General features: G+C 46.0%; 22 protein-coding genes and 1 long non-coding RNA gene across 50 annotated transcripts; 10 read left to right on the forward strand and 13 right to left on the reverse strand.

Moving 5' to 3' along the window:
• Window positions 1-3136: 3136 nt before the first annotated feature.
• On the forward strand, window positions 3137-27261 carry plxnb2a.1 (plexin b2a, tandem duplicate 1). Of its 2 annotated transcripts, XR_009066643.1 has the most exons (43): window positions 3137-3413; window positions 10032-10082; window positions 16388-16910; window positions 16997-17323; window positions 17468-17606; window positions 17688-17833; window positions 17918-18097; window positions 18277-18411; window positions 18507-18607; window positions 18694-18820; window positions 18883-19045; window positions 19130-19241; window positions 19329-19440; window positions 19517-19618; window positions 19679-19777; window positions 20054-20141; window positions 20229-20392; window positions 20465-20613; window positions 20686-20821; window positions 20923-21059; window positions 21136-21318; window positions 21387-21498; window positions 21561-21767; window positions 21841-21924; window positions 21997-22092; window positions 22152-22288; window positions 22352-22452; window positions 22528-22757; window positions 22868-23049; window positions 23111-23177; window positions 23254-23400; window positions 23462-23539; window positions 23612-23690; window positions 23878-23978; window positions 24039-24120; window positions 24182-24333; window positions 24402-24562; window positions 24632-24779; window positions 24840-24904; window positions 24976-25051; window positions 25123-25197; window positions 25268-25558; window positions 27042-27261. XR_009066643.1 is itself a non-coding variant. In XM_057854544.1 (42 exons), exons 3-42 carry the CDS (start codon window positions 16398-16400, stop codon window positions 25370-25372), a joined length of 5598 nt encoding a protein of 1865 aa, XP_057710527.1. In that variant the 5' UTR covers window positions 3137-3413; window positions 10032-10082; window positions 16388-16397; the 3' UTR covers window positions 25373-27261. The 2 variants fall into 2 exon arrangements, 1 of the variants encoding a protein (XP_057710527.1); XM_057854544.1 differs by having other exon boundaries at window positions 25268-27261.
• Window positions 9827-12386, reverse strand: LOC130928324 (uncharacterized). Its single transcript, XR_009066652.1, has 3 exons — window positions 12336-12386; window positions 12195-12270; window positions 9827-11821 (listed from the first exon to the last, which is right to left on the reverse strand). It is a non-coding gene; the product is annotated as an uncharacterized LOC130928324 (long non-coding RNA).
• Window positions 27262-30104: 2843 nt separating the features above from the next.
• Window positions 30105-34009, forward strand: gnsa (glucosamine (N-acetyl)-6-sulfatase a). The gene is made up of 14 exons (XM_057854688.1): window positions 30105-30443; window positions 30905-30964; window positions 31024-31230; window positions 31291-31356; window positions 31429-31527; window positions 31587-31754; window positions 31820-31902; window positions 31971-32089; window positions 32157-32260; window positions 32367-32468; window positions 32540-32650; window positions 32719-32829; window positions 32900-33060; window positions 33155-34009. The coding sequence occupies exons 1-14, from the start codon at window positions 30303-30305 to the stop codon at window positions 33228-33230; spliced, it is 1608 nt and encodes a 535-aa protein (XP_057710671.1). The 5' UTR covers window positions 30105-30302; the 3' UTR covers window positions 33231-34009.
• On the reverse strand, window positions 31534-36490 carry zgc:194209 (uncharacterized protein LOC570908 homolog). Of its 2 annotated transcripts, none has more exons than XM_057854749.1 (9): window positions 36384-36432; window positions 35720-35800; window positions 35536-35657; window positions 35373-35474; window positions 35158-35310; window positions 34960-35075; window positions 34702-34862; window positions 34446-34641; window positions 31534-34380 (listed from the first exon to the last, which is right to left on the reverse strand). In XM_057854749.1, the coding sequence occupies exons 1-9, from the start codon at window positions 36398-36400 to the stop codon at window positions 34174-34176; spliced, it is 1155 nt and encodes a 384-aa protein (XP_057710732.1). In that variant the 5' UTR covers window positions 36401-36432; the 3' UTR covers window positions 31534-34173. The 2 variants fall into 2 exon arrangements, with proteins under 2 accessions (XP_057710732.1, XP_057710733.1); XM_057854750.1 differs by having other exon boundaries at window positions 31535-34380; window positions 36232-36490.
• A 159-nt stretch (window positions 36491-36649) lies between these two features.
• Window positions 36650-52869, reverse strand: rassf3 (Ras association domain family member 3). Of its 6 annotated transcripts, none has more exons than XM_057854743.1 (8): window positions 52778-52869; window positions 52072-52689; window positions 49905-50023; window positions 39483-39590; window positions 38865-39041; window positions 38709-38796; window positions 38364-38479; window positions 36650-38127 (listed from the first exon to the last, which is right to left on the reverse strand). In XM_057854743.1, the coding sequence occupies exons 2-8, from the start codon at window positions 52535-52537 to the stop codon at window positions 37975-37977; spliced, it is 1227 nt and encodes a 408-aa protein (XP_057710726.1). In that variant the 5' UTR covers window positions 52538-52689; window positions 52778-52869; the 3' UTR covers window positions 36650-37974. The 6 variants fall into 6 exon arrangements, with proteins under 6 accessions (XP_057710726.1, XP_057710727.1, XP_057710729.1 ...); XM_057854744.1 differs by having other exon boundaries at window positions 52072-52704; window positions 52778-52857; XM_057854746.1 differs by lacking the exon at window positions 52778-52869 and having other exon boundaries at window positions 52072-52466; window positions 52532-52747.
• A 140-nt stretch (window positions 52870-53009) lies between these two features.
• On the reverse strand, window positions 53010-55170 carry LOC130928293 (apoptosis facilitator Bcl-2-like protein 14). Its single transcript, XM_057854769.1, has 7 exons — window positions 55017-55170; window positions 54113-54454; window positions 53908-54036; window positions 53765-53841; window positions 53543-53704; window positions 53359-53472; window positions 53010-53294 (listed from the first exon to the last, which is right to left on the reverse strand). Exons 2-7 carry the CDS (start codon window positions 54447-54449, stop codon window positions 53247-53249), a joined length of 867 nt encoding a protein of 288 aa, XP_057710752.1. The 5' UTR covers window positions 54450-54454; window positions 55017-55170; the 3' UTR covers window positions 53010-53246.
• Window positions 55171-55577: 407 nt separating this feature from the next.
• dgki (diacylglycerol kinase, iota) lies at window positions 55578-81445 on the reverse strand. Of its 10 annotated transcripts, none has more exons than XM_057854622.1 (34): window positions 81023-81445; window positions 70637-70745; window positions 66662-66757; window positions 66198-66272; window positions 66073-66129; window positions 65941-66006; window positions 65796-65864; window positions 65570-65686; window positions 65421-65495; window positions 65261-65356; window positions 65094-65176; window positions 64923-64983; window positions 64746-64859; window positions 62691-62822; window positions 62539-62617; window positions 62349-62404; window positions 62203-62265; window positions 61838-61911; window positions 61667-61778; window positions 61513-61599; window positions 61337-61449; window positions 60059-60121; window positions 59341-59441; window positions 59197-59276; window positions 57953-57997; window positions 57807-57876; window positions 57691-57731; window positions 57506-57621; window positions 57408-57433; window positions 57307-57344; window positions 57099-57219; window positions 56997-57033; window positions 56827-56926; window positions 55578-56754 (listed from the first exon to the last, which is right to left on the reverse strand). In XM_057854622.1, the coding sequence occupies exons 1-34, from the start codon at window positions 81268-81270 to the stop codon at window positions 56647-56649; spliced, it is 2928 nt and encodes a 975-aa protein (XP_057710605.1). In that variant the 5' UTR covers window positions 81271-81445; the 3' UTR covers window positions 55578-56646. The 10 variants fall into 10 exon arrangements, with proteins under 10 accessions (XP_057710605.1, XP_057710603.1, XP_057710609.1 ...); XM_057854620.1 differs by having other exon boundaries at window positions 65941-66009; XM_057854626.1 differs by lacking the exon at window positions 60059-60121.
• A 959-nt stretch (window positions 81446-82404) lies between these two features.
• creb3l2 (cAMP responsive element binding protein 3-like 2) lies at window positions 82405-91378 on the reverse strand. The gene is made up of 11 exons (XM_057854689.1): window positions 90626-91378; window positions 85222-85471; window positions 84883-85146; window positions 84617-84810; window positions 84395-84541; window positions 84263-84321; window positions 84004-84072; window positions 83796-83895; window positions 83590-83719; window positions 83293-83524; window positions 82405-83223 (listed from the first exon to the last, which is right to left on the reverse strand). The coding sequence occupies exons 1-11, from the start codon at window positions 90722-90724 to the stop codon at window positions 83160-83162; spliced, it is 1608 nt and encodes a 535-aa protein (XP_057710672.1). The 5' UTR covers window positions 90725-91378; the 3' UTR covers window positions 82405-83159.
• Window positions 91379-91536: 158 nt separating this feature from the next.
• Window positions 91537-95668, reverse strand: ssbp1 (single-stranded DNA binding protein 1). Of its 2 annotated transcripts, XM_057854794.1 has the most exons (7): window positions 94725-95668; window positions 94359-94425; window positions 93094-93151; window positions 92859-92999; window positions 92395-92482; window positions 92239-92327; window positions 91537-92167 (listed from the first exon to the last, which is right to left on the reverse strand). In XM_057854794.1, the coding sequence occupies exons 2-7, from the start codon at window positions 94380-94382 to the stop codon at window positions 92124-92126; spliced, it is 444 nt and encodes a 147-aa protein (XP_057710777.1). In that variant the 5' UTR covers window positions 94383-94425; window positions 94725-95668; the 3' UTR covers window positions 91537-92123. The 2 variants fall into 2 exon arrangements, with proteins under 2 accessions (XP_057710777.1, XP_057710778.1); XM_057854795.1 differs by lacking the exons at window positions 94359-94425; window positions 94725-95668 and having other exon boundaries at window positions 93094-93175.
• LOC130928206 (laminin subunit beta-1-like) lies at window positions 95243-108706 on the forward strand. Of its 2 annotated transcripts, XM_057854546.1 has the most exons (33): window positions 95243-95397; window positions 95672-95847; window positions 96684-96819; window positions 97916-97989; window positions 98229-98417; window positions 98497-98560; window positions 98938-99140; window positions 99207-99327; window positions 99413-99601; window positions 99677-99853; window positions 100062-100174; window positions 100243-100322; window positions 100387-100522; window positions 100597-100755; window positions 100839-100972; window positions 101051-101171; window positions 101241-101427; window positions 101557-101700; window positions 103359-103590; window positions 103662-103825; window positions 103940-104164; window positions 104279-104496; window positions 104750-104846; window positions 105615-105984; window positions 106044-106228; window positions 106312-106553; window positions 106633-106839; window positions 106911-107055; window positions 107119-107326; window positions 107410-107551; window positions 107611-107787; window positions 107860-108019; window positions 108082-108706. In XM_057854546.1, exons 1-33 carry the CDS (start codon window positions 95364-95366, stop codon window positions 108216-108218), a joined length of 5346 nt encoding a protein of 1781 aa, XP_057710529.1. In that variant the 5' UTR covers window positions 95243-95363; the 3' UTR covers window positions 108219-108706. The 2 variants fall into 2 exon arrangements, with proteins under 2 accessions (XP_057710529.1, XP_057710528.1); XM_057854545.1 differs by having other exon boundaries at window positions 99413-99853.
• Window positions 98681-112320, reverse strand: eri1 (exoribonuclease 1). The gene is made up of 7 exons (XM_057854764.1): window positions 111965-112320; window positions 111428-111600; window positions 111146-111365; window positions 110986-111069; window positions 110785-110894; window positions 110583-110697; window positions 98681-109140 (listed from the first exon to the last, which is right to left on the reverse strand). Exons 1-7 carry the CDS (start codon window positions 112034-112036, stop codon window positions 108898-108900), a joined length of 1017 nt encoding a protein of 338 aa, XP_057710747.1. The 5' UTR covers window positions 112037-112320; the 3' UTR covers window positions 98681-108897.
• Window positions 112321-112735: 415 nt separating this feature from the next.
• LOC130928268 (transmembrane and coiled-coil domain protein 3-like) lies at window positions 112736-124197 on the reverse strand. 3 transcript variants are annotated; one of them, XM_057854699.1, is made up of 7 exons: window positions 120567-120871; window positions 116598-116724; window positions 115893-116057; window positions 115591-115680; window positions 114829-115508; window positions 114585-114720; window positions 112736-114504 (listed from the first exon to the last, which is right to left on the reverse strand). In XM_057854699.1, the coding sequence occupies exons 2-7, from the start codon at window positions 116700-116702 to the stop codon at window positions 114202-114204; spliced, it is 1479 nt and encodes a 492-aa protein (XP_057710682.1). In that variant the 5' UTR covers window positions 116703-116724; window positions 120567-120871; the 3' UTR covers window positions 112736-114201. The 3 variants fall into 3 exon arrangements, with proteins under 3 accessions (XP_057710682.1, XP_057710683.1, XP_057710684.1); XM_057854700.1 differs by lacking the exons at window positions 116598-116724; window positions 120567-120871 and adding an exon at window positions 123992-124197; XM_057854701.1 differs by lacking the exon at window positions 116598-116724.
• Window positions 124198-130704: 6507 nt separating this feature from the next.
• ntn4 (netrin 4) lies at window positions 130705-151704 on the reverse strand. Of its 3 annotated transcripts, none has more exons than XM_057854671.1 (10): window positions 151683-151704; window positions 148867-149402; window positions 145912-146181; window positions 142562-142688; window positions 140633-140818; window positions 139066-139276; window positions 137379-137467; window positions 137164-137232; window positions 136932-137099; window positions 130705-136606 (listed from the first exon to the last, which is right to left on the reverse strand). In XM_057854671.1, the coding sequence occupies exons 2-10, from the start codon at window positions 149347-149349 to the stop codon at window positions 136467-136469; spliced, it is 1743 nt and encodes a 580-aa protein (XP_057710654.1). In that variant the 5' UTR covers window positions 149350-149402; window positions 151683-151704; the 3' UTR covers window positions 130705-136466. The 3 variants fall into 3 exon arrangements, with proteins under 3 accessions (XP_057710654.1, XP_057710653.1, XP_057710655.1); XM_057854670.1 differs by lacking the exon at window positions 151683-151704 and adding an exon at window positions 150539-150896; XM_057854672.1 differs by lacking the exon at window positions 151683-151704 and adding an exon at window positions 149556-149617.
• Window positions 151705-152485: 781 nt separating this feature from the next.
• On the forward strand, window positions 152486-153967 carry snrpf (small nuclear ribonucleoprotein polypeptide F). Of its 2 annotated transcripts, none has more exons than XM_057854802.1 (4): window positions 152486-152653; window positions 153456-153581; window positions 153648-153712; window positions 153786-153967. In XM_057854802.1, exons 1-4 carry the CDS (start codon window positions 152501-152503, stop codon window positions 153850-153852), a joined length of 411 nt encoding a protein of 136 aa, XP_057710785.1. In that variant the 5' UTR covers window positions 152486-152500; the 3' UTR covers window positions 153853-153967. The 2 variants fall into 2 exon arrangements, with proteins under 2 accessions (XP_057710785.1, XP_057710786.1); XM_057854803.1 differs by lacking the exon at window positions 152486-152653 and adding an exon at window positions 153061-153223.
• A 48-nt stretch (window positions 153968-154015) lies between these two features.
• On the forward strand, window positions 154016-156793 carry amdhd1 (amidohydrolase domain containing 1). The gene is made up of 9 exons (XM_057854731.1): window positions 154016-154259; window positions 154503-154609; window positions 154676-154740; window positions 154823-155100; window positions 155162-155387; window positions 155457-155581; window positions 155647-155740; window positions 155906-156066; window positions 156128-156793. Exons 1-9 carry the CDS (start codon window positions 154117-154119, stop codon window positions 156231-156233), a joined length of 1305 nt encoding a protein of 434 aa, XP_057710714.1. The 5' UTR covers window positions 154016-154116; the 3' UTR covers window positions 156234-156793.
• LOC130928299 (tetraspanin-9) lies at window positions 154093-159093 on the reverse strand. Of its 4 annotated transcripts, none has more exons than XM_057854779.1 (9): window positions 158734-159093; window positions 158296-158329; window positions 158095-158185; window positions 157833-158024; window positions 157604-157678; window positions 157441-157542; window positions 157239-157370; window positions 157088-157171; window positions 154093-157012 (listed from the first exon to the last, which is right to left on the reverse strand). In XM_057854779.1, exons 3-9 carry the CDS (start codon window positions 158155-158157, stop codon window positions 156941-156943), a joined length of 720 nt encoding a protein of 239 aa, XP_057710762.1. In that variant the 5' UTR covers window positions 158158-158185; window positions 158296-158329; window positions 158734-159093; the 3' UTR covers window positions 154093-156940. The 4 variants fall into 4 exon arrangements, with proteins under 4 accessions (XP_057710762.1, XP_057710764.1, XP_057710763.1 ...); XM_057854781.1 differs by having other exon boundaries at window positions 158095-158174; window positions 158661-159093; XM_057854780.1 differs by having other exon boundaries at window positions 158661-159093.
• A 141-nt stretch (window positions 159094-159234) lies between these two features.
• On the reverse strand, window positions 159235-177452 carry LOC130928239 (endosome/lysosome-associated apoptosis and autophagy regulator family member 2-like). Of its 2 annotated transcripts, XM_057854616.1 has the most exons (23): window positions 177371-177452; window positions 174966-175031; window positions 166252-166372; window positions 165987-166176; window positions 165774-165921; window positions 165609-165698; window positions 165435-165540; window positions 165223-165372; window positions 162926-163014; window positions 162608-162788; window positions 162167-162295; window positions 162006-162096; window positions 161835-161937; window positions 161630-161767; window positions 161194-161466; window positions 160951-161124; window positions 160702-160888; window positions 160546-160642; window positions 160369-160470; window positions 160056-160182; window positions 159810-159988; window positions 159581-159749; window positions 159235-159516 (listed from the first exon to the last, which is right to left on the reverse strand). In XM_057854616.1, exons 3-23 carry the CDS (start codon window positions 166370-166372, stop codon window positions 159445-159447), a joined length of 2916 nt encoding a protein of 971 aa, XP_057710599.1. In that variant the 5' UTR covers window positions 174966-175031; window positions 177371-177452; the 3' UTR covers window positions 159235-159444. The 2 variants fall into 2 exon arrangements, with proteins under 2 accessions (XP_057710599.1, XP_057710598.1); XM_057854615.1 differs by lacking the exons at window positions 174966-175031; window positions 177371-177452 and adding an exon at window positions 167287-167702.
• On the forward strand, window positions 167722-170609 carry klhl42 (kelch-like family, member 42). Its single transcript, XM_057854711.1, has 3 exons — window positions 167722-168847; window positions 168910-169103; window positions 169179-170609. Exons 1-3 carry the CDS (start codon window positions 168090-168092, stop codon window positions 169613-169615), a joined length of 1389 nt encoding a protein of 462 aa, XP_057710694.1. The 5' UTR covers window positions 167722-168089; the 3' UTR covers window positions 169616-170609.
• nrip2 (nuclear receptor interacting protein 2) lies at window positions 170786-178539 on the forward strand. The gene is made up of 6 exons (XM_057854785.1): window positions 170786-170946; window positions 175084-175302; window positions 177268-177350; window positions 177422-177516; window positions 177735-177787; window positions 177859-178539. The coding sequence occupies exons 1-6, from the start codon at window positions 170791-170793 to the stop codon at window positions 177955-177957; spliced, it is 705 nt and encodes a 234-aa protein (XP_057710768.1). The 5' UTR covers window positions 170786-170790; the 3' UTR covers window positions 177958-178539.
• Window positions 178540-181537: 2998 nt separating this feature from the next.
• Window positions 181538-184990, reverse strand: itfg2 (integrin alpha FG-GAP repeat containing 2). Its single transcript, XM_057854732.1, has 13 exons — window positions 184827-184990; window positions 184645-184749; window positions 184127-184222; window positions 183980-184021; window positions 183752-183920; window positions 183548-183687; window positions 183170-183327; window positions 183015-183109; window positions 182900-182953; window positions 182644-182735; window positions 182451-182568; window positions 181849-182022; window positions 181538-181686 (listed from the first exon to the last, which is right to left on the reverse strand). Exons 2-13 carry the CDS (start codon window positions 184738-184740, stop codon window positions 181625-181627), a joined length of 1296 nt encoding a protein of 431 aa, XP_057710715.1. The 5' UTR covers window positions 184741-184749; window positions 184827-184990; the 3' UTR covers window positions 181538-181624.
• A 5013-nt stretch (window positions 184991-190003) lies between these two features.
• On the forward strand, window positions 190004-190907 carry ascl1a (achaete-scute family bHLH transcription factor 1a). The gene has a single exon (XM_057856086.1). It carries the CDS (start codon window positions 190055-190057, stop codon window positions 190610-190612), a length of 558 nt encoding a protein of 185 aa, XP_057712069.1. The 5' UTR covers window positions 190004-190054; the 3' UTR covers window positions 190613-190907.
• Window positions 190908-237679: 46772 nt separating this feature from the next.
• On the forward strand, window positions 237680-247640 carry pah (phenylalanine hydroxylase). The gene is made up of 13 exons (XM_057856001.1): window positions 237680-237820; window positions 240874-240993; window positions 243658-243841; window positions 244772-244860; window positions 245205-245272; window positions 245462-245658; window positions 245732-245867; window positions 245938-246007; window positions 246197-246253; window positions 246328-246423; window positions 246736-246869; window positions 246956-247071; window positions 247149-247640. Exons 1-13 carry the CDS (start codon window positions 237749-237751, stop codon window positions 247190-247192), a joined length of 1383 nt encoding a protein of 460 aa, XP_057711984.1. The 5' UTR covers window positions 237680-237748; the 3' UTR covers window positions 247193-247640.
• Window positions 247641-247907: 267 nt separating this feature from the next.
• On the forward strand, window positions 247908-250492 carry th2 (tyrosine hydroxylase 2). Its single transcript, XM_057855999.1, has 12 exons — window positions 247908-248219; window positions 248327-248501; window positions 248591-248679; window positions 248758-248825; window positions 248896-248946; window positions 249009-249154; window positions 249328-249463; window positions 249537-249606; window positions 249679-249735; window positions 249890-249985; window positions 250065-250198; window positions 250266-250492. The coding sequence occupies exons 1-12, from the start codon at window positions 247989-247991 to the stop codon at window positions 250429-250431; spliced, it is 1419 nt and encodes a 472-aa protein (XP_057711982.1). The 5' UTR covers window positions 247908-247988; the 3' UTR covers window positions 250432-250492.
• Window positions 250493-252145: the final 1653 nt, after the last annotated feature.

Below are 252145 nucleotides of genomic sequence, written 5' to 3' on the forward strand. Positions count from 1 at the left end.
TTGTTATTTGAGTCACTGTTGCCTTTCTATCAGCTCGAACGTCTGGCATCAACAAGGCATTTCCGCCCACAGAACTGCCGCTCCCTGGATATTTTTTCTTTTTCGGACCATTCTCTGTAAACCCTAGAGATGGTTGTGCGTGAAAATCCCAGTAGATCAGCAGTTTCTGAAATACTCAGACCAGCCCTTCTGGCACCAACAACGTCACTCAAATCACCTTTCTTCCCCATACTGATGCTTGGTTTGAACTGCAGGAGATTGTCTTAAACCATGTCTACATGCGTCTGAAGAGCAGTATTTTAACTATACAGTTGAATAAGTTGATGATTTTAAGCGTTTAAAGCATTCCTTGATCAATAAAAATAAGCGTTTCTTAAAATGGGTGCAGGCTTGTTGAAGAGAATGTGCCAGCTCCACGATTCCAACGATTGATTGATGCACTTCTTTGGATAACAAGCAAAAACAGGAGACTAAATCAAAAAAATCTGCACAGCGTGTCCTGGAAGATGAATGGCCAGCCCTTGAAAGAGATCCCAACATTCCATTTCATCATAACAACGCAACATTGTGAACTCTCTTCTTCTGTTTTGTCTTTCTCAGTACTAGTCACTAGATGAATATATCATGTTTTATTAACATTAGTATTTGCTTTTAAAACATTAACAGCCTATTATGGGTGACGATCGCTCGCTGATGGTCATCCGGATACTATAAGCGTGCTATTATCATGATAATGAAGTATTTAAAACATGTTTGTATGCCAAGTGTGAGGAGAAATATGAACAATAATAATAATAATAATAACAGGACTACCTCACAATGATATAGTCTTCCTAGCAAAGCTTGCATTTAGCATGAAAGTCCGGTGTGTAATGCGTATTTATTCGCACACTGGAATCCAAATCACGTCTATTTAAAATGGACCTTCTTTCCTCATATTAGAGCTTTATTTACATTTCATTGCCTCCATTTCCATGATGGATTATCTCACAGCACGCTTAAAATGAGCCGTGTGTGCGTGGCCACTCCGTCTCATTTACATGCTCATGAATCATTCATCGGCGACACCTCGTTCGTACGCACATCTACCTGAGCTGTGGGCAGTGTTCTAATGAGGCGTCTACTTGAGACAAAAGCAGTCAGACCGAATAATGTGCCCGCTTCCAATTTGCCAGCCCAGGTATGTGTTGTGGTATATAGCAAAAGAACAAGAATGTTTGTATTAAGCCCACTCATTAACTGCAATAGTCCAGATGAATTCGACTGCTATTGCTGTCAATGTCAGCCAATGAGTTAAAAACAACAGCGAGTTCAGGTTCAGGGTAAGTCAGGGTCAATATCCTGCTGTACTTGTCTAATCAGTCATCTGAGGATCAAAGAAAATATTCCTGCTCATTCCGTTCCGCTTTTCCTCGACACACACGTGTGCTCCTATCTCAAGTGAGTCTTCTGCCCGAAATATACCAATTCAAGAGTTGGGAAACAAGATTAGTCGTCACTCTAATTCCCCTACAACAAAGGTTTCATTGTGTGCGCCCCTCCCCGCTCCAGAAGAAAGCCTCCAATTAGCAGCAGGGGCCCCGAGTACACTTAAGTGGCTTTGACAGTGGCAGTAACTGCAACCAAACTCTCACTACAATCCACAAAAAGCAAACATTGGCAGAAATATCATTAGGTGTATTCATTTAGTGAAAGCTCAAGCATTGCAGCTGTTCTCTTTTCTACAGACTCATGCATTGTGCATGCCAGCATGGAATAATTATTCATTCGTTCCATACTGCTTATTCGCATTCGAAATATTGCACATTTACATGTCGGCCTCCGCGTAGCTAAACACATCAGAAAAGATAAATACATCAATATACTGTACATAGATATGGTCACCGGTGTTGGTAATAACGGTGTTGATTTTCCAGGAGTGAGTAATCCAATTAATTACTTTTCTCATCTTTGCAACACTGTTACCGTTACTGAGGATGTAAAGGCATGCATTAATATACGTTACTACGATAGTTGAGTGACGCGAGAAAAGTCTGAGAGGCAAGGACTCACAGAGACGAGAAGGCAGAGTGGGAGTGGGGAGGAGGCAAGGGAGTTGCAAACACGATGCTAGCTGGCTAGCCTAAAAAACTACGCCCAAATAATGCTAGGGTAGATATCACATTTATATAGAACTAGATGCGAATTGACAGACACGGCGGCGTTAGCACACGTATAGAGAACTAGATGCGAAATGATAGACTCACTGGCGTTAGTAAACAGCCGCCATCTTAAATCAGGATACTTCTGAGGAAGGCTCTGTTGTAGAGAATCTTCCTCGCGAACCTAGGTAATTTTTAAAAATCTAAAATACTCCAAAATCAGCAAAATCTCGACTTGAATCTATCTTTAAATGATGAAACAGTTTTTAAAAGTTTCACATGTCGAAAGTAGACATAAGGGAACTAATGCAATAACGGGAGCAATTTTAACGGTTGATTCACAACATTAAATGACTTCTAAACATAGCAAAAGTTACTATTTAGTTTTCACTATATTCGCAGTAACCCTGTGTGTCATTAAGTTTAAAGAACTGGGCTGGGGCCAATTGTCCCTTTGAACTCCACACTGTGTGATCTACGTATGTTTTTTTTTTTTTTTTTTTAATGGGAAAAAAAAAAACGTGAAAATTAACACCAGTTACTTTGCCAAGTAACTAATTACTTTTACATTCAGGTAACTGAGTTACAAACTACATTACTTTTTGGGAGAAGTAATTTGTAACTGTAATTAATTACTTTTTTAAAAAGTAAGATTAATAACACTGAGGGTAACACATGTATATTATTTAAAATATAGTAAGTATAGTGCTTGGACAAAAATCACAACTATGTGAAAATCATATTTTAAAATTGAATATCACGAATTTGACTGTACGAATAGAAATAATGCTGATTCTAATAATAGTCGTCATGAAAATAGCTTGTCGTGCACGAGCATTTTTACCTGGTCATAAAACAGCAAATATACCGCATGGTTATTTACAAATATGAAATAGGGGGAGAAAATGTTTATTTTGAAAAAACTTCCGGGATTCGCGACTGCTGAAGGTAACGAAGCTGACAGGCGAGCGGGGGCAATCTGCCCTTCTTCGTCATCATCTTCATCTCCCATTCCACACGTTCGCTCACGCGTCCATAACACCGGGAGGTTCTGACCCAGGCCGCCTCGGACAAGCGCTTCTCGATCGGAGGAGGTGTGGTAGACGGTTGAGCCAAATACAAGACCAAATTTAACACCTGGATTTCCCCCCCCCCCCTCCCCGGGATAACGTTGACCAAGTTGACTCCGCACACCAGGATGTAAAGTCTTCGTCAAGTTTTGACACGACCGTGACATCTTTTGGGAACCGAGTGGACGACGACGGTTCGAGGGTGAGTAAACACTTGGGAGAGGCTGTCGCGTTTGTCAAATTTTTGCCGTTTTCACGTCAGGGAATGCCCCGATGGTCTTACGAAAGCGCGTATAGCAGCATTCGGGCGATATTTGCGGAGCGCCTCAACGGAAAACACCCCATTTAGTGTCCGCTTGGACCCAGGCGCGCAAAGTTTGATTTACCGAACTTAAGTTTGGGCGTTTTTACAAATTGTCGAGACGTTCAGAATCATAGGTAAGCATTTAAGCCATTTATTAAGTCAGCGCAGTGAGCCTTTCGAAGTACCACCGTTGCTGGTACTCGTATACCTGAAGGCTTAACCGAATTGCTGCCGCGTTGAGTTTTAGACTTGGCTACCATTTAGCCGGGATTTCTTATCGTGTGAACTTTTCCACGAATGCCGAAGGGTTTACTTTGGGCGTGCTGATGATCAGCGACACGCCAACCTGGATGTGCAGGCGCCATGCCTGCTGTTTTACAAGGCGACCTAGATGCGAGCTTTTTTTTTCGAGCGACTCTGGCACGAGGGGACGAGTGGAATGTGTCTGGGACCAATCAGTACGCAGAACATCTGGAGCCTCTCAGCTCAGCCCCGTGGGTTGATCCTGTTGAGCAAGTCTGCAAACAGCCTCGCGAAAGACAACACCTCTTTTTGATTGCCCTACTTTGCTTGGTTCAGTTCAATACCAATAAAACGCACAGGAGAACAGGAAGTTCTCTTATGTTACGAAAAAAAAAAAAAAAAGAAAAAAGGTTGGAATTCAGGACCGATAAGGAGTGTGAACTCCAAAGGTCAGTGGAAAGCATTATAAGCACATCATGACACATCAATTGGCCTGTTTGTTCCACATTGCTGCAGCAGGATCAGGAAACATGGAAACATACATGAAAGTGAAAGTAAAGAAAATCACTTGGGTTGAGAATACATTTATTACTTGAGTACAAGTTTAAAATGTGCTTCACTGTTGTTGGTATTACTTTTTTGTAGTCTGTCACAAGAAACAAAGCAAAATGACTTATCGTAAATCACATTCATGAACATACAGTGCTGGCCAAAAGTATTGGCACCTCTGCAATTCTGTCAGATAATGCTCAATTTCTCCCAGAAAATGATTGCAATTACTAATGCTTTGGTAGTAATATCTTCACTGATTTTGCTTGCAATGAAAAAAAAACAAAAGAGAATGGGAAAAAAATGGATAATTACCGTATGATTTTACACAAAACTCTGAAAATGGGCCGGACAAACGTATTGGCACCTTTTGATAAATCATGTGATGCTTCCCTAATTTGGGTAATTAACAGTACCTGTTACTTACCTGTGGCACATAACAGGTGGTGGCAATAACTAAATCACAGTTGCAAGCAGTTAAAATGGATTGAAGTTGACTCAACCTCTGTCCTGTCTCCTTGTGTGTACCACATTGAGCATTGAGAAAAGAAAGAAGACCAAAGAACTGTCTAAGGACTTGAGAAGCAAAATTGTGAGGAAGCATAGGCAATCTCAAGGCTACAAGTCCACCCCCAAAGACATGAGTGTTCCTGTGTCTACCGTGCGCAGTGTCATCAATAAGTGTAAAGCCCACGGCACTGTGGCTAACCTCCCTAGATGTGGACGGAAAAGAAAAATTGACGAGAGATTTCAATGAAAGATTGCGCGGATGGTGGATAAGGAACCTCGACAAACATCTAAACAAGTTTAGGCTGTCCCGCAGTCCCAAGGTACAACAGTGTCGACTTGTACTATCCGTCAGCGTCCGAATGAAAAGGGACTTTATGGTAGGTTACCCAGGAGGACCCCTCTTCTGACACAGATACATAAAAAAAAGCCAGGCTGGAGTTTGCCAAAACTTACCTGAGAAAGCCAAAAACGTTTTGGAAGAATGTTCTCTGGTCAGATAAGACAAAAGTAGAGCTTTTTGGGAAAAGGCATCAACAGAGAGTTTACAGGGAAAAAAACGAGGCCTTCAAAGAAAAGAACACAGTCCTCACAGTCAAACATGGCGGAGGTTTTCTGATATTTTGGGGTTGCTTTGCTGCCTCTGGCACTGGGCTGCTTGGCCGTGTGCATGGCATTATGAAGTCTAACCAACAAATTTTGCAGCATAATGTGAGAAAGTTGGGTCTCCCTAAGAGGTCAATGGTCTTCCAGCAGGACAATGACCCAAAAGCACTTGAAAATGGTTTGAGAGAAAGCACTGGTGACTTCTAAAGTGGCCAGACCTGAATCCCATAGAACACCTGTGGAGAGTTCTGATAACTGCACCCTTCAAATCTCAGAGACCTGGAGTAGTTGGCCAAAGAAGAATGGTCTAAAATTCAAGCAGAGCATTGTAAGAAACTCATTGATGGATACCGGAAGTGGCTGTTCGCAGTTATTTCATCTAAAGGTTGTGCTACCAAGTATTACGCTGAGGGTGCCAATACTTTTGTCCGGCCCATTTTTGGAGTTTTGAGTAAAATGATCATGATTTAATTTTTCTTCTCATTCTCTTTTGTGTTTTTTCATTGCAAGCGAAATAAATGAAGATATTACTGCCAAAGCATTTGTAATTGCAATCATTTTCTAGGAGAAACTGAGCTTTATTTGACAGAATTGCAGGGGTACCAATACTTTTGGCCAGAACTGTAGATACGTACTTAAGCACAAGTATTTTTACTCTGTTACATTCTGAGAGCAACCATGATATTAGTACTGTACCAGTTTTTTGTTGCTTTGTATTGGTAATAGTCCAGTCTTTATAACTTTTTGATTTCACTTAGTAAATACGAATGCAATCCTTCTCCATGTTCCACAGAGGGCGCTTTCCATTTTTTAAATCCAAATTGCGTCGTTAGTTTGAGTCAGTCATAAAACAATTCTTTCAGAAAAAGACTGCACAGGACAATCACGAAAAGATTTTGGCGGCACCGTGTAGTGGAATATTTACGAACTTGCAGAACTTTTGATGTCAAATATGGCCTTTGTTTTATCCTGTAAAATGTTAATTCATTGGCCGCCATTGACGGCGATAGATGTCCATTTCCTTTTGACTGGGAGGGCTGACTAGACGCAGGGGTTCCCAACCTATTCCACTAAGGCACACTGTGGGTGCAGGATTTCATTCTTACCAAACAAGATGACAACACTTTTTCCCCAATCTGGTGTTTTACAAGTGCAATCAGTTGATTGCAGTCAGGTGTGGCTTGTTTTAGCAGAAGCCTCATTGGTTCAACTGTCTCTGCTGGATCGGCTGGAACAAAAACCAGGACCCACAGTGTGCCTTGAGGACTGGGTTGAAAACCCCTGGACTAGAGCATTCGCTTCCAGCCCCTCCTATTGGGATTGGACATGTATTGCCGTCAATGTTAGCTAATGAGTAAAAATGTTTGGGGAAAATAATCCACACTGAATGACTATTTTATTTTTTCTGTACTTTAATATTTGCGTTTGTCAGGTGACTCATGATGACGTTTCAACATGGAGGACTCGCCTTTGTCTTTGTTTTTGTTTTGTTTTTTTGGAACTAGTGACAACATCAGGAAAACGATGCAAAATTCCCAAAGGTTTTTGGTTTGTTTTTCCGATGAGTCACCCGTCCTGCGAGCATGAAAACATTCACTCGCAAACATAACCCGTTGGAATGTCATGATGAACGCGCTGTCAGTTAGATGCTTGCTGGTGTTCAGGGTTGTCAAACCGGTGGGGGGCCGCCATCCGGAGCCCGGGGCAAAAATGGTGTCGTTCCATTTTTTTTTTAAGAGGAGTGCCGCGGAGTGGGCTCCGACTTGAGGGAGCGTGAGAGGAAACACTCGAAAGTTTTGTGCGCTGGCGTCACGCAGGAAGCGGGCCGGCCCAAAGGTCACACGAGGTCACTGACTTTGAACTCGGAGAAAAAAATGGCGATATTGTTTAGTAACTGTTCGAACTATTCTTGGCACAAGTAGTACTACTAGCACACAGTTCTCCTAACTTGTAACCAAGCACTAGTGTGAGGGTGTGTTTGTCTACTTTAGTCACCAATATTTGGTTTTCCGGCAAGCGTTCGAAGGTCGTGTTTGCCTGCGAGAACAGTAGCCCTGGGGTTGCGACCTTCAACCCCGTCAGTGTGTGCGTGTGTCTTTGTGTGGTCAAAGGTGTCAACCATTGTCTTCTGGCAGGTGGTAGACAGACACACAAACATACTTGAGACACTTGCACAGGTGCTGTGGATAGTGTATTTTTTTGCATGTGTGGGGTCTTGTGTGAATGTATGGTTTTTATTGCAGTGTGTGACCATTTATGTCCAACTGTGACACACAACCTTTTTTCTCAGAGCCTTGTCATGTTTGTCATCAGCTATCGCACTCACACACCCAGGGGTCAGAGGTAAGTCATATGTAGTAAGTGATGAGGTCATCACTTCCATGTCATGCTTTATTTAGCAAAGAAAACTGCTGCGACGACTGCAAAAGACCCGACTTCCCTTCCAGCGTTTTTCACGTTTCCTTTTTGTTCCCAATTTTTTTTTTCTGGCCTTCGTCAGAACTTCTTTGATTTGTTTTGTAGAAGCATATCTGAAAATCATGACCGATTACCGTAATTTTTGCACTATAAGGCGCACCTGACTATAAGCCACTACCCACCAAATTTGGCACGAAAACGGCATTTGTTCATAGATAAGCCGCACTGGACTATAAGCCTGAGCTGTCCTCAATGTATTATGGGAAATTTACAGCAAAAGATATTAACCGGTAACACTTTACTTGACAGCGGCATCATACGACTGCCATAAGACCAAATAAACCACCATTAAGCCTTGAACCAATTGGCTGCAAAGCTTCATTGCTTCAAGAAGCTTCATTTGGCCATCACTGCTCCTTTGTGGGAGACAGTCAACCTCTGCTGCCACCTGCTGTCAACACTGTTGTTGTCCAACATGCCTCCTAGCATGCATTGCAGCGCTACAGAATCACAATTCATGTTCTGTGCTAATTCTTTCTTCAGTTACTGTTCCAGTTGTTTCATTACTTGCTAGTTATGGTATTTGGTGACACTTTATTTGACAGTGGTGCCATACGACTGTCATAAGACAATCATAATTATGAGATGACACTGTCCTGAGTATTAATGAATGCTTATAACATATGTCATTTAGTGTTATCCGGCAAATTATCTCACTTTTGAATGGATGTAAAAGATCAAAGCTGGACATAAATGGAGTTAATGATGTAATTTGCCAGATGACACTATTCTATTCTATTCCATGACATAAGCATTCAGTAAGGCCCATGATCGTGTCATGTCATAATTATGACGGTTTTATGACAGTGTTATGACACCGCTGTCAAATATAAGTGTTATCTATTAACCCAAATAAATCAACAAATAAGCCGCATTGGACGATAAGCCACAGGATTCAAAATGAAGGAAAAAAGTAGCGGCTTATAGTCCGAAAATTGGGGTACATATGTGAAGGTTGCAGGCATGTGACATTGATACGGAAGGGGGTATGTGTAAGAGAGTCGGCGAGAAGCTGCATCTCATTAGCGTGGTGTGCGCCATGCGGGAAGCCGGCAACATCACACACAGACAATTTTCAAGGACAGAGTCCACTGGAGGACCTCCAAACGAGTGCCACCTCCTTGCCTGTGTTGATGTTTGTTAGACATAAAAACTAAACCTCAGCCTATGAGTGGTCTGTTTCCAATTCCGCAATCGCTTCAGCACCCCCTTCCTCTGTCTCTCTGCTGTCTATCTGATGGTCGCACACCCACACATGCCACCGAAGCGCGTTGACGCTAATTGCAAACGTGTTTCCGTCAGCCGAGAAGTGATGGCAATTTTCGCAGTTGTTCCCCAGTTGATTGTCTTAGCAAAAAAAAAAAAAAAAAGAGCGCGCACGCAAATCTTGAAAGCAAAGAGGTTTGCAGCGAATAATCGAATGCTGCCAGCCTCTCCCAGTCAAAACGGATTGGACATCTAGCGCCCTCAATGGCAGCCAATGAGTTAGTCCTATCCTTGTAACACTGCGGCAACCATGTTGCGCTTGATGTTTTCAAAACGTCTGAAAAAGAAAAAGCCACTTTGGCCGCATAAGTTGAGCCATCTGCGTGCGTGAGCGCGCACTAAGATGTGGCATATGGACGCGCGCAATTGCGAGGCGGCATATGGCGCTTTGAGATACACCCGAGATGCGGCTTGTTAGAAGTGCTGCCAAGCTCGCGTACACTCTCGCACGCTGGCTGTTGGAGGGAAGAGTGTTGATTTCACTTCCTGTCCTCTCACGTCAAGTGTTTGTTTTTTCAAGAGCAGCGCTTCGCTAATTGTAACTGGCGCTCGCAAGACCGCTAAATACTTTATCTTAAAGTGGCATCGTTATTAATCATGAGTAAATAAAGAGCAAAACTTGAAATATCTTTTCTCTCCCCTTATTTGTGCTGTCAGCCGTGTAATAAAATTTTAATAATCAACTGAATAACTGGATGCTAGATATCCTTTTTGCCCCCCAAAAAAACTCAATTATTTCTCTTAATCATTTACAGTTAAAAAAATGATCTTATTTGCTCCCCTTTTACATGCAGTAGCAATGAATTGAACTTGCTTTGTTTTTTCCGCACAGTAATTTGAGTCTTTTTCCTCTTTTTGTGCATTAAGGTGTCAAGTGGCTTCATGTCAGCAGAGCTGAACCAGCCCAAAAGCAAGCAGGTGAGAGGGATTTCTTTTCAGCGACTCTCCCCCGCGTCCATAAATGGTCTGCTTTTCTTCTCCCTTTCTTTTGCTTTCTTTTTTCTGCCTGTCACGTCTTGCTGGGATCACTTTTCACTTTCCTGCACAGAAGGTTCCCATGAACGCAATTGGCTGTTTGTTTTGGCAACCTCAGCGCTTTGTGTGAGGACGTGGTGGAGTATTGGGTGAAAGGGTTAATTGAAGGCTTAGGGGCATTTTTTGGGGAGTTCTTGCAGAAACTCCTCAAATATCAGCTAATTACCAGCAGTTTATCTGGGCTTGACTGTGACCCTGGAAGCGCTGGTTCAGTGCAAGTACATAGAACATTGGCTTATAACCAAAATGTTTATTCATATAGGCCCTAATTGTCAGTGTGTAATTTGATTGGCCTAATGTTGGATGACTTGAGAGAAGAGGACGTAATAAATCTAGCTTTAGGACTCGTTTGTCCCAATTATGGATCGATCAAGATGGAGTTAACCTATCAGGTAATTCAAGGAAAATGTATTTGTATAGCACAATTCAACACAAGGTAATTCAAACTGCACATGAAAATCAGCAAAACACAAATAAAAACGAGTAATAACACTCATAAAAGGACACATCAAAGTCACGTTTAATCAGTACGACAGTTAAAAACCAAATTTAGCAATCAAATTTAATCATTATTGTGTTGTTTTAATGCTCATTCGCCCCTCCCAGTCTAAATGGATTGAACGTCGAGCACCGTCCTTGGCAGCTTGTGCATTCTCCTATGAAGGGTTAAGGAGTTTCATGGAGACAAACTCCAACGTGAACAAAAAGGCCGTTTTGCAAAAGTCCCCAGCCGATGCCTGCAATGTGCGTCGTTCCAGAGTTAAAAATGTAGTCTCAGCAAAAGAACAGTAGCATATTTTTTTTCATCCTTGTTTTTGAATGCCTGTCTCATCCCACTGACTCACTTCTGTGATCCGCGTGTGTCCCGCCGCCGGCTGCCAGCTCGCATTAAAGCGTGACCGCCGACGCCTAGCGTGCGTTTGTGTGCGGGTGTCATCTGTGTAACATTCCCACAAGACTTTGGGACTCGCGGACCACCACGTCACGGTTAAAGTAAAAAAAACTCCATTTGGACGTGTCTGTGAATTGAGCTGGTTTCAATATATTTTGGTGCAAAAAATTCATCATGTTCAAGATCAAGATCTTTGTGCTCATCTGTTCCTCATAATCATGTCTATGTAACCCTTCTCCCCGTGTGAGCGGGTTGTAAATTGTATAATTTTAGGGTTCATCTAATCCAGATTCTGTAAGAGATTGGCAACGGCATTCAACAACTCCAAGAGGACACACTGACAAAAGAAAATGTAGTGGAACACAACTGTATTATTTTTTTCTTTACTATTAACAGTAAATGCAATTAAAATGAACTTTTTCAACCTAAATAGCGACACCCAGAGTCCTTGATAAAAAAATAAAATAAATAAAACCGTGATCGCTTTTCTCTTAGTCTGGTGTCAGGACTGACAAACGAAATTTAAAAAAATCTGAGATCTCAGAAAAAAATGATCCAAGGAACTCCTTTTGTCCTACCGCCCTGAAGGAACGTAGGTAGCTGTGGAACGTTAATGTTCTCCTCTTATTTTTTCCAAAGCCTTTGGTGGGTCTCATTGGGAGGGTTCAGTCCAGGCCGCACGGCAGATAGCAACAGATCCTCGAGTGAATCAATCCAAATAAAAAACAGCCTGCACGAAATGCGCAGGGTCATGACTCAAAGTGCAAAACAATACAATACACAGACTCGTAATTGGCTAGCTAAATGAAAAATGAATACCTATAAATTTGGATTTGAATAAAGTCAACACTGTCATTCCTATTACAAGCACAGCGCATGTGCTAATGCTAAAAAACGCATTGGCAAGTTCGCTAAAACACTATTTTCCCTTTTCACTACTCTTCAACATAACTGACATTACAACAGAACTCTTATAACAAATCTTTGTCCAACACAATATTGTCGTGTCTGGTTTTATGAAACAGTACTACGTGTGGATTTATCCACATTGTTTTTAGCGAACATCAATCACTAGCCCAAATTAGCACACATAGGAAACTCACCAGGATAAGTTTGCTTGAACAACTTTCCTCTCCTTGGCTCAATACGCACTGGACTTGTCTCCAACACGAGTTTTATCTAAAAATAAAACTTTAATGACTAACTTTTAATTGTCAAAGAGTGTTATTTCTTAGACAACTTACGTGGAAACTTCTGGAAGTTTTTTTTTTTTTTTTTAATGTCTAAAGTTCCCGTTCTCTTGCAATGAGTGGGTCAATCAAGAGATGGCGTACATTGCGCCGTGGTGTATTCAGGTGCATCGCGAAATAATTAGATTTTAAAAACTTGATAATTTAACACTGGGATAGATCTGCAGTTTTGCAACGTGACTACAAAAAACTGACAAATGTCTTCAGAAAATTGCAGGGCATTGTTATTCACGTTTGTTTGACAGATGCTTAAATAGCTGCTTCAGTCTCATTGTCAAACCGCTCATACGCTAACGCTAGTAGAAAAGGCACAAATAAAAGGCCTTTCGACGCCCGAGCTTGTTTAGTGGTCGTAATATAGATACATGGATCAAACATGATCTCGAAGCTCCAGTAAGCTAATCAAAGTCATTTTCCAAAGGCCTCTGCGGCGCTCCCTGGCAACTCGACGCTTGAATCTTTTCAATCGTTTGCTTGGAATGAAATTCTTCTCCCGGATCCAGCTGCTTTTTTGATGTTCTCCCAACACTTTCTCCTTTAATTGCAAAGAACATTGTCTTAAATCTCTGAACTCTTTTTACGCCACTGACGATGATTGAACCGCTCACGCTAAATAGCAGCCAAATGCAGTCATGTCCAGTGGCGGACTTGGCAATTTTGGGGCCTAAGGCGAACATATGGCACAGGGGCCCTCTTCATGGGTTAAAAAGGTGAGAAGGGTGTGGAGGAAATATGTTGTTACACTACGGCTGTCCTAAATGACAAATTTTCTTCTTATTAGTCAGCCGACTAGTTTTACGATTAATCGACGAATCTAATAATTTTCTTTTTTTACTAATTTAGCAATGACATTTTTGTTGACGCATATTAATTCACAAAACCATTTTGGAACACTTAAATTTTTTATTAAAGTACAAATAATCATGTAAATAACAATAATTAATCACAAATAAACAATGAGGTTAAATGCTAATAGCATTTACTAGTGCAAAAGACTGGAAAGTAAACAGATTCAGAACACTGACTTTGCCTTTCCAACATAATTCAAAACAATTCTTTAAAAAAAATTCTAGCAATATTATTATAGTATCCTACTATATGTAATAGTAGTATAATAATTATAATAATTATTCATTGCCAATCATATTTGTCATGAAGAGTGTCATTTGAAAGCTATTCTTAGTGGAGAATCTGTATTATGTAGTATTTATTCAACATATTATAACATTAAGTTTGAAGTATGTGGGATTAACTCCAGAAATCATTATTTATATGACGAACATGATGTGCTTTTACTGTTAACCAGCTGTTGAGTGTTATTGTATGACTGATTGGAACTGTACTACATTGTTTCGCCACAGGGTGTGCTGTCGTGTATTTTATCTTTGGTGTGAAGAAGACGAAGAAAGTTAAAAGAGTCATTAGAGCCCTGTTCTCAACTTCTCCCTCACTGCACTTTGGCTAAGCGATGCTCAGCTAAACGGTGCTAAATGAAGCTAAGCGGCTGATACTCAGTCCGTCGTTGTGGAACAGTCCATTGTATTGCGTTTGTGCGGGGGAGAGATAATATAAATGCAACATTCAAATGGCTTTGTTTTTTTTTTTTGTTTTTTTAATTTGTTTGTTTGGTATTTTGACATAATTATACTGTACATGACGAATAGTTGGGGGTGCTGCTGGCTCCGGTGCCCCAAGCCCTTGCTCATTGGGGAAAGGCCAGCTGGTTGGGGCCCCCCTACTGGTTGGGGGCCTAAGGCAATTGCCTACTTTGCCTGAATAGTAGATCCGCCTATGGTCATGTCCTCTGTCTTCTGTGTGTACACACACAAATTTATGTGTGTTATTGTTACCTATCACCAAATAGCAGCAGGACACCTTTAGTGGCTGCTGCAAGGCACTCTCGGAATTATGCGTGGTTGTGTGCGTGCGCACCGGCAGGCAGCCGGCCATGCTTCACTCTGTTAATTATGTAAATTGGTCATTAGGAAGTCGTTTGTCACCCAAACACACACGCAGAGAGGCTGGACTGGCTGCAAAATGAGGTCAGGAGAATTTTATGAGCGGTGCTGGCGAATGTGTCCGGACGCCATTTCCATGACTGAAGTCTTCTAGAGAAAAAGTTCCAACTGCAAGGATTTGTCATTGGATTTTTTTGTTGTCGTCGTCTTCCAGCTTAGGGTTCTAGCGCCACCTGTAGCCCTCGAAATCCTGGGAACGTGCACCCATCTTGACATAAGTGGCTGCATGTGTCTTTCAAAACAGCCTCATAGCTTAAACTCATACGTTATGTACAGGGAGCCTCCTGGGAAGAAAGTCTTGGTTGGTGTTGTTTGAAGCAACAAGACCCTCTTCACTCCCCGCACCCCCCACCGAGGTCATGACCTTCCGAGGAGGCTCCCTCAGGAAGTCGTTGACGGCCATCCACACAGGAAGTTGGCTTTCTCCGCTTCTTCCCCATCTCCAGCGCATTCCTCGCTCATTTCCGAACCCCCCCACGTGTCTCTAGGGTCCAAAGTGGGAGGCAAAGTTTTCAGTGCGAGTGAACAGACAAATACGGGGCGGAAACAAGAACTTTCACCAAATTCCAACTCTTCTTGTAGACCTTCCACTTGGTGTGGATAAACAAGACGCGCACAGGGCCATCTGGAATCTCAGTGAAAGATCCCAAGACGAGACTTTTTCCTTCTTTTGGGTCAGGCTGATGTTGTTTACTTTCCACCGAGTGTGTGCGTGCTATTCACATACCCCACCGCTCCTCATTTTATTCATGTTCCTCCTCTTGGCCCTCCTCCGTCCCACCACCTGTTTATCTTTCACCTTTATCAGAGTCACAAATCTCCAGTCAGCTTTGGCACAGCCTATCTAATTAGCCTCTGTGCTCAAAAGAGGTTAATGACATCACTGTACACCATCTCCAATGTGATCAACCCAAACGAGCGTGTACTGTTGTTGCTCTGCTTTGTGTGTTTAAAGGGCAACTGAAGACCTTTCCGGATTTTGGTGTAATTTTATGAATATAAACTTTGGACAAGTTCGTCAAAACAACCATGACATTATCAACACGTAATTGTAAGGATAATTTGCGTTTTTTTAGTTTTTTTGCACTTCGTTAATGGTCCCTTCGCAAACCCGGAAGTGTGACGTAGGCAACAGAAGACTACCCACAGCTAGCATAGCAGCAACAACGATGTCAGTGATATTTCCACTAAAGGTAACCATTCGGGATCGCTCTTTCGTGACGCTACCGATGGCAAAGGCTCCCAGGAAAGATGAATTACAATTAATCCCTACATGTTTGAACCTGAGGTGTCAGATGACGGCGATTTACTTGACACAGCTGATTCACCGAAAGCATGAGCGCAGATACACTTTGGCAGACTTTGGCCAACAACTTCTCAGTGAAGACCACGACCGATAAACTCCCGAACTCATGTGATCGGGTGATTTATCATTCGGTTGTCCACATGAGAAGAATAAATCAGGTCCACCTTAATGAAGAAAGTCTTTAATCCATTGGAAAAATGCAAAAGGTGGAGATAAAAAACAAAAGCAGAAGCACACGTAGGCGTCGTTTGTGCTGAGTCATGTTACTCACCCCAACATATTTTTCAAGTCATTCTTTCATTAAAGTCTGGAAACACTGTAGTCAAGGATGTTTTTCTGCTCCGTGTCAGCAGCGGGGGTCGAGGGGGTGGGTGAATTTCATCAGCGTCGAGTCGCCTGTGTCGCCTCTTTGTGTACGCCGCCAACTCGCCTCTTTGTGCCCTGCCGAGCAGTTACCCTGTGGTACCATTGTGCCGTTTGTGTGCCGCTGTGAGGTATTAATTTCACGCTTGGTGCCTATTGTGACGTCATATCACTAAATACCAGCGGCGGAAGGAAGTCTCTAGTCTGAACCTTCAAGTTTTAAGCAGGTTTCAATTTAAAGATAGTCAAATCACATCATGAAATGTACAATGTTTCAGACCAACAGGAACAGGCAGTGGCATGAGCTCATTTGCTTTCAACGTCTACTAGTGACAAACTTATTTCAATGTTCCTTTCAGTTCAGTGGTGATGGAGCGCCGTTTGTCGTGGCCATTTGTCCTGGTCACCGCGGCAAGTGTGTTCCTCTGCGCCTCCTGCATCAAGAATCCAGAGTTCCCCTCCGACACGCTTATCAACAATGTGGTCCAAGACCCTCGCACGGGAAGACTCTACGTGGGCGCCGTCAACGCCCTCTACCAACTGTCCCCCGACCTGCAGACGGAAGGCCGAGTAGAGACCGGGCCCCGCCGGGACAACAGGCAGTGCACGCCGCCCATCACGGACGCCTGCGAAGACGCGGTGGACACGGACAACCACAACAAGCTTCTCCTAGTGCACGCCGGCCAGGAAAGGCTGGTGGTTTGCGGTAGCATCTTCAGGGGCATCTGCTCGCTCAGGAACCTTAGCAACGTGGAGCACGTTGTCTACTTCAGCGACAATAAGGGCGAGAAGTCCTATGTGGTGAGCACTGAGGAGAGCGTCTCCGTGGTGGGAGTCATGTCCTACTTCACCAAGGACAGAGACAACTTCACAGTCTTCCTGGTGAGGAGAAAATCTCATTTCATTTTTGTTACTCCCTCGCGCCGCACTTTGCAGAAATTCACTGTCCAAATCCGCGTCCGCGTTAGGTCGCCAAAGGCTACGGCAGCCACGACAGCACCAAGCTGATCTCCACCCGCATCCTGAAGGATTACGGCGAATGGAACATCTTCGAGAACATCGTCGAGGCCTCGGCCGTGCAGGCCAACCCCTTCGTGCAGCGCTACCTACACGACTTTCGTTTCGCCTTTAAGGACGGCCCCTTCCTCTACTTCCTGTTCTCGCGCACCCTCGGCGTGCAGGACACCAAGAATTTTACCTTCATCTCACGGATGTGCGAGGGCGACCAGAGCTACTTCTCTTACACCGAGCTTCAGCTCAACTGCAGCACGGCAAACAAGTTCAATAAAGTCCAGGTAACAACACATCTCAACATGTATGATGCAGCTGATATACGACGTGAACTTGTGGCGTCCCTCATGGTCCTTTTCGAGAGCCATTTTCATTACATTGTCACACTGACTTAGACTTACAATAATATTGTCTTCCTCACCCTATAGGCCGCATACGTCACGACGCCGGGCGAGGTTTTGGCTCAGAACTTGACCAGATCGGGCCAGTACGGACCAGTCCTGGCCTCTGACAAGGTTCTTTTTGTCACTTTCACATCTGACGAAGACCCAACCAGCTCGGCCATGTGTACGTCTTCTCTGACAGTCATTTTATTTTTAGCCACGCTAGTTCTATTGGTTAAATTGGAGTTGCGCTCCCATTTTGCAGGCATGTACCCTGTGCGCGCCATAAACACGAAGCTGCTGGAGATCATCGGCGCCTGCTACAGCAACAGAGGCCTTATCAACGACAAACCGGCCGTCTACTCACCATACTCTACCAAATCCAGCGGCGTGTGCAGCAACACCAATCAGGTAAGCCATCACGGAAATGTTCCACCCGCTTGTGAGCTACCCGGGTTCCGGGTTTTTGACCGTCCCTGTCGGTTTCTGCCTTAGCACAACATGGTGCAGAAGTACAAGTGCGGCGCCGAGTTCCTGCCGTCGCCATTGGCCAGCAAAGCCGACGTGGCCCTAGTGGCCGAGCCCTCCCTGGTGCGCAAGGGGGTCTTGACCGCAGTAGCCGTCGCAGTGGAGACGGGGCACGCCGTGGCCTTCCTGGGCACTGCTAACGGAGAGGTACGAACCTGGAGAGGCAGTGAAGGAAGTGAAGATGAATTTAGATACCGCTATTAAATAGTCAGTTCGTTTGACCTAAGATGAACTCTTTCTCGTGCAATCATGTAGCATCCAATCACCCTTCTGCTAGAACTGAAATGAGTTTGTCACTGGTTGACGTTCTTCGGTTTGTTTTGCAGGTGCTCAAGTTGCATCTGTCGGCCCACCCCGAGGTTTACGGCCACGCGTCTGGCGAAGTGACGGGCGACAAAGTGAACAAGGATCTCCTGCTGGATCCTCAGCTGCAGCACTTGTACATCACCAGCGAAAAAAAGGTGCCGATTTTTAGTTTTCTTCACGATTACTGACAAGGAGCGTTTATCGTTCTTTGCTTTCTTCTTAGTCATGTCTAACCTGTACTTTTTTGAAGATCACCAAAGTCCCTGTGCAGTCGTGCCACCTGAAGACCGATTGCCAGGCTTGCATGGCCCTCAAGGATCCGTACTGTGGCTGGTGTGTGCTGGAGGGAAGGTAGTGTTTCAGACAAACCTTTCATAATGTCGTGACGCAAGAAGGCCTAAAGTTGAAAGCTGTCACGCCCGATGCTGTCCTCGCAGGTGCACCAGGAAGCACGAGTGCAGCAGGTGGACGGAGGATCACACGTGGCTGTGGTCCCCCAATCAGCAGTGCGTGGAGATCCGGGCCTTTGACCCTCCCAACCTCAGTTGTCGCAAGACGCAGCAGGTACGACGTTTCTATGTGCCAGCCTAAGAAACCAAGAAGCATCGGTCCCTTCTGCTCTCCAGGTGGACATCAGCGTTCCGACTCTGCCTAGACTCCGACAGTCCGATCAACTGCGCTGCCTGTTCGGCGCGTGGCCCAGTCGCGCCGTGGCGTTGGGCAGCCCGGCCGTCGTCACCTGTTCCCTGCCTGACCCTGCGGAGATTCCCCCAGCTCCTGTGCAACAAGGTGGAGCTGGCGCAAAACTTATTTGCTCTTTGGATCGCAAGTGTCACATCGAGTAGCTTCTACTATCCACTTATCTGTTTCCAGACTACGTGTCTGTGCCGGTGCAAATCCTAGTGAACGACAACATCGTGGTGACGTCCGGAGAATTTCACTTTTACGACTGTGCCGCAACTGTCAGGAAGAATCCCAACACGCCGTAAGACCCGCACTTGCTCTGCTGAGCTTTATCCGAAAGGTTTACCTACAAGTGCCATCTCCCCAACTTTTTCTCGTGTTGGATCAGGTGTATTTCGTGCGTGACCAGCGAGTGGGGCTGTCAGTGGAACGCCCGGGAGCACCGATGCAGCGACGCGGACGAAGCGCCGGACGAAAGTCACATCGTCAAACCTCAACAGGTTGGGCTGCGATTCTTATTTGTTTTTCGCCGGTGTGCCAGAAGTTAACAAAACCTCGCAATTGGGTGTGCCCAAGCCGGAGCGCTGTCCTCAGTTCGAGTCGCCGGAGCCGTCCCTGATCCCCGTCGGATTCGAGGTTCCCATCAGCTTCCGGGGGAGAAACCTCGACATCTACTCGGTGAGGATGCCGAGGAAGGAATACAAAAAAAAATTTTCTAAAGTAACGTGTCGCGTACAGGGTCGCAGGTTCGTGATGGGCACGGAGCTAATGAAGCAAGCGGAGGAGGAGGTGACGCAAGAGCAAAGCGGATCAGACTTTAAATTCCGAGGCTTCAAGGTAGCAACTTTCAAATTTCAGGTCCAAAACTTCCTGCCCATCGGCTCTGTTGACTTTCATATTCAAAAAGCTGACAGCCTTTGTGTTTGCTTTTCACCTGGCCTGACAGCAATTAGAATTAATGACGTTTGCTTTTCGCCTGAAAAATGTATTGTGGTGTCACAGCGCCCACTATTGACCGCAGGTGTTACTCCAAATCTGCATACCTGTGTGCTGACCTCTGCAAGAAAGTCCATGGACGTCTAATGAAAAATGTTTTGTTCTGTATTTGTGCAGTTTTCATACAACAAGCAGCAGGAGGTCAATGTTTCCTTCCACGTCATCGAACGGGACACCGAGCGCAAGATTGACAGCACGCTCACAGGTTAGCTCAGACACGCAAATGAATTGTTTCATCAGTCGTGATCGATCAGACCGGTAATCTTGATCCTGTGTGCGTTCGTCGTTTTAGTGGTTTTGTACAACTGCTCTGTGGCCAAAGAAGACTGCAGTTTGTGCAAACACGCCGACGCCAAGTACGACTGCGTGTGGTGCGCCGCCTTGCAGTCGTGCGTCTACCGAGGGTCGTGCCCCACCCCGCCGCTCGCCTTGTGTCCCAAGCCGCAGATAACTGACGTAAGACCGACGAGGCATTTTTAAAAGCCGAAGTATTTTCATGATGAAAATCTTCTCGCCGCCTTCGTTCAGATTGTCCCTCGCTTCGGGCCACTCAACGGTCGCATCTCAGTGACCATCAAGGGTTCCAACATGGGCGTTAAGAAGGAGGACATTCGGAGGATCAGCGTGGCTGGTGTTGAGTGTCAACACCTGCAAGACAAGTACTCTGTCTCCACCAGGTAGCGCTCGTAAAAGTCTTTACAAACGGGCGCTTTATGTTGTCTAAGCCGTTGTTTATTTTCGGGCTCCAGTGTCGTGTGCGAGATCGGTCCGGCCAAGCGGACGCCACCGTCGGACCTCCCCGTGGAGCCCAGCAATAGCGGAGTGGTGGAGGTGGAAGTGGAAGGCGGGCGGACGGGAAGGTCGCAGGTGGTCTTTACGTATCGGGTGAGCGGAGGGAAGACTGCCAGCGCTTTGTTGTCGCTAAGATACATTAAAAAAAAAAAATACTTGACCTCAAGTCACATGAACGTTTGGATTTCATCTAGGACCCACACCCAGATGCCGTGCATCCCGGGAAAGGTCCGGCCGCCGGCGGGACCGTCATCACCATTACCGGTCGAGACCTGGACACGGCCTCTAAAGAGGATATTGCCGTCTCAGTGGGCGGAGTACCGTGTCAAGTGTGAGCCTCCCGTCGAAAAGTTTGCCATAAAATTTGAAAGCGACGATTAGGAAACATGGACAGTTTTTGCGCTCAGGCTTTCGTTCGGCGAGTCCATCACATGCAAGACGGGTCCGTATCCTGGCCAGAAGGTTCCTTCGGAGCCGCTGGCGGTCAAGGTCAACTATGGGCGCAACACCAGCAAAGAGGTGTTAACCGCCTTCCAGTACGCCGACAACCCCAAGATCGCCGACTACGCCCCCAAGTCCAGCTTCGTCTGGTCAGTTTCTCACTTGCGTCTGATGCCGGAAACCTAAAACCCCCTCTGAGGTTTTTTCTTGTGTTCAGTGGCGGGCGAAGGATCGTGGTGACGGGAAACGGTTTTGACTTGATCCAGAGGGCCAGTTTGAAGGTCGTGCCTGCCACGGATGAGTTCTCACAGGACGATGCGCCCGGCGAGGTTGGTATTTCTTCGTCCTACAGTTCCTTTAGCGTCATGACGCCATCGTCCGCTTTTGTCAGCTGTTCGTCCAGGCACTGAGCAAAAACGACAGCGTGTTGCAGTTCCTGTCACCGGCGGTAAATTGGAGCGACGGTCGCCCGCTGCGTGCCGTGGTGCAGCTGGACAATGTAAAAGAGGAGCTCAAGGCCTTTACGTACCACCCGAACCCGTCCTTCAACGAGCTCTCTAAGACGGTCATCACTGAGACCAGCGTCATCATCGTCAACGTGAGCGCGCCACCGTAACGCACCGTGGATTTTTGCAATCGTACAAAAATATTCAACGTCCTCTCCGCCGCAGGGTCGAGGCTTTGCCAAGGCCATGACGGCCGTGGAGGCTCAGGCGTTTGTCGGGGACGCTTCCTGTAATGTCAGCATACTTCAGGTGGGGACGGCGCCTCGGAAATTGGCTTTGTCCATTTTTGTGTGACGTCACCGCGTTTACCGTTGCGTTTAGGACGACAAGTTGATCCTGGACCCGCCTTCGTCTCGGCCCCGAGCTCGATCCAAGCGTCAACGCAGAGACGCGGCCAGCGAGCCTCTAGAACTTGTGGTAAATGCGAGCGTTTGTGAACTGAGGCGTGCCCATATTTGACGTCACGTGCGTTTCAGGTGAAGTTCGGCCACGGCGAGTGGAAAGTGGGTTCTGTGTACTACGCCGGGAAGGAAGACATCCCTCTAGCTATCATCATCCCCGCCGTCATCGTGCCCATGCTGGCCTTTATCGCCGTGTCCGTGTACTGCTACAGGTGAGTCGCTGCAACCCCTTCCCGACAGGCGGGCGGGCTTAAACGTGCGCGTTCACGGTTCAGGAGGAAAAGTCAGCAGGCTGAGCGAGAGTACGAGAAGGTCAAGCACCAACTGGAGAACTTGGAGGAAAGCGTCAGGGATCGCTGCAAGAAGGAGTTCACCGGTTAGAGTTGCCTCCTTCCTTATTGCCACTTTTGACCGGATCGATCCAAAACACTCTTTTGGCTTTGGCCCACAGATCTGATGATCGAGATGGAGGACCACACCAGCGAGCTGAGCGAGGCGCGCATCCCATTCCTAGACTACAAGACGTACACGGAGCGCAACCTCTTCCTGCCTTCCAAGGACGGCAGCGGCGTCGCCGTGCTGACGGGACGCGTGCACGTGCCCGTGTCCCGCCGGGCCGTCGTGACTCGGGCCCTCAACCAGTTCTCCAACCTGCTCAACAGCAAGCCCTTCCTCATCAATGTGAGTCCTCGGGCCTAAAATGAAGGCGGGATTTCAAAACTGGCCTGAAACATGGTCCTGAATGAAAAAAACGTCAATCCATTGAGGTGTTTTTGTCACGGCGGTCGTAGTTCATACACACGCTGGAGAGCCGTCCCGACTTCAACGCACGAGCGCGTGGCGATTTCGCCTCCCTCCTGACGGTGGCGCTTCATGGCAAGCTGGTCTACTTCACCGACATCACACGGACGCTCCTCCTGGAGCTCATGGACGAACACGTTCACAACAAGCACCCCAAGCTCATGCTCAGGAGGTGAGCCCGACGTGCACTCGCCGCTTTTCAGAAATGATGCAAAAATGTATATTTCTTGGAGGTCGGAAACCGTGGTGGAGAGGATGCTGTGTAACTGGATGTCCATCTGCCTCTACCAGTTCCTAAGGGTGAGACGCGTGCACACGTACACTTTGTGTTTGCACCTTTGACCATCTCCCGGTGCGTTTTTTTTTTTTTTTGTAGGACAGCGCCGGTGAGCCGTTGTACAAGCTGTTCAAGGCGCTCAAGCACCAGGTGGAGAAAGGCCCGGTGGACGCCAAGGTCAAGAAGGCCAAATACACGCTGAACGACACGGGGCTGCTGGGAGATGACGTGGAGTACTCCGTGCTGGTCAGTCCGCAAAATACTTCAAATTTGGAATGAATGTTCAACGAAAAATGTTTGTCTTCAGACGCTTCAGGTGTTGGTGCACGGGGAAGGCCCGGATGTCACGCCTGTTAAGGTCCTCAACTGTGACACCATTTCTCAGGCGAGTCATTCGATTTCTACTCCACATTATTCATTCGCGAGCGTCACTCAATGGAATGTTTTTGCCTCGCAGGTAAAGGAGAAGATCATCGATCAAGTGTACAGAAATCTGCCGTACTCACAGAGGCCAAAAGTGGAGAATGTGGCACTGGGTAACGACACACTCGTTAATGTTTTGGAGGCTAATGACGGCGATAGACGTCCGATCCGTTTGAAGAAGGAAGGTTGCTCTCGACAGCCCCCGAATTCAAATGAATTGGAAGTCTAGCAGTCAGTCAATAGCTGACTAAAAAAGTTCAATCCCATTTAATTGGGGATCCGTGTTTTTGACGGGTCCAGAGTGGCGTCCCGGCTCTACGGGTCAAATTCTGTCAGACCTGGACCTGACGTCACAGAAAGAAGGACGCTGGAAGAGACTCAACACTTTGGCTCATTACAACGTAAGACCCATTCGGCGCGGTTTGATGAGGTCACAACAAACTGGACGTAACTCCCTGCAGGTTCGGGACAACGCCACGCTGGTTCTCTCCAAGGTTTTGCACTCGCAGTCCGTCCACCAGCACCAGGACAGCAACGAAGAGCGTAAGTACGCAGGCACGCGTGGGCGCGAAGACAGAGGTTGACGATGCGATGTCGGCGGTAGGAAACGCCCTCCTGGAGGAAGACAACACATTCCACCTGGTGCGAGCGACCGACGAGCTGGACGAGGTCAAGTCCAAGCGAGGCAGCGTCAAGGACAAGTCCATGACCAAAGCCATCACCGAGATCTACTTGACACGCCTGCTTTCCGTCAAGGTAGGTTTAGTCCCTGGCCCGGATCCGGAGCGAAACGCTAACGCGGCGTTCCCGTCGGCCGTTTACAGGGCACGCTGCAGAAATTTGTGGACGACTTCTTCGGCAGCATCCTGCGCTCCAGCGCCGCCGTGCCGCCCGCCATCAAGTACTTCTTCGACTTCCTGGACGAGCAGGCGCTTCGGCACGACAACGTGGACGAGGAGACGTTGCACGTCTGGAAGACCAACAGGTTCGGCGGACCCGCGGCGCCGGTCCCGAAAGCTCGCGCTTTAACGCAGATTGCGTTTGTGGCCGTCAGTTTGCCGCTGCGCTTTTGGGTGAACATCCTGCGCAACCCTCACTTCATCTTCGACGTGCACGTGACGGAGGTGGTGGACGCCTCACTTCACGTCATCGCGCTCATGTTCATGGACGCCTGCACTAAGACGGAACACAAACTCAGCCGGGTTCGTCCCACGTCCGCCGCCGTCCGCTCGGTCCACACCTGACGCGTTTTGTCTTTGCAGGAGTCGCCCAGCAATAAGCTTCTCTACGCTAAAGAAATCTCCACCTACAAGAAGATGGTGGACGAGTGAGTCCGACGCCGGCACGTTAACGCGCGCCGTGTGATGTCGCTCACCCAGCCGTGTTTGTGTCGTTCAGTTACTACAAAGGAATCCGACAGATGGTTCCCGTCAGCGACCAGGACATGAACACGTACCTCGCAGAGGTGTCCAGGGTACGCGCGTGTCGGTTTTGTGCATGTGACGGTGCGTGCGTGAGCGCTGACCTGAATTTGCGTGTGCGTAGCAACACACGGACGAGCTGAACACGCAGCAGGCCCTACACCAACTCTACCAATACGCCAGCAAGTACTACGACGTGGTGAGAACCTCCTCGGCCGACTCCACGTGCCGCAATTTCTCTTCTATCGATTGACCAGCTTTGTTTCTAGATCATCCAGTCTCTGGACGAAGACCCGGCCGCTCAGAGCGGCCAGCTAACGCTCAGACTCCAGCAAATTGCCGCCGATCTGGAGGACAAAGTCACGGATCTCTGATGCTGGAAAGTTCCTTGAATGGTCGCAATGGAGAACGGCTTTGACCACTGAGATGTTCTGGACATTTGCTCAGCTTCTTCCTGGACTTTTTTGAAGGCGTGAGGGGCTTTCCCAACAAGTTGCAAATGAAGGCGGCTCCTAAAGTCAAAAGCTTGGAATTTGAGAACACTGACAAAGGACTAAACGGTGATTTTTCAAGTGCACTATTTGTTTTAACGGCGGTCTGCTCGGTGGTACGTTGGCGGTGATTTTTTTTCATTTGGAAATGTGAAGTTGAAGGCTTTGTTCGTCGGTTCTGATATTCAGACGCATTTAGGAGCTCGTGGTTCCTCGCATTTATTCGACGGCTCGTGTTGGAAAACGTATCGGTACTTTTTTTTTTTCTTCGACAGCCGCGGAGTGCCTTGAAGCGCAGCACGCGACTTGGTTTTGAATGTTTTTGCAACTCGTTTCTAGACCGAGCTTGCCTTTTGAATGTAAAAGAAAGCGGTACCGACGTGGCACAATCGAAGAGCACGACAGGGATGAAAAGTTTTTGTTTAGGGAAATAATGAGGTTGTACAAAATGTGCACAGCCAGTAATCCCACGCAAGCGGCAAAGCACGACGGGACATTGAGTCGAAATGGCAGGATGTGAAATCCCCCAAATCCTGGAACGCTCCAATGAAATAAAAAATGATGTATCATGTGATTGGGGTCCAAATCATTTCCTCAATCTCCATCAGCTCCAACAACATATACTTTGAAAGCGGAAATGGCCTTGATAGTCAACTATAGATACAGATATATATATATAGGAATTTATATCCTATATTTTTGGGGATGATTGGGTCTTATCATATATATATACGAGTATATAACTATCATCATTTTCCAACTCATCCCTACCAATGCATGGAATTTGAAAGGGTACTTGCTGCAAAGGACCCTCCGCGATGCTCGAAATGAAGAAAGCCCAAGAACCGGCCGGCGTCCACGCACTGGGTCCCAAAGGCCGCTTAATCCAGCAGATGTTGGTTTCTCAACCTGTAAAACCTGCACAGAAACACCACAAATGCAACACGTTTAAGAGTTGTGCACTTGCGACAAGTGTGCTGATTTACTACTCATGCTGACCCAGTTCGCTCCGCCTCCATGCTGCAGGTGTTCCTGTCACACCAATGAATGGCTCCCCCCTTAATCTCAAGATCGAGGCCTGGGATCTTGAGTGTCCAGCGCAGTATCTTTGCTGCTCCTAGGACTACGTTCTTCTGGACAGAGATGCTGGAGCCACTTCTCCAGTGTGGGGGACATGGCCCCCAGTGCTCCCCTGTTGCTTTCACCTTCCAGGCTCTCCAGCTCTACCTTGAGCCCTTAGTATTTCTCTAGTTTCTCGTGTTCCTTTGTCCTGATATTACCATCGTTGGGAATGGCTACGTCGATCACAACGGCTGTCCTCAGCTATATACAGTATTTGTTTTCAAGTGTTTCTCCACCGCTTGTGGAGTTACTTTTACTTCACGTAACATTCCTCGTCAAAGTCAGGAATGACACCGATGCTGCGGCTCCTCACGGCCGTCGTGAAGGACCCGACGGCTCAGACCGTTCGCCATCTGCTCTTTGCCAACCATGTCCGTCGAACCCCTGCCCGCTTTCTTTATAGTCGTTCTCATTTGCCATTTCCCGACAGACAGAGAAGGACATCCTGCTGGGGCCCGAGCTGAAGGAGATTCAAGTCAACAACCCCCAGCGCTTCAAGCTGTGGTTGACCGTCAACAGGGCATATCTTGAAACATGCACACATATCTGAAAAAACGGAGAGAATTTTTTTACATTAGAGTCGCTCAACTTACTGCTGTTGGCAGGGATAGACATCAAATTCATTTTAAATTGCACGTGATTTAACTAAATCATTAGACACCATTTATTGGCTTTCAAAAGAAATCATACTTTACTAATATGTTAAATATTTCAAGGTCAAAATCACAAAGTTTGCCAATGTTCAATGGTGTGATTTGTTGAAGTCATTTTGTCCCCTTCAGCTATCATTTTTTGATGAAACAAGGCTCACCTTTTGTAATTTTGTTTACTGTGATAATGAAATAAATATTCAATAAACGCCATTGATTGGTTCAATTTCATTGTCAAATCGAATACGTCTTTGCCTCTTGAGGGGTCAGTTTAACAGCCTCTGTAATAAGGTGACGTTGTATGTACTGCCCTCTGCCGGATGAACAAAAAAAAAACCTGGTTTACATTCCACATTTTAAGCCACTTAATAGTAAATATTGTAGTTATTAAGTTTTTTTTTTTCGGGGGTATTTTACATCAAACAAAAATAGGGGGGAAATAGCAAATATTCTATTTATTTCGTAAAAAAAACATACCATTTTAGTTATTTTTACTCGGAAATTTCTTTGCTTTCTTAGGGGTCAGTTTAACAGCCTCTGTAATAGGGTGACGTTGTATTTGCTGCCTCCTGCGGGATAAACAAGAAAAAAGCCGGTTTACTTTCCGTTTTAGGTCAACATGTTGAGCCTCTTTATAGTAAATATTGTAATTATTTATATTTTTCTGGGGGGGATATTTTAAATTGAACCAAAAAAGGAAAAAACAACAACAACAACAACAACAAATATCCAATTTCTTTCGTCAATTTTAAGTTTTTTACTCGGAGATTTCTTTGCTTTCCTCGGGGTCAGTTTAACAGCCTGTGTAATAGGGTGACGTTGTATGTACTGCCCCCTGCCGGATGTTAAAGAAAAAAGCCGGTTTACGTTCCACATTTTGAGCCTCATAATAGTAAATATCGTAATTATGAAGTTTTTTCTTGGGGGGGGGGGGGGGGTATTTCACATCAAACAAAAATGGGGGGGGGGAATAGCAAATATGCTATTTATTTCGTAAATACAACATATCATTTTAGGTTTTTACGAAGAGATTTCTTTGCTTCCTGAGGGGTCAGTTTAACGGCTTCTGTAATAGGGTGACGTTGTATTTGCTGCCCCCTGCGGGATAAACAAGAAAAAAGCCGGTTTACATTCCTGCCGGCAATATTTAAGTTATTTACGATTAAAGTCCGATCTATTTTAACGATTAAAGTTCGATCTATTTTAAAAGCAAATGAAAGGTGTTCAATTTCAATTACGTATTTCATTTTAAAATCAAATGCACTTTACGTGTAAACATGTTTTTATTTTTGAACCAAAAGACGAACCACGCCATTGGTGTTACACGAGCGCTCTCTTGTGGCGTTTAAGAGAATAGTTTTTTTTAAATTATTTTTTTTAATTTGCATGATTTATTATTTATTTATTAATTATTATTATTATTATTGTTATTATTTAGAATTTTTAGGATCACAATAATATCAAAAAGTAAGAATTACAGCCACAAAAAATTAAGCTGACTTATTAAAGATTCCCCCAAAAAAGGATATTTGTAATTTATTTATATTATATATTATTATTATATTATTGTTAAAATATATTACTATAATTATGATATTATATAATATTTAATACTTCCAATATTTACGATTGAGAGGCTCAAAAATGTTGACTTAAAATGGAATGTAAACCGGCTTTTTTCTTAAATATCCGGCAGGGGGCAGCACATACAACGCCACCATATTACAGAGGCTGATAAACTGACCCCTCAGGAAGCAAAGAAATCTCTTCGTAAAAAACTAAAACTGCATGTTTTATTTAGGAAAGTAATAGGATATTTGCTATTTTTCCCCCATTTTTTTTTTAAATTTAAAATTCGCCGGCAAAAAAACCTGAATAATTACAATATTTACTATTAAGAAGCTCAAAATGTGGGACGTAAACCGTTTTTTCTCTTGAACATCCGGCAGGGGGCAGTACATACAACGTCACTCTATTACCGTGGCTGTTAAACTGACCCCTCAGAAGCAAAGAAATCTCTTAGTAAAGAACTAAAATTGCATGTTTTATTTGGGAAAGTAATGGAATATCTGCTACCACCCCGTTTTTTTTTTTGTGGGGTGGGGGTCAAATTTAATACTCCCCGGAAGAAAAATAATTACAATCTTTACTATTAAGAGGCTGAAACTGTTGACTTAAAATGGAATGTAAATTGGCTTTTATCTTGAAAATCCGGCAGGTGGCAGCACATACAATGTCACCCTATTACAGAGGCTGTTAAACTGACCCTCAGGAGGCAAAGACATTTCCGAGTAAAAAAAAAAAGTAAAAATCGTGTTTTATTTACGAAAAAAAAATCCATTTTCCATTTTTGTTTAATTTAATAGGTGTAATTCCTGACGTTGACGACAAATGTTACGTTAAGTGAAAGTAACTCTGCAAGCGGTGGAGCAACACTTGCAGACAAATACTGTATAATGAAATGAATACATATTCATTCCTTTTGTTTTTAAAGAAAGTCATCCTTATTATATGAATCGCGTTTTAAGATTTTCATTTGTAACATTGAATTGGTAGGGCGTTCATTGACTGCCACTGACGGCGTATGACGTCCAATCCATTTTTGAGAGGGGAGCGAGCTTTATGTACTCATTTCAGCCACAAAGAGGGCAGCACTTTTTGGAAACGTAAAATGGTGAGTGCTAACTTGTTGTGGACGATTTTGATTATCATGAAAAATATGGGTGGCATTATTTAATTTCATTTCAATGTCAATATTCACGTTTACACGTTCCGTTGACGTCATGTCGAATGAAAGGGCCCGTTGTAATATGGCCGCCGAGCGAGGACGTTCGTCCCCGTCGATTCGCGGCCCTGAAAAGACATCTAATGTTACGATTACTCCGATGCGCGTGACTGCTGTACGCGGAAGTGAAGGGCCGTTGTAAACATTGACGATTGTGTAAACACTGGCCGCTTGATTATTTGTTTGGAAGTAGGAGAACTCCGCGCTTTTGGCACCCTGTGACGGCAAGAGCCCATCATCTGTCGGAAAGACGAAAATGTGGCTCAAGTATCTGCTTACCTGCGTCACTGTGTGGAGCGTCCAGTTCGGCAACCACGGAGCTTTTGCCAAATCGTCCCGCAGACCAAACATCGTCCTCATCCTCACCGACGACCTCGACATCGCCATGGGGGGCTTGGTGGGAACAGCTCATCAAATGTCTATCTTGATTTCCTCGCCTCACATCAGAATAGAATAGAATAGAAAGCCTTTATTGTCATTGTACACAGTACAAGTAGTTTGAAAGCTTCGCCAAAACGTGCACCAAAAAAACAATCAGGCCAATATAAATACACAGGTTAAAGCGTACGTAGATTGGGAATAAGTGACTAGCAACAAGTAGTGATGTAGCGATCCCAGTGCGTATGTGACAATTGACATTAGGGTGGGAGTTTATCCTTTTATATAACATTTATTACAATATACAGTGTCATGTTCATCAAATGGGCTTGCCAAACCAACCTGACATTTCTTACACATATGATTTAATCATTAAAAAACATGCCACCATTGAAAGACACAATTTGGTTTGATGACAAAAGCAAGTGATGCAGTCTCATTGCTCCTCTCAGTCTCTAGCATTTGTTTCTCCACATGCAGACTTCCTTAAACAAGACCAAAAAACTCATCGGCGACGCAGGAATCTCCTTCACCAACGCGGTAAGCGCTCCGGCCGCGGAAATGCGGCGACGGTTTCCTGACGCCACTCCTCTTTGCAGTTCGTGGCCAGTCCGCTGTGCTGCCCCAGCCGAGCCAGCATCCTGACGGGCAAATACCCGCACAACCACCGCGTCACCAACAACACGCTGGAGGGGAACTGCAGCAGCGCGGCCTGGCAGAAGAGCGAGGAGGCGCGCGCGTTCCCCGCCCTGCTTAAGAACCTCGCCGGCTACCAGACCTTTTTTGCCGGAAAATACCTCAACCAGGTGGGCACTCGCGTCGACGTGGCGAGCGACGGTCGTCTGAACGCTTTGTATCGCACGCAGTACGGGCACGCGGAAGCCGGCGGGATCGAGCACGTTCCTCTCGGCTGGAGCTACTGGGTCGGATTGGTAAGAAGAAGAAAAAAAGCCATCTAAAAACAGAGAGTGAAGGAATTAACAGTCGTTCACGTGTCCTTCCAGGAGAAAAATTCAAAGTACTACAACTACACTCTATCTGTTAACGGAAAGGCTCAGAAGCACGGAGACGACTACAGCAAAGATTACCTCACGGATGTGCTGGTGAGAAGATGAAGCCCGGTCCCGAGGGAAAAAAAATATTGACTTTTGATGTGTTCTAGGCCAACGCGTCCTTGAAGTTCCTGCAGTCCAAATCCAGCTACGCGCCCTTCTTCATGATGGTGTCCACGCCGGCCCCCCACTCCCCGTGGACGGCCGCCCCTCAGTACCGGGACCGCTTCAACGGCACCCGGGCGCCCCGGGATCCCAACTTCAACATTCACGGCAAGGTGGGTGCCAACGGAGAACGTCCGGAGGAACCGACGCCGACTTTCTCGTGTGTTTTGCGCCGCAGGACAAACACTGGCTGATCCGGCAGGCCAAGACGCCCATGAGCAACTCGTCCGTGCGCTTTCTGGACGCCGCCTTCGTGAAACGGTCCCGATCCGGCGCGGCGAGACTTCCTCCGGCCGAGGCGCAGTCTAAGATTGTCCGTCTCGTCGCAGGTGGCGGACGTTGCTGTCGGTGGACGACCTAGTGGAGAAGATAGTGAGCGCCTTGCGAGCCAGGGGTGAACTGAATGACACGTACATCTTCTTTACCTCTGATAACGGATACCACACGGGTAACGGAAGGCAGATGAAAAAAAACAAACAACAAATTGTGTAAACTGGTTTTGTTGTTCCCTGCAGGTCAGTTCTCTCTTCCTCTGGACAAGCGGCAGCTGTACGAGTTTGATATCCGCGTTCCTCTCATGGTGCGAGGACCCAACGTCAAAGCCGGACAGATCAGCCAGGTCGCTTCCTCTCTGCAATGAGACACTTTTAGAATGATCCGTTTACACGCGGTCGGCGCCAGCGAGCCCACGATTCGCCGCAGTAACAATATCTGCACGCCGACAGTTCCTGGTGGCCAACGTGGACCTCGGCCCGACCTTCCTGGACGTGGCGGGAATCGACGTGAACAAGACGCAGATGGACGGCACCTCCTTCCTGCCCGTTCTGGTAAGCCTTCGTGTTCCCCCGCCGGCCGGACTTGGACGGAACTCCTCAAACTGGCCCGCTGTGACTTTTAGAACGGGCAAGTCAACGGCAGCTCTTGGAGGAGCGACATCTTGGTGGAATACGAAGGAGAAGGCAGCGATATTTCCGACCCCGCCTGTCCCCTGCTCGGGCCCGGAGTGTCGGTGAGAGCAACATGGCGTCTACAAAACGGCGTGCGAGTACTCATGTTTTTTCCCCCCCGTCTCTTCAGGAGTGCTTCCCAGATTGCGTGTGCGAGGACTCGTACAACAACACGTACGCGTGCGTGCGTACGGTGGCGCCCGCGGCCAACCTGCAGTACTGCGAGTTCGACGACACCGAGGTAGCCGCGCGGCGTCTTCTTCTGCGGCGGGGTTTTCCGCTCGCGTTTACGGTCGAGCGTACGGTCGCAGGTGTTCGTGGAGGTGTACAACCTGACGGCGGACCCGTTCCAGCTCGACAACATCGCCAAGACCATCGACCAGGAAGTTTTGGAGAAGATGAACCATCGGCTGATGATGTTGCAGTCGTGCGCCGGGCAAACGTGCCGCACGGCCGGCGTTTACGATGCGGGGTGAGGATCTGAAATGTTCCGTACAAAAGATTAGGAGAGAACCTTCTTTCATTTTCAGTGTTTTTTTGACTCACCTTTTGTTTGTTTTTTTCAGTTTCAAATTTGAACCGCGGCAGATGTTTAACGGGCGCGACTGGAAGTTCGGAAGACTCCGACAAAAGATGAAGTGAAAATGACTTCTTTTTGAGGATGAAGGAAGGGATTGTTGCCGCCTGCCCGCCCGCCGGCTAAAAGAGAAGCCCGATCGGCATGGCTCGTGGGTTCTAATTGTGCTTTCTTTGTTGTGACGGGAGGAAAAAGAACAACAGAAAATGTCTTACACGCAGTCTATGTGCACATTGAAAAAATCATATACACGTGCACAGTTTAGTTGTTCTAAAATGAAAGGTCAATTTCCCCTTATTAAGAGAGCATTGAGTGTGTTGCTCGATAAAATTGTGAACGCAATTAACTCTTTCGGTCCCATTGACGATAATAGACGTGTAATCATGTGACGTCCAATTAAGTCCTTGTGCTGGCTGTGAAATCAAATGAGTTTGTCACTAGTAGACGTCATTTGCTTGGATTGAATGTCTATTGCCGTCAATGAGTTGGGAATCGTTTTGCTACTGAGTTGGATTCTGGATGACTGACTGGATTTCATTTAGTCGATAGCTTCTCAAACCTTTGGGGTCCACTCGTGACGTTTTCAAAAATGACTGCTGAATAACACCATTCAAAATGTTTGCTTCATTTATATGTTGACAGTTTCAAAATGATTCATTTGTGGACCCTGGTTTGAAAAGCAAAACTGTGAAAACGCTGCTGTCTGACTGATTGTTCTTTTCACCCAACTGATTCTTTTGGTTTTCCTGGAATGTTTTATGTCGATCTTACGCACTTTGTCTCGTCTGTGTTCGGACGGCCACCTTTTTGTGCAAAATAAATCTATTTACTCTATGGTGCGGACAAAAACTTTATTTCAACAGATGGTTCGCCGTCACATTTAACATTCATATTTTCCAGTGTAAACATTAACACAACGAGGCTAAATGGAAACGGGGAAGGTTGTTCCCGAGTTCAAAACCTGGAACCGACCTGCATCCCGAGTCCCAAACGAGTTAGCGACCCCTCTCAAGCCGGAAGGGTGACGACGGGCAGGAAGGGCAGGTCGGTGTTTCCCAGGAAGGTGCGGCCGGCGTGCTGGAAGACGTCGCTGACGGCCCACGTCAGGCGGCCTTCGGGGTCGTGCATGGAGCCCAGCGTGCGCCCGTCGCCGTCCAGCTCCAGAACCATCGCGTAACGCGGCAGGAGCGCGTCGTACCACCGAAGCGGGACCACCTGGAAAGGGGCAGGCGAAATATCAGGACGCGGGAAATTTTGGGACCGCGGCGACTTGAGGTGACCTTGGCCAGAAAGCGCTTAACGGCCGGGTACGGAGCCAAACAATCCAAGAAAGGCGGCAGGAAGGCACGTAAGCGCGGCGTGGTCACGCCTACCAGGAAAGTCCCGCGCGAACTCAGACGGATGTTGTCCGGGTAACCGATCATGTTGTCAGTCACGATCTCCTTAGTGCCCGCCTTCGGACCTCGCAGCCAAAATCTAAACGGGCGCAAATGCCGTCAAGATCGCATTCACCGTGCGCGCACGCACAGCACTTACTTGAGAATGCGCGCGATGCTGGTCTCGGCCAGCAGGAGGAACTGCTCGTCGGGGTCCAACGCGATGCCGTTGGGCATGTAAAGAGAATCCAGCAGGACGTCGACTCGACCCGTCTCCGGATCGTAAGACAGCAGACGACCCAGCCGGTTCAGCTCGAGGACCTGGGAAAAGCAACGCGGCAGAGTCCAATCACCGTCTAGTCCAAATGAATTGGACGTCCGTTTCTGGCAGCCGATGAGTTCAAAAGTCACGACTGACCTCCAACTTGACGTGTCTGCGCCCCCAACGACTGGACGAATCGGTAAAGTAGATGACACCCGTTCGGGAAGAGATTTCCAGGCCGTTCAGGAAGGCGAAGGGGACGCCGCCGGCACCTGCGGACAAAAAGAAAACAAAGGACGACCCAAATGTCAGTCGGATGTAAAAAGGGTACAAAAGCGGCCGTCGAGTGGCGACCTTGTGAGTTGGACGCCAGCAGCGTCTTGCGTCCCGTGCGGGGATCCACGCTGTGCAGTCCTAAGTAGGCGTCAGCCACGATCAGGTCACCGTGGCGATCCAGACGCACGCCGTGGGGACGCCCGCACGTCGGCTCCAGGTCCGTGCTGCTGCCTGGAGGTCAGCGCGTCCGGTTGTCGCTCGTGCGCGCTTATTCGGGAGTAGCGACGACCCACCGCATAGGGGCGAGTCCACGCCCATTTGCGTAATTAACGCGAGGCTGTCGTCCGGTCCGATTCGCCACAGCTTTCCGTCCACCGTCCCCGTGTACACGTTACCTGACAGGAAATTTTTTAAAATGGTACTTTTCCCGACTTATTGTTAACAAAACTTGCCCACCTTCCTCATCGGCAGCAAAGGATTCTGGTCCGCGTAGTTTTCCTTCAAAGAGTCTGCGGCCCGTCCGCAACAGCGTGTTGACGGCGAGCGGACCCTCCAGAACCGGCGGGGGCCCCTTCAGTCTGGGCGTCACGGCAGGCGTCAGCGAGGCGACCGAGAGGCGAAAGGCCATAACTGTACTCACACATGCGGCTCCGGGTCAATGGGCGAAGGGAGGAGGTAGACGGCGACACCGACCGCCAGCAGAACCGCCAACGCGCACCACCTGACGACATAACCGTCAATGTCTTCCATGTTTGTAGTCTGACGCATAGTTGAAAATGAACATTTTACATATAGGGAAACTTTTCACCTGAAAAACACCCAAGATAGGCTTTGTCGCCACCGTGTGGCGTTTTGGTGTTAAACCAGTAAGTTTATTTGCAGTTTCTTACGAAATCCACTTCTACAATGAGCGTGGTCACAAAATCGGTTAAGTTTAGGTTATGTTATTCCGTTTCTTTTGCATTAAAACGTATTCAATTGTGGCAGCCGAATTGTCGACACACCTTTGGATTTTTTTTTAAAAAACAACTTTGGCAGTCATTTTACCGTATCTGTTCGTCATATTATCGATTAATTCTAGTGTCAGTCTTTTGGAAGATGAGAAAACCGTCGGAGAATTGCGAGAAAAAGAACAATACGAGTTCTACTTACATGCTCGTCAAGTTGTTGCGCTCTTGCAATCAACAATTGAATGACGTCAAGATAAAACGTTAGTGCAGAGCACTCGCCCGGTTACAACCTTCACCGTAAAAGTTGCGAATGAAAGCGAAGGCAAGCAAGAAGACGTACAATCATGGTCGTACACTTTCTGGACATCCATTTTAAAATGCGACGGTCTACACGAGAAGTTGACTTGACGCTAATTCCCCTTCAAGCTTTTTGTTAATTTTCATTCTCAAGTCAAACGCAGTGTTTCCGCTTACTTCCCATTTAAGTTTCAACTTGACTTTGTTCGGCTCACACGTGTGAATGGAGATGTGGGCGGGGCTATGAGCATGAAGCGGGTTCAAATGAAGGTCGAGTGGAGGAGGAGCTTTTCACACACACACAAAAAAAACCCACACACCTATTTTTTGTCTTTGAAATGACAACTTTAATAAGTGAACACCAAAATACATTTTCCATCTGCAGATGAAAAGAAACGCTCGGAAGGCACTGCTAGAGTTTTCTTCCTGGAAAAGTGGCTTCAAGCGACACAAATAGAATGTCCAGTTCGAAAACGATAAAACCATGCAGAAAACAGCCTGGTTGAACACGTTGCCACAGTAACGCATCGTGAGGCCAAAATAATTGATTCAGTGTATACTCACAAAACGGCAGCCATCGAATAAAAACAAATATGAAGAATGTTGACTTGATTTAAACAAAAGCCAACATCACCAACAAAACAAAGACCAAAAAAATTGATCACCAACCCGTCTTCCCTGAATTGAAGTCATTTAAAGTGCCCCCCGAAAAGAAAAATAAGAGTTCAGCTTCCAACCATAGGAACGCGTTTCCATGGAGACGCTTCGATTAAATGCACAAGCACAGAAAGGCCGTAACGCTTCATATTCAATCTTTCTCTTCAACAATTGCTTCCATATTTTCGCTCTTCCGCATTTAAAATGGTCCCAATTTGTGCTTCCGACCGTTCTGTGCATCCGTTTAAAGCCAGTGTTTCATAGACATCATTTAAATAAAACTCTACTCGATATATTCTGCCTCCACTTTTTGTTTTTGCTCCAGGCAACTCCACATATAATCTTTGGTTACAAGAATACAAAAATAATCACAAATTTGATTAGCTGCGGCATTTGTCCACAAGAGGGCACTGATTGAACAGAAACGCTGCTGCTAGTAGCTGATGCTGATGGACTACAACAACAACAAAGAGCAGCAACTATTGTGGACGTCATAACCATTTTCCCCCCCACTTGCTAGAACCTCCCAGAAAGTTTTGGAAATTTCAAAATGAACCCAATGCAAGGTTGCCTTTAAAGCTAAGAGCGCATTTTAGGTTCAAACTGTCCTTCGTGTGAGATTAAGCGACACTCGCACAAAGACGGGCACGACAACAAAGTGCCCACCTCAGCCGCTTTTCATTCTTCTATCGCGTAACGTTTCTATTCTACGTTTCCTGTCCCTCGTCGTCTACTTCCCGAATCCCGTCCACATTCAAATTCAACTTTCTTGACGTCCCACTTTTGTGCATTGTGATTGTTTGGCCGCCTCTGCTCAACTCAAAATAAATTAAGAAAATTGTACAGACTGTAGTGAGGAATTTAACTAGGTCATGGCACAGTCTCAAAAGGTCCAGACGCGGACTTTTATCTCCTCTTCATCGCAATGCACTATTAAAAAAAACCTCAATAATAACGCCCTTTTGGCTCTCCAGAGAGAGCTATTCAAGTCTTATGGAGCTCCTCCACGCGCCTCCTTCAGCGCCTCCTTCAGTCTGTGGCGATAGACGTCGTAGCGGCGCAGCAACGCTTCCTTCTGCTCGTTCTCTTCCTTGTCCAAAATACGCAGAAAGTTGTGCAACTCCGGAACGGAGAAGGCGTCCCACTGAAGAGGGGATGGAAGAAAAATTAGGAACAAAATAAGACAACATCACATCTCAGTGGGTACAGCCAAACCTACGAGTTCAATTGGCCGTGTGACCGAGCTAGTAACTCAATTCACTCGAGTGGAGAAATCGACGCATGCCCGAAAACGTTTGTAATTGTGAGTCAATGCCACAAGAGGGCAGCAACGTTTTAAAAGCAAAATGAAACAACTAAGGACCAAAGCGAGAAACTTACCAAGACTTCTCCGGTCTGTTGCTCGCGCAGAACGAAACCCAGCGTGTCGTCGTCCGGTCCCGCCACCAGACGCAGAAAGAGCGGCTGCTCGCCGTCCGCCAGTTTACACACGTACACTAAACACACGCAGGCCCATTTTAGTGTTTGTCAGCCGTTTTGTTTCTGAAGCCGTCTAGACAATGTTTACAAGCTCATAAAAGTCGAGAAGACGAGTAAAGTTTTGCTTTTCAACTTGAATCAATGAGAAGATCTTTTGCAGATGTGGGTTATTTGTGCGCTCGATGCTGGCACGCAAGACATCTAAAAATACACGCTCATCAGATATGAGGATGCACACGGTCTTACCCTGCTCCTCTCTGTGGTATCTTTTGTAGAGCGCGTACTTTGCCGGGTTGTCCGCTACGGTGAATTTGTTGAGCAGGGCCACGATCACCTGAACGCCACCAAAACACAACTTTCAGTATTTGGCTCAAACGGCAAACGCCTACGGCGACGGCGTACCTGTCTGACGGTGTTGTTGGAGCTGATGTGCAGCGTGTTGCTGACTCCCCGCGGCAGGTAGAAAGCCTCGCCCGCGGCCGCGTCCCCGCCGGTCGACCTCCGACCGCCGCGCACCGTCACCGGCCTCCTCAGGTCCATCTGGACCTTGATGAAGCCCGTGTACACCCCGCTGGCGCCCTGAACCCAACACAAACGCGGTAGGACCCCAATGACTTTGGCGCGAGGAAGACAGATGGCCGACGCGGTTTAATCTGATTACTTCATTACGGGCCCGTGCGGAGACGAGATCGACAGGATGTCAGATTGAAAAGAGGAAGCCGAGATTGCGCAGCAAGATCAAAAGATAGCAAGACAGATGCGGACGTGCGCTCAAGTTCCAACACACAGTTTAGATTTCTAAGTGTGTCGTCTGTGAAATGCTAAAGATTAGCATCGAGAATATCTGGTTGAAAGTTTTTCCTTTTGAATCGACAGGAGAACAACAGCGGCAAGCGATCTCGGTGATGTCACCGAGAGGGAATGTGAAGGTTCACTTGAAAACGGAACAGACGCATTTACCAAAAACAAATGACTTCACGCAAACAAAAAGTCGTCATACTCGTGTGTTTGCGTGCTCACCAGCGTCATTTTGAGCAGGTCTCTGGTCAACGTGTTGTACTGCTCAATCTTCAGCCTGATTTCCTCACGGCTCAACTCGGTGCGCAGCTGCTTCTCCTTCTCCACATCCTGAAAAGATGAAAAATTGACGCGATTCGGATCAGTAAGAAGTGCTCATTACAAAACGCTACTGGTGCACGATAATTATTGGTCCGATAATAGGAATTATGACGTCATCCTGATAAATCCAATAACATTTATAATAGGACCGATAATATGTACTGTTCTGGCTTTACAATTTACACACTGGTATGGGAAATCAGTTGACTATTTGCGGGGCATTGCTCCCACCTGCTGGTCAGAATAATTCACTGCATCTATTTTTTGTTAGAGTAGTTTGGTTCAATCACTTACACGTTGCGGTGTCTAGCGGTAGCATTGACAGTCGTGAATGCTTTCTGTTACGTTTCTGCCTCGCAAATATATGTAAGTATTTATGTTTACTATAACATATAGATGTGCAATATATGTTTACTTCTGTGGTGAAGGGTAATATATACACAACTTCATAAGTTGTGTTATAGAAGCCAGCCAATGCTTTGGTAGCTCAAGCTAGTGTGCAATGATATACATATAATAGTTGTGTATATAAGTGTATTTTGCAGTTTGTTGTATATTGAGTATTGAACATGTGTATTTTTCTGTTGTACTTTCACAATATTAAGACTACTGTTTTCCCATAAAAGCAAAAAAAAGACCAAGCCTTGTGGTTTATGGAAGTGCATTCATTCTTAGCTGGGTGTCGGGAAGTGCAGAAGTGAAACGCAGTTTTGTTCATGTCATTATAAAAAATCAGGATTAGATCAAAGGCAAATCTATGTTGAATCCACCACTAGTTGTTTTTTTTTTAAACATCCAAGTGTTCAAAAACTCAGGTTAAACATTAAAAAAATTATATATTTATCATCGGTTATCGATATCGGCTTTGAGGAGCAGGAAGTTATCGATATCGGTTTCAAAAAATGGATATCGTGCACCCCTACAAAATGCGTCGTTTTTGATGGCGGGACACAACAGTGTGACACTCAAGCAACACAAACACAATGAGTGAATTCTACTTTCTTGTATTATTTCTTGCGCTGTCTGTGCTTACAAAGGCATGACGCCGCTCTGCTCTATTAAAACACACTGGGGAATGGCATCCTTATATGGCCAAGACGCAGCTAGAGGATCAGTCGGGGTCCACGCACACACAAAAACACGCCACAGGTTGCTGTGCGCGCACATTTCTGCCATTGGCAGCAACAGACGTCCGATTCATTTCAAACGGTTCGGACGTCTAACGCCGGCAATGGCAACGGATAAGTTCAACTCATCACGCCGCTGTCACGGGAGCTCACATTTAATTGTAATAAATGAGACCCATGATGGTTCGAGTTCAAGTTCTTATCTTCACTCACACATGCACCTGCAGCATTCCTGCCTTTATCTCCCAGTTTGTACATAAACGGATGATGTCACCGTATACTAAGCGACGATATGCCGCGGCGTGGGAAGACTAAACATCATTTCCACAGACAAACTAACGTTTATAAAGCAACCCATTTGTGCTTTTATTTACTTTTGTATCAAAATGGCCGCCCCCTCCTCCTGCAGGCGATGTTACTTCCTGTTGTGTCCGCTGGGGGGAAGTGAAGAAGGACCACACCTTTTCCACATTCCTGCATTACGAGGTGAACACACACACACACAGTTGCTTCCGTGTTTCCATCCAAGAAACTGTTCACAAAAAGACACCCGCCAAAAAAAACAAGTGAAAGCGGACGCAGCAGACTTCGGGACCACCCTGATATACCAGCTTGGGGGAGAGTGTAAAATGTGAGGAAGTGGAAATAGTCTGGCAGTGGCTTCTAATGAGCAGGCGACCAAGTGAATTCTCTTCAATGTTCCAAACAACAGATGCAGCTTTCCAATATTTGACAATCAAGCAATCGGTCCTCTGTGATCATCCCTGGATTCATCATAAAGATTGTGAAACATTGCCTAAAGAAGCAGGAAGTGAGTCACGCGTGAAGCTAGCGTCAATCCTGACAACCCGCCAAATGCACGGCAGCTGCTTTGTTCTGGAAAATAACAAGCAGACATGATGATATTCTCATTGCGTCAAATGACAACCTTACTGATGTCTAACCTGAGATCAGAATGACAAATACGGTCATGTCAGTTATCTGACGGCACGGAAACCCCCTTTAAAGCTGCGCGTACACAAAACATGCGTGACGCATAATAGCGAGCTAGGTCATTTGTCACACAGGTCCGACCTGGGCCTCGTGTGGTTTGAACGTTACTTCTTGTTGCGGTGCATTTCTATTCTCAAATATGCGACTGTCCACAAAGAGGGTGCGGCACATTCCAAAAAGGTCCCCTCCACCTGCTTTCAATCGCAAAGCCGTTTTGAAGCTATCTGTGCTCTTGGCAGGCCAGATTACAGCGGCGATGCATGTGCATTCGTCTTCACGTGTCGAGCAGCAACTAAACGACCAGCCGCTATAAAAAGTTTACGTAACCTGCCACAGACAGCGGAAAGTAAGGAGTGGGAAAAGAAAAACGCCAGTAACGGGAAGTGACGTACAATAGAAGGAAATCTACAGTGGGGGAATGTTGAGGAACATTCAGTCCTTTTGCACTGAGAGAGAATGAATACTGCGAGATGTCCAATCCATTTGGACTTTGAGGCCTTGCAGTCAACTCCCCCCAACTAAATGGTTTGGACGTCTATCAACGTCAGTGGCGGCCAGTCAGTTAAATTCATCAGTATAAATTGTGCAAACGGTTGGCAATGATGTAAGGTCATTTGAAAAGCATGAAAAAACAAATACTGACACGCATTGGCACGGCGACGCGGCGTCTGGCTGTCGCCCTCGGAGACGAAAGGCGCTTCTTGCCAGATGCAAAGATAACGAACGTTCTGAGGAAGGCCGACGAAAGATCCCCGGAGAAGGTCAACGAGTTGAAGACGTTCACGGTTGACGTCGCGCCGCACTTTTGCCAACTCGATACCGCTCTCTGTGCTCACTCACTTTGTCAAAAAAAGCCCCTTCTTTCTTCTCCAAAACATCAGCTGACTTTGGTTAGAGAGGAGCTGAGTGGCGACCTGAGGACAACCTCTCCTTTAGAACTAACAGTAAACCACATTTAAAAGGCGCAAATAAGCAGTTGAGATGCGTCTAAACTCACTGACATGCATCACTACTATCACAAAAACCACGAACAAGACACAGCAGTCTCAGAAACACGCAAAAGGTTCATTTAGCGACACAAACGGAGCTGTCAATCGGCATGACATTTCCACACAGACGCGCCTTTATTTCCTACATCTGGAGTCTTTGAGCGCATTTGAAAAATGCTGTGGATGAAGCTCAAATCACACGAGAGCATTTCTTCTTGCTCTAAATGAAATACGCGACATTGTTGTCGATTTCAACACGTTCCGTCCTGGACGTCTCTTTTGTGTCTTCTTCCTCGGCTTTATTAAATGTCGCACAAACTTCTGTCGTCACCCGGGAGACGCGCCGATTACAACCTGCGGATGGACACGTTGACAATGGGGGGGACTAAAACAAATTCAAATGATTTCATTCAAACAGTCAAGAGAGAATATTTGCCTGCGAGTATTGTCGGATGATGTTTGTACTGTGTCTATAATTACTGTGGAATCCGTGCGTTTTGTAAAACTAGAACAGAATTCTTACTAAGTTTGGATTTTTGTTCCCAGCAATGAAGTGTTCGTGGGCGTACCCGATGCCCTTTAACTGCACAAACAAGCAGTCATTTCACACAGCCGACCCACACATTGGGGTCCCCGCCCCCCCCTCCCGGCCTGTAATTAGGGCCGGCAGGAACGACGGCGGGCGACCCGCTGCGCGCCCGAGGCCACATCATAAGGGGGCGGCCCGCCGTGACCTCTCTGCGGGAGAACATCGTCGACGCTCACACAAACTTGTATTAAAGGGTTTGTTAAGGAGGAAGGATCACACAATTCGCACTCATAACATGAGTCACGTTCTGGCACCGACATCCGAAAAGTGTGCAACAAATCAGTTGTGTAAACACAGTGCGTGCTGGGAGTGTGTTGACGCCTATCCAAGGCCAAACGACGACCCGCGACCGCCCGCACCGGAGGCTGCATGCTTTACCAAGATCTTACAAGCATAAAGACCCATGTCAGGGTTGGGGTTTGTGTGGGAGGGAGGGGGTATCTCTCTTCACTCCATGTTGGTACCCAGAAGCAAGGGCATAAGTTTGCATAGGGATGTTAGGGACATCTTTCCAGAATGCTCAAATTGTCCCAACCAACTTTATAATGAGTTCAGTTATATGCCGCCTCCTCCGCCCCTTCAAAGAGGACGGATATCAGAAGTTTTTTCAGCCAGCAGCAGCCACTATACGTACTGTAAAAAGACGTCATCAGTGTTATGGAGGTGGGGGAACACACCACTAATTTAGCTACTGAAATTTTGCTACAACCTGCATCACAGTTTGCATAACATTAAACTGTGAATTTGCTAACCTGCAAAACTCGAGTAGGAAGCTGTTTAGAGAGAAGCGTCCTCCACTTATGTTTGTGTTTTCTGCGGTTAACGTTATTAAACTGTGAGAAATGTAGTGAACCGAGGTTTATCCCCTTCTACCCAATTTTCATTTTTATATTGTTTATGTGGTCTTAAAAGGAACACTTGGTAACTTTTCAGTTTTGGTCAATTTTAGCGTCGCTGTTGGACAAAAGCGGTAGTTTTTTGGAAGACTGCGTTTCCCATGAGGACCAACCAGTGCATGAGTGTAACAGAAAATATTTGAGAAGCACTGATATGACAATACAGATTTATTTTGCAATGATCAGTTAGCCTATCAATTAATTAGGTTCATATTTGTGAGAAATGTAGCCCTGACCCCCGTTCACCCAATTTGTTTGGTGTTATTAATGTCCCGTGCCTGCATGTTGTGCTGTTATATCGTCCCAACCAATGTTGAGCCCAAATGTTGAGGCCATTGCCTCGAAGTCATGGCAACCGTGGGCTACATGACACTTGGGCCCACTAGGCTTTCAGGTTAAACATTCATGGCAATGGGGTTAAGCCTAGTAACTGGTTGCTCAGCAAATACTGGTCGCTGCACATTCCAAACTGCTTTGGACATTCTGGCCATTAAAGACTAACTGACCTATGAATCGAATTGGAAATCGAACACACAGTTTGGAAAGTTAAAGGGAGTCTCGTCAATTCTTTTCCCGTACAATCAACAGGTTTACGGTACTAGCTTAAAAGGGAAACGACAGGTGGACAAAACCCTTGGACCTTAAATTTGGGTGACGTACGACGTTCTAAAAGTTCAAGGAAAAAAACTGACGTCGACGAGGTGCACCTTTCATCTTTACCTTGCTTTCAGTGACTTTGCCCAACGGTTTATTGAAGAAAGACGTCCTGGCTGTGAAAAAATATTCCTCGGAGTCGTCCTCCAAGCTACTGTAGCCACTGCTCATGGTGCTATTCCACGTCATTGGCGGGGACAAACTTCTCGCTTCGATCTCGGCCGCATCCAACTAATTCCCGACCGACTTAAAATGGCTCCTGCTCTCACAACAAACCAGAAAGTAGTTCGGTGTTCTTCAAGTGATCTTTCGGCGTCGACGTTTGCTTGCTAAGGGATCATTTCCGTCTTCGAGCGGCGCGTGAGTCTTCCTCCCCGGGCCGGGCGGTCAGTCGCTCCGCCGGCGCGACGACTCATTTCACTGTCCCCATCTTTCAAATTAAAGTTCCACCGATGTTCATCGCATCGACTTACACTCCACGCCCTTCGATTCTGTAGATTTCAAAGTTGCTATACCGTCAGAAAGTTGGACTTTTAAGTCGCGCGAGGAGCACTTGGATCCTTTACGCCGACTGTTAGTAAGTGAACGCACCAAACCAGATACAGTAAGACCGCGCCCACTACCAGAGCAATCCGACAACCAGCCAATAGAAACTCGGTATCGAAGTCGAGGCCAGCGCACGACGGCCAACCAATCAACGCTCAGATTACTGACGCTACTGAGGACGTCACTGCAGTTTTAAATGCTTTTGCGTTGAATCGATTAACAGGGGTCCTTAAACTACGGCCCGCGGCCACGTTTGGTCCGGCCCCCTGAGCAAAAAAAAAAAATATATATATTTTTTTCCCCCTTCTCAATAGTGTTATTTATTTCCTGGCTTTTTTCTGTGAAGAACACAGAGAGTGTTATTTGGTTATGATCTATTTAATTAATAGTTTTATCATTATATTATATAATATTATTTTTATTTTATTTACTTTTGTTCCGTGAAGAATCCAGAATGGGTTATTTGATTGTGGCTTTCTGAAAAACAATACATTTTTACATTTAGGCACTCCTGCAATCGTCACACCTTATCTGTTAGAAAACGGACCCCGGCCCCCCATCAGAGAAGGTTATGTGGCCCTCACAGGAAAAAGTTTGGGGACCCCTGGATTAAAATATTGATATTTCAAAACGAAAACTCATTCATGTACAGTTATGAGCAGGTTTTATGCCATACAGAAAACAACTCGCTACCACTGACTACTTACCAGGTCAAAATGACATTGTACACGTATAGAAAGTGCAAGATTACATTACTGAACAACTAAAAATGTTCAAACCAAATGCAAAAGGGCCAAAGAAGACGCCCATCTGTCAAGTAAGCCGAGCTCAAAGTCGCTCTGAATATTCACAAGGTCTTTGGAACTCACGCGCACCACAGAGAGGAATATGGTTACCCACATTCCTAAAATAAAAGGTCAGCGGTAGTTTGTCACAGCTGTGCGCTACCGCTCCACAAGAACAGTTGCGTGCACTATACTCACGGCCGGATTTCTTACTACATCGTAGTATTTTACAACAGTCTGCCGACTTCGAAATAAGCTCGGTCAAGTCGCGAGACGTCATCATTACTAGAGGCTTTTATTCAAACACAATTAAGAGGAGGTTACACAGGTGCAATACAAAGCCACAAAAACACAGGTTTAGCCTGTTCAGCAGCACGGCGTGCACTAAATCACGCTGAACGCAGCAGAACCACCCCGGGAGATGTTTAGACAGACAAGCTCTCATTTAAGAGCGCCCAGAATAAACGCGGCACAAAAGGGGCAGCCAAGCCACCATCCATCCTCTTTTCTTTGAAACAAATCCAAAACGCACACACGCATGCGAGCTTGCTTAGACACGCACGCACGCCTCAGATAAGCAGACCTCGGTTTCACAATAAACAATACGAGACCGAGGACAGAACAATTCTGTAGATTCGTTTAGTCTTTACATGTGTGCAGTTGAGTGTTGGCGAGGTAACGCCATGTCATTCAAAGGTGGAACAGAGGGTGGGGTGTGTTTTACTGCTGCTTTAAATCCTGAGAAGCAGCAATAAAGGTGTTTCACAACCCAAACTCCAACTGTGGGAAAGAACCTTGAACAACCCAGGCGAGTCTTTATGAACCAAGCCATTTATAAGAGCAATATGTGGACAAACTGTCTTGCAGAAGAGAAGAACAGTCACTTTTTTCCCCTTGCATTATTTTTGACCAAAATTCCGTCACACATTGTTCTCGCTCGCAGGTGTCGAATAACTGACAAAACTCGATTAAAGGCCTCGGGAGTTTGGAAAGGGATCCGCAAAGGGCATGCGCGTGGCGTCGCTAGCTCACATGGGTTCCGCATTTCATCCATCAAGGCAAAACTTGCGGTGTGGTGCCATCACAGTGCGGAGGAATGTCATGTCGAGGAAGGACAGACAAACTCGCAGTTCGAGGAAATTCAGGAGACGACGCTCAACCGAAAGAAGTCAGGGATGCCATTTTGACGGCGGTCCAGAGACTTTTACCTAATCCTTGACCTATTAACCTTTGCAAATTCCCACGTTTCTCAACTAATAAATGCAATCTTATCCTTGTTTCATGAGCTTATGATTGGCAAGAAGTCCCAATCATGCCTTGACTCTCAATTTTCATTTGCATGGAATCCCTAATGGCAAACACACACACCTTGAGTGTCAAGTCCCACCCCGATAGAGATCATTGTTACTCTTTCAACCTTCCCCCAAAGAGAGCTGAGCAGGAACCGTCATGTTCAGGCCGGCACGCGAGCGGTTTCATCTTTCTCAAAAGAGCAAAACGGGTTTTGAAGCGGGTTAGCGGACAAAGCGGAGCAAATCCCGGCGGCGAGGCAAAGCGGGATGACCCACATGTCTGCGAACGGAGCCCGCGGCCAGCTGGCGCGAGACTCCGCATCATCTGCCGAGAGATTACAGATTGGCGGGATCAAAAAAACCAGGGGCCGGGTGCGGTCAAAATCAACAACAAAGCTACAGTTGGCATCTTTGCATACTGATAGAATCTTTCATTTTACATGAAAAAAAAAGCCCCTATTTTATGGGATAATAGTCAGGATTTAAATCAATAAAACTTCAATAAAAGTCAGGAGCCAGATATTTCCGACGAAGGAAATCTGCTGCCAAAAATGCAGAAAGTGGGGGGTGGGTTGTCTGTTGTGACCCGCACGCGACCCGCTTAATCCTCAAAGATAATTCCTGTGCGTCTCCCATAATTCATGTCTGAAACTCAAACTGGACAACAATGCGGTCACAGACAGGAAAATGTTATTTGGGGGTGGCAGGTTGGCATATAGGCGAGCTTTATAGAAATGATGTTACTTATAGATAAGGTCGTCTTCAAGTAGGGCTTACATCCAAATTTCCGAGGAAATTGACGCAGGGTACTTTCCAAAGTCTCAACATGTTGTTTTGGTCCACGAGTGGACGTCAAACACAAAGCACGCACAACGCGCACTCTGTTCACACATGATTACATTGACTCGCCATCGTCAAGTCATTAAAGAAAATTCAATCAAGTTGTTAATGTAGTGAATGAAATGTTTTTTCCTGGTCATGTTGCTAAATATGGAAGAGTCTCTGACATTTGAATTCACTGGCCGCCGTTTCTGGCAATACAGATGGGCAGTCGATAAATGAATAATTATTTCATTATGCATTAATAGCACAAAAAAAAAAAAAAATCTAACTTGTGTTGGTTATATAAAATTGTCTTTAAAATTAGACTGTACAGAAAAAATGTTTGTGTTCTTACTGTTCTATGTAAAATGCATTACGTTAATAAAAAATATCTTGTTTCTTTTCCCGATGCATAATTTGTAATGAGTCGCCCTCATGTGGCATCAAATGGTCCTACCAAAATATTAGTGATGTGAACGAGCATCCATTTTTATTTTTTGCTTTCTTCCTCATTAAATGATGCGATATAAATAATGTATTCCTTGAAAATATTTATAGTTGTGAAATAGTCGACTTTTAAAACTACTTCCATGTTTAAAATATATTTTTTGCCAAACACTGCCCAAAGCGCTGAGGTCGATGTACTTTATGTATTCAGTCGCCCTCATGTGGCGTCAAACGGTACTACCAAAATATCAGTAAGATGACTGAACACGCTTTTATTTTTTTAGGGCTGTCAAACGATTAAAATTTTTAATCGAGTTAATTACAGCTTAAAAATGAATTCATTGTAATTAATCGCAATTCGAACCATCTATAAAATATGCCATATTTTTCTGTAAATTATCGTTGGAATGGAAAGACACAAGATGGATATATACATTCAACATACGGTACATAAGTACTGTATTTGTTTATTATAACAATAAATCAACAAGATGGCATTAACATTCTGTTAAAGTGATCCATGGATAGAAAGACTTGTAGTTCTTAAAAGATAAATGTTAGTACAAGTTATAGAAATTTTACATTAAAACCCCTCTTAATGTTTTCGTTTTAATAAAATTTGTAAAATTTTCAATCAAAAAATAAACTAGTAGCCCGCCATTGTTGATGTCAATAATTACACAATGCTCATGGGTGCTTAAGCCCATAAAATCAGTCGCACCCAGGCGCCAGCAGAGGGCGACAAAACAAAAAAAAAAAAAAGTAACAAGTTGGCATTGCACTGTACTGTCATTTTAATCTGTTTGAGCGGGGCATGTGCGCTAACTGCATCAAATATTTTAACGTAATTAATAAAAAAAAAAAAAAAAATCAATTGCCGCCCGTTAACGCAATAATTTTGACAGCCCTATTAAATTTACATCCTAATGAAATGACATTCAAATTATTTAAAAACTATTTTCCGATCAAAAATAGTCTCGTTATTAAAATACTTCATGATTAAATGAATCTTAAAAAAAGTGTGCTCACTCGCCTCACTGAGTATTAGCTAGTACCGCTTGTTGAGCCATTCACATAAAATAAATTGACTTCTTTTGAGAAGTATTTTGGAAAAAAAAAACATTTTGAATAAGCACCACACAGAAAATGAGACTAGAGTTAAAAATACAAACCGATCCCTCACTTTTAAAGGTGAGATGTTGTTGTTGATGTGGTCCTGAGTGACGGCCGCCGCCGATGCAGCCGGGTGACAATCCAGAGTCACGTAGCTTCTGCAGGCAGGGTGACACGTGTATTTGCAGCCTGCGAAAACACACACACAAATACGAGTGGGGTGTTATTGTCCCACTCACACGTGTTACTTGAATCGTCACGTCACACTCCATATAATCACCGTATTCCATGTTATGTCAAAAAACACATGCTACCACAGCGTCATCACTCAGCTAGACCGTTTGCAGTCTCCCCTTCAAGAGTGGTAGATGATTTGTCAATCTACAGATACGCAAACCCCTCCCCGATTCGAGCATTCCAATCGTCTATCAAACAACATCCGGCATTCTGTCATCTCGGCACACGGGCCGCTGTCCATTTTTGCCGAGCGGGCAGTTTGGGTCGGGAGCGCTGAGTCGCGCTTTCTGGCCCGGCCGACTGACGTCTCCTGTTATGACTGGCGGCCGTCTGTCGGATTTCCCGCTTTCACGCCTCGGGTGGCAGGACAGGAAGCCGGACACCGTTTCGGACGAAAGTTATTTTGAAAGCGATTGATGTTGGAGTGAGGTCGAAGTTGATGGCCTACATGTAACGCAAGGGTTTGTTTGCAGACAGTGTTTCGGCGATCCGTGATCACCATTCATGGCGGCCAATTCAAGATGAGAGGACACCTAAAAGTGTCAAAAATGATCCTTGAAATTACAGTAATTCTTCAAAGCCAGTTAAAATGAGCAACTTAATATTTTGAGGGCAGGTCCATCAAAAGAAGACCTACTGAAAAGCTACATGAACCGTAGCCCAGAACACAGTGTCGGGTCGCGATGTCTCACCCGACTTCCTCCACAGCGACGTGACCTCCAGTCGACCCGAGCGCCTCATGGCGGCGTGAAAACGGTAGAAGAATCCCGATATTCTCCGTAAAGTTCTGCCCAAGTTCGTCACGACACCCATCACGCCGTTCCGCTAGGCCAAATAAGCTCGGAGGGTCCGAGGCCACCTTCCATGATGCCTCCGCTCCGAATGAGAGTTGTAGTGGATGGCGGCACCTCCCACTTAGCCCTTTTTGTGAGGGTCAGCTGCTTCCCCTTGTTTGTTCAGCCATTGTGACACTTGGGCTCCACAAAACACACACGCACACATTGTGCGACGGTCCCAGTTTCTCACAAACGCTCAGAATTCTACATCTTAGCGAACGCCGAAGGAACTTGTGTTCGGACCGTGGGAACTAATTTCTAAATGGTATTCTCATGGATTTTCCGGGTGTCATACAGACTACGTCCTACTGCCAATTGTTTGTTGCGAAGTGGCACGCACCATCATTGCAAGCAAGTTCTCAGAAGCTGGCGGGAAAAGAGTTTTTGACACCCCTCAACTCACTCTAGCTTAGTTCTTCGTTATTGCTTTGGAATGGGTTTTCTCAAAAATGTTAATATTTCCCAGCCGGCTTGTACGCGTTTGTTAATAGGTGAACCACTCGGGCGACGTCGATGCAGGCCGGTATGTAAACAACGTCGAGTCGGTTTCGAAGAATTGTCGTCACTTTCCTTTCGGACGGGTGCCGGTCCGCCCGCATGCCGACAACATTCCAGTTGTGCCAATCAGCAGGGGAATTTATTTGCCCGGTCGGCTACTGAATATGGGAAAATTCTTCCTGTTACAGTTGCGTAATCAAGTGTGACAGTAATCGTACATGATATCGTTTGCATTGAACTCTTTAGGCATTTTCAATTGAACCAGACACTTCTAACTATGGCAACACCATTTCAGTTCACCAATTCATAACTATTGCACACCCTTGATTTCTGATCTTTTGAAGTTTTGGTGATGTTTAACTTAGATTTTCCACCTTTGAAGGCGCTCAAAGCGCTTTACACTATCTCGCCATCCATGCAGCACCAGGAGCAACGTGGGGTTCAGTATCTTGACGAGCTCATCAGGGAGAATCGAACTCACGATCTCTAGGTTGGGGGACTACCACTCTACCACTGAGCCACGCCACCCCACCCCACAAGAGGGTCAATCGAATAAAGGGGAAGGCCTATAGTGTAAATGAGCTCACAATTGAAACCAAAAGGTAGAATTTGAATGTCAGAAAGGAGAAAAAAATTCAAGGAATTTGCGGAAGGTCGATCACTGACCTGCACAGGTGAGCCCTCCGCGGAAGATGTATTCGCAGCACACGTCACACCAGGTCCTCTCCCCGCCGGCAGCGAAGCAGTGGCCCTCTCCGGACTCCTCATTCACCCTGGGGTCCTTTTCCTCGGGGCCGAAGATGGTCCTGACGTCGGGGGGTTTGTAGCCCTTCTTCCGGCTGCGAGGAGCGGGGTGCTCTTCCTCCGCCGCCTCGCCGCTCCTCCGTTCCGGGCTCGGCGGGGCTCTGCCGCTCCACGCCGCTTCAAGGCTCTCCAGGCTGGGCGGCTGAGGCGACAGGTGCAACCGGACCACTTTGACCATGGCACCCTTGTTGGCCTTAGACAGCCGTGGCCTGGCGCCCGGAAGCGGTAGCCTTTCCTCCGGAGAGCCGCTCGGCGTCCTTCCTGTCGAGGCGAGAAGGTCACCGGCTGTGGTGGCATTTTTGCGGCCCCCGAGGTGGATCACCTTCATCGTCGCGAAGCAGGCGACCGGCCGCTAGACTGCATGGCGCTTCCTGGTCTGGTCGAGAAGTAAGCAGGTTGAGGCGGTCGGCGCAGCTCAGAACGGGTTGGATCTCATTTTACAGGCGGCCGCGCGGGAGGCAGAAGCTCGAGCGAGACTCCCTTGAAAAAAAGGCTCTGCAGTTCAACAAACACGTCTCAATATAAAAAAGAAAATCAGATGATTGCGACGACTACACTAAATACAGACCTTCATTTAAGAAACTCGCTTTTACAGTTCGGCATCAATCACATGCAGCTGCGGACATTTTCACTTTTAAGTTGCCGCTTACGACACATGGATGCCGCAATTCTCATTGTGACCACACGAGGGCACTGCGTTCCTCCAACAAATACATGTGTCGTCAAGTGACTTCAAAAAAAATTCATTTGGACAGCTTAAACGTGAAATGCATTTGAATTGGTAATTTTATTTTTTTCAATTGCTTAGTGCACATTTACTCTCACACTTTTCCTATGAAAATAGAATCTTTTTTGCAGAAAGGATTTCTTTCCATTTCATGATCTGCACGCCACAAAACATACACGACACACAAAAACACAAAAAAATTGAGAGCCGTGTACATTAGATGTGACTTTAAGTCGAGACAAATTCCCACCGAAAAGAATCGGTGAAAAACAATCCGAGCTAACGCTGCACTTGTGAAACCCGGCGGTCGTCACTGGACGTCGTGGTCGTCATCGTCTTCATCATCAAAGGCCGCCTCCTGCCGCAAAGAGTCACACGTTACGCAATTTTTAAAAGTTCGCCAAAATCCAAGCGGGACTTACATAACCGCCTTGCTGCTCGGCCCAGGACGAGAAGTGATTGTGCAGGTAGGTGGCGCCGTAGCCCAGCAGGCGGTTCGCGGGGAGTGTGTCGACGGCAGACAGGCGACTCGTCACCTACGGACCGCGACCGCTCGTCACAATTATGTTTGGCGGGGCCCGGTTTTTTTTCTGGGGTCGTTTCTACCTCGCACGCGACCGCCATTTGAGTCTTGGGCGACGTTTGCGGGCCGGGTCCTTCGGGGTCGGCGTTGAAGAGGCCCATCCTCTTCAACATGGTCTTCATCAACCTCTCGTAGAAACTGTAGTTCCAGGAATCCCGAGTGGAGCTCAGTGTTTCCTTCAGATCCTGCCGGACGCCAAAGAGGATGAAAAACTGGGAAAAAGATTGCCAAAAGACAGAACTCACCCTCGTCACCTGCTCGTCAAATCGGTCGCCGTGTTCCCTCAACAGGAGACCGACCAGCTTCTCCATGTTGGTGTCCTCTGGAGACCAAAGCGTCAGATTACGTTTGCAAACAAGAGGAAATTTGAAGGCATCGTTGGACAGACCGTCGTCGGGAGAATCGGTTTCCAGTTCCGGGGGTGCGAAAGGGATGTCGTCGACGATTTCCGTCAGCTTGATCGCCACCTCGTCCACGTCCTCAGTTTCCTCCTCCTTGTCCAAATCCACCGGAGACTCTTTAACACACGAATAACCCGTCGACCGGTTAAAACGGATCGGATGTCCGTCGACGGCAGTCGAACACCCGCTTACCCCTTCGAAAACCTCTCTCGACAATATCCATTTCTGGCATTTTGCTCCGTTTGTCCGTCTCGGGTTTGATACACATCAAAATTCTCGGCAGTCGTTTCCATTTCTTCCTCTTTTTGGTCTTCGTCGGCGTTTCTTCGTTGCTCTTGGCGGGCGAGTCGCTCGGTAACTGCTCGACGAGCAGCCGGTGGGTATTTATTTGACACCGTCTTCTCTTGGTGTACGCCATCAGGAGCCTGAACTCCTGCGTGTTTTGGAGGCCGTCTTCTCCCGAGGTGGGAGCCCCGAGGTCGTTCTGGTTGGCGAAAGGGTCGTGGATCTCTATGCGTCCGTTCGCCATGTTGCCTGACGAAAAACACACGAACAGCAATTTAAAAAAAAAAAAACCCTAGATAGACAAAAAAAAAAAAAAAAAAAAAACTGAAATAAATGTGTTAATATTTCATTAGTGTTTTCTCTCCCTCTTGTGGATAAACTGAAAAGTGCTGCCATAAAGTCAACTTTAGTCTTGTGACCTGATCAAAACCAGTCAAAAACATTTGAAACCATCAAACAACCCATAAGACGCTGAAATAAATTCAAATGGATTGTTTTAGAAGACATGATAGTCAAATATACAATTGAGAAAATGGTGAAACCGAACCTGTAAACCACTAAACTGGAAAGTAAGTAACTTTTTTTTTTTTTTTTTTAGCATATATGAGTGAATTGATAAATCATTTACATAACCGATACGGCGACTTTTGGGGGAAAGGTTTGAATGGTAGAATAGGACTATTTGAAGAATGAATGGCTCGCTAGTTGGACAACAGTTGATAAAGACGAAAGGGCAAAAGTCATTTCGGGTCCAGTACCAGGCAGAATGCTAACTAAAAAAGAACAGTTAATGAAATAATAAAAGACTTACACAGTAGTGAAGAGCGTAACCTGAAAACAAGTCCCGACACCACACCTCACACTTGTCACTTTATTGTCAGTGACTTCCGCTTTCAGGCGTGAGCTGCGTGCTACGTCACGGGGGCGTCATGACGTACGTCTGCCCCTTCCCCACTACAACGTCGGCTTCCCATCATGAATTTGAAAACTTACAGTACATTCCATTTTCCGTTGGAAACTATGTCAATTCGGTGAAAAATATTTGATCTTAAAGTGGAAGTTCCGCATCATGATTCATATGGGTGTGTTTGCTTTCACTTCCTTATAAACAGCCACTTGGATTGGAAAGCCTGAATATTGTCAATGTTTCGCCAAGTCTGCCTGCTGCCTGCTGGAGGGCCTAAGGATGGGGGATGCCCAGGACTTGAACTTTATTTATTCATCTTTGTTGCTTTATTTGCTGTTTCTGATTGTCTATCATATTGTGTATCATATTGCCTCTGCAAAGCCCATGTTGTGATTTAGGGCTATACAAATAAAATTGAATGAATGAATGCTTCATGGTTGTGCCATCAAGAAAATCAACACGCCATTCATAGAAGACAAAGATCTTTAATTTGAATGAAAAGTCTGTGAAAAGGTTTTGCGGACGAAGAAAACAAAACGTGCATTCCAACAAAGAAAACCAGAGAATAAAGCTTCTTCTTACAAATGAAACCAAAACACTTCAAGTCATCTTTAGCAGCCATACAAAAAACGGGCAGAAAACATTCCAAACAATAACTTAGTCATGAGAATTACTCACGCGTATGACAATACTGAAAAGTAATCAAGGAAAATGCCATGCAGAACCAAATGCTTCTTGTAATAATATAAACTTTCTATTGAATTGATAAGTGCGTCCGCCCTCAAGCAGCCGTCGAATATGTCACGCCTTTCGTGCATATTAGATTAAAAAAAAAAAAAAAAATCAAACCAGACGCGCCAAATATATACGAGTTGAAACGATACAACTTTCTTCGCGCATCTTTACATTTGGATAAGACGGCATCATTGCGCGACAAGATGGGGGCAAACCAAAAAAGTAGAAGACAATCTCCACGCGACAGCCACGCAAGTACGATAGCGTACTTGCCTCGGCGCAACGTTAAAAACATTAATGTAATGTAAAATGACGAGCAGAGAGATGCAACGAGACGTCGACTGTTCATATTGCATCGAATATGGCTCAGTGATCACACGCACGATAAGGGTCGCATGGCAGCTCAACGTTCAATTGGTCATCGACGATATGACGGATTCATCTTTTGACTCCGAGTATTAATCCGTCCGTGGATTACGCGTGCTAGCTTTCCAACTGGTGAAGGAATACTGAGGATAATAGGCGTTGAAAGCAGTGTTGTTCGACTTTGGCACGAAGGCCTCGACGGGTGAAAACGTCGACGGCCGCGGACGTCGTCGTCCGCTCGCCCTTCCCCCGGTCAAAATGGCTCGGACGTCCGTCGCCGTCGACGGCAGGGAATGACTTAAACGGTTTTCAGACACGGTCCAACCGGTGACGATACGTGACGGCCGCTCCAAAGTGCACTTGACTGGCATCCCGCGAGAACCGGCCGCAATAAATAGAAATAGGAATAAATAAATAGAAAATAAATAGCGCGTCAGACTGCCGTCTCCAAGTCCTCGTGGGGGGCCGGGGGGCCTATTTGGCCGCTCAGGTACGAGCTCAGCTCCGAGTCCCCTTCCGCTTGCTCCGCCGGCGTCTTCCCCTGGAGAGACGACACGGAAACGTCTTGTAAACCGCCGAGAAGAATTGCTGTCATCGAATGGGGGTCAAGTACCTGAAAGTTGGTTTTCTGTAGCGACGCGCCCGCCTCCACCAGCAGCCGACACACGGCGTGCTGCTTCTCCGAGGCGGCTTTGTGCAAGGCCGTGTCCCCTCTACGAGTATGAATCGACAAAATTTAATCAAGCAATAGGGTGGCGATGACAACGTTGAAATTGGACATACTTTTCTCTGTCGGGCAAGTCGAGAAGCACTTTGGACCCTGAGGAGGAAAGGAAAAAATAATCAGAATTTTGGAATTATTTTCACCAGTTTAGTGCTACGTACCTCGCTGCAGGATGAAGACAACCAGCTGGGCGTGTCCTTTCTGCGAGGCTTTATGTAAGGCCGAGCAGCCGGCCGCGTCTCGCACCAGCAGGCTGACGCCGTGATGCACGCACTCCGACAACTGCGCGCAAACCTCCGCTTCAGGTCAAGTGTAAAAACGTAACGGCGGATCGTTTTGTGCGTGTGTTTGTATGTGCACGCGTTGTACCATGGAGAGATCCCCTGAGCTGGCGGCCGTCAACAGAGCTGGAAAACAAAGAAAGAGTCAAATATGGCAAGAAATCCAGAAATGTTTATGTGCTCGCATACCTTGTTCCTCAGCAGTCAAAGGTGCGCTAAAAAACATACGGTACATTTTAGACCAAATTGTTTTTGTCCGGCGAGTGAATCGTAAGAAAAATTCGCACCCGGCGTTGGGCTCCACCACCAGGTCGGGCATGCCGCCCGAGGACACCGGGGGGCTGTCGTGGTCCAGGATAAATACCTCCTCCTGGCAAATTTCCGTCACAAAATGAAGGTGCTCCTACGCGTACAAGACAAAAAAAACAATTAAACACACCAGTCTATATTGATGCAAAAACAGTGGGACTACCTGAGCCTTGTCGATGCGATAGAAGCGATCAGCCGACGTGGCTGCGGAACGCCCAAAGGAAAAAAGTTAAAAATCCATTCTGTTGATGTTAAAAACAGAGGTAATTTTCCACTCACAATCTAAGAAGCTCCAGCTGGAAGAAAGTCTGGCACCCGAGCCGGTCCTGCGCACGCCCCGGCTCTCGTCCTGCACGCAAAAAACAACCGTTTGTGTCATTGCCGTTGACGTCCGAATGGACGGCGCTCGGCTCGTTCCCGGCTACCTGGTAGTGCACTCTGTGGCCGAGGGAGGGCGCTTGGTGCAAGTCCTGGCGAGAACAGAATGGGAAGCTTAACAAGGAGGTGCATCACGATGATACAACCCCTAGCAAAAAGTATGGAATCACCGGTCTCGGACGAGCACTCACTCAGACATTTTTTCATGTAGAACAAAGTCAGATAAAAAGCTTGAAAAAAAATAATAAATTAGTTCAAAAGTGCAACTCTTTAGCATTCAGAAACACTAAAAGAAATGAATAAAAAATATTATGCCAGTGCCTTTGCCTGATATGCAGCCCCATATCAGGAAGGACTGAGGGAATATCGACGTCTTCTTCAGGCAGTCATCTTTGTAAATCTCACTGGAACAGCACCAAACAAAAGTTCCAGCATCACCACCTTGTCCAATGCATATCCCTGACTCTTGCCAAGGTGATGATGCTGGAACGTTTGCTTGGTGCGGTTCCAGTGACGTTTACAAAGATGACTGCCTGAAGAAGACATCAAAATTCCCTCAGTCCTTGATGATCTGGGGCTGCATGTCAGGCAAAGGCACTGGAGAGATGGTTGTGGTTAAATCTTTAATAAATGCACAAGTTTACATTGAAATTTAGACGGCTTTCTTATCCCTTCTATTGAAAATATGTTTTTAATTTTCCAAGATGACAATGCAACATGCCAGAGAGCTAAAACTGTTAAAGCATTCCTTGGAGAAAGACTCATCCAGTCAATTTCATGGCAAATTTCCTGCAAATAGCTCAGATCTCAACCCTATTGAAAACCTGTGGTGGAAATTGAAAAAAAAATGGTCCACATCAAGGCTCTGACCTGCAACTGCAATCAAAGAGAGTTGGCACCAAACTGATGAAGAATACTCATCAAGTCCATGCCTCAGAGACTGCAAGCTGTCATAAAAGCCAGAGGTGGTGCTACTAAATACTAGAGATGTGTTTTAATTGTTATTTCTTTGTTTGTTTCTCATGATTCCATATTTTTTCCTCAGAATGGAGTGATTCCATATATAGTTCCCTGCACTTGCTCTATAAAAGTAACATTTACTGACCACCACAATGTTTTCTATTCATTTCTTTCAGTGTTTCTGAATGCTAAAGAGTTGCACTTTTGAACCAATTCATGATTTTTTTCAAGCTTTTTATCTGAGTTTGTCTGAGTGAGTGCTCGTCCGAGATTGGCGATTCCATACTTTTCGCTAGGGGTTGTAAAAGACCACGATGAAGGAAGGTCTTGCCTCTTGCAGTCTGTCGATGTAGAGCCTGCACGTCTCCAGGTCGCAGTCGCCTCTCACCACCACGATGCCCACGGGGACCGCTGACAATACGCCAACATCAACTAAATCAGTCAGAATACAGGAAGAATACAAATCCGCACTCACAAATGTCCCTCAGCCGCTCTTTGTCGTACTGCAGCTGGTCGTACTCGTGCAGGCCGATGCGGTTGACGCGCAGCCGCAGACGCTCGGGAACGGCGTGAGGGCTGCCGGAAAGAGACGGAAGCGTTTTCAAAAAGCAGAAGTGCTTGTTATTTCAAGTTTTAGTGTTAAGACCATGAAAAAAGCAGCAGGAGTAAAGTGACAACAAAGGAAAGACAGCAATGTGATGCTCGCTCAGATTCAGACACACATAATGGCTATACATATGGAGTGTATACAGTATAGTTTGTCAACTGATATAGGACAATTTTGCATGGCTAATTCCTCAAGTCCGGTTTTTTATATGTTCACTTGATTTTGAGGAGAAAAATAAATAAATAAATAAAACTTTTTTTTTTAATAGTAAGTTTAACTCAAAATGAAAAAAAGAAGAGGCGGCCATTATTCCAAAAGATAAGCAAAGTCAGCACAAGAAAATTGTCCTTAATAAAACAAAATATTACCATGGACAACAAATCGAGTAACCGATAACAGTACTGAACTCACTGACCGCCATTGCCGGCGATAGATATCCAATCCATTGGAACTGAGAGGGTTGGCGGCGACTATCGTACAATCGCCGTCAGTCCAAATGGATCGGACGTCTGTCGCCGTCAATGGCTAAAGGGGCCCTCTGGGCACATCCGCAGCGACGGAACTAGACATCGGGTGAGGTACTTACACAGAGAAGGAGTCGGGGGGAGCAGAGAGGCGGCGCAGATCAGCTGCACACACCTTCTGAATACTAGCACGCACGCACGCACGCACGCACAAAAAAAGAGAACGGGGAGGCGCGGTGAGGGAGGAGAGGGAAAGAACAATTGAAAGGATGAGACGTGTTGCGGAGGCAGCGAGATGGAGGGAAAGAACAGCCAGAGAGGAGGACAAAGAGGTAGAGAAAAGAGGTCAGTAAGTGCTGGCGCAAACACCAAACTTCCAGAGACTTGCACAGTTAGTCACCGTGCACGCACTGCAAAAACTGAAGACACGAAAAAAAAAAAAATCTAATATATTTACATTGATATGATTGCCGAAACAACAGCTAAGTTTGTCTTAAAAATACAATTGCAATGAAAAGTAGTGCTGCAACGATTAATCGATTAACTCGAGTATTCGATTAGAAAAAAATATTCGAATTAAATTTTGTTGCGTCGGGTATTTGTTTAATTAAAGTGGCATCGTCATGGTTTATTTTTAAAGTGTTTGCATTTAGTTTTATTGATTACGGTGGATACACTGCCCTCTGTTCTGCCTGTTTTCACATGGCTGAATCCAACTGCTCCCCGTTAAGACCAAAATAAGCTAAGATTTTGTTTGAGATTATGTTTTTTAATGCATTTATAATTTAGTTTGTAGGTATATTTAGCTGATTTTTGTAGGAATATGTGTCTGAACTATTTGTATAGAGCATTGTAAATAAAATTTTTGCATTTTATAGCATTTAAGTCAGCAGACTTTTTTATGTAAGTCAGCCACTTGTTCTTTTGTTGTACAAAGGTCCTCATTAAAAAAAAAAAAAAGATACCGTTTGAGGCTCAGCTCAGGTATTTTAATTTTTCATGTTCATTATCCGAGTACTCGATTATTCGAACAAACTAGTCCATCGATTAATCGACTACTGAAATATTCCATAGCTGCAGCCCTAATGAAAAGTGTTTTTATAGTACCGGCGCCCATAAAATGACAATATTAAGGTCATAATATGCCATCAAATCACATGAGCTAATTCACTCACAGCTATTTTCATACATTGTCAATTTTTAAAGGGTTGTACACCCGACACAAAGACAAATTTCCCTTTTCAGGCAAAAAGCGTTTGTTTTCAGATAGCTGATTTGAGTTTTTGCAGTGCACGCACACACACATAGTTAGACACCATGAATATTAGTGCGGCGCCAGGTCGGAAAAGTGTTAGTGACCACCCACGCTCGCGCGAGATTGACAGGTGCGCGCCACTCACTCGTTGAGGAGAGGCACCGAGGTGCGCCGCTTGCTCTTCTGGACCATGTTGGCCTGGTTGCGCAGTGAAATGCGTAACGTGGACGGCGCCAATCGGCAGGGTTCGCCGTCCACCTGAGGAAAACACGCCGCTTCTAGACGAGCCCTTGAATAGACACCACAAGTACGGCTCCTGACCTGAACGGGCACGGTCTTGAACGTGGTGAGGACCACCTCTCTGCACTGGTGCAGCCTCTCGCCGTGACCGCCCACCTGTAGCGCCGCCTGGCGGACGGAGGGGGATCGATCGGTCAAGGCGTTTCCGGCAACGGTCTCCCGAGGCGCGTCCTACCAGCGAGGCCACGGTGAAACCGATGACCTCGATGCAGCCGTCGTCGTGGCGCTGCGGCTCAAAGTCGCGGTGGTCGCCGGTGTTCCCCCACGGCATGGTGCCCGCGCAGTACCTGCGCGGAGACCGGCGTCAGCGCTCCTGACGGCCCGACGTCCGACGAGCGGCACTCACCTGGGAATGTTTAGAAACACGATGCACTGGAATTTCAGCTCCTGGATTTTTGGAGTAAGGTCGGTGCCGTCACACTGGGAAGCACACAGAGCGGAACTATGATTTGACCAAAACTTTCATGTTTTTAGTGCCGTTGATGGCGATTCATTTTGACCGGGCCGGCAGCGAACGATCGCACGATCGGTCGAAACGGAGTGGACGTCGATCGCAGCCGACGGCGGGGAATGAGCCGGGGGAGTATTTCCATTTGAAAACCACGGCACTCCCGTACGCTTCAAAATGTATCATCCCCATTTGTATTCGCGGGATGTCACTCTGTCATCCCGAACGCGAAAGCGATTCGAAGAGAGCCTGTTTTCGCTCACCACCACTCGGACGTGCTTGGACAAGTCTCTGGAGCTTCTCTGGAGGAAATCGGAGAAGGCGGCCTGCCGCACGCACAAACACAAAGGAGAACGTTAAAGAGGAAAAAGGAATTTGCGCTAGTGTGTATGTCAGAAGCTCGACTCACTCCTGCATAGAACATCTTGTTACGGAAGCGACTGTTAAACTTTTCGGGGTTGGCCTCTGGAACAGAAAAGAGACAAAACGAGCGTACGTGAGCTCATGATAGAGGGAGAGAAAACCACAGTTCGCGGGGTCGAAAATAGAACGAGGAGGCGCACGTGGGATGCGGAGGCAGAGAATCGGATTCCGCTCACCTCTGGACTCGTGGAACTCCAGCGTGACGTGAGCGTCGAAGCCCAGGCTGAAGTAGTTGTTGAACACGTTAAGAGGAAGCTGAGGCCGCAACAAAAACGGGTCAGGTGCCCAGAGAGGCTCCCACCTTCCGCAATACCGTAGACATTTTTACCTTCTGGGTGCCGTCCTCAGGCTGCGGCTCGACGCCGCTTTTCTCCACCTGCAGGTTCCACCTGTCCAGCTGCACCACCGAGCCGTCCTCCACGTGGCCCAGAACTTTGGACACGGGTTCGTCCGTGTAGCCCTGCAAGACAAAGCCACGGCGAATGCCCGTCAGTCTCACTCTCGCCTCCTGATGTTCCATATCCTACTACTGAACAGTCTTAAAAATTCAAAATAATTCAAAAAGTAATATCATTAAAATCAGAGATGTCCCGATCTCGATCGTCCGATCACGTCATTTTCAAAGTATCGGAATCGGCAAAAAAATATCGGCCATGCCTTTTTTTAAAATATATATTTTTTAATTAAATCGTTTTCTAATTGTATTTAACGTTACAGACATAATATGTTACTCTTCCAGAGTCTTTAGTTTAGGCTTAAGGTAGGGTTATCAAATTGATCCCAATAACGGCCGTAATTTTTTTTTTTTTTTTTTTAAACGTATCACGTTAAAAAATTTAACGCAATTAATGCATGCGCTGCACGACCCACTCACGCATTGTCGCGCTCTATCTGTAATGACGCCGTTTTACCTATATAGAGAGACAAAAAGGCAGTGTAAAATGAGTAGAGTGAATTTTGGCAGCCTTTGGAGCCTTTTTTTCATTGGCTAAAGCCTTACAATCCCTCTCCCTACGATTAGAAATATCGTGGGAAGCAATGTGGGGAAGCAAGGTAGCAACTGATCTTATGTTCCTTATGTTATTCCTCACGCAGAGAAGATATATCAATTGGTAGCACTACGCACAGTCATGGTTCCACTTCCCATTATGCATTTGGGCATGCCTACAGTATCATTTACTGAAAGCTCCACAAATACACTAGATGGCAATATTTAGTCACAATATACAAAGTCTTTCTAGCCGTGGATCCCTCTCACAGAAAGAATGTTAATAATGTAAATGCCATCTTGAGGATTTATTGTCATAATAAACAAATACAGTACTTATGTACTGTATGTTGAATGTATATATTCGTCCGAGTTTTATTCATTTTTTTCTTAATGCATTGCCAAAATGTATATGATGGGGAAAAATGATCGGGAATGATTGGAATTGAATTGGGAGCAAAAAAAAAAAAGCAATCGGATCGGGAAATATCGGGTTAGGCAGATACTCAAACTAAAACGATCGGGATCAGATCGGGAGCAAAAAACGTGATCGGAACAACCCTAATTAAAATATAAGGCACAACGCTTCTGCAAAATGACAGGTTACTAGTTGAGCAAAAGTGCACCAGTGGGTCATGTTGATTGATAACACCAACGAAGGAGTGGGGGCACGCGGGTCAAGCGGGATGCACGGGAAAAAGCCTCTCGTAAACTTCCTGGAATGTGACTGAGGGAAATTATTGGGACAGCTACAGGAACAGGGGCCGTTTCTGACTTCTAACATTTCAAATTCAAGCTAATGTTACAAGGGGGAAAAAAATATTCCACGATGCAGAGTTACCGTATTTTTCGGACTATAAGTCGCACCTGAGTATGAGTCGGACCAGCCGTAAAATGCCCAACGAAGAGGAAAAAAAACATATATTAGTCGCACTGGAGTATAAGTCGCATTTTTACTTGGTAAAATCCAACACATAGAACATATATGTCATCTTGAAAGGCAATTTAAAATAAAAATACAATAAAGAACAACATGCTGAATAAGTGTACAGTATGATAATGTTACATGGTGCACGAACAACCAAATGCCAACGTGACCGGTATGTTAACGTAACATAGCTATTAAGAGTTATTCAGATAACTATAGCATAAAGGACATGCTAACAAGTTTGCCAAACCATCAGTTCCACTCCAAAACACCAAAATAACATGAGAAATGATATAATTATGTGTAATAATTTGACACATAAGTCGCTCCTGAGTATAAGTCGCACCCCCAGCCAAACTATGAAAAAAAACTGCAACTTATAGTCTGAAAAATACGGTAGATCAGAAAAAAGAAAGCTCTTTGTATTTTTGTGAGCGCGACAAAGCTAATCGAGGCTCGGAACTCACCCCGCCCCAGTTGAGCGTCCTGGCGAGGTCATTTCCCGTTCCCAGAGGAAGGACGGCCACCGGAGGCTGGGGGTTCATCTGCAGCTCGTCCAGCGTGGACAGGATCCAGCCCACCTACACGCGCGCGATTTTTTCAAAAACATATTCCTCAAGGGCCAGCGTCAACCGCGAACTTACAGTTCCGTCCCCGCCGCAGGCCAGGATCCGCAAGTTTGGCACTTTCCGATACAAATCCAACCTGTGAGCGGAGGCGCTGAGTGACTCTACCGCAAATGCTCATTCAACGACGCATCTTTGAGAGATGGATTCAAACGCACGACGATAGCGATCATGAGATCGAACACTCACGCCTCTCGAAGGCCGCCCTGCGACAGGTCAAAGACTTGCCGCGGGTTCAAGATCCACATGAACATCTGGAGCACCTTGGCGCCCTGCGGACAGGAAGCAGATGGCCAAGGTTGCTCTTTGTTGCACTATGTGTCCACTTCATTAAATTTAAAAAAAATGAAGCAAACCTGGTTGCCTCCACTCTTGGGGTTGACAAAGACCAGGATGGGCTTCATAAGTGGAGAGGGGAGGGGCTTTAGCACGAACGGTCGCCATTTTGAATCCTGAGGAGACACGAGTGCGTTCACCAAACTCCAATTCGTGCAAGAATGACATGGCGGTGCTTACATCCAGCCCCTTCTTGCTCGTCCTGCGCTTGAAAGACGTGCGTTTTTTCCTCCTGGCCGAGTTCTTGAGCGAGTTCTACACACGGACGACAGCGGTTAGGCGAGCGAAGCGACGGGGAGCGCGCGAGGTGCCGCCGCGGTGACGCGTGCCTGCGGTTTCCTGACTTTGATGATCCACGACGGAGGCACGATGACGCCGGCGTGCGCCCCGAGGGAGCACGGCTCTTCGATCTGGTGCAACATGAAGCACGTCACCTTGTTGTGGAACTGCCAAAACACGCACACACAAGTCGCCGGCGGCATCAGTGGCATCGACGCAGCCGAAGAGCCCGACCGTCGGACGTCGAGCGGTTCGAAATAAATGTATCTCGCTTACTGCCTGTTTACACCAGGAACAGCTAATAGCGATGATTTCTTTACTGTGGAAAATCTTCTGCTGAAAACTCTGTGGAAAAACACACAGCCAGAAATAGATGGCGTTAACGCACCGGGGCCGCCGCGCGTTAATATTTGGCACCGACCTTTCCGCACTGTTTGCACTTGCCCTCCTGCCTGCGTCGGTGCACCCAGTGATGCCTCAGCAGGTTCTGCTGTCAGAGAGAGAAGACGTTACCCGCTGACGGCTAATTAGCTTTCGTAAACTAGAGACTTACATCTCTGAGGCAACGCGATCCTCCCTCTCTGAACGTGGGCTTGCACCTAAAGTTGATCTAGAAAAAGAACAGAAAACACAGGTTGGGCTATGAGTAGTGACATTCTGCGTCCAAACCCGCACTACCTTTTCCAACTGCTCCAAGCAGCTCGCGTGAACGACGATCTTGCAGGCGGCGCACTTCCTCCTTAGCGCCGACTTCTTTAAGGAGAAACACATATAGGTTAATGCCTTCAGGTCAAAAGCATTCTCAAGCGCACCGAGATGCCACCGCGGCGGACGGACGGAAACTCATTTGGTTGAGTGTGTTTTCTACATGGACCTCGCCCATGAGTCATCTGAGCCCATCACCTAGCTTGTAAAGACATGTGCAAAACGACTCCGAAAATGGTTGACTTGTATGTTTTTGGGCACGAGTCGACTCTTGCTACTGGATTTTGCATCACAAAGCGAGACAACAGACTGTGGGGCTTCCGCATTCTTGCCGTCAGCGCTCATTCATTCCAAGAGCATCACCTGACGGAATATTCATCCGGCTGGCCGGTTGGCTTCTGCCGCGCTTGCTTTAGTGAGTGGGGTGCGGGGCTCACCGAGGCCTTGACCAGACAGGCGTCCTCCCCCAAGTAGCAGAGCTCGCCCGAGCAGCTGGTCTCCATCCACATGTGGTCGCCGTTGACTGCGTTCTCCTGCCGAGCGAGACGGTCGCGTTAGTCTCTTTTCAAACTCAAACCATCATATTATCGTACATCATTTCAACCGCCTCACCATCGGAGAGCGCGTCAAGCACATAATTGTCGTCGCCGAGTGGGAAGCCACTTGTTTGGATTCACTAGACCGATGACCTGATGTTTTATTAAAGAGCGATTATGGAGAACATTGATTGAGCGCGTGTCGTGCAGAGCGCTAAAGGCCAGCGGTGACGCGCAGGAAGGAAGCGTCCTGAACGGCCGTCAGAGCGGAAGGCAGGGAATAATCGTTTCGTGTGAGCGTGTTTTCCGAAATTTCCAGGTTCGCGGTGAATCAGTAACAGGCACACTTTTTTTCAATGGACGACGTTTATTGATTAGAAAATGCAGAATAAATGAGACAATCCCACAAGAGCAAGCAAACAAGTATCACAAACAAATGTCAACGATGACGCTAGATTAGAGTTTGTCAACCCCAGAATCCCCGCGTTCCCGTTACAGCAAAACGAAATGTCCCTTTAGCAATGAAAATCGCTTACCGTGACAAGTGAGTGGAAAGTCAGCAACACTCCAGTAAAACGGCAAAGGAACAAAGCCAGGCGATCCGTACGTGACCCGCTGGCGGACCTCTCACTTGTCACGGTAAGCGATTTTCATGGGGATTCTGGGGTTGACAAACTCAAATCTAGCATCATCGTTGACATTTGTTATACTTGTTTGTGATACTTGTTTGCTTGCTCTTGTGGGATAATAATCAATAAATCTCATTTATTCTGCATTTTCTAATCAATAAACATTGTCTATTTTGCAAAAGTGCGCCTGTTACTGATTCACCGCGAACCTGGAAATTTCGGAAAACAGAGCGCCACCGATGGCCGTATAGACGTCCGAGGCTCCAAACGGTTTGGAGGTCGAGCGCCGTCAATAGAAGCCGCCAAGCTAAATAAAGCCGTTTCAATGATCTCCGAAAATAACAACAGAAAGCAAAACTTGACTGTGTTTTTTTCAGCTCTCCAAATGTAAAGCCTTCATCATTTAAAGATCCATTTGTCCTCCGACTGTATGCCGCAGTCGACTAAAAATAGCCGCCGTGCGTGCGCCTCTCTGACGTGAACGTCCCTGTAAAGAAGCTCCGTGGCGTTATCTGATAAACGCGCGCACAAAAAGCAGATCTTTGGAAAACACTGTGAGGCGGACGCGCAATCTTCTCCTCGGATGACACCTGGTCCAAACGCCATTGAAAAGCGCTTCGGCTGCGTGGAGTGGTGATTTGCGGCTCAAGTGCTTGTTCATAAAAGAGGCCGTTAAAACGTCTCTTCAGTTGAAAACGAAGGATGAGTCAGGAGTAAAAAAAAAAAAAAAAAAGGTTAAAAACATTTCCGCGGTGCAAGAAAACAAAACAGCAGCGTGTAAATGGGTGGCATGATGTGAGCCAATGAGCTCACTCAAATGCATAGGTGGAGTTTGACTTTTGTGATGGGGGGAGGGGGGTAAAACATGTTGATGATCCCGAAATGCAGAGTCAGCAATAAAATTAAAATCGCCCGGCTAGCCTAGTCGGTAGAGCATGAGACTCTTGATCTCAGGGTCGTGGGTGGAATAATTTTTTTCTTTAACTGGGGTGGAATAAAAATTTTTTTTAGGCATCTATGGCCATCATTTTCAACAACTGGCGAGAGATGAAGATGTTTTTTTGTGTTTTGAGTTTGTTTCCACATTTTTCTGTATTGCAACATTCCGCTTTTTGTAAAGTACGGTCTTTTGACCATAGTCAATGGGGGAATGTACTATGTTTTTAGATGTAGCAGTTTGTCAGTGATGGTTTTTTTCCCTCCTTTAAAAGCTGATCGGAGGTTTTCGACACACTGTACTCTGTTGCGTTCCTTTTTGTTCAGGGCTGCGCACAGTTCCCTCTTACGACAGGTGGTGTTTGACCTTAACTTTACGGACGTTGACAAGGGGGGACTTAAATTTTAATTTACCGGGCCAAATTTAACATAGTGCATTTCTCAGTTTTTCCGAATGGAAGGAGTTTAATTTATGGGGCCAAATTTAACTTAGTGTATATCTCATTTTTTCTCAAATTCAGGACTAACTTGATTGGTAGCCCATCTAATTGATCGTGGAAAAAGTGTTCTCAATAGACCTGTACAAAGAGGTCACTGTGAGCTGATGCCTATAGCCACGGGACCAGAGACAACCAATGATTAACACTTTGAAGCCGTAGTAAATTATTTTATAGAGTATTTAACAGGAGTCCTGAAGGGGACTTGCAAATTTCGTCCATCCCTGTTTAAACTGTTCATCAATTGCTACATTGCATTTTTTCCACCACTTGCTAAGGCTAAGGCCCCATCCAGGTTTTTACGATACCCTGTCGGGGCTAGTGAGGGGGAATGAAGGGAATAGTTACCTTTCTCACACACACCATATAACTGTTTGCATCACTCTACAATCAGGGAATAGTACCGTTTTTCATATGTACTGTAGGATTGTTTGTACTACTCTGACACACCTAATATAAAATAAATAGCACACCATAGTTTCATGAAAAGAAGCAGAATAGATACACAACGCCATCTCATCACAGAAGCCCAACGTGTGCGTCACGAGCAAGATTGACGCACCAACTGTGGCAATCAGTTCTCCCGGCCACTCCAAGGACAAAAAGCAGAGCGCTCTGTCGTAAAACAAGTAGCCTCGGCCGCCCAACCGGGATATAAAGTTGATAACGGCCGCTTGGGATGTCAAGACTGGCGTCGGTCACTGTGGCAGCCACATCCCAGCCACGAAGGTTGTCGCACGAACATAACCAGCCAAAAGGGATGATCCCAAGACAAAACCCAGCCACACCTTCGGCCCGGCCCACTCCACCGCAGCTTTCAAAAAGACTGGACACTGAGATAACAAACAGTTCGCTGCTCGGAAACATTGCTATGTAGCCGTTGTTTTGACGACCCAGAATTGTCCCTCCATCGTCTGTTTTGCCTTGTTTTTTGACCACTGTCAACGAATAAATTGTCAACCTGTTTTCGGTGAGCCTTCTTCAGACTTTTGGAACATGGAGTCAGTACAAAGGGTTAACACAAGAGGGGAACGCGCGGAATATCGGCCCCCCCACCGGTTGGCTTGCGGAGGCGGTGCCAGCAGAGCGGCGCTTTGTTCGGCTGGCGGTGTTTCTGCGACTTGGGGGGGGGGGGGGGGGGGGGGCAATTCCTTCACGATATATATGCTCGGATAGTAGCTTAGCCGATGCGTTTTTCCGTCTTACTTAGTGGAGAAGTAGACGGCGCAACCTTTTTGACTGAATAGTCCAGCCAGAATCAGTTCTCAGGTGGTTTTGGCTAAGCAAAGCAAATGGCCGTCTCTAAGGTGCTTGTCACATGATGTGTTCAAAAAATAATTTTGACCCATTATAAAAATATTTCTTTGTTCAATTCATTCATTTTTGTTGTTTGTTTTATTGCTTTTCAACTTTTATAGACAACGTTTTACCGGCAAAATCTTCATTTTAAATTCATATATAGGAAAGTCAATTACATGCAATGACATTTTCGGCCACCAGTGGGGACTATGCCCCTCCGGGGCCCCCCCTTAATCTCCGCGTATGCTCAAATGTATTGCAATTCATATTCATTTGATTTATTTTTTCTTTTAAAAAAGAAGCAAACTTTTGATCTTGAAGTTACACTGTACAACTCTTTAAACTGGTTCATGATGTTTAAAATAACAAACGTTGTTATTTGTGAAACACAAGTAAAACTATACATTCTGCAGAGTCTTTAATCGGCGGAGTTTGTGGATGGGTGCAATGTCGTAAACGCTTTGGAATTTTGGGAAATAGTGTTTTGTCAACGTGTGTGTGAGTGTGAGGCTGACCGTCCAGTCCATGCAGCTGCGGAGCTCCTTGCTGGGTCCGTTGGAGGCCAACGACAAAGCGGGCGGGGGCGGCCCCAAGTGCTGGAGCCCCGAACGGGAGATGGCTTTCCTAGAAGGGGAGGCACGCGCACATCAACTTATGTAAACTCAATTCAGATATCGTCATTCCGGACAAAAAGCTTGCATGCTTTCAAACACGACCAAAACGACCGCTAAAACGCCATTCCGGAATGAATTATTCATGGCCTGCCCGCACACGTCGGATGAAGGAGCGGGGAACAGCTTGCGGCGGACCGTGCCAGCTCACCGTAACTTGGAGATGTTCTATCAGAGTGTGACTCAGCGATCGCCGCTCGCACTCGTCGTTGGTCTGCGGCCTTCGATAATGGAGGGCGCTTAAGGTCTTTGCATTTAAAGTTCAGTGCGGTCTTGCGACACCACTCGACGTCCTGAAGCAACTTTGAGCGGATTCAATCGTGTGTTAAACTATGAATCACACGTCCTTTCTGCTGTACATTTGCAGCGGAAATCCAGGAGATTAAAAAGCGCCTAGTTACTTTGTGGAAAATTGAATTTTTGGAGTTTGATTTGACTATTTCACTACAAATTTGCCAACAATATCAGTAATAGTCAGGTAATACACACATTTTTGTGTAAAAGCACAAAATGTGAATACTGGGTACCGAGCTCAGTTTTTCCGTTTCCGAGTTTTGAACTTCAAATTGAATCATGGCCAATCAGATTTAAACTAATCAGTGACATTTTCCAATTTTGATTTCCATTCACCAATTGAAATTGAAAGACGATACCCGGATTTACTTGTCCATCTGCTGGAAGAATCTCCAACTTCCATGCCCAGGACAAAGAGGAGTCTGTTTACACACCCTGTAACCTGATGACACAAACGCACGCACACACGACTCCTGGGATAAAAATAGTAGTGCGTGGGTGACAGGGGCAAGGATGTACGCTGACTGGACAGAAGCCACGCCGGACAGAGGAAGACAAAGAATTGCCGCTTCTCAGCGCTAGCAAATAGCAGCCTTGTTAACAACGTGACCTATCGGCTGACTCGGGTTTTAATGTCGAGGGAATACCGGAATCGGTCAAAGTCGGAGCTCAAAGACATGTGAGCTAGAAATGATGAGGAGTGGGAACCTCTTGGTACCTCACGATACGATACGATTTGCGATACAACGCTCACCATAACGATGATCTGACAATATGGCAATACAATGGTCAGGAAATCATTCAAGAATATTCTACAAACAACTAATCAACAGAAAAACAAGCTTCTGCTGTGAATTGGAATGAGTTTATCACTAGTACGTCCAATCCGTTTGAAGTGGGAGGGTGCCATCCCTCCCACTTCAAATGGATTGAACATCTATGGCCGTCAGGGGGAGCCAATGCCAGGCAATGAGGAAATTTTGGGGTATTTTACAGGTCGCTTCCTGTTTATTTTGAGTTACAGAACAGGAAGTGACCTGGGAATTACCCAAATGAATAGGCAGTGACTCAAACTCAACGGGAAATGACCTGTGAACGCCCTTAAAACCGGACAGAATGACTGTGAACTGTGTATCTCAATTCTTGGCAGGAACATATCGATACCATTTGTGATACAAAGTATCACGATATATCACCATTTCGAACCCCTAGAAATGACTGCGTTTTACCTGCTCGACACTCAAAGTGGCGGGGCATCATCAAGTCTGAGTGAGTCCTAATCTACAAGTCAGCCGTGGAGTCTGACCCCCCAAAATGTACATTTAAAATAAGACTTCCTTCCTTCAGTATTGATGGAAAACCTCAAGAGAACAAATATGTTAACCCATTCACTGCCATTGATGGCGAGGAAGGGCTGGCAGCGTTAAAATGATGACTCCAAATTGATCATGCACTGGCAGTCATCCTTTAACTGACACACAAATGAAACAAACACATATTCCAAGAGGAAAATATTCAGCCAAATTTTTACTAGCTAGTTCACGCTAACAGATAATACAGAATCCCATAGACAAGCTAACGGATATTAGCACCGATGCGAGCGTGATGGCAAACATCCAAAGGACATTTCGACACAAGTGGTAGTATTAAAAGACAAAAGCTCCCTCATCTGGTATGCGCTCCTCCTCCCCCTCGTCCTTCCTGCAGAGGCGGGCTGTCGGCGTTGCCGTGGCGACGGCGCAGCGGGCTCGTCTCAAGCTCATCCACTAATTACGCAGACTCCTTTCAAATATTGAAATGAGTGCCGAAGATGCCGCCGTGCCATACATGATGTCAGTGAGGAACGAACTAGTCGCACGAGTTGAGTAGAACGGCTAGGGCGCAGGAGTCTAGTACTTGACCACCGGGTGCTACTCAAATGATGAACGACACAATTGCGGGCATTACATTTTCCGATTGGCTAATTAGTAGGGTACATTTTTTTTGTATTCCTAAACAGTCTTCTTCAAACACAGCCCATTTGAACTTTTGAGCAGCGCTTTCATGACAGATGACAAAACACCTGCAAGTGGGCGGAACCCAACTCAACATCCTCTGACTTGGTGAGCGGGCGGCGATGTCGACACCCGGAGAAGAGGCGGCGGCGGCGGCGGCGTGTGGGTTCAGCGGCAGACCTTATCTTCAAACCGTGGACAAATCCCTTTTAGACGCTACTGTATTTCCATCACGAAGAAGCATTGAACACCTAAGATTTGAAGCCCATAAAGATATTTTACGCCTCTCACCTAGCCTGAAAAATCTTTAGAATTGGCCGCTACACGATCTCACGTTCGTTTGTAAGTGATGGTATTAAATACAGTAGGGCAAATAAGTATTTAGTCAACCACCAATTGTGCAAGTTCTCCCACTTGAAAATATTAGAGAGGCCTGTAATTGTCAACATGGGTAAACCTCAACCATGAGAGACAGAATGTGGGAAAAAAACAACAGAAAATCACATTGTTTTATTTTTAAAGAATGAATTTGCAAATCATGGTGGAAAATAAGTATTTGGTCAATACCAAAAGTTCATCTCAATACTTTGTTATGTACCCTTTGTTGGCAATAACGGAGGCCAAACGTTTTCTGTAACGCTTCACAAGCTTTTCACACACTGTTGCTGGTATTTTGGCCCATTCCTCCATGTAGATCTCCTCTAGAGCAGTGATGTTTTGGGGCTGTCATTGGGCAACACGGACTTTCAACTCCCTCCGCAGATTTTCTATGGGGTTGAGATCTGGAGACCGGCTAGGCCACTCCGGGACCTTGAAATGCTTCTTACGAAGCCACTCCTTTGTTGCCCCGGCTGTGTGTTTGGGATCATTGTCATGCTGAAAGACCCAGCCGCGTCTCATCTTCAATGCCCTTGCTGACGGAAGGAGGTTTTCACTCAAAATCTCTCGATACATGGCCCCATTCATTCTTTCGTTTACACAGATCAGTCGTCCTGGTCCCTTCACAGAAAAACAGCCCCAAAGCATGATGTTTCCACCCCAATGCTTCACAGTGGGTATGGTGTTCTTCGGATGCAATTCTGTATTCTTTCTCCTCTAAACACGAGAACCTGTGTTTCTACCAAAAAGTTCTATTTTGGTTTCATCTGACCATAACACATTCTCCCAGTCCTCTTGTGGATCATCCAAATGCTCTCTAGGGAACCGCAGACGGGCCTGAACGTGTACTTTCATCAGCAGGGGGACACGACTGGCAGTGCAGGATTTGAGTCCCTGGCGGCGCATTGTGTTACTGATAGCAGCATTTGTTACTGTGGTCCCAGCTCTCTGTAGGTCATTCACTAGGTCCCCCCGTGTGGTTCTGTGATTTTTGCTCACCGTTCTTGTTATCATTTTGACGCCACGGGTTGAGATCTTGCATGAATCCCCAGATCAGGGGAGATTATCAGTGGTCTTGTATGTCTTCCATTTTCTAATAATTGCTCCCACAGTTGATTTCTTTTCATCAAGTGTTTTACCTATTGCAGATTCAGTGTTACCATTCTGGTGCAGGTCTACAATTTTGTCTCTGGTGTCCTTCGACAGCTCTTTGGTCTTGGCCATAGTGGAGTTGGAGTGTGACTGACTGAGATTGTGGACAGGTGTCTTTTATACCAATAATGAGTTAAAACAGGTGCCATTAATACAAGTAACGAGTGGAGCCTCTTTAGACCTCGTTAGAAGAAGTTAGACCTCTTTGACAGCCAGAAATCTTGCTTGTTTGTAGGTGACCAAATACTTATTTTCCAGTGTAATTTGGAAATAAATTCTTTAAAAATCAAACATTGTTTTTTTCATTTTTTTTCCACATTCTGTCTCTCATGGTTGAGGTTTACCCATGTGGACAATTACAGGCCTCTCTAATCTTTTCAAGTAGGAGAACTTGCTCAATTGATGGTTGACTAAATACTTATTTGCCCCACTGTAAATGCGGATAGTGTCTGATGATCTGCAAAGAAAGTCAAACCTTTCCTAATTCTTTCGCGAGACCAGTGGGCCAAACACTCGGTCGGCTTTAGATGTAATTAAAAACCAATCCATCATACTCGCTCCTTTCCAGTCAAAACAAAAGGCCGAAGTGTTGTAACTCAACACCTGAATGTTTCCCAACGGGAAAGACGTGCTCGATAACCGTTCGGGTGAAACTATATTGGATTCTAGAATGATCAATGCTCGTTAAAAGGGAGACGACGAGTTAGTTGCTCATTGCTCCCCTGCGACCGAGCCGCCGTCACGAGACACTTGCCGACTTTTACCGCGGCGAGTTTTCCGAGCGCCGGGCGACGACACCCGAGAACCGGCGGACATCTGAGCCCGCCGCGACCCGACGTCTGCGCGACACCCGAGATGTCATAGACATAGAAGGACGAAAACTGAACGCGACAAATACGTCAAGGTACTGCTGCGGGGTGTGCAAACGTTTTGCAAGAAAGAATTATATTTGATTTTTTAAAACCTATATATAGTATGCAGTCTAACTAAACACTAATAAAGCAATTCATACACTGCTGGCCAAATGTATTGGCACCCTTGCAATTCTGTTGGATAATGCTCAATTTCTCCCAGAAAATGATTGCAATTAGAAATGCTTTGGTAGTAATATATTCATTGATTTTGCTTGCAATGGAAAAAAAATTAAACCATTATCATTTCACACAAAACTCAAAAAAATGGGCCGGACAAAAGCATTGGCACCCTTTAAAAAAATCGTGATGCTTCTCTAATTTGTGTAATTAACAGCACCGGTTACTTACCTGTGGCACATGGTTGCAATAACTAAATCACACTTGCGGCCACTTAAAATGGATTAAAGTGGACTCAACCTCTGTCCTGTGTTCTTGTGTGTACCACACTGAGCATGGAGAAAAGAAGGAAAACCAAAGAACTGTCTGAGGACTTGAGAAGCAAAATTGTGAGAAAGCATGGGCAATCTCAAGGCTGCAAATCTCCAAAGACCTGAATGTTCCTGTGTCTACCGTGCGCAGTGTAATCAATAAGTGTAAAGCCCACGGCGCTGTGGCTAACCTCCCTAGATGTGGACGGAAAAGAAAAATTGACAAGAGATTTCAACGAAAGATTGTGCAGATGGTAGATAAAGAACCTCGACAAACATCCAAACAAGTTCAAGCTGCCCTGCAGTCCGAGGGTACAATCGTCCTATCGGTTGGCGTCTGAATGAAAAGGGACTCTACCTAGAAAGACTCCACTTCTGACCCAGAGATATAAAAAAAGCCAGGCTGGAGTTTCCCAAAACTTACCTGAGAAATCCAAAAACGTTGTGGAAGAATGTTCTCTGATCAGATGAGACAAAAGTAGAGCTTTTTGGGAAAAGGCATCAACATAGAGTTTACAGCATGGGTGTCCAAACCTGTCCTCAAGGGCCGCTGTGGGTCCTGGTTTTTGTTCCTACCAGTCGAGCACAGACAGTTTAACCAATGAAGTTTGTGCTAAAACAAGCAGCACCCAACTGCAATCAACTGATTACACTTGTGAGACACCAGATTGGTAAAAAAATGGCATCTTGTTTGGTAGGAATGAAATCCAGCACCCACTGCGGCCCTATGTGGAATAGTTTGGACACCACTGGTTTACAGGAAAAAAACAAGGCCTTCAAAGGAAAGAACATGGTCACCACAGTCAAACATAGTGGAGGTTCCCTGATGTTTTGGGGTTGCTTTGCTACCTTTGGCACTGGACTGCTTGACCGTGTGCATGGTATTATGAAGTCTGAGGACGACCAACAAATTTTGCAGCATAATGTAGGGCCCAGTGTGAGAAAGCTATCTCGCTCAGAGGTCTTCCAGCAGGAAAATGACCCAAAACACACTTCAAAAAGCACTAGAAAATGCTTTGAGAGAAAGCACTGGAGACCTTTAAAGTGGCCAGCAATGAATCCAGACCTGAATCCTGTGGAGAGATCTGAAAATGGCACCCATCAAATCTCAGTTGGCCAAAGAAGAATGGTCTAAAATTCCATCGTAAGAAACTCATTGATGGATACCGGAAGCGGTTGTTCGTAGTTATTTTGTCTAAAGCTTGCGCTACCAAGTATTAGGCTGATGGTGCCAATACTTTTGTCCAGTCCATTTTTGGAGTTTTGTGTAAAATGATCATAATTTTAAAAATGTTCCTATTCTCTTTTGTGTTTTTTCATTGCAATCAAAACAAATGAAGATATTACTACCAAAGCATTTGTAATTGCAATCATTTTCCGACAGAATTGCAGGAGTGCCAATACTATTGGCCAGAAGTCTAAAATGAGTCAATTTTACGACCATTTTTATTTTCTCAACAATCATTTACTGACTACGTGCGCCTGTTATGTTTGAGCAAATCCATTCGCAACTTTCAATCCTTAAAAGGCAGGATCGGTGGATCATACCATCAATCAAAACAATATTCAGCCTAAGCAAATGTTGTCTACTCAAATATTCACACACAACCGCATAATTGTTCTAGTTTCGCATGTGTGGAAATAACAGGCATTAATAAGTAAAGGGACACAAACAGGAAACACTCACGCAATCTTTACATTACTGTATTCCACAACATACACAGGAATGAACAACATTTCACAAACCACAATGGCAGGAAGACATTAACAGACACCAGTTTTTTGTTTTTTTTTTTGGTACCAAAACGCAAATAAACATCAAAGACGACGCATAACCGACTCTGGACGCACAGATGCGACAAAACTAAACATGCGAAAACTAATGTAATGTGCCAAAGCTAAAAGTGGAAATGTTGGGACTTCCTTTTTTTTTTTTCTGTTGTCACGGCAGCGCATCCCGTCGTGCGCTTGCGTACAGGAAGTCGGACTCTTTCCTTTCTGACCGTCCTCTCCCTCTATTTATAAGTTCTGCTCGTGTGTTCTATTAAATTGAGTATCTTTCAGTGTTTGACGGCCATAGATGGCTCATCCCTCCCACTCCAAATGGATTGGACGTCTGTTGCCGTTTGTATGTTTATGATGTACTGTATATTTGTTTGGTTTGGCGTTCCTTCGATGTGGCCTACATTCATTCTCCTCGGGGAAGGATGGAGGGGAGAACAAGTGGGATGGCTAGAAAGGAGGTTAAAAGAGTGGAGGAGAAAAAGAGAAACCTTGACATGAGGACTCCTCCTATCCGTTTGCTTTTTTTCTTCTTCCTCCTCCACGGTTCATCCTTTATCTCTCCCACCGCTCATCCCTCCATCCTCCCACTCTGCCTTTTCTGTCTTTTGTACACCGACTCGAGCGAGGGTCAAATTCATATTGGACGCGATGACGCAAGAGCATTTTGGGGGACTTTTTCTTTTTTCCCAAAAACTCCCACTCAGAAGCACAAAATGCCCACACGGCAGTTGGGAAAAACACCGCGTTTCATCTTCAGTACAAAGATGATCATCGTCATCTTTCACCCGTAAAGAGGAGTTTTAATCCGCGCGAGTCATGAGACGCGGCCAGAAAACCGGTGATAGTCCTTCAGCCTCCCTCTTGAAATGAAACGCGAGCGTATGCGTGTGGGAGGCTTCACATCGGCACGCAGCGTGAGCATCTCTGACCTCTCTTGCTGAGAATAGACGCCAGCGCGCGAGGAATGAAGATAAAGGGAAAAAAAAAAGTTGCAAATACCGCCTCTTTGACCTGAAGCCGCAGCTGCCTAATAAAACGGATCATTCGCTAACGACTACCGCGCACACAAACAGAGTGGGATAAAGATGCCGTCTCACTAATTATAGCGTATCCCTGCAGCTGAGGCCTGCCCGGTGAGCGGTGTTTCATCTCGCTGAGTGCCCGGAGATCATCGGGTCCAAGTAATCCTACCTGCCGGGGCTGCGGAAAGCCATTATATTGATCGTCGACTAATCGACGTTTATCTTTTGCGTATTTTCAGCAAGTTATTCACTCTTGTACTACTACGGTTACTCCGGTACTACGACAAGCTGAGAAAAGTTGAAGTGTGACTACAAAAGCATCAGTCCCCTAACATCGAGGACTGCAGAAATCCAAAAGCTTACCGTTAAAGAGGCTAAAAAAAGCGATGAATCGACTATCAAAAGAGCTTCGTTTTGTTTATTTCGAGCACCCGTCTTGTGCAAGGTGAGTTGCGAACTGTGGCAGTATGGAGAAATCATTGACTAACTTCTCTTTTGGCTTCTGTCCTCTTTCTTTTTTTAGATTCCTTACCAAAGCGGGAAAAGTGTCTTACAGCCAGACGACTAATAAAATGCAAGCAATCCCCCTTAACGCTCGAGCTCAGTGAATTATGAGCAAAATAAGCTCTCGCGTAGGCTCAGGCCTATCTCCGTCAATGGCCGACAATCAATCCGATGAACAGATTTTTCTATATTTTATCATGGCCTTCTCTTGAGGCCAATTACTCCACCGCTGTGCGTCGAGGTGCCCCTAACAGAGACAGGAAGTGCACTTAGCGGCTAATTGGAGGAATGTCTTCCCCACCGACTGTCTTGCTGACTAATTCGCTATCACTCTCACACACACACACGAGAGCAGAAAGGAAGAAATCATCTTTGTGTCTAAGAATAGATGAAAGGAGGGACATTATTCTGGAAGGACGGTCGAGCGTGACAAATGTCTGGCAGACGCAGAACACGTGCCGCCAGAAACGGACTTTGGCATAAGTCGGCTCCTCTTTACCGCATTTGGCGGCGGCCGTCGTCGTCTCTGGGCCGCCTCGGTATGTCCACATATGGTCATTTGCGGGAGCGGACGCTCGGAAGGACCTTCTTACGCCTCGGCCCGGATGACCGGCTAAGGCCTTTCCCTTCGCCTCGGTGATGAGCAAAACACAGAACGCTTCAGCGGGACATCTGGCAGGCCTCACGGGGCACGGAGGGTGCATGAAACTTAGCGAGACTGACGAAAAAGGTTTAAACCGGCCATTATGCATTCAATTTGGTCACTGTCAATACAAAAACAGAAAGGTGGCCTAGCAAAAAAACCAGACCCTATGAAATCCAGCTGCCTCCCATAGTTAACTCATCGGCCGCCATCGACAGCGATAGACATCCAATCAATTTCCCTTCCGGTCGGAATGGATCGGACGTCTCTCGCCGTCAATGGAACTTAAATGTCTTCTTTCAGAAACGACGACCAAATAAACCCCCATAATTGATTGGCCCTCCCTCCATTGGATCTGATTGAGACGTTCCACACATTCCTGTCAAAATGAAGTGATTTTTGCATGTGTGTGGTTTTCGCTATCAACAGCAGCTGCCAGTCACATCAGGGTGTCAGTCTGTGACTGGCATTCACAAACACACACGCACTAACACAACCAATAGTGTGTGTGTGTGTGTGTGTGTCCCTCCCCCCTTCGCATGCTCCGGCACAACAAGGCAACGTCCCTGTCAACGCTTGAAATGCTTTTAGTGTGCCAAGCAAGTCACGATGCTAGCATAATAAAAAGGACAAATGTCAAGATATATGTCTTAGTTAACATTTCCATCATGATGACGCTGAATAAACAGAAATTGACATTTATTTATAAGGAATAAATCAAGATTGGATTAGATTTGCTGAGGATAAAAACGCTTGAATGTTGATTCAGTAACGTGAAGAAATCTACAAATGCTCGTGATGACAATCATTTTGCCTCACATTTTGAGCAGGAGAGAATAATATATTTTTTCCCACATGAATTAGAACATGTCGCTGATCGATTAGAAAATTGGGAGAAAAAGCTTTTAATGTGATGAATTAATTGATACTTCAACGCTCACCTATCTATTACAGCGACGTATAGTGACAGGCAGGTGCTGAAATGCTCTTCCCTGGGCACAATTTGAAGGTGACGTGTTTTCTTGATATTTTGTCTGGAGTCATGTAAATATTGGATGTGCCGTGAAAAACGTGGGAATAAATGAAATGAATCGAGGCTGTCAGCTGTCAATTTACCGATAGGACGTCTGTTTCCTGAACGCCAGCCCCCTCAGCTTGTCCTCCAGGCTCTCGTGCTCGATGTCGGGCAGGCTGCTGAACGTGTCGCTGCAGCATCCCGCCGAGGTATCCTCCGAGCCGGCGCCGGACTCGGACTCGCCGCCGTCGGCTCCGAGCGCGGCCATCCGCACGCTCGGGCTGGGCGCCGGAGTGGCCGTCGCAGTCGCCGCTGCCGCCGCCGCCGCCGCCGCCGCTTGGGGGTCCATGCCGACGGGTCCTCGCGCCGCCGGACCCCCCAGCACCGCCGCCGCCAGGACTCGCCCGCGCGGCAGGGAGGGGAGGGAGCAAAGGCTGCAGGCTCCGCGGGGAGGTTGTCCGGCGTGTGGCCGCTCAGCGACACTCCTTTCCCGGAGGCCGAGCTGCTTGGCTGGCGGCCGAGCTCTGCTGCTGCCGCCGCTGCTGCTGCTGAAGAGCGAACGGTCACGGTTGCTGTTGCCTGACGTCACTCTCCCGGAAAACCAGTGTGTCTTCCTTCAAAATAAGATGACATCCTCCCAATTTTTCAAACACGTCAGCAAAAACCAAGTGGTAGTCTCATGTAGGACTGAGTTACTCTACTTGCTCCCAACGTCAAGCGATATGCATTTTGGACTGCCTGTAGCGTTTTATAATTACACAAAGATTGTGGGAAGGCACCGCCTTTATCTGAATGAAACTCCTCAATTCACGCCTACGTAGTTCAATCATTGGCACCCAATGATTTACTCCAACAGTTCTTTAGCACCTAGATGCCAAAAGATGGCAGCAAATAACTATTTTTGTCTACGTGAAGCTCCTTCACTCACTTCAAAACAGTTCCTTGCAGATTTACCTATCCTCATTCAGTGGTCTTAGTATTCAATAAACAAAAGGTGAATAGTTGACGTTTACTTGGCCACACTTGGAAGAAATGGTTTGGACACCCCTTTGACTTTTATTGTGAAAGGCACTTACAGGACGACTTGGTTCGCGCTGCACGAATTTTGAGTGCTTTAAAACCTGCTTAAGCATGAGCTGCAAGGGATGACATCCACACACACCTCTGCATCCATGCATCCAGTTAAGCAATCATCCATCCATCCACCCATGTAGCACTGCATTGTGGGATATTCCCTCTCCTCCTTTCTGCAGCATCATCACTCCGAAAGTAGGGCAGCGGGTGACACACGCACGCACACTGGAAATGAGCACACATATGGTGCGTTCAAGGACTCCCGCCTTTCAATGATGAAATCGGATTCAGGCTGAGCATTATGAGCTTCTTTTGTCAATGCTGAGTTGTAAAGGAAAATGTTGTTAGGGGGCAACAGGTGAAGCCGGTTGAAAAATCAGTGCACCAGAACAAGTTATTGCAATGCGTTTACTCATGAAAATACTTTATTATGCAAGCGAAAAATAAAAGATATATGGCAGAGAAGGCTCTCCACTGGTTGCTCCTTTCAGTCACCGCGATGCCATCGCTTTCCTGTCAATCTCTGTCTTGACATCAATATCCGACATCATAAAGTTTGTGATTAAATTGGAAAAAAAATATTCATTGGTAAAGTTATATTTACAAAAATAGATAGTAAAATTGATTTTTTTTTTTTGTTTTTTGGCAAATGCTGAAGGGAAAAAAAAAGCCTCGTCATAAGTTTATCATAGCATAACAGCATGAGGCCACGAGGCTTTCATCGTGCTAAGCTAACTAATGCTAACATCCCGCATCCCTTTTCTGACTTCTACATTGTCAATATTTACAAATATTCTCCGCTTCCAAAAACAGCGCAGGAAACCATACAAACAACATATAAAAAAAGAAACAAGTTAAAAAAAAAAAAGACAAATATCAAAAGAGCGCGACACGCTCAGCATGGGAATGAAATAAAAACATCAAATATTAAGCCAGAGCAATGATCTTTGGAAGAAAAAAAAAAAAAGAAATCTATAAATATATTAGGGCAGGTATCCTCTTTGGTCCACAGACGCGCCATCATTTATCATCCATCATTATTGGGAATTAGCCAGCATGACGATGAAGGAAAACAAATATTCAGTGCAAATTTACTTGGGACAGGAGTTTTCCGAAAAGCGCCGACTCAGCAGTGGAAGCTTTGTTCAAGGTTTTCGGAGACCCTCAGGAGGTCTCGTTGACACTTCGCTCCAACGCGATGCTACTCGTCGCCCTCTGCTCGAAAGATCTGCACATACGTCACTGATTAAACGACGTCATTTTGTTTGAGACGAGCCTCGGAGGACATCTGTTTTACCTGTACGTGCCATCTGCGGTGGTTGTGTTGCTTTTGCTCCTGAAAGGCGGATGCATCTCGGCGCGGCTGGTCTCCGCCGCCGTTATTTTGTGGTGCTGCTCGCCCGAACGGCGCCACGCCGCCATGACGACGGCGCCCGTCGCATCCTCCCATTGGTCGGGGTACTCGCCGCCCAGTCCCAGGACGGGCGGCGGCTCGTCCTCGAAGGTGGACAGTAGACTTCTGGACTTGACTGTTTGAAAATACAGAGAATTATAGGACAAAGTTTGCTGACCCTTTGCCTTTAATCGACTATACCTGTGGCGGTGTACGATTCTTTGAGTGCCAGCCGGCCGGAGGCGGGGCCGCTATCGACCGGGCCGGATTCGGACGTGAGCCCCGTTGGGTAGAAGCTCCCCAGAAAGAGAGCGAAACACAACACCACCACCTGACGAGAAGAGGCACAAATACGTCAAAAGAGTGCTAACAGGTTAGCAAATCAATCATGAATCAATATCTGGTACCATTAGGCAGGATGACGTTTGAGTGCCGGCCGCTCGGCACGATTTGGACACTTTGCCGGACAGCAAAGCCTGCAGGGCTTGGAGCTGCTGCAGCAGAGACCTACATTTTGACGGAACGGAGTCCATTAGTGTCATAAATCATGCCACCTTGTGGTAAGAACATCTTGTGTCATGTTTTATAAATTTATGGTTAACAGTTTGCTCTTACTTGTTGGTGCACTCCAGTGTGTCCACTTTCCTGCGGAGGTCGTTGTTTTCGTTGGAACATGTCTCCACCCTGTGGAGAACGTGGAGTATTGCATGTCAGCGTTGAAAATTTGCCCCCCACCCCACCCCAACCCAACTTTCACTTGTTTTAGTCGTTAGCTGCATTGGCGCCCCATTCATTTAAATTACAAAGGAGGGGCTGGCAGCCTGTTCAAAATGGATGGGATGCCTACTATGGTAAATGGTGAATTTGGACTCACTTCTTCTCCAACGTATCCATGTACTCTTTCTTCTTCCTGCGACTCTCTTGAGCCGAAATCTAGCGGGTGAAAAAAAAAATTCAAATTCCATTTCAAGTAGACTTGATATGAGCAGTTTTGCAAACGTTGTACCTTATTTTTAATCTTCCTGCGTATCTTCTTGAGCGCCTTCTCCTCGGCTTTTGTGAGCGGCAGCTTGGTGGGAACGGGGTAGCCTTCGGCCACCAGAGTGCGACGCTCTTCCTCGGTCAGCATCAGCGGTCCCGAGCCTTGAAGTTTCTGAGCACACGTGAACGCGCAACCGGGTTAGCGTCGACGACTTGATCGAGTCCGGTTCTCTGATGCGTTCCTCACATGGGGGGCGGTGAGAAGGGGCGAGTTGGACAGCGAGGAGGACGAGTTCCCGCGGGGGGACGCCTTCAGCTGGGCCGGGGCGGGCGAGGTCGGCCGGGACAGGCCCGGCAAGGCGCGCACAGGGCTCTGGCTGCCCTCGGAGTCGCTGCCGTGCGAGCTGGGAGGGGTGGGTGGCATCTGGAGTGCCTCTAGACCTGCCAATGAGAAATGTCTTGAGTTACAAGAGCTGTTCCGGCCCCTTCAACTCATAGTCCAAAGGTACGGACCTTTGGGGGACAGATTGAGAAACTGATCCACTTCGTGAGGCTCCAGCTTAATCTCAGGAAAGACCTCTTCCTCCTTGACTTTGACGCTTTTGTCGTGGTTACGGCTGCCGACGGGGGAGCGAGGGGGGCTGACGGCGGGGTCCTCCGGAGCTCGGGGATCCTCGACGGACCCCAGGGCGAGCAGGAGGGAAGGGGCGCGGCACAGGAGACCCTCCATGCCGTCGTCCTGCTCCATGGGCCACTCGGACGAGTCGCCTTCAGATTCTGAAGCCAAAAACATGTGATGTGATGCTGGGACACCCGCCCTTAAAAGAATGGTGTTTGGTCGAGTTCCCCCACCTGCGTCGCTGCCGCGCTCGCCGGTCAGGTGCGAAAGCGGCGACTGCGGCCTGCTGTCGCCGCACAGAGAGTAGCTGTGCTCGGCGGCGATGTGCGGCAAGGGTGACGACGCGCACAGGTCGCCGCGGTCTTCCCCTTCGCCGTCGTCGCTCCTCGCGCCGCAGCCCCGCGCCCCCGACAGAAAAGGGTCGCTCAGCAGCTGGCCCAGCAGAGCGTCGTGGGAGAGGTCGTCCAAAAGCTCGGAGAAGTGCTGCGAGACAAATTCAAAGATTTACTGTACAGTGTGTACCAGGGCCGTGCAGAGATTGATGGAGGGGCAGGTGCTCATAGATCAACAGGGGCACATGAACAAGTTTTTAGTACACCTCACAACACCATAACTTCCTTTTTAACCAGCTTTACAGTATAATTGGCTATGCTGTGACAGACTTTAATTGGGAGGGGGGGAATAAAGAATAGAAATCAACACCGTCATCAACACTTTCTGGCTGTGACTCAGTCATTCTCTTCTTTCAACCTCTACATCAAAACTTATTTCCTCAACTTGTTGTTCATCTGACAACAAACCACATTAGATGGTCACTGAGCCCCCATCAGCACGATATTTTTACGGCGTTTTAGCGGCACCCAGACAGCTTTTTTTTTTTTTTTTTTTAAGTTGTTTTTGGTGTTCAAGTACAGTACTCTGTGGCGTGCCTGCACAGTCGGCCAGACCAAAAAAAAAAGCCCAGTCAAAAGGGGCACTTTGGGCATGTAGGGACAAAGGGGCAGGTGCTCAAGCACCCTCCGCCCCCCCTCTGCACGTGCCTGGTGTGTACCCTTATGTTTTTAAGAATATGAAATAATTTGTGTTCTTATATAGAACAGGAAATGGGAGCGGTCCTACTATTGGTAAGCCTAAAAACAGAACCACAAACACTGTCATTTTCCTGTATGTGTAATGTAGGGCAATGGAGCGGAGCGGGCCGTCGCCCACCACTCGCACAAAAAACAGAACCCCCTTTGTGCCGGCGGCTCACACGGGCGTGTCGTTCGGGGTCGACTGTAACCCGACACCGCCCCCCCTCGCTGAGAGGCAAAACTCGGAGGCAGGAATCTGCCAAGTAAATTCCCAAGGAGGGCCCACAAAGAAGCTTTATTATGCCGGAAAAGCAGCATTTTTTCCCCCCAACTACCACTAATCGTGACAATCTGTCAACAGATCATGATTAATTGTGACTAATTTTAGTTCACGAATCACAACTCAAGTAAAATGTTACAAGCTTTGACTGGAAAGGTAAAAAAAAAAAAAAAAAGATTAATCACAAAATGCTATTACTTGTAACTCATCTAGGATACAGTACAAAAAAATGGTGCCATTTAATTTTTAAAAGTCTGTCGACAGTCAAGTCAAGCAGAAGAAAAGAAGCTACCGAGCAACCAGTAAGCTGCTGCAGTAAATGTCCCCACCAACCTTGAGGGTCTATGCATGCAGAGGTAATTGAGGGTCCTTGAGGAAAGAATGCTGCCCTAAGTCTTTCAACAAATCCTCCGCAAACTACAGTGTGTGTGTGTGTGTGTGTCAACGCAAAGTCCAGATGCTACTTTTGAGGCCGGAAAAGCGTTTTGTGATGCAATAAGCCAGGAACACTTGAAAGATTTGATGTTTCTTATAACTTCTTTCAAAAAACAAAAAACAAAAGTACGATAGTATTGCAGTAAGAGAAGGCCGCTTGTCTGGAGCGCACGTGCGCACTTTGCCCTCCAACATTGCGACCTTCCCGCGATGACACCAACGCGCCGCACGAGTCGAGTTCATGTCAAGATAAAACCCTCGCTTGGTGTCGCCGTGTTTGTTTGTCCTTTCGCTATCTGAGCACAGCTGGCGGCTTTCCACACCGGTGTTAGCATCGTGAGCGTTGGCAAAAAAGGTGCCGTTTAAACTCATGTTTGGGCGAAAGCTGAGGATTCCACACACATGACGGTAGGCCGTCACTCACTGATAATAAAGTCACACGGTTTAAGATAGCCCGTTGCTCGTGGTGATAATACACGCAGGAAGTTAACGAAATCTAATCTTGCGAGGGAGGACGTACTAGTTTGCTTTCAGCTGACTCGTCTTCTTTTCCCTCTCACTTCATTAATCAACGTTCGGCGTGACGGAATTCAGGTTTCGTCACTGATCGCCGTCACGTCTAACATTGGGAGGGAAAAAATGCAGCAGACAAATGAAAAACATGTCTGGATTTCCAATGTTTCCACCCTTCCCCCTTCACCCCGAGGCCCTCTGAGGCGTTCAGATTCTTCTTCCACACAGGCAATCGTGAAGGCACCCCCCGTGAAATTCAAACAATCTCCAGACGTTGACTCAGTCAAAAAAAAACTTCAGAATCGGCTCGCAAATACTTTCCTGCTGAATATTTCAAGCAAAATAGCGAGGACAGACTTTTGAGCTCTTTGTGTGCGCATTAGTGGGTCAAGCGGCAGACTTTTTCCACGTCGTCACGGCGACCCGTCAGTCATGACGTACATCTTCCACGAGTGAGTTTGCCTAGCTACAGGAAACCTGTGTAAAATAAAACTAAAAACGCCAACGAAGCACAAGAATTGTGCTTTGCCGCTGCTCCCTGCTTTGTCAAAAGGGGCACCCTGATGGGATAAGCGGAGGCCTCGAGGGTACATCCACCCAATCAGCAGACAGGAAACAGGGTACACGACACCTATAAAAGTACACCATCACCAGGTAGGTTTTTAATAAGCTCGTTTCAAAGTCCAACGGAGACAAAACTGGAATTTATCCAAGACTATAATCACGCAACCCCAACACAAAGGTCTTTCTAAATTGCAGTCTGTTGCTTTAAATGGCATTTGAACGTTTTGAGTGCGGATTGATGCGGCTAACCATAAAAAAACAAGCCACATTTAAATTTAGGCTTCCCAAAGAAGAACGGTGGCTCTCGTAGCCGTAATAACACACTGAAAACGGGATGATTACCACCTTGGCGTTCCCCTCCTGAAGCCGCCGCCCACTTTCCCAGTCCGTATGGCGGAGGAGACACATGCGTCAGACTACAAAGCGGACGAGAAGCTCCGTGTGGACGCCATGTGGAGGCCCTGCGGCCAAGTGGCTCGAGGCCCGGGGGAGAAGGATCGCGTTTCTCTGCAATTGACGGCGAAAGATGTCGAATTTGGACTAGGAGGGGCCCCTCCAAGTTTAAATGGCGTCTTAGATGTCTATCGCCATTTCAACTGTTTGTACTGACATTTCATTATGAATGGAAGCGCGTGTCTGTAAAAAAACTGTTCGGCGCTTGGCTCCCATTCATGGCCTGATGACCAGAGGCAAGCAGGATGCCCTGCCCCGCCGGAGAACAGGCAACTCACTTTAACGTTTGTTTACTCTGCCTGTTTGCTCGCACACACGCCTGCAGTTCCTTGAGTACACGTGGGTGTAAATATCCGTAAAAACGGCACATTACACGACTTTAGAGCCATCTGGCGATATGCTGAAGGTTACGTAAGGGGACGCATTCTTGGAAAGGCCTCAGCCGAATGCACAAATACGGAATTAGCATCTTAGCATCAAACATGTCGAGAAATGACGATCCTCAGTTCCGGAAGTCATCTCGAGTATTATATTGTGTGGGCGAGTGGATTAATGGCGGTATTTGTGAGGCGACGCCTTATGACACTTGTCGCCAGTGTATGTGAAATTTCATCATGTGCAAATAAAGGAGATTCATGGGGGAAGGGTGTGGTTCAGTGGTCTCCAAACTATTCCACAGAGGGCCGCAGTGGGCTCAGGATTTCCTTCCAACAAAACAAGATGACACTTTTGCACCAATCTGGTGTCTTACAAGTGTAATCAGTTGATTGCAGTCAGGTGCTGCTTGTTTTAGTAGAAACTTCATTGGTTCAACTGTTGGTACTCGATCGGTTGGAACAAAAACCAGGACCCACAGCGGCCCTTGAAGACCGGTTTGGAGACCCCTGGTTTAGTTTGTCAACAAGTAGTTGTAATGTTTGGGAATACAGACAGGCGCACATTTTTCCTGGCATATTTCCATCTCTGGCAAATACGGTACTTTTTATAAGTACATTCAGTTACTTTTAGCTCCAGGCTCTTTTCTGAATCTTAATGAGAAGACACTGTGCTTTAACAATGAAGGCCAACTTGTTACTGCCTTGACACTTAGGTGCACGTGAACCAGAGGAACCTGATTGAGAATTGTGTGTCACTCCGGTCGGATCGATGACGCACACGCCGACATTGTTTTGCTGGGAATCGGGTGTCAACGCTCACATGCGTACTTTGAGAAAGTGCGAGCTGCAAAGGGAGGCGGGGGCTCACTTGGATGGAAGCGGCGGCGGGGGTCAGCCGAGGGGAACAAATGAACCAGTCTGTTTCTGGAACACTACAGTCTATTTTACATTCATGCATATAGACACAAGTCATGCTACCTATCATGGGTGTGCAACCTAGGACTTGTGGGTGATCTAAAGCTTACAGTTTGGCTTACAAACACTACAGGTGGTTGAAAGAAAAAAATGTGGATGTTTCAGTCCATTTTATGCTCTCAAATATAACCAATGAGCATGCAGCCACGTCGCCTCAGGATGGGTTTAAAGGGCCTCCAAGCGTGTCTGGACCTGTCAAAAGTTGAGTGGTGTGTGCGTATTTTGCAGGCTGCATTCCCATCTTGCCGCAGACCATCCAAAGTTTCTTCCAGGAGCGCACTCGCAAGTTACGTAACAGCAGAAAGGCAAAAGGCCAATTTGGAAAATCCTTAAGATGCAAGACCTCGGCCTTGAATCAAATCTCTTTTAAACAAAGAAGTTCAGCTTTTGCATGCAGGAGTATCTTTTATACGGTTCACTGCCATTGATGGTGAAAGATGTCCAGTCCAAATTTGAACTGGGAGAGGAAAAAAAATGATCACTGCCAACTCTCTCAGTTCAAATGGAGTGGACGTCTCACGCCTTCAACGGTAGCTGATGAGTTATGCATATTTTATCTAAAAGTCATCTACTTTGTCATAATACAGCTGCGATCTTTTAACAACTTATATCAATGAAAATTTTGTTCACAATGTAATTATTGAAAATATAAGAAAGAGCTGCCAGTACAATGCATAAACAAACCGTCGATGAATTCAAACTGAGCATCATGAAGGAGGAAGTTTTCTTTGTGTTAGATGTACCTAATGTTGGGTCCAGTTAGTGGATAAGCTGTTTTATCAACTTTGTATTAAAAAATGTTATTAAACAAAATATTTTCTTCATTGTCAACACTTCAAAAGGGGGGGGGGGGGCACTGGACCCCAAGGTTCGACTTGTGAAGGGAGAGCAGGGCACCTCCATTGACAACCATTGTATTACAAAAATAATGTCCCAATGAGCGTTTGTTTTTTTGTGCGGTACTTACATTAGTGTAGAGGGCGCAATCCATATCTCCGGCTTCGGACAGCTCGCTTAGGTTGCGATCCCAGTGCAGCAAGCTTTCGCTCGAGTCCAGGATCTCCATGACGGCGTCCCGGTGGCCTCCTCCCACGAAAACTTCTCAAACCCGGAAAAGTTTGCAGAAACTTTTTGAGGTGGAAGAAAGTCGACGGGACGAGCAGGACTGTGCGTCGTTGCGTCGAGTGATCAAGAAGGAAGGCGCTCGCGTTTGTCGATCATCTCCTCTTGGCCTCAACATCCAAAGACACTTTCCAGCTGCTTTTCACTCGCTTTCCTTCTCTCCTCCTCTTCCTCAGCGAGCCGAGCAGACGACCCGGAATGCGGGGGTGGAGTCAAACGCGACAAAGTGGAAGCCTAGCATTCAGCTGCCAAACTGCGCATTTAATGTCAACATTTTTCATCCAAAGTCACTGTGCTCAAATGAAACGACATCGACTGAGAAATGACTACGTTGTCTTTTAGCTCCAATGAGCTCAATTTTAAGCCTCATTTTTCTCCAGTTGACAGATCACCAACAACCTGAGCTAAACGATGTGTTGAACGACAATTAAAGCAAAGCAACCACTAAAGTAATGATTTGCAAAATAAAAAAACGTTGTCATTAATATGGATTGTACATTTTGGCATCTGCTTGATTTTATTTGTTCAGGTTCCGGTTGAATTGTATTGCACTGCGCATGCTCAGCTATTGTCCACTCAGACCGTAAGTCTTGATCGACAAGACAACTAGCCAACCGGGAGCTAGTTTATAGTTCGCTCCAACCAATCAGTTAGGGCCAAGAATCTCAGCCACCAAAGTCCGCCTCTGCTCGTAAAAGTGCTCAAAACCATATTTGAAATCCTCGTTTTTCACTGTAATCAAATTCCAAACATACAGTGGCTTAACATTTTATTCTACTTCGACATATAACTACGCCAATCACTCTTATGTGGCGGAAACATTTTGCGATATAGTCAAATATTGACTTAGTTTACATGTCTTTTCACAGCAAACAGTGAGAGCAACTTAGCCTTGGTAGAAACTAGCTGATGCAAACAACAGCTGCACACCAGGAAGTGAAAACGTGAAATAGACCACCGAATCAATGCAAATGTAGTACGTTTCAACTTGACTGAGAATATACTTGCAGCTGTCAACAGATCACTTGGAACAAAACAGGATGGAAACATTGTCATTTTCTTTACATTTAGCAAGGATGCCACTTGTATTATCCATTAGCGTTGGGTGATACACAAACTACTTTAGAAAATCAAAACAAGAGCTGTACGAGTCTCTCAGAGGTCCAACAGGATGACTTTTCCTCCAGTAGGATGCCCCCCAGTCCAAAATGCCTTTACAAGGCTTCAAATTGGGTCATACGAAAACAGTCCATCGCTGTGGTGTCCATGCCCTTTTTGGTATAAACTCAAGAAAGAAGGAAAGAAAGAAAAAAAAAAAAAAAAAAGTGTTGAAGTGTAGGGTTTCAGGTTCTGTCGCGAACATTGTCACTCAAGAAGATTATATTGTCTGGAAAGAGAGGACAACCTTTTAGCAAATTGTTTGGAAAAGCCTGTTTAGTTTTTGTCATTTTTCTAAACCTGCAATGATGGTGGTGGCCTGGCGTCTGACTTGGTTCTTATCCACGTATTCGCCGTAATCCAGTTTGCCCTCCACAAGAATCCTGGCCCTTAAATCGTAGGATAAATATGCAAATTCATTTTTGATGAATGTTACTGAAGAGCAGTAACTCGTACCCTTTCTTGATGTACTGGTAGGCCACGTCCCTCAAACCGGGTTTGAAGACGGACACGCGGTGCCACGTTGTCTTTTGGCTGATATCACCTGGAGCGCCAAAACAACGGATGAAAACATTAAATATATCCCTTTTGTTTTTGCCCATCACTGAGTGTGTGCACAGACCGCCGCTTCCATGTCAATTTGTGGATGGATGTCTTTCATATTGTTTTGTTTGTTTGTATATTTCTTTTTGTGTAGTTTTGTTACGATAAAAAAAACAAAGATTAGACGAACATATATGCATTCTTCCTTTATAGAAAATACATTTAGTTCTATCTGTGGCTGCTCATTTGAGTTGCAGCGTCCTCTAGGGGCAAGAACAGATCATTGCAACCATTAAAAATCACATTTCAACAGCGACTTCACAACTAGCCCAATCATCCCCATTTTCCAGTTAATGTCAAGTAGTGGTACTCATTACCTGACGGGCTCGTCTCGCCCTCCCCCGAACGCCACATTTCGTTGGTGGCAAGGGAGAAGATGGTGACGGGGTTGCGGCCCTCCACTTGTCTCATCACGGGTTCCTGGCCCACTCGGCCCAGCAGCTGGACACGGTTTATTGCTTGGGGGGGGGGACCATAAAGCAGTGGAATAAGGTTTTCTGATTTAACTGCTGAATTTTGCGTAATTTGAAAGAACTGATGACATTCACTTACATCTCTCCAGAATGAGGCTGGAGTCAGTGGTGTTGTTTCGCACCAGCTGTCTGAATACCTGCAAGCCAAGAATTCGCCACATCCAGATTGTAAATATATATTTCCATTTATTCACACAAATACATATCTGTTCATTTCATATGGTTGTAGATATTTTCGAAGCTGTATGTTCTATCTTTTCTCCCATTGTTATGTCTAGTTGGCTTGTCCCCCCCCCCCAGTTCGTGTAAGACAGCAGATATAAACAGTATGCGCGCCGAGATTAGGGACACATCTTGTTGTATCCCGGCTCTTGTCTTTCCTCACTAAATTTAAACTCTGTACTTTCTTTTTGTTCCTGACTTGTGTGTCGTCATCTCCTGTTCGTTAAGAGAATGGGGGGGGGGGGGGGGGATAGACTTTTTCCTTCAAAATACAAGCCACTTTAAAAAATGTAATGCATCTTGACTACTCTTTCACAAATTTGTTGTCTCTGTACAGCCGATCCAAACGTGCGGTTGGTTAACCACGGAAGCCACGTTTGCTGTTACACAGAGCAAAATATCTTCATTCCGTATTAGTTCTGCAACAATTAATCGATTAAGTCGAGTAATTTGATTAGAAAAAAGCTTCAAATCAAATTTTGCTGCTTCGAGTATTCGTTTAATTGGAGTGGCGTTGTAATGGTTAGTTTTGAAAGTGTTTGCATTTAGTTTTACTGATTTGGGTGGATACACTGCCCTCTAGTGGCAACAGTTAATATGACATAATTCATTTAACATGGTTGAATCCAGCAGCTCCCTGTTATGACCGACATAAGGCAAGTTTTTGTTTGAGCAAATGTTTTTGTTTTAAATACATTCTTAATGTAGTTTATAGGTATGTTTAGTAGTTTTTTGTGGGAGTATGTGTTTAAACGATTTGTAGAGAGCATTGTTAAGTAAAATTACTATTCAATTGCATTTACGCTAGCCGACTTTTGCTATGCAAGTTAGCCAATTGTTCTTTTGTTGTATTTAGATCCTGTTTTTCTTAAATACCATTTGAGGCTAAGCTAAGGTAATGTGTTCTAATTTATTTTTAAATGAAAGTGCAATCCTGCAGTTTGAAGAAACACGCGGGAATTTTATTTTGAAGGTGCAATCTTAGCCTGATTTACATCCCTAAAATTTACTCTACAACGCAGTAAATGTTCCTTATCTGATTACTCGAACTAAGTAGTTGATAGATTAATCGACTACTAAAACAATCGATAGCTGCAGCCCTATTCTGTATGTCATCCCAACCTGTGCAGAAGCTGTTCTCAACATGTTGTCGATCCTTCACGTTTTTCAAATGCTTGCGATGGAAAACCTGCAAAGAACAAATATGCGATTGTTCAATGCCTTCGCAAACTGTCGTTTCTCACTTTTCTTCCCGAATAAAAAGGTCACATATAAATTACACATCGGGCTTGGAGCGCATCACATGCTGTTCCTGCAGCATCACACCATTGACTAATCGTCCAAGTCCGAGGCACCAATTTTCGTTTTTGACCGTGTTTGTTACATTGTAGAGTTAAAGATGGTTATTTTCCTTCAATTGACACAAATTTGTAAATTTGTGCGCTATATCGGCGTGTAAAAACATGCGGGTTAAAGTTCTAAACTTACCGTGAGGTTACCTCAGAAGGCTTCCTGGTCCGTCGGCGAGCATGCTCCGGCCACGGCGAGAAACATGGAAAATGAACCGATGTTCCGCTTACACAACCTACGTCATGATTTCGTTCCAATACTTCAGATTGGGATTCAAAAATGTATTTTAACGAACATCCTTAAAATAAACCCAAATATTGATTTATGGTTACATAAACAAGTTAATCAACGAGGCAATAAAAAAAACACAAAAAAATAATCAATTCTATTTCTAAAATAGCACGGCCAAACTAATAAGAATAAAAAAAAAAAAAAAAAAAAGTTTTTCCAGGCGCAAAAAATACATCAAAAACAAATTACAATAAAATAAATTTTATATGACAATGTTATTGTCCCTTTAAAAGTACCCTACACTGGCACTGCAATAAAGCAATACTGTACTGATGTGTTTCTCAATTTCGGTACATTCAAACCAGAAGGGGGCGCCTTTCTGACAGCTGGGAGGGGCCGTTGGTGGTGGGATGCGGACTACTCCAAGAAGAACTCCCACGCATCCAACTTTCTCCTGTGCTCTCACACACGCACACACAAACACCGAGAGAGAGCCGAGTACACGGGAGCCATCGACTTTCTGGACAGGCCGTCCAGAGCCCTGACATGTCGCTCCTCATCTGCGTTTGGACGACTTTAGGTAAGTTTATGAAGGAAAAACAGTGTTGTCATGTCATGGTTTCTTCCTTCCTGCCAAAAGAGGCAACGACAACATGGCTCTTAATGGAAACCACATGTAAGCTATTACTCACTTTCGTCGACCTGACAGTAGTCGGGATGCTCGGCGGCTTAAATCTAGTTCCTAGTGAGCTGTAAGTGTGTGTGATAAGCTACTTTTTGGACGTACCTTAGAGAGAGTAGAGTAGTTGGGATGATGATGATGATGATGATGCGGTCCTCCCTCTTGGTCTTAGCGGCGTTATGCTGTCCCGCCTGGACGCAGGCCCCCGAGTTGGCGGACGTGTGCACGGAAGGCAGCTGCTACCCGGCCACGGGTGACCTCCTGATCGGACGCGCCCACAAGCTGGAAGCCTCGTCCACCTGCGGACTCCGACGAAGCGACACTTTCTGTATCGTGGGACACCTGGAGGTGAGCAGAGATGTGCATCCATCACCTTGTTACTGTGTTCGGACATTGTAACCTCATGAAAATATAAGCAGAATTCTGTCACTGAGGTATTCTTTCTGCAGGCAGATTTATGTTGTAACACATCCTAAAGAGATCGATGATTTGAGTTACAATAAATTAAACTCGTAATGATCACTAAGACTGTTTTGTATCATGATAGTCAGGTTCTGTATCCGTTTTACATAATGATTAAGTTTGGGTTCTACTACAATGTGAAACGTGGGCGCTCACGCTCGGTGTCTGCTTACTGTCACGGCGAGTGGGAGAGCAGACATTCCCGTGTCGACAATAAAAAGCCCTATGCGGCGGCACAAATGTTGGCTTGTTTCCGTCAAAGTGCCGGCGGCGGCTTTTTTGCGTGACGTCAATGGTTTCGTGATGGAGTCTCACAGGCGCACACTGTGGGGTGTCTTTGTACACCAGGATGACCGTAGTCCTTAAGTATGCGCAATTGAATGAAAGGAAGGGGGAGGAAGTTATTTCAACTTTTCAACACGACTGTGAATGTCAGGCTGAGGCCTCCCGGATATTTGAGTGCAAATACATAACAGAATGACACAGTGTAGTAAACAACGTTCATTTACTATTTGTTTGCATTCAAGAGCCACATTAACAATTTGTTAGAGCTACGTTTGGGAATAATTTTGCAACATGAACCAGATGCAGACCTGACATCCTTGTACCTTCCCGATATGTCTGCCGCGTAAGATGTCACGTCGGATTCATCTTGTCGCTAGTCACAACATTGGGTATAAAAAGTTAGCGATTCCAATGCTGTAATGTTTGATCTCCGTCAGGAGGAGACCAAGTGCTTCCAGTGCGACTCCAGGGACCCGTACGATGAGGACGTTAACCCGCAGAGCCACACCGTGGAGAACGTGGTCACCACCTTTGCACCCAACCGCCTCAAGACGTGGTGGCAGTCGGAAAACGGTGGGTCTGAGACGGGAGCGACATTCCCGTGGGAAGCCGGCTAATGAGAAGATGGGGGTTTAGGTACCGGCGAAAAACAGGTGTGTGTTCTTCAATGACACATCACAAGGCAAGATAATGAGACACCAGTTCCTTTTCCCAACCTGGAAGTCCATCAACTAATGGATCCCACGGAATTATTGTAGGGACGGGTGATTACATCCATCTAATTTTTGTGTTTATTCACCGTGTCCGTGCATGATCCGTCTTATTAAAGGGGTGCTGATCTATGGGAACAGATGTCCGATGAGCGCCACATGTTTGGGTCTGTCTAAAGCAGGAATCCCCGTCATCCGCTTTTTGGGGGGGGAGTGGTGGGAAAAGATCAGCGGCCAAGGCAACAGATGGTGGGGCAGCAGCAGGAAACTGTAGATGCACTGTACTTGAGTCTGGGATTTCCTAATTCCCTTGCAGCGACCTGTCCAAGATTACTCGCACTACTGCAATGTGTGCGTGTCACATCAGGCTGGTTTTATTTTGAAGGCTTCACCCTCCTTGTGTCTGTTCTCTTGCCCTTTCCTCACTTCACCTAATCGCCTTTTTTTTCCCACCCGTTCCACATTACCTCTTGTGTATAAATAGTCTGCGTCTGCCTTGTCTTGTGCCAAAGTGTCTTCACTCCTATGTCGCACACGTCGGTCTTGATTCTCAGCTTTCACAGTCACCTTAATTTTTTCCTCAATTTGGAGCGCTTTTTAAAATTTCTGCGTGCAAACGGAAGAACCTTAGTTTTTTTGTATATAAAGTGTTTTGCCTGAACTCCGTAACTGAGTTAGCCTTGTCATCTCGACCTGACAGTGTGTGCATTTTAAACGGAAATGCACAAACCCTCACCCAAAAAAATGTATAACTGCATTTTCATAGCTTTCGTTACAAACAAACGGCAATGACATCATCATATAGCACCCTAGAGGAAAGTAGTAAATCACTCCGCTTTGTTTAGATTTGATAGCACAGATGTGTTGTAAATATTTCACAGGCGTTAATGTGTTTCAGCGAAAGCACGCCAGCTGTGTGTCGACACTCCGCAGAGTAACTGTTCATTTCCTGTGTGCAGGTGTGGAAAATGTGACCATCAAGTTGGACCTGGAGGCCGAGTTCCACTTCACACATCTTATCATGACCTTTAAGGTGCCTCGACTCACACGCGTTAATACGCCTTACATATGAGTAAGTCGATGTTGGAAAAGGTCCCGTGAGATACAGGCGGCAGGAGCCAGCTGCGGCTAAGGAATGTGGAAGAGTGGTGGGAAGAGAGGAAGGAGTAAAATGGTATTCTGTCACGGTGATGGCGGCCAGCTGGAATGACGCCGCCTTGTGATGTGTCGTTTCCGTGCACGAAGGTTTACGGTTTTGTCGTTTACCTGCAGACGTTCCGGCCGGCCGCCATGGTGATCGAACGTTCGATGGATTTCGGGAAGACGTGGCAGGTTTACCGCTACTTTGCTTACGACTGCCGGGCGACGTTCCCTACAGTGTCCCCGGGGCCCATGGTCAAGGTGGACGACATCATCTGTGACTCGCACTACTCTGACATCGAACCCTCCACCGAGGGAGAGGTCTGTTTGATAAAACACAATATGATAAACACATCAAGTGACAGGAAGGAATGAAATGGACAATTCCTCACCTTTCCAGGTGATATTTCGGGTGCTGGATCCCGCCTTTGAGATTGAGGACCCGTACAGCTTGAGGATCCAGAGTAAGATGTTCTTGAGATACTTTCAGCTCACTTTGACCATTGACCCTGTTGGAGAGCAAGGCACTTCCTTCTACCCCTCCAGGAAGGGATGAGAAAACTCCAGAAAATGCAGTCTGGGAAATGAGGTCAGACAGGAAGAAAACCCTGGGAAGGAATTTCACATGTAGAGGAGGATATGTCCATGTACACAAAACCTTCCCCCCAATTTCAAAACAACCTTTGTCCCTACCAATTTTTTTTTTCTCCAAACATCTGAACACAGAAACCCTTTTGGTGATTGAGAACCAATGGCCATAACATACCTTGAACAAGTCAACACAGCTATTTAGAGTAAAGCTTGTCATTGGCATCTAACCGGTGTGTCATTTGTTCTTCAGACATGCTGAAGATTACCAACTTGCGTGTCAACTTCCTAAAACTGCACACGCTTGGCGACAACCTGCTAGATACGCGAAAGGAGGTGACAGAGAAGTACTACTACGCCATCTACGATATGGTCGTACGCGGCAACTGCTTCTGTTACGGCCATGCGTCTGAGTGCGCCCCTATTGACGGGGCGCCGACGGGGGCCGAGGGAATGGTGGGAGAAATGCCAATTCCGCCGAAACTTGCACAGAGAAAGTGTTCTAATCAGCATCTTGTGTAGGTCCACGGGCGGTGCGTGTGCAACCACAACACCGAGGGCTTGAACTGCGAGCGATGCAGGGAGTTCCATCACGACCACCCCTGGAGGCCGGCCGAGGGCCGTAACACGCACGCTTGCAAGAGTGAGACTTGAAGTGATCTCTAAAATCTTCACATGGTGCTAAAAGAAAACAAAAAACCTGGAGGTACCCACTGCCTTCTCTTCAGGGTGCGAGTGTAACCATCACTCCGGCTCCTGCCACTTCGACATGGCCGTCTACATCACCACGGGTAACGTCAGCGGTGGCGTATGCGATGACTGTCAGCACAACACAGTAGGCCGCCAGTGCGAGCAGTGTGCACCCTTCTTCTACCAGAACCCCAACCGTGACCTCCGGGACCCCAACATCTGCGAACGTATGTTCAAAAGCCTCACGTCTAAGCATACTGTTTGGTTCTTGAACTTGTCTAATCAAAAACTTTCCCCCCCAGCTTGTAATTGTGACCCAGTAGGCTCCCTGCAGGGGGGGCTGTGTGACGCCAGGACGGACGTGGTTGCCGGACTCATCTCGGGCCAATGCCGTTGCAAAGCCAATGTGGAGGGGTCGCGCTGCGACCACTGCAGACATGGACACTATGGACTAGGACAGGGGTCGCACGGATGTCTGGGTAGGAAAACCAAACCACTGTCACAAAGGTATTAGGAGTTGCTAAGATGAAGACATAAGACAAAGAGGAGTGTTCCAGTCCATAGACTGTACTTTCCATGACCAAGCTTGAAAATTATTTTCCCATTCCTATGTGATAATCACACATTCACAAGACTGCAACACACCAAGTGACAGACTAGATAAATTTATTTTGCATTCTCTGGCAGCTTGCGCCTGCAACCCACTGGGAACACTGCCTGGAGCCAACTCTTGCGACTCGGAGTCAGGAAGGTGCTACTGCAAGCGGCTGGTCAGCGGACATGAGTGCAACCAGTGTCTGGTAGGCAGCCTCACTCTGTGCTTGTCCTTCAGTCAGTCCGCAGTTTCCTAACACGCGCTTTACCATAGCCACAACACTGGGGTCTGTCCAATGACATGGACGGATGCAGACCTTGTGACTGCGACCAGGGAGGGGCCCTCAACAATAAGTATGAGCGCTAATTCAAAATTACAGTTGGAAAGTCAAAAATTCCTAAATGTGATATTCCACAGCTGTGACCCGGTGTCTGGACAGTGTGAGTGCAGGGAGCACATGTTCGGTCGGCGGTGCAACCAGCTGGAATCCGGCTACTACTTCATTGCTCTGGACCACTACACCTACGAGGCTGAGGATGCCAAGCGCGGACCTGTAAGCACACCAACACCACCATCATCTTTTAGTTCTAAAGAAGCTTATCTATAAAAGGAGCGCCCGTCTGTCAGGGCGTGGTGTTGGTTCACAGACCTTACCCTCTGGATCGCAGCCCAACATGGACCGGGATGGGTTTTGTTAACGTACCAGAGGGAGCATATTTAGAGTTCATCATTGACAACATTCCAGATTCCATGGACTACGATGTTCTCATTCGCTATGAGCCGCAGGTTAACTTCACTTCGTTTTGACCGATGTTTTATATTTATACTGTAATGACTAAGTGTGACCAAGAACTCGTTCTTGCTGTTAGCTTCCGGAGCAATGGGAGCAAGTCAACGTCGAAGTCCAGCGTCCTGTCTTCCATTCTCAAAACTACCCCACCCACTGCAGCGGTTCATTCAGCGACGGAGACGAGCAGTACGTCTCTCTGCCACCCGGTTCAAGGTAACAGTACCTAAGAATTTACCTCAAACTTCCATACCTTGAGCCTCCATTTCAACACACACTTCCTGCCTCCTAAAGACACATGTTGCTGCCCAGTCCCGTGTGTTTTGAGAAGGGACAGAACTACACGGTGCGCCTCAGCTTGCCCCGCTACTCATCCTACAGTGACATGCAGAGCCCGTACACACTCATTGATTCTGTACGTTTCACACAAAACAATCAACCATGTGACCTCCAGACAGATGCCTCACGTTGTTCTCCTGTGTAGCTGGTGTTGATGCCCAGGGTGCAGGAACTGGAAATGTTCCATGGCACAGAAGGTGAAGCAGCATGGGATACTTTTGAGCGCTACCGCTGCCTGGAGAACAGCCAGAGTGTGGTCAAGAGCCCAATGACAGACATATGCAACGACTACATATTCAGTGTCTCTGCACTGCTGCACAAAGGAGCCATGCGTAAGCTCAGTCCTCGAAATAATACAACCCCACTCCCCAAAATAAAATAAAAAAATAAAAGTGAAACCTGTCCTCGATAACAGAATCATCTAAACCCCAGAATTTTCATAAACATGTTTTGCCTTTTAGCATGTAAGTGTGACCCGCAAGGTTCCGTCAGCGCCGTGTGCGATCCCAGCGGAGGCCAGTGCCAATGTCGCCCCAGAGTTGTTGGCAGGAACTGTGACCACTGCGCCCCCGGCACCTTCCTCTTCGGCCCCGCCGGATGCAGGCGTAAGCGTTTGGCAGAAGTAGACAGAATTACAGTGGGGCAAATAAGTATTTAGTCAACCACCAATTGTGCAAGTTCTCCTACTTGAAAAGATTACAGAGGCCTATTATTGTCAACATGGGTAAACCACAACCATGAGAGACAGAATGTGTGGGAAAAAAAACAGAAAATCACATTAATTTGGAAATATATTCTTTAAAAATCAAACAGAGTGGAAAATAAGTATTTGGTCACCTCACCTACAAACAAGCAAGATTTCTGGCTGTCAAAGAGGTCTAACTTCTTCTAATGAGGCTCCACTCGTTACCTGTATTAATGGCACTTGTTTTAACTCATTATCTGTATAAAAGACACCTGTCCACAACCTCAGTCAGTCACACTCCAAACTCCACTATGGCCAAGACCAAAGAGCTATCGAAGGACAATTGTAGACCTGCACCAGGCTGGGAAGACTGAATCTGCGATAGGTAAAACGCCTGGTGTAAATAAATCAACTGTGGGAGCAATTATTAGAAAATGGAAGACATACAAGACCACTGATAATCTCCCTCGATCTGGGGCTCCGTGCAAGATCTCACCCCGTGGCGTCAAAATGATAACAAGAACGGTGAGCAAAAATCCCAGAACCACACGGGGGGACCTAGTGAATGACCTACAGAGAGCTGGGACCACAGTAACAAAGACTACTATCAGTAACACAATGCGCCGCCAGGGACTCAAATCCTGCACTGCCAGTCGTGTCCCCCTGCTGAAGATAGTACACGTTGAGGCCCGTCTGCGGTTCGCTAGAGAGCATTTGGATGATCTAGAAGAGGACCAGGAGAATGTGTTATAGTCAGATGAAACCAAAATTGAACTTTTTGGTAGCAACACAGGTTCTCGTGTTTGGAGGAAAAAGAATACTGAATTGCATCCGAAGAACACCATACCCACTGTGAAGCATGGGGGTGGAAACATCATGCTTTGGGGCCTTTTTTCTGCAAAGGGACCAGGATGACTGATCTGTGTAAAGGAAAGAATGAATGGGGCCATGTATGGAGAGATTCTGAGTGAAAATCTTCCATCAGCAAAGGCATTGAAGATGAGACGTGGCTGGGTCTTTCAGCATGACAATGATCCCAAACACACAGCCAGGGCAACAAAAGAGTGGCTTCGTAAGAAGCATTTCAAGGTCCTGGAGTGGCCTAGCTAGTCCCCAGATCTCAACCTCATAGAAAATCTGTGGAGGGAGTTGAAAGTCCGTGTTGCCCAACGACAGCCCCAAAACATCACTGCTCTAGAGGAGATCTGCATGGAGGAATGGGCCAAAATACCAGAAACAGTGTGTGAAAAGCTCGTGAAAAACGTTTGGCCTCCGTTATTGCCAACAAAGGGTACACAACAAAGTATTGAGATGAACTTTTGGTATGGACCAAATACTTATTTTCCACCGTGATTTGCAAATAAATTCTTTAAAAATCAATCAATGTGATTTTCTGTTTTTTTTTCTTTTTTTTCCACATTCGGTCTCTCATGGTTGAGGTTTACACATGTTGACAATAACAGGCCTCGCTAACATTTTAAAGTGGGAAAACTTGCACAATTAGTGGTTGACTAAATACTTATTTGCCCCACTGGTTTTCATCCAGGGGTGGTAACAATGAGCTATTTCTTGCCCCAGTTTGTGAGTGCGACCCCCGAGGGTCAAACGATGCACTTTGCCATGAATCGACGGGACAGTGTACATGTGTTCCTGGGGCCACGGGGCGCCAGTGTGCCCACTGTCTACCGGGATTTTGGGGATTCCCTAATTGCCGTCCATGCCAATGTAACGGCCACAGTGAGGTCTGCCACCCCGAGACAGGAGAGTGTCAAGGCTGCCGAGACTTAACCGCCGGACATTACTGTGAGAGGTATGAAAACGGGGAATTCTCTCTGCATTCCCTCAGTCAAATCTAATTTTACTGTTGCTTTAATCCTGCAGATGTCTGAATGGCTACCATGGTAACCCAGAGCGGGGCTCCGGCAGCCACTGCCGACCGTGCTCGTGCCCCGACGGCCCACGTAGCGCACGTCAGTTTGCCGACAGCTGCTACATGGAGGCCAGGACAAACCAGCTGGTGTGTGTTTGCAGCACTGGCTACAAAGGTACACCACACACGTTGTATGATGATAATTATACGTTTTATGTACACGTACAAACATCCGTGTAATGAACCTACGGTCTGAAAGGTGCCCTGTTTTCTTTACACCCCTGTTGAGGTGCCAGATGTGATGAGTGTGCCCCAGGTCACTTTGGCAACCCGTTGGTGCCCGGCGGGCGCTGCTTGGCGTGCCAATGCAACGGAAACATTAACATGCAAGACCCCAAGTCCTGTGATGCTCGTACAGGGTCATGTCTCAAGTGTCTGTACCACACAGACGGTTATGCCTGCCAGAACTGTAAAACTGGTTACTATGGCAAAGCCTCCACTCAGAGCTGCAGAAGTGAGTGGAGCCATGTATTTTTCCCACAAAAATTCCAAGCGTTTGGTGATTATTCATGGATGTTGGAAGGGTCAATGCTCAAATTTTCGCTCAACTCGTCCGGTTGTCTTACAGAGTGCATGTGCCAGCCGACGGGCACAGCCCCACATGCGTGTTCATCACCGGATGAGTGCCAGTGCGACCAGCACAGTGGCCAATGCCCCTGCCTGCCCAATGTGGTGGGCCAGAACTGCGAACGCTGCGCTGAGGACACGTGGAACATGGCGAGCGGGACGGGTTGCCAGCGATGTGATTGCGACCCCGTCCACTCCTACGGCTCCTCCTGTGATGAGGTTAGCAGTGAGAAATTATGATGTGTCCTTTGAATTTGTAGTGAAGGTAAAATAGTGTTGCGATTCGGTCACAACATGTAATCTGAAGACTGGGGTGGGAAGGTTCTGGATCCAACTGGTTGGGAATTGCTGCTCTCGCTTGCACTCTGATGTTTTGCTCAAACACACATTCAACAGGAGTACAAATGTCTGTCAGGATGTGCATGTTGATGTCACGACAACACTTTTGTTCTTTGTTTCCTTTGGCCTTTAGGTGACGGGACGGTGCTCGTGTAAACCAGGATTTGGTGGCAGGACGTGTCGAGAATGTCGGGAGCTCTTCTGGGGGGATCCAGAGGTCAAGTGTCATGGTACGGCAAATAAAACCCCATGTAACGGTAGAGCCTTTGTTGTATTTGAAGACCAAGTTGATTGTGAATCTCCAAAACTTTGGTGCTCTTGAAGCTGAGGTAATCAACCAGTCTATTTTCAACAAGCGGTTACAAGTCTTTCAAAGCCTCACTGTCGCCCCATAAGGATCAAAGTGGTATTGTGAGAGAACAGACGTTCAATTGGCTGCTGACTCCGGGAATGACCTTGTGTTCCCTGCTCATGAGAACCAGATGTTCTCAAAAAGTCCCAGGCTTTTTTGTGTCATCCCAGCAACACCCACAGGACTCGAGAGGAATCCTTAACGATTTTCCACTCAAAGGCTGGTCAAAGTTGTTAAAACTCTTGAGGTGGAACCGTTGGGTGGTGGTGAGTGGCCAAATTGTTGAGTGGGAGAAGTCCGCACTTATGTGCGAGAGACGGTTGTATCTTCCACAGTTGAGAGGTGCTGCCAACTGCCAACTTTAAAATCCAGCTTGTCTGTACATTGTGATTTAGAGGTGCCTTGCCAAACCTATTTCACTTTAAAGTGCCTTAAATCAGGCAAATAAGCCCAGAAGGAGCCTGCATTCCTTCACTCTGACTACTTTTGCAAGCTTGTGATGTATCTAAGAAGGGGGGGGGGGGGGTCTACTTGCTCCCCAATGTCAAAATGAGGTCGTTTATTTACATGAAAAGCTGGAAGTCAGTACTTTTCCCTGACGTCTAAAATCCTGCACTCTTTATTTACGTGTTCTCTTTTCATGCAGCGTGTGACTGCGACCCTCGTGGGATTTCTAGCGACCAGTGTGATCGGGTGACTGGACACTGCACCTGCGTGGAGAGCGTTTCGGGCCCACGGTGTGACAAATGCGCCAGAGGCTACCAGGGGGAATTCCCGGACTGCCAGCCTTGCCACCAGTGCTTTGCTAACTGGGACGCGGTGGTTGAAGAGCTCACCAACCAAACTCACCGACTGGAGGCAAAGGTGACGGAACTGCAGACCAGCGGCGTGACAGCACCGTACAAAGACTTAGTGACCAGCCTGGAGACAAACATTAAGGCGGTCAGGGAAATTGTGGAGAGGAACCCTGCAGCAGTGAAGCTTATGGAGAACCAGGACCTCATGCACCAGATCACGTAAGTCTACAAACATGCATCCTATCCATGAAGTCCTTTAATCGGAGTCCCCTGATCAGCGGCGTCATGTCCTACCTTGATGGCAAGCTTAACACCACAGAGGAGACCCTGAACATCCTCCAAAGCGATGCCAACGCTACCGACGTAAACCTGGACGAGCTGACAGAGCAGGCCAACCAATTAGCGCGCCGTGTCCAGGAACTCAGGCAGCAGGTGTTTGATGCCAAGAATGCCAACTTCGAGGGTGACAAATTAACTTATTGCAAATCTTAAACTTACCAGTGCAACACCATGATGTGTTGTTGTAATTATTTGTTTTTTTCCTAGGTGCCATGGACACCATCACAGAGGCAAACGAGGAATCGTTACTTGCAGAAATCAGAGTTAACGCTTCAACCAGTGACCCTGGAAACACGGTGCAGCAGTCGGGAACACTTCGCAAGGTGACTGAGGAGAAGCTGAATACCAGCAGGAAGGAGTTTGATCGCAGGCATCAGCGAAACAAACAGAAAATGGACAAGCTCACGGATGAGATGGACAAACTAAATTTGTCACTTCTAAGCGAGAAGGTGAGAAGAAAATCTGTGTGTGATATTTCAGAAAAAAACAAACAACCCTCAAATGATGCCCTCATTTCCTTTTTTGTAGGTGTGCGGCAGTGAGGCTCAGGGTGACGAGTGCTCTGGCTCTTCTTGTGGCGGATTGGGCTGTGTCGATGAGAACAATGCTCCCCAATGTGGTGGCGAAGGATGCAAAGGCATCATTGCGACCTCCCAAAGTGCTCTCAAGTCAGCCAGGGAGCTAGACGAGGAAATTCTTGAAGCCATGAAGGAAGTGGATAAGCTTTCCAGGATGGTGAGTGGACAAATTTGTAGGTTGTTCCCTTTATGTTGAGGATTCGTGAAGCACTGAGTGCTTGCTTTCAGGTGTGGGAGGCCAGCAATCGAGCGAGGGAAGCCAAAGTAAACGCTCAGCAGGTGCTGATTAAATCTAACCAGAGCAAAGAGCGAGTGGAGCGGAGCAACGAGCAACTGCGCAGCCTCATCAAAGACATAAGAGATCTACTCACGAGTGAGTAACTCTGCTTCAACATCAACCCAAAACATCTCTGAATGCGTGCCGTCAACTGTGCAGACGACAAGGCCAACGCGTCTATCATCGAGGCTGTGGCCAATGAGGTCTTGGAACTGGAGATGCCCACGTCGACAGAAAAGCTACAGGAGCTGACCGCCGAAATCAAGGAGAAGGTCAGCGCTCTGACCAATGTTGAGAGCATCCTTAGCCAGAGCGCTAATGACATGAAAGCAGCAGAGGAGCTGTTGAGGCAGGCCGAGGCCGCAAAGTAAGAACTGTCACCCGGGAATGGGAGGTGAGTCTTGTGTGAATTGGATTTAACGTACAGTATACGTTGCTCTTATCCTTCAGTCAGGGCGCCAAAGACTTGAAGGAGAGGACAGACGCGGTGAAGACAGCTCTCGACGAGACCGAGCGTGCTCAGAGCCTCGCCGCGGATGCCATCCGATTGGCCCAGAACAACACAAAGGGAACGATGGACTTGATACTTTCCGTGAGTACGATACCCGCCGGCGGTCGTGCGTTTGCGTCGTTGACGTACATCTATTTTAGGTGGACTCGGAGACGGCGGAGTCAGAGCTGCGTCTGGGCAACACCACGGGGCGGCTGCTGCAGCTGGAGCGCGAGGTGGGTCTACTGCGGCAGAACGAGCTCGAGGTCAACAGCCTGACGGAGACGGCCGACCGGACGAGCGAACGGGCCAAGAAGGATGCCGACGAGGCCCAGCAGGTGGCACGCAGAAACGCCGCTCGACTTACTAGCTCTCTATCAGATCATAACGCTTATTGTGCGCCTGTGAAGGAGTTTGACTCGGAGGTCAAAAACAAACTGGAAGAAGTGGAGGACATGATGGAGGACAAAGGGGAGTCGGTGCTGCAGGCGAGGGAACGAGCTGACGAGTTGCGTAAGGAAGCCGGCGAGCTGCTGGCTCAGAGTAGCAACAAGCTGCAGAGATTGCAAGGTAAGCGTGTGGTTCCCTTTACCGCTTTTACAAAGTGATCGAGCACCATTTTGTACTTTCAGAGCTGGAGAGCTCCTATGAGGCCAACCAGAAGATCCTCGAGGCTAAAGCCGCAGAGCTGGCCCATTTGGAGGAGAACGCCCGCCGAGTCCTGGATGATATCAGCCACAAGGTGATGCTGTACAGCACCTGCCAGTGAGGGAGGATCCTGAAGCAGATGATACCCGCAGTTGGGCAGCTTTAGACTATTCCGCTATGAAAACCACTACATGCCAAACGAACCTCGTGCCACAATACCAAAGTGTCAAAATTTTGACAGAGACGACTCACATTACATTATATTGGCAGTTGAACGTTTTTAACGTGCAAAGTTCTTGACAGTTCCACAAACTTGTTTTTGTGTACATTATCCTGAAAGCCACAGCACATCAACATTTTGTGATTGATTTCAGTTTTATAGCACAACCGAGTAGAGCACGACGTGCAGTATTGACAGAAAAATGATTAGTCTCTTTTCCTGAAATATTACTTTGCTACTTAACCCAAAAAAACTTTGATGCAATTATATCATTTTCTAAATAAAAAAAACAGGGACACATTTGTTCCCCGATATTTGATTTCAATCATGAATTTAGATCTTTTTGTCAAATAATAAAGCTTGACCCACACACACTTTAGCAGCAGTATTTATTCCTGTAAAATAGAGGATAGAAAAAACGATGACATCTCACATTCTGAACTAACGAACTGCCGTTTACGAGAATGTAGCAGTATCTATCACATGTGGCGTCTTCCTTCCGTGCGCGGGCCGACTCCGGAAATTGCCGAAATGGGCCCAATAAAAGCCTTCGAGACGGACGCCGCGCGCGCACATCCTCCTATCTGCGGGCGCCGGGCCAGCGGGGAGGAGGTGCCCCTTCCGTGGCCGCCCAACTGGGCGCGGGGAGCAGCTGGCCGGCGTGCAGGTGCTCGTTGACGCGCAGCCGGCAGCCGTCCCGCAGCATTCGCAGCGCGACGCGGGCGATGTTACGCGAGTCGTCCAGTCCCGAGTGTGGGCGGCCCTCGTATTGGAGGCCCAGCTTGTCCAGCATGGTGCTCAGCTTGATCTGCGTGCGCGGGACCTTTTGGCGAGGAACACAGCAAGTTACTGGCTTCCTTTCAAAAGCACCAGGTGGAGCCACGCCCATGGCTTCCAGATTGTCAGCGTGCTGTTTGATTTAGTCTTAGCAAAACGTTGACCGAGGACACACATCAAGTGCGCAAGTTTTATCATGAATACGTCTCCCTCTGCTGGCTATTAGACACAAAGCAAGTGTTTTGATTGGTTTGTTATATAACCCAGAGGCCCCAAAACAAATTTTCATTGTGACTGAAGAAGAGAATGGGAGTAGTTTCACTTTGGTGGAAATGTGGTCATTTTTTCCTCCAATAATAAACTTGAACCAGGCAGTAATCTGCATGACGGCAAACATTCCTTTTCCATGAATGTATTATAATCAAGTATTAGACAGCTGATATTTAATGACCATTAAATTCATCAAAAAAAGTTACAAGACATACTAATTAACATTAAAAAAGTCATCAAATATAAACCTAATGATAACTGAACCTTTTCTATTTTATTCATATACATTTATATGTATAGTTTTGTTACTCAAAAGTGAGAGATGGGGCTTTTCAAGTCTTCATATGTCATGGATATTATGTAGGGCTGTCAAACGATTAAAATTTTTAATCGAGTTAATTACAGCTTAAAAAATAATTCATCATAATTAATCGCAATTCAAACCATCTATAAAATATGTCATATTTTTCTGTAAATTATTGTTGGAATGGAAAGATAAGACACAAGACGGATATATACATTCAACATACGGTACATAAGTACTGTATTAGCTTATTATAACAATAAAGATGGCATTAACATTAACATTTTGTTAAAGCGATCCATGGATAGAAAGACTTGTAGTTCTTAAAAGATAAATGTTAGTACAAGTTATAGAAATTTTATATTAAAACCCCTCTTAATGTTTTCGTTTTATTAAAATTTGTAAAAAATTTCTATCAAAAAAACTAATAGCTCGCCATTGCTGATGTCAATAATTACACCATGCTCACTCATGATACTGAAAGCCATAAAATCAGTTGGACCCCAAGCACCAGCAGAGGGCGCCAAACACCAAAAAAACAAGTAACAAGCAGACATCATACACTCTGCTGTCATTTTAATCTGTTTGAGCGGGGCATGTGCGTTAATTGCGTCAAATATTTTGACGTGATTAATTTAAAAAATTAATTACCGCCCATTAACGCAATAATTTTGACAGCCCTAATATTATGATAAAAAAAAAATATATCACTAAATTTTGAGTAGATTGAACTAAAGTGTGCCCAAATTTTATTGGTTAAATACAGTATTAAAGAGACAATACTGAACGCATTTCACCTATATTTACACAAATTTTCTCTTATTTTCTATTTAAAATTCTCAATAATGACTCATTTTTATACTACTGTATGTTAGCAGTTTATCCCTGGAGGGGCATACAAGCAAAAGTCAAACCTTGTAGAAGTTGCCGTAGGATTTACGGATGTTGATCCATCTCCTGGCAAACTGAGGGTACCGAATCTGGCTGATGCGACATTGGATGTTGAGAAACTTGCTCATGTCCCACGCGCTGCAAGACATGGCGAGCAAAAAGCCACGTAAATCACACGGGAAGGTTAAAAAAAGCTTCAATGAAGTGAGAATGTGTGCCACTCACCCATCTGTGAGGAAGGTGTATTTGTATTTAGTGCCCAACTCCCTCTCCTCAAGCCACTTGACCACTCGCTTCAGGACCACTGGAAACGGCTTGGCTGCGTTCACCTTTTCCTGATGCCCAAAAATATTTAGATTTAGTGATTGTGCGCAACACTGAGATCCATTTTGAGAGTCGAGCCGATATTCGAAAAAACGAACGGACCTGGGTTATTCCCGTGAGCTTCACACAAAAGTTTGACAGTTTTGGGCATAACTCGGGTTTAACGTATTCCTGAAAAGTCCCCACCTGAGGAGATAAAAAGACTTCATTAGGGACTGAGTGATGGCGATTTATGATTTTTTTCCCCCCACATTCTTCTTACAATCTCCAAAGTATGAGTGCTGATCAGCACTATGGGGAACTCGATGATTTCGTGCACAAAGTCGGGCGGGTTGTCCTCCTCGCACGTGGCCTCGAAGTCCACCACGCAGATATAGTCGTAGTCGGCTTCCGCCTGTCCGTCGTCGGCCGCCGCCGACTGAGTCAGCTTCTGCTTCTTGTAGTGGCTCTTCAGTCGCTTCTTCATAACGTCCTTCACGCCCCTACGCCAACAAAACACGCCAAGGTGAGTCCCGCTTCTTCGCAGCCGGTCGCTCCTTCCTACCTTGTGTCTAGCTTTAGCTGAGACAGCTTGAGGCGCAGCTCTTCCTTGGACATGCGGTTGATGTGACCGTTGGCCAAGGCGATCTCCTTGTACACGGGGTGGCTGAAGTCACTATTAGACGCTCGAGGAGCATCTTCTCTTTCTTTGGGACATATGGTGCTGTCGGACTTCAACTGAGGAACAACAACAACACCATTTACCGTGCCAATACAAGTACCACACTGTGATGTTATGATCTTTAAAGGCTTGGCCAGGGAAACAAACAAACAAAAAAACTTGAGCAATATCTCTATTGTACCTTTTATCACTGTCGACGCAAAGGACCTGGCGCGTTTTTTTTTTATACAATGTCCTTATGATTGTGATAAAAGCATCATTGGTTTCAAAGTGAATATACATTTCAGTGCTGTTATTTTTATTTTGCGTAAATGTTATATCATGCAGTGGTCTTTAACTTGCAGATCGGATCATTGTTCTTACGTCATGTTACAGGTTAGACACCATACGTAGCTCTAATAATAATGTAGCAGAAATTACCTTGTCATCTTCTACGGTTGACATGTTTACGTTGACGTCCGTATTGTGAATATTTTCCTTGTGTTCGTCCATTTAATTTCATACGGAGTAAAATCAGATATTTTACGAGCAAATTTAGCCTCCTTGAGCTAAGATGAACCGCTTCCAAACATAGGAAGTGATTGGCGCGCTCCGAGCTTGAAACCCACTTTCGTCACTTGCAATCGCCGTCACTAAAAGAATATTTTAAAGTATTAATTAAATGTAACAATATCGTTTATGTTCAGCTGGGGCGACGGATATTATCAGTAATGTAGCATGAATAATTTTTCTACCAACTTTTCATTGTCAACTTCCGGTTTCATGTTGGAACACACAAAACACAGCGCTACCGTGTGGTCTGAAGGACATTCTGCCCCTCATTTACAGTAACCTTGCATGTAAATTTGTCCTTTCTGATGTTGGAATCATGATTATTCCTTAGGCCTGTATGCTATGTTTAAACTTGGCCAACAATGTACCATGCCACTTATGTTGTATATGTTTTACAGATTCTTTGATTTAATTTAATGTGCGTGCGCGCCACCTAAACACCTGCAGTTTGTTAGTGTGTCCGCCAGAAGGCAGTCATGCACACTACATGGAAAGATGACAAACTGGCAGAAAAACAGCAGTCAGAGGGGCGAAAAAACATGGTGTGAATAATACATGTGAGGCCAGCCACATCAATGATGGATGATGCACCAAAAGTATTTGCTCTCTTTACCATTCTGAGACGATCATGCATGTGGTATCTTTTTATTTCACTTCCTGATAATGCTTTGCAGTGCATTTAATACAATCATGTACATCAATTACTTTTATTTTATTTTTTTAGAAAATACATGCTCTGGATTATCAACAGAGACACATTTAAAAATGCCAGCTTTTTGTGAAAATTTAGGGGAAAAAAATAAAGAAATGACACCAGAAAATACATCATATTATTTTTGGGGGGGCAGTGGGTTATAAGGGAAAACAAGGCGCCATCTTCACAGTGATATCTGGTTCAAGCTCTTCAGTTAATTTTCCATCCATCATTCAAAGGTTGATGCTGCATTCGGGTCACACTGAACACCACAGGATGTTTCCACTCCAATTTTAAGTAGTGAAGGCCACTTGGGTAGGGTGAAGCATCACCATTTAACCAACGTCATGTTCTTCTGAGTCACTCTATTGTGGATTACTCAGGTTAAGAGTGCAATAAAATAAAAAAAGAAAAAGAAAAGAAAAACAAGCAGGAAGGAATGTAGCAAAAATTGTGTTGCAGTCGGAAACACTTTGAACTGTCAGTGTTGTTGTTCCATCTGCTTATGAATGCAACACAAAATGTCAAAAGGCAGTTCATCACAATGTCGTTTTTTTTTTTTTTTTTAAATCTCGATTTACCGACAATTAACGTGAAACATTGCACACAACAGTACACGCACTTGAGTGAAAAGGAAACTGTGGACCATATGGGACCTAGTAGCTCTTTCACTGTCAAGCCATATCACAGAGTATGTGTTTCGGTAGTTAGTAAAGGAAATTGATCTTGAAAACACTTTTTAACGGCGAGGAGGTCCAATCCATTTTGCCTGGAAAATGCTATTTCCCCACAATTAAACATGTTAGCAGATGAGAAAAGTAAACATTGAAAAGCTCGTCTGTTGCACCACAATTTCATGGATTACAAAGCTGGTAAATGCATCACATCATAATTTAGAAGTTACCTGATGACATGCAAAGAGCGTTACACAAAGTAAACCCAAAATGTCAACAAGTATTTTCACACCAAACAGACAAGAAAAGCACAGAAAAATACAACACACACATCAAACCAGTGAAACTTTCCAAGTACTGTACTGTATTGTGTGTGTGTGTCCTTTGCCTATGCCAGTGAGGTAAAATTTTTGCTTAGCCTAACGTGGAAAACAATGGAAAAGGCAGTAGGCAGCTAATATATTGTCGTCTCAAATCTTCAATGCATATACTTTTTGGACATGTTTTTCTTTAGTGGTATGTAAATTTGAAGCAGACAATTATGCCTCCATTTGTCAGGTAGTGGCATGTAGAGTTGACTTTTTTGCGACCCGCCCCGAAGGCAGCTTTGTGACCAGTTCAGTCTTTAGCTTCTCCGCCGTCAGCAGCTTTAGTGGGATTTCATTTTGTCCCCAGGAATGACCGCAGGCAGAGAAGGCTATCTGTAAACACCTCGTCCCGCGTCTACGCTTTTTTCGTCAGTGCGGCAACAGCAGTCGTTCCAGCGCGCACTGCAAGTGCTCCCAGTTCTTCCACAGCAGCGCCAGGAGGGACACGCCCACACAGGTGAGCGCCAAGTGCAGGCGGCTGCGCAGGAGCGGGGCGGCGAACTTGGCCGCTGTGGACACGCACACCAGGATGACGGTGGCGAAGGCCAGCATGATGTTGATGCACTTGCCCAGCAGCACCTTGGCATCGGCGTTCTCCAGCTGCACCGTTTGCTGCTGTTGCTGCTGCAGCTCCAATTTGGACACCCGCGTCTGGCACGATTCGAGCACCTCCTGAAGGCGCGCCGGAAAATTCGTTATGAGGAACTGTACGGAAACCCGGTTTACGCCGAGCTCTCGGGAGACCGCGTTACCTGGATGTCCCTGGCCCTCTCGTAGGCCTGATACGCCACCTTCTCCTCGATGCTAGCCAGCTCCTGCTTCAAATTGCCGGTCTCGTGCTGATGGAGCTCCGTCAGGTCGTTGAGCTGGTCCTCCAGTCGCTCGTACCTAACGAACAGAAACGGTGCCAAATGGGACCGATTACTAGATGGAGCCTTACGGCCGTCACCCGCTGTACTGCACCTGCCGGCGGGTCACGTTGGGTGCCGTGCTCACCTGTAGCGCTCCTCCTGCAACACTTGCGTGAAGTATCCATAGTCGCGTTTAAACTGCGCGTTGAGCGCCTCGATGTCGTCCCCCAGCTGAGTCTGCGCTTCCCGGATGTCGCGGACCGTCTCCAGGACCTCCGACAGGCGGCCGTCGGGGCGGGCGGCGGCACCGGATCCGGCCGCCGAGCCGCCCGCCGGGTTGCCGTTGGAGTCGGCGGAGGCCGAAGTCCCGGTGGAGCATTCGTCATCGCTGTGGTACTTGCCGGCCTTGGCCACGGCGGTGGCGCTCCCGCTCAGGCCCCGGCCGCCCCCCTCGGCGTGCAGCCCCGAGCCGGCGTCCATGCTTTTGAGGTGCGCGATGTTGTCGGCGCTGCCGTATTTGTTCCGGATGAGGTTGGCGAAGCCGCGCGACTTGTTGAAGAAGAAGGGAGGCGAAAGCGACACGCCCGGCCCGATGGTCTTGACTTTATCAAGCGCGGGGTGGCGGCCCGTGGCGCTGACGTCGCGCAGGCTGCCCTCCTTGCTGTGTCCCCCCGAGTCCCGGGTGCCGTCTTTGTGGCCGTGCTTGCCGTTGGACTCGCTTTCCTTGGCGCGGCGGTGGTACTGCTCCAGCTTCCTCTGCAGCCTGGCTATAGAGTGCACCGACTTCTGGTTCTTCTTCTCGAACACCTGACGGATGCGCACCACCTGGGTGGGGAAATTTCAGCAGGACTTGGAGAATATTCTAAATTGGAAAGAGTCCAACTTTGAAAATTCCCAGCCTGTTCACCTGCTGCTTGTCAGCATTGTTAACAAGCTTCAGGTACTCGGCCACGTTTTGGTCCCGCGCCGTCTGCTCAACCTTGATCTGCTCCGTCACCTAAAACGACAGGTGGGACAACATTCTGAAACTTGAGCCAATATCAGAGGTTCTCAATAGGCGGAATCTGGGCCCAGATGCTTTTCTACATACAAGGCTGCAGCCGTCATGTCATTGGGCAAGCTTGAAGGGATTTAGAACAGTAGTCTGTACATCACTCATGCAAAAGAATATAAGCTAAGCTAGACGGGTTTCACTCAATATCCTCCCACCTTAAGTATCTTCTGCTGCAGGCTGTCGATGCCCAGGGCCCCCTTGTTGAAATCCAGACCCACGCCGCCGCGACCCGCGCCGTCCACCGCGTCCAAGTTGGACTCTGAGCCGCCGCGCCGCATGGGTACCGGGATGCTGAGGACGTCGCAGCCGCTACGATCCGCCTAGGTGGACGCAGGTGGAAAAATCTAAGTGCATTTGTATGCAATTGCTTTTACATTTATATGATAATCTCTCGTTTCTTTACAGCAAGACACTGGGAAATTGTGAAGAAATATATATTTTTCTATTTTTAATTTAAATGAGTGAAAAGTGGATACATATTTTCCCCAGTACAGCAGATGCCCTCATAATGTCAAGGTGCTGCTTTAAATACAATGTAAAACCCTTCAAAATCAGCATAAATTGAATATAGCACGCATGCTGCATTAGTTGACCCTTGACGTTCTTATCTCGCTGCTCTCGGGACAAAAATGGAATTTTAACACCAAACCGCTGCAGGCATGAATCCAGCGTACTACGATTTTTGCCAAGGACTCTCTGTATGTGTGCTTCTGGTACACACCATCGTAAAAATGTGCTATTATTTGAATCAAAACAGGGATAATGTATCACAGAGATAAGATCCGGTGTTCTGAAACAACAGGTACATTTCCACATCATCTCCACTGAGTGTAGTGTAGCTAAGCAAAACGTAGACCTACTGTGTATGAGTGTTTTGATGCTTCCCAACTGCTGCCAATGACACTTTTAGTCAAACGAGTTGTTCCAGCGGCACTGGAATAAACGACAAAGCTGGTACGCTTCATTAAGCAGCCAAAGACATCAACCCTTGTGCCAAAAAGAAGGGGACAGATAGAAGAAGCTGTTCTGTTAAATGAACACGCACATTAAAATGTCCACATCTAAATTACAGCAACACATTTAAATTCAGAGCGCGTCCGGATGAAAACACCAGGAAAGTTCATTAGGGAAAAGGAAAAGGACAGTTTAAGGTGAAACACGCTGAGTCCAAGGCCTCGGGGAAGTCGCGATAGCCCTAAAGTACACTACCCCGTGCGTTCACATAAAAATAACTTACGGTATTAACGGTGACAGACGTCCAGTCCCTGGGAAGGCCGGCCGCAATCGTTGCCCCTCCCAGGTCAAATGGATTGGACGTCTATCGCCGTCAACGGCAGCTACAGAATTAACATTGTGGTTGTAGAAAAAAAAATCAAAACAGGAAGTAATGCGTGTTCTGTTGTGCCGCGGAGAATCAATACATGTGAATCCAGCGACAATTGCGGTTAGTTATCGAGTCGGAAATCAATCAAATGTTGGCAACACGCAGCCAGCTAATATAACAACAGTGACAACAAACAAGATGCTATAATTAAACTGTTTAAACGCTTCACTTTATGATTTTAGCTGATAACATACGCTCCCACGCGTAGCTCGGAATTAAAAAAAACAAATAATACTAAAAAAAAAATGTTGTAATCCCTCCTCTTCTCTACTCTTGTAATCCTGACAGTTTAATCTCGGAAAGATTACCCAGCAACCCGAACTTGATTTTTTTTTTTTTTTTTCTCCCTGAAAAACGCTGAGTCGGCGTGCACTTTTGACCACGCAAAGATGGCAACGTGAGAGAATTGCTGTCCAGCAAATGTTAATATTGCTAAATAATTATAACAACCCACATTTTCAACACTTGTGGCCTCCTGAAGGGGTCCTAATACTTTTGTTTTCTTAGTGGAAGTCACTATTTGAGTGCCAAAATATGAGTGGGAACGTTGTTGTGCAAACAAAAGAAGCTGAAATATAAATCATAATGCTCTAAACCAGGGGTCCCCAAACTACGGCCCGCGGGCCAGATGCGGCCCGCCTCCACATTTGGTCCGGCCCCCTGAACAATACCAGAGAGCATTTTGATTTTTGATTTTGATTTTTTTCTCAATAGTGCCATTTATTTCCTGGCTTTTTTCTGGGAAGAACCCAGAGAGGGTTATTTGGTTATTATAAAATAATAGTGTTATTATTATTTATTATTTTATTCTTATTAAAATGATGTTATATGATATGACATGGTATAATATTATTATTATTATTTTTTTTTTTTTACTTTTGTTCCGTGAAGAATCCAGAAAGGGTTATTTGATTGTGGCTGTCTGAAAAACAATAAATTTTTACATTTAGGCACTCCTGCAATCTTCACACTTTTTCTGTTACAAACTGACCCCGGCCCCTCATCAGAGAAGGGAAAAGTTATGTGGCCCTCGCAGGAAAAAGTTTGGGGACCCCTGCTCTAAACCATCTTGCACTATGAAGGTTGTCTTTTTCGTGCAATAATAATAAGACACACAAAATGTGAACCCAACATTCTGTATTAGTGCAAATAGAGGCAAGCGCCCCCTACAATTTCTACAGATGCTACGAAAAGTGTGTTCATATGTTTTCCTGATCCATTTGTGCCATTTTCATAATCCCATCGAGGCCATTTTCAGATCAAACTAAAGACATGGGCTTTTCACTCTGCCGTGCATAGCTTGTGTGTGTGTGTGTGTGTATCACTTTAACAGGGAGCGTATTTGCGCCTGATTTAATCCACAGCGTGTTACTCACACACTCGACATGGCTGTCGCTGGTGTGTGCGCATCTATGTACGTTGGGATTAGCCCACATGATCTCGTTAATCCTTAGGCATCGAACCCGCGCACCTGCCGCGTGGCCGTGCGAGCGTCGGGAAACACTGGGCCGGTTGCCGTGACAACGGAAATGAATGAAAAGTGAACAGCGGTGAGGCCATCAGTCGGAATGGCTCTCCTGCCTCCCTTTTGTCGCCTCTCGAGGGATGCGAGTGCAAAGTGGGATGTCAGTCAAAATCTATTACACGCTTCTTAAGGAGCGTGAAGGCAACATTTGGTCCCTCGCTGCATCTGTTTAGCACATTGGCTGCCATCGATAGCAATAGAGGTCCCAATAATCGCCGCTCGGTCCAAATGGATTGGCCGTCTATTGCCGTCAATGGCAATATGATAATTCACTGGGGAAAAAAAAATCTTTTAAAAAGAGGTATTTAGTACCTAGAGACATTACTTGGGGCTTCACATTTCAGAAAAAAGGGCACACAAGCACAACACACTAGCAAAATGCACCCTCGGTTTGATTTTCCAGCAGAATCATGTGACTTCTCCCAACCATTCAGCAACGTAAAAAATGAATTCCTCTTCTTCTCCAACTTTACATTCCTTCGACAAGAAAAAAACGTAACAATTTGAAACAATTGGCTCAAAAATGAGCGATCTATCCTTTGCGTTTGTGCTCCAGACCAAGAGAGGGCATCGTCAAATTTGACTTCACCATTTTAGGCAATTTTGGTGCCTGGCCAAAAGTGTCAATGCATCATGTATTTCAAAATACATGCAGAAAAAAATCAGCAAAGTGAATTTAGCACAGCACGATTCAGTCGGGAAAAGCAAACAGCAATTGTTCCAGTTATGTAAACACACACGAGAGCAAACAGGCATTAAAAGGCCATCCATATTGAAGTCCTGATAACAATACAAACAGTCGAGCAAATCCACTTCCTCCAGTTTGTGATCACAAGGAAAACTAACAAGTCAATGCACTCGTATCTCAAGGGAAATGAGACGAATGATTTGGAACCATTCACTCATTTTCCTACTCTCTAATAAGTAGGTCATTCCATAATTGGACGTTTTGTCCAAATGTCAAAGGAAACCTCTGGCCTTCCAAACGTAATCGAGTTGTCCGAGTGAGCCCGAGCGTTACAATCGCATCTTCAAGACTTGAAGATGCCACTCTCATGCTCCCTGAACAACCCTCAAAGGGAGGAAAAGAAAGGTGTACAACACGAAGGAGCAAAATATCATCATGACGCCCCTGGAGGACTCGCTCCAGGAAGATGTTTGTCGTCGAAAACAATGATATCCAAAGGGCTGCCGGGGATGCACTCGGGAGCACTCATATTTCTGGGATGATGTACTAGTCGTGACCTTTAAATAGAGGACTGCTCCAGCTTGATAGTGCAGGTCAACATGAGCGGCTGCAGGGATGTCAACAAAGCACAACATCAACCTGAAGAAAAAGCTCCTTCCTATTTACAGCAAAGACACTATTTGAGTCATCACCTGAACACTGGACAAACCCGTTCTGCTTTGCCTACATGCTTACTGTGCAAGCAAGTCAAGTTTCAACGATAACATCTGCCAGCTGGAACGCAACACCAAAGTCAATGTTTGCGATTTACGTTTTTACAAAAATAATTCTTAGTCTATTTAGGGGAAATTGCATGCATAACGCTGTAATACATGTAGAATAGTGCATTATTACAATGCACTGTTCACGTGCATTTGTCATGTTACCTTATGGAACCACTGTGGCCTGCTTTCAAAAGCAGGTGTCAGATGCCGCTTAGCAAGGTATGACAAATTGTTTGTTTGTACATCATGACAACAAGGCAAACAATTGTTATTAACAGTAATAGCAGGATGACGGTGCCAAGTGGGTGGCGAGTTACCTGATTTGTTATCATCAACGTGGCACTACAGACAAGCACATTGTAATAGCTGCAGTGCAACTTGAATCAACTGTTCGATTCTGATAGAGTGAGAAATGATAGTACTGCACATCAACTTCATTCGAACATAAAACAACAACAAGACGTTTACCATATTAGCGTCGATGGGTTAACCGCAGCCCGCCTTGTGGTAAACTTTTCCCCGCAGTCGCTCCACCGGCTCCGGGCATAGTCTCGGCTCTAATGTGTCCCAGTCTTGGGCTTTAAAGAGGTCCGGTTGAGGGTAGCTTCGACAAAAAACATCTTCGCTTACCGGACTACGCAGACTACAAATCACACTTGTCGGATTCTTCTAGATGCTCCGGTTCTTTCGCTCGCTCGCTCGCTCGCCTGCCAAGCCAGGCGCGCTGAGCGACCCGAGTTCAAGCCGCCTGGAACACCTCGAAACCCGGGTGGAGGAACAAACTCCGCCCGCCGCGTCATCGAAGAGGGGGCGTGGTCGCACTGAATTATGAGCGTCACCACAATAAAACTTTATTCCTGTGCAGAAAGAGGAAAGTTCACGATCCTTTCACCAATAGGTGTTTAACTCAAGGCGCGAGTGCCAAATCCGGTCCGGCATGTCATTTTATATGGCCCGTAAATCATGTGAATGGACTTTATGTGGATTGGAAGGTGGAAAAGCGCTATATAAGTATAACAACACCACCACCACCACCATTGGACGTCCACCGATGTCAATGACTCACAAACATGATATTTAATGACAAATGTTTGCTCAATCCTTGCAAAAGTGTGTGTCTAAAACCCCTAAACATACATATTCTGCTTGAATGGACGTCTATTTTCCCCTGAATAATTTATTCAAATGAGCTCAACAATAGTGAAACCGATTAGTGCGCTTGGTGTAACGCGATCTCTCGGGGCCCACTCTTTGTTAATAATTCATCTCATCGGGCCATTTTGCCACCTGAAGTGTCAGAAAAAAGCCCCTCGAGACTTCTGGTCGTCCTCGCACGTGAACTTTGCTCCAGCCGAGTCCGCGTTACGACACGCCTGAGGCCTCGAGCCCTGTTATTGAAGTCGGACTGATTAAACCGTGTTTTTTCCTCTCGGTGCATGTGTGTGTTGATTGATGGTCCCCCAGCTATGATCAATACTAATAACTTCCCACACTTCCAGTCCATTTCAGCCGCGCATCGATTAGCGTGATCGATACACGTGCGTGAAACAGAGACGGGAGGGACGTTTAACTGTTATCCGTTCTCAACGTAATTATACTACGAGATGATGATGATGCCAAATGTGCGTCAGGAGCCCGCTGCAGAGATGTTAGCGCTATTGTTCTTCTTGTGTTTGTGTTCTTTACCGACTTCCTGTTTCACTTCCCGTCTCCGACCGGCGAGACTTTTACGCCGAGAAGTGAAAAAGGCGGGTCGGGGACAAGGAGCGGGAGGATGTCGGACGCCATGTTACGTGCGTGTGCAGAATGTTTAGGGTGACGATGAGGGTCAGAATGTTCTCGTGGGATTTGGAATGTTTATAAACGGGATCGTGACACTCCAAAATGGGAGGACTGCGCATCATAACTATTATAACAATAACTATAGATGGGAAAGACAGTCAGTCAGACAGATGGTTAGTTGCTTAGTTTGAGGATTGTTTTGTCCTCAAAGGGGATTTCCCAAATTTTATATCATAAGCAGAGGTCACCTGAGTATCATTCCAATTTAAAGATAAGGTGACATCCGCTGAGTGAGCTATGCGGAGGAAGCCAGAGACGGCGAAAGTGTAACACGACGCCGACAAATGACACCGCATCTACGGTGCCAGACGTGACAATTCTCGAGTAAATGAATCGTTTTGTTTTTTGGCCCCAATTTCCTGGTGATATTTGATATTCACTCTTGTTATGTATTCATGAGTTCTGCCATCCAAATCAAGTCAAGTCATTGGCTGCAATGGAGGACAAAGCCGCAAAGGACTCCTCCCTCTTTTTTGCCTATAGCAGCATTTTTCAGCCTCTATTGTGTACTCCTGACAGGGGAACTAAATCACCGTGCATCCTGAATGGACTCGGCAAGAGCGTCAAACACCTTTGTGTCGTCTCTGGTGGTAAATTTAAGACCACGCTGCGCGATGAGCAGATGCGGCGCTGTCACCACATATCACACGCTAGTGATATGGCCTTTTATGCGTCCATTGAAGCCCTTTTTAGACTCAAATGTGGCAGATGCAGCTCCGAAACACCTGCGTGATGGTCGTTAAAAGAACTCAACCAAGGTCCATGGTCACATTCATAAAGAGCTCAAAGTCGGAAGACGATCCAAGAGGTTTTCTTTAAATAGAATGAGCCGAGATTTGAGTTGTGTTGATGGTTATAAGAGTAAGTGTGGGCGTTTTGAGGCCACATCATAAACACGTCACAGGGTGCTGCTGACCTTTGGGCCCTTTTGTCTCGGTCTGAGTGTTTTGAAATTTTCGCAAGGGTAAAGGACAGCTGCTGCCCCGGTGACGCGTGGGCATGATGCCACCGCGAAGAGGCTTCACTATCATCAAAAGAAACGAATAAGAGCAACAAAAACCTGTCTAGGAAATACGTTGATAAGCTATTTGCCCAACAGATATTTGCCCATCTGATTCGTTAAGGTCTGGAAAAAGCGTCTGTTACGTATGCACAATTGTTATTTTAAGCCAATTTATGAATTTGCATCACAAATATACTACGTTTATTCATAGTTGCGTTGACTTTCAATTAGAATCGATGCGTGTCAAATGCTCCTCAATGAGGAAGTGTGGAGGGGGGGCTCTGTCTGGTCGCCATGGCGACAAATTGAGTACTGCATGCATAATGAAGATGAGGGGCCTGTTCAATCGCATTTACTTTATGAAGTTCACCGAGGTATTTAATCACACAAGTGGGCGTGTCTAATCAGCACGAGAAATGCTGATTGTCAGCAATGAGGAATGATTGCAAAGGAAGAAAAAATATTTTGCTCGTTGGTGGTCCGTTCTGGCGTGGTGGGAAAACAGGAAGTGCTCCATTAGCCTGCAGCGGTGACATTGTTTACATCGTTTCCTTCATGAAACCCCATAAATGAGCAAGTCCTTTATCTCAATAGGAAGGGTGGATAATTGTCTTCCATGCAGCACAGATCTGAAGCACTTGTGCTAAAAGAACAGTGTGTTTTGTTCCCAACGCACAAAGACAACAGAGCATACCACGTCTTTGAGCAGGCCTGGCAACACTATGGAAGAAGTGCTACCTGTAGTCCGTACTGAAAACAAACTGTCAACACGAGTGACTTCTTTTGTCTTTTTTTTTTTAACTATGCAGGCTTAGAAAAGGTGTGTTCGCCTGCCTGCATGCCTTTGATCCTTCAACATTCTTGAAGCATGACACAAGCAAGCAAAGGTCAAATGTGGTTGTAAGCATCGCCCCGAACATGGCCAAACTTGCCCGACGCTAGTATCAGCTTCAACACACCCTCGACTTGCATCCACCCTGACATTTTGGTGACTAAACAGAGCCAGGTAAAGAAGTGGGTCGGAATAAAAAGTCAAGGATAAGACTACCTCAGTCACATAGATGAGAGGCAAGGCACTGTGGTTCTTCTTCATTGGTAGAAAGTGCAAAGCGACGAGCAGCCACAGGCGACTTCAGCCTATTTCCCCCGAGCTCTTGTCACACTCTTATTGTGAAATCGTCCGCTTCCTGTGTCGGCACCTGCCAGCACGAGCACTCAGCCAGACGGACCATAAAAGGCACCGGGCAGCCCAAAGCGCTCCCTATCGCCCACCCTCCGGTGGCCTCGGCGCGCATCGTCACGGCAACCGCGACCTCAGACCAAGGATGGTGATGACTGCTCGTGCTGAGTTAGTGAGGGCATCTCCCAGCAGCCTCCAGATGCATCTTTGCATGTATTGTAAACATTCTGTGAAAAATGACAGCTTTAATTAAAGTTATACATGTGTGAGCACGCACGTTTTTCTGAGAAGTAGTTTTTCAGATAAGTATACGTCAATTCTGGCGATCCGTGTAGCTCGATATCCAATTGAATGCCCAAGTTTTTCCAGCCACTCACTCCCTTATGAAACGAATCCTCACCATGGTGAGTTTGAAAATGGCGGCAAATGACTGTCTCTAAGGTGCTAGTCACATGATCTGTTCAAAAAATTATATTGACCCATTATAAAAATATTTTTTCTGTTCATTTCATTCATTGTTGTTGTTTGTTTTATTGCTTTACAACTTTCATAAACATTTTAGCGGCAAAGTCATAATTTAAAATTCATATACACTGTCTATTACACCCAATGACATTTTTCGGCCACAGGCCAATCTCGGCGTATGGACCAAAGCATGACAAATACAGGCAGGCAAACATAGGACATGTCAATGCAATGACAATTCCCAAGATGTGTTTCGCTGGGTTTTTGCACCGATTTTTGTATTTTATTTGACTTTTATTTCTGCAGCATGCATGTTGGCCCGAAACCGATCATGAAAACCGGATTCTGATGTTATCTGCTTTGTCTGTGCCTTTTGTTTTTTAAACCCAAGTTATGTTGTGCTCTTTTTATATGTATGTATGTATGTATGTATGTAGATCTAGATTTTTGAAAGTATTAATAAACATTGCAAAGAAAAAAAAAAAAAAAAAAAAAAAAAGTCCAAAAAGTCACCCACAAAGTCCCCACAGGAGGGCGACCGTGAGACAAGAATTTCGTGTTTTGTCCATGCTTACTTACTGCACGAAAGTGGATGCAGTTGCACAAAGTCCCCACAGGAGGACGACGATGAGACAAGAATTTTGTGTTTTGTCCATTTTAACACATTCCTCAACGTTTATCCAAAACAAACCTACTCTTAACTCTTAGAATTGAATATTGATCATATTTAAGTATTGCAAAGGTATAGGGGCAAAAATAGCATGTTTTAAATGTTATGTTATGAAAACATACCTGGATTGGCCAATCGCCGTCATATAAGATATCTTCCGTTGTCGAAATAAACGGCTGTGATACGAACAAAACGTTTGGTTTTTGATGAATCCCTGGCGTGAATTATAGTGAGAACTAGTGAGAAATTTCTTTGAAAATTGCCAAAACACGAGACTTTTGTCTCAAAAGTGAGGTGCTCTTTATAGTGCAACTGAAAATCTAGAAATATTTACAAACAAAAAAGATCGCATAATATTGATCTCAAAGCTGCCCTCCTGTTGATGTTTGTTGGAACTACAACTGGTTATTTGGTGAGTAACCGCACCGCAGCACAATACACCTTGCAATACTGCTCTCTTGTGCAGTTTTTAAACTGCAACTGGTTATTCACAGAGGAAATGCACTTTATGCCTTTAATTCCCCCCAAAAAAGAGCACATTATTTGTTGTTTCAAAGCTGTCCTCCTGTGGGAATATTTTGGACCTGTACAAGTATTAGCGTGAAATTACATTTTTATTCATGACAAACGCAGACTAAACCACTTAAAGCCATCTTGCCTTCATAGATGTCTAATCAGTCACTCTCCCCCCTCCATTACGTTAATGTAAAGTGAAAATAAACCATCGCTTTAACGAATCCAACCAGATACCAATTATGTACTACTGTATATTTGTTCTGAATTTAACAAGGCGTTTTAGCATGAAAATACGTTTTAATTCATTACAAAAGCCCACCACACCACTTCAAGCCATTTCGCCTTCTTAGAAGACATCTAATCAACCACACACAGTAATGTAAAGTTAAAGTAAACCATCGCATTAACCAATGAAAACGGAGAACAACTACGTACTATATTTATTCTGAATTCAACAAGACAATTTGGAATCAAAATTACGTTTTCATTCATTACAAACAGCGACCTCACAACTTCTCTTTTTTTGTTTTAGAAGATATCAAGTCAACCATTCCCCCTATTGGTAAACATTTGGCTTGCTAACCTACTCTTTATTGCCTTCCTGTGGTCACCGTGGGTAATTACACGCCACGGGAATGTAAAATGAACGTAAAGATGTAAGTAGATAGTCTGCAGGCTAAAATAGTTTTGTCAAATATTTTTACTGCCATTTTTGTTTTGGATCTTTGGCTCGAAGGACGTCGACGAGCGCCTTGCAGCCTCTTCCACTCCTGCCAGGACAACAGTTCTGAGAGAAGAGGGAACGGTCAGACATTTTTATTTCAATAATGTTTCAACATTTAAGACAGTTCAAGTGGAAGTCGTTTGTCTCACAGGTGGAGGATTTGGCAATCCGCCTCCATGACGGCAAGGAGCCCTGCACACAAAATAAGAAGCAGGTGAGCTCTATGCAAATTGAGGGGAAGGTTTACCTGCTTACTTGAATGCCGCTTTGGGTGGCCTGCCTGGAAAACAAAAATATGTTCAGTTCAATGTTTAAAATGTTAACATCCGCCATTTTGTTTTGCAGCGTGCTCAAACCCTGTAGACGTGGCCTCCCACGTCCATCTTGATGAAATCAAACCAGGTGGCTCTCGTGACTGCACACAAGGGGAAAGGGTGGGGGGGACTATTAGAAATGGCCATCGCAAATGATTTCAGGCGTCCTTACCTTGGACATTGCATCTCCTCGACACGTGCTGAAAGAAATTAAAAGACTAAATGAGATTTGCAGGCGTTGGTGCATGTGTTTGCTTGTTTCACCTGTGATCCGAGGCGGACATCTTGACAGTGGCCTGCAACAGAAAAGGTAAAACAATTGGTAAGCTAATTCGGTCGTTTAGAATCAATTTGCCCATTCGCTTTAAGATGAGAACCTGCGGACAAAATTAAGAATACTTGATTAGTTTTAATGATAATCGTGAGTTTTCCCCCGCAGTTTACCTCCTTTCAAACGGCGCTCTTGTCCACAGATGTCGGAAATATTGGCGTCAATCCTGTGAGGAGACAGTGCAATTTACTCACAGAACATGGTTCGACGTATTTAAGTTTGTACCTCATTCAGTTAAACGCCTGCATTTGTTTGTGGTCGTCGAATGAATGTCTTATTAGCACGCTCTTGTTCCCTCGAAGTAGACCGCCGCCGTCCTGCAAACAAAGCTAAATAACACGCTGGCGAGCTTTTAGCACGCTCAAAACGTGAATTAGTGGCAAAAAGAAATGAAAAAGTAGCAATTGGGAGGTTAAAGAATTATTTAGATGACTTACTTTGTGGTAATGTGCGGAGCGCGGCAATCGGGTGGCGACGAGAGCTGGCAGCAGGTTGGAAAAGAACGAGTGCTCAATTTATTGCAGCTTAAATACGTTTCCGGCAATGACGTCATCGTTAAAATAAAAAGAAATGAGAAAAAGGAACGTAAAGTCTACATCGAGTGAAAAAAGTGGTGAGGAAATTAAAGACGAATATTGCTGGATGCGAACCCAGTCCGCTCGCATGTACGGTCCAGACCTTAACCACCAGGCTATGCTGAAGATGACTTAATCACTATGTGTTTAATTATTAGACCTATACTACAGTATGAACGAAGTTCCTCATGGCTAAAATAAAGGATGAATATAACTTCCGATTCACCGCCGAGTGTGAAGCGTTGGTTGAATGGTTACAATCTTTGACATTGGTCTGATCATATCCGAGTTCGTATCCTGTGAAAATTATATAACTGATTTCAGTTCCTGCATTTATCTTGACTAATGCAGGACTATGTCGGAATCGAACCCGACTTAACTGGGTGGAAGTCAATGTTTTTAACCATTTGGCCATTTCGGATCGGGTTCCGCGGGAAAATTAACCTAACCCTACTCCGAAGTAGCACCAGGAGTCCATACTACAATTGGTAATAGAATTCCAGATCACCGAGATCAGGGGTGGGCAAACCGGTCCTCGAGGGCCGCAGTGGGTCCTGGTCTTTGTTCCAACTGATTCAGCACAAACAGTTAAACCAATGAGGTTTCAGTGGAACCAAGAAGCACCTGACTGCAATCAACTGATTGCACTTGTAAGAAACCAGGCTGGTGAAAGGCTGTTCTCATGATGGGTATGAACAAAAACCCGCACCCACTGCGGCCCTTTGTGGAATAGTTTGCCCACCTCTGACCTAGATCAACATTTTGTCTTCTTTCCTTCCACACGTTACACCCACCCAGTGCCTACAACTGAGTCTCTCCATCCTATCCTTCACTCATGTTACTCCATTTTAGTGAAAGACCTCATCCCTGACCTGGACAGGGCATAACACCTTATTCATTCATTCATTCATTTTCCATGCCGCTTTTCCTCACGAGGGTCGCGGAGGTGCTGGAGCCTATCCCAGCTAACTACGGGCAGTAGGCAGGGGACACCCTGAACTGGTTATAACACCTTATTCCCATCTCATATTTGGAGGTGCTTATTCTCAGCCAGAGTGCTTCATAACTGTATACATATGGAGTATCGCATTACATGAAATGTCTCTTCTCTATCATCACGTGTGTTGTGTTTGTGATGTGGACTTTGTGATGTGATGTGTGCTGGCAGTTAACGGGGCGCTCAACCGTTGAGCCGAGACACACCATCATATTTCATCCTAATGCATCCAAGGTGACCTCGGACATATTAACATTTTTTGTCCCCCGTTTGGGCTGATGCCATTTTGTGGGTCATCACTGGACAGCATTTTGATGAGCAATCAATGATCGGCTGCAGCATATGATACCATTTTTCATCTTTCCAATTTGCTGTGATGCATTTGGATTGGACGGCTATCGCCGTCAATGGCATTGAAACGTCACAATTTGGATTTCCGTCAAAAACAGTCGCTCCAACGTGCGAACATTTTACAATGCCTCAACAGCAAGAACAAAAGCACAATCTAAATGCATTGGACGTCTATCGCCATCAATGGCACTGAAAGATCAGCCTCACAGACTGAACAACTTGCACTGCCTCAACAGCAAAAATAACAGAAATTGTATTGTGTCAGGTTTGCAAAAATGAAATTGTTTTGTCTCAGTTATTATCAGGATAAAGATGATTGACTGTGTAGGAACGTTTTGTCCCATGAAAGCCAGCGATCGCCTTTGACAGGCAGTTGGCCATGTTAGCCATTTGATATCAACAACCAAGACTTTTCCAAACAAACCCAGGCATGCCACCTTCTTATTTGCTCTCTCCGCGACCCTCCATTCACCAGAGTTGGAGTCAGCTGTCATCCTTTGCAGCTGCACAGATGTTAACACCAGTCAAACAGTGCTCCAACTGCAAACCGACAGTTGACCGAGACTGTCAGCAACTTGCGTCATCCAAAGAGGCATTATTTCCAGTTTCTTGACCTTGAGAACCCACAGAACAGTCAAAACACACAGTATGTTTTCAGACCTTTACATAGTCAGCCATCTTGGATGCATCCCACAATGCACTGCAGGTATAAATAGACTAATCTGAGGCTGGAACTTTTAGATTCAAATGAGCTAAAATGGAATGAATGGGAGGATTATGAAAACTCAAAGCCGTCCTGTTAATTATTTTGCTTGGAATTGAAATCACTCCAATGCATTAATATGGGAGGCTGGCGAATGAACCTTCCCTCCCACTTCAAATGGATAGGACCTATATCTCTTTCAATGGCAGATCACGTGAAATGGATCATTTTAATCCACTTAGCTACTAGCGACTGGTGGGAGGAATGACTTCTTTGCTTTCAAGAACTCTGGTTGTGCCTTACTATGAAAATGCATTTTAAGTGGATACAAAACATTGTTTCCACCCCAGATGACATGCGAAACGTGTTTCATTCTAAATGTGAAAAACCAAATCTTCTGCTTTCCTCATTTTGAATTCATTTCATTTTGATTCATAAAATCTGATTCTTAGTTTTCTTCATTTTAAACAGTATGTTGATGATGGATTTTAACATGTTTATATTTAAATGAGGAAGAATACCGGACCTTGGTCTTTTGAGTGAGGAAAATAGTTGTTGCTCTCTGATATATGGCGAAAAACAAGGCCAAATGCTTTGGGCGCGAAGAGAAAACTCATGAAGTCAGTGTAGTGAAAGCGTTGAACATTTACTGTGGCTGTGTCATCATCATTCGTTCATTCCATATCTGTTTTAGAACCCAAAACAACTTGTCATATCACTTTTTATTTTAGAATCACAGATAACTTATTTTCTCATTTTCAAAGAAAAAATATCGGTGTATCATCCCTCAAACCAACCATACAACCAACAATCAACCCTAAACCCCCACCTTCTCCTACCACCAACCCCCATCCTGTCCTACGTACCCCCACTCAAAAAAAAAAAACACACAAAAAAAAAAACCACGAGAAATAAATAGTCTCTCGTTTCCTGATTTAAAAAGTGTTAATTTAATAACGGACAACCAGCCTTGATGTTTTTCCAATGTTAGTTTATTGAATGGAAATCGAAAAATAAAATACTCCCAATATTTGTATTCCACCAAGTTCACTTTTAAAATGAACCCTGGCATGGCAGACATTGGTTTAATAGCTCGTGTGGCGTGTATTTACCCCTGGTGGCCACAGGAGGGCAGTGAAGAGGGCGCTAGCAAGCCAAATGTTTACCAAAGGAAGGCAAGCTGGCTTTGAGTGGTGTGGTATGGGGCCAGATATAAAACCGTAATTTTCACGCTAAAACATCCTGTTGAATTCAGAATATCGTACGTAACTGGTATCTGTTTACATTCGCTAATGCGATGGTTTACTTTCACTTTACATTCTCGTAATATTAAAAGGTTTAACGGTAGTGTGGCATGTAATTACCCATGGTGGCCACAGGAGGACTGGAGTTTTCAATGAATAAAAATGTCATTTTCATGCTAAAACGTCTTGTTAAAATCAGAATATTGTGCGTATTTGGTATCCGTTTTAATTTGTTAATGCGATGGTTTAGTTTCAATTTATTCTCAAAATGTTACAAGGTTTATTAGCTAATGTGGCGTGTATTTACCCATGGTGACCACAGGAGGGCAGTAAAGAGGGCGCTTGCAAACCAAATGTTAACCAAAAGAAGGCGAGATGGCGTTGAGAGGTGTAATCAAAGTTTGTCATGTATAAAAACGTAATTTTCATGATAAAACGTCTCGTTAAATTCAGAATAGATACCGTACGTAACTTGTATCCGTTTTCATTTGTTATGGGAATGGTTTATTTTCATTTTACATTCTCGTAATATTAAGGTTTATTAGCTAATGTGGCGTGTATTTACCCATGGTGACCACAGGAGGGCAGTGAAGAAGGCGCTTGCAAAACAAATGTTTACCAAAAGAAGGCGAGATGGCGTTGAGAGGTGTAGTCAAAGTTTGTCATGTATAAAAACGTAATTTTCATGATAAAACGTCTTGTTAAATTCTGAATAAATGTCGTATGTAACTTGTATCTGTTTTCATTCGTTAATGCGAGTTTATATTCACTTTACATTCTCGTAATGTTATTGTGGCGTGTATTTACCCATGGTGGCCACAGGAGGGCAGTGAAAAGGGCGCTAGCAGGCCAAATGTTTATGTGGGGGAGTGGTTGATTAGATATCTTCTAAGGCAGGGAGGCCCAATCCTGGTCCTCGAGAGCCCCTATCCAGCTTGTTTTCCGTGTCTCTTTCCTTTAACACGCCTGAATCAAATGATCATCTCATCAGCAAGCTCTGCAGCAGCCTGATTACGATCCTGATGTGGTGTGGTCGGCGTTTTCATTGAAAATGTAATTTTCATGCTAACACGTCTTGTCAAAATCAGAATATTGTGCGTAGTTGGTATCCGTTTTAATTCGTTAATGCGATGGTTTATTTTCACTTTACATTCTCGAATTATTACAAGGTTTAATAGCTAGTGTGGCGTGTATTTACCCATGGCGGCCACAAGAGGGTATTGAAGAGGGCGCTAGTCAGCTAAATGTTTATATGGGGAAAGGTGTTGATTAGGTATCTTCCAAGGAGGCCAGATGGCTCGAAGTGGTGTGCTCCGCGTTTGCAATGAAAACGCAATTTTCATGCTAAAAGTCTTGTTAAATTCAGAATATCATACACAACTGGTGTCTGTTTGCATTCGTCAATGCAATGGTTTACTTTCACTTTACAACTTACTGTAAAAATACATGTTAGCCACAGGAGGGCAACAAAGGCGATAGCAAGCCAAATGTTTACTAATTGGGGGGGAAAAAAAGTGGCTGATTAGAAATCATCTAAGGCGGCGAGATGGCTTGAAGTGGTGTGGTCGGCATTTTTAATGAATAACAATCTATTTTTCATGCTAAAACATATAGTTACATTCCCAATAAATTCAGTACCTTGTTGATATGTTTTCCATCGTTTAGGCCACAATTTACTCTCATTTTACAGTACCGTAATATTGCATGGGCCGATTGAGAGTGTGGTATGTATTTACCCTTGCCACAGGAGGGCGTTAAAGAGCGTCCAAGCGAGACAAGGTTGCAGTAGCTTTTGGATGCATGTCATGAGGCAACTTTGAAGGGATTTAGAACAGTAGTCTTGACATCACTCCCACAACGGAATATTAGCTTGACGTGCAAACTCACCGGGCTTCACTCAACACGCTCTCACCTTATGTATCTTCTGCTGCAGGCAGTTGATGCCAATGAAAAGGGAGAAAATGATGAGAGTAAGGAAACGGACTGAACAATAAAAGATCGATGTAGTATTTTTACCGTAACTAAACAGACTTTCAATCAACATTTTCAATTGCTGAAGCGAAACATTTCGCGCTTCAACTGCCTTTTACTGGTCAAAGTAGTGACAAAATAAAAGGCCAAACTAGCCTCGTATATTTAGAATACATTCATAAATTAAAATTAGCCAGCCAGTCTGAAGAAAAACAAACTCTCCTTGTACCCTGAAGTCAATGGATATTTCTAATAAAACATTTTTCCGGATCACAGCACGCGTGGATGTTATCGGGACATATTTTTATGCAGGCGGCGATGCAGGTGTGGCAGTTCGTGCAGGCTAAATGCGGGCCCGCTGCTGGTGATGCCATCGGCGTTGAGCCCAAAACACAAAAACACGAGTGTTTTTGCGTCCTAGATCGGAGACCGACTGTCACTACTTGTACTTTTTAATTGGACTTTCATCCAGAACACGCACGCAGGTGTGTTTGTGTGAGTGCGAGTCAGGCTAAGGTATGTGTTGATGTGCCAAGTGAATCACTTGTAATGTTTTTCTGGCTGCGTGTCTGGCGGGCCTTCGTGTCGCTACACGCCGACTCTTCCTCCCCCTCCTCACAAACACATTTTTGTGTGGCCCGAACGACCGATTAAATGGAAGCTCGGCACTTCTTGTGCGGTAGTTGAGGTCCTTTTGGCGAATGAAGTTTTCCTGCCATTGACGGCGATAGACGCTCAATCCGTTTGGACTGACAAATGTTGGACGTTTATCACCGTCGATGGTAAGGGTGTCACTGTGCAACAAAAGGTATGATTAACATGGCCGTTTTTGAGAGAGGTTTCATTGAAAAGAATGATTTTCAAATTTCAGAAAATTTCAAAATTGTCCAAAATGGCAAAATTGAGGTTTTCGTTGAATGGATAAGTTGTTTCAAATTAAATTGTTATGGACATTTTTTAACCAGTCCTGTTTAAAAAAAAAAAAAGACCAAAAGTGGTGTTTAAAAAAAAAAAAAAAATCAATTTAAATATAAAAATGCTTAGTTGTACACGACACCCGCATTGACAGTCTTATGGCTCTACTTAGTGGACATGAGGTTGGACTACAGTTTCAACTTTGATCCTCTTCGCTACATCAACACACGAGCGACCAAAATGAAAATTGACCCTTACATGGTCACTGATGATAATAGCCGTCCAATTCATTTGAAGTCTGAGGGCCGGCGGCGAATGAATGAACTGGCCCGGACCTTTCAAATCGGGGGTCTCCAAACCGGTCCTCAAGGGCGGCTGTGGGTCCTGGTTTTTGTTCCAACCGATCAAGTACCGACAGTTTCTACTAAAACAAGCAGCACCTGACTGCAATCATCTGATTACACTTGTAAGACACCGGATTGGTGCAAAGGTGTCGTCTTGTTTTGTTGGAATGAAATCCTGCGTCCTTATGTGGAATAGTTTGGAGACCACTGCTTGAAATGGATCGTCAAGCCAAGGATCCATTTGAAGGCTCTTCGTTCTTGGAGTTCTCATCACCTGAAATTTCCACAACTCCTCTTATTTTTAGATGACATCAGGCCTTGAGTAATAATAATCGGCGATGTCAACACTCCCTGTTACGGCTTGCTCTCAAGCATTCCTTATGCGCGCGTGTGCGTGCATGCATGCGAGCGTGTGTTCGGTGGTAATTAAGTAGCGCTGCCGCGTAGCGGGAGAGGAGGACAGGGGGCCGAAGAGGATATTTTTAGGCTCCGAGGTGTTCTCCCCATCGCCTCAATCTTCAGCGAATCCCATCTGACGGGATAATTCCCAGCACATGACCGCCGGCTTAGCCGCGTCCAAGGAGAAATAGTTGAGGTTGGTGCGTGAATTCTATTTTTGTGCTCGAAAAAAGTTGTATTTTTCCCAAATTTTAACAAATTCAAACAAAAAAACAACCTTTATTTTCCTAAAATTTGCAAATTCTCGGCTCGACGACAATTTTTGATTTAAAATTCATACGGTTTTATTGTGTTCAAATGTGACTTAGCTCTTGTCAGAGTATTACTTTCCCCACAAAAAAAAAATCCAAGATGATTCCCTAAAATTTGGGGGTCCAAGAAAAAAACTAGTCCCCCCCACCCTCTGAACTGTATCCTTGCAAAATGTCAACTTTTTTCCTTGGCCCGTTTTGGAGGAGAGGGCATTACAGGGGGAGGCGCATTGTCCCCGCATGTCTGCGGGGAGCTGCGTCGGGGCCAGTGGCGGCGCAAGAATGCTGACGGGACAAAAGGCCATAACTGGCTTCTGCGGCAGCACAAGCGGGCCATTGTGCGCCGGCGGGCACGCACACATGCGCGCCGGCCGCGTCACAATAACACCGGCCGCGCACGGGCACGGCCAAAGCGGCGGCCGGATCGCTCCGCGGCCAGCCGGCCGACAGTTTCCCACGCGGCCGCGGGTCGGCGACTCCCGTGGAAGGGAAAAGACAGAGAATGAATGTCCTTGGCTCGGTGGGGTTGTTGTGTCTTGGCGCCACCAGGGGTACGACCTCCCTCAACAAAACGCAATGAACTCATTGGGCGCCATCGATGGCCATTTATAAAAATGAATCATAAATATTTGACTGCGATATTTTCCAACATACCGCCAGGTGTCAAACTTGAGGGGCCGGGGGCCAGTTCCGTCCCTCCGCATATGGCCCGCAAAAGCAAATCGTGCACATCGACTTGCTAAAATACCAAAAATGGCACTTTAAATATTGACAAAAATTTTGCGATCAAACCTGACGAACATCGCGACCCCCCACCCCGAAATCGGCTCACCTCCGACCGTCAGACAGACGACCCCCCCACCCCACCCCGGTCCGAGCCAAGAATGCGTCGGCGCCTCCCGGCCGTCGCCGGCGGTCAACATTCCGCGGCGCCGTGCGAAGGCGAATCGAGCCGGTGGGGAAAAGCGTGCGCGATAAGGATATTTTTGACAAATCCCCGCGAGGAATGTCAAGGCCTGCGCGGCGACTGCTCAAAACAAGATTAAGGAGGCGCGAAAAGAATGTACTTGAGTGGAATCGGTCAAGAAAATACATGAGAAAAAGTCACCGTGCATTGATAATTGTATTATCGCTGCATTGGGGAAGGGAGGGGGAAAAAAAGGCCTCGGGACGGGCGACGTGATGGGATGCTATACAAAAACCGGACGAGCTAGCGTAAAGCTGAAAAACTTGACAATATTTATATTGATATCCAATCAATGAGTTCGACCCCCTCTTCTGGCGCTCGCTGGGGCAAATACATTCACGTTCGGGGGCGACGGACGGCTCGCCGCTTCCGCACTCTTATGGCTTCTTTCACTGTCTTTACGTGTCCGTATTTTGTTCCGGTCCACGCGGCCGCAGGTTAAAGTGCACAGAGATTTATTTCCTCGGTCAATCCAGGCAACGACCCCGCCCCGACAAAACGATCGTCCCGGTCGGATAATCCGGGCGTGGGCGGGGTCACCGGGGTTTACCAATTGCAGTCCTTCTTGAGCAGCGCCAGCACTTTGCGGCCCAGGCTGGACGTCCAAGGCTTGACGAAGCTCTTCATGTTGACCAGCAGGTGGCCCCGCCTCCTGTCGGCGTGGCCCGCCACCAGGTACTCGGCACCTACGGTTAATAATGACAACGGCGCAAAGTCAGCTACTTGATAATACATCCTATCGACAAACCAATTCATACATACTGTATACTAAAGAGGCCGTATTGAGATTCGTGATTAGAATTTGTTGACGTTTGGGTCATCACTCGATAGAATTTAAAAGCCAGAATGGCCTTTCTACTTTTATGGCCTAACCCTTGATCAATAATTCCCGTGCGCGCGTATTTATTATGTTCAAGTGCAGCCCGGAATCAACAGGCGTACTGTATCACATTTAATCATCAACTCATCATAAGTAGGACACTGCCAAACTTGACGCGTAGGAGAACTGACCCGGGTTGAGGATGGGGCACGTGCACCCCCTGGCCGTCCACGACTCGGGGTACAGGGTGACGCGCCCCCGCTGCAGTTTGACCTTCTGACTCAGCACTTTCTGGACCTTCACCTCCACCTCGGCGTGCGAGCCCTTGTCGTGGGCTGACAGCACTTTCACCTTCAACACTGAAATGAGAGGCCGCCGTCAGAACCGCTTTCCGGCACCAGGCGCGAGCGCGTCGTCGCTTACCGTACGCGTAATTCATGGTGCAGAACAGTTTACTGTTGGTCAGCGGCCGCTCTTTGCACTCGCACTTCTCTGGGGGGGGCAAACACAGCATCCGCCGACGTGAGACGGCGCCATCTACAAAAGCTAGCCGCGCGAGGTGTACGGGTCGCGCAGATCCTTCTACCGAGTCCGTTTTCATCATCGGACGGCGGAAGAGCGCGAACAAAAACACGCACCTGAGTAATGAAGAGCGGAGAGGAGCTCGTCCACTCTGAAGATTCGGACGGGTTCGCTGGAATTTCCCTCCAAGTCGTACAAGTCCGACCTGCCGCGCGACAGATCGACACAAGTTTGGACCGCGTAGCAACACCTAGCATAAAAGTTAGCATTCCATTTATGAGCGGCACCGTTGGTGTGCGCTTGAAAGGGTAAATGTGTGATAACGTAAAGCGCTTTGGACATTGTAAACATAATAGATAGGTAGATAAATGTTACAATCCATGACACGTGAAAAATGTGTCGTCTTTCCCTTTAAAGCCACATACGAAATTGATTTAGATTGAATTTAGCCCGTTACTGTCAAGCAAGGGCGTAGGTTTGCATAGGGACAGTAGGGATATAACACTAGCAACTTTTCAGGATGCTCAAATTGTCCCCACCAACTTTTAAGCAACCTTATTAGCATTATGTCATGAGTTCACTTATATACTGTAGGTCATTTAGATTGTCTTCCCATATGTTGTAAGGATAGAATTGACCCTACCATGATTAAATGAATTACTTTCATTATGTTCAGACTTACATTTAACCCCCTTTTCACTTGCTGAATGTGCCGGTCCATTTTTTTCCTCGTCAAACACACGTTTGATTGACCCCCACATTCACACAATTCCGGCAGAAATACATGTCAACATGCTGGCTCCTCCACCCCTTTTGAAGAGGAGGTATATTAGAAGTTTTTTTGGGCCAGCAGCAGCCACTGTTTGTAATGTTAAAAGACGTCAACGTTGTGGAGGTGGGGGAACACGCCACAAATTTTGCAACTGAAAGTCCGACCTGCATCAGAGTTGGCATAACATTAAACCGTGTGAACTTGCTAACCTGTAAAACTCCAATAGAAAGCTGCTTAGAGAGGTGTCTTCCTGTGTGTTTTCTACTGTTAACGTTAATTCAACTGTGCATTGTGTGCATTTATTCATTAATTAAGCCTTAAATACCTGCAACATGAAGCAATTATCAGAGAATCCCAAAATTTGAAACATAAGGTCCTAATGAAACTTTTTTTTCAAATTTGTAAAACGTCAAAATACATATAATAAGCATTCTAATATCTATAACCCTCACTAATTTCTGCAGATGCATGTGTTGACTTGCATCCATCATTTTTTTTTCTCCTAAAAAGAAATGTCACAATTCTGAATTAGTCTCAAAATCAGGACATTTTAGGTGTATCAAATGTGATACATTTGGCAATCAATGGTTAAAATGTATTTTCTACATCATTTTCCCCAAAAATATTTTTATTTGCAGCTTATGCACATTTTTTTTAACCCCCCCCCCCAAAAAAAAACACAAAAACACAACCACTGTAAATTTCCTTTATATGACGCAAGCATTTTGAAAAATCACTTTGTCCCATGAAAATAATTTTAACTTTTCATTCATTTTATTTTTACGTAGGAACCAGCTATTTTTGAGATGTGTACCCAATCTCTTTGGTCTTGTTAATGTCCCATCCTCAGAAAAAAAAAGCGTACATGCAGTTATGGCGTCCCTACCAATGTTGAAACCAAACCTACGCCCTTGCTGTCAAGAAAGAGTCTCACGCTAGTCAGTTCAAAACAAAAAGACCCCGTTTGGGTCTAAACTTAGCCAGAACTTTGACTCTCAGTTAGCGAAAGCCGCTCCTGGACCGCAACTCACCCGACCGCGCAGTCGCCCGTGAAGGGGTCGCAGTCTCCGGCGCAGTCGCACGGCCGGCACCCGTACTCGTGGAAGCCCCAGTATCCCACCATGCATCGGTGGCAGCGTGCCCCGCCCACGCCCGGCTTGCAAACGCAGTCGCCGTTGGCCGGGTCGCAGAGCGCGTCGCTGCCGTGCGCCGCCATGGAGCCAACCGGGTGACAGTCGCAGGCTGGTGGGAGGAAAAGAAAAACGAAAAAAAAAAATTGTCAGGCAGACAGACTTATCACCCTCCCATCATTAAGGTCAAGTGTGAGAAGATAAACAAGTCACCTGCGATCCATAAACTCATAAAGATATCACGTTAATGTTCGACAGAGTTTACGGTCGGTCCCCATGCGACGCAAACACGCGCATTGAAGGAAGTTCGCAACGTCGACGCGTTAACGGCGGTGGATCCGAATACTTTGTTATTGTAGCCACCTCATTCCACCCCGTGCTGTGTAGCGGCTCACGCGGCGCGTGACAAGATTGTTTTCTTTACGCCGCCCCCCGCCGACTCTGGAATGATGAAAAGGTTCCTTGCCACGGAGGGAAATTCCTTTGCGAGGGAGGATTTTTGCCCATCTTTATCTTAGCTCTTTGGTGGCGATAAATAGTAGGCCTTCATCAAGACTTGTGTGAATGATCATGTTTCCGTGCCATTGACAGTCGAGTTCATTTATGAAACAACATTAACCGATACAACAGTCAAAAGGTTGTTTATCTGTTTGGGAATTAGTCAAAGTAACTGAAGTTAACGTTGAAATTTAAAGCAGGCATCAACACCGCTGACTGAAAGACGATAAACACGGCCTGTTTTAGTACGGTCTGGTGCATTTGGCATACCCGACGTGGTCACATCTAACTGATAATCACCGGCGAGAATGTAGCCGGCTCTTCGTCTTTTTCGATGACTATCTGGTGTTTACTCAAGACTCGTCTCGAAAGGGGCGGCACGGCAGCACGCCGCTCCGAGACGATGACACCGAGCGGCCCGTGAGTCACGGCCCAAATATGCCGCCAACTGATGATTAACTATGGCGTAACCCTTGGACACGGCGCGGGCCGGGTACCCGCTTGGGAATCGGTGTGATCGACGAGCACGTCCCGGCTCGCGCGCTTCCTAATTCCGAGGCCGCGAGCGAGTCACAGTCCGCTGGGATTCTCAGGTATCGGGTCGCGACCCGATCGGACGCTGAAGCTACGTCACGTTCTTGACTCTTTCTGTTCACCTCTTTTCAGTAGATGTAGATGTCCAATCCATTTGAACCGCCCGTTCATTCGCCGTCAGCCTCCCGCTTTTATTTGAAAACTGAATTTGTATCTTAAACACTTTACTGGAGCAGTTATGCTGCGACAAAATAGGTTGGAGGTCATAAAGCACAACCAGAATTCACAATGCATTAAAATGACATGTATGAATAAAGGATTTGAAGTGCGGCTTAGAGAATCTAGAAACTGATTTTGAATTAAAAAGCCTTCCCAGATTTGACGTCTACCGCTATCAAGTTAGTCCCTTATTCATCAAAGTGCGTGCGCGTCTCACCCTTGCAAGACTCGGGCGCCGTGCGCGGCCAGCGGGGGTCCCGGTAGAAGCCGGCCTTGCAGTTCTGACACTGGCGCCCCTCGGTGTTGTGCAGACAGTCGCACACGCCGCCGCTGCGCTGCCCAGAGTCGCGCCACGCCGCCCAATCGAAATGGCAGCTGTGAGCGTGCCCGTTACACTTGCATTCTAGCCAGGGCGGGCAAAAAAAAGAGACAGAAAAGGCGCTAGTCACCACAAGACTGAAAATAAGCATCTGTAGTTACAGGTAATGCTGGTCCTTCTAAAAAAAATTAGCATATTGTGACAAAGATCATTATTTTCTGTAATGTACTGATAAACATTAGACTTTCAAATATTTTAGATTCATTACACGCAACTGAAGTATAGTTCAAGCCTTTTAATATTGATGATTTTGGCAAAAAAGTCAAGAAAACCCGAAAATCCCAATCTAAAAAAATTAGCATATCATCTAAAAAAGCTACTAACCTAATCATCTGAGTCAATGAATTAACTCAAAAACCCTGGGAAAGATTCCTGAGGCTTTTAAAAACTCCCAGCCTGGTTCATGACTCAAAACCGCAATCGTGGGCAAGACTGCCGATCTGACTGCTGTCCAGAAGGCCATCATTGACACCCTCAAGCAAGAGGCTAAGACACAGAAAGAAATTTCTGAGCGAATAGGCTGTTCCCAGAGTGCTGTATCAAGGCACCTCAGTGGGAAGGAAAAAGTGTGGCAGGAAACGCCGCACGACCAGAAGAGGTGACCGCACCCTGAGAAAGATTGTGGAGAAGGGCCCATTCCAGACCTCGGGGGACCTGCAGAAACAGTGGACAGAGTCTGGAGTAGACACATCCAGAGCCACCGTGCACAGGTGTGTGCTAGAAATAAGCTACAGGTGCCAGAGTTTGGAGGAAGACTGGGGAGAAGAAAATGCTAAAATGCCTGAAGTCCAATGTCAAGTACCTACAGTCAGTGATGATCTGGGGTGCCATGTCAGCTACTACTGTTTTATCATGGCCAGGGTCAATGCAGCTAGCTATCAGGAGATTTTGGAGCACTACATGCTTCCATCTGCTGAAAAGCTTTATGGAGATGAAGATTTCATTTTGTCAGCACAACCTGGCACCTGCTCACAGTGCCAAAACCACTGGTAAATGGTTTACTGACCACGGCATTACTGTGCTTATTGGCCTGCCAACTCTCCTGACCTGAACCCCATAGAGAATCTGTGGGATATTGTGAAGAGGAAGTTGAGAGACACCAGACCCAACACTGCGGATGGGCTTAAGGCCGCTATTGAAGCATCCATAACACCTCAGCAGTGTCTCAGGCTTATTGCCTCCGTGCCACGTCACATTTCTGCAAAAGGATTCCCGACCAAGTATTGCGTGCATAGCTGATATAATTCATTGAAGGTTGACTTTTTTTGTATTAAGACACTTTTTTGTATTGGTTGGATGAAATATGCAAATTATTTGAGATATTTTTGGTTTTTCTTGACTTTTTTGCCAAAATCATCAATATTAAAACAATAAAAGGCTTGAACTACTTTATTCGTGTGTAATGAACCTAAAATATATGAAAGTCTAATGTTTGTCAGTACATTACAGAAAATTATCAACTTGATCACAATATGCAAATTTTTTGAGAAGGGCTAGTATAGAAAACTCTGTTGACTCATGAGCAAGCTTGCACCTTCCCAACCTGCCCGCCTGACACGCATATGACGCATTTGAACTCATCGGCCAACATTGACGGCGATAGACGTCCAATCCAATTTGGATCCGTCAAATCTATCGCCGTCAAAGGTAGCGAGGGGAAAGTTTGGAAGACTCGTCTAAGGGCGTCCGATATCGGCGAATACGCGTGTCGGGCGGTCATGTCGGTAAGGTCAAGTTGAAGACTGAGACGCGGTCGTCTACACTCACTGCGACACTCGTGCGGCGCCCCCGTCAGGCCGTCGGCGGGCTGCCACGGCCGGTCGTTGTAGAGAGCGGCGCATCGCTCGCAGTGCTCCCCGGCCGTGTTGTGTCGGCACACGCACTTCCCGTGGACCTGCCGCGTATCGGAACCACAACGTCATTAGCCCGAGGTCGCCCCGCCGTCTTCAGCTTTGACAACTTTTGACCCTTCCGGACTATCCTCCCACTCGTATTCCCTCCACTGAAATTAGTGAATGGAGATGGATTGTTTGGCTTCATAGCGGTAAACAATAAAAAAATAAAAAGGGGGGGGGCTCGGGCCTGAAAGGCCGGTGTGTGTGTGCATGAGAAGAGTGCAAGTATGCAGCACCGAGAGCACAATAACAATCTCCTTGTCATTCCTGAGAGCTGGAATGCCATGTATGCTGGATAATGATTGAATGGGGGGGAGCGGAGGGGGCCAAGAGGCATCTGAGGAAGCTCTTTATTTGTTTGCGTTACACCGCCATGTGGGACACACAGATTGTTATACAATATGCGACATGCCGAGCAAAAGTATGTTTGCTCGAGTCCCACATGGTTTCCCACGGTGCGCGAGACGCGTCGCCTACTCCAGCGCAACACGTGACGGGACTAACGTGTCCTCTATCTGAACTGACCGGGGATCGGCGTGACGTTCCTAACGCGTCAAATGCGATACATGTCCAGTCGTTCGTCGGCTGCTAGAGAGAATATTCGCTGTTATGTATTCATTCATTTTAAATGTAAACAAATATATATTTACAGTACAGTGGCACCACTACTGACAAAAGGAATTGGTTCTGGAAGTAGTTTTAACACTGAAAATTCTGTAAGTAGAGATGAGTTTTCCATAAATGCCCTCATCCGTTTCAAGAAATCTTTAATAAAGCATAAAAAGCCATCAAAACGTGTAAAAAATACATGTTACGAATACTGCACATGGTAAGCATAAAACGAGAGTTGTGCATATAGTGTAAAAAACCAAAGAATAAAATACACTCACGTAAAGCTGTCAGAACACCTCATTGGCCGAATGGGGCAAATGAAGAGGACGCTGGGATGTACACATACAGTAGAGGTCCCTCTTAGCCAATAGGAGAGCAGCTATGTTATGTTCTGTAAACTCCAGGAGCTGCGAGTAGCAGTCCATACTGTATTTTTGCCTTTCGTATCCTTAAAAGAGGCAATATTTCCCCGTTGAGGCGTGTCCTAACCTGCAAATTCTGTGTGTCGAGGTACCACTGTCTATTGCTATCTCATTCACTGCCAGCCCAGGGATATGTATTATGTAACATACAGTACCGTAATGGCCCAAATATAAGACTGTGTTTTTGCACTGAAATACGAATGAAAAAGAGGGGGTCGTCTTATATTCGCGGTCTAGACATTATACCCATTCACGACGCTAGATGGCGCCATATATCATTGAAGCGATGTTCTGTCATGACATCTCTCAGCTAATCTCAAGTTTAACCAGTTTGCATTATTGTATTGCAATGTTTTTCCTTATTCAGTTTTTTTTTTTCAAGATTACAGTTAGACTTCACTTTGATGGTTAATGCAGTTATTGCGATTTTGTTGTTTTATCACAATAGATTGGTTTATTTACATTTCAAAAACCAGAAGCCATTCATTTACGAAAGTAATTGCACTTTAGTTTACATATTTAAATGTTCAGATATTAAGATTTGAATGAGGCAAAATGACGTGCTTTTTCTCTCAAATATATTGTTATAATCATTTGTACTGTAATTATTTTCTGTATATAAATTAATTTGGTGTTCAAAAAGTCTTTTTTTCAAACTTGAGTCCTAAAAAAGAGGGGGTTGTCTCATAATCAGGGCCGTCTTACATTCGGTCCAATACGGTATATCAGGGTTCACTAAATCCGGACCCGGTGCCACTTTTCCTGTCGTGTTTTCCACGTCTCTCTCCCCTAACACACCTGAATCAAATGATTATGTCATCAGCAACCTCTCCAGAAGCCCGATAATGATCCTGATTATTTTGATTCAGGTGTGTCGGAGGAGGGAGACATGGAAAACACGACAGGAAAAGTGGCACCGAGCTCCGGATTTAGTGAACCCTGCGGTATATTGTATTCACAGTGTTGTGGGAGTTGGTAAGATTTGACATTAAAAACACCCATTCACGGCGATAAGACGTCTAATCCATTTCTAGAGCGAGGCGCTGTCGACCCTTCCGGCCGGAACGGATCGGACGCCGATCTCCGTCGACGCTCGTGAAACTCGCTCACCAGTTTAACAATGAATTTCTCCGGCGTGTGCGCGGTTGACGTCATTCCGAGCGCGTGCACGAGCGTTAGCTTTGTGGCTAACTAACAGACGGTGTAATCAGCGCAGCGAACAGGAGTTCCCTTCATCCAAACGCTCACTGTCTGGTCTCTAATGACTCGGCTTCCACACACCCCGAGCGGAACCAAAACACTTGGCGGCTCCCCCCGTTGCGCGGGGTTAGCAATCACATTATTTTCAAGCCCGTGAAAAGCACGAAACCGCTTTACTACCCCTCGTTCCGTTCATTTCCTGGGACTTAGCCCGCCAAATGGAAGCTACACACGAACGCGTGCGACCTTGTTTGGGGTTTAGCGCGAGAAATCCCACGCGCGGCGCTTATGTAAGCGTCGGTCTGAAATCTGCCCAGGTGCAGCTCGCCCCGCGGACACTCCAGGAAGGATTTACTCTTCAAATATTTGCAGTCAATATCGCGGCGTTGGAATCTGGCCTCTCCGACACGGAGTAATAAAAAGGTATTATTTTTGCAACTTCCTTTTTCAAAACAGAACTGTGACCCTTCTTTCAAAGAGTTGATCAATTATAGCCGCTGCCACCCTCCCACTTCAAGTGGATTGGACGTCATGCATATTTGCCCGTGTTGTCAGCAAGATGATGCCCTTGACAAACAACCTTATTTACACTTACTAAAATTCCACGGCTTCTTCCTGCAGTGGCGCCGCACCCGTCCGACGCGCCGAGTACTATATTTTTTCAGAACGGCTGCCAAATTTGAATGCAAACGTGAACTGCTTGGCCAAGCCTCAAGTGAAAAGAGGAAACAGATGAAGGTGTTTGTTTCCCGCTACTGATTGCAATCGAGTTTTACTTTCTGGTCAGGAGGAAAGGCCGCCAAAGTAGAAAGGAAGCAGAAAAGCTGACCGACGCCACTATTATTATCTAGAAGACGAGCGCCGACGCCACGTCAAGCGCGCTAATGTGGCGGTCGCGCTTCGGCTTCCCGAATCAACGCGGACGACGGCTTCGGCCTTTAGCGTCGCAGTTGCTCTCGCCGCCCGTCGACGTCAGCGATGAGCTTACCACGTGGTTGGTGCGGTCGCGTACGGGGCGGTACCCCGGCGCGGGCACGCACTGCTCGGCGTGGCCGTTGCAGAAGCAGCTGCCCTTCACGATCAGGTCGTAGATGGCGAAGTGGCGCGCGGGCGGCGAGGCGGCGCCGTCTTTAGCCCGGCAGGGGCACGGCTGGCGCCGGAGCAGCCGAATGCGCACGTTGGTGACCCGCAGCTGCTGCTGGCCCTCCAGGCCGAAGGGGTCCAAAGACTCCCACTTGGGGAGGGTGCGGTAGATCACCTGGGCGGGCAGAATTTGAAAATACAACTAATTAGAGGCTTTCTGTGAGGATTGACACTATGACAAACAATCCAATTCAACGCATTACCACAGCCTATAATCTGTCAATACTTTAACCCTGGAACAGGCAGTGAATGAGTTCATGATAAATATTGTCTTTATTCTTTCATGTACAAAAAAAAAAACTGTAGATATTTTATTTAAATTGACATTTTTTTAACAGGACATATTTTTAAATGTATTTTTAAAATATATATATTTCAAATAATGTATTCAAAATATTTTGACATATTTATTATCATTTGAAAAAGGCCTCACAGATTAGACATCCATCCCTGTCAATGGCAACCGAGGAGTTAAAAAAAATTGGCCCCATTTGTTATTTTGGCTTTGAGCGCCGCATCCCGTCGCCACGGCGACAGGACCGCGTGGGCGCTGAACATCCTTTAAAACTGAAGCTCCCCTTTACGGGCTGCCATCGCCACGGCGACGGCTGCCGCTGGTAACCGCCGCCCCGAAGAAAATGCGTGTTTGCGGTGCGTCTCTTCATCAGAGCGTGTTTGTTGTTGCGTGCGCCGTCCCCCCATTGGTCGGCCCGAAAGCGCCGTGGGAGGAGAGCTATTAATTTCCCCGTCGTTGCAAAAGGTGGCGGCGGGGTCGCGGCATTGTGAGACGCAAATGAGGGGGTGCGCGCCGGTCCGCGGGGGAGCACCGCTCACACAAAGACGGGGGACAGAGACGAGGACGCACATAACTCAAAGGGCCACAAAAGCACTGAGACGGGGCGGCCACAAACAAGGGCGCAAACGACGCAATCGTACAAAAAGTCTTTGGGTTTTGGCTCACCTCAAGTCACCTCGACTCGGCCACATTTTTGTACTAGTCTAACCAAAATGGAACCTTTGCACCTGGTCTGCATACGACGAGTCGACCGGCTTTATTGAGGGTCAAAGTGTGGCGGCGTCATCCCTGGCGTAAAATGCCCTGGCAATAAATCATAGATGGTCGCCCATCCTAGCGGAATAAATCCGCCCAGATGCTCACGCAACATACCACGGTCATACTTAAGTGCGTGTGCATGAGTGACTGTATTTTTCAGGACTTGATGTATAATGTAAGCAGCGTGCGTGCATCCGTGCTTTGTTGCCGACCACATTGAAATCATCAAAATAACTGTTCAATTCCGATGCTATTGACGATGATAGGTGTCCAATCAAATGAGTTTCCATCCAAAATATTTCACTCCGCCTACATTTGACATCATCTGGTTTGGATAAGAACGTAAGGCTCTTCAAGTCCAAAGACGGACAGTTTTTATCCACTCCCCTTTAAGTCTGGCAGGCTGTTATCAATATGTCGGGACTCAAAGTCGTTATAATATCATCCTTAATTCCCTTCTGCTTGCTTATCAAGCATACTGAAGGATGCCATGACACCCCAACACATTTTTTTAAACTAAAGCTCATAGACAAAAAGCTTTTTCTATTGACAGGTGTTATCAATACTGTATGCTGTGAGCTATGGAAAGCGGTGATGTAGCACCGCTCTTAGCAAGCATTTTAAAGATTGTCAAAATGGCACCCTAACCCCAAAAAAGGGGTTTTTCCCCTAATCTGCCTTGAATTATTGAAACGTAATACGCCGAGGATATCGGGAGAGCGTAGCTTCAACGTGCGCTCATCAAAGCGACTTTTCTCAGATCAGATAAAGACGCGAGCCGTGACGGATGGCGAGGGGCCCTCCAGCGGCGAGGTGTTTGCGTTCACCTGCCTTCTAGGTATTTACAGTTTTAAGGTTGCAAACGTTGGACCTCTAGAGGGAAAACAAAGCGTATTTCCATTTCAAAAGCACTTGAAGTCAGCGCCGCTGTTGGCCTCATGGATGTTATGAGCCAAACAAGCCCAACACACACACCTCCATTTCTTCAATCAATGCCCATTGTGCCGGTTTACCAGGTTACAGTCCAATGTGCTTTGATGGAATTAGCCACCTCAAAGCCAGACTTAGTTGATTTTTTTTTCTAGCGGGCCGGAACTCGAGCGAGGAAGATTACGAGTGACCTTCGGTGAACTCGTAAAAAGGCCAAAACGGATGTGGGTCAGCCAAACGTTTAGGAGTTTTTTTTTTTTTTTTCTCTCTCCAACTTTGCTATCATTTACTCATTCACTGCCATCGACTGCGTTGGACATCTGATCCATTATCAATGGGAAAGGATGGCAGCAAATGATCGATTTGTGAAATAACATTAAACAGTGGGAAGGTTGTCGATCCGTTTCATTAATTTGAGTCATGTAATTGTTAATTTGCCAAAGTTACCGTCAGTTCACTTTTGACTAGTGACTATATTTGGCAACCTAAAAATCCAGACTGAAGCATTTCCTTGTGAACCAAATTGTTTGAAAATTTATCAAGAATTTTAGTGGAGTACCTTTCTCACCACAGAAATACAGGCTGCCAGAGCATCCCCCCGTCGCAAGATGGTCGCCAGTTAGTTGTGGCGCCAATTCAGCCTTAACCCTGCCTGGCGAGCATGCGGCCGTTAATACAGGCCAAATTTGACCCATTTCCAGGGTAAAGCCAAATATATCTATATGGCATAATATCTGTGCAACCTTTTGGCTAACTGCCGTAGAGGTTCTAAGCGTTGCGAAGTGTGTTAGCGTAACGTTTTTGGCCTCGCCTCACCTCCCCTCTGGTGCACGGGTACGCCCCGGAGTACTTGGAAGTGCAAGCGGCGCCGTCCCGCCTCGCTCCGACCGCCTTGCCCTCCGAGAGCCCGAAGGCGGCGCTGCAGTTGCGGGCGTAGTACTGCAGCGTCTGCCACGTGCGCCCGAAGTCTTGCGAGCGCTCCAGCGTCATGGCGGCGGGCCGCGGCGAGCGGAAGACGACGATCAGGTGCGTGAAGTAGAACTCGGCCTCCAGGTCCAGCTGCACCGTTTCCGACTCGGCGCCCTCGGCCGACTGCCACCAGGTGTCGGGGTGGCGAAAGGACGAGTCGGACATGGCGCCGGCCAAGTGGGACAGGTGCGGCAGCGCGGCGTTGCACTTGCCGCACTTGGCGGCGCCGCACGCCGGGCCCGGCTCGGCGTAGGCGCAGTAGGGCTCGGTGCCGTTATTGCCGCAGGCGCTCTGCGTCAGCACGCGGCGGCCCAGCGCCAGGTTTCCCATGCGAGGGTTGCAGGCGCGACTCTCGCAGCGGGGCGCCACGCCCGACGGGCCACCTGTGCCGAAACACAGAAGATGACGTTTCAAGGAACGGAGGAAGCAAACATGTTACCAAAAAAACAAATATAACAAGTCCTTCATTTAGGCCCCCTATAGTCCGTTTTTAAAAGAACCTTTGGGTGACCAATTTGAGCGGGCGTGAGGTTTACCTCAATCGGAAGCCTTACGCAAAGAGGATAATAGCGCCATTGTGCACCTGCCGGCCCCACGCTGTGACGCAGATGGAGTTTGGCAGCTCCGCCTGAACGGACGCCTTCCAGATGCTCGGCAAAAAGCCCCTCCGGGCCGCCGCCGCTCCCATTTATTGCCTTTAATTCCCTTTTGTGCCCGGGACACGAGATCCGTTGGCTCATATTAAAAATGAAGCCTCCGAGGCGGACGGCCCGCTCTGGAGGGCCTTGTTTTCTGTTAAACAGGAGCCGCTGCATGCCGAATTATGTAACCGTCTGCAGGTGGGGAGAGGGCGCCCGAGGAACGCATTGTGCTCGTCGCCGGGGGGCAAATTAACACTTGTGACGCATCTTTTAAGACCAGACTTCTTTCTAAATCCCAGGAAATGAACAACTGTGACATATTCGCTCCCACAGAAATAGAATAAAAGTGAAACATTGAATAGAAGTAGGACAAATCTGGACTAACTCCTCCTGGGATGCCAGATTAAGATTAACCTGTCATTTTTTAAAAATCAACCTCAATCCAATGGACAGGAAAACCACAACAATACAACCCTAATGTAGGCACTGTTCTACATTGTGAGATTAGGATCAATTTATGTTATTATTGTTAGAGACTAATAGAAAAGAAGCATTGAATTAAAGGAGGACAAATTGGTAGTCAGTCCACATGTGGTGCAATAGTGAATTTGATCAATATTTCAAACGAGTTCTGTATGGAAAATCACAGATGTAAATCCCAGAAAAATAACAGTGTGTTACTGGAAAAATAAACTATTGTTGCGCTCATTTCAGAGACTCAAATAAATATAAAGTCAGTCATGGTTTAGTGATGGCAGAATACAAGTAATTTGGAACTCGGCGACAACTTTTCTTCTGGTAGTCATGACAATTATCCCAATGGACTTCAGCATGGAACTGACACTTGAGATGTATGCGAACCAAAGCACCACACTGACCTGCACCTGACCACACAGCCACAGTCATAAACAGCACAAGCAGCGGCAGCATGTCCACTCCGCTCGACGGCAATCCACAAAAACAGAGGGCAGGGGATGTTCCACAACAACAAAAAAGTCGCAGGTTCAAATCCGCTGTGGCCCCTGTCCGTCACTCATCTGTGGGAAAAGCGCACTGAGGAGGATAAGAAGACGGAATATGGCGACAGGAGGGGGAGGCATGATCCCCTAAAGAAGATCGACGAAGAGGAAAAAGAAGACGAGTGAAAGTCCAGCTCGTGTGCGATAGCTCCAAAACCTGCAGCGTCTTTCATTTCCACGCGCAGCTCCGAGTGAGCGCACGCATACCGAGCGAGAGAGCCGGCTCCTCCTCCTCCGCTCTTGCGCTTCACTTAAAGGAACATTCCTCTAGGATGGAGCTCCTCACTCATGCACACCAGCAAAAAAAAAAAAAAAAAAAAAAAAAAAAAAAAAGTCCAAACAATAACAACAAAAATCTTATTACACTATAGTACTTTTTTAAAATCTCATTTAAGGAACTATGCAGAAGTGAGGTTGAGGAGCGTCATTGTTGTGCTGAATAAACATTCACAATAAATCAGAGAGCTGGCAGCAATCGCCCCTCCCGGTGCAAATACATTGGACGTCTTTCACCGTCAATGGTAGCCAAGGAATTTATAAAAGCCTATGGCGGAAAACACTGAAGTGACTTGAAGTTCCGCTCTGAGACCCTCAATATAATAATTAGCTTGAATCCTCCAACAAGTCACTCCTGATGCAATCCTTCCTGTTTGTATGCAGTACAGCTTGTGTACTTTTTCATACTAAATCTGGCGTTACATCGCTGCATGTGACTGACTGCTAATAAAGGAAGGGGAATGTGTATATAATATATATCTGGCGGAAAACACTGAGGTGACTTGAAGTTCCACTCTGAGACCACCAAATTGGCCAACTTTCAAAATTGTCCCATATGCATGTGTGATACATCATTGGAAAGCTTAAAATCTCAATTTTCTGGGGGAAGAAACATTTTAAACAGGAGGGAATTTTTTAAAGATGTTTTTTAAACAGCAAAACCCTATCTGGAGGTGAGAGCAGAATTACAGACAACATGACTAACGAGATATGATCGCATACTTACCTTGTTTCGATCCAAAAACTCACTGAGTGCCAAGACACAGCTGTGAATGGCCACAGCTGGATTTTGGGGGGATTTTATGGGTGAAACATGGTCATATAACAAGGGTCGCAATGTAGAAATCGACGACATCAAGGAGTGGTCGAGATTTTCTTTTTCATATACCCTTTTAAACGTTTTTTTTTTTTTCCCTTCAAATTTTTTGTTTGGATCGATTATTTATCATCTAACATATCGGAGAAAATGCGACAGGAACACAAAAAAAAAAAAATACAACTAAGCGATAGTTATGAGGTAGATATCGGTGACTTTTTTACAGGCGCCATTTGTTTCATTGTGACATAAGTTGTTTAAAAGTAGAATATGTGAATGAATATTTTTTTAAAGTCGTTTTTTTTTAAACGAAATATGAGACATCAATTAAGCTAAAAACGACAGCCATTTTTAATAATTATTATAATTAATTACCTTTGTTGTATGGCTGGGTTTAAACAAAAGCGGTTGCGCAACGTCTGTAAACGGGGGTTTTCAGAGTAAAACGGACAAATTAAAAATAGTTCGGGGGCTTCATGCGCCATGAAACTGCTATGGCAGCATGTAGACATATTGTTCTATCAAACAAAACAGTTGTTTTGGCTTAAACTACAGCAGTTTCTTTTAAAGGGGAGTGCAAGAGCAAAAACTGCTTTTTCAGCCTTGTCTGTTTTCCGCCCTAAGATTTAAAATGAGATGTAGCGCGCTCTAGTGGCTACCGGGTGTATACAACAACGGAAAAGCGTCATCTGGAAGGATAATACTTTGCGCAAATAGAGCCGTCGACGATGACGCGGCCGCTGATCGACACGCCGTCAAAAGAAACGGGGTCAAAAGGTGATGTCAGAGCCGCGGTATTCCAAATATGCGAGAATAACTGCAACATCTGGCGCGGCGAAAGTGTCAGGTTTAAACTTGCCGGATGGCGAGGCAACACTCAGGTGCGTAAAACGGAGGCGCAACTTGAGGTATTTAGCGCCTAGAGAGAAAGAGCAGCTCAGCTCAGACACAGAAGAGACCGTGACCCACATACGACAATCATCTCACATTTCCACGGTGGGGTCAAGTGGGTGTCAAATATTTTGTTCAGAATGTGTTCTGCGTGATAGCGTTACTTGCAAATGTAAATAAATTAAGGCCATTATAGTTTTTGTTGAATGAAAGCCTATAAAATGACGCAGGAAATTGTTATGAGGCTCACATAGCATATTTATTTACGTTTTAAGAATTAAATGTAGACCTTGTCCACCAAAGCTCGCTACATCTGCTCCAAATCACTGTGAAACTTAAAAGGCATTGCGAAAACGTTTTTAAATTCCTTCAGTGATAATTGTCCTGCAGTGTACGTTTATCTCCGCCAGACGGCAGTATGGTAAAGCACAAAACGGCAACTGTCCTTTTTTACTTCCGGTTAAGCGGGCAGAGCGTGCGCTTCCGAACGCTTTTGTGACGACAAGTAAACTAAAGTTAACTAAACACGATCTTCCCCCCTCCCCGAACACATCGAAATGGTAAGTTTGATCATTGGAGCCGCTTCGCCCAACGTTCCGTCAATTCCTCACTAAAAAACGGGAGTTTCGACCCGTTAGCCGCGTTAGCTTCCCCGTGCTGTTCTATAGAATGAATGAAGCGCCTCGCATGCTATCAATTGAAAACGTCTGGAACACTCGAATTGAAATGGACGTTGACACGCGACATAAACCTGGCCTGTTTATCAGAATGGTCATTTTGTTACGTTTACAGAGTTTACCACTAAACCCCAAGCCCTTCCTCAACGGGCTGACGGGCAAGCCGGTGATGGTCAAGCTCAAGTGGGGCATGGAGTACAAAGGCTACCTGGTCTCCGTGGATGGCTACATGAACATGCAGGTAACCCAAAACAAGCGTCAAAAACCGTACTGTTAGATGGTCATATTGTGTCATTTATGCTTGCAGCTGGCAAACACGGAGGAGTACGTGGACGGAGCGTTAGCAGGTCATCTCGGGGAAGTCCTTATCAGGTATTCCATATTAAATGAAACGCGAGGAGTAAGGACTCTTTAAGTTAACATGGGATTGTGCTTTTCCCCGCAGGTGCAACAATGTTCTGTACATCCGAGGTGTGGAAGAGGAGGAGGAGGATGGCGAAATGAGAGAGTGACGATCAGGAAAAAAAAATGTGTGCTTGTGTTTTCACCATGTGAAACGGAATGAATGCTTGATTTCTTTTTCTACCCGTTTTTCTTGTGCTACAATAAAATGTTCTGTTATTAAAACACTCATGTGCTTATTTGACAACATGAAATCAGTCAAAAGTCTTACCTGCTGTTTTTGAACTCCGCCTCTTGTGCACTTTAAACTCAGCTTTGCAAATATTTGTTGAAAGAAAAAAAACAGCCGCTCGACGAAGCGTTAAAGGAGAGACATGTCGGCGGTCAGTTTGAGACTTCTGGTAGAAAATGCTGAACAAGTGGTGGTTATTTGCAACAAAGGAGAGGAATACCTGACAAAAGGCGACAATGGCATCAACCTTCATATCATCCAGAATGGAAGCGTGGTCATCGGAAGGTCGGTGGGCAATAATAGTGCTTAAAAAACCAGCAAAATCAGGAATTTCAGTTGTCATTAGGTTTAAACAGCACCCCCTTAGGCTAACGTGGGTATTCATTAACGTCAGTAAGCGCTCCTTCATTGGCTGCCATTGACAGCGGTAGACGTCCAATCCATTTTGACTTGGACTGGACGTTTATCGTGGTCGACGGCAGCCAATGAGCAAACGGATATTGTATGAAAACATTTATTTCTGGTCAGAGAGGGTCTCATCGAAGCCGTCGGTCCCGCTGACGCCATTGCATCACAGTATTCCCGCGCTTCCTTCAAACGTGTCATCGACGCCACGGGAATGTGCGTCCTACCTGGTGAGTGTCGGACATCTCGCCTGTCAGTCATTTAAAAAAATATGATGATGATGATGAGGACAACAGGCTTGGTCGACGCTCACACTCATCCCATCTGGGCTGGCGACCGCGTGCACGAGTTTGCCATGAAGGTACGGCAGCCGATAGAATACAGACATTTGTGACTTAAAAAAATCTTCATTTTTGGGGTCTCTCGCTCAATCTTCTCCACAGCTGGACGGTGCCAGCTACATGGACGTGCACCGCGCAGGAGGTGGCATCCACTTCACGGTGGAGCGCACGCGGGCGGCCAGCGCTGGGGAACTTTTGGAGGCTTTAACCGGCCGTCTGGAGCGTATGCGACGGGCCGGCACCACTCTGGTGGAGGTGAAGAGCGGCTACGGCCTGGAGCTTCCCACCGAGCTCAAGATGCTCGAGGTGATGGAGGAAGCCCGGCGCACGCTGCCCATCAACATCTCCCCCACCTACTGCGGCGCGCACGCCGTGCCCAAGTAAGTCCACAAAGAGATGATAATCATCGCCTAAAATTGAAATGTTCCTCTCCTTGTGAAGAGGGAAGACTTTAGAAGAAGCCACGCGTGACATTGTGGAGGTTCAACTTCCGGCGCTGAAGGAGCACGTGGTGGCCGGGACGCTGCGCGTGGACAACATCGACGTCTTTTGCGAGCGCGGTGTCTTTGATGTGCCGTCCACGCGCGCCATTCTGCGGGCGGGCAAGGACATGGGCCTGAACGCCAACTTCCATGGTGACGAGCTCCACCCGATGAACGCTGCTCAGGTAGTGCCATTTTCTTGTTTCACCGTCCCGAGTTGAGATGTTATTTTACCATTTTTTTTTTTTTCACAGCTGGGGGCAGAGTTGGGCGCATTGGCCGTGAGCCACCTAGAGGAAGCCACGGACGAGGGCATCGCCGCCATGGCCCGGGCTAAAACAGCCGCTGTCCTGCTGCCCACCACAGCGTACATTCTTCGGTAACGCCGGCGTGAGAAACCGTACCCGTCACGCTACTATATATCTTGATTGTGAACGTTGCCAGGCTCAGCCAACCGCGGGCACGAGCCATGCTGGACGCGGGCGTCATCGTGGCCCTGGGCAGTGACTTCAACCCCAACGCGTACTGTTGCTCAATGGTGAGGATGCCACCATTCACCAACTATTAACTCATCGGCGCTTGACGTCCAATCTGTTTGAAGACGTCTACCATGGATAAACTCATTTAAAGCATTTTTTAAGATCCACACAATCGGACGTCTATCATCGTCAATAGAAATCAGATGTTCCCTCCATTTTCCCAGCCACTGGTCATGCACCTGGCCTGCGTCAACATGCGCATGTCCATGCCCGAAGCCTTAGCGGCGGCCACCATCAACGCCGCCTACGCCCTGGGCCGCTCGCGCACGCACGGTTCGCTGGAGGCGGGAAAGGACGGCGACCTGCTATTGGTCAATGCTCCACGGTCAGTAGCGCCCGCATCCCCGCGCGGTCAAGAAAAGAATGCCGAGTATTTTGGTCTACAGGTGGGAGCATCTGATCTACCAGCTGGGCGGACACCAGGAACTCATCCGCTACGTGGTCGTCAAGGGCAACGTGGCGTACGACAACGAGAAGACGTTGCCTTTGTGAAGACGTTCGGAGGAGGGACAAAAGCGCAAATTGATGTTGATGGAGTTATTTTTTAAATGAATGCACTCATTTTTATCATTAATGTTAATCATTCCCATATAAATCTACTTGAATGAGACCATTTCCCCCCCCTCCTTTTAAAATTACATTTTTTAAATCAGATTTGAGGTTGACAATGTCTCAAAATGATTGTCTGCTATCAAAATAGTTGAGTCAACTGATGAATAAAGAAATAGGCAATTTATCGCGGCAGCCTGATATCCAGAGAGATTAGACGTCTATCACCGTCAACGACAGCTATCTAGCTAACTAGATGGGGAATTTCCGAGGAAGAAATTGTGCACGATTATCATGTTGATATAGATAAGTTTTCGTCCAAAATAATGTCATCTTTCTCGATTGGTCATGAGGATTTAACTGACATTAACAGCAATCCATTTGAATGGGGAGGGTGGCACTTCAAACGAATGGACGTACTCCATTCAATACACGACGAAATTTTTTTTTTTTTAGTCCTATCTCAAGACACTGCCGCGTTTGAATATAAACAAGTATGAAATGTGGTTTTATTGGTCATGTCAGGGACACTTGTAACAAAGATTTTGCCTATAAAATGGACTACTCATTGTGATAATGGATATTTTTTCGACTGCGTACAAAAAGTATATGTGGGAGTATTTAGGCGTTTATACCACACGAGTACTGGATCAGGCTTGATACTTCTTGCCCGCGCGGTGGATCTGCTGGTAAAGCGTCATGGAGAAGGCCATACCCAGGAGCTAAGAGTATACACGGGCGTTAAAAGCCGTCGCGTGACAAAAGGGCCGCCCCGGGGACGGATGGGTCTCACTCACCTGTACGACCAACACGCACATGGCGACGGTGCCCAGCAGGTGCTTGTTGTCGTCCAGCCACTCTTCGACTTTCTCGTAGCAGCCCTGAAATACGAGTCAATATGACACTTTCTCCGTTTACGCACACGTCCTCCATTTTTGTTTGACCGACCCGCGTCCAGAAGGCGTCGGAAGCGTTGCGTCCACACCCCGGACGGACCGTCTGACAGCAGCTGTCGGGGACGGCGTCGACTTGCAGCGCCGCGTGCCAGTCGCTGAAGCTCGTCACGCCGCAGCAGCGCCACTAAGCAAGCGCGTCGCTTTAAAAAGCTTTTTTCCGTTTTGTTTAAATCTACACCGGAGCACTTCCTCACCCCCTCTTGGATGGTGTTCCACGCGTCGCTCAAACCGGCGTTGTTGTCCGTGTTGTAAAGGACGAGCCCGTCCTTTAAATCCCGTCTGGCGTTTTCGCTCACCTGCGAGCAGATGCGCTCAAGTATTGTATAATCGGGCGGCCGGAACGGAAAGGCGTCCTACCTTGTCTGTGTAGACGAAGAAGAGAATGAGGAGAATGAGCTCGGCCAGAAGGATGATCAACAGGACGATGAAGAACTGGAGAAAAGGGCGGTGATAATGTATTAGTCATCGGCTGCCGTCGACAGCGATAGCCGTCCGATCTGTTTCGGCCGGGAGCGGCGAACGAACGCTCAGATCCGGTCAAAACGTATTTGACGTCGATCGCCGCGATCGGCATGGGTAGACTCACGCTAAGCAGCAGGCACTTGTTCTCCTTGATGGCTCCCAGGCATCCCAAAAACCCCGTCACCATGACGACGGTGCCCAGCGTGACGACGAGGTTGGCTGCCGACAGCGACGGGAAGGACGGCGACAGCGTGGCGAAATTTCCCTGCGATACCGACAGCCACACGCCCACGCCCAGCAGGCCGCACCCGCCCAGCTGCAGAAGAAAATGAGGCGCGCTCATTTCTCGTGGCGCCGCGTCATTCCCGGTGAGGCGTCAAAGTTACCCAGAAGAAAAGGTTGAAGAGGAAGAGCATGTACTTGACGCAGCAGACGCAGCCGCGAGCCATGGTGCCACTCACAGAATCTGCAGGAAGACTAACACATATCAAAATGAACTGAAGAAAAAACAAAAACAAAAAAAAAAATAACAATAAACCACATTAGACCATATGTAAATCAAGATGGAAACATGTCAACAAACCTACCAGTTGAATACAATGACAAGGAGACTAGGATGACCTGGAAAAACAAAAACAAAAAAAAAACTATGAGGTTGAGTGACGTCATAGACATTATTTCCATACACATAAAATGGCTGCCATTAATTTCTTGTCTTTGGCAAGGCAAAACTTGCCAGTCAAGTCGTTTTTACACACAATAATAACTTCAAACTCATTATTATCGGTATGAATCCAATCTATCATCTTTGTCTCCAACTGTTGTTACGTGACGTCACTGGCGTTGGAAAAAGTTTGCGTTTTAAAAATGAACCTTCTAACGCCTCGCCAGAGTTCCATCCCCACCAAACCGACACAATAATATGCCAAATGACACTTTAAATCCAACTTACTCGATTATTTGGAGCCCCTTTGTCCGACGGAAAATCACAAGCGGTAAGAGGAGAAAAGAGGACTACTTCTTACCGCGCTATGAAGTGAAGCTCGTCATTCTGCAGTTTAATCGTCAGTTTTCATCTTTGACATGCTTTTTTTGAGTGAAAAAAATCGACGTACAGCGAAAAACAAAAGCTTGTTGTCGACGTCGTCTTTTAAACTTTTAATGATGGCAGAAGCGCATTCTCTTTACGAGTAGGAGGTTCTGAGGCGCAGGAACACATCGAACGGAAATACCTTGTTTTTTTCCCCCTTGATTTTTTTCCCCTTAAATAATTGTATTCAAATGAACTAGCATTTACGTCGGTCACGTTTTCTTTGTGGCTTTTTTTCTCTCAAAACGACTCACATCATTAAAAAAGTAAATACAAGTTATTTTTATTGTACACTGTAAAAAATGTACACTTCCTGTTTGAATCGCAAGATTCAACATTCTCGTTTTCAACCACTGCCACATCAATACAACGGCCGAGTAAGGTACTGCAGTTGAATGACGAAATGAATCATTTAGGAAATAAAAAACATAAGAAATGACTTTTTCAACTTTAATAAACAACACTGATATAAATACATGACCTTCAACCAAAAAGAAATATAATTGTACAAAAGAAATACAAAGCGACCCCCCAAGAGAACCATCACGTTTTACTGCATCGACGACGTCCCGGTCCAAATGGCTGGGACATCAATCGCCGTCAATGGCAATAATCAATTCAATAATAAAGCGATTCTGGCCAAGTTCTACCCCAGCACCCAGTGGTCCGCCTCGGAGCTGTTCAGCTGCACGGACTCGCTGCTGTGACCTCCTTCGTGCTGAAACACAAAAAATAGATCAATTTCGGTTGGCCCGTAAGATCCAAAGCCGAGGTTCACGCACTTTGTTAGCGATGGCGCGCAGCTTCCCCAGCAGGGAGGGTTTCCGAGTGTACACGTCGTCGTCGTCGTCGTCGGGGTCCTCGCCCTCGTTCAGGCCGCAACTGTCGGCGGCGGGCAGCTCGCACTCCTTGTTGGCCGACATCACCAGACGAGAGTATTTGTACTCCAACCTGGCGGGCGTACAGAAAGTCACGATAGATTCGCAATCTTTATATCAATCCGTATCTTACCTCTTGTTCTTCTTCCAGAAAGAGCAGGTGATGGTAACCAATAGCACGGCCAAAAAGGCACCGCCGCCGGCACCTAGCTTGAGCCACAGTGCCACGGACGCGCAAGGGGCGGAGCTTCTGGGAGGAAGCGGGACGCCTTTGACGCACACCTTGGGCTCGTTCCATAGGTAGAAGGTTTCCTAGGGAATACGGTCGGTCAAAGGAGCGCCACGTGACGGATATTAATGCGAGTGGGCGGGCGTGTACCTGGACGCCACCCTTGCAGGCGCCGTCCAGCTGGTGGTAGTCGTCCTGCGTGCAGAGCGGGCAGGCGCTAGCGCTTTCCCACAGGAAGTGGAAGGCGCAGCCGTCACATGTTCCTGCCGGACACGAGCTAGAAAAACAATAACAACAAAAGATATATTATTTACTCTTTGGCTACCATTGACGGTGCTAGACATCCATTTTGACGAGAAGGGGCGAATGTTGGCAAGCAACGAGTTGAAAAAGATTTCTCTGAAAAGAATGTTTTTCCTCTATATTTTTTGTCATTTTGCACAAATTATTGTCACTGGCCGACCTGGGCACGGAGATCTGCCCGCGTTCAGATTTTTGGGGATCGCAGCGAACGATAATGACCGAACTGCGGCCTTGATCGCAGGAAGCCGTCGCTTGCGTCGACCTGGAAAGTTGAAAAATGAAAAAAAAAAGGTGAAGCGGGCTTGAGTATCAGTCAGTCTATATTTTGGTTGTCTACCTGTAGAAGAAGTTAATATCTGGAAAATTGTTAGCGTTCATCGGGAAGAGCTCCGCGTCGGTGCTCACGCCGTCGAGAAAACGGTCCACCGTAGCGCCTGAAAAAAACACAACGCTGACCGACGCGTTCGCAAAGCCCTCTCGAAAGCGGACGTACCGAGGAAAGTGTCGGCCAGGACGACGGACTGCGAGGAAATGGGCGTCCGGAAACCGCGTCCGTCGGCCGGGATGACGGTGGATTGGCAGAGAAATCCCTCGGCCGGGGCGTCGCCGCCTCGTTCGTCTTTGCCGAAGGCGGCGCCGAAGTCGGTCAGGTTGTTCCTGCACACCGCCGCTTTCCTACCCTGCGCGCGAATCGCCACGGTGACGCAAAAGAAAGCGTTTCCCGACACGGACGGACGATTACCTGGTGTCCGCACAGGCTGATGTTGAAGAGGTGAAGGTACTTTGTGCCTTTGGTAGTGAAGCTGGGGTCGAGCGTGAGGGTGACGACGTCGCTCAGCGCGCTCAGGTCGTAACTTAGCGTGCGGTTGTCGCTCGTGTGCGAGAAGAGGCAGTCGCTGTAACAACGGGAATGCTCCTGGAAGACATCGCAGGGTTTATTTTTTTCCCTTTCATTTGCGGTCCGTTCATAAAATAAATCAGTCACCTCGTCGCTGACGCTGGCGGGCCCGCACGGCAGGCACGCCTCCAGCCCGTAGGTGTGGCGTCCCGCCAGGTGCGTGCCGGGCGGGCACTCCCGGCACCGGTTGGTCTCGCCGTGGATGTAGAAGCCCGGCGGGCACGGCACGCAGGAGGAGCTCGGCTGTTGCGAATTCTCGGGAACCAGAGCGCACGCCCGGCAGCCCGAGGCCACGCCTTCTAGCACGTTGGTCACGTGGATGGTGAAAACCTTGGCGTAGTCAGACACCAAGCGACGCACCTATGAAAAAAAGGCCAATCAAAGTCAGCAACCATTATGACAAGTCTCTTGTAAATATAAATGAGAAAAATATGCAGTACTTAACTCTACAGAGCTGATACTTATTTCCAATAAAACAAAAATGAGAAACTTTTTCCCTCATCAAATATGATAGTGAACTTACGTCCTGAGCGTTACTGGTCCTCTGGAACGCCCACGTAAAGGTGACCGAGTCATTCCTGCTCATGCTGTGGGAATACGACTGCCGGCTTTTGCTGCCCTGCCACGACTCCACCACCGTGGTGCTCTTGCTGCGTACGTCCTGCGGAAGGCGCCGTTGCCTCACGAGGTGAAAAACAACACTGGGAGTCGGCCATTTTTGGACTCACCATCATGAAGTAGAACTCGCAGTCCCCGCCGCATACAGTCTCGAACTCGAAGGTGATCTGTCCCACCTCGCCGCCGCTCATGCCCGACAGCGAGGCCGGCACTCTGCGCCCGAAACCAACACTTTTTGTCACGCGATCGCGCGCAAATAGACATTTTTCACCGAGCCTTACTTAAATCCGGGCACGTGCAAGCTGAGGATGAGATAGTCGTTGTCCGAAGAACCCGCTCCGCTGCGGACGTGGTCGCCCGCTACTTCCCAACCTAAAAAATACCAACAAATTTCCATTCATTTCCCTTCACCGTTCATGATGAACGCAACTCGAAATCTTACCGTTCATGGTGTCGCATTTGGAATTCCCTACATTGAAGCAGGACGTCTTCATGTTGGCAGGAAGTACGTTCCACCATCTGTAGTCGTAGCCCAAAACCGGCTCGGTTCCCGAAGGGCATGGCGTGCACGCTGCAAACACAAGACGGTTACCAAATTAGGCATTGTCTAATCTAATGCATTGTCATTTCCTAAGAATGTGGTTTTTGACCCCCATACACTCTTTCAGAGATGCTGACGATGCTAGACTGCTCTTAAAAATATAACTCTTTAAATGAGTTTGTCACTAGTAGTATGGTGGCATCAGTGCAAAAATTCAGTTTTCCTCGTTTTGGACTGACGTGAAGGTCGCTGATCCCCACCCGAGAGCGGCAAATTTCTCTTCAGGATCAACCGGTCTGACGACATGCCGGGACCGAGACAACACCTGAGCCGGTTTGTTACCGTAGGTGCCTTCCGAGCGCGTCCCGGGCGGGCACGGCGAGCAGGTGGAGTCGTTGCTGTTGTAGAAGCCCGGGTTGCACGGCGGGCACGGTTCCCTCGGTTCCGCCGGAGGCAGCGCCACGGCATCCGTCGCGTTCTCGTCACAGATCTTGGGTCGGACCCAGCGATACACTGCCTGCGTCTGCGCGGAGGCGATGAAAACAGCAATGCTCTATTGATTTTATGACACCTAATTATCTTCTGTTGTGTAACTGGTGTTTTGTTTACACATGCACGAGGAATCAGGAAGTGAATAAGTATGCGCGAGCAACCACTGACCTTCCCTTCACTGTCGCAAGGCGTGTGAACTTGGAAGTAGTCCCGCTCTGTGCACGGCGGCCTGGCTTTGCACTCGGCCCATCCCTCCACTGATTGACAAACATGACAGTGCTACAATGAACTCTTATTTAATTCTGAATTGCTACACGAGGCGGAAATGACCATGACTCAAGGGCGTAGGTTTGCATAGGGACGGTAAGGACATAACACTACCAACTTTTCAGGATGATCAAATTATCCCCACCAACTTTTAAGCAACCTTATTTGCATTATTTAATGACTTCAGTTATATAGGTCATTCAGATTGTCTTCCTATATGTTTTAAGGATAGAATTGATCCTGCCATTATTAAGTACTTTCATTATGTTCAAGCTTACACTGACCCCTTTTCACCCGCTGAATGTGCCAGTCCATTTTTTCCCCTCGAACGCACGTTTGATTGGCTGATAACTTGAACCCCTCCCCCTACACACACACACACATTCACAGCCTGACAGATGCCACCTTCCTCGCCCCATTAAAAGAGGGATATTAGAAGTTTTTTCCCGCCAGCAGCAGCCACTGTAAGTAATGTAAAAAGACGTCATTGTTGTGGAGGTGGACAACACTCCACTAATTTTGCTACTGCTACAGTGGTTCAAGTCGATTTTACTCACTTTCTCATTTCTTGAACAAGAAAAACAGTTGAAAATGAGTTTAACAGACTTATTTCAAGCAAAAAGTATGTATATTTAATCTTAAAACTTGTTTTTCAGAAATGTTCTTAATTCAAGAATATTTTTTAAAACATTATTTAAAAGATTTTTTTCTTGATTTAGGTGAAAAATGACCAACCTTTAGATATGTGGGCTTAATACGAACAAATAGTAATGTTTAAAGTAAGTGGAAGAATCTGACTCATTAATCTGTTAACCTTTAACACTCGGAAAAAAAAGACGGAGAAATTATTTGACTAGATTTAACAAAAATGATCAGATTAAAACTTTATAAATTTGGAGAGTGTAAGTTAGCATAGGTCAATACTAGAGCTGGGAATCTTTGGGCACCTAACGATTCGATTACGATTACTGTTCAGAGGCTCCCATTCGATTATAAAACGATTATTTATGCACCCCCTCCTTTTTTTTTTTTTTATGTTTTGTACATTAGTTCCAAAATTGTTCAAAAATCCTCTCAGGCTAAACCAAACTACTATTTCAGTATCAAGTTAACATATAACAGTAAAGAAATATACAAAAATAACAGTAAATAAAATACTCCAGTCCCCATTCTATAACAGCAGCTTTAAACTACATTCAATTAATTTAATGTTGTGAATCAACCGTTACAGTTGTTAAAATTGCTCCCGTTATTCCATAATTTCCCTTCTGTCTACTTTTGTCAAAGTTTTAAAACTATTTTATCATTTAAAGATAAATTCAAGACAAGGTTTTGTCGATTTAGGAGTATTTTAGATAAAAAGTTAATTAGTTTCGCTACAAAAGATCCTTCTAGAAGTCTACTGCTTTAAGATGGCGGCTGTTTACTAACGCTGGCAAGTCCGTCATTTCGCATCTCTGTTCAATAATACATGTTCTAACACCGCCGTCGTCTGTCATTTTGCATCTAGTTCTACATATATATGATATCTACTGTAGCCGTATGTTTGTAGCAACTAGCAACTGGGCGTTGTTTGTAGCCGCTGTCGGCCCGAGTCAGGTATGATTGTTTTTTTATCTAGCGGCATGAGTTGAACATGTTATTTACTCTCGGTCTGTTCCTCATTGCGTCCCAAAGACCGCGCCTACTGTGTTTTACTTCCGCTTTACCTGGTATAATTCAATAACGGGAATTTGGATGTTTGTTAATCATTCTCGAATCTTCCACGGCCGAATCGCGAATAATCTAAGAATCAGAAATTTCGCACGCCTCTAGTCAATACAGATTTATTTTTGCATTAATCGTTTAGCCTATCAATTAATTAGGTTCATATTGGTGAGAAATGTAGCCCTGACCCCCATTCACCAAACATGTTGGTCTTATTAATGTCTTGCCCCCAGTAAAAAATGTACATGCAGGTTATACTGTTATATCCCTGTCCCTACCAATATTAAGACCAAACATACGCCCTTACCATGACTCAGCCAATCCAATCCTTAACAATTTTCACTCATTCACAGGCATAGACATCCGATCTATTTGGCGGCGATCAAACATTCAAAGGGATTGGACGTGTATTGCCGGGAATGGCACTTAAATGTGATTACTCGAATGTTAGCGCATCTATGTCAATGTTAGCCATATGGAGGTCCACGAACGTGAGTAGCGGCCTTCCGGGCAGGCGGTGCAAGAAGTGGCTTTCTTGCGGGAGAAGGTGTCGCTCGGGCACGGCTGGCAGAAGGACGAGCCGGCGCCAGCGCTGAACCAGCCCGGTCGGCAGGGAAAGCACTCGGAGGTGTAGGCCACGCCTATGGTGCGCAAAAGTCGCGTGAACAAAACCGGCGGCCCGGGTGACTTTCGGACGTTTTACCTTCAATCGTGATGTCCTTGAGGAGCACGGGTTTAACCATCTTTCCGCCTACGAGAACACCAGTGGTTCTCCAGTAGAGGATGTTGGTACCGGCCCACAGGTTGATCTACAACAAGTCAGCCTAAGTTGCGGGAACACAGTGTTCGGCGTCGTGCGTAAAGCGTTTCCACTGACCGTGTGCGTTCCCCACTCTCCGTTGCCGGTGACCTTGATCCACCTTTGCTCCTCACTCTGGCTCATCTCCTGGCACTGTTCGTTCTGGACCTGAACGGACACATTTTCAATCTCGAAAGCGTCACACACAGTAAAGGTGGATGTCACACATAGAGGTTTTCTCACGTAGAACTCAAAGAACATGTTGTTGTCCAGGTACTGGTAGGTAAAGGAAACGGAGCCTTGCTTCTCCAAGTGGACAACGTACACTAACGACACGGTGCATTCGTCCCGGTTGGACTCCAGGTACACGCCCCGCGGCGTCCACGTAGAGCTGCCCCACGTGTAAAATACACGTGAATCCATTGAAAATTTAAGTCCGCAACAACCGCGCCGTACTTGTTACACGCTTCGAGGTCGCCGTTGGGCGGTTTGGCGTTGAGGAAGCTGGCGATGCTGAGGAACCCCGTGGGGAGCGCGTCCCACTGGTCAAAGCGTAGACCGCTACCCAGCGAGTAGGAACCGGCCGCGCACGGCGTACACGACTGCGTACTCATCTCCAGGTACTTGCCGGCTGAGCAGGAAAAGCCTAAACGCACACAAGAGTCCGGGATTAAATGTCAAAAACAGTTCAGGACGGGGCAACCGGCCACCAGCCACTCACTGCAATCGGTCCCTTGGCTAGGGGGCGGCAGGCCCGAGCAGGTGCCCGGGTTGAACGGTATGGCCACTCTCCAGCGGGACCCCATGGCGTCACATTCGGTGTACTGGAAGTAGTAGTCCATCTGCAGCAAGGGTAAAACATCCCTTGTTACGTCACTCGGCCGTTAATGGACGTTAGGTCCAGAGTGGCAGCGCTGACCCCGATCGCCGCGGCAACCACGAAACGCACTAATGGGCCGGAAAGGACAAGAGCGGAGAGGCGTGTGCTGCGCGCTCACTGAACTCGGTGGCTGTTCACAAAATTGAACCCACACTTTCGATTCACTCCAAACTATTTTTTGTACCCACCCCCAAAAAATCTCCTGGTTGTCACTGTTTTTGACCCATAAAAAACAAATGTGACCCCGAATACACTTGCAGAATACTGACCAACATGAAGAGCAATCCCACATAATTTGCCCAGAAAGAGTCATTGACAAAATGGACTTCTAGACATTTTGTTGTGTGCATTCCTAGCTCCTCCCCGAGGCAACAAACACACCTGTGCTATGCTCTCGCATGCCACTTTTCATTCAGGCGGAAATGCAGCCACCTGCCATCTATGAATTAAAAGCAGCGTTTATGGCAGGCAAAGCGATAAGGAGCCGAGGAGATAACTAACAGTGTGGTCCGTCCGTCTCCCGGGTGACTCATACCGGTCGCCATGGCGACTGATGAGAGGAAGACATTGGGGGGCAGGCGATAAAAAAGCAACAACTGAAGCTGAGTGCTAGCAAAAGGGAGCCAGAAACAAAAACAAAACCCAGCAATATCTTGATCATGTTTTGCGTGATTAAAAACGCTATATTGTGCGTACTGGAGTTCATCATTAGCTATGAGTCCTAAATCACTGTCACCAAAAAACAATCACATCTTTCTCAATATCCAGGACGTCAATCGACCCTGACAACTGGAATCAGGTGCAAAGTAAGAGCTTGACATACAAATAAGTCATAGATTTAATTTCTCATGATGTAACACTGAAGTGCGCGCTCACCTCATCGCACGGCGGTAGCGTCGCGTCCGCGCAGGTTGCCCCGATGAGAACTGCGATGACGACGAGCAACACCGCCGGGCAGCGACGGGACCGGGCGGCCCACGCCGGCTCCAACATCCTCAACTCGGATTACGAACGGCGGACGGCCCGCTGGCTGGAGCGTCTAAATCCGTTCGGTCGTGCGCGTCATTGACGCGCGGCTGTCTGTTTGTCGCGCGCGCGCGCGCACATACAAACGTCAAGTCACGCGGAACGGAGCTGACATTTCCTGCTTTCAAATTAAAAGACGATCATCGGGTTTTAATGTTACCAATCTTGAAATAGTATCCAAGAAAAGGCTGCTTAGACGAAGCTCGTCTTAGTCATTTTGAATCATATTTTGTGTAAAAGAAGCAGCGAATTCTGAAACCGGACGCGGCAGCGCCGTGAAGTGCGTCAGGAGCCGCTAGGCGGCAGCAGCACGTCGTAGTTGTGCATATAACCGCGAAGAAGCAGCGCTCGTAACCAAAACAAACACAAACTTGCCAGCGAGTATGCTCAAAAGAAGACGGAATTCACTACCGTCGCATTGGGAACGAGGGTAAATGACAGACAACAACTTAAACACACATTCCAGGGAGACTTTTGAATGTCCGTCGCGGTGTGTCGATGCTTAGAAGTGGCATTTCTGTGGCTGCTTCGGTCTGCTTTTGCGAGCTGTTGAGCTTCCCCGGCTAGAGAAAGTTGCTTCAACATGGCCATATTTGGATCTTTCCGAGCCGGCGAGATGTAAACAATATTCTCTAAATCGACCTCTTTTCGACATGTCTTCGGAGCCGAACGTTGCCATAGTGACGGAGGACAAAACCTACGCGGTGAGCAAGAGGAAGCTGATCGAGAAGAGCGACTACTTCCGCGCTCTGTACAACTCGGGGATGAGGGAGTCCACGGAGGACTCGGTGCAGCTGCAGGGCCTCAGCGCCCCCGGCCTGGAGCTGGTGCTGGAGTTCATCGACACCTCCAAAGTGGAGCTCGCCAACGAGACCCTGGAGGACCTGATCGAGGCCGCCTCCTTCCTGCAGGTCACCTCCATCCTCAAGCCGCTGACGGCCGAGATCCGGCCGGACAACTGCGTGGAGCTCTACGGCTTGGCGGAAGTCTACGGAACCCACGAGTTGAGTGCCGCCTGCCTAAAGTTCATGAGCTGCTACTACCATCCCATGATGAGGCGACCCGAGTTCTACCGCCTTCCCGCCGCCGTAAGGGAGCGGGCGAGGGAGACGCGGATGAACGGCGCCGCCGCCCTGGTGATCATCAGGGCCTCGGGCGGCCCGGACGCGCCCGATCGGGACCAGGCCTGGTCTATGCTGAGATACGGCGAGGCCGATCAGCGCTGGAAGCCTCTGGCCAACAACCTGCCGGCCGACCTGATCAACGTGCGGGGGTACGGCTCGGCCGTGCTGGACAACTACCTCTTCGTGGTCGGGGGCTGGCGCGCCAGCAGCCAGGAGATCTCGGCCGCGCATTGCTACAACCCTTGCGGGAACGAGTGGATCCAGGTGGCGCCGCTCAACCAGAAAAGGTAAAAGGAAAAAGGCTGAAATAAGCGCGGCGCAGCGCGGCGTCAAAGTGTCCCTCTCGCAGGTCCAACTTCAAGCTTCTGGCCGCGCAGGGGAAGCTGTACGCCGTGGGGGGCCAGTGTCTCGGTACGGTGGAGTGCTACAGCCCCGAGAACGACTTCTGGACCTGCGTGTCCTCCATGCCCGACCCGTTGGTGGAGTTCTCGGCCTGCGAGTGCCAGGGGATGATCTACGTCATGGGGGGTTACACGGCGAGAGGTGACGAGCCGATATACGGTCGTTTCGAATGCGTGACCTGACTAGTTTGCGGCGTCGTTTTGTCCCCGGCGACAGCTCGAAACACCGACCTCCTGCGCTACTGCCCCGCGGCCGACGCCTGGACGGCATTCCGCCCGTGCGTGCCGCACGTGCGCAAGCAGCAGATGCTGTCGGTGGAGGACACCATCTACCTGGTGGGGGGCTACACGCGCGAGCCGGAGCACGCCGGCGAGACGGAGGACGCTCTGACCGTGCAGTCGTACAACGTGACCACCGGCGAGTGGCTGCGCCTGAAGGAAAAGGCGTCCAAGTCGGGCTTGAACCTGACGTGCGCGCTGCACAACGAAGGCATTTACATCATGAGCCGCGACGTGGGCTTGAGCACCAGCGCCGCGCATCGCGTCTTCCTCAAATACGACATTTTCTCCGACGCTTGGGACTCTTTTAGGCTCCTGCGTTCTTTTGGACACAACATGCTGCTCTGCTCGCTTTATTTCCCCAATGTGCTCTGATAGAAGACTGCCGGGCGAGTTCTTAGGCTTAACTGAGCAGGCCGACACTTTGTACTTCACACTCACTCCAGCTTTTGCTAACTTTTGTTATGTTTCGAACACCCAATACTTAAACTGTGGATGAATATAAGGCCAAAATGGTCACAACTGTAATAATGGTCAATAACTCAAATACTGCCCATATTCACTATCATCCTTAAAAAGAATTTCCATGATGGGGGAAAAAAAAACATTTGATCGCATGTGCCTTCCTCATAATGAACCTGAACCCACAAAAAGCACTATATGTCCAAAACTACTGTTTTTTGTTTATTAATTTTTGTCTAGAAACCAAGGTGCTCTTCATTCCTCAGAATTTTGGGGTAAATGCTTCAAAATGTCTGATTTGAGCTTTGAAGTCTGCTTGTTCATCATAAAAATACTTAGACGCACTAACAATAATAATTTGCAACCTGCTCTTTGGAAAGTAAGGAATATTTGATTTGAAATAAACTCATTGGCCGCCATTGCTGATGGACAGCTATTCAGAAGTTGACCCCTGAAAGATGAATTGACCATTTTCAGTCAAAAAATGAGCAATTATATATTTTCCCCCCATATTTTAATAATTGTATATAAAACCAAATGGATTGGACATCAATCGCCGTCAATGGCACTGACATGTGACACTTGAGCTTGAAAAAAGTCATTGCGAAATCTGCTTGTAATGTGGCCAGTTAGCCAACAGAGGGTGACAAATACCACCAATGAATCCAATTGAATGTAACCTTCTCAAGGACTCAAGAATTCATCAAAAAATCACACTGATGTCATCTAAAAAAGCATCCGAGTGTCAACACAGACATTTAACCGGAAAAGAAATCGGCGTGACAGGTTTGAACGATCGACGCGCCGGGGCTGCGTGAGGTCGCGCACGCCTCCGCGCCGGGGCTCATCGACGGGCGTCCGCCAGTGAACCAACGCGGGATCTCGGTCGGCGTCTGACCGGAGGAGGAGGGGGTTGGGTGGAGCGAGGGAGGAGAATCCGCTCACGGGGGAAAACACGCAGGAGGATGCTCATCCCGACCAGAACGGCATCCGGGAGCGACGCGTGAAAACCGACGCCGTTTGTGCAATTTCTGGGGGCGGGGGGGTATTACAAATTTTTTTTTTTGGGGTGGGGGGGAGAGGGGACCATGAGCGAAGCCAAGAAAGGCGAGCTGGCCATCCGAGATAAAGCGATCCTGCATCAGCAGCGCCGGCTCAAGCAGGCCACTCAGTTTACGCACAAGGACTCGGCTGACCTGCTGCCCCTGGACGGACTCAAGAGACTGGGGACGTCCAAAGACCTGGTGAGTGCTTCTCCTGCGAATCGACAGTCAAAAACAAAGTACGTGCAATGGCGTTTGAGTGCCACTGACTCCGATAAATGTCGGAAAAACAAACAAAAAAAGTGTCTTAGCTAGGTGCCAGTCAAAATGGATTGGACATCTAGAGTCGAATCACAATTGAGCTAAATAAAATGGGTTTGTTGAAAAGAATAATTCTCATTGAATGTCGAAAACGTTTCAGCAACAAAACTGTTGCTTTAAATTTTGTTCTACTCCACATAAATCAATACATCTCAAAATTTTGTGTTTGTCCCGAGAATCCTAAAATTGCTGGTTTAAGCCCTTAGTATTAGCATGTTAGCCACCAATACATTTGCTCAGGTTATTTTTCCTGCGTGAATCTCAAAACGTAAAATAAATCCTGAGGAGAGGAAATGTTATTTTAACTATTTTTTTTACCTGTCCTGTTCAGCTGTTTGACACGGCCAATGGAAGTCTACGTGTCTGGATGGTCTGAACAGTTTTAATGTTTCACATTGAGAGTATGACATACTCCCATTGTGATCATTCAACATACCTTGTTTACTATGACAAAACGGCGAACAGGAAGGAGTTATGGGGGAACAGAAGAAAAGAAAAGAAACACGAACAACAACAAGAAATACATTGAACGCCTACACTAACTATGAATATGTTGGTGCTATCCTTAGCTAGATGCATTTCCGGGTGACACCATGTGGGGGGCCTGTTGACCAGGGAAAGAAGGGGAAGGGAAGTCTATAGGATAATTGATTGGGAGGGGTGGAGTGTACACTAATAAGCTCTGTGATCTAGAAACCAGTAATTGTGTGAATCCTTTGTGAGTGTAAGCCCGTCGGCAACTGACCCTACGCCACCCCATCGCCAATCCCGGCACTGTGCCCCCCCACCCGAGCGCGCCCAATCACAAACAGCCGCGTGAGCCCTGCCAAATGCGCGACAGCAATGCAGATGGGCAGAGACGCCGCACGGGCGCCACCCCAGGGCCACGGCCCCCACCCAGCCAGCATGGGGAGGGAGGGCTTGTGGAGCCAGCACAGCCCATTCCTCCTCCCGCAGCTCAGCAAAGGAGCCATCGTCACATCCCCCGGGATCCAGGGTGGTCCCCTGGGCCACCCGCGCCCCCATCAACCGGCCTTCAGGGATGGGAAGCGGGGACGCACCACCGACCCCACGCCCAGCTCCACCCATCCGCCCAGCCGGCCCACGAGCCACAGCCCCTCAACCTGCATGGCACGCCATGGGACCCCCAACGGCCCACCGAGTCCAGGGCAGGGCAGGGTCCCCCGCCGGAGCGGGTGACATCCGGCCAACACGCCAGCGTCCAGCAACGGAGCGCAGGGCCGATACCCAGGCAGAGTAGAGAGGGGAAGGTGGAAGCTGGAGAACACTGAGGAGCCGCCGCAAGATCGGAGCCCCAACCTCCACCCATTGCCGTGGCTGGCAGCCCAGGCAGAGGGGAGGCCACGCCCCGGGAGCCACTCCATAGAGAAAAAGTGTGGGACCCACCTACCACCCTATTACTGCGTCACCCAGCACCATGATGGGATTGTGTAGGGAGGGAAGTGCAATGTAAGCATTAAAATAGGAGAGCTCGGCTTGGGCCAATAAGAGCGCTGCATGAATTTCTACCCAGCTGCCCGTCCTCCCGCCGCCCTTTGCCGGAGGCCCCTGTGGAGTATGATGTGTGTGGTGCGTTAAAGGTTGGGCCTGCAGTGAGGAGGTAACCGTGATGTCAAACAGGTCCCATCAATCCCACAACCTTGGTGTTTGATGCATTAAAATCAAGAGGGAGCTGGGCCGGGACTGTATGGCCCCGTCCCAACTCTCCCCAGAGAAACGAATGAGTATGTAGGTGCCGGGGTGAAAGATATTTACAGTGCAAAGTGAGGAGTGCGTGAATTAAGAGGCAGGCTCCTGCAGGCGTGGCCCCGTCCGCCAGAACCACCGGCCGCAGGGCGGGAGAAGCGCCAGGGCCCCGATCAACCCCCGCCCCAGAATACCCCCGGCGCACCCGAGCACCCGCCCCGCACCCCGAACAGACGCTACACCAAGCGCCGAGACCAGGGGATATCCACCCCACCGGCAAGGGACAGCAAGCCCCACCCAAGGCCCCATGGACCCCGCCGACAGGAGGGTAGCGGCAGTCGCCGTAGTCTTGAGAGGCGGACGGGGCCGGAGACAGACGGAGGCGCGACCCGCCAACCCACCCCCGGGAAATTCTAAAATAGCACGACTCAAGCGCTGAATGACAAAAACGTTATTAACTTTGAGGAGCTTAACAAGCTAGTCATCCATTACTGTGCACGCCTTGACGCTTTTCCTGATAAAAGCAATTACCCGGAATGACGCTGTCGGGGGAAAAAATATGCAATCTGTCAAGTGTGGTGGAGTGGAAATTGTCAGTGAAATGTTTAGCCACTTGAAAAACTGCTTAAATGACAAAAGATGAGTCATCGGGACTGAAAACGCATCCGTTTCTTTCACGGACTTGACTGTTGCGCTAAAAAGCAAAGTCGGTTAGCTCTCCGCTAGAAAAAAGTGCCGTCTGATTGGCGTATAGAAAAAAAGAGAACGCGAAGGGCATCAACAAGCCACCGCTGGCGTTTCCGCTCCGATGTGTCATTCAGCCGCGTTGGTTACGCAACATTTGTTCTGATGCTCTTTCGCCCCGAGGATCTGTACGCTGAGCATCAGTGAACATGGTCATCGCGTTTCGGTGCCATTGACGGCTTTTGATGTCCGAAATGAGAAGGGAAGCCGCACGAGTGTAGTCTTCCTGATGACAGGACTAAACCCACGCTAACATTAGTATCATGAATAAGAATAAACGTGTGGGACGTCTATCGCCGGCAACGGCATCCAACCCGTGCCTGCGAATCTTAGGGAACACGCGGTCCAGAAGACGCGTCTGCTGCAGACAGATGGTGCAGAGTTGACTTAATCCCGCCGCAGGTGTTTTATATTCATCTCCAAATGTGAAGGTTTTATTTCCTTCCCAGAAGCAGCAGCAGCAGCACACGAAAGGAAAACCGCGTGCCACCCAAAAATACAGACCGTTTAAATGCACCCTTCATGTTGGTTATTAGCGTTTGGGACAATTAGCGGTGAGAGCATCAGAGTGTATGTTTAGTGGGAAGGAAGACAACGGGCTAAAAATAGTCGACAAAAACAAGCCCGACAAATGGCATCTCGGCACTGATCCCGCCTCCTTTTGAGGTGTTTTCCTCCGTGCGGGGAAGCAGACAAATTGGATTTATGAACACAATTCAATTTGGAGCTCCACGCTTGCGCCGGGGGGTCTGCAGCCCTGCCGCAAATCACGTTAGGAGGCTAGCGGGAGCGTCGCGCCGTGGCCGCTTTATTAGGTACCGTACACGGGGGTGAAAAATGCCAGGTATTAACGCGACAGCGGTACGGAGGCGGCAGATGTAAAGCCGCCGCGGGGAGCCCACTTCTCGGCGCCGCGGGGAGTCGGAAGGAGGTCGTTAGAAAGGTCACGTGACTGGCTGGAAGTGGCAGTAATTAGCAGGCACGCTGATGAGAACACCGAGTTATATTGGAGTACAGCTGAGGTGGTATGGATTGCTATATAATCTTTCCTTGCTATTTTGATCGACTGATTAGTCGAGTTCAGTCAAGGAACCAATGTTAGAGCCCCTTTAGCCCATCACCCGCCCTCCCTAGCCTTAAACGGCCATAGATGACAACAAGTCGTGTCTAATTAGCAGTTTCAACTCTGTCAATGTTTCGGGCTACAAAATGATATTTGATTCAATCATAGTGACTTTTCAGGGAATGAAGACAATTGTTGTGTGCCAAAATACGGTACCTTTGTGTATATCTTGTATCAAATACACAGAGAGAAATATTTGCTGTCAGATGACTCACTTTGTCTAAACAGCAGTGTTTATTTTGGTTATTTGATTGGATTAAAAACATGAAGTGAAGGAAAGTTTTTGGTGCTCAGCCAAGCAGACAATGTCCTCGCTTCCTCTTACCGTCAACGCCTGCCAAAAGCCAATCCCGGGCGCCACGTTGGCGTGAAGCTTTCCCCCAAATGGAGTCTGAAACAGAGATGAGGACAGACTTGATGAGAAGGGTCTCTTATTCCCATAGCAACCCCACAGCGTGGTGCAGCGCCGCCTCCTGGAGGGCAACATCACGCGGCTACGCGGCCAGGCCCGAGATTCGGCCGCGCGCGTTCGCTCGCCGCTGGCCGACGACGGCGGTAAGGACGAGAAGGAGGACGGCGCCGACGATTCCCCGGACGAGGGAGGTCGATCGGACGACGGCGTGGAAACGACGGCCCTGACGGCGCTGCTCGTTCACTGCAAGGTAGCCAAACCACCTTTTTGTCTACCAAGATGGCCGACATTTAATACATTTGGATTTTTTTTTTTTTTAAGTCTCTCACCGTCAATGAGTTAAAAGTAGGGCTGTCAAAATGATGGCGTTAACAGGCGGTATTTAATTTTGTAAATGAATCACGTTAAAATATTTGACGCAATTAACGCACATGCCCCGCTCAGATTAAAATCGCTTGTTACTTGTTTTTTGTGTGTGTTTGGCGCCCTCTGCTGGCGCTTGGGACCAACTGATTTTATGTGTTACACCATGAGTGAGCATGGTGTAATTATTGACATCAACAATGGCGAGCTACTAGTTTATCTTTTGATTGAAAATTTTACAAATTTTAATAAAACGAAATCATTAAGTGGGTTTTTAATATAACATTTCTATAACTTGTACTAACATTTATCTTTTAAGAACTACAAGTCTTTCTATCCATGGATCGCTTTAAGAGAATGTTCATAATGTTAATGCCATCTTGTTGATTTATTGTTATAATGAACAAATACAGTACTTATGTCCTGTATGTTGAATGTATATATCCGTCTTGTCTTTCCATTCCAACAATAATTTACAGAAAAATATGGCATATTTCATAGATGGTTTGAATTGCGATTAATTACGATTGATTCATGTTTAAGCTGTAATTAACTCGATTAAAAATTTTAATCGTTTGACAGCCCTAGTTAAAAGAGATATAAATTCACGCAAACAATTTTATAATCCTGCTAGAGTAAACGACTCAGTGAAATACCATACTGGCCGGAATATAAGACGGCCCTGATTATAAGACGACCCCCTCTTTTTCAAGACTCAAGTTTGAAAAAAGACTTTTTGAACACCAGATTAATTTTTATAGAGAAAATAATTACAGTACATCTGAAACAAATGATTATAACAATATATTTGAGAGAAAAAGCGTGCTATTTTGCCTCATTCAAATCTTAATATCTGAACATTTAAATATGTAGACTAAAGTGCAATCACATTCGTAAATGAATGGCTTCTGGTTTTTGAAATGTAAATAAACCAATAATCAACAAAATTTCAATAACTGCATTACCATCAAAGTGAAGTTTAACTGTAACTGTAGTCTTGAAACAAATCTGAATAAGGAAAAACATTGCAATAAAATAATGCAAACTGGTTAAACTTGAGAGTAGCTGAGATCTGTCATGACAGAACAGCGCTTGAATGATATCTGGCGCCATCTAGCGTCGTGAATGGGTATAATGTCTAGACCGCGAATTTAAGATGACTCCCGCTTTTTTAGTCTTATTTCAATGCAAAAAAAAACACTGTCTTATATTTGGGCCAATGCGCTACTTATAAAAACCTCTTTGCAACTGCATCAGCATTTTCCTTTGCACTTTGCTCAAAGTGCTCCGGCAGCACGGTTACTCATATCCCGCCGTCTATTTTTAAACTTCACGGTGAAGAAAAAAAAAAAAAAAAAAAACGCGCGATTTTACCACCGAGACAAAAGAGAAAAAAACCTGAGGCTTTGTGGGGTTGCTGATAAGCTGCTCTGCCTTTGCAGACAAAAACAACTCAGCTAGAGCACATCACAACATAAAGGAAAAATACAGCCTTTTTTCCTCTGATGTGCTTAAGTGGACCAGCTACCAATTAAATGTCCACTCTGGGTTCTTATCCACACGTATTTAAAAATTTTTTTTTTTTAAATGTGTGAGGTTCCACTTCACAAAGAAGATTTAGCTGCTCTGAAAATAATAAAAAGGAAAATGCACTGAGCAGCCCTCGTTAATATTTGATGGCGTAGAATTGAAGAGTCGACATGATGGATTCATGTTTAACTCCATTCATTATGGATGATTCACCACGGTATGCAGATTTGTGTCAAAGTTTTACAAGTCAGCGCAAACGTGGCGTCCATTTTGTGTTCGCTCAACAACAACCTCCATTTTGTGGCTTTTTTTTTTTTTGCAGTGCTGTGACAGTGAGGTGAAGGTGTCTTTAAATACCAGCAGAGTGCAAAATCACATCTCCACATCTTGTTGTCAAAGGCTCGGGTAAGAACGCGGTTTCTCACCGGTCAGTTTTGGTCCGCTTCGAACTTTGTGCCGTTCCGATTCTCCCGCAGCCTCTCGGCGAGCGGTCGGGACAAAAGCGGCTTGGTGAGCGGTCTCGAGATTCAGTTGGGTTCCAAGTCCGTCCAGTGCGCTGCTTTGATCCAAGGTACCTATGAAAACAACCTAAAAAAAAATTGAATGCATTTTTGGGAGAAATTGCATTGCAATGCAATCACGCTGATGGCCATATTGAAAAATGTCTTATGTCATATGCTGGAATATGACATAAAATGGCAAAGATTTGAAGCTTGTATTTTAATGTGTCAAGTTTTTGGTCAAAAATGCTCAAATTTTAGTCAGCAACGTGAAAATAATCTATTCCAGAGGACGAGACGTGCGAGCTGAGCCTAGGTTTGCACACGCTGCTCCAACTCAGAGTAAGATAACATTTCAACCAATCTACATAAACACAATAAAGATGAAATCTGATCATACTGACCTTTCGCAGTGCTGTCTGGACCTGAACCGCCGTGTACTGACGCTAGGTGGCGCCGAGGAACTACCCTTCCTGCCCGACGAAAAATCCGGCGGCGACAAGAAGGCCTGAGTGCCCCCTGCGTCCGCGCTCCAATTGTCGTCGTCGCGGCAGCGGGATCCCGAGTTCGCGTGAGCCCACGTGATCATCTTTCACTGCCGTTGACGGCGATAGACGTCCAATCCGTTCGTTCAAACAAACTGGGCGTCTATTGCCGTCAAAGAGCTAAAGCTCTAAATTCTTATTTCTGATCACAAGAGGTTCGGAACCTCCTCTAACTTTTAAAAGATTAGCTTCTCATTAATGATTCCGCCCGATAAAAATGGCCCGTCGGATGTTTGCATCCTAATGTGAAGTAAGAAAACATTCCACGTGCATGACGTTGTGGCGTTGCGCCTGCATGCTTGTGTACTCGTCTGATAGCGCCAAACCCCAGGGGATGTGCGCGCTCACACTGACAGGAAAAGAAAAAAGCCGAGCTGCCTTCCCGCGCCGCCTTTGTCAAAAGCTTTGTGTCTTTTTGGGATCGTTTGGAGCGCCTTTGAAACCTCCGCGTTTGCCTCTGTCATGTTTTCTTAACGGTAGCTAACTTCGGGAATCGAGCGCCATCTTTTTTTTTTTTTCAATTTAGTGTTTAGGAAAAGTGGAAATTAGCATGCTAGCCTGCTAACCGCAGATGTACATAATATGAAAAACTGGCTCGCGGAATTCAGTGTTTGAGTTAAAAAAAAAGTCAAATTTGTACAGGCTGCCACTTGGCACCACATCGCCTCTCATAGGTCAGCGCAGGTACTACACAACGCTTTTGTTTTTACCGAAAACAAAATCTGTTCAATGCTCAACATCTGTGGTTGGCAGTTTTGCGTATCTCCGTTACGACAGAACTATTTCTGGTGTTTCTCCTCACTCTTTATCAAAGTAATTTGTTTGTCTGACAAATAAAAGATGTGTATTCTGGCTAGCTCTGTGCCTCTTTTCCTTATCTTCGTCCCAGCAGGCAGCTTACGGCTTGCCAAAGGTTACCTCACTCTCACGGCTCAAAAAATAACCCCCTGCGACCAAATAAGGAAAATAAATGGCACTTCCTTCATTTGCGGACTTAAATATAGAACACGCGCGCGTCTTAGCTCTAATCAGGCAAAAGTGTCAAAAATGAGCCAACAGAGGCTTTTTCCTCCTTAATCCTCTCTTTCTAGTTAGGTCTGCACTCTTGAAATTGGCTTCTTTTTTCCCCCCTCGCGCCGACGACGGAAATACGAGAAGGCGGGCGAGAGAAAATCCCCGCTTCACTGAGCCGCCTCGCCACATCCTGTTAGTGAGCGAGCACTCACACCTTTGCAGGCGGGAAAGGAAAAAAAAAAAAATGTTTCTAGACTACGCGCAGAAAAAATACACGAGCGATACTTTTGCTGCAAGCAAGTCATTCCACAGGGAAGAGAATATTGACTGAGCTTATGTAACGTTCCACCGAGAGTGATCAAGAGAGAGACAATGAAACGTTTATTTTATAACAGATTTCATTTCACACGCAGCATGGAATTACATGGCTATCCTGCAAGGGGAGCATCAAATTCAAATTGCTAAGAGGAGTGAGAAGGTTGTTACATTTGTTGTTCCCACCTTCACTCCAAAATAGTACTATGTAATATTATTAAAATCGTAATATTAAGCCGAGCTACATCACCACCCATATATGTAATATTACGACTTTAATCAAATATTTTCACGATTTAATATTCTTTATACTAAAACTTCATCAGCCTAATTAATACTCTGTTGTTTTTAACCAAGCTAGCCATAATAATAATATTTGACCGTGACTAAAATAACAAGCCAACGATAGTGCCTGTATGTTAAAAAGGTTATTGGTCAGTGTTGTCAGCTGACAAATTTCCTGAGGCGAGGGGGCGCAGCTGGCTGTCACAACGCATCAGATCCCGTTTCAGCTTACGTAACTAGCCGACGGCTCCGGAACCAATGAGGAGAGGCTTGTTACGCTCCTCGCAAACAAACAAAACAAAAAGGCCGCCATTGACGGTGCTCCATTTGAAGCGGGAGGGTTGGCAGCGAATAAACAAACGTTCAAATGGATTGAGCGTCCACTAGCGATAGACTTTAAATCAAGGACGTAGGTTTGGTCTCAACATTGGTAGGGTCGATAACAGCATAACCTGCATGCAGAGGCGTCGCGTCCCATTAGGCAAACCAGGCAATTGCCTAGGGCCCCCAAACAGCAGGGGCCCCCAGAGGGGTCAACAGATTTAGCACAAACAGCCAGTGAAAGCCTTGTGTCTGAGTTCCTTGAAGGGGCCCCTTCACTCGCTCTTACCCCCTACTTCCCCTCCCTCACGTGACTCAGAGTGAGATGCGATTTGGCTTTTTTTAAATGGCGTATATCCAAAATGAGGAGAAGTTATCCTTCTGGAAGCGAAAAAAGAAAAAAAAAAAGCGGAAGAGGAGAAAAGGAAGCAAGACAGCGGTGAGTGTACTATGTTACTGTAGTTTTATGTCCTAATGTAGTAGAAGCCGGGCACTTTGAGTGTCCTAAAAGGCGCTCTATGAGACCGAGGCGTTATTATACTTTTATTAAATATGCTATTGCTCCAAGTCCAACTTTCCCCCTTACTTGCACACGCTCAAAGGGCCCCATGTTGCTTGTTGCCTGAGGCCCCCGGGGACCCTTGCTACGCCTCTGCCTGCATGTACACTTTTTGCTCAGAATAGGACATTAATAAGACCACACAAATTGGGTGAACAGGGGTTTTGTGCATGTTGTGTTGTGTGAGCAACATATGAGGTTATGCAGCACCAGTCTCTCTCTAAGAAGCTTCTTGCTCACATTTTTCTGGTTTCCAGCAGAGTTCATTACATTTCTCACAGTTTAAAGTTAACAGTAGAAAACAAACAGAAGGACACTTCTCTCTAAGCAGCTTCCAACTCGAATTTTGCAGTTTAGCAAATTCACTCTAATGCAGGTCGGACTTTCAGTAGCAAAATTTGTGGTGTGTTCCCCACCTCCACTACACTGACATCTTTTTACATTACTTACAGTGGCTGCTGCTGGCCAAAACAACCCCTTCTAATATCCTTCCTCTTCAAGGGGGGGAAGGAGGCGGCATGTTGTCGATATGTATTTCTGTCGGGGCTGTGTAAGTGTGAGCGTGCGTGTGTGTGTGTCGGAGGTGGGTCAAGTCATCAGCTAATCAAACGTAAATTTGAGGGGGGGGGGGGGTGGACCAGCGTTTTCAGCAAGTGAAAAGAGGTATATTTAAATTTGAATATAATGAAAATAATTCACTTACAGTAATAATGGTAGGGTAAATTTTATCCTTACAACATAAGGGAAGACAATCTAAATTGTCTGTATACCCGAACTTATTGTATAATGCATTTTAGGTTGCTTAAATGTTGGTGGGGACAATTTGAGCATCCTGAAAAGTTGCTAGTGTTATGTCCCTGCCGTCCCTATGTAAACCTACGCCCTCGCTTTAAATTCACAGCGGGAAGATTAAAAAGAAAAAAAAGCCAGACGTTTGGACGTCTATCATCGTCAATGGCACCGAAAAAGTTATTTTTTTTAGCCCGTTTCAAGGGCGGAGGTTACGAAAGGAGAAGACTGACGGCGAGAAAAGACGGAGGAGGCGCGGAGTGACTGAAGCGCTCCCGTCCGCCCGTCACGTTTGATTGGCGGCGGCTTTTTGAGGAGACGAGGGGGCAGAAAAGATGAGAGAAAAAAACATCAGCACGCGTCTTTGTAGAGAACGTCAGCCAGCAGAGATCTGACGGCCGCCGGGTCGCCATCTGTAGACAGGAGGGGGCGGTGATCATTTCTCGGCACCAGCGACGGCGATAGACGTCTAATCTATTGTTATCTCGGAAGGATTGAATGATTTAGATGAATGACAATTCCAAAACTAGCATTTCAAGGGGGTGTGCAGACTGTGTTTTGCTAGGCGCACTCACCGACTCCGAGCGCCGCCAGGTGAGGTCTGAACTCGGGGCGCTCGTCCAGAACACGCACCAGGTTGGTGGACTCCATGCGCTCCAGATGCACCTTCCAGTAAATGTAGATCTTTTGGTTGAAGCTGACGTACACCAGACACGGGCTGTTTTTGCCTTCCTTGCACGTGTACTGGCCTGAACATCGGAAAAAGAATTCATAAATCAACAATGTGCATGTATAGCTTTTATATCGACTCCATTTTGGCACAAACAAACGACAGGCTCTTTGCTGCCATCTGCTGGCTGATGGAAGAGGTTCGCTTTAAATGATTGAAGTCTTGCATTCAAAATTAAATGCATACATGCTTATCACTAGATGTCCGATCCATTTAATGTGGAAGGCTGACAGAGCTGTTCGTTCGCTGCCAACCCTCCCACTTCAAATGGCTTGGACATCTAGTGCCGTCAATGGCAGTGAAGTGGGACTGCAATGGAGTTTAATGGAAGGTTTTGGGGAAAAATAGCAATACATGTAGTGTAGTTTTTGTATTTTACTCTATTAATGGGATTAAACGGGAGTCCAAATTGGGCATTTCATTACATTAGAACAATCATTTTCTCACCGGCGCAGAAGGCGTTGACATTTTCGTCAAATTGGAAGCGTACGACGGCGCGGTTGTGGTCGATGATGTACGTCTGGCCGTCCCAGGCGCACGCCACCACCTCTTCTCGCCCGTCCCTCTGAAAGCAGGAAAACACAACTTTTCATTTCCGCTCAGTGGGAAAAAAAATACGCAAATAGGGCAGAAAAGCGACCGTGACGTCAAGCTTCTGCAGGGCAAAAAGCTGGTGATCCACTTGCACCGACCAAAGCAGCTGCTCGGAGCTGTCCATCAACTTCAGGGTCCCTGCGGCACACGGTTAAGTGTGAAAATTCGCAACGAATGAGGATTATTTGGCCTCGGCGGACGTTCACGCCTGTCCCGGGCGTCGTCCCCGGGGTCTAATTTGAACGGAAGCCTCGGGGGAGGTCGCGTCATTCCCGTTGTTCATGAATTATCTGCGCGCTTACCGTCTAAAGTGCAGAGAGCAAAGAGGCCGCATTTTGACGACTCCTCTTTTGAGCCTGTTGAGCAAACGCCGTTCATGAGTCGGGATGAAAATTACGATTGAAGAGCCAACGTCACCTTTGCTGATGCTTCCGATGAGGTGCGTGGACACATTCTTGTTGTGAATCCGCCCGCTGGTCAGATGGAGAACGACGTCTCGAGAAGGCCCCTCGCTGATATTGGTGACGGTCACCAAATGTTTGTCGGTCACGGTATTTTTTTTTTTTTGCTACCTGGCGGTCCCGGTGCGCGAGTCCTCGTCGTCGTCGTCGGTTACCGGCGAGTCCCGCTGCGTCCAGGAGCACAGCAGGATGGCGTAACCGCAGCCAGGCTGGGACACCATCAGCTCCGGGAGGCCCTCCGGACCCGGGTTTACAGACAGACTGTCTACCTGAAAATATTTAGTTGAAGTGTCAAAGTTTTTTTTTCTCGGTCACCATTTATCTTGCCCAATGAGGGGTTTAGATCAGAGGACGTTATCATTGACAGTGCTAAATATTAAATCCATTTCAAATGGCACTGGGTCATCACGTTTCACGGGCGTTGACGGCAACAATGCTCGCTGCAGTCATTTTCATTATCTATGCAGGAATATATTTACCATTACCCACCTGTCCTTCCAGCAGCCACTTCTTCAGCAGAACCAGCTGACCGGACCCCGCCTCGGAAGCGTCCGACGGCTCTTCCCACCGGAACGCTCGGACCACCCGGTCGGTGTAGCCCACCACCAGCTCGCTGCGTCCGTCGCCGTCTGCGTGAGAGGCGACCGTGGATTTGGAGAGGCAAATACTAGCGGATGGCCAAAACGCTCGTACCTATGTCGCTGATGAGGAGGACTTTGGTGTTGGCGGGGATGTGCTGCGTAAAGAAGGGCTTCTGATCGTCCCCGGCCGAGCCTTCGTGCAGGCTCGCCGAGTCGCCCTTGGCGGCGCTCAAGTCGAAGAGGTGGAACCAGCCTTCCGCGCCCACTCCCACGACAAAGTTCTGACCAAAACTTTGCCGTTAGAATGGATTATCCGCTTCCCCCTCAAGTCTAACCGTACCTTCCCTTTGTTGCACACGTCGCCCACGGCCACGCACGTCAGCTGAGGAAGAAAAGGCTAGTGTTATGAACTCATCCGTTGCAGAGACGTCCGATCCATTTTGACTGGGAGACGGCGAAAGAAGAGTCCAAATAGAAAATTGCCCACCGTGCCCGAGCAAGTCCGGGTGAGCCACGCTTTGCAGTCGTCGTTCTTGAACACGTGAAGCTTGCCGCCGGTGTCGCCCACCACCAGCTCGTTCAGCTAAACAAGGGTTCAAAGGTAAGTAGTAGAGAGGTAAGGGCAGGTCACAAAATTAAGTATGACGTGGAAAAACAGTGGAGGATGCATGAATAAAACGTGAGTCAGGCGAAGAAAGGGTCACAACGTGATATAAGTTAGTGTGCCTTTTTATTTGTGAGAATACAAATACTGTGACTTATTAAAAAGTGTATATCATATACACACATAAAATGAAGACTGGGGGTTTAAAAGAAAGTGAAAATGAATAGACACACTAAAAATGTCTTTTTCTCATCTCATTACACACTACAATCAGAAGACGCACTAATAGTTCCGATTGCATTTTTCTTAAATGTTTGAAACATCGGCTTCCTTCCTGTAAATGTGCTTTTACGAATGTGAAATGTGACCATAAACAAAAAGCGCTTGTCAACGTGACTTACCGCGTCGTTGTCCGCATCTCCCAGACAAATGGCGTGGGGAAAGAGCGTGCCCGAAAAGTCCAAACTCACACGGTGCACGTAATTCAACGACCTCATATTTGGCGTCTAAAATGATTACAAACACCTTTGGCAAACATTGCGTTCACTCCCAACATTTGAAAACGTGTTTTGGGACTACTCACATGACGACGACGATTTTTTAAATCCGTGTTGAAATCACATCACACTCTCTTTTCATTTATGTTAAGGTATAAACTTCATCCCACTTATTAAGTGCAGAGTTTCTAATGTAGTCGTCAGACACGCGTGTCCTGGTAAACATACTCACGTGATCAAAAAGTAAAGCGGCTGAAAAAGGACAAAAAGCACTACAGTATTTTGAATTGCGTCTATACCGTTTGTGTCCACAGGAGGACGGTGTTTCCTACAAGTTTGCAGGCAAACGCTCCACCTGGGTCACTTTTAACTGACTTTTAGTAGGTGCAGAAAATAATTTCATTTTTAAAGAGCTATTCTTCAATATGATTTTGTTTAGTTATATTTGTGGGTTTTAGCTGTAGTTTTGTTTTCTCTGTCCACCGAAAAGTCGACTGTAAACAATAAAAGTGCATCAATGCTTTTTTATTTAACCCAATGGCCGCTGTTGACTGATCATGTTTAAAGACCAAATGTGAAGTAATTTCATAACATGCCAAATAGGCTCACAATTAAAGTCATTGAACATTGTCCAACAAAGCATGAACAAATAATTTATATGTTGTATATTTGACAAAATAATCGCGTTTCCGAAGTTCGAGCCTGAAAGGGGATGAACCCGGAAGTGATACGTCACACCGAGAACAGCGATGGCAGCGCTCCATACGGCCGCTTCAAAGAAGTCTCTTACAAAATTATTCACAGATATTATCCTGCAAATCACTACATGAAAAAATTCAAGAGGGACATTGACACGAACTGTTCGTTCTGTGGAGATCATCCAGAGACAGTTCAGCACATTTTTTGGACTTGTTCTTTTCCCAACAAATTTTGGAAAGATTTTTGTAAGTTTGTTGACAGGAATCTACATGTGGACTTCAAGCTAAAATGGGAAAATGTCATTTTTTGTTTTTATAAAAATATCAGGAATGAAGATATTTTTATTATTAATCTATTTCTTTTGTTGTCGAAATTCTACATCCACAAATGTAAGTTCAGCAACCCGTTATCAGCTTTTTCTCACTTCCACAATGAAACGGTGTGCTACATAAATCAGTAAAAAAAAAAAAAAAAAAAAAATCTAATCAAAGAATAGGAAAGCGGAAAAAAATGATTGATATTTGTGAAAAGCTGCTACTTTTTTGTGCATAATTGCTTATAGTATTATATGTTTTTCTTCTCTGATGTGCAATATTTGTGTTTGTATTCTTTTGTTTTTTGGTTTATATTATTTATTATTTTCTGTCTTTTTTGTGTTTGTATTGTTTATTCTGTCGTGTTGTTGTTAAATTTGTTGTTTAAAAAAAAAAAAAAAAAAAAGCTCCATTCGGCCGCAAGGTTGGAATTTTATGTTGGACCTAACATGTATTAGCCAGACGCTAATCAGGATGCAAACAATGTGCCTAGACTACCTGACATGGAATGGAGACAAGACCCATCGAGATTACAAGATTGGTAAAATATAGGCCAGGGGTGGGCAAACCGGTCCTCGAGGGCCACAGTGGGTCCTGGTCTTTGTTCCAACTGACCCAGCACAGATAGTTTAACCAATGCGGTTTCAGCAGAAATGAGAAGCACCTGACTGCAATCGACTGATTACACTTGTAAAACAGTGGATTGGTGAAAAGGTGTCCTCTTAATGGGTTGCAACAAAAACCCGCACCCACTGTGGCCCTTTGTGGAATTAATTGCCCACCCCTGATATAGGCTGTTATTATTTTCATGATTTGAAGATGCAGGCATTTGCACATAATTTTATGTTTTTGTCTATCTGATGACATTGTTTAAAAAAATAATAATCAGACTTCATGTTCATTTTGGCAGATGAGGCAGCTCTCGTGCATATAAAACAATACTATAAAAACGTTGGGGGGAAAGAAGGAGATGAGTCGTTGATGGCTTTCTACACTTTATTGTGGCAACAATAAGAAAACAAAATAATAGCGGACTGCCGCCACATTCTACCGCAAAGTTTTGCTTCTTGCTCATCTCCCCCTCGCCTCCTACAACTCACAGCTCTCCAGTCCCAGCGTCTCTTAAACGGATCGTGCATAGTGTCTTGTTATGAGCTTTTTGTTGACAAAGGTATCGAACACACGACGTTCTGACAACTTTGTTTCTTTATTAACATATGGAGCTAACAGTACGAATACAGCTTGGTGCTCTCGGCAGGCTGTGCGGAGCGATAGAGCCTGTCCCTCTCTATTACACTCCCGCGTCACGTGACCAAAACAAGAGTAACGTTGCGTGTACTTCAGAGTGCCTCGAAAAACATTACATCAGAATATTACACTCAGTTAGGACATTACAGTATAAAATAAAATAATAATATGCATAAATTCATTTACACACCAAATCCCAAGAATTGCATGTTGTTTATGAAAATTAACGTCATATGAAAGAGTCGGAGATTTGTTGGTGCACTGAGAAGCTGGACCAACAAATCACACTTCTGACATTTAAAAAAAAAACAAAAAAAAAAAAAGCGGCATATTGGGAGCAAGCAGCCAGGATCAAATGGTATTTCAACATGCCAAAAAGACTGTTGCATTTACTGTCTTTTTTCAAAAAGAAGGAAGATGGTTCAAAACGAGTCAGAAAAGCACATAAAAAGAAAGAAAAAAAGGAAAGTCCCACAGCATGGCAAGTGGTCATTTGCATGTTATTTTCAGCACCATTTTCTGCATAATGCCCGTAACTTTGTGCGGGCCCGTGAAGGGGCCATCGGACAGCAGCGTGGTGACGTAGCGGGAAGTGAGGAGAAGAGTGCGGCGTGAGAGCAAAGTTGGCGGTCGCATGTTGCAGCAGTCCGCTGTTATTTTTGTTATTGAACTGTTGCCACAATAAAGTGAAGGAAGCCATCATTCACTTCTGTCCTTACTATTTCCCTATTCGGGCTATTACAATATGTTCCGGGACCTGTCCACGTGCCGTCATCCCTGCGCTGTCATATGTACTTATGATTTACAAATTAAGCGCACTGCTCCACAACAGTTGGCAGCTCTGCTTTGACAAAGTCATCAGTCATCTCTCCAAAAATCACACTTAGTTTTTTGAAAATCCTTATCATGAGCAGACCGGTTGAGGAAGCAGGCATCTTCGAAGTCTTTGTAGCAGAGAACACGACTCGATGATGGCGTGAAATTCATTCGCTTAGTGCGAACAAAAGATGTCCATTTACGTGCCCTGCTATCCTTCGGCCACTCATACAACTTTTCTTTAGATTGAGAACAATACATCGCCACACACCGCAGTGGCATCTTACCGAGAAGCAATGCAACAATACTGTGTGTATGGCGGACATCCCTCGCAGTTCTCGGTGTGACGTCATTTCCGGAGATTGTCGAAGAAAAGCATTTTGGTTGTCAAGGGCGTTGCTATGGGTTAAACAAAGAATCTGGAAGGGTTGTGTTAAAAAAAAAAAAAAAAAAAAAACGAAAATATGCATATAATTGTTTAGCCATTCATATTATTCAAAAACATGGTTGGCCAACCTTACTTCACATTTGGTCTTTAAGTGCCATTGACAACGATAGGCGTCCAATACATTTTGACTGGGAGGGGGTGATGAAGAAAAATATGATGTAAAAAGATGGGGGGAAAAAAATCTAAAAAGAGTGGTTATGTTTTGTATAACATGAATCTGAGTGTGTTGTGCATGGATGGGCTCCCTCTCGTGGTTTCTTGAAATACATCACTCTCAAAGGACAGTTCAATTGTGTTTACTTATAATTAGCATTTTAGCTTACTTTTTTTTTTTTTTTACCAAATTTTTAACACTTTTCCAACTTTTTTCAAGTTAAACAGTCGTTGTCCCGGGAAGGTGTTTAAAGGAGGCCCAGATGTCCGGTCCCGGCTGACGGGAGCGGTCCGCAAGTCCTCACAAAGCACTAATTGGACTCTGGAAGCGTCCGCCAGCGCGGGGATTGGTTTCACACACGCCGGGCGCTCAATAGAACCCACGCTCCTTTTTCTAAACTCCCTTGCTAAGCCCAACACAGAGGCGGGCCTAAAGGGGGGGAAGGAGCAAATAAAGGAAAGAAGCGAGTGGGGGTCTCCCCTCAATGGAAGCTTGATTTTGAATGCTATACCAACACAGAAAATTGCACAATTTATTACAATCCCTCTTCAGGACTCGGGGATTGTACAAAGGAGGGAGTTGGGTAAGAGAGGGGGGACAGAGGTGCATGAGAGCGAGGAGTGGAGGGGGGGCTACACTTTGCTGTGTTTTGTTCCACTCTGACTGACAAGTCTTATTATGTGGCACTCTCCCAAAGCGACAATAACGCACACAGCACAGCGCCTGCTGGACGCTACTGTAACACTATCAAGTGGAGCCAATCGCACACAAAGGGCCCCCCTGGCTGTCCCTAGTGCCCCCGCCCCCCCGCCATACGGACCATGATCTGCTCCAATCAAAGTGGAAAATTTCAGCCTGGCTGGAACATTAGCAGAGGATGCCACACTTCAATCTTGCACTTGCTGAGAAAGGAAAGAAAATTGCAAATATTCATAAAAATCAACACGTGCAAGTAATCTTACAAAAAAAAAGTTCAAACAATGACATTTACTGCATGAAAACAAATCAAGAAAATAGTTCCACAATGCAGTTTGAGCACTTGACATTTTTTTTTTTTTTTCCCCCAGTATCTGAGTTATTCACTGCATTGAGGAATAAGCGGCATGGGAAATGAATGAATGAATGAATGATGATGTTACACGTTCAATCAGGGGCTGGCAGCACTCTTTTGATCGCTGCCAGCCAATCCCCGCACATTCAAAATGAATTAAACGTCTATAGCTGTCAATGGCAGTCAACTAAGTTGAGGCAAAAGGGAACTTTCTATCCAAAAAGAACACCCACTCCCACACAGAGCGTCTGTTTGTTTAGCGCTCCAAGCGGCACGCGCCAGGCGCGCGCATCGCACCGGCGCGGTGGGCGGAGCCAAGGTGTGGCCACGCGGCCGGCCGCCGGTCGCGGGCCGTTGAAAAGCGGCCGTCTCTTGTGTCCTGGTCACACTCCACCGGCGACGGCACGCAGGACGCAGGCGCGCGTCCAACCACGTGACCGGCACGAGCGCGAGACCAGAGACAAAAAAAAAAAAAAAAAAAATTGGGGGGAAAAAAAACTGTGATTTTTATTACTGGAGAAAGAAAGTTTTTTTTTCTTCCCTGAGCGACAGGTGTTTTTTTTTAATCCATTTTGGAGCGCACCATGGAGCTGGCTCCTGCAGCCTGCTTGTTCACGGCGCAAAGTGTCCCTCTCAGCCCGAGCGGCAAACCCGTCCCGGCGGCGTCGGCCGCCTCCAAGCGCGCGCGCTCGTCCTCCCCGGAGCTCCTCCGCTGCAAGCGCCGCCTCAACTTCGCGGCTTTCGGCTACTCTCTTCCCCCGCAGCAGCCGCACGCCGTGGCGCGGCGCAACGAGCGCGAGCGCAACCGGGTCAAGCTGGTCAACAACGGCTTCGCCACCTTGCGCGAGCACGTCCCCAACGGGGCCGCCAACAAGAAGATGAGCAAGGTGGAGACGCTCCGCTCGGCCGTCGAGTACATTCGCGCTCTGCAGCAGCTGCTGGACGAGCACGACGCCGTAAGCGCGGCTTTCCAGGCGGGCGTGCTGGCCTCGTCGCCCGGCCTGGCGGCGCAGGGTTACCCGGCGGCGGATATGAACTCCATGGCCGGCTCGCCCGTGTCCTCCTACTCGTCGGACGAGGTGTCGTACGACCCCCTCAGCCCGGAGGAGCAGGAGCTCCTCGACTTCACCAACTGGTTCTGAACTGAACTCCTCTCGAACTGCGTATTTTCAAATACTCCTCAGTTGAAAATGGAGATGGAACCCCCGTGGCCGGAGGATGCTCGAGAAGCACCCAGCTCCGGGAAAAAAAAACAAAAAAAAAACGCAGGACGTCAAGTGGGGACGAACACAGGACAGATTTTTGCTGCCCAGGCGCAACAACGAGCTATAGCAGCACATTCATTAAATATGAAGAAACTATGCTAAACCCAATCACAACAGCCCGGAATGCTTCCAATTTATAAAAATAATAATCTATCATCTCCTCTGTTGTTCTTTTGTGCAAATATAAACTATTTTTCTATGTCCAGAGATTTAAACACGTTTTTGTATATATATTTTGCCTACATAATTCTATATATGTCACGTGTTATTCCTTTTGCTTCGACGCAGCACCGACGTGTCTTATTTAAAGATGTCCACTTGTTCACGATCAAAACCTTTGATGCAGCTAGTGTCCAAACAAGCAAGATTATTATTATAACCGTTGTCATAATAATAATAACGAGCATATTTTCTAGAGTGCATTAATAAATTTGCTACAGAATCTTAAAGTTGGTCTTGGATGTTTTCTTGTTGGCACATGCACAATTTTCCCCCCATTGTTTCTCAAATTTGAACTCCATCGACGACGATGGACGTCCAATTTCATGTGAAATGGCAGCGAATGGATGTTTGTTCGTTCGCCGCCAGACTCTTCCAGTTCACTCGGTTTCGGTGTCTGTCGATGTTAGCCAATGATGACAACTTATGCCTAGAAATTGCTTTATGTGAATGTTGTGTGGTTTTGATTCACACTTAATCTTAAAAAGTTACATGACAGTTTTGCTACATCAAAACAAGGGAGGGGGGGGGGGCTTGGGGTCTTTCAGGCAAAATAAGTTTGACACATGAAGGGGGGCGGGAGGCGTTGGGCGTGTGCCACGCGAGCTGCTTTGCGTCCAAAATTCCCGCCCAAAAATAAGTGCACATATGAAGAAGACTCCCCTGCGGGATACGACGGTCTCTAAATTGAAGAAATTCCACGTTGATTGTATAACATCTGATGACACATGAATGGAACTTGTCAGCATGTCGACTGCAATAATAAAAAGTATAAAAGTCTGCTTTTCCAGTCATTGGATAAACCCGTGCGGTGGGCCCGGCCGTCAGAGCCCGCCACGCATCTAATGGCCGACAATGAGGGCATCTAATATCTGATGGGAGGATTATTCATTGCGGGCTGCTTGTTCAATTGCACATTTGCATATTAAGAGCCAAAAGTAGCACAGATCACGTTGGGACAGAAACGGGATAATGTTGAGTGAAGGAGTCGCTGAATCAGGTTTGGAGGAAATAAACTGTTGTTTCTCATTTTTGTCCAATGACCGCATGTGGGGCAATCGAACTTTTTTGGAGGGCAGTCAAAAGGTTAGTTCTTGGGGAAAAGGTCATCATTGGAGTCAATAAACTAGTCATTTTTCTATGTGTTAAGGACATTTCAGCACCACAGACAGCAACCCTGACTTTTGTTTTTCATTTGGCAGGCTTAATCCATGAAAGGATATTTTGCGGTCGTACCTGCTCGGCATCGCGGAGCGGGTTAGCCACGACCGACGTGTGGATGAGCATAAGGAGCGGCAGGTAGGCTAGTTTCGGAGCCTGCGCTCGATGGCCGCTTGTCAGTCCGGGTGGACTCCGCCCGCCTTGAGCTCCAGCGGGAGCTCCTCGGCGCTAATGAAACCTCGTTGGACGCTCAATTCGGGGCGTTGCTCCTCCAACAGGAACAGGAAGAGCCGCTGCAATCGGGGAAACGAATACATTTCAACGCCATTGACGGCGGTAGACGTCAAAATCCATTGTCACGCCTAATGTTATATCAACACAAAACCAGAAATTCTATCAAGTTCACTTTTAACATACACGTATGTTCAGATGTGCAACTTTTAATTGGAAGCACCTCTGTACGCGAGTGTGTGTTGTTGTACGTGTGTAGTTTTGCGGCTGGCGTCAGATTACCTCAGCCTATTTGTGCTCTTCTTGGAGTGCACCTGTTTGCACAGTTAATGCAGGCTGGATAATAATTGCTGGGGGTGGCCGGGGTGCCACTAATCCCCAGCCTGGCAATTAGCCAATTCCCCCTGTGAAGCAAGGAGGCTAACAACGCTATCCCTGACAGCTACCTGCAAAATGGATGGCTCTTTAATGGGATTAGGCCAGCGCTAATCTGGGAGTCCAATACTTCGCTCATTCACCGCGATGAATGTTTGATCTATTTGGACTGGGAGGGGGCGCCAAATACAATGAGCAGCAACAAAAGCGTACATTTTTTGGTCAAAAATAATGACTACCAAGAGAGATTTTGGCGCGAGCCCACCAGTGGAGACTTTTTTGTGTCTGTCTTTGGGTTAAAAATCAATAGGAGTGGATAGATGGAAGTTCAATGGCAAAAAAATGCAATCTTGGTTGGCTTTCTCTTAGTTGATATGATGTGAACAATCTGAACGGGATGTAGAATTTTTTTTTGTTTTGTCAAAAAGACCTCCATATTTTTGGGCAAACCGTTACTTTTTGGTGGGGTCGTCAAATGGTGTTACCTTGACTTTGACGAGTCGCGCTTCCAGAGAGCAAAAGTCCATGTTGGTGATGAGCGAACTTATGAAGTCACTATGAGACAAAATAAGACAGAGGCAGAGGTTTTTTTTTTTTTTTTTTGGCGGGCCGTCCGGTCCCGTGCCTGCCGCGATGATGGTAAAGTGTTGTGAGTTCATTGTGGTTGCTCAGCGCGGCCTGGCTGCCAAACAATGCGCGGGCGCGCACGCACGTCCCGCCACAATAACGGCTACAACTGCTGGGGGGAGACGAGATGACCGAGGGTGGGGGCGGCCAGCGGGTGGCACCAAAAAAAGTAGGTCCGCAAAGACAATTCTAAACAAGGCGCAATTACAGTATTCCAACAAGTGAAATATTGCTTGAGTTCCATTCATTTAGAGTATTCATTCATTTTCCACGCCGCTTATTTTGTATTTGAAAAAATGATAAATGTAGTTAACCCACACTTACAGTATGGAAACATTTTTACAGCAAAGTAAATACTAATGTTTTTAGGTGCCCGATACTTTTAACAGCATTTGTTTTTACAATTTGAAAATTAAAATAGGAATAATCACCTAATTAACTCACTGCCTGTCACTGACGGCAATTGGCGTCCAATCCATTGGAAGTGGGAGGGTTAGCGCCTCCCTCCCGGTTCAAATGGCTCGGACGTCTACTAATGATAAGCTCCTTTCAATTTACCACAGAAGGATGACTGGACGCCACACGATCGGACGTCCATCATTGTTAATGGCACAGAAAGAGGCAGTATAAACAATAGGAATTTGCAACCAGCGCCCAGTGTTAACGACCCCCTCCCAGCCCGATGCATAAGAATGGGCGAGCGCGGGCCAGCGGGTGCACGCTACGCCTCAGCGCCCCTGCGCCGTGATTGGCTGTGCCATTTAAAGAGGGGGGGTCTTGACGGGGATGAGTCAGGACAGGGCAGCTAATGATCATTAATTGTACTTGGTTTGAGCTAAAAAAAAAAAAAAATGCTGGTGTGACGGTGGCTCGTGTAAAGCAGGGTGGCGTGCATGCATGTATGAATGCTAATAGCAAGCTAAACCGGGTGACTCCTTGCTTGCGTAATCCCCGCCCCAAAATATTTTGGCGGTCTCCATCAGCGTCTTGTGACCTAATTTGAACTGTCGCATTCATCAGCGCTTCCCGTCACAATGTTTGCCGATTTCACTGGCTGGTTGTTCAAGAAAACAAAAAACATATTTGTATATACATATGTACATTAGCTGTACATGCGATTTCAAGAAAAGGTTCTAAGAAAAGTTTTATGAAAAATCTCTGGGTCGCTAATATTTCTTATGACTACATTTAAAAGTGTGCTTATTACTACTTTTGAACTCATAATTATGCAGAATGCAATTAATCTGACGCAATTAATCGCGGTTAAAATGAGTGGCTATTCCCCAGCCCTAACATAAATACATATTCGCATAGACTTCATAACGTATTGACATGACACATGTGCCATTCACTGCGTCACGCCTTCCTGAAGGGGGCCGCCACATACTTCATTTATTAGCAGTCGGTCACATGCAGTGATGTAACGCCAGATTTAGTTTGAAAAAGTACGAAAGCTGTACTGCGTACAAACAGGAAGGATTGCCTCGGGAGTGATTTGTTCGAGGATTCAAGGTCATTTTTCATACCATGTATGCATTTTAAAACGTGAAAAAAATCAATGAGAAATTAGCTGCTTCGGCATTGGCATTATACTTATTATTATTATTATTATTATACTGCAATATTTACGTCAAATTGCTAACTGCCCAGTTTTTTGCTTTTAAGCCAAGAATCGAGACTGCTTTAAGATTTACGCATTCAAAAAGTTCTTTGTTGTACTAAGGGGGCCGCCACAGTGACTTAACGAGCAGCACATTAGTAAGTGGCCAGCATTATTCACTTCATAAAAAATATGAATCAAAACACCTATCTTTCTAAAACAAATATGTTTTTTTAGGAGCCTGAGAGGATCAGGACGGCACGATTCTCAAGCCTGAAGGTGCTGGCCAGGTGGGAGAACCACAAGTCTGTCAAGGCCGGTTGACCCAGAAGGTGTCGGCGCACTCTTCGATCGAGAAGCAGATCGTCAACTGCTGTGCGGTCGTCAACTCCAACACGAGCTGAGGCTCCTCATGACGACCACGGGCAAAGAGGAACACAGGGACACGGCCGACATCCTGGAGATGTTCCAGAGGACAAGGGAGAGCTAGGAACAGGGCGGGTGGTCCTCAAGCAGCCATCTCTCCCCATGGCCCACATGGCGTCCTTCGGAATGTCGCCGTGGGACTCCCTGATGTGCAGGAAGCACAAGAAGGAGCGCAGGGTTAGGCTTCAGGCACCTGCCGGAGTTTCTGGCGGTCCCTCTTCAACTGTTTTGGTGCAAACTTCTCCAAGGATGTGACTTCAGAAGCGAGGAAGAACAAGATCTTGGAGAGGCCTACCGGCAGGAAGAGGAGCAGAGTCGAGGAGGAGGGCAGAAAGGAGACGGCGAGGAACTGGGAGTCGTACAAGTCGAGGAAGCTGACCAGAAAACGCAAGGCATAGAAAGAGGATATATGATTGTTGAGAGACGAGGCTCACATCCTGGTAACACCACAACGATTATTTGCACTGCCTGAATTATAGGACTATCTTATACGCATTTTATATTTATGTTTATTTAGATTTCATACTTGCAAGTCACTTTTGAGATTTTAAACTTATCTTATCCTGCACTGTAAAGGGAGATGCTCCACAATTTCATTGTACAACTGTATAATGACAATAAAGGGCTATTCCATTCTATTCTATAATGGTAAATGGTTAATGGTGTTACACTTATATAGCGCTATTCCACCTTTCAATTGTATATAGAATTTATTAATAATCTATTTATATATTATTTATAATTGATTCTGCATGTTTTCCTCGAGTATTAGGTTTCTGATGTGAAAACTGAGTGATTTATTAGCTGTTGAAAAGTTGCAGTAAATAAAAAAAAAAAAAGTTGCTGTTTTGGGCAAAAACATTTTAAATATTGCTATTGATCCTGAAAATATATTTGATGATTTTTGTGCATCTAGTGTAAAATTTGAGAATTTTATAGCCATTTTAAGTTTTGTTATATTAAAAATAATTAATCTGGGTTTCATAAGGGAACGACTTTGAATTTTTTGCTGCTGCTGCACATGGAGACTCATATATGCCTATGGTAGGTGCCCGTTTTGGTTTTTGGTCAGTAGTAAATTTGGTTCGGAAAATATTTGAAGTTTTTGAAAATAGGCCCCCTACGTATCGGCCCTGCGTCATGTCAATATATTATGAAGTCTATGATATATGTTATCATGGGAGTTGTACAGTCTGGATTTCACGTGACTTGACTAGAAGTAACGCGACAACGTCAAGTCAGCGGCTACTAATGAGTTTGCATGTTTTTTTTTCTTTCAGCGCCTGCTCATCTTTCAAAGGGCGGTGAACGCAAAAGAAAAGGCCGATTGTATGAGTACAGTTGCAGATCGCGCGTAAAGCGGGATTAGGATTAGCGTGGCAGGTAAGCGGATCGCGTCGGGATGAGCTAGCAGAAGGGAGCTATTGTTCTCTTCCTTGCTATCATCCGCGCAGATTTCCCCGCAACGCGTGGAGGTTTTAAAGGAGCGGCGACGCGCCGCTCGTAAATCTCGGGACCCGTGACCCCCGGCTGAGAGGGAGCCCTCATAGCGTGGCGAGCAGGCCTCGACCCTGTCGGGACCCGCTCGGCTCCCGTCACAAAGACCCTGAGGCGGCGAGACGGCGCTGTGTGTGGGAATGTCAACGCAAGGACAGCACCCCCCCCATTTCCTCTTTACATGAGTTCATCACAAGTAGACGTCGGATCCCAGTAGTTCAAATGGATCCGACGTCTATCGTCTTCAATGGCAGGCGGCGAGTTGATATTTGGTCACTCACTCCATTGCGGCGATCTTCTGCGCCAGGCTGGCGATCACCGCAAAGAGTCTCATGTCTACAAGTCCATCAGTCACACGGAAATCCACCAGGGCCAGGATCTGAAAAACTGAGCGCAACAAAACTCTACATTGTAAACACTCATTTTATGAAATAACTAAAGCACTTCCAACGGTACATCTGTTTTAAAAGCTGTTCGGGTTCATCTATCAATGAGTTCAACCAATCGAAATCATCTCCTAAAGGCATCAAAACGGAACAAACCCTGTAAACGTAAATCTCCTCTCGGTCAGACAGGAGCTCGGCAGGTACGACGCGTTTGAGCGCGTCCATCACTGGTACGCAGGAGATGTAACCGTCAGCGTCCGAGTCCTCCTGAAACCACGCGTCACCTATGTTCCTATACTTTTCTTCACATCATCGGGGTCATTCGCTGCTCAGCCTTCGCCGCGTACAGACACACTCTGAGCTCCTGAAGCACTCTCTTATCTTAACCGATAAGCGCTCAGGGCCAGCAAGCTCGACTCCCAGTATGGCTCCAAAGAATTTGAAACCTGGAGACTTGGATGAAATAAAATCCTCCACACAGAAGTTGGAGGTGTCCTTCACTGGCTTGATTCAAAACCAGAATCAAGAAATCGTCAGAGAGCTCCGTTTAATTCGCGCTGAAAACGAGAAACTCAAGCAGGCGGTCGAGGAGAGAGATGTTCGCATCAAGAGGCTGGAAATTTTGGCTGACGATCTCGACCAGTGCCGACGCGCAAATGAGCTCATCATTTCTGGATAAACAGATGCAAAAATTTCGGGGACATGACTAAGCCGTAACCTTGTACGCCCTGAAATTAATTGAGCTGCTTGACTGGACGCTAAGTTACTAAACTCAGATTTTTGATTGTGTTATTGTACAGTTTGGATGTATGTTCCATGCCTGAATGTGCGTCTTTAGTTGTATGGGGGACGGGAAACATAAGCATATGCTTCATCCCGTCCGCCTTTGTCTTCTTCTTCGGTTCCTTCGGTTCGGGCAAATCATATCACATTTTGTAATTGTCAATGATACCGATGATGATGACAATAAAATTCCATTCCATTGCCTGAATTGAGCAGTTTGTTTGTAACTCACCGCTTCAAAAGCTCTCTGGTACTCCTCCAGTTTTTCCGAACTGATGATGCAGAACTTTGCCAAAAAGTCAACTGCGAGGACAGCAAGATGTTGAAATGAACAAAAAACACTGAATTTCTATGGACACAGAGAGAGATGGAATTGTCCCCTTCTGGCTAACACGAGGTCAGGCAGGCAGGCAAGCAGGACAATGCGGGGGGAGAGGTTCACAGGAGCGGGCCCAGTTGGCCTGAGGGTGCCCGTCTGAGGGTTCATAGTTCCTTCAATAAAAGCAGCTTAATAGATGTCGGAGGAGTCGCAGGGGAGGCAGCGATTCTTGATTAAATTCCCAAAAGAAGACCATTCATCAACATGCTAATATATTCATGATCTTCGACTAGGGAGGCCCAAAGGGAGACGGACAATGCCTGGTCACTTCATTAGGTACACCCGCGCTATCTCAAGGGATCACAGAGTCTTTCTAACAAAATAATGCATATACTTGGTATTCTTTGAAAATTCAGCCCACGAGGCCTGTTTGCCTCAGCGACACCAAATTTGGTAGACATGTCCGTTATGGGTAGATGCACAAAAAAGTCTCAGGAAGCCATGACGGAAAAGACACGGGAAAGCTGCTAAATTGGTTTAAAGCGTTCATTTTTAAATGTCTATCCAAGACGAGTTTGGAAAATTCAGCCTCCGAAGCCAGTTTCACTTGGCAACATGAAACTTGGTAGAGGCACAAAAAAAGTTCTGTTTTGGTTGAAAGCAACCATTTTAAGATGAGCCTTTTTGGATTTCGTTGAATTGAAACATTTTATGATTCAATGACTTATTGTGATGAATCGGAGGTTTTGTCTTGTAGGGGTGAAGAAGTTGGACGACTCGCCACCAAGGTCTGAGCAATTCCAGTAAGAGAGTGACAATCAAGTGGGGGGGGGGGTTTGGCTTTTAAGCTGCTGCCACTTCAATTTAGCAGATGAGAGTGACTGTGCCGCATAAAGGCCGTATTCACGGCTGCGGAGAGGGGGCGGCGGCCGAGTTGATATCGGCCCGAAACCTCTGGACCGGCCGGCTTTGTGCGGCTCGGGCCATTTATCAGCTTAGTTCTCATTCCGAGCGGGCCTCCGCCTTTGTCATGCAGAGCGCGACATTGCCGAGCAGTCAACTTGACTTGTTGAAGCTTGATGGATCAAAAAAAAAAAAGCCCCGGCATCTGTTTGCAAATATCTGGCAGGTCAGCCGGGTTTCCAGATTACCTGCTCCGTCTCCGGGGGCCGAGAGGTGGGGCGAGGTGCCACAAAAGGTGCAGCGGAGTGAGTGATTGAGGGAGGACCGGCGGCGGGACAAAGCCGGCTTGGAAAAGAGTCTTATCTGATTCCACTCCAGCGCCTGACGCCTTTTTTGCAGCGCAGGTTGCGCCTTTGCCGTCAAGCCGAGCAGAAAATGTTCATCGACCAGACTGCGCGGTAATTGGAGATTTTGCCGGCTCCTTCGTTTCGTTTCGCCGTAATGCGGGCACGTCTGGAGAGGGCCGAAGGGTGCTCGGCACCTCCGGGGATGTCAAATGAAACCAACAAACAGTTGTGACGTGCCATTGACGGCTATAGACGTTTAGAGCGGAGAGGCCAAGACCAAGACCCTGAAAATTCTTTTCGAGACCAAAACCGGTCTTAAAGTGATCCTCTACCTTAAGTACATGTAGGCTCTAATTCACCACAATTGTTCTCTCGTACTAAAATATGTTGTGAGAAACACATAAAATGTTAAATCAATGGCAATCGATCAATGGCGCCATGTTTTGCGGGCTCGCAGTGATGACGTAAATGGGATGTTTCCAAATGTGTAGCGTATACAACAATTGCGAATTTCTGCCTAAACTCGCGAAGTAAAATGATGTGCTGCTTTTGGATGCAATTTCCAGTCAAATGGTAACAAGTGGAGTGCCGTGAGCGGTCAAGGTGGATTTTTTTTGGTGTTTGTTTTGTGAATAAATGTGCCCAAGTGGAAGCTTCTCCCCTTTTTGGTATCCTACCTACCACACGTTACAACTGGCACCCGGACATTTTTCCTGGATCCTCAGTCAAGTAAGGGATCCGTCTCATTTCTGGATCCGATGGCCCCACCGCGGTGGCAATATTTGTTTCGGATCTGTCTAATTTCTGGATTTGTCGGTCCCACAGCGGCTTTTCGGATCAGTCTATTTTGTGGATTTGAAGGCCTGATCGCGGTTGCAACATTGCCATTAGATCTAATTCCTGAATCTTCGAGTGAGTGAAAAAATGCGGATTTGGGTTACTATTGCTATCTTTTTTGTCGACTATTCTTCCTGGGAGTTTTCCCCATATCATACCAAATAATTAAAGCACAATGGCATGCGACAGTGACGACAGTGACTCTGTCATGGACCTTACTTTTATGTTGGAGTTCGTCTGTGTGCGTACCGCTGAGCTCCCGAGTGACGAGTGGTCAAGGTGAAAATATATACTGTATATTTTTTTTGTGAAATGTAAATGTGCATAAGTGGAAGCTTCTCCCCTTTTTGGTACTTTTATGCACGTATCCTTCCAACCACGCATTACAATGTACAAGACATGGATTACACTCGATTCCGGGATTTGTTCCCGTCAAACTGTTGGCTTGTACTGTATGTAAAGCATACGACAGCTCTGGACACTAACAATCTACATAATTATACTGGGATAAGTTTAAAAACGCAATATCTTACCTTGAAGATATACCTGCCAACAAAAACCGGAGTTCTCAACAGCATACACTCTCTCGCTCCGTTGTCAATGAGCTCACTTGCAGTGAGTACATCACCAGTTTTGCCCAATTCTTCTCTTATAAGGTACTGTATTTCCTGTTCTCATTTTGACTTTGATGCTCATCTTGTGAACGACCGACAGTGCTGTCCTGCTCTTCACTTTTCCGATCTGGTTCAAATTGGAAGGGCAGAAGCGACGACATGTTGGGGCAGCTAAGAGTGACACGCTGGAAGTTTGGCCCGGTGACGTCACGCACTGCTACGTAACAAGAATGGCGACCTAACACTTAAAATAATTTTATTAAAACGAAAACATTAAGAGGGGTTTTAATATCAAATTACTATAATTCATACTAATATTTATCTTTTAAGAATTACTTGTCATAAACATCGAGGATCACTTTAAGACTTACAACGCTACAAACAAAGTGAACAGAAAAACTGTACGACAGTGCCAAGTTAAAAAAAAAAAAAAAAAAAAAAAACAACAAAAGATTGTCCATCATTTCAAACGTTGTCCGTCATGAGCGGCTCATTGAGCGCCCGCTCGTGGACGTCGCCTCGCAACATGACAAACACCGCAACGCGTGTGATTTATTTTATTTCCTTTACGGCTGCCCACCCAAAGAAAATGAGAGTGTGGGCGGAGACGCCTCCTTTTAAATGCGGGAACAAACTGGCACAGAAAGCACGCTGGCGACCAATCATGTCGTTTACAACCCTCTTAAATCAGAACAAACGACGACAAGTGTCAAAAAAAAGTTTCCAGAGGCATTCAGGTGACAGCTGGTTGATTTATGTCCATTTTTTTGATAAACACGTCAATCAAATCACGTAATGTCCCGTGACGGTATCGACATTAAATCTCCTAGAAACCTATTTATTGTGTGCGAACGCTAGCCGCTCCCAATTTTGGGGGTGCTTATGTGACATTCTTCCGCTCTTAGAATAAAAAGCGGGGCGTAAGTGGGGATGGGTCACCCGCGCTGAATGTGAGCTTTGTTGTAAGGCATTACAGGACAATTTGGATACAGTGTTGATGAGGAGAAGCGAACAAAAGTCTGGGATTAAGCGGGAAGCACACAAACAATAGCACATTATTCTCACGTTTCGGTGCCACGGACGGCGGCAGACGTCCAATCATTTTGACAGCGGCGATTGCCCCCTGTCCCCCGGTCCAAATAATTGGACGTCTTGAGACGTCAATGGCAGACGATGAGTTCATCTAAAATTTGTAAAACTGCCGAATTAACTGCCACGCTTCTTGCATCGCAAGCCACAAACCGTAAGCGAGTGCACGCGACCAATCATCCGTCCCCGCACGTCCACCTGACCGCCGGCGTAACAGATGCGTGCAGATAACCTCCACAAAAGGCAAATCACAGCCTATTATGACACGGCCATTGTGACGCGGCGGCCATTTTGCACGCCGCCGCTCGTCAATGGCGACCCGCGGTAAACACGCCGACGCAAACACGCCTGAAATAAAAGGAGCCGGAGCGCCGCACGCACGCTTCCATTCATCTTGTTTAATTGCTCGGGGCCAACTTTTTCCCCACAGGTAAAAAAAAAAAAGTCAGAAGCCGAAAATGACCGCGAGGCTGCCAGGTGTTTGCTTGCCTTTTGTTGACACTAAAAGGGGTAGAAAAGAGGCCTCGCTTCTCCATTATTCATCTATTATAATAACAGACCAATATGATTGACCTGGGTTAGGCACACCAAAACATTTCCTCAAAAAATATACAGTATATAACCGCGTACATATGCACAGAATCTTTCATTTCACCAAAACGTGGTTCATACGTATTAGAAGAGTTCCAAAAAATCGATCATTACATGCGTCGTGATTCGACACGTGATGATTCGATTACGATTCATAAAGGTTCAAAAACAATGATTTTCACTCATAACTTTATGACAGCCGCTCGTAGCGGAACGAAATTCAAGACACGTCTGCCGCCCGGACACCGTTAACGGACGCACGCATGTTATGATGGATGCTCTCAGTTACTGGGAGAGAGATTTACTCCTTTTTAAAAGACTGTCAAATAAATTTGTGTATGAGACAGGCAGGAACAGAAGCGTGACCCGGCGGTCGCGCTTTTGTGCGCAAGTTATTTTTTAGAGCGAGAGGGGAAAAGAGATAGTTCTTTGCTCCTTGTCTTTCAGATGTCCAGCACTAGTTTTAAGGCATTTCAATTGAAAAATGTCCTGAGTGTGTTGCTAAGACCTGTGCGCGTCTATAAGAGGTGAGTACACGAACCCTCTTGTACTGTTTAGCCTTTATTATTGATGTTTTTTGAGATGTTAATAGTTAGCGCCGAACGCTAAGCTAATTAGCTAATTCGCTAACGTGTATTTCATATGCAGAATGTGTAAAACCATGATTAAGTACAGTGGTAACACTACAAACATGCAAAATAGTACAGAAATCTGTTGTTGCAAGTGCTGCCTGGGAGCCAACAGGATTGTGTGCGCGTGGGCGGGCAGGGAGAGAAGAAAGTGCGCGCGCTGTAATGAGTGTGTGTGTGTGTGTGTGTGTGTGGCGGTGTTGTTTTTTTATGTGCTCGGCAATAAACGCCACAAGTTAAAAGTGATCTAGAGCAGTTGTGATTTCCACCTGTCACTCCAAGAGTTACACAGTAGGGTGGCCCTTATTTTCGAAAGTTTGAAAATTCAGTCTCCAAACCCGGATTCTTGTTCCACTCCATGAGAAAACCACGCGAGTAATTTTTTTTTAAAATCGAATAATATTTACCCGGTGCTCAACGACCTTAAAGTTTTACTATATAAGATCATTTTCACATTCAACGATACAGGGGCTTTGTCGGTGACAAATGCCGCGGCTCTGTTCTCAGATGCTCTCGTTGGTGGACTATGGACCAAGGACTGTGTGTGGCAACTCTCGTCTAGTGCTCCTTTTCCTCTGTCTAGGATTTGTCTAGTGCTTGGCAGTACTTTTTCAACGTGTTTGCATGTTTCTGGAGTGCGTTCTGATTGGAGGCGTCGACGTCCGCGGCAAGAGTCCAGTTGGAGGATTCGTCCTCAACCTCCTCTAGCACCAGCGCCGAAGGAAGCCCCACACGTGGTATCTCCCCAGTCCCACCCAAACGGCCTCGAGCGAACCTCAACATCGTCACCCCGGACGTGGCGGCCTCTTTGGATCGCGCCAAGGTGAGCGACCGTGGCGCAGTGTTCGTCCTCACCGAGACAGCCCGTGCCCTGGGGCACGACACAGTTGAGTACAACATCAACAGGACATCGATCCAAAGCCAGCGCCGTCGTCACCGCGAGCAACTGGCCTCCGCCCTCAAGGAGAAGCTGCGAGTAGAAGGCCCCTTGGTAGTCCACTGGGACGGGAAGCTGATGCCGGATCTCACCAGCAACGCCCACGTCGACCGCCTGCCCATCTTCGTGTCTGGGGGAGGGGAGGTTCAGCTGCTGCAGGTGGCGAAGCTTCCCAGTGGAAGAGGGGTGAATGCAGCGAAGGCCGTCGTGGAGGCGTTGGAGAAGTGGAGCGTCGCTGACCGGGTCGTGGGGATGTCCTTTGACACCACCGCCGCCAACACGGGTCGCCACACCGGGGCGTGTACCCTGATTGAGCGGCAGCTGAAGAGCGACCTCCTCTACCTCGCCTGCCGGCATCACATTCTCGAGCTCGTGATCGAGGCGGTCTTCACGTCGGTGATGGGGCCAACTACAGGGCCTGCTGTCCTGCTGTTCAAGCGTTTCCAGGAGAGGTGGCCCTTCATCAACCAAGGCGAGTTCCAGCCGATCGAGGATGGAGCAGGAGAGGTCGACATCGAGTGGTTCCTTCAGGCCCTGAAAGAGCGGACAGACCTTCGGGACGACTACCGGGAACTTCTGGAACTAACCGTCATCTTTCTCGGCGGCGTACCTCCCCGCGGAATCCGCTTCCGTGCCCCTGGCCCCATGCACCACGCTCGGTGGATGAGCAAAGTGCTGTACTCGCTCAAGGTGTGGCTGTTCAGGGGACAGTTCAAACTGACGCCGAAGGAGGAGCGCGGACTGTTGAGGGTGGCCATGTTCTCCGCCCGCCTCTACAGCAAAGCCTGGACGCAAGCCCCACTTGCTGTCGCGGCTCCGCTCAACGATCTTCAGCTGCTTCAGGCACTGGACGGGTACGAGGACGCGGAGGTCTCCAAGGCCGCGACAAACAAGCTCCTCGGCCACCTCTGGTACCTCTCGGAAGAGCTGGTAGCCCTGGCGTTCTTCGACGACCGGGTTTCATCAGAAACAAAGAAGAAGATGGTAGCGGCGATTGAGGAGAAGGATGGCAACGACACAGCCCAGAAGCGAGTGACCATTCCCGCTTCAGCGATCAGCGGCTGCAGCCTTGAGGACTTCATGACCTCCAATACGTCCTCGTTCTTCGACAAGATGTCCATCGACAAGGGATTCCTGGCGTTGGAACCGGCAGACTGGAAGAAGGATGAGGCGTACGGCAAGGCGTGCAAAGCGCTGGGGAAGCTGTCGGTCACCAATGACCACGCGGAACGAGGCGTCGCCCTGATTCAGGAATATAACCGGCTCCTGACGAAGGACGAAGAACAACTGCAGTTCCTCGTCCAGGTCGTCGCGGACCATCGGCGCCAGTTCCCGGACACCAGGAAGGGAACGCTTGCACGGACCGGGCGACAATGAGTGGCTAGCAGCCACATAACCCCCGCCAGGAGAGGAAAGCGGCTAATACTCTCACGAGAGCAACGTGGGAGGGGGACCCGGAGTGCTTGTGACTAGCGTTCGCTGAGTAAAATTTCAGAGTCGTTGAGCACCGGTTAAATATATTCCGATTTCAATGAAACTTTGCACAGCACGTTTCTGGGTCAAAAGGAACAAGAATCCGGGTTTGGAGCATAGACATTATTCGTTTGAAATTTCACCCCCCTACAGAGGGCCACCCTATTACACAGGGGAGGTAACGCCGTAAAAACAAAGTATATTGGTTAAAAGAAACTTTGTTTGTGTCCAGAAAATGTGAAATTCATTCCACCAGTGTAAATTTTATTGTATTGTTGAGCGAAATAAGTACTCCCTTTAAAATGGTTAATGTTTTTGCAATTTCTTGTTGTATGGGCATGTTTCCATCGTTCCTGTTGAATCAAGGATATTTTAAATAAAATATGGACATAAATTTGTTTGGCTACTTCATTAATCAGTAATGTACGATGCATCGATAATCGTGATAACCGCAATCATCGTCAATGCCGTGATCATCGTTCAAAAATCGAATCGTAATCGAATGGAATCGTGGCGTGCCGCCCAAGATGGCACACCCCTAATATGTATGGTTCACCAATAAATTTGCCGAAATTCAAAGAGTAGACCGCCAACATGACCGTACGTGCGTCACGCAATTAGCTATGCAAAACTCCAAAGTGCTGCAGGGCGCAGACGCCAACAGACGGCGAAGAGAAAAACAACAGTTTGGAGTTGAGTAGACGCAATGCGACGCCCTTGCACTTGACGTTGAAAACAAGGCAGGCAAAAAGAGGGGGAAAAAACAACATTTCGGTTAGCTGTAGCTTTAGGAATTGACGCTTGGACTCACATTTCAAATCGCTTTTTAGGAACTAGCCATCTCTGAAAGTTTGCCTTTCTCTGATTGGCTCCTTCCCAATGAATGGACGAGTGCAGCCTGTATGTGTTGTCCTTAACGTCCCAACAATTAGGCCCCTTCACAGCACTAATGAGAGGCCGCCACCACAAGTGTCTGGACGCGAGCGGGGCAACGTGCGCGCACAAAAATGCAGTGTGTGTGTTCTAAAGGGGACACACACCAGCGGAGGAAAAAAGGAACGATATGACAGACTGTACTCAATGTAAACACGACACACCCTGCGCGCTCTCCAACGACAACCCCAAACACGCGTGCCAGAAAACGTTTGTTTTCCAGTAGGGAGACTATTCATTTGCATTCAAGAAGACTTGGAAAAAAAAGTTCATTCCTCCTCTGAAATAATACATTTAATGGATAAAGTCAAATTAAAATTGTAGGGAGGAGGTGAAACCTACGGAAACCGAGTTGATGTATTCCGTTTGTTCATGAAACAATGGTATGAAAAAGTATCTGAACCTTTTGGAATTTCTCACATTTCTGTATAAAATCACCATCAAATGTGATCTGATCTTTGTCAAAATCACACTGATGAAATAACAGTGTCCGCTTGAACTAAAACCACCCAAACAATTATGGGTATTCATATTTTATAGAGAATAGTATGTAAACAATGACAGAAGCAGGAAAAATAACTAAGTAAACCATCACATTTAATATTTGGTGGCTCCCTTTTGGCAGCAATAACTTCAAGCAGACACTTCCTGAAAATACAGTGTCTGCTTTAACTAAAACCACCCAAATATTTATAGGTTTTCATATTTTAATGAAGATAGTATGCAAAAAATGGCAGAAAGAGGAAAAAAATAAGTGAACTATTCCATCTAATATTTTGTGCCCCCCCCCCCCCCCCCCCTCGCTTTGGCAGCAATAACTTTTAACCAGACGCTTCCTGTCGCGGCAGATCAGTCTGGCACATCGATCAGGACTAATATTCTTCTCTACAAAACTGCTGTAGTTCGGCCAGATTCCTGGGATGTCTGGCATGAATCGAAGTCTGGACTTTGACTTGGCCACTCCAGAACGTGCATTTTATTCTTCTGAAGTTGTTTTACTTTACTGTGTTTTGGATCATTGTCTTGTTGCAGCATCCATCCTCTTTTAAGCTTCAACTGTCTGACAGACGGCCTCAGGTTTTCCTGCAAACTTTTTGAATTCATTCTTCTAATTAGGATTAAAAGTTGTCCAGGCCCTGAGGTAGCAAAACAGCCCCAAATCGTGATGCTCCCTCCACCGTGCTTCATGATGGGGATGAGGTTGGTGAGCTGTTCCATTTTTCCTCCACACATGACATTGTGCCAAAACTTCTGTGAAGTGTCCAAGTGCCTTTTTGCGAACGTTAAACAAGCTACAATGTTTTTTTTTTTTTTTTTTTAAGACAGCAGTGGCTTCCACTGTGGAGTCCTCCCATGAACACCATTCTTGGCCATAGTTTTACATATATGTGAGATATTGGACTGTGCCAGTGATTTCTGTTCATCTTTATGAGCGCCTTGAAAGGTGGAAAAGCGCTATATAAGTATAACACCATTTACCATTTAGCTGACACTCTAGGTTTCTTTTTTATCTCTTTGAGTATTCTGCGCTGTTGGTAGACAGCCACTCCTTGGGAGAGAAGCAACAGTGCCAAACTCTCTCCATTTGTAGACAACATCTCTGACTGTGGATTGATGAACATCCAGACTTTTAGAGATGGTTTTATATCCTTTCTCAGCTTTATACAAATCAACAATCCTTGATCGCAGACAGCTCCTTTTGATTGCGCCTTGATGCACAACAAACAATTCTTCTCATCGAGACATTTCTTAACAGGTGTGTGTTTTATAGTTGGCAGGGCAGCTTTAAACCACTCATCAGTGATTGGGCACACACCTGACTTAAAATGTTTGGTAAAAATTGGTTTCAATTGCAATTGAAGTCTCCTCAGGCAGACGGTTCACTTACTTATTTTTCCCCCTTCTGTCATTGTTTGCATGCTATCTTCATTAAAATATGAAAACCTATAAATATTTGGGTGGTTTTAGTTTAAGCAGACAGTGTATTTTCATCTATGTGATTTTGAAAAAGATCAGATCACATTTGATGGTGATTTTGTGCAGAAATGTGAGAAATTCCAAAAGCTTCAGATACTTTTTCATACCACTGTAACTCAAGAAGGAATAATGGGATTATCATCAAACTTGTAGGAAAGATAAATGTGAAATACCGTATTGGCCCGAATATAAGACAGCCCTGATTATAAGACGACCCCCTCTTTTTCAAGACTCAAGTTTGAAAAAAGACTTTTTGAACACCAAATTCATTTTTAAACAGAAAATAATTACAGTATATCTGAAACAAATGAGTAGAACAATATATTAGAGAGAAAAAACATGTTATTTTGCCTCATTCAAATCTTAATATCTGAACATATAAATAGTGCAATCACATTCATAAATGAATGGCTTCTGGTTTTCGAAATGTAAATAAACCACTCTATTGTGATAAAACAACAAAACTGCAATAACTGCATTAACCATCAAAGTGAAGTCTAACTGTAACTGTAGTCTTGAAACAAATCTGAATAAGGAAAAACATGGCAATAAAATAATGCAAACTGGTTAAACTTGAGAGTAGCTGAGATCTATCATGACAGAACATCGCTTCGATGATATATGGCGCCATCTAGCGCCGTGAATGGGTATGACGTCTAGACCGCGAATATAAGACAACCCTCTTTTTCATTCTTATTTCAATGCAAAAAACAGTCTTATTTTCGGGCCAATAAGGTACTTTAATTGACGTTCAAGGCATTTTAAATCGGACACTGACGACGATCTTCCCAGTTCGCCGACAGTGGTAGCCGATCACTTTTAATCATGCAGTTTACAAGAAGAAATATGGTTTGTGTGCAGTCACGTTAAGCTTTCTTCCCAAGTTGTAAATATTTGGGTTTCCCAAATATTTGGAACTATAACAATTAACAAACTGCGGCACTAAAAAAGCATCAGATGCTCTGGCGGCGGGTGGCCACCTGCCAAACCGTCCAGTCGGGCCTCAGCACTTACAAGGGATCTGGCTGACCCCCTGGAAAAGGACCCTACGCGCTACCCATCAGCCTTGACCTGAGGTGCTCCACCTCCATTGTGCTCACAAAAGGGAGAGTCGGCAAAAGTGATGCTCGGAACCCCCCCCCCCCAAAAAAAAAAAAATCAAGAGCGTTAATTGGCGGTGGACATTTTTGGAGTCGAGAGGAGCAAAAAGAAAAAAAGCCTGGTTTTGTTTGTTTTGGGGGACAAGATCGCACGAATCAAGTCGGCACTTGCCGGACAAAAGTCTTTGGACGTGCAAATTGGAAGTTCCTTTGCCGTATTTCACAAATGTTTTTGACTTTCAAAAACGTCTTGATCATTAGGATTTTTTTTTTTTTTTTTTCCCAGAACACTGGACTCACAGTCATCAAAGTCGGAGCAGACGCGAGGGTTCGGGGGGTTCCGCTACCTGCAGCTTGTAGAGCATCTTCAGCACTTTGCTCTTCCTCCGCTATGCCTTCCGGTCCTTCTCCTCTATTTCAACGTCGGTTTGGTCACAAAGAACCGGAAGGCCTTCGGGACCTGTATAGAAAAGAAACGATACATGCAAAAAGTTTACACGTGTAATAATTCGTATCGAGAGCAGAACATCCATCAAGCGAGTCTCATTTGGCGGCGGCCATGCGGCACGCTGCACACAATCGAACCCGGCCCGGGTGAATGACAGAAAGGACGGGATGAAGAATGTGTGGCAGGGTCATTTGTACGCACCGCATGATGTCAAAGCGCCAGCCACACTAAAGAAATATTTAGCTTGCCAAAACACTGATATTAACACCGACTCCACTGACGGCGCGAGACGTCCCATCGATTTAGACTTTGCTGTCCGCTTCCAAACAGCAAACCCTGTCAGGTCACGCAGATTTGGGGGTCAAACCCCCACGGCGAGGACAATAAGCTCGCCAGTCGCTCGGACGTTGCGAACAGGCCGGGGCAAGGTGCTGCAACTTGTATCTCTTTCTTAGCGTGTTTAGGAAAAGGATGAGCAGTGTCGGGCCCCGAACTATTCACCGGCGCCACCCGGAGGACTCCCGGGTCAAAGGAGGCGAACGTAATTATTCATGGGCCTCTCAATCAGGCCTGACAAGTGCCAATCAAAGGCCCGCTCAGCGCCGGATGCTTTAAGAGCCACTGAAGGATTTTGGGGAGACAATGGCCACTGACAATGGCGACGCGGCAACATTGTCAGTGTGTGGTCCTCGCGCTTACGCCGCTAATCTGCGTCAGCTAAGATTAACGCTCTTTTGTGGTCGGCCACACGTCGCCACGATAACGTCTTAGCTAGCAGCTGAATGCTAACGCCTGGTGCGGCGACGGGGGCACGGGGAGGGCTCGGGGATTAGTCCACCTATGAATTCCCGATGAGCTCTAATCGGGAGTCTCGCGGGGGAGCAGAACCGCCACAGCTGGCTCAGCAAGAGCGTTGTCCACCAAGTGGAAAATTGAGAACGGACCCTTAACTCAGAGGCTGCCATTGACGGTGCCAGATGTCCGATCCATTTTGACGGCGAGGGACGAATGTACAAATTTGTGCCGTTCTGGCCAAAACTCAGGCAACAACCGTTTGACTAGATAGAACTAGAGAACTCTCCTCAGTTGTCTAGTTGGTCTTTTTTTTTTTCAATTTTAAGAGCATTTTCCGGTCAGAATAACGCTCTGTGACCAAAACAGAGGGGGGAAAAAAACAGACAGCGTGGGAGGATGCCCGGCGCTTCTGACCTTTTTTTCCCTCGCACGTACACAGGTGAAGATGATACAGGAGAGGATTAGGCAGGCTTAAGTGTACCGGAGGAGAGGGACGGCCAATTACAAGAAGGCCCGACGCCACCGACGGGCGCTTTTAGGGGATCAGGCGCTAATGGACGAGACCGACTCGCCTCGATTAACGTTTGCCGAAGATTTAAAGGGCTACGCCGCCGTGTTGAGACGGAGATCTGGAGGTGACGAAGCTGCCGTGGACCAATCCTTGTAAGGATGGACAGAAATGAACTCCCCGACTGTCGATTTTCGCAAGGAACAGATAGATCGTCTTTGTTGTCGCTCGCCGACTCCGGGCCGACTCCGGCGTCCCCGTCTGACGCGAAAGCCGCTCAGATCGCAGGAAGTCATTTGTGTGCGGTCGTGTCAGGCAGGTGTGCTCATCGAGTGTGTACATAAACGCTTGCCTGAGGCGCACGCACGCACTTATCTTTTGTAGTGGACTATGTATGCGCAGATATGAGTAATGCGGCGCATTGGGCCCACGCCGTGTGTAATCTGTGAGCAAATAGCGGCTGTCAAAAACCAGCACCTGTCTGCGGGAGCGTGCCAGGTGCAAACATTGTTCTGAAGACGGCCAAAAACAAAGAGACAAGCTCATTGTCAACAAGATGAAAAGTTGGGTCTCGTGTGTGGGTTCCCTCTTGAAAACTGACATGATTGTATTGTCCCTCTTTCCAGATTTGACCTTTTTTTTTTCTAGCTAAAACGTTTCGGTCGAGACGTGGGACGGCGCTTCGGAACGCCGTCTTCCATTGCGGCGACCTTTTTTTACGAGCTCATAAAGCGCAGTTTATCGGGTGGTCGCGAACGGCGTATCTGCGTCGGACTTTCCCGAGTTAATAATCCACGTCGGCGGTTTGATCTTTACGAACGCGGCGCGTGAATATCGGAGGAGCGGTTAAGCCTGAGGGGGGGGCGCGTCTCAGACGCTTGCCGCCAATAAAGCCGTCGTGTCCCCGCCGCCCGAAAACGCACCTGTCTGCTTATCAAACCATCTCGCGCAAACTGTCGAAAAAGTCGGGCTGAGATTGATGCGCCCGACACATTAATCGGATTTTCATAAACAAATATAACAATGTTTGTACTTTGGCATCAATTTCAGCTGCTTCTTTGCATTGTAATCATATTTATATAACTGAAAAATGGAGACGAAAACTACTTTTTACGGATAAGAATTAAGCTCATTGACGGCTACAGACATCCTATCCATTTGTCCAGATCAGAGCCAGTTCAGCTCTCACAGTCCTAATGGTAGTCAGTGCCACTCCCTGCTGAAAATTTTCATCAAAATCTTCATGTACAGTGGGGCAAATAAGTATTTAGTCAACCACCAATTGTGCAAGTTCTCCTACTTGAAAAGATTAGAGAGGCCTGTAATTGTCAACATGGGTAAACCTCAACCATGAGAGACAGAATGTGGAAAAAAAACAGAAAATCACATTGTTTGATTTTTAAAGAATTTATTTCCAAATTAGAGTGAAGATAAGTATTTGATCACCTACAAAGAAGCAAGATTTCTGGCCGTCAAAGAGGTCTAACTTCCTCTAACGAGGCTCCACTCGTTACCTGCATTAATAGCATCTGTTTTAACTCGGTATAAAAGACACCTGTCCACAACCTCAGTCAGTCAAAATTGTGTAGACCTGCACCAGGCTGGGAAGACTGAATCTGAAATAGGTAAAACGATTGGTGTAAAGAAATCAACTGTGGGAGCAATTATTAGAAAATGGAAGACATACAAGACCACTGATAATCTCCCTCCATCTGCGGCTCCATGCAAGATCTCACCCCGTGGCGTCAAAATGATAACAAGAACGGTGAGCAAAAATCCCAGAACCACACGGGGGTCCTAGTGAATGACCTACAGAGAACTGGGACCACAGTAACAAAGGCTACTATCAGTAACACAATGCGCCGCCAGGGACTCAAATCCTGCACTGCCAGACGTGTCCCCCTGCTGAAGAAAGTACACGTCCAGGCCCGTCTGCGGTTCGCTAGAGAGCATTTGGATGATCCAGAAGAGGACTGGGGGAATGTGTTATGGTCAGATGAAACCAAAATAGAACTGTTTGGTAGAAAAACAGGTTCTCGTGTTTGGAGGAGAAAGAATACTGAATTACATCCGAAGAACACCATACCCACTGTGAAGCATGGGGGTGGAAACATCATGCTTTGGGGCTGTTTTTCTGCAAAGGGACCAGGACAACTGATTTGTGTAAAGGAAAGAATGAATGGGGCCATGTATCGAGAGATTTTGAGTGAAAATCTCCTTCCGTCAGCAAGGGCATTGAAGAGGAGACGTGGCTGGGTCTTTCAGCATGACAATGATCCCAAACACACAGCCAGGGCAACAAAGGAGTGGCTTCGTAAGAAGCATTTCAAGGTCCTGGAGTGGCCTAGCCGGTCTCCAGATCTCAACCCCATAGAAAATCTGTGGAGGGAGTTGTTGCCCAACGACAGCCCCAAAACATCACTGCTCTAGAGGAGATCTCCATGGAGGAATGGGCCAAAATACCAGCAACAGTGTGTGAAAAGCTTGTGAAGAGTTACAGAAAATGTTTGGCCTTTATTATTGCCCACAAAGGGTACATAACAAAGTATTGAGATGAACTTTTGGTGTTGACCAAATACTTATTTTCCACCATGATTTGCAAATAAATTCTTTAAAAATCTAAAAAATATGATTTTCTGTTTTTTTCCCCACATTCTGTCTCTCATGGTTGAGGTTTACCCATGTTGACTATTACAGGCCTCTCTAATATTTTGAAGTGGGAGAACTTGCACAATTAGTGGTTGACTAAATAATTATTTGCCCCACTGTACATATCAAAGTATAGTTATATGAGAAATGGAATGGAGAAAATGTCATTTAAAATAAACGAAATCCAAAGTTAAAAATTCTAATCATACAGAAACTCTAGACTTGTAGGACAACAAATAAAACTTCAAAAGGCCTCATACCTGTCGAGGTCAACTTGACATCATCATCATGATGGATGCTTCCTACGTTGGAAAGGAAGCGGTCACTGCCCACCTTGGGGCTCGCCGGCGTGCTCTCCGCCGCCATCCGCTCGAACGGAAGCAGCTGGACGCGGGACCGTGAGCCCAAAGGACCCGAATGGCAGTCCGCCGTCAAAGCTGACAGGTCCGCGCACAAAAATGCTTCTGAAGAAATTAAAAAAAACAACAACCTAAAAACATTTAGATTTCAGTTTGACGTGTGATTTTTTTGTGGTATTTTTCTTTTGGCGCATCAGTTAGAGACGTTTTGACGCAACGGAACCGTTTTAATAAGTACCGAGTAGGAACCGGTATTGAATTGAACCCAAACGATAGCCAACCCTACGTTTAATAATATGTCTGATGGTAAATAAAGGATCTTACTTTGAATTAAACAAGAATCTTCAAAAATGAGTTGAATAGGATTTATAGACATGATTTGTGGCCTTTGACTTGTGGAACCGGATTGGGAAATCATGCGGGTGTCCCTCCAATTAAAAGTGGATCAGTGACAGTGTGGTGGCAGGGTGCCCATGCAAATCCATCCCCCGCCCCCGTAGGAGGGCGTGGAGACACAATTATGGATCATTGACGTCTAAGCATGTGGCTTTTTTGTGAACTGAAATGACTTTATCACCAGTAGACGTCCGATCCAATTGAAGTGGGAGGGTTGGCAGCGTTCGATGGAGGACAAATACGAGCTGACTGCATGTCTTTTGTAGCTTTCTTTTTTTTGGGGGTGTAGCCAAGCACACTGCAGCCCACCCTGATCCTTCCACGGCCTTGGGGGCAAAGGTCAGGGGGTTCAGACAGAGGTTGTGTGGAGCAAGCAGGTTAAACACCTTGCAGGGGATTACCGAGGAAGGAAGTCACACACGCATTTGCCAGAGGAGAGGAAAGGAAGGGCAGCATTCCTAATTGAGACATTAGCGGGACGGAAAGAAAACGACTACATAAAAATGCTGTCTCTCCTAATGTACCGATTATCAATGAAGACTTCCGAATGGAGCGGACGCACCCCGCCGATGAGCGCCGGTCGATCAAATGTGACTTTTTCCACATTTTCTTACTACATGACTGCAGCGTTGAAAATTTTAGTTATATATAATTATATATATATAATAGGGATGTCAAACGATGAAAAATTTTAATCCAGTTAATCACAGCTTAAAAATTAATGAATCGTAACTAATCGCAATTCAAACCATCTCTAAAATATGCCATAATTTTCTATAAATTATTGTTGGAATGGAAAGATAAGACACAAGACGGATATATACATTCAACATACTGTACATAAGAACTGTATTTGTTGATTATAAGAATAAATCAACAAGATGGCATTAACATTCTGTTAAAGCGATCCATGGATAGAAAGACTTGTAGTTCTTAAAAGATAAATGTTAGTACAAATTATAGAAATGTTATATTAAAACCCCTCTTAATGTTATCGTTTTAATAAAATTTGTAAAATTTTCAAACAAAAAATAAACTACTAGCTCGCCATTGTTGATGTCAATAATTACACAATGCTCATGGATGGTGCTTAACCCCATAAAATCAGTCGCACCCAAGCGCCAGCAGAGGGTGAAAAAACACTCAAAAACACAAGTAACAAATGGACATGACGCTGTCATTTTAATCTGTTTGAGTGGGGCATGTGCGTTAATTGCGTCAAATATTTTAACGTGATTAATTCAAATAATCAATTACCGCTCATTAACGGGATAATTTTGACAGCCCTAATATATAATATTGTGCATGCGAACTCATTTTTTTATCCATAAGAAAATGATATTTGGATAGAAAATCAATGTAGTGTTTGTTAGCTGAATTTCGAGCAAAACCACACAAATTAAAAAGGGATGTTGAAGTGATAAGGGGTGGATTTCACTTCATTAGAGTGATATTTTTCATTTCAAAAGAATCGTATGTGTCCTATTTTTAATGCTTTGGTGTACCGTTGTGAGGTGACGACGCACTCCCCACTGAGCAGGAGCCTCGGTCCAGAGACGAGAGTGACGAAGGGGCCACGGAGTCCAACTCGTCAAACAGGCCAGAGCGAGTGCGGCTCAATTCCGCCTCCGAATCCGAATCTGGCCACGGCGCCATGGAGCCACCGCGTTCTGAAAACAAACACGTGACGTGAACGGACTCCAATTTGAGTCTTCTTGATTAAAACTAGACGGATTTAGTACAAAAAAATGCACTCTTTTAATTTTCTGAAAAAATATCAGTAATAAAAGTTTCAATGATGTCAAAATCTGCCGATTGTCGGCCATTGAAGTTTAAATAGTCGCAAATCTTCCAGAGGACGTCACCTAACACATCTTAATCACAAGTGAGATCTTGGCTCGAGTTAAAGTCGCTCTGCGACCTCCCTGAGCGAAGACCCTCAGGCGGGAGCGTCAAAGTTTGAGCGCGGTCCGAGTTGCTCCTCCTTTTGCCTTTAAGCCCTCATTAGTAGAAAAGTGTGCGGCTCATCTTATCTGATGGCAGAGTGTCACAACAACACGGTGGAAGGAACAAGATTAGCAAGGGGAATACAGCCTTAATCCTAACGCCACGACGTTTTTTTCACGTTGCTTTTGCAAACAAACCTGGTGTTAAATGATACCGTTTTTGTATTTATTTTCTAAATGTGTGCGGTCGTCCCCTTTGAGGGAGGAGATGGGAGGCAGCACGGGCCAGCGACCGGGGTCCGCCGAGCCGTTTCTCGGCTCCCCCGATGCCGAGAGAGCCTGACGATAGTCCGGTGGTGGAAACCAATCTGGAAAAGAGGACCGGCGTGAACTCATTGACGGCGCTGGACGTCCAATTTATTCTGACCGGGAGGGGCGAATGAACGTTCTAGCGTAGCGTCGTCAATCACAGGTCAGGAGTTAAAACACATTTGGTCAAAGGCCAAAATGTTCAGAATAAAGGCAGCGTTTTTAAGCTTTTTTTATAAGCCAGTTCGAACATTAACACTGTATGTACACTTTAGGAAAAAAATGAATGAAATGGTAATGTATTTAAGATCAAGTTAAACGGTATTACATCTAAAAATTAGGGCTGTCCAACGATTAAAATGTTCAATCAAGTTACTTACAGCTTAAAAATGAATTAATCGTAATTAATCGCAATTCAAACCATCTATAAAATATGCCATATTTTTTTGTAAATTATTGTTGGAATGGAAAGACATACATAAGACGGATATATGCATTCAACATACAGTACATAAGTACTGTATTTATCTATTATAACAATAAATCAACAAAATGGCATTAACATTATTAACATTCTGTTAAAGCGATCCATGGATAGAAAGACTTGTGGTTCTTAAAAGATAAATGTTAGCACAAGTTATAGAAACTTTATATTAAAACCCTATAAAAATTTTATATTAAAACCCTTCTTAATGGTTTTGTTTTAATAAAATTTGTAAAATTTTCAATCAATAAATAAAGTGGTAGCCCGCCATTGTTGATGTCAGTAATTACACAATGCTCATGGGTGCTTAAGTCCATAAAATCAGTCGAACCCAAGCGCCAGCAGAGGGCGACAAAACTCAAAAACACACAAGTAACAAGTGGACATTGTGACACTGTGCTGTCATTTTAATCTGTTTGAGTGGGGCATGTGCGTTAATTGCGTCAAATATTTTAACGTGATTAATTTAAAAAATTAATTACCGCTCGTTAACGCGATCATTTTGACAGCCTTACTAAAAATTGTTCCGAAATGAACGCTTCTTTAACATTCAATGTGAATTTGATGTACAGTGGGGAGAATAAGTATTTGATACACTGTCAATTGGCCGTGTATCAAATACTTGCTCTCCCCACTGTACGTAGCTAAAGTTGAATACAACTGAACTGCACTCGATTCAGGCACTCTTGTATTCTTTTGCATACCACAAGAAGAAGCCGGCGTACCCCTGGTGGTGCCCGTGCCGCACTTTGAGAACCACTCTTCTAGGGTATTTTCAGGTTTACCGGATAGATGCGTGAGGTCTGAAGGTGGCCCGGGCGAAACGGAAAAAACCCCTTAAAAGTCTGCTTCCGAATTCTGACGGTCGGGTGAGAAGTTCCTCTTTGGCGATGGCGTATCTTCTGCAAATCGGAAACGAACAGATGGTCGTACGCGATCGATCGGCTCGTCTGGGTCAGACGTCAAACGAACCGGAAGGAACGCCAATTCGGCCGCTCGCTAGGTCGACGCTGCGGCCGAATGGACGGACGACCCAAGTCCGATATGGAGCCGGAGTCGGAATTCTTCGAACTGAGGCGGAATCCTCGGACAGGTTTTCCCAGTTCGGGCCTGTGCGCCCCCTGACTCGCATCATTCCCATCTTTGAGAACAAAACCGTCGGCGTCGTTCGCTCGGCTCAAAGGTTTCGCTTGTTTTAAGCGACGCGGACGGACCGAGGACGCCGACGGAATTTGAGGTAGCCTCGGAGGAACCGTTTGAAATCCTCCGCTTCTTCCGGCGGCTCCAACACGGACCGATCCTTCAAAGACAAAAAACAATAAAAGCTTCTTGTTTTTGTGACGTCGGGGTCATCTGTTGCTGACATCCCCGTTCCCAGTGCCCTCGGAGCCACGACGCTCGTTTCCCTGCTGGGACGGCCAACAAAAGGAGCCAATAGAAGAAAAAAACGGCACTGGGCTTAGAGCAGCTGCCGCCACTCCCAACTTCACAATAGCGACGCGGACCGTGTGGGATCGCTAGCGGAAAACAACGGGAAAAAAAACGTGGCTCTTAGAAATGAAATTCAATGAGTTTATCACGAGTAGACGTTCAATCCACTGACACCCCACTTAGTTCAATTGGATTGGACGCCTAGAGCTGTCAATGTCAGCTCGTGAGTTATCTGTCATTTCTTCTAAAAGGCTTCAAGTTTTCTAGCATTGACAGAATATCTTGCTCTCATGACTTTACTACTCATTTTCATCTTTTCTTTTCAAGCTTCCAGTCCAAACATGAACTCCTGCTGGCTTCGCCCCTTTCCCTTTGGCCTTTCTCTCCTTTCCCCTTTTGTCCCCCCCGATTCTTTTCAACGCACTTTCTCGGCAGCTCGCCGATTAGAGTGTAGGGCGGGGGGTGCCGATAGACAATCTCTCCTTGTTTTCTCCGTCGAGAGGAGTCGGCGCGACGGATAAAGAGAAGGCATTGCCGTGCCGCCGTTCCCATCTGTTGCGTGCGCGCGCCAGGGTCCGAGCGTAAGGGCTTCCTTCGGGGCAATTGTGAGCGGGCCCGGCGCCATATGGCGGAATAATGCAATGACGTTTGAGGCCACGTTGCTGAGGTACGCGCCCCCCCTTAACCCGTACATGCCTGCACATCAAAAAGGAGACCCCGTTCAAATGGGTTGCACGTCTACCTACTGACAAACTCATTTAAAATTACAGCAAAAGGATGGAAAGAGCCAGCTGTGGCTCTGGAGCCGCAAGTCGTCAGGGAAATTCTGGCTTATACCTATGTTTTTTGACATTGCGGAAAAAAAAACAAAAAAAAATTGTGTTACTAAGAGAAATATTTACTTGTTCCATTGGCAGATTTTTTAAAAACTTGTTATAAGCAAACATTTTTGAAACGGCATTGTATCCAGTGTACACTATTACCCATCAGAAATATGAAATTTTTTGTATTGTATTTTCATTTCATAAAATAAGATTCTGTTCGCTAGGATTCATACAATGATGCAGGTGCATTCAAACTTTAAATCGAGCGGGTACGAAAGCCTTACCCGTCGGATGCGGTCGGGGTTTGGAGCTCAGGAAACACGGAGGTCTGAGGCCTTAACAGTTGGACTTCATGTGCGACACTAAGCGAGGACAAAGCGCACAGGGACGAGGAGGACTCGCACGGGCCTAAACACAAACAGATACTGTATATGGCGGAAAACACTGAGGTGACTTGAAGTTCCGCTCTGAGACCCCCCCAATTTGGCCAAATTTCAAAATTGTCCAATATGCACGTGTGATACATCATTGAAAAGCTTAAAATCTCAATTTTCTGGGGGAAAATTTTTTTGAACACGAGGGCATTTAAAAAAAAAAAAACTTTTTTAAACAGCAAAACCCTATCTGGAGGTGTGAGCACACGAGAGCAGAATGCCATGTCTTTAACGAGATATTATCGCGTACTTACCTTGTTTCGCTACAATAACTCCATGTAGCATGTACCATCGAGTGTCAAGACACAGATGTGAATGGACACAGCTGGATTTTGGGGGGATTTTATGGGTGAAACATGGTAATTTAACAAGGGTCGTGATGCAGAAATCGCAGACATCAAGGAGTAATCGAGATTTCCATTTTCATATATTTACCTTTTTATGCATTTTTTTTTTTTTTTTTTTGGACCGATTATTTATCATCTAAAATATTGGGGAAAATGTGACATTAACGATTAACGAAAAAATACAATTTAGCGATAGTTATGAGGTAGATATCCGTGACTTTTTTTTACAGACGCCATTCTTTTCATTGTGACTTAATTTGTTTAAAATATGCGAGTGAGTAATTTTTTAAAGTCTTTTTTTTTTTTTTTTAATGAAAGACATCAATTAATTATTCTAAGCTAAAAATGACAGACATTATGAATAATAAATATAATTACTTACCTTCTTTTTATGGCTGGGTTGAAACAAAAGCGGTTGCGCGACGTCTGTAAACGGGGGTTTCCAGGATAAAACGGACAAATTAAAAATAGTTCGGGGCTTCATGCGCCATGAATCTGCTATGGCAGCATATAGACATATTGTTCTATCAAACACGTCAGTTCTTTTGGCTTAAAATACAGCAGTTTATTTTAAAGAAGGGTGCAAGAGCAGAAACTGCTTTTTCAGTCTTGTCTGTGTTTTCAACCATACGTATTGCAAAACAAGCAGAAATGTTAACTCATCAGCAGGCATTGACGCCGCTAAACGTCCAATCTATTTGAAGTGGGAGCATTGGCAGCCAATGAACGAGTGTTCCAGCTCAAATGGATTGGACGTCTTCTAATCATAAATGCACGCCACAAAAAAACCCTCAGAATTTAAATAAATTGGCCACCCGACATCTCTGGCGCCCTCGTGTGGCCACCAAACACACTACAGCGTCAATCACCCGGCCCCATAAAGGTGAGCGAGCGGCCGCTGTGACCTTTCCACAGTAAATGAGAAGAAACGTCCCCGTGTTTGTCTTGGATTTAGCAGAGCCTTACACCCTTTTAATACGCCAGTCGAGCAAACGCGGGCGAGAGTGATGGAGAAAGGGGGTGCGGCCAGGGCCGAGGGGGTCACTGTCTGTGTTTCACACAGGGAGGATCAGCTTGGAAATCTTCTCCTCTCAGATGTACGGCTTTAAAGATTTAAATTCTTGTGATGTTCACGAATGAGGCAGAAGACGCAGATCCTCCCCCTGCGACCCCCTCGTTACCTGCCACTCGGGGAAAAAAAAGGCGGGAGGGGGCAGGTGTAGACATGTCGCACATCAGCACAAAGCCAGAAAATGGAATGCACTGCATCATCATTTTTGAAAAAAAGCCAGCTTTTAAAAATATTGAAAATCTTAAATACATCTCTTAAATAATATTTATTTATTATTCTGATTGATAGCTTCAATCACCCTCCGATCCAGCGACCCGCCGGCGTCCGGCAGCCCACGCGCCGCCATCGCCTAATGTCATTAGAGGCCATCTTGCGCCGACGCCGCCGAGGCCGAGGCAGGATGTTGGCCCGGGCGGCCCGGTCTCCATCTGCGGCCCGGATCGCGCCGCCCCCTAACCTCGGTCGCGAGTGAGCCGACGCAGACGCGCTCGATTAGCCGGGAAGGACACAAGCGCGACTATGCGAAAGCAGGCTTGGACCCTAACTAGGTTAACCCCCTCCGCCCCCCAAAAAAGTGACTTTTTGAAATCGGGGAGATTTGTGTTTCTGTGGATTGTAATTAGCTTTTCTGCAGGCTCGGGGGGGCCTGCGCTGGATGAAGTTTAGGGGCCGCACGGGGCGGGCGGGGGGCCGACACTGGGCCGCATTGTGGCCGGCGGGCAAATGTGATTATCGGGAGGCGGGCTCGCGTGCGGCTTAGCCTCCCGACATGAAGAAAACTTTGGACTTTGTGGCCCAAGACAATGAGCCTGCTTTGCGGGACACCCGAGAGTCCCCCGCGTTGCCAAAACACAAAAACAGGACACAGTCGAAGCTTAAGCTTCCCTTTTGTGTTGCGCCGATTCAATCAGGAGTCAGCCGCAGTTGACGACATTTGAAGATGGGGATCTATTTTTCCTTAATTCATTGACGGTGTCAAAACATTTGTTTCTCCGCTGCCAGCCTCCCAGTTCAAATGGATTGGACAACCGATTGAAATGAGAGCGTTTCGTCTTCCTGAGATAAGATGGCCGCCGTCGCGCACGCTTATTTGGGCACCTGCGCATTCTGCCGCGTGGCCCGGGCGACGAAAGCGGCAGCCACGGGTTCCTGAGTGGCGAACACACTCTGGCATGCAAATGAGACCGCCCCCGTTATTTACTCTGTTGAGACGCCAGCCAAGACAGGAAGTGCGCGGTCGCCACGCCAACCCTAAGGAGCGCGCGCGCCGTCCTATTGCGCGAACTGGCAGCGAATGATTATTTGGTGTCACCCATCCCTGCCAGACGCTAATCTGTCCTGTCTTCCCTATTCTTGTCCTATCAGGTATGAGGTGGGTCGCCTGGGTAAATGGAGTCGTAACTAGCTTTTCACGCTACTTATAGCTAGGTGCCATATACTGTATATTTCCTCTCTAGTTGCATTTGAAGTCATTGCCTGACATTGACGACAATAGATCCATTTAGACTGGGAGGGGCGAATGGATTGGAGGTTTAGCCCCGTCAATGGCAGCCGATGGGTTCAAAAGTTGATTGATTTGGTTTTAAAATGCCTACTTGTAGTTGTAGGGTTAGTGTACTCACAGTGCGGCAGGAGATGGGCCTCTCCCACAAAACGGCCTTTCTAACAAAAGACTCAAAGACCGGACTCTGTAACAGAAAACCAGACGTTGATGGTTAGGATTTAAAGTACCAGCAGCACACAAAGTACAGTAATGAAGGCAAGCCCCCCGCCCCTTTATGAGTGGTGGCAGAGTACATTAATAAGTGCTCCGTCTTGATTAGCGCCATAGCTACATGGCGTCTGCTCTCCCACGCAGATTCTCGTCCATCTGCCCCTTCATCTTCTTAAATGGACGGGCCAGAACCGAGCTTTCGCCGGATTTAAAAAAAGATTTCCATTTCTGCTGAGGAATTTCCACTCCACGCAACGCACGTCTTCAACCGAAACCGTCGTGGTCTCGCTTTCTTCAGTACGGTCGCTTCGACCCGATGATCTGGAGACGCAGGTGGGATTTTCCAGCAGGCGTCTTTTGGGCGTCCACCTCCAGGTACTTCCTGTGCGCCTCTCCGTGTCAAGCGGGAAGCCTGATCGAATTACCAATTTGGAGCCTCGCGGCCAAAGCGGCGGCTGCTCTTTGGCTCCCGTCGCCATCTGCTCGGCCTCCTCGGGAAGCCTCGCTCTCCACTTTTATTAATTCACCTGATTACCCCTACAACCTGCCAGGGTGGCCTATTAATAGGCATTTCATCAGGGTTTGATTAGCAGTCGCTCGAAGAAGGCAAAGCCACCCGTCGACCCCCCCGGGAGCTCGTATGCATGAAAACAAACGTGTCAGGTTTTCCTCCTTGGGGGCAGGTTCTCCCAGATGCACTCGATAGTCACGCGGGCAGAACTGGGCCACCTTCTCCTGCAGCGAAGACAACAACGCTGCGGCCGAGGACTAAACTTTCAAATGTCTGACCTCGGCCGCACAAAAGAAAGAGGCCGAGCGCCTCAGCGTGCGACGGGTCGGCCGTAATCGAGCGTGAACGCGAGCATCCGTCCGATCCTCGACCCCAGAAGCTTTCAGGGCCGCGAGTCGCCCGTCGGGGTCCGGGTCAGGGCGGCCGCGAGCACTCCGTGACCCCGAAAGGAACACCGGGACTCACTAAGGCCTCCTGCTGGCGCAACGGCGCTCCTTTAAGGCTTTGAATCCGCCAGACGGGGGATCAATACGGCAACTGTTGGTGCGGGCGTCATTTTCCAGGGGTGTCCGAGGGGGGGGGCGCCCCCACAAAAGCCGTGCTGACAATAAGTCAGGCCGGTGGCGCACCAGCGGCTAACCTACTTAACATTCATTAGTGTCACAGCCGGTTCGCTACGATCTGACCGATCGGCACCCTGCCTGGCGCGGGGGTCGGTCGGTCGCATTCGGCAAAACCTAAAGATCAGCAAAACCACAATGAACATTCCAGTCGCCTCGTATCAACTTCTCTGCCGATAACCGAAAGGACTGAGGATCTATACCAGAGTTCCAGGAATTAAAACTCACACCGAGCGGGTCAGTGTTGACGGGACGCCGGGGCCTCCTCGACAAAAATCTCAGAGGATGCCTGGAATCGCCGTTTCCGGAGGTCGCCCAAGACATGTTGTCCACCTCGGTCAAGCGTTGAATACGCTTCTCCGTGGGAGGTGAAACCTCCTCCAATAGCTCACACATGTTAATTATTACCACCAAGTCTTCCACGCGTGCATTATGTGAATAGTCAAGACGGCCATTTCATTCACTTTGTAACTTCTAACATGACATCACTTCATGTCACAATAACTTGTTATTTCCTAGAAATTAAAGATGTCCCAATCGATCAGGTCCGATCACGTCATTTTCAAAGTATCGGAATTGGAAAAAAAAAATCGGACATGCCTTTTATAATATATATATATATTTTAACTAAATCGTTTTCTAATTGTATTTAACGTTACAGGCAAAATGTCTTCCACTCATCCAGAGTCTTTAGTTTTGGCTTAAAGTAGGGTTATCAAATTTATCGCGTTAACGGCGGCAATAACATTAAAATATTTAACGCAATTAACGCATGCGCTGCACTACCCACTCAAGCATTGTTGCATTCAATCTATAGTGGCACCGTTTTACGTATACACAGAGCTAAAAGGCAACGCAGAATGAGTAGAGAGAATTTTGGCAGCCTTTGAAGCCTTTTTTTAATTGGCTAAGGCCTTACATTCCCTCTCTCAACAATCAGAAATATCGTGGGAAGCAATGTGGGGAAGGAAGGTAGTAGTTGATCTTTATCTTAATACCCTATGTTATTTCCCAACGCAGAGAAGATATATCAATTGGTACCACTAAGCATAGTCATGGTTGCACTTCCCATCATGCATTTGTGCAGCAGTTAAATGGCTGCAGTATCATTTACTGAAAGCTCAACAAATACAATAGATGGCAATATTTAGTCACAATATACAAAGTCACAAGTCTTTCTATCTGTGGATCCCTCTCACAGAAAGAATGTAATGTAATGTAAATGCCATCTTGAGGATTTATTGTCATGAAAAACAAATACAATACTTATGTACTGTATGTTGAATGTATATATTCGTCCGAGTTTTATTCATTTTTTTCTTAATGCATTGCCAAAATGTATATGATCGGGAAAAATTATCGGGAATGATTGGAATTGAATCGGGAGAAAAAAAAAGCAATCGGATGGGGAAATATCGGGATCGGCAGATACTCAAACTAAAACGATCGGGATCGGATCGGGAGCAAAAAAACATGATCGGAACAACCCTACCAGAAATATTGTGATAAACGATAGTATTTGAACGTCTTCTAGTAACAAACCAAACCGTGAATCTCTAACAAATTCGTGGACAACGCATTGCTTGTTTGTCCACCTCGCCTGAAATATAACGAAGAGCACATAACCAGGCGAATATAACGAGGCTTTTCCGTGCCAGAGGTGAAAGGTGACCAGACAAAATGGGGGTCAGGTCACGTGCCTCGTACAATAGCGCAAATGTCCCCGCTTTTTTAATTGCATTAAGGACAGATAGTGGGAGCTGTGTGCAAACAACTCGGCCTATCGGGTGCACAAACCGAAGCTGGGCGGTAGGAGTGGGAACCTCTTGGTACCTCACGATAACGATGATCTAACGAGATGGCGATACAGCCATTATCGATACATTGGTCAGGAAATCATTCCAGGATATTCCACAAACAACTAATTAACAGAAAAACACGCTTCTACAGTGAATTGGAATGAGTTTATCACTAGTACAGGTCCAATCCATTTGAACTGGGAGGGTGGCAGCGAATGAACGAATCATTCACTGCCATCCCTCCCACTTCAAACAGATTATGGCTGTCAGTAGCAGTCAATGCCAGGCAATTAGGTAATTCTGGGCCATTTAAAGTCTCACTGGAACAGCACCAAGCAAAAGTTCCAGCATCATCACCTTGTCCAATGCAGATTCTCAACAAGGTGATGATGCTGGAACTTTTGTTTGGTGCCGTTCCAGTGAGATTTACAAAGATGATTGCCTGAAGAAGACATCAAAATTCCCTCAGTCCTTGATGATATGGAGCTGCATGTCAGGCAAAGGCACTGGGGAGATGGCTGTTGTTAAATCTTCAATAAATGCACAAGTTTACATTGAAATTTTAGACAGCTTTCTTATCCTTTCAATTGAAAATATGTTTGTCATTTTCCAAGATGACAATGCATCATGCCACAGAGCTAAAAATGTTAAAGCATTCCTTGAAGAAAGACTCATCCAGTCAATGTCATGGTCTACAAATAGCCAAGATCTCAACCCTATTGAAAACCTGTGATGGAAATTGAAAAAAATGGTCCCGACCTGCAAGGATGATCAATTAAAGAGAGTTGGCACCAAATTGATGAAGAATACTCATCAAGTCCATGCCTCAGAGACTGTAAGCTGTCATTAAAGCCAGAGGTGGTGCTACTAAAGACTAGAGATGTGTTTTGATTGTTATTTCTTTGTTTGTTTCTCATGATTCCATATTTTTTTCCTCAGAATGGAGTGATTCCATATATATTTCGCTGTACTTGCTCTATAAAAGCAACATTTACTGACCACCACAATGTTTTCTATTCATTTCTTTTGGTGTTTCTGAATGCTAAAGAGTTGCACTTTTGAACTAATTCATTCTTTTTTCAAGCTTTTTATCTGAGTTTGTTCTACATAATAAAATGTCTGAGAGAGAGAGAGACTGGTGATAGCATTTTTTGCTAGGGGTTTTATTATGGTGGAAGATTTTGATAACAACTTGTTGGTTCCTTTTTTTTTTTTTTTTTTAAAACATTGACACCTTTTTAAAATGATATCTCGATTCTTGGCATGAGCATATCGATAACCTTTCGGAATACAAAGTATCACGATATATCACCATTTCGATATTTTGTACCCTACTGGGCGGCGTCTGTGCGCCTCGCCGCAAAGCTTATTATGTAGACTGCATCTCAAAGTGGAGCTTCTTCATTTGCTGAGACGCGTAAAGCAGCAAAATCCAGTTAAATGGCACGCCGGTGTCGTATTAACTGTGCCTGCGGATCGGCGAGGGGCCGGTTGCTATGGTAACGTGCCAAACACCCCCTCCTCGTCTTCCTCTAAACACACGCACACGACCAAAGTGCTCTCTCAGCTCAGCCGGACGTTTGTAAACACGCAGAGAAAAATGTTTTATTGAACTTTCCTACATAAAGGGGCAAGATCTGCTCGGGAAGCGAGTGGGGGCGCCGCGGTGCATTTCGGGTAATCCGCCAGCCACAGTAACTGTTGCTAAGATACGTGGAGAAAATGTGGTGCTTTTTTTTTGTCGATCTGTGCTCAAAACCCTGCTAGAGCAAAACAAACACACAAGTTCTTGGCTAGCATGTCTACAAATGAAACTTTTTTTTTAAATTTTAGTTTTCTGTCAGCGATTTTGTCTTTTCTTCTCCCCAAAATCTACATATTTGCCAGCACAAAAGGCTCGTCAGGAAGGCTTTCAGATACCGCACACCGGGCGCTGCCCTTTGGCACCCCCGTAATCAAAGAGCGCTGACCTGCACCGGCTCCCGCGCGCCCCCCCGGTACGCTCCGTTATTTCCTCATCTCATCAATCTGTCAGCTGAGGCCTTTTGACACGCGGCACAATATGCCGGCGCCATTGATTTCGGCTTCTCCCAATATGGTTCCGGCTTTTTAAGATTAGTCACCTCGTCCGAAAGGTCCGGATCCCCCGGCTGGTGTCGCGAAACCCCGGGAGGGGTCGCCGGGATGGGGCCGGAGGCTAAATATAGTTGCTAGAAACGGTGGCAACTCTAGGGACAGGAATGAAAATGGGGCTCACAAAAAGAGTAGAAGTGGGAGTAGAAAAAAAAAAACTCATTAAAATAATTTCTTCAGTGCCATTGACTTACTTATTGTTTATATTAGTAGTTGGCTGACATAAGTTTTTAAACAAAAGAAATAACATGATATAAAAGGAATTTGATCTGTGTATTCCTTGTAAGACCCCAGAAGGACGGAAGGAAGCATCAGGCTTGCCTTATCTTGCATTAGAGGATATGCAATGTCGCTTTTGCCTTTTAAGGTGTTGACCGAGTGACACTCTAAATGTAACCAATAGCTGTTAGCGTAGCATTTGCGTTAGCATTACCTTTAGCATGGCGAGCATCCTCTTCAACTCTCACTTGTTTACATCTTGTTGTAACGTCCCAGTGGCTTTCAGTATTCCAAAATAATGTGCTTTTCTTGCCGAGTGTGTATACCGTAATCATGAAAAGTAGTGCTACGTTCATCTAGTCTCAGGTCAGCCTTTTTTTTTTTAAATTGCCTTTCATAATTTTCTTGCTTGAAAAGAAAAAAAAAAGGATATCGGCCTTGAATATCAGTTTTGGATATCAGCAATCGGCTGCAAAACCTTAACCACTTAATGCCTGCAATATGAAGCAATTGTCAGAGAATCACAAAATTTAAAAATAAGGTGTTACTGAAACCTTTTTTTCCAAATTTTTATAAAAGAAAAAAAAAAAAAAAAAAAGGTGTAATAAGTAGAGCTGTTCCGATCATGTTTTTTTGCTCCTGATCCGATCGTTTTAGTTTGAGTATCTGCCGATCCCGATATTTCCCGATCCGATTGCTTTTTTCCCCTCCCGATTCAATTCCAATCATTCCCGATAATTTTTCCCGATCGTATACATTTTGGCAATGCATTAAGAAAAACATGAATAAAACTCGGACGAATATATACATTCAACATACAGTACATAAGTATTGTATTTGTTTTTCATGACAATAAATCCTCAAGATGGCATTTACATTATTAACATTCTTTCTGTGAGAGGGATCCACGGATAGAAAGAGTTGTGACTTTGTATATTGTGACTAAATATTGCCATCTAGTGTATTTGTTGAGCTTTCAGTAAATGATACTGCAGCCATGCCCCAAAGCATGATGGGAAGTGGAACCATGATGGGAAGTGGAACCATGACTCTGCGTCGTGCTACCAATGGATATATCTTCTCTGCTTTGGGACATGTTAAGACAAAGATCAATTGATACCTTACTTCCCCACATTGCTTCCCATGATATTTCTAATCATAGGGAGAGGGATTGCAAGGCTTTAGCCAATTGAAGAAAGGCTCCAAAGGCTGGCAAAATTCACTCTACTCATTAGCGCTGCCTTTTATCTCTCTATATAGGTAAACCTGCTTCATTACAGATTGAGCGCGACAATGTGTGAGAGGGTGGTGCAGCGCATACATTAATTGCATTAATTATTTTAACGTGACACATTTTTTAATTAATTTCCACCGTCGTCGGGATATTTTTGATAACCCTACCTTAAGCCTAAACCAAAGACTCTGGATGAGTGTAACATATTTTGTCTGTAACGTTTAAATACAATTAGAAAACAATTTATTTAATACATATATATTAAAAAAAGGCATGGCCGATATTTTTTTGCTGATTCCGATACTTTGAAAATGACGTGATCGGGACGCCGATCGATCGGGACATCTCTAGTAATAAGCGCTCTAATATATATAACCCTGGCTAAATCTTGCTTTTTTTTCTCATGGAACCTGCAGATGCATGAGTTGACTTGCATCCATTATTTTTTTTTTTTTTTTTTGAGGAGATATTTCAAAATTTTGAATTAGTCTCAAAATCATGAAATTCTAAGTGTATGAAATGTGATACATTTGGCAAGAAGGGGTTAATTTCTTGTCCAGTCACTTAAAATGTGTTAACTTGTTTTTCTTCTGGTCAAATTGATCCAATTTTGCTGACTATGCAAGTCTCCGAATAAAGCCGGACCGACATCCAAACTGGTGAACCGTAGGAGTGTCGCAAGTCATTTTGCATCTTGCTCGTCCGTATCACAACTTTACGCTAACTATTACCGTAAGCATGGCAACCACACAGATGGGTTGACAATGTGGACAAAAGTATTGGGCTTTTCCATCTTCAGGAAGTGAAAACCAGAGAAAAGAGATGAGGTTGTTCATTTGTTTTAGGGATGGGGAAGGGGGCGCAGAGGGGGTTGTACTCAACTCACTCAAGAAGAAACCTTTCAATTCATTTTCAAGTTAGGATGAAAGAATGACTCCAAACTATGCGTGTCGCCTATTCAGCGCTTTCCTTTAAAAAAAAGACAGCAAAAAAAAAAAAAAAAAAGAGAGAGAGAGAGACAAGGCTTGGAGGGGGGCTTGTACGAGGGGGGCTGCATAAATTTCATCTGCACAGCAGACAAAAGTGATTGTCGCGCCGCCCCTTCCCCAAAAAACTTTTGCGTCCCCCTCCAGAAAACACTTTGGCGGCTGAATGGCCACCTATTAGTGACTCCATTATGGCCGACGGGCTCTTGAATGGCTTCTCGCTGAGCGTCTTTATCATCGAGGGGGGATAGGCCGGACCCCTCCCTCGCCAATGACGCCGCCCCCTCTGCCTCCCACCTCTGCTGTGCGTTCCAGGTGTGGATAGTTCATTGTGATGTAAGGTTTTGTGTTTCTACAATGTTACAAATGTATTGGCGCTGCCCCAGCCGTGAAAATGCACCATACTGAAATGTTTTTCTTTTAATTTATACATTTTTTTTTTTACAATTTGAAAGCACTTTAAGCATAAAACAAACTTTTGAACTCTTAAGTGCCACTGCTCTATTATGGGTGTAATTCCTCTGAGACTATTTACTTTGAGGCTGTCAACTTGACGAAAGAAGAATGAAAACAAAAGGTTAAACGCATATTCTTGGGAACCATTATGAAAATATAAATCTTTGCTTAGTGTCTTTGTTAGGCAAACTCAAAAATATAAGGACATAATACAGGCAGAAAAAAATCGCCTGTTTCCCGATTTTCCGAGCCCGAGTCGAAAAACACCTGCAAGAGAGCCCGATTGTTTATCTTGACTTTTTCCTGATCTCTTGAATGGGGAAACGTACAGTCGGCCCCCGAACGCAACACTTTCCATTCATCAGCGGGCCCTTTAAATATCCTGTCACGCTCTTTACAGCGGCACAAAAACTACTTTCGGGGCCTTTGAATGGGGCCTGGCTCAAAGCGCGCAGTGAGTAAATATCAAGTGGAGTGTTGATACTTTGAAGAAGACTTTATGATGAATATGGACACATTGTGAGGAGGCCACGGCGCGGCGCTCACCTCCGCGGGGAACCATCTGCTCGCCGTCAATGTGTCACCTGCTCGGCCGGGCCGTCGCCACGGCGACCGGGGCCGCCGCGGATCAGCGGGCCGAAAGGAGGAAGATCGTCCTCTGGCGGCCGATCCGAACGACCGTCAGTCAGCGGCTCGACATTAGCGCGACGACCGCTTTTGTGTCGCTGGAAGCGGAAGCGCTTTGTCCTCGAAAAGCTGAGTAAACACACCTGAGGACAGAAAACGCCACGACGAGTTATAGGTGGCAAAAATAAATGCTTTTCAAATCAATCAACATGGATATTCATGCATGTTCTGCACTTTCAATTAGAACTTGAAAGTGACTTTATGATCAATATGCTGTATTTTCTGGACTATAAGTCGCACTATAGACCCAAAAGACACAATTTACTCAATGGCTGGCATTGACGGCGCTAGACATCCAATCCGTTTTAACTGAGAGCGAACATTTATTGGATTGGACGTCTACAAGCGAGAAACTCATTTTTAGTCTTCCGTCAATGATGCTGAAAGAGTTAAGTGTTGAGTGACAGGTGAAAGTGAGCAGCACGCCTGCGAGGGGTCTGTGTGTGATCAGGGGGGGCAGCGACCGGCTTTCTCCTACTTCATCAAGTCAATCTTATCTGCATCTACAGCACATGCTGTTGTTTGGGATTGTAACAAGATTAGGCCAAAAGACAAGTGTCCATCTGCGGGGAGCACTTCCTGTTTACACTCTGCGCTCTCACTCCACATCGAAAAAAGAGACGAGGGAGACTTCCTGTCTGACCCACGTGCGAGGGTGTGAAAAGTCACTTATGTTACACGTGTGTGTGGCTTCAGAAAACTTCGTAGTCATTACTGGAATATCAAGGACTACAGTCATCTTTTCCCTTTTGCTTTAACATAAGCAACCTTTTCATAAAAAAAAGATAGTTACTGATTTTTTTTTTTTTTAATTGAAAAACAAAAATAGACTGATCAAAAAAATAAAGGGAACACTAACATAACACGTTGTAGATCTAAATGAATGAAATTTTTTCCATAGTTGAACATGCTGACAACAAAGCCAGACAAAAATTATCAATGAAAATGAAATTCATCAACCAATGGAGGTCCGGATTTGGATTTATATTCAAAATGAAAGTGTAAAAAAAAAAAAAAACACTACACACCGATCCAACTTTGATGTAAGGTCCTTGAAACAAGTCAAAATGAAGCTTAGTAGTCTGTTTGGCTTGTATGACCTCCCTGTAACGCCTGGGCATGCTCCTGATGAGGTGGCGGATGTTCTCCTGAGAGATTTCCACTCAGATCTGGACCAGCACATCCAACTGTCGTCTTGTAGGAGATTCCAGGAGACAGGTAGTTACTCCAGGAGAGCTGGACAGTGCCGTAGAAGATCCTTTAACCCTCAGCAGGATTAGTATCCACTCCTTTGTTCAAGGAGGTATAAGATGAACACCTCCAGCAGGCCACTGGTGTGAATGTTTCTGACCAAACAATTAGAAATGGGTACCATGAGGATGGTCTGAGGGCCTGACATCCTGTAGAGAGCCCTGTGCTCACTGCCAATCACCGTAGAACTTAAGAGGCATTTGCCATAGACCGCCAGAATTTGCAACTATGCCACTAGCTCTGTGCTCTTCACCGATGAAAGCAGGTTCAACCTGAGCACTTGCGACTGACATGAAAGGGTCCGGAGATCCCATGGAGAACGTTATGCTGACTGCAACATCATTCGGCATGACCGGTGTGGTGGTGGATCAGTGATGGTCAGGCGAGGCATATCCACGGAAGGACACACAGACCTCTACAGGTTAGATGATGGCACCCTGACTGCTATTAGGTATGGGGATGAAATCCTTGGACTCATTGTCATAAGCTACGCTTGTGCAGCGGGACCTGGGTTCCTCCTGGTCCACGACAATGCCAAACTTCATGTGGCTGTAGTATGCAACAGTTCCTGAAGGAAGAAGGAATTGATAACACTGACTGGCCCCCACGTTCACCTGACCTAAATCCAACAGAACACCTCTGGGACATTGTGTTTAGGTCCATTTGGCAGAGCCAGGTTGCTCCTCAGACTGTCCAGGAGCTCAGCGATGACCTGGTCCAGATCTGGGAGTTTTTCACTTTCATTTTGAGTATAACTCCAAATTAAGAACTCCATGGATTGATACATTTGATTTTCATTGATAATTTTTGTGTGATTTTGTTGTCAGCACATTCAACTATGGAATGAACAAAGAATTTAATTTTTTAAAAATTATTCGTTTATATCCACAATGTGTTACGTTGGTGTTCCCTTTATTTTTTTGAGCAGTGAGATTAACTTTTTTTCTTTTTGTTGAAAAAATATCAAAAATGGAGAAAAAAATGTATTTAGTTTGGTTCCCATCTTTTTTTTTTTTTTTTTTTAAATTCAAAACAAAAAACATATGTCAGAACATTTCCAAGAATACTTAATTGAATGAATTTAAGACCAAGCAGATGAAATTCAATGCAGTTTTAAGAGACCTTATCAAAATTCCTTGTACAGTACGTTTTCTCAACCAAGCTTTAATTACAGTATACTGTATTGTACCGGTAACATGTAGCATGCCAGAAATGAACATTCTTAGTCAAACACTGCCCACTTGTGGCAAAGAACAACAACTTCATGAGCGCGCCAATGAAAGCTGCCCATTTATTTGATTTAACAAGAAATGATCAACTGATTAAAGGGTAGCACTACTGTTACCAGCACCAGTGACTAACTTGTGACTGGTGCGGGTCCAAAAAAGACAGAATCGAGCTTTATGACGCCTTCCCAGAGTTAATCTGATGATCCGAAGAGCACCTCATCCAGATTCAATCCATTACGATGGTCTCGCTGAGCAAAATACGTCACTTTGTTTTCCTGTGAGTTATTCCCAACGCGTAAAGATAACATTCTCCAGACATTTCATTAAGTAAATACTAGTTAATTACATGCCTTAAGGCCAAACAGGCTGACCCAGAATGCCTCGCAGAGGGGAAAAGGTTATTTAAATGGGGAGAAAATGCTAAATACGGAATTGACTCCTTTTCATTTTCTTCAAAATAACTCAAATGTAATGATATAAATACATTTATTTTGGAAAAAATATACTGTATACATTTTTGGTTTTGAAATTTCATTCAAACAAGCACACACAATTCAGCTTTCTGTTAGGAAAGAGCCCAAATAAACAAATTGATGACATATGCATGTGTGTATGTATGAACAAATATTCGTTTCACAATGAAATAAAAACACCAACTAACCAATATATATACTACTCCTCCTCAAAAAATTAGCATATTGTGATAAAGTTCATTATTTTCTGTAATGTACTGATAAACATTAGACTTTCATATATTTTAGATTCATTACACACAACTGAAGTAGTTCAAGCCTTTTATTGTTTTAATATTGATGATTTTGGCAAAAAAGTCAAGAAAAAAACAAAAATTCCTATCACAAAAAATGAGCATATTTCATCCGACCGATACAAAAAAAAGTGTTTTTTAATACAAAAAACCTTCAATGAATGATATCAGCTATGCACTCAATGCTTGGTCGGGAATCCTTTTGCAGAAATGTGGCGTGGCATGGAGGCAATCAGCCTGTGGCACTGCTGAGGTCTTACAGAGGCCCAGGATGCTTTGATAGTGGCCTTAAGCTCATCCACAGTGTTGGGTCTGGTGTCTCTCAACTTCCTCTTCACAATATCCCACAAATTCTCTATGGGGTTCAGGTCAGGAGAGTTGGCAGGCCAATTCAGCACAATTAACGCCATGGTCAGTAAACCATTTACCAGTGGTTTTGGCACTGTGAGCAAGTGCCAGGTGGTGCTGAAAAATGCAATCATCATCTCCATAAACCTTTTCAGCAGATGTAAGCGTGAAGTGCTCCAAAATCTCCTGATAGCTAGCTGCATTGACCCTGCCCTTGATAAAACACAGTAGTAGCTGACATGGCACCCCAGACCATCACTGACTGTGGGTACTTGACACTGGACTTCAGGCATTTTGGCATGTCCTTCTCCCCAATCTTCCTCCAAATTCTGGCACCTTGATTTCCGAACGACATGCAAAATTTGCTTTCATCTGAAAAAAGTACTTTGGACCACTGAGCAACAGTCCAGTGCTGCTTCTCTGTAGCCCAGGTCAGACGCTTCTGCCGCTGTTTCAGGTTCAAAAGTGGCTTGACCTGGGGAATGCGGCACCTGTAGCCCATTACCAGCACGCGCCTGTGTACGGTGGCTCTGGATGTTTCTACTCCAGACTCAGTCCACTGTTTCTGCAGGTCCCCCGAGGTCTGGAATGGGCCCTTCTCCACAATCTTTCTCAGGGTGCGGTCACCTCTTCTGGTTTTGCGGCGTTTCCTTCCACACTTTTTCCTTCCCACTGAGGTACCTTGATACAGAACTCTGGGAACAGCCTATTTGCTCAGAAATTTCTTTCTGTGTCTTAGCCTCTTGCTCGAGGGTGGCAATGATGGCCTTCTGGACAGCAGTCAGGTCGGCATGATTGCAGTTTTGAGTCATGAACCAGGCTGGGAGTTTTGAAAAGCCTTGGGAATCTTTCACAGGGGTTTTGAGTTCATTTTTTGATTCAGACGATTAGGTCAGTAGCTACTTTAGAGGACCTTTTCATGATATGCTTATTTTTTGAGATAGGGATTTTTGTTTTGACTTTTTTGCCAAAATCATCAATATTAAAACAATAAAAGGCTTGACCTACTTCAGTTGTGTGTAATGAATCTAAAATATATGAAAGCCTAATGTTTATCAGTACATTACAGAAAATAATGAACTTTATCACAATATGCTAATTTTTTTTAGAAGGAAAACACAGTCCAGCTGCGGCTATTCACAGCTGTGTCTTGGCGATAATATCTCGTTAAAATCATGGTGTCTTTAATTATGCTCATCCTGTCACCTTGAGTTAGGGTTTAGGGGGTTTAAAAAAAAAATATATATATATATATATATTTTTTCAAATGCTCTCCCGTTCAAAATTTTTCTTCTCCCAGAAAATGGAGATTTTAAGCTTCCAATGATATATCACACATGTATGTAGGACAATTTTGCGATTTTGGCCAAATTGGGAGTCTCAGAGCGGAACTTCAAGTCACCTGAGTGTTTTCCGCCAAAAACATATTAAAAAAAAAAAAAACAAGAAATCAATAAACTAGGCAAACACGCATCACAAACTTTCAAAGCAATCATTTTCAAAAAACAACTGAATAAAAACAAACTGATCAATGATGGGAAAAATAAAGTCAATACCACAACCCAAATCAACAAATATATGGTGTAAATATGTAAAAACAATACTTTCATTATACAATTATCGAAAAAAATCCCTACCTGACCAATTCACAGAGAAAATATAACAGAAAATCAACATCCCAAATATACAAATCAATGAAGTAAATATGGAAAAACACGAGTTTTAAATCACAAGAGTCATACTTATATAAAGTTTTTATGCCCCCACAAGACTCCCCAGCATGCAAATTTGAGGTCACCACCATCTGGACCACAAGGGCCCACCGCACTCCTGTTTCACAACCCGTATCCCGTCACATGCCAACGAGGAGAGGGGTGTGTGCAAGCGTGGAGTCACGTGACCCGCTGTGGAATAAGAAGTGGCGGCCCCGCGTAACCAAATCCAGCAAAGTCAAACGCAGCGCGCACAAATCACACGTAGGAGCTCACCTGCACTTGGGACCAGATGGACGCGGCTTACAAGAGGATCAACGGCGACCACGGGCAGGATGACGAGCCGGAGCGGCCAGAAAAAGGAGTGAGTTTGCCAAATACTGCAAGAAAAAAAAAGTCATTTTTTTCATCATTTTGGAATGAGTTTAAAAACAGTCAGAAAAAGCTAACAGAAATTATGATTTGTGTAGGAAATACTTGAAATATTCCCTTTTTTTTTTTTTTTTTTTTTTAAGGCGGTCTTTAATGCCTCATTCACTGGCCGCCATTGATGGAAATAGACGTAGAATTGGACGTTTCTATGCAAACAAACATGTATTGTATACAATCATCCACCTCTTGGCTTCTTGACTTTTTCTGTTAAATAGCAAAAACAACCCATAAAAAAATAAAAATTGATGAAATCATATTTTATAGTTTGTTTGTTCTGGGGGACCGTCAAAGAGTTGAAACAATTTCAATTTTTGTGTCAATTATTTCGTGCTTTGGGGCTTGAAAGTAAAAACCGATTATTATGTGCATCGCAATTCAACACGAAACGATTCCATTACGATTCGTAAATGCTCAAATACAATAATTTTCCCTAACAACTTTATTACAGCCGCTCGTAGCAGAACAAAATTCAAGACACGTCTGCCGCCCGGACACCTTTAACGGATGCACGCACAACGTTATGATGGATGCTGCCGGTTACTGAGCGAGAGATTTACTCCTTTTCAAAAGACTGGAAAATAAATGTGTGTATGAGACAGGGACCTGGCAGTCGCGGTTCTGTGCACAAGTTATTTTTTAGAGTGAGAGGGGAAGAGAGATAGTTCGTTGCTCTTCGTCTTTCAGTTGTCTAGCAGTAGGTTCAAGTCGTGTTAATTGGGAAAAAGTCCCTAGTGTTTTACTAAGTCCCGTGTCCGTCTATCAAAGGTGAGTACACGAACCCTCTCGCACTGTTTAGCCTTTATTGTTGTTTTTGAGATGTTACTAGTAAGCACCGACCGCTATGCTAATTAGAACTTCGCTAGCATGTATTTCAATGTCAAGTTGTGCGTTGTTTGGTGGTGTACGTAAATTACTCCAGATGCAGAACGTTTAAAACCAGGATTAAGTACAGCGGTAACACTACAAACATGCGAAATAGTGCAGAAATCGGTGAAAACAAAGTATATTGGTTAAAACAGGGGTGTCCAAACTTTTTGCAAAGGGGGCCAGATTTGGTGTGGTAAAATTGTGGGGGGCCGACCTTGGCTGACGTCCTGTACGTAGAGCAAAATATTTAAGCACATTTTAGTAAGCCATTCCGTGTGTCACATTTGCTTTATTATTTTTTTAATAATTTCAACAATCTCGCAACTAGCCTTTGTAGCGTACTCTTTTGACTTTCAGGCTCTTGTGAAATACTGCAGCTGTAAAATTAAACTAGCTTCAAGTTTCTTCAATTTCTCGCTACGTATCTTCCCTGTAATCTTGTCGTACATGTCAGCGTGTCTGGTTTGGTAATATCGCCTCATATTGAACTGTTTAAAAACAGCGACTGTCTTTTTGCAAATTAGGCAGACACAGTTGTTGCGTATTTGAGTGAAGAAATAGTTCAATTTCCACCTATCCTTGAAGCGTCGGCCGTCGCAGTCAACTTTCTTTTTTTTGTTGATTGTTACCATTTTAGAAAATTGGGAGCACAGGGTCACATAGGGTAATGTTGCTTAGAGTGCTGCTGCCTTTTAGGGGGTAAATGAGGAGCAGCATTTAGTGTGTAAGCTACTTCATATGCTGGTAGCAGTACAGCTGACCAATTTATTAAGTTTGTGTGCGGGCCAGACGTTATTGATTTTATGACAGAGGCTGGGGGCCGGATGAAATTTGACCAAGGGCCGCATTTGGCCCCCGGGCCGGACTTTGGACATGTCTGGGTTAAAAGAAGTCTCATTTCTACAGACACTATGTTTCCAGAAAATGTGGAATTCATTCCACCAGTGTAGATTTCATTGTATTGTTGAGAGAAATATGTACTGCCTTTGAAACAGCTAATGTTTTGGCACGTTCTTGTGAAAAGAGTATCTCAAGGTCAGCTGCGTGTTGTATGGGCATGTCTACAAATAAGTACTGCCTATAAAATGGTTAATGTTTTTGCACTTTCTTGTATCAAAAAAAAAAAAGGGCAGCTTTTTGTTGTATGGGCATGTTTCCATCGTTCGTGTTGAATCATTAGGATATTTTAAATGAATAATGGACATAAATTTGTTTGGCTACCTTATTAATTAATACTGTACGATGCATTGATAATCATGATAACTGTGATCATTGACAATACCGTGATCATCGTTCAATAATCGAATCGTAGCACCCTGAATCGTAATCGAATCAAATCGTGGAGTGCCTAAAATGGCACACCCCTACTTGAAAGTAGGGATGAAAATCGGGCCCGATTGCATCATTTTCAGAAGACTGACGTCGAGTGAAAAAGATCGGGTTTTAAAGATGTATTCATTGAAAAAAACATTTTGTTTTTGTCTTATCTTTAAGGGCAACAAAGCGTAAAACTTAAGATGTACGGAGGAATTGTTAAAAGAAATCATCAAATATTGCTAAGTTATGCTAGCTATTGCGGGACACCAATGGCAAAATGGCATCACGCAAGTGTGATCATGTATGAAGTATGGCAATATTTTACATTTGGATATGCTTTTTTTTTTGTCTCCTAAACACATTGCCGAGATATCGGATGGGTACAGCCTCAGGTGCAAAAATGTGATCGGGACAAAGCTATCAAAAAGGCTTGGAGTGATTCTACATTTCAAATGTTTTTATTCATGGTACGATGTGGAATCAAATTAGTTGGACCAATTCCTGCACAGAAAGAAAAGTTTCATGCTGCTTTAGCAATTTAACCCGAAATGTGTTTGTTGTTATCTGCAACCGCGTTGAAAGAGGGCGTCCGCACTGGAATATTCCGGAGACAAAAGCCGGAACGTCAAAGGCTGATGGAATCAGACAATGAGCCCGTGTTTTTTTTTTAATTTGGGGTTCAAACAGTTCTTGTTTTTAGGCTTTCTGTTGACATTTTCCCCCACACGTGGCTGCCTTGAAGGCTTAAATAGATGCAGCTGACACTAGAGGCTAATAAAAACAAGGTGTTGTTGTTGTCAGAAGCGGCGCGGCTCCATGTACCTGGAAGAGGAGACCAGCAAGAAGAGCGAGGTGGTCTCCTGCATCTTCTCCTTAAAGGAGGAAGTGGGCGCCTTGGCCCGAGCGCTCAGACTTTTTGAGGTAAGACCTCCGACGACAACGCTAAACGTCCATTTCATGGCAATGAATCACATATTACATTCATCATTCGAGGTGAACCGCTTTCAGCTGACGTTGCGCTTTCATGTGATTGGTCGATGGCATTTGAGGCCAAATTGTCAAATTGGGACCGCAAAATGTGCGAGAACATCCCCAGAGAAAAAAGTGGGACAGGTCTCCTGATCGGGCATCTAAATGTCGATCCCGGCTTGTTTTTGTGGTACCGACCTTTCCTGAGTGGCCCCGTGACTAAATAAACGGAGCTTATCGCACATGTTCGCATTGATCCAGTGACCCACGCGACCTGGCTGAAAGGGACTCTAAAAGTTACCACTCTAACTTGCCTTACGTCCACAACCGGTAAATAACCTGACAGTGTGACGTCTATTGTTTGTGCATTTCACTGTTACCATGTGTATTTCGGACAGAAATGAAATACAGTGATACCTTGCTAATTCAAGGTTAACACTCCTGTTTTGTTGCAGGTGCCCTAGCAAATGTATACAGTAAGTTATGTTTGTTTTGTAGAGAAAAAAAAACTGCTTTGACTGACTTTGAAGGATTTGTTTTTTATTCCTATTTTATCTATTTGCAGTGTGCGTACGTGACTCGTTGCACGAATCGACACGGATTGGCAGCGCTTCCGTGATTTAATCATCATCAAGGTTACGTGGGCAAAAAAAGAGTGAAAAGAATGCATAGTGATCGGCCAGTGGACTTGTTGCAGCTGTTTTGTAGTTTTGTTTCCTGTTGTGTTAATTAAGTGGTTTTGTTTTGGGGGGGGTGGGGGATGTCGGATGAAAACACGCTTTGGACCTATGAGCTCCCACTCTTCCAATCCTCCCCCTGATCCTCCCCCTCCTCGGACTGACCCTCGATACGGGCCCGGCAGAAGGGCCGTTCATGTGACACGACCCGCCGCTTGTCATGTGACGCCTTCGACCTGGCTTTCGGGGATTTCGGAGCTCTGGATCTCATGGCACCGACAACCAAAATCAAAGAGCAGTTTGCCTACCTCGAGGCAGGACAAAATGCTCTGTTGGGAAATTAGCGGAATCCAACTTAGCTGACTTCTTTGGAAAGGAAGCACTGATTCCGTATCCAGCTCATGATCAAACTTGGAAATGGCCCCTTGTCACAAGTAGAAATCTCTCTCTTACTAAACATGTTCATTCCAGGATTTCTAAACAACGACACGTTACTGGTGAAGCGGGCATCTCGGTTTGAAATGTCAAACAGGACCGCTCGTCTTTTTGGCGAATCCTGCATCTCTATTTCATCAGCAAATCACGCACGGGTCACTTCCTAAAAAGCGTGATCGTCGAGATTGAGGAGAAAATCGCTTCAAAGTATCAAGTGTGACACTTTTCTAGTCTTTTGGGCTCATGTGCTCCATGATGAAGGTCGTCTGTTTAACGTTACCCAGGCATTTCATATGGCAGCATTTATGTTCAGTTACTGCATATTTGGTTTTTATTGACTTCAGTAGTTTTGCCAGCATGGAATGATTATACAATGTACATTTTCAGTACGTTATAAAATCCACAGTCTTAAAATGGGCAGTTAAAAAAAAATTTTTTTTTTTAAAAATCAAATTTAAATTCTATTGTCCAGTTAACTCATTGGCTGCCTTTGACGCCGCTAAACGTCAAATCCGTTTTGTCCGGGAGGAGTGAATGAACAAAGGTCAAAACGGATTGACGTCTGGAACCGTCAATGGATGTTTTTAAGATAAGTGTCATTCTTTTACGAGCAACACGTACTGTGAAGGAGTGAAAAAACAAGATATCCTAGAACCTGAGAGCATCGCCAATTTAAAACCAATAAATTAGAAAATAACAAAATCCTCCAAAACGGATTCAATTCGATTGATAATCTTTCAAGGATGTCCTCAGTCACTTGACGACAGTCGCATTCTTCTGGCGACTCGCGAGAGCTTGGGGATGATGTGATAAACAAAATCTGAACCAGATGCGGGAATAATGAGGGGCCCCCGCCGCTCACGCCCTCTTTTCAAACGGGCCTATGGTACGAGAGAACCCGACATACACCCACTCCCATCCTGCGTCTTTGCCACGCGAAGATGCTTTCCAGCGGCTCCAAAACATCCCCACGAGTCTTATATTTGCTTCATGACTCCACATTTATAGGCCATATGGAATCCCAGAAAATAAGGTCAACGTGTCTGCAAACCAAACCCAAACATCTGAGAACTCAAAGCGGCCAAACCTGATCATTTTCAACAAATGGTTCATTAAAATCCAAAATAAAATACAAAAGGGCTTGACACACAAGTAAATGCGTGCCACTGGCTAAGTTCTTTAACAAGTGGGTGCTGCGACTGTGGAATTTTGAACCTCTTTGGAACAATGGATGCAAGGCAGAAATGCATATTTTTAACAATAATTGAATCCCTCATTTTAGAAAAACCGCACTGTAAAACCTGGTTGTTGCAATCATTTGAGATTTTTTTTTTTTAAAGAAGGAAAAAATTAAGAGGCCGATTGACTTCTTGTTTCAAGTTTCAGAAAACTTGAAGAGGAGGAGGAAGCCCTAGGGTACAATAGCGCCGCTTTGTGGTTCATACAAGGAACTGCGACCACAACAAGTAAAACATACTCACGTCCGCTTTGGTGTCGTTTGCAGGAGAAGGGCATCAACCTGATGCACATCGAGTCGCGTCCCTCGCGCATCAGTAAGGAGCAGTACGAGTTCTTCATCAGCGTGGACCCCGGCTGCTCCGAGGCCCTGGACGAGGTCATCGACGGCCTGCGCACGCAGATAAGCGGCCAGGTGCACGAGCTGTCCCGCAACAAACAGAAGGACACCGGTGAGAACCAGTACTGTCGAATTAGCATCTTTGCGCAGGGGCGGACGACCGAATGCTTCATTGTGGTTTCCTAATTGGGGAAAAGCATTTGTCCAAGTGGTTGGACAGAAAAGTTCAGTACAGCCGCTCGCTGTTGCCTCTAGTGGAAGAACTGGGCGCCAGCCAAAAAAGATGGCCCGGCATTTAATAACTGGGGAGGCGCCACAGAGCCGCTCGAGAACGGACAGTCGCCCCCGCAACCCGGACGCTGACCCATTTATAAGTTGTTTCCACAATGACATTAGTTTTGCTACTCAGTACCAACAGGCCCGGCGGGGACAGGAGCGCTCGGTACGCAAAGCCAGACCGAGGCCAGAAGGCGCATGCCAAGGTCACGGCCGGCCGAAACTGACGGGCCCTACAGAGACGGGGCCGCCCGCCGGTCAGAGTCAAGTGGACCAGACCGTCAGCCTGTTAGAGCCTCATTGTCTCCGCGCAGCCTCGGGCTTTTGGACCACACGGCGCAAATGGAAATTCATGAGGGTCTCTTTGAGGGTCATAAATCCAGTAGAACAAGCAGATGGCCTGTTTGCGCTGCTCTGCCGAGTGTCAACATACATGCCGAGACGTTTCACAGGACAAACCCCTCATCTTCATCATTAATATCCATTTATGCTGCTCCAGCCACACTGCAGTTGACTTTCAGCTATTTGTTTCTTTTGAAATGAAGTCATTGCCTTCCATTGACAAATATAGACGTCCAGTTCATTTAAACTGGTTTCACTGCCATCGATGTCGCTAGACGTCCAATCCACTTTGATAGGTAGGGTCGAATGAGTTAGCAAGTGAATTTGACAACAAATTCTCTAGAAGAAAAACCTACCAACTGGCGTCAGGGACAACAAAAGTTTTGTGTAGTAAACTGAAAATAAAATTGGCTCTTCTCCCCAGTGCCTTGGTTCCCCAACGACATTCAGGACTTGGACCGCTTTGCCAACCAGATCCTCAGTTACGGCTCGGAGCTGGATGCCGATCACCCGGTAAAGTTCTGACTCATCTCTCGTATGCGTCTGTGTCTTGTGACGCCCACGCGGCCTATAAAAGACGAGCCCCGCTAGAGATGACAGGCTATCTATTCTCATGGAAAAACACAAATTGATGTCATTGCTTTAATTGGGGCCCCTATAATTATAGATAATTGCTCCCTTTTGCCACCGCGTTTAAAGCAAAATATATTCAGCGTAAAGCCTCTACAAAGGCTCCATTTGAATGTGCATTTGCATGCTCTTATGCGCAGTGCTGTCAAAGGCCACCAGGCTCGCTTTGGCCACCGTTTGTGAGATCTAACATGGTTTCTCCTTTTGTGTGTGCGCGTGTCCGACAGGGCTTCACTGACCCAGTGTACCGGACTCGCAGGAAGGAGTTCGCCGACATCGCCTACAACTACAGACAGTAATTAAATCCTTGCTTCCACACCTGGTTTATGTGGTGGAGTAATGTTAAAACATTCAAGTCTGGAACAGAAGCACTTTTGAATTACTGCTCACTGCATTGCATATTCTAGATCCAGAAAGCCTTTCTTTTAAAGTTTAAGGGTGTGTTGTACCTTCATCGTGTGACTCTCTGGCTTTGCCCTCGCAGTGGCCAACCCATCCCTCGGGTGGAGTACACAGAGGATGAAAAGGCAACATGGGGAACCGTATTCAAAGAGCTAAAAACCCTTTACCCGACTCACGCCTGCCGTGAGCACAACCGAGTCTTCCCCTTGCTGGAGAAGTACTGCGGCTACAGGCAGGACAACATCCCGCAGCTGGAAGATGTTTCCCGGTTCCTGCAGTGTGAGTCCGCTCTTCTATTTTGCGAAGCACTTTGGGGGTCACTTGGTTTTGATGCGCCTCCGTCTGTCCGCAGCCTGTACCGGTTTCCGGCTTCGCCCCGTGGCCGGCTTGCTCTCTTCCCGCGACTTCCTCGCCGGCCTCGCCTTCCGCGTCTTCCATTCCACGCAGTACATCCGCCACGGCTCCCAGCCGACATACACGCCCGAGCCGTAAGTGGCGGCGGTCCATCCCGAGTGGACCGGATCAAGAGCGCGGAATCAAGTTTGTTTTCTCTTTCAGCGATATCTGCCACGAGCTCCTGGGGCATGTCCCGCTCTTTGCCGATTCCAGTTTTGCCCAGTTTTCCCAGGTATGCAAAGCGTTTGGGACTGAACAGCTCGTTCCTTGACAATCAAATTATATGGGTTTTGCACTTTACCAACTTAGCTGTATGGATGCTCCAAACAAAGTTTAGTTGTGCTTTCTGTAACAATGAAAATAAATATTCTGAATCTGAAGAGTATCAATGAATTTGCCTCTTGATTACCCTTTCAAACAGGAGATCGGTCTTGCTTCTCTTGGCGCACCGGATGAGTACATAGAAAAGCTAGCGACAGTAGGTTTCTACATCGAACGTAAGATTATCATTTGATATTGCCGGGACTGACCGTCCTCATTTTTTTTCGTCAGGTCTACTGGTTCACCGTGGAGTTCGGGCTGTGCAAGCAGGGCTCTGAGATCAGAGCGTTCGGAGCAGGCTTGCTGTCATCATTCGGAGAGCTGCAGGTACGTTCGGCAGCCAGTCGGCGGAGCGGGCGGGGGAACGGGCTCAGGCAGTGGGTTAGTGGTCCATTTGGGTTTAATGTGTCACTGGGTTTCCCCCAGAGTGGGAGAAAGTGGTTCAGTGGCTCAGCGTGGGCCAAAGAGAGTCTACGGAGGTCGCACGTTGCATCAGCGGAGGATGTTCGCTCGGCCGAGCCGAGGGGGGGGCGGGGGGGATGGCGCGAAAGGCCGTAATCATACTCTACTTCCTGTTTTCAACTCAAGGCTCATTGACCGTCTGAGAATTCACTGAATGTGTCACTGCCCGTCTTTCAGTACTGCTTGACAGAAAAGCCAAAACTGCTTCCCTTTGACCCCGAAAAGACCAGCGTTCAGAAATACCCGATCACCGAGTACCAGCCCATCTACTTTGTGGCCGAGAGCTTTGAAGATGCAAAAGACAGAGTCAGGTATGTAACGTGACGCTCAAAATACAACACCCTGCTCCTGAACTTTTACCCCAAATCCGAACATCCCTATCATTTTGGCCTGACAGGAAGTTTGCCGGCACCATCCCCCGACCCTTCACTGTGCGCTACAACCCGTACACCCAGAGCGTGGAGGTGCTGGACAACACCCAGCAGCTCGGCAACCTGGCCGACAGCATCAAGAGCAAGTGTCATTTTTTTGTAGTCAACTTTGATTCAGATAGGCTACTTTTTAATGAGCTTTTCTTCTTTTGCTTGCAGGCGAAATGGGGAAATTGTGCGAAGCCCTACAGAAATTGGGGTGACGTCGCAACCAGACGGCCTGAAGCTTATTATATACCTACAGTATGCATATCAGCCTTTTGTATTAAAATATATGACATTACTGGGATGCAATTTGGAATGTTTTATGTTGACCTCTTTCGGAGCCATTGATGATAGACGTCCAATCACGCGGCTGTTTTCATCAAACGAGTTTGTCACCAGTAGACATTTAATCTATTGGTTGAAAGCCAGTTCAAATAGATGGGACGTCTATCAATGTCAATGGCAGCGGCTGAGTTAGGAATATTTCATGTTAATTTAGTGAATTATGTGTAGCTTCTACATGTTATCCTATTAGTACTCCGATATGTATGCAAAAAGTAATTTTACACATTATGAGAACTGTATCATTTGATAACCAAAATAACTTGACAATGCATTTTTTGTGCATGGAATATTATAATGAAATGATTAAATAGAGGATGTTAATATTGTGGTCTCAGTTTTTTTTTTCATGTCAAAATTCACTTAGCTATGTTCCTTATTAAATAAACTAGAGGCAAACATGTCTTTTATGCAACAGTCAGCTCAACAAAACAAACAATGGTGTCACGGATTATTATTTTTAGTCACATTTACGCAACCTGAGAAAAAGACCTACTTCGGTTGAATGGTCATCTCACGGTGTGACATTAGGTAACAAGCGGCTGCTCAATGACTTGCTTTTGGCACGGTGACGCATAAGGCGCCCAAAAAAGGGCACCCACTCATCATTCGCCTCTAAGACGAGACGCTATTTAAACGCCTCAGACTCACACCGCTGCACATCTCGATACCATGAAAACGGAGAGCAGCGGCGGGGGCCAGCCGGCACATTTCAGCGGACGGAGGCACAGTTTGATCGAGGATGCCCGGCGGGAGCGCAGCATCGTGGGTTCGGCGGAGCCCTACCGTGGGGGTGAAGTGCAAGTTTTTGAGGAGAAAGAGGGCCGGCTGACCGTCAACTTACTGTTCACCCTTAGCAGCGAGAAGAACGCGGGGTTCTTTAAGATGGGCAAAATATTTGAGGTAACCACCTTTAACCCCAAGTAGTGCAACCATAGTGTCTAAATATGTGCATCACAAAAATGCCAATATTTCTGTGCAAATTTCAACAGCGCTTCTCACCTTTTCAGACATTCAACGCCAAACTCCTCCACGTCGAGAGCCGGCCAGGCAGGAGGTCCAAGAATAGCACGTCGGACTTGGAGTTCTTCGTAAAGTGTGAGTTGCACAACTCTGACCTGGACGTCTTTGTCAACTCGCTGAAGAGGGTAGTGGATAACGTTAGGTCCGTCCCGGAGGAAAAAGGTTTGTTTTGCGTTTGCACGCGAGCAGGTGCAAAGATCCGGCTTGATTCATAAATAAGCTCTAATTGCTTCTTTTCATCTCCATCACAGTGCCCTGGTTCCCTCGACAGATAAAGGAGCTGGATAGATGCAACTTGTTGATAACCAAATTCAATCCTGACATGGACAAGGACCACCCTGTGAGTGTCCAATAAAATGTTAAGTAAGCTTTGCAACTGCGTATGCATAACACGCATCACCACCTTTGTCGCTCGCAGGGCTACACGGACCAAGAATACAGGAAGCGACGCGCCTACATTTCGGAGCTGTCCTACAGATACAAACAGTACGTTTACAAATAATGTGATAATACTTATTCGATCATTAAGTCTCTCCTCCTGAATGACACGTTTTAGAGGCGACCGACTGCCTGTGGTGGAGTACACAGCTGAAGAAACAGCCACATGGTGAGATATCAGGTGGAAAAAGGTGATGAGGATGTGGCCTAAACAAAGTGGGTCTTCAACAGGAGGGAGGTGTACAAGAAGCTTAGGGGTATTTACCCCAAACTGGCCTGCCGGCAGTTCCTGGACGGCCTGCAGCAGCTGGAGCGCGAGTGCGGCTACGGCGAGGAGCGCATCCCTCAGCTCAGGGACATTTCTGCCTTCCTCAAAGGTAACAATGAGCACAATCCTAAATAGAGCCAAAGGAATGGTAGTAGATTTATGGGCCTCAACCACAAGCGGGTGTACGGAAGAGGGGAGGATTAACATTATCGTTAGTGTAAAACACTCCAAAGTATGGTATGCAGGTTTACAAGGGTTTGTTGGGTTGGTCGCTCTTTCCAGAGAAAACTGGCTTCCAGCTGCGTCCCGTCGCCGGCCTGCTGTCCGCTAGGGACTTCCTCGCCAGTTTGGCCTTCAGAGTGTTTCAGTGCACGCAGTACATCCGTCACGCGTCGTCGCCCATGCACTCCCCTGAGCCGTAAGTCCCGCCGGGCCCGTCGACTGCCGCCTGAGGATTTGTCCTTTTACTGACAATCGACCTCCTCCCACAGGGACTGCTGCCACGAGCTGCTCGGTCACATCCCCATGCTAGCGGACAAAGAATTTGCCCAGTTTTCCCAGGTACGTTTGGCATCATTTCTTTTGGATCTTTGGCTTGAAACCCCTTCGCTGATCAGTGTGGTCAACCTGCAGGAGATTGGACTGGCTTCACTTGGAGCGTCACAAGAAGACATTGAGAAATTATCTACGGTAATTAGTTTCACCTCTTCTGATTGACAACTTTGTCTTGACTGAAACATACCACGAAAGCCGTGTGGAACAGCTGTCATTTAAATGTGAGACTCGGGCAGCATCTAGTGGCTACAGTAATCACTGCATCCACTCGGCCTCTTCTCTTTTCTAGCTCTACTGGTTCACCGTTGAGTTCGGCCTCTGCAAACAGAATGGAACAGTGAAAGCGTACGGTGCGGGACTACTATCATCCTATGGAGAACTTGTGGTGGGTGATGACGGTGTTAATCATCAAACATATTTCATCTAATTCTTTGTAACTTGACGCTCCTCGTCCTGTCTTGTAGTACGCCTTGTCCAACGAGCCAGAGTACAAGGCGTTCGACCCGGAGGAGACGGCCAAACAGCCGTACCAAGACCAAAGCTACCAGCCGGTTTATTTTGTTTCTGAAAGCTTTGAGGACGCCAAGGTTAAACTAAGGTAATTTCTTTGACCCTTGCTAGTTCCTCTACAAAAGCCAACTAATCATTTACGTCTCTGTGTACAGGAAGTACTCTAAAACCATAAAGCGGCCCTTTGCGTTGCGATATGAGCCTCTCACCTGCAGCGTGGAAGTTCTGGATCTGCCCAGAAAGATCCAAAATGCTTTGTGGCAGACGCAGGACGACCTCAAAATGTTGCAGGGCGCCTTGGAGAAACTGAGCTCCTCCTGAGAAGAGCGGCTGACAAAAAGACTGGTGCCCGATGACGTCTTTGTTTGCCTCCACTTGCTGTCTTGGGTTTATTGTGAAAGAAATAAAGGTTTATTTTTTTCGTGACTGCATCTCTTTGACGTAGACATTTCGGAGAGGGCCAAACCACTACACAAAGCAACACTTGCTCAGAGGCCGCTCGTTTGGAAACCGACAGTTTCCATGTCGAAAATTCTTGGAAGGCAGGCATCTGCATGTGTTAAGCAGAGAGAATGAGCCTATTATGAATGATTTAAGTATCAAGTTGCCTCCGCTGTTCAAAGTCTGAGCCAACAGTGAGGTCTAGCACATTGACGGGGCCAGGTCAGCGGGACCTCACAGTCGACCGAGCGCCGCCATTTCCTTCATGGGACTGAAGATGGATGGCTTTTTGAGGTTTTGACTCAGGTCCAAGCATTTGATCTGCACCGGCGGCATCAGTCGAGTCGAGTCGAGTCTTCAGATTAACCGCCCTCCTGCCTTCCGATAACCGGGATAGCAAATGAAACCCTGCACAGGCCTCCACGGGAAGATGAGAACAACAGCGATAGGCAAAGCAGACGTCAAACACTCTCCCTCTCTCCTCGCGTCCACCGCTTTGAAAGCCACAAATCCCAGGGCAGGATGCGGGTCTGCCCCAGGGCCAGATAACAGCAGGTTACCAAGGCAACGGCGGGGAGATCCAACAAGATTCTTGCGCTCGGCGCAGCTGGCCACAAATCCCCGTGGGCTGTATCATCCTGACTACGAGCAGAAGCGTTTGCACGGACATCCCGAACCGGCGTTGGCGCGGTTGCCTCCTTTGGCGCCGGCCATCAGGTTCACAGAGTTCGGTGAAACGCGTGCGAAGTTCACGACTCTGTTCTTAACCCCTTTGAGGCTCGTCAGTCAACAAATCCTCTTCTCGTAAGTTCAACCAAAGGACGTACGCTCGCTTCGAAGATCCTGGCAACAAAGTACGAGGAAAGGACAAGGAGGGTAATAAATGCAAATATGTGGACCTAAACTCAAGAAGGACGAACTAACTGCGGCAAACTTGCGTCTGGTTTTGCAAACTTTACTTTTTTTTGACACATTGTTACAAAACCGTGGGAAAAAGCTCGTAGCGTACAGGACGTGAGATTAGACCAAACACCAGACTCAAACAGCATTAATCTCCCTGTCTTCGTATGATGTCGCTCATTAACTCCGCCGCTCTTGTTAAGCTTAAAGTTTTAAGTAGAAAAAATAACGGAGGAATTAGCAGAGTCCGATTTTTCTGGATTAATGCAAGGTTGTAAGAACAAGGTCAAAACTTACTTCCATCGTTGCCGTTCCCTTCCTCGGCCTTCAGATGGCGTCATTGCGGTGGGCACGCACAGACTCACGGATCTTGTTTCGGGGCGGGAAAAAAAAAAAGTCTGTGTGCAAAGGGAGGCTCGATAGCGTTTGGAAAAGCTTCAGCGTGTGCGCAGACCGTGATGGCTCTCTGGCTTGTGTGCAGCAGCTGCTCCGGCACCACTTGCCCCAAAAGCAGGGCAAACACCCGAGCGGCGACCGCAAAGGACTGGTTCAGACAAAAAAGGACGTACGTGGAGAGCGGTAGCAATGTTATGCTTTGCGGACGGCGGTTTGACGCACCCCGGCCAAGAAACATACGAGGTTGACGTACTGGTTTTTGAAGAGCGAAAGGTCTTTAAAGGCCCTCTGTCGTTCT

This window comes from Corythoichthys intestinalis, chromosome 13, assembly GCF_030265065.1.
Source record: "Corythoichthys intestinalis isolate RoL2023-P3 chromosome 13, ASM3026506v1, whole genome shotgun sequence".
Lineage (NCBI taxonomy): Eukaryota > Metazoa > Chordata > Actinopteri > Syngnathiformes > Syngnathidae > Corythoichthys > Corythoichthys intestinalis.

Excerpts from the sequence above, each read along its gene's own strand:
- plxnb2a.1 (XM_057854544.1), top strand. The coding sequence starts at position 16,398 with ATGGAGCGCCGTTTGTCGTGGCCATTTGTCCTGGTCACCGCGGCAAGT. Across the intron at positions 20,393-20,464 it reads CCAAGCCGCAGATAACTGAC|ATTGTCCCTCGCTTCGGGCC; the intron begins GTAAGACCGACG and ends GCCTTCGTTCAG. Across the intron at positions 21,319-21,386 it reads CCCAAGTCCAGCTTCGTCTG|TGGCGGGCGAAGGATCGTGG; the intron begins GTCAGTTTCTCA and ends TCTTGTGTTCAG.
- gnsa (XM_057854688.1), top strand. The coding sequence starts at position 30,303 with ATGTGGCTCAAGTATCTGCTTACCTGCGTCACTGTGTGGAGCGTCCAG. Across the intron at positions 31,231-31,290 it reads CCGGAAAATACCTCAACCAG|TACGGGCACGCGGAAGCCGG; the intron begins GTGGGCACTCGC and ends TATCGCACGCAG. Across the intron at positions 31,903-31,970 it reads GACGCCGCCTTCGTGAAACG|GTGGCGGACGTTGCTGTCGG; the intron begins GTCCCGATCCGG and ends GTCTCGTCGCAG.
- zgc:194209 (XM_057854749.1), bottom strand. Across the intron at positions 35,076-35,157 it reads GCTGGCGTCCAACTCACAAG|GTGCCGGCGGCGTCCCCTTC; the intron begins GTCGCCACTCGA and ends TTTTGTCCGCAG. Across the intron at positions 34,381-34,445 it reads TTAAGCGCTTTCTGGCCAAG|GTGGTCCCGCTTCGGTGGTA; the intron begins GTCACCTCAAGT and ends GCCCCTTTCCAG.
- rassf3 (XM_057854743.1), bottom strand. The coding sequence starts at position 52,537 with ATGAAGGTGATCCACCTCGGGGGCCGCAAAAATGCCACCACAGCCGGT. Across the intron at positions 39,591-49,904 it reads ACAACATCTCACCTTTAAAA|GATGTGGAGAAGGAGAAGCA; the intron begins GTGAGGGATCGG and ends TCATCTTTTCAG. Across the intron at positions 38,128-38,363 it reads AACAGACCGGAGAAGTCTTG|TGGGACGCCTTCTCCGTTCC; the intron begins GTAAGTTTCTCG and ends TCCCCTCTTCAG.
- LOC130928293 (XM_057854769.1), bottom strand. The coding sequence starts at position 54,449 with ATGGCGAACGGACGCATAGAGATCCACGACCCTTTCGCCAACCAGAAC. Across the intron at positions 54,037-54,112 it reads CGAGAGAGGTTTTCGAAGGG|AGTCTCCGGTGGATTTGGAC; the intron begins GTAAGCGGGTGT and ends CGTGTGTTAAAG. Across the intron at positions 53,295-53,358 it reads CCGAGCAGCAAGGCGGTTAT|GAGGCGGCCTTTGATGATGA; the intron begins GTAAGTCCCGCT and ends TCTTTGCGGCAG.
- dgki (XM_057854617.1), bottom strand. The coding sequence starts at position 81,270 with ATGGACCCCCAAGCGGCGGCGGCGGCGGCGGCGGCAGCGGCGACTGCG. Across the intron at positions 62,823-64,745 it reads GGACGCTCAACTGGGGCGGG|GGCTACACGGACGAACCCGT; the intron begins GTGAGTTCCGAG and ends TTTGTCTTGCAG. Across the intron at positions 59,442-60,058 it reads CCCCCCGACTCCTTCTCTGT|CCCTCACGCCGTTCCCGAGC; the intron begins GTAAGTACCTCA and ends TCTTTCCGGCAG.
- creb3l2 (XM_057854689.1), bottom strand. The coding sequence starts at position 90,724 with ATGGAGATCCTGGACTCGAGCGAAAGCTTGCTGCACTGGGATCGCAAC. Across the intron at positions 85,147-85,221 it reads CGAGCGCGGCAGCGACGCAG|AATCTGAAGGCGACTCGTCC; the intron begins GTGGGGGAACTC and ends TTTTGGCTTCAG. Across the intron at positions 83,525-83,589 it reads AGAATCGTACACCGCCACAG|TCAAGTCCAGAAGTCTACTG; the intron begins GTATAGTCGATT and ends ATTTTCAAACAG.
- ssbp1 (XM_057854794.1), bottom strand. The coding sequence starts at position 94,382 with ATGTTGAGAACAGCTTCTGCACAG. Across the intron at positions 92,328-92,394 it reads TACCAGTACATCAAGAAAGG|GGCCAGGATTCTTGTGGAGG; the intron begins GTACGAGTTACT and ends CTACGATTTAAG. Across the intron at positions 92,168-92,238 it reads GGCCACCACCATCATTGCAG|ACAATATAATCTTCTTGAGT; the intron begins GTTTAGAAAAAT and ends CTCTCTTTCCAG.
- LOC130928206 (XM_057854545.1), top strand. The coding sequence starts at position 95,364 with ATGTCGCTCCTCATCTGCGTTTGGACGACTTTAG. Across the intron at positions 99,141-99,206 it reads CGACGGGGGCCGAGGGAATG|GTCCACGGGCGGTGCGTGTG; the intron begins GTGGGAGAAATG and ends CATCTTGTGTAG. Across the intron at positions 100,756-100,838 it reads TCATTCGCTATGAGCCGCAG|CTTCCGGAGCAATGGGAGCA; the intron begins GTTAACTTCACT and ends TCTTGCTGTTAG.
- eri1 (XM_057854764.1), bottom strand. The coding sequence starts at position 112,036 with ATGGACGAACACAAGGAAAATATTCACAATACGGACGTCAACGTAAAC. Across the intron at positions 111,366-111,427 it reads CAGCTAAAGCTAGACACAAG|GGGCGTGAAGGACGTTATGA; the intron begins GTAGGAAGGAGC and ends TTGTTGGCGTAG. Across the intron at positions 110,698-110,784 it reads TACACCTTCCTCACAGATGG|CGCGTGGGACATGAGCAAGT; the intron begins GTGAGTGGCACA and ends CATGTCTTGCAG.
- LOC130928268 (XM_057854699.1), bottom strand. The coding sequence starts at position 116,702 with ATGAAGCGTACCAGCTTTGTCGTTTATTCCAGTGCCGCTGGAACAACT. Across the intron at positions 116,058-116,597 it reads CATCAAAACACTCATACACA|GCGGATCGTAGCGGCTGCGA; the intron begins GTAGGTCTACGT and ends GCGTCCACCTAG. Across the intron at positions 115,509-115,590 it reads ACAATGCTGACAAGCAGCAG|GTGGTGCGCATCCGTCAGGT; the intron begins GTGAACAGGCTG and ends TTCCCCACCCAG.
- ntn4 (XM_057854670.1), bottom strand. The coding sequence starts at position 150,590 with ATGCTGCCGCTGCTTGTGCTGTTTATGACTGTGGCTGTGTGGTCAGGT. Across the intron at positions 146,182-148,866 it reads ACCCGTGCACCAGAGGGGAG|GTGATCTACCGCACCCTCCC; the intron begins GTGAGGCGAGGC and ends CTGCCCGCCCAG. Across the intron at positions 139,277-140,632 it reads GGCGCCCGAGTCTTGCAAGG|CCTGCGACTGTCACCCGGTT; the intron begins GTGAGACGCGCA and ends TCCTCCCACCAG.
- snrpf (XM_057854802.1), top strand. The coding sequence starts at position 152,501 with ATGACGCGGCCGCTGATCGACACGCCGTCAAAAGAAACGGGGTCAAAA. Across the intron at positions 152,654-153,455 it reads GATGGCGAGGCAACACTCAG|AGTTTACCACTAAACCCCAA; the intron begins GTGCGTAAAACG and ends TTACGTTTACAG. Across the intron at positions 153,713-153,785 it reads CTCGGGGAAGTCCTTATCAG|GTGCAACAATGTTCTGTACA; the intron begins GTATTCCATATT and ends TTTTCCCCGCAG.
- amdhd1 (XM_057854731.1), top strand. The coding sequence starts at position 154,117 with ATGTCGGCGGTCAGTTTGAGACTTCTGGTAGAAAATGCTGAACAAGTG. Across the intron at positions 154,741-154,822 it reads TGCACGAGTTTGCCATGAAG|CTGGACGGTGCCAGCTACAT; the intron begins GTACGGCAGCCG and ends TCTTCTCCACAG. Across the intron at positions 155,101-155,161 it reads GGCGCGCACGCCGTGCCCAA|AGGGAAGACTTTAGAAGAAG; the intron begins GTAAGTCCACAA and ends CTCCTTGTGAAG.
- LOC130928299 (XM_057854779.1), bottom strand. The coding sequence starts at position 158,157 with ATGGCTCGCGGCTGCGTCTGCTGCGTCAAGTACATGCTCTTCCTCTTC. Across the intron at positions 158,025-158,094 it reads TCTTCAACCTTTTCTTCTGG|CTGGGCGGGTGCGGCCTGCT; the intron begins GTAACTTTGACG and ends TTTCTTCTGCAG. Across the intron at positions 157,371-157,440 it reads GGAACACCATCCAAGAGGGG|TGGCGCTGCTGCGGCGTGAC; the intron begins GTGAGGAAGTGC and ends GCGCTTGCTTAG.
- LOC130928239 (XM_057854615.1), bottom strand. The coding sequence starts at position 167,403 with ATGTTGGAGCCGGCGTGGGCCGCCCGGTCCCGTCGCTGCCCGGCGGTG. Across the intron at positions 166,177-166,251 it reads TAGCCAAGGGACCGATTGCA|GCTTTTCCTGCTCAGCCGGC; the intron begins GTGAGTGGCTGG and ends GTGTGCGTTTAG. Across the intron at positions 163,015-165,222 it reads CCCGGAAGGCCGCTACTCAC|TGGAGGGATGGGCCGAGTGC; the intron begins GTTCGTGGACCT and ends TTTGTCAATCAG.
- klhl42 (XM_057854711.1), top strand. The coding sequence starts at position 168,090 with ATGTCTTCGGAGCCGAACGTTGCCATAGTGACGGAGGACAAAACCTAC. Across the intron at positions 168,848-168,909 it reads GCGCCGCTCAACCAGAAAAG|GTCCAACTTCAAGCTTCTGG; the intron begins GTAAAAGGAAAA and ends TCCCTCTCGCAG. Across the intron at positions 169,104-169,178 it reads GGGGGGTTACACGGCGAGAG|CTCGAAACACCGACCTCCTG; the intron begins GTGACGAGCCGA and ends CCCCGGCGACAG.
- nrip2 (XM_057854785.1), top strand. The coding sequence starts at position 170,791 with ATGAGCGAAGCCAAGAAAGGCGAGCTGGCCATCCGAGATAAAGCGATC. Across the intron at positions 177,351-177,421 it reads TCTTGTTGTCAAAGGCTCGG|CCTCTCGGCGAGCGGTCGGG; the intron begins GTAAGAACGCGG and ends ATTCTCCCGCAG. Across the intron at positions 177,788-177,858 it reads ACACGCTGCTCCAACTCAGA|TGCTGTCTGGACCTGAACCG; the intron begins GTAAGATAACAT and ends GACCTTTCGCAG.
- itfg2 (XM_057854732.1), bottom strand. The coding sequence starts at position 184,740 with ATGAGGTCGTTGAATTACGTGCACCGTGTGAGTTTGGACTTTTCGGGC. Across the intron at positions 183,921-183,979 it reads ACGTGTGCAACAAAGGGAAG|AACTTTGTCGTGGGAGTGGG; the intron begins GTACGGTTAGAC and ends AGTTTTGGTCAG. Across the intron at positions 181,687-181,848 it reads CCTGGCGGCGCTCGGAGTCG|ATGGCGACCCGGCGGCCGTC; the intron begins GTGAGTGCGCCT and ends TCCTGTCTACAG.
- ascl1a (XM_057856086.1), top strand. The coding sequence starts at position 190,055 with ATGGAGCTGGCTCCTGCAGCCTGCTTGTTCACGGCGCAAAGTGTCCCT.
- pah (XM_057856001.1), top strand. The coding sequence starts at position 237,749 with ATGGACGCGGCTTACAAGAGGATCAACGGCGACCACGGGCAGGATGAC. Across the intron at positions 237,821-240,873 it reads CGGAGCGGCCAGAAAAAGGA|AAGCGGCGCGGCTCCATGTA; the intron begins GTGAGTTTGCCA and ends TGTTGTTGTCAG. Across the intron at positions 243,842-244,771 it reads CAACAAACAGAAGGACACCG|TGCCTTGGTTCCCCAACGAC; the intron begins GTGAGAACCAGT and ends TCTTCTCCCCAG.
- th2 (XM_057855999.1), top strand. The coding sequence starts at position 247,989 with ATGAAAACGGAGAGCAGCGGCGGGGGCCAGCCGGCACATTTCAGCGGA. Across the intron at positions 249,155-249,327 it reads CATTTCTGCCTTCCTCAAAG|AGAAAACTGGCTTCCAGCTG; the intron begins GTAACAATGAGC and ends CGCTCTTTCCAG. Across the intron at positions 249,986-250,064 it reads CATCCTATGGAGAACTTGTG|TACGCCTTGTCCAACGAGCC; the intron begins GTGGGTGATGAC and ends CCTGTCTTGTAG.